The sequence below is a fragment of the Diabrotica virgifera genome, chromosome 3 (genome assembly GCF_917563875.1).
Source record: "Diabrotica virgifera virgifera chromosome 3, PGI_DIABVI_V3a".
NCBI lineage: Eukaryota > Metazoa > Arthropoda > Insecta > Coleoptera > Chrysomelidae > Diabrotica > Diabrotica virgifera.
In genome coordinates, this window is record NC_065445.1 from 241,324,659 (window position 1) to 241,610,914 (window position 286,256).

General features: G+C 33.0%; 8 protein-coding genes across 8 annotated transcripts; 7 read left to right on the forward strand and 1 right to left on the reverse strand.

Annotated features, from left to right (window-relative positions):
- The first annotated feature begins 9,668 nt into the window (after nt 1–9,668).
- Nucleotides 9,669–20,744, forward strand: LOC114325844 (lipase member H). The gene is made up of 5 exons (XM_028273978.2): nt 9,669–9,863; nt 11,555–11,753; nt 12,610–12,848; nt 17,167–17,524; nt 20,540–20,744. Exons 1-5 carry the CDS (start codon nt 9,809–9,811, stop codon nt 20,595–20,597), a joined length of 909 nt encoding a protein of 302 aa, XP_028129779.1. The 5' UTR covers nt 9,669–9,808; the 3' UTR covers nt 20,598–20,744.
- A 17,049-nt stretch (nt 20,745–37,793) lies between these two features.
- Nucleotides 37,794–60,404, forward strand: LOC114325845 (pancreatic triacylglycerol lipase). The gene is made up of 5 exons (XM_028273979.1): nt 37,794–37,947; nt 47,185–47,567; nt 49,044–49,209; nt 57,126–57,468; nt 60,297–60,404. Exons 1-5 carry the CDS (start codon nt 37,893–37,895, stop codon nt 60,352–60,354), a joined length of 1,005 nt encoding a protein of 334 aa, XP_028129780.1. The 5' UTR covers nt 37,794–37,892; the 3' UTR covers nt 60,355–60,404.
- A 4,785-nt stretch (nt 60,405–65,189) lies between these two features.
- Nucleotides 65,190–98,331, forward strand: LOC114325848 (endothelial lipase). Its single transcript, XM_028273981.1, has 5 exons — nt 65,190–65,310; nt 74,370–74,746; nt 86,291–86,456; nt 96,536–96,878; nt 98,219–98,331. The coding sequence occupies exons 1-5, from the start codon at nt 65,256–65,258 to the stop codon at nt 98,274–98,276; spliced, it is 999 nt and encodes a 332-aa protein (XP_028129782.1). The 5' UTR covers nt 65,190–65,255; the 3' UTR covers nt 98,277–98,331.
- A 3,569-nt stretch (nt 98,332–101,900) lies between these two features.
- LOC114325847 (pancreatic lipase-related protein 2-like) lies at nt 101,901–120,135 on the forward strand. Its single transcript, XM_028273980.2, has 5 exons — nt 101,901–102,012; nt 110,168–110,646; nt 114,007–114,172; nt 118,156–118,507; nt 120,024–120,135. Exons 1-5 carry the CDS (start codon nt 101,958–101,960, stop codon nt 120,079–120,081), a joined length of 1,110 nt encoding a protein of 369 aa, XP_028129781.1. The 5' UTR covers nt 101,901–101,957; the 3' UTR covers nt 120,082–120,135.
- Nucleotides 120,136–128,662: 8,527 nt separating this feature from the next.
- LOC114325866 (lipoprotein lipase-like) lies at nt 128,663–156,568 on the forward strand. The gene is made up of 5 exons (XM_050647695.1): nt 128,663–128,717; nt 132,842–133,218; nt 145,323–145,488; nt 148,591–148,942; nt 156,511–156,568. The coding sequence occupies exons 1-5, from the start codon at nt 128,663–128,665 to the stop codon at nt 156,566–156,568; spliced, it is 1,008 nt and encodes a 335-aa protein (XP_050503652.1).
- Nucleotides 156,569–169,345: 12,777 nt separating this feature from the next.
- Nucleotides 169,346–214,411, forward strand: LOC126881627 (lipase member H-like). Its single transcript, XM_050645999.1, has 4 exons — nt 169,346–169,587; nt 180,540–180,992; nt 192,602–192,950; nt 214,300–214,411. The coding sequence occupies exons 1-4, from the start codon at nt 169,530–169,532 to the stop codon at nt 214,355–214,357; spliced, it is 918 nt and encodes a 305-aa protein (XP_050501956.1). The 5' UTR covers nt 169,346–169,529; the 3' UTR covers nt 214,358–214,411.
- An 11,893-nt stretch (nt 214,412–226,304) lies between these two features.
- On the reverse strand, nt 226,305–231,833 carry LOC126882714 (uncharacterized). Its single transcript, XM_050647696.1, has 2 exons — nt 230,003–231,833; nt 226,305–226,318 (listed from the first exon to the last, which is right to left on the reverse strand). The coding sequence occupies exons 1-2, from the start codon at nt 231,831–231,833 to the stop codon at nt 226,305–226,307; spliced, it is 1,845 nt and encodes a 614-aa protein (XP_050503653.1).
- Nucleotides 231,834–246,933: 15,100 nt separating this feature from the next.
- On the forward strand, nt 246,934–269,153 carry LOC114325850 (lipase member H). Its single transcript, XM_028273985.2, has 4 exons — nt 246,934–247,108; nt 251,756–252,208; nt 261,378–261,726; nt 269,047–269,153. The coding sequence occupies exons 1-4, from the start codon at nt 247,051–247,053 to the stop codon at nt 269,102–269,104; spliced, it is 918 nt and encodes a 305-aa protein (XP_028129786.2). The 5' UTR covers nt 246,934–247,050; the 3' UTR covers nt 269,105–269,153.
- The last annotated feature ends 17,103 nt before the right edge of the window (nt 269,154–286,256 follow it).

Sequence of the window (286,256 nt, forward strand, 5' to 3'; positions counted from 1 at the left end):
TTTGGATCGCCAAACTTCGAAAGGAGACGGCAAAATGAGAAGAACAAGTGATCTGCAACCTTAATAGAATATATCGAGCAAACTTTAGAATTGCATATCAAATAAAATTCTGTTCTTAATTTAAATGACTTTTTACTGAATTATAGAACATGCTTTATATAAACGGAAGGTGGTATATTTGGATGGAATCCCCATCTATACTAAAATATTTTAGCGTATATCCTTAATTAATAAACAATTACCCTGTATAGATATATATGTTAAACATATAAATTCGACTATTTGTTCCAAATGGTGGAAGGATGTTAAACTGTTGTATCTAGTGATACAAACCTAAATTGGGAAATACTCTCTCCCCTTTAACAATTTTACTCTGCTCCAAAATGTTCGCACTCGTATTTGTGAAATGAAGTTGACATAATATCATTGCATGATTCCGTTGTAATTGTATTCGTATTCATTACAGGAAGTTTCTGATTTTTTACATTATCGAGATTAATATATTTAATTTGCACCTTTTTCAAACATCTTTAAATAATTTTTAATTTTTGCACTACAAATCTGCTTTTGCATTTTCTTGTCTTTAGATCTTAGTGAGTAACAATAACTTCGACGACCAACATTTGCATACTACATATTTTTCTTTCAATCTCAAGATTTAATTATGTACAGTGCAGCAATAGAAGAAAGGAAACCACACAAAACTACAAGCAGTCCAACACCCACAAGGGACTAAAGTATGACAACAGTACCATATTTATGTAAAGGGCTTTTTCTGCAGCCACCCCGAAAATAAAACTTTCGGTATGATTTATTAAATCGAAAGTACCATTTTACACAACTCGTATCGAAAGTAGTTATTTCGGGACTAATTTTTTTACTTTCCGGACGCTTTTTTTACTTTCGGGACGATTTTGGGTAGCTACGTAACGACTTTGACAATAACATTAACTTTGTATTTTATAATGACAGCGCTTGTCATAATTAAAGTGTTTAATAAAAGTTCATAAATAAAGTTTATACATAAATATATTCTTTTTCACATACAAAACGGATGTAGAAAAAAATATTGTATGTAACACGACCCAAAAGTGATTTTACGAGACTCGCAGGATTCCAGGACTCGCCTACGGCTCCCCCTCGAAACTTCCTACTCGTCTCGTAAAATATCACTTTCGGAACTTGTTACGTAAATTACTATTTCAGAAAAATTAAAAACAATAGGAATTAAGTATATCATAAACCTACCCATACTGACACAACTATACACAATTCATCATCCCATCCTACACAACACAAAATAGCAGCCCACCATAGCATGATACATAGACTGACAGAAATTCCCATGTCAAAAAATAACTTCGAAATAGAACTGAACATCATTAAACAAATAGCAGTAAACAATGGCTATACCGAACAAACAATTAATAAAATTTTAAACCAAAAACTCCATAAGAAAGCCCTGAAATTAGTCTATCCACCACCACAGAAAGAACCCAGTACCTTCTGCTCTATCACATATACTGGCAGGATAACAACAAAAATAGCCAGATACATAAAAAAGAAAGGAATAACACCAGCTTACAGAACTAACAACAACTTAAGCAAATATATTAAGAACAATAAGAGCCGAAAGAGAAAACAACTACAGAGTGGTGTCTAGAAACTAACTTGTGGTGACTGTCCGAAAACTTACATCGGTCAAACTGACAGAACCTTTGACAAACGGAGAGCAGAACACAAAAGGGCTTTCAACAATAGAAAAACAGACACTGCTACATACGCACTTCACCTTCTAGATCATAATCATTCTTTTAATGAAGAGTTTCAAATTCTGCATATTCAAAATAAAGGCCTTAAGCTATCTTTATTAGAATCTATTGAAATTAACAAATTAAAAAATACAGATATAATTCTGAATGACCAACTCGAGACAAACAGCTGTACACTCCTCAACCTCTTCAGTTAAAGATTTTAAAAAAGCAAATCCATAGTAAACTAAATCACTTGAGAAAAGCACTCTGCCGAAACAGTTGTAGTCACATAGTTATAGTAAATTTTGTGGAAGTATAGAAAACAAATGATTTCAGTGTTTTATTGTTAGCTATACAAAAAGTTATAGATTGGACGTTTTTTACCAATCAATTTGTATAATACCTAATTGTGTATAGTAAATTCTTGAATTGTAACAAAAAATCAAATACTTTCGATTAAAAGTAGTTCATTAACCGTTCCGAAGAGAAATTTCAGTTAAATCCGTAATAAAATATAATCTTTTAGTCGACACTTCGACACATTTAGCAAATTGTAGCCCCCTTACATTCAAACAAAATCCCTCCTTTCCCCTCGGCCCATTTCCAACCATCCAACGTGCACATTCACACTTCTACAGCATACATTATTCTCATTACGTCTCGCAGCTCTTAAAGACAATTGCGATTCGTAATAAACGTCTTTATTCTTAATTAAAGCAACACTAGCATTCCAAAGCACACTAACTACTAAAATCATCAGATCCTCCTAATGCGGCACACACATAACACGTAAGGAAAGACACTTTCTACTAATGGCGACTCAGGAATTCTTAAAGAGAATTACTAAACTTTAGGCCTTTTGTGCCATCTAATGGATATGAAGAAGCTGAGGAGTTGTTTTTGGATATCAGCCTGATGTATAATGCTCTCTCTATAAGAATTTATTTCGGCAAGGGTTGAATATTCGTCGAGATGCTAAGAGGTTACTTTCCTACTGGATACGTTTTCTAGATATTTTACTTAACAACAAACTTATTAACGATGCGTCTTATACTCGATTTAATAACAGAATTGTATGACATGTATATCGTTGGTTTGGAAGAACACTGTCACAAGTAGAAAAGTTCTAATTTTCAGGAACGACGTTTTAAAATTTTAAAGTGCTAGTTTTCATTATAATTTTGGTAAGGTATAAAATATCTTTTTTACCTTAGGTAAAATCTTTAACAATATTAAAGAGCTCATTATTATCATTTAAATATAAATAGAAAGACCTTTTTTTTCTCACCCTTCTACCTGTAATTAGCATTTGGAACAGTTTTTCCCAAAATTTGTTCGAAATGTTTACTGTATTGCTACTCTGGGCTAATTAGCAAAATTCATGGAAAAGTTATTTACCAGCAATTTTATTGCTGGAATCGAATTATACGATCCTATATATTAATATTATAGGTATGCAAAGTCCGCAGATAGTGTGCTACTTTTTTTATAAACAAAATGGCGCCGACAAATCGTATTTTTTTCAATTATTGCTCTATAACTCCGAAGATTTTAACTTTACAACAAAAATATCCACATAAAAATTCACCGCAATTAAATTCTGAATAGAGATATGTTTTTGACGATTTGCTCCGACGAAAATTTTCCTTGGAAAATGCGGGTTTTCCTAACAAAAACTATAATTTTCAAATAAAGTTTTAGGTAAGTAATTATTAATCAATAATTAAATAACTTGGTGACGTCAAAGATTTCTTGGTATAGATTGTAATTCCAGAAGCCGGTGAAAATTAAACGAATATTTTAGCAACAATTCAATTGTTAATTAACAATTTACGATCGGAATAATAACCAAAATAATCATGATACATTGATCAAATTTATAAAGATTATAAAGATGAGATGCTTGTTTAATATTTTATCGACAAAATATAAATTTTTCTTTTTTTTGCATAATGTTTAAATTTTGAAAAAAAAATAATTATAATACGTAGTCTAATTAGTAAAGTACAAAGAAAGGTTATTTACCAGCAATTTTATTGCTTTAATCGAACTATAAGATCCTATATTTTATTAATGTAGGTATGCAAAGTCCACATATAGTGTGCTACTTTTTTTATAAACAAAATGGCGCTGACAAATCGTATTTTTTTCAATTATTGCTCTATAACTCCGAAGATTTTAACTTTACACAAAAATACTCAAATAAAAATTCACCCCAATTTGATTCTACATAGAGGCATGTTTTTCCCGATTTGCTCCGATGAAAATTTTCCTCAGAAAATGTGGGTATTCCCAACAAAATCTCGAATTTTCAAATAGATTTTTTGGTCCAGTAATTATTTATCAATAATTATATAGCTTGGTGAAATAAAAGCTTTCTTGGTATAGATTATAAATTCAGAAGCCGGTTAAAATGAAAAGAATATTTTAGCAACAATTCAATTGTTAATTAACAAATTACAGTCGCAATAACAACCAAAATAATCATGAGACATTGATCAAACTTAGAAAGATTATAAAGGTGTGATGCCTATTTAATATTTTGTAGACAAAATATAAATTTTTCATTTTTTTGCATAATCTTTAAATGTTGAAAAAAAATTGTTATAAACAAATTAATATTTCTTGGAAATAATTTGAAAAAATAGTTAAAGTGCGTATTTCATACGTCTTGAAAATGAATGCTTTAAAAAAAATTTCCAACCATTTGCAAAAAAGTTGGGAAACACCAAAATAAATATACGATATCTCCATTGTTTATAATTTGTTTTAATTGTTTCAAAGCCCCAAAAGTGAGTCTATGTTACAATCTAATTACTCACAAAGAATGTCAAAAATTAGTGCAATGGTTATATTTTAATCAAAGATTAAAGATACTTTTTTTTTGTAATTTTTAGCGCGAAAGTAGGCTTGATACAGAGCCGGAGATAAAATGTTCACTCGAAGCGACTGACACGCTTAAACTCGCGCGAGTTGTGTATGTGGGCGGGTAGCTACGGTACTGTATTATTCTACTTTCGCGCGTGTAAATTACAAAAAAATATATTTATAATCTTTAATTAAAATATAACCATTAAGCCGATAATCGATATTGTTTTATAAGTAATTAGCTTGTACTTTAAACTCACTTCTACGCTTTGAAAGAATTAAAAAAAATTATTAACACCGTAGTAATCGTATGTTTATTTTGCTGTTTCATAACTTTTTTGCAAATGGTGGCAAAAAAGTTTTAAAGCGTTCATTTTCAAGATATTTGAAATGCGCATTTTAGCTATTTATTAAAATTATGATATAATAAAAACTTTCTGAGAAACGTTAATTTGTTTATAACTATTTTTTTTAAACATTTAAAGATTATGCAAAAAAATAAAAAATTTATATTTTGTCGACAAAATGTTAAATAGGCATCTCATCTTTATAAGATTTCAAAGTTTGATCAGTGTATCATAATTATTTTGGTTATTATTGCGACCGTAAATTATTAATTAACAATTGAATTGTTGCTAAAATATTCGTTTAATTTTCACCAGCTTCTGGAACTATAATCTAAACCAAGAAGGATTTTAAGTCACAAAACTATTTAATTATTGGTAAATAATTACTTATCTAAAACTTTATTTGAAAATTTTAGATTTTGTTGGGAAAACCCGCATTTTTCGAGGAAAATTTTCGTCGGAGCAGATCGGGAAAAACACGTCTCTATGCAGAATTTAATCACGGTGAATTTTTATTTGAGTGTTTTTGTTGTAAAGTTAAAATCTTCGGAGTTTCAGAGCAATAATTGAAAAAAACACGATTTTCGGGCGCCATTTTGTTTATAAAAAAAAGTAGCACACTATCTGAGGACTTTGCATACCTATATTATTAGTATATAGACGAAATGTAACTGTCTTGCATTAAATATTAAACACAAAATGCCAAATAAAATACTTTCCTTTTTTAACTTGTAACACTGTTCTCCAAAAAACACGTGGTAACTTCCACAACTGAAACACAACTATATTGCGCCGCTCTTCCATAAAATGTAATGCATGGGTTTGATAAAGTCAAACTGTCATAAGTCGCCATCTAGCGGAAATTATATGAGTGCAACTTCTGACAATTTTTCCCATAATAAAGTTTAATATTTAAAGCTGGTTAGAGGGTAAACCTCAAAAATGGCAATTTTTGAGTTGTGACATTCTTCTTCCAAACCAACTATATACACTCATCCGGAAGAAAAATGTCACAAATCAAAAAACAACATTTGAGACAAAAATTGATTTTTATAATTTTATTGTAGGTTTTAAATGGTAACTGCTAAACGTTATAAATTAAAATCGAATAGTATGGATAAGTGAATGTTTCTAATTATGTAAGAAAGAAAACCAAAAATCTATGATATCTGATTTAACAAAGACAAAAAGATCAAAATTTTTCTAGAAAATCTTAGAAGTGTAATTTTGGAGTGTGTAAAATAAATAATTCCTAGCTGAGCGCTTTCGGCTTATAAAGCCATTGTTTTCATTCTGGTGGGATGTAGAATAGCATTATGTTGTTTTATATGCCACTAGAGTGAAAACTTAGTCTTCTTGCTAGCAGTTGCCGCTAGGGCATCTATGCCATTTCGTTCGTTGCAATCCGGGACTGCGCGCTGGGGTTTGTTTTGGTTGGATCAGGGAGAACAGCATACTATGTGCCTCCTCATGAGAGACTAATAAGTTTCGAAACCGGTAGAGGTGCTTGATGCGCTCTCTGATTGGACTAGAATATTGTTCGGCTGTGCTTTCCTTTTGCAACGAAATTGAAAATGGTTATTCATTTTTTATTTACATTTACTCTGATTAGAGTACAAAGGGAACCATTCTCGTTGGAACTTTACCGCGCTGAGCAGATGGGACGTGAATTGTAAATTGTAGAATTCCCTCATCTTCCTTAGTCTCAGCATCCGTATGGCTTGCAAATTGTAGAAGCCTCGGAGGTGTAACCAGAGAAGGTTCCCATTGTTTTCATTCTGGTGGGATGTAGAATAGCATTATGTTGTTTTATATGCCACTAGAGTGAAAACTTAGTCTTTTTGCTAGCAGTTGCCGCTAGGGCATCTATGCCATTTCGTTCGTTTCAATCCGGGACTGCGCGCTGGGGTTTGTTTTGGTTGGATCAGGGAGAGCAGCATATGTGCCTCCTGATGAGAGACTAATAAGTTTCGATACCGGTAGAGGTGCTTGATGCGCTCTCTGATTGGACTAGAATATTGTTCGGCTGTGCTTTCCTTTTGCAACGAAATTGAAAATGGTTATTCATTTTTTATTTACTTACTCTGATTAGAGTACAAAGGGAACCATTATCGTTGGAACTTTACCGCGCTGAGCAGATGGGACGTGAATTGTAAATTGTAGAATTCCGTCATCTTCCTTAGTCTCAGCATCCGTATGGCTTGCAAATTGTAGAAGCCTCGGAGGTGTAACCAGAGAAGGTTCCCATTGTTTTCATTCTGGTGGGATGTAGAATAGCATTATGTTGTTTTATATGCCACTAGAGTGAAAACTTAGTCTTTTTGCTAGCAGTTGCCGCTAAGGCATCTATGCCATTTCGTTCGTTGCAATCCGGGACTGCGCGCTGGGGTTTGTTTTGGTTGGATCAGGGAGAGCAGCATATGTGCCTCCTGATGAGAGACTAATAAGTTTCGAAACCGGTAGAGGTGCTTGATGCGCTCTCTGATTGGACTAGAATATTGTTCGGCTGTGCTTTCCTTTTGCAACGAAATTGAAAATGGTTATTCATTTTTCAAAATAATATCAATGCAAATAAATTAGGAATTTCAAAGTTACAACACTTTTGCACGGAAAAAATTGTTAATCACTACACATTTAGTATTAGAATTTTAAAGTTACAACAGTTTTGTACGGAGAAAATTGTAAGAAGTGTAGACACATTTACTTTTACAGTAAAACCTGTATTACCGGCCACCTGCCAACATCGGTCACCTGTACTAACGGCCAGTTTAAAAATTCCCCAAACCAATTATGTATATCTAGACTACAAAAACTGGCAGTATCGGCCACCTTTCTATATCGGCCAATAGTTCTTTCATTTTTAGTGGCCGTTGCTGACAGATTTTACCGTAGTTGTTGTCCTCTTTTCGTACATCTTCTTGTGCCAAAATATTTTTATGAAAACTATGGTGGGCTTCTGGTATCATACCCGAATGGCATAAATATACCAAATCTTTCTTTTTGGCCATTTGAATTTTTGGCTGTTCTTTGGCAAGTTTTCTGAGAATAGATACTTTTGACCTCTCAGAATTGTCAATACACAAGTTTTAAGATAACTATTTTTACTTTCATGAGAACAAATACTTTTTGGTCATAAATAATTAGTCTTAATTTATGTGGTTTTAATCCAATCTAACAAATAAAGGGGCAAACGACATCGCACACATCTTATGGAAAATAAATATAATATCACACAAAGGACATAAAATTTACATGAATAGATTGGTCTCGAAAATCTTTGTTTATTTTCTCAACCGTTAATGGATTACGTAGACGGGCTGTATATTAAAATTAAACAACACAGATATAGATATTAAAATAACAAATATCTTATTTTTTTCATTGCTTGTTATTGCTTGTTATCGAATCCGTTGCAATGTTCCGTGCAAAACTGTTGTAACTCTGTTACTTTAGAGTTGCAAGAGTTTTGCAAAAACTTATGTTCAAAAACGCAAAATAGTTAAACTGTTGTTGTAATATTTAGCCCATTAAGCATTTGAAAGTTACTAAAGTTTTACAGGGGATAGATATGCATGTTTACAATCGAATTCCATGATTACTTCATTTTCATAAAACTTTGAGTTACTGCAGTCTTGCACTGAGGGTGCGATATGTAATGTAATTTTTTGTGTGAAAGTCCTTTGTGCTCGTATTTGATGGTTTTAACTTTTCCGGCTACATAAACCAACAGCAGAATTGAGCAATTTTTTCAACAAACCGGGTTTTTTTCCATCAGTAAAAAAAAACTGCATAAGAAATAGAAGTATTTTTATATCGTACATGGAATCCATCTCTGTTCATAGTGGTATTTTGAACTTTTTGACCATAGCTCTGAAGATGGCTTTATAAGCCGAAAGCGCTCAGCTAGGAATTATTTATTTTACACACTTCAAAAGTACACTTCTCCTTGTTTACTTGTAGTCATAAGTGTGTACAAAACTATTTCAGTCTTTACATTTTTAAAGCAAATTGTTTTACATGCGTTCGAATTGAAATTTAATAGGTTAATTTACTATAGTTTGTTTTTAAACCAAGAGGAGTGATTAAAATTTACCGCGCTGTAATGCTTGTTTGTAATTGGTTCAACCGCAGGCAAGTTTACTCCATTGTTATAAAAATTTGGCACTAATGACGTTTATCAAATTTTGACATTATTGACATTTCATATAGGTTAATTAAGTTATATCATCGATTTCTTGTGTTTTATTATTCCTTTAATTTTTAGATTTTTAATCTGCTTTTATATAAAAAGCAGTAGTTGTTTTTAGAACTCTCTAGCGACGTATTAGTATAATATAATATTTACGAATAACCGTCAAAGGGCGATATGATCAACCAAAAAAGATGTATTTGGTGATTTTTGTCATGACTTTCTTGGGTGTAAATCTATCTTTTTAGTTTACTCCTCACTCCTCCTGGTTAAAAAATAAACTCTAGGTAGTGAAAGTAATCGATCCTGAGAATAAACAGAGTAAATTATTTTTATCAATATTTTGTCTTTGATGGTACTGCTATCTAGATTAGATATAATATTCGCTAAATATATAAAATAAATAATTTCTTACAATTTAATTTTCATGGAAACACCTTAAACCTACTATAAATTAAATATCAATTATCGCTCTATAATGGCACAATAAATCAACAAAGATTATCAAAATAATATTATTTTTTCAGATAAGATAGTGTGTACATAAAACTGCCTAATGCGGATAAGAATTATCCATCAAGTTGACTAATATTTTGTTAAAAAACAGGTATGAAAATTATCTCCAGCATTGCAGTTAATGTTACATCAAAATGAAGTCCAACGTTGTGTTAGTACTTCTGGTTACGTTCTTCTTTACGCTTTCACGTAAGTTTTTATTAAAAATTATTATTTTTTATTAGATTGCTGTTTTTATTTGTCCGTTCTACTGTGATCTATGACGTTTTTTCCTCCTTCTGTTAATTTGGTTTCCATACATAGGTATAATGGTACCTATTCGCAAAAAAGGAGACCAAACAGTTTGTGATAACTACGGAGGCATTACTCTGCTTACAAAATATTGGCCTACGTTCTTTACGATTGACTGTCGGGATACTGTGAAAGCATAGGTAATAGGCAAATACCAGTGTGGGATTCGCAAAGAAAAGTCTACTATCCATCAAAACCCCTTCAAGGACAAGCTTTTGAAAAAACATATGAGTATGAAATTGATACTCATCATTTGTTTGTGTATTTTAGATGTGCCTATGACAGTGAAGAGAAAAACGCAATATATACAAAGCCGTGGCAGAATTTAATATTTCAATGCACTTGGTGAAATTGGTGAAAGCATCTCTCTCAACAACGTTAGAGTGCAGAATGGAGTATCAAGAATTTTCCAGACAAAAACGGGACTTCAACAGGGAAAGATAAGCATATCGTGCTTTTTATTCGACATTGCTCTAGAAAAAGCTATTATAAAATCTGGAATAGCAACAAGAGGAAATATTATTAATAGGAGTGTACAGATACTAGCGTACGTAGACGACATTGGTATTATAGCAAAGAGAAAGGCAAACCTGGTTCAATCGTTCACGGCACAAGAAGCAGCAGCAGCAAAAAGAATGGGGTTATACGTTAATACTAACAAAAGTAAGTATATGAAGGTCACAAATATTAACCAAGTAGCAAAACCCGAAGATCTAACGGTTGGAACCTATACCTACTTTCGAAAGAGTAAGAGAGTTCATATATCTACGCTCACGAATCAACCAAAGTAATAAGTATATTAACTTCAGAAATTAACAGACGTATAATATATATCTAGCAAATGAACCCTACTATAAAAAAAAGTGATAAAAAATAGTTACGCTGCTGTGAACGTAAAATCCTCAGACATATTTATACAGGCGAGCAGAAAAACGGATTATGGCGTAGAAGCTACAATTTTCAGCTTTAGCGCCTTAAAGTGAGCCCAGTGTTGGTAGGTCTATCAAAATAAGCAGGCTGCGGTGGCTAGGTTACTTACAGAGAATTAATGAGATTACATTGAGATAAAACACATTTCTAACCAAAAACCGGATGAAATGAGGAGAAGAGGCAGGCCCAGAGCACGTTAAGGCCAGGTGGAAAAGAACCTACGAGCATTAAGATCATCATCATCATCATCAGCCCATAGTCGTCCACTGCTGGAAGACAACTTACGAGTTTTAAGAGTCATCATCATCAGCCCTAGTCGTCCACTGCTGAACATAAGCCTCCTCGAAAAACTTCCATTCAGATCTATCCTGCTCTGCTGCAATCCAGTTGGTACAAATCCTCTTTATGTCGTCAGTACATATTGTGTGTGGTCTTCCCGGATTTCGTTTATTCGCTCTCGGTCTCCACTCCAAGATTTTTTTGGTCCACCTGTCATCTTTCATTCTAGCGACGTGTCCGGCCACTTCCGTATAATTTTGGCTATGTGTTTTATAATGTCTTCTACACCACTTCTACAGGAAAAGTATACTTTCGGTAGATGTAGGTGGAAAAAATAATTTGTGTAGTAATATAATTTAAACTTTTAAAAATCATTTTAGTTTCTGATCCATCCAGTGATGATGTAATTTTCAATTTTTACAAAGAACCGAAGATATCCACAGAAATTATTATTAGTAAGATTGATGAGTTGAAGGATGCTGGATTTGATGCAACTCATGATACCGTTCTTTTGATTTACAGTTATGGAGATCCATCAGATTTAGAAACTAAATGGAAGTTGTCGAGTTCAATTTTTGGGTTAGTATTATGTATATATATATTGTGTATCTCCTATATCTATCTTATCTGTCATAAAGTACTAACAATAGTTCCTTTAAAAAATGCTACAGGAAATTTACAACAATGATTTTTACTTTAACAAAAATTTGACAAAAATAGCTCAATTGGTGGCCCAATTTTACAAAAAAAGTCGTTTATCCTACACAATAAATTCCACACAATCCTACACAATAAATAAAAAGTCAAGAAAAAGGAACATTTCAGGCTAGTGACGGCCATGCTAGAAAGGTAGACACAAAATAATACAATTTTTGAGAAATAGAAATAGACAACAAAACTAAACTCAGAGTATACATATAACAGTATAGTTAATCCGATAATGACATATACGAAGGAAACATGGATTGTGCAAAAGAAACATAAATCAATGATAAATGCGACCGAGATGAAATACATGAGAAGAATAGCTGAAGTTACAAAGTTTGAAAGATTTAGAAATGAAGATATAAGGAGATGGCTGGAGCAAGAACCGATAATGAGGAAGATCGAAAATAAACAATTACTGGGTTTGCCACATAGAGCGAATGGAACAAAAGAGACTAACAAAGAAGATATATGAAGCCAATATGGAGGACATGGATGGACCAAATCCATGATATAGGTGCAAAGAGAGACATGAATATAAGAGATATGAAGAACCTGGCCACCAATAGAAGCGTATAGAAGAAATAGGTAAGAAACTGAACCTAAAATCCGACGCCGTGAAGGGCACTAAGGGATTATGAAAAAGAAGAAGAAGATTAAGTGTAGATATTAACACATAGATAATATGTTTTATTACTACATCAAACATTTGGATTTTTTTATATTTTAGAGTCGTTGCTGATCTGAATATTTTTGTCGTCGATTGGAGTAAAGCAACTACAAAAGATTACTTCGAAGCTCAAAAGGATGTGACAACAGTTGGTGGATATATTACAGAGTTTCTTAATGCACTTGTATCTAAATATACATTAAACTTAGATAGAGTCACCATCATCGGCTGGGATCTTGGAGCACACATCGCTGGAACAGCTGGAAAGAAAATGGATAAGAAGTTATCTACGATTATAGGTAAGCTACACACTTAACCTCCATATTATTTATTTATTAAGCGCAAGAGGCCTTGTAGGCCTAGGGCTAAAATGTTTACATTTCTGATTACATAAATAATATAATAAATAACTTAATAAACAAGCAAAACCATCATTTATTATATTATTATTTTAACTTAATATAACTTACATAACTTAAAAAACTTATGAATTTTATTTAATTACACTTCAGTCTTTGAATACACTCCTTCACTACTTCTCTCCATCTCCTTTTATCCAATGCTAGTTTTTTCCATTTGTCAATGTTACTTTTCGTCAAGTCTTCATACACTGACCTTCCATCTTTTCCTTGGCATGCCTTTCCTCCTCTTTTGTATTGGTCTTCGTGAGAGTACCATTTTTGGCATTCGTTTACTTCCCATTCTCTCGATGTGCCCCAAGTATCGTATTCTCTGTGCTTTGATCGTCGTCATGATAGTTGGCTCTTGATATAGTTCTTCCAATTCTTTATTGGTTCTTCTTCTCCACTGACCTTCTATTTTCACACCTCCATATATTGCTCCTTGCATTTTTCTCTCCCATCTTCCTAAAAGTACCCATGTTTCGCATGCGTATGTTACTGTAGGTCTGATAACAGTCTTATAAATTCTTATTTTTGTTTTTCTTGATACATACAGTCGGAAAAATGAAAGAATACCCATGAACGAACATACAAAAAGACGCTGTATAAAAGACGCTGTATTTTCCTGTCACCGTGTCACAAAGAAAATTGCCCAGAGCAAATACATATAATAATAATTATTACATGTACTTGCGCTGGCCAATTTTTTATGTGACACGGTGACAGGAAAATATAGCGTGTTTTATATGTTCGTTCATGGGTATTCTTTCATTTTTCCTACTGTATTTGGATTTCAATAATGTGCGTAATGCTCCATATTTTTTATTTCCGTTAGCTATTCTTGCTTTTATCTCCCCTTCTTCATGACCATTTTTATCTATTTTGGCTCCCAGGTAAATAATTTCTTTGGCTCTTTTGAACGAGTATGTCGATCAGCCGAGTATGTCGAGTATGTATCGAGGTTCGAGCCCCAGCCCGGTGAATATAAAAATAAAAAGGCTGACGTCGTAGTCTAAAATTCTAAAAATAATCTACGACTTGTTCTGGAATAAGCTGGTGTCTGATCGGCTTATGGAGGAGCGGTACGGCAAAGGATAAGGGCTTGCGGCTCGGTGACACTCCTCCATAGATCCCTACCGGAAGGGCGTTGATGTCTAAAAACGGTGTATATATATGTTTTTTTTTTCATCTATTTGTACTATGATGTTATACTCCTTTTCTTTTTGGATCTCTCCCATTATCATATACTTTGTCTTTTCTTCATTTATTTTAAGACCGAATTTTTTGGCATCTGTTATTATGTTTTTCATTAACTTTTGTAGTTCTTTTTTGCTTGTTGCTAATAGCGTCAGATTATCTGCAAATGCTATGCATTGGTGGCCGTTTTTAAATATCGTTTATTGCATGTTTATTCTGCTTTTCCTGATTATTCCTTCCAATGTTAGATTGAATGCCGTTGTTGATAGTGGGTCTCCTTGTCGTAATCCTTCCTTGGTTTCAAACTTTTTGGATGTATAGCCTTTCCAAGCTATTTCGTTTGTTGTGTTTTCCATCGTGATATTTACCATCCTGACAATTTTACTTGGTATCCCCAATTCTTTCATTAGTTCGTACATCTGCTGTCTGTTTACTGTGTCGTAAGCCTGCTTAAAGTCTATGAACAAAGCATATAGTAACCTGCATATAGTCACGCAAATTAATAAATAAATCTATGGTAGATTTAAAAAAAAACCTTGTTTATTTTTATTAAAAATAAATGTATGGAAAAATACAAACACTAATAGTCTGGTTGTTTACCTTTTGTTGGATAATGCTCATTTCGCACCGAGTGAGTCCAGTCCAGTCAAGTCCAATTCAGTCAGACGTTCCAAGAGTCGTCCAGCTGTGACGAAAATAAAACAAGTGTGTCTGTTTGTTTTCACACTGACCCAACATTAGAGTCGAGTTGCGTCGAGTAAAGACTCTTCATGATTCCACAGGTCGAATGTTTACATCGGTCTTGTTCAATCACTGCACGGTGTTCACATTTAACATTGGATATTGAAATCGGTGGATATTGAAAAACTGATATTATTACTTCGAGATAATGATGAATCTATAACCCCAAAAACCCAAAACATCGAAATATAACATTTCTTAAATGAAAAAATTAATTTATGATAATTCGAAAATAGTTGTAAAATGTTGTAGGATCATCAACTAGTAAATCTGGAAACATATGACATCACTAAATGAACCAAAAACAGATCTTTTAGTATTTATGACTCTACAAGACGCACTTAGTGTGAAAGTTAATACATGACTTGATTTGACTGGATTTGACTTGACAGGACCGGACTCGATTGGACTTGCTTGGTGCGAAATGAGCCTATCTCTCCCACACGTCAAATTATTTTTTTTTAAGTTTTCCATTTCCTATAAACAACCACGCAAATGCAGAACATGAACAGAGATGCAAGTTCTTCGAATGTGCTTGTTATAATGTCGATATCATCAGCGAACGTGGGAAGATTAATTCGTTGTCATTAACGTTGATACCATATGTTAATCAATTTGTAGTTTTGAAGACATCACCTAGGTCTAGATTAGTTTGGGCAACAGTTTTGGCGATATTGGGTGGCCTTGTCGAACTCCTCTCTTTTGTGTTAGGGCTTATTTTCGTTGATAATTTTGTCTTCTTTAACCCTCCGTTACTCGCACACGGTGTATGAGACCGGCCCTCTAAATAACTTCCTATAACTCTGATTGTAGTGGAGATTTTGAATTGCTGCTGCATATACCTCTGCAGTCATCAGTCAACTGTGTGTGAAATCCACGTGCAGTGTAAAAAGAGTATTGTACTTTTATTATTAGGCAACACCTATTAATTAGTAAGGTAATTAAAAGCAGTAAGTTTTAATTAGTAAGGTAATTTAAGATCTTTTTCTTATTTTTTATGTTTATATATTTGTCTATTTATATTTAGATATGGATTACGAGAAGAAGAAATAAATATTATTAAAATTATTTAAGGAAGTATCGACTGACGAGGAAACGTATGAAGATGGTGATAAACAAAGTTACTTTTTGTTAAAGTAATATAATGTTGAAACAAACGCATATCTACAAAATTATGTAATCATATACATATTCATTAAATAATATAAATTTACACAATTTCGCAAAAAAAATTGTTTCAAATATTGCTGACCCATATTTTTGGACCCGGTCTTCTGCACCGTGCGCGAGTATTCGATCACAAAAAATTGGCGCAAGTAACGGAAGGTTAATACTTATTTTCTTTGCGACCTGTAATCCGGCTTCCAGAAGGATTTTATTTATGTTCTTGTTAATGTCGTCAACTTGGTGCTGATAATGCAGAGGATCTTCTTTGGTCTTATTCGCTTAGAACTTCCTGAATTCTCCATTTGTTCTTACTTTGGAGGCATTTTATCCGCGTTGTTTTTAAATATCATTTTTTTTTGTCTTCTCTCGTGTTAATATTTATTTTGGCCCTAACTATACGATGCAGAATACCTGTTATTACTCTATTTATTTTTGTGATGTCTTCAGATATTATTTTGCTGTTTGAGAGAAAATAGTCAATTTCATTTATGGTAGTTTCATTAAGTGCGATCCATGTCTACTTTCTGTTAGATTTCTTTTTGTAGAAGGTATTCATAGCACTGTCTTTGTCTTTGCCTTTGCTATTTTTTCATAGCAAAGACAGAAACAGCCATGGAAAGACAAATGCTGAACATTAAATTATCAGACAAGAAAATAAACGAATGGATCCGTAACAAAACAAAAGTGAAAGACGTCTCTACCCAAGTAGCAAAGCTTAAATGGAAGTTCGCCGGACACACCCTACGGCAGAAGGATGAAAGATGGACTAAGATGGTAATACATTGGAGACCATGGAACCACAAACGAAAAAGGGAAAGGCCACAGATGCGATGGTCAGATGACCTGAAGAAACACACTGGGTCAAAATGGATGCAAATTTTCCAAGATAGAGAGACATGGAAGAAGGAAGAGGAGGCCTATATCCAATGATGGATGTTTAGAGCTGATTAGATAGATAGATTCATAGCACACATGTTTTCCTGTTCCAGAAATTCCACCAAGTTTTTCTCCATCGGGTCATCGGGCGAGATACACAATATAAATTTATTATAACCCTCATTTTTATAAGTAAAAATATTACGACAAGCTTTACAATATTCTGTATTTTTAGGTCTTGATCCCGCTGGTCCACTCTTTGTAAACAAAGACACTTCCAATCGCCTTCTTGCAACAGATGCCAACTATGTACAAGTGATTCACACAAATGCTCTCATTAATGGATTTTCTTATCCTTGTGGAACTGCAGATTATTATCCAAATGGTGGAGAAAACCAAACCAGCTGTGGAAACGACATAACTGGAGTATGCTCGCATCAGAGGTCTTTGGCATTCTACGTTGAATCTCTAACTAGTGATAAGTTTGTGAGTTACAAGTGTGACGACTATGATAGTTACAAAAATGGAACGTGCAAACTTCAAGATGATAATAAGTCTATAATGGGCCAGTTTACTACCAAAATAGATACAAAGTAAGTGACGTAAATGATTTAATATTTCTAACAAACTACACTACAACTAGGTTTAGTGGTGACATGAGGTATTTAGTAGTGTTTTCACCCATTTTACAACATGAAAATATGAAAACCTTGAATTATCCTTGTCTGTCCGTCCGTTTGTAAACACAACTCATCGGCTTTAGAATATATAAAATAACAAATAAGGTGTCACGTGAACGTTTATAACCCAAAGATGGTTTTAAGAAAGTACTGTTTTAATGTAGCCGATATCGTACAAGCGATATATTAGTCGACGCGCCTTAGCAAGATGAGAACAATATGCTTTGGGTTTTTATATCAATTTTCTTAATATAACTCCAGAAATGATCCACAATATTCAAGAAGTTTTTCGGTCTGGTTTTAATTACAGCCAATAGGCAGGTGGGTGGCAGTTTGAATAAATTTAGGCAAAAGGCAATATTTTTTGACAAATAAAGATTTTTTCTGTTTTCTGGCAGCAGCAAAATATATTTTGAATTAAATAAATTACGTACAAGAGAGTTGCAAGAAGCCAGAAAATATATCTTTTATTTGTGGATATCACAAAAGCATATGACACTATTCCTATGAGAAAGCTATGGTAGTCTCTTGAACGATCTTCCTTAAATTGCACGGTCATCACTTCAGTTTCTACAATTATACAATAAAGCAACATAAAAATCAAACTAATCAACACCTTATCAGAAGAATTTTCAGTAACAAAAGGATAACGACAGGGATGCTGCCTCTCTCCAATACTATTTCAGATTTATTTACATGAAGCACTAAAACACTGGAGAAGAGCTTGAGCACGTCAGGGATGGGAATTCAACTTGACGACGATACAACATTGTATAAGCTACATTTTGCGGATGACCAAGTCGTAGTAGCAGCGGATAAAAAAGATTTATAATTCAGAGTTAGGCCTTTCTGTAAATAGAAACAAAACGCAATACTTATTATGCATTGGGAATGATGTACAAGATCTAATAGTTAACGAACATGAAACAATCAAAAACTGTGAGGAATATGTATATTTGTGAACAGGAAAAAGGAATCGCAACAGGAAAAAGGGTGATTGTATGCCTAAACCCGATGCTGTGGTCAAAACAACGATCTAATCAAAGGAAACATCTCAGATTTAACTGCATCTTTAAAAGTGCAGTGCTCTGTGTTTGCAAAACATGGCAACTCACTAAATCCCTGCAACGACGCTTACTTGTATTGGAAATGGACTTCTTGAGAAAATCAGTTAGAAAATCAAGGCTTGAAAGAATACAAAATGATCAACCACCATAGACGAAATCCAACTGATTTGGTATGGTCATATAGAAAGAATGGACGACGACAGGCTGCCAAAACAATTTTTTTAAAATGGACGCCAAGGGAAAGAAGGAAGAGAGGAAGGCTGAAACGATCCTGACTAGGCGGCATTCAGAAGGCATTGTCGGAAAGGAATCTTCACCCTGGCGAATGGAACGACTGACGAAGCTGGAAATTTGGAACCAGAAGGCGAAGAACGCTATAAATAACCGGGATGATATAATAAAAACATACATACTTTTTGTTGTGTCAACTAATTTAATTCAAAAATAATTTTTGTTCGTCACCATGCTTAAATAGTTATGTTGATGTTTATATTACTTAATTACAAATGAGCCCTATCCTGAATTTAAAAAATTGTCGATTACGTCATCACGCCCAGATGGATAACGTTATTAGTATAATATGCCAAAAAAATCAAAAATTTAAAAATAAAATCCACCTGTATCAGGAATAACAGGATTTGTCTACAATATTACACATTCTTGAAAAAATGAATTTACATCCATAGTTTTGCCCCTCACTGTATATACAGGGTGTCCATAAACTCTTCTGATAATCGAAGACCGGAGATTTCCCAGATAATTTTTAGGCAATTGAACCCAATTCACCTAGTCCAAAAACGATTCCTAAGGGAGCTAGAACTCTTTCAAGAAGGCTTCTTGTAAATAGTATTTTTGTAGATCCTAGATTTTGTAGATTTTGTAGATAATACCTCTACAACGCTTCTATTTAGAAGAACGAAAACTGGTACGCCTATTTATCTTCCAGAGATAAATTGATTCCATCGGTTGTGAATTTCTAGTACCGTTCATATGCGTCTGTTTTGGGTAGGAAACGGTTATTTTATCTCATTATATTTTTGCCTCTTACTTTTAAGCATTTTTGACACTAGATTATTAAATTATGAGTTATTCTAGTACCAAAAATTACTCTTGCTTGAAGGGGGTAAATTAAACCGTTTTTAAGCTTTTTTTCAAATTCAAAACACGAAAAATTTTCTAGTCGATTTTTATAGTGTCTTAAAGCTATCTGAGAAATCTCTGCTTTTCATTTGTCAGGAGATTGTCTGGACGCCCTGTATATGGAAGACGTGAAACCAAATTTGAAAGTTCTTAATATTACCACCTGAAAATACAAAGCAAACAACAGATTAGAAGATATTGAGAGTATGCCAACAAAAATAACTTTCAATTATTTGAAACTTGAATATGTACTTGAAACTTTGTACGTTTTTTTAATATTGCGAACAAAATTTCGTTAAGGACATATTTGCAAAATGTCGCCTGTCAAAATGTTCAATGTATTTTAAATGTATATGTATTTAAATATTGCATTATTACCGAGGAGCGAAAAATCCTTAGAATAACCCAAAAGTTTTTTTAAATTAAATATTTGCAATTAAATGGCACACTAACTTTTCTCTTTTTTTTTTCACCCCTCTAACTTATTAAAATAAACATTATAGTGGTTTTCAGGGACTTTCAGTCCTTGGTAATAACGTAATCTTTCATGCTGCGTTAAAATTTTTCAAAAATACTTATTAATTTCCTTAGGATTCGAAAAAAAAAATGAATACATACATTTAAAACACATTGAACATTTTGACAGGCGACATTTTTCGTCTATGCTCCTAATCATAGCTACGTAATGTATTAATTTGTTGTTGTTTTTTTTTTGTTTTAGGGCAAGCGGTACCTATTTTCTGGACACGAATGATAAACCTCCCTATGCCAAGGGTTAAAATCTGAAAGTGTTTTTATATTTATTACTTAGACCTAGGTAGATGATCATGCAATTATAAGGTTTTGTCTTATAATATATGTTAAATATAGTTAATTGACAATTTTATTTACAATAATACAATCAAAGAAATAAAGTTAAATTTCGAGCTAACTTTTCTAATTTTCCCACCTTTATTATCCCTCTGAAATGTGTTCCAATATCAAAGAAAATCATATATCACATCAAATCAAATAAAAAAAAAAAAGAAATATGCTACCAAGATTATATGGGTAGCTTTCACGATGTTACTAAAATGATAATAGGTCAAGACTTATTATGGCAGCTGCCAAAGGCATGATTGTGGAAAGCATATATGTTTTAGAATAATATATACATAAAGTAACTTGGATATCGCCAAAGGAAAATATTACGAAACAAATTGACCATGTTGTAATTTGAAAGAAATCACTATGTGCCATTTTTGACAATCAAAAACACAAACTTTACGTAGAGTCCTAGTTTTTTTTTGTTTGTTTTCCCATTAATTATGGTCCAAGAGCTGTGAGACATTTTTGAGTAGGTATTTTAGGCAACCTGAAAAATTTTCAGGTGACTATTCCATGATAGCCTAATACAAAAATGCCGGTCTGGCTGAAGGGTAGCGGTTATTTTCCCCAAAAATTCCCCCAAAGTTAAACAAAAGGGTAAAAATTGTTATTACAAAAAATATCATTGACGTGACTTTAAAGTAAATTTATATATTCAAATATAAGGAAAATAAACAGGTCAGGCGATTTGAGGGCGATTTTAACTCTGCAAGATACTTGCATGGGCGCCCCAGGATTATTTTCAGGGGATGCATCTGAACTTCAGATTTCTTCTGAATCTGTACATACTATTAACAAGTACAAAATATACAACTATACATGCATAGCTATGTACATTCCTTTTGGACAGGGAGGTGCAATTATTATTTTGACAGGGTATTTTTTAATATTAAAAATAAATATTCTAAAAAAGACAGGTTTTTTTTGGTGAAATTTTCCAACTGCCAGGTGATCAAACAAACTACGCGTGCATATAAATGAAAAGCGCTATAGGTAAGCAGCAGTGTGAGAAATATCGTATACCGATAGCTGTTTGCGTCCTCTGTTGTAGCTGAGCGAGTCCGTTCGCGAGAAAAATCACGTGACCTGGCGATATCCATGTTGTTGTTTCTCGAAACGTTAGAGTAATTATTATATATTATAGTTTTTTAAGTAACTTTTTCTTAATTAAAGAAAAATAATACGTACTATACAATAGATTTTGCAAATATGATAGAAAAAGACAAATTTATTATTATAAATATATAGATAGAAAAGTATAAAACTATAAACTAAATTAATTCTGTGGCCGAATCTTGTACTTCTTCAAACTCCTCATATGATCTTAAATATTCATTCTCTTCTTCTTCGTCAGACTCCCCTCGAGACTCAGATTCCTCTTCTACATGACCTGTAAATATTTGTATCATTAATTAGTTGAGTTGCTACGTATTATCCGTCCTTTTATACGAAGTCGAAACCTGGACAATCACGGGCGCATCTGAAGAAAGACTTGCCGTTGTTGAGATGTGGAGTTATCGAATAATGTTAAATATATCATGGACACACGTAACAAACACGGAAACATTAAGAAAGATGAAAAATGCAAAAGAAATACTCAACACTATGAAGGCAAGAAACATGAGCTACTTTGGTCATATACTAAGAAATAAAAAATGTAATGTGATTGGTTATCTAACCAAAGTATTAAGCATTGGTTATATAAGTAAGAATACGTAGCAACTCAATCCATTAACCACTAATTAATTTTTTATTAATTCTAAATACACATTACAACTATTTATAGATCAGGTAGAAGAATCTGAGTATCGAGGGGAGTCTGCCGAAAAAGAAGAGAATGTATATTTATTTTAGCTCATTTTTCTTTCCTTCATAGTGTTGAGTATTTCTTATTTTGCCTTTTTCTTCTTTGTTAATGTTTTCCTGTTTGTTAAGGGTTGTGTGCAGAATTTTTTTTAAATTATTCGATAACACCACATCTCAACAATGGCAAGTCTTTCTTCAGATGCGCCCGTGATTGTCCAGGCTTCGACTCCGTATAAAAGAACAGAGAATACGTGGCAACTTAATTAATTAATAACTGATTAATTTTTAATTAATTCTAAATACATATTACTACTATTTACAAATCATGTAGAAGAGGAGTCTGAGTCTCGAGGAGAGTCTGACGAAGAAGAAGAGAATGAACATTTAAGATCAGATGAGAAGTTTGAAGAAGAAGTACAAGATTCGAAAACAGAATTAATTTAGTTTATAGTTTTATACTTTTCTACCTATATATTTATAATAATAAATTTGTCTTTTTCTATCATATTTGCAAAATCTATTGTATAGTACGTATTATTTTCCTTTAATTAATAAACATTACTTAAAAAACTATAATATATATAATAATTACTCTAACGTTTCGAGGCACAACAACATAGATATCGCAAGGTCACGTGATTTTCTCGAGCGAACGGACTCGCTCAGCTACAACAGAGGACGCAAACAGCTATCGGTATACGCTCTTTCTCACACTGCTGCTTACCTATAGCGGTTTCATTTATATGCACGCGTAATTTGTTTGATCACATGGCAATTGGATAATGTCACCAAAAAAAACGTGTCTTTTTTAGAATATTTATTTTTAAAATTAAAAAATACCCTGTCAAAATAACAATTGCACCTCCCTGTCCGGAAGGAATGTACATAGCTATGCATGTATAGTTGTATATTTTATACCCATTAATAGTATGTACAGATTCAGATGAAATCTTCTGAAGTTCAGATGCACCCCCTGAAAATAATCCTGGGGCGCCAATTCAAGTATCTTGCAGAGTTAAAATCGCCCTCAAATCGCCTGGTCTGTTTATTTTCTTTTTATTTGAATATTTAAATTTACTTTCAAGTCATATCAATGATATTTTTTGTAATAAAAATTTTTACCCTTTTTTAACTTTGGGGGGATTTTTGGGGAAAATAACCGCTACCCTCCAGCCAGACCGGCATTTTTGTATTAGGCTATCATAGAAGAGTCACCTGAAAAATTTTCAGGTTGCCTAAAATACCTACTCAAAAATGTCTCACAGCTCTTATACTATTACTTGTTTCTGTTTATTTATTATTGTAAAAATAAATGTACAGTTCTACAAATTTAAATATTATGCCTCTACCTATTAGTGCGATATAATTATTATTCTCATATTAAATTAGATATAAATAAATTCTTCTTTTATATTATGATTACTTTTGGTCATATTAATGTAAGATCACTGACTGCACATTTTATTGAATTCAAAAACTGTGTTCTCTTAAAAAAATTTGATGTACTAGCAGTTAGTGAAACTTGGCTTACAAATTTCATTACCGACAAGGATATAGGTATAGATGGGTATAATGTGATAAGAAGGGATAGAAATGGAAATGGGGGAGGTGTGGCATTCTATGTTAGATCTCAAATTAAATATAAAGTTCTACAAACAAATAATAACAGTATTGAACACCTTTGCTTGGAATTGTTCGTAAGTAATAAATCGTATGGATTCTGTGTTGTATACAAACCACCTAAATTTAATGTCCGACATTTTTTTGACGAGTTTGAGAATATTCTATCTGATGTTTTGCCGTTGATTGAAACATTTTATTGTACTGGTGACTTCAATGTTAATTTGTTAAATACTGATTGCCCTGATACTAGAGTTGTCTGTGATTTTTTTGAAACAATGGGGTTACATCAAGTCATAGATCAGCCGACTAGAATTACATCTAGTACGGCAACCCTAATTGATTATATTTTAACTACAAAACGAAGAACAATTCTTGATGTTGTCGTGGAATGTGTTGATTTTAGTGGTCACGAGTTGTTGATATCTAATATAAATATAGAGATTAAAAAGAAAGAAATTGTTTATAAGACTGTAAGAAACTTTAAGGCGATAAATCAGACCGTATTCTATGAGGAATTACAATCTCTACCGTGGCGAAATATTTTTGATATTGAGGGTCTTGATGATAAAGTCGAGTTTCTTACCAATAATATAATATGCTTACTGGATCGTCATGCTCCCTATGTAACCTATAAAATTTCGAAAAATTATGCACCATGGATGACTGACACTTTACGTATTATGAAAAAAGAAAGGGACAAAGTATTGAGTTTATACAAAAAATACAAAAACATCCAAACTTGGGAGGAATACAAATCAATTAGAAATATGTTTACTTTAGCTGTCAGAAGAGAAAAAAAGGCTTTCTATTCAAAAAAATTGGATAATAAAAACGGGAAGGATCTTTGGAAATCCTTAAAAGTTATAGGTCTTGGTAGGGAAACTCAAAACGATACGCAACTGTCAGAAAATTTAAGTGATATTTCGGCAATGAATGACTACTTTATAAATTGTGTTCCCAATATGAATCCTAATTTAACACTTAAAAACTTTTATAGTCATAATTGTCGTGTGGACGTGGAAGCAAATTTTTCATGTGTTGAAGAAAGTGACGTTTTAAATGTCATCAAAAGTATAAAGAGTGCTGCTACCGGATATGATAAAATAAATATACTAACAATTAATATGTGCCTTCCCTTTTTATTGCCTTATTTGACACACATTATTAATGCTTGCATTCTAAGAGCCGAGTTCCCGTCAATGTGGAAAGTTGCAAAAATTATACCGGTACCGAAAACAACTAATCCGACAGGATATAACGAAATCCGACCAATTAGTATACTGCCCACTTTCTCAAAGATACTAGAGAAAATTCTAAATCAGCAACTAAAGGTTCACTTGAGTCAACATAAAGTTCTACCAGTAAATCAGTCTGGTTTCAGAAGGGATCACAGCTGTACTAGTGCCTTGTTAAAGATAACTGATGACATATTTGATGCCTGCGATAATGGTTTAATCACAGTGCTGATACTTCTGGATTACTCGAAAGCATTTGATACGCTTGATCATTCGCTATTAACTTCAATGTTTAAGTATATTGGTATGTCTCAGCGGGCATCGGATATGATATCTAGTTATCTCAGTAATAGAAGTCAAGCTGTTCATTACAACGGTAGGACATCAAACTATCTTAATACAAATAAAGGGGTACCACAGGGCTCTATTTTGGGTCCCAAATTGTTTAGTATTTACACTTCAAACTTTCCTGCAAACTTTCTCTCTTGTAACCAGCACTATTTTGCTGATGATACTCAAATATATTTATCTTTTAAGCCTGATGAGTCTGAACAGGCAGTGGCAGCAATCAACTATGATTTAGAAAGAGTTTCTCAGTTTTCGACTAGCCATTGTCTTCGACTTAATAACAAGTCGGTAGGCATAGTGTTTGGTTCAGCGGCGCGGAGAGAAATCTTTCTGAGAGACTTGCTCACATGATCACCGTCGATAATTCTTCAATAGAGTTTAAGGAAACTGTGAAAAACTTAGGTTTACATATAGATCAAAACCTAAGATTTGGTGGTCATGTGGCCAAGTGTTTGCAGAAAAGTTATTTGAACCTGAAGTTTTTATTCCAATATCGTCATATATTAACTAAAAAATTAAAAAAATTGCTCTGTGATACTTTGGTGTTATCACACTTTAACTACTGTGATACCATTTATAATTGCTGTATCACAGAACGTGACAGTTATCGGATACAAAAAATGCAAAATTCTTGTCTGCGTTTGATACATGGTATCCGTAGATATCAAGCAATTAGTTACAAACTTAAAGAAACAGGGTGGTTAAGTATGAAACATAGAAGACATGTACATTCAGCTTGTCAATTCCAAAAAATTATTATTTTCAAAACCCCCCCGTATCTCTATAATAAAATAAAATTCCGTACTGATGTACACAATATTAACATAAGACATAAAAACACCATTTCTATTCCTTAGCATCGTACACAGCAATACAAGCGGTCTTTTACATATCAAATAGCCCAAGTTATGAATAAATATACTACTGGTACTAATTTTACTCAAAACAAATTTAGAAGGTTCGTTATTGAAAAATTAGGAAATATTGCATAGGTAGAGTTGGCTGACATGATATGAGTAGAGCTTACATTCAAAGCGCATATTGGTAAACTAAAGTTAATTAATGTTACATTTTGATTTATTTTTATTTAAATGTTAGTAGGTAACCTATTATACATAATCCTAGATATTTTTTTTTTATTATTTGTTTTGCCCAGGTTAGCTGAACAGACAGGACATGTATTCTGCCCCGCATTATACATCTCCTGAACTGAAACTCGCCTCGAGCTTTTTTCTAAACTAATATTCATTATGTGAATAATATTATAGAATGAATAAAGGCGTTTATTATTATTATTATTACTTTATAAACCTAATGAATGTCAGAAGTAACGGAGGCGCACATACTAACTATATAAGGCAACTTCATGGTAGGAACCAAAAACCACGAAAAAAAATGCAAGGGGGCTTTGAAATAGCCAACATTGAGTGCAACCAACAATAACCAAGGGTGCAATAAATAACAGATGAGAAGAATGACGCATTTAGGACCATACAACAATGAAGAAATAGGGCAACAATAGATAGGTATAGAAAATTAAGGAGAGACAACAAACTAATCCACCGAAACAGAAAACAGAAATCAAAACGACATATTAGAACCGCTCTAAAGTCATATAAGTCAAGCAGAAAGAGGAGGCTTCTACCACCAAATTAACATTGCTATAAATTCAAACATGACGAGAATCTTTAATAATAATTATCGCGACTTGCGTACCAACAAAAGAGATATCTTTTTTAATGGGTAAGACACTTTGGTGAGTTGCTGGAAGGGGAACCTATTAATAACACAGAAGTGGATTACCAAAATGAGAAATTCGTGGAACTGGCCTCGTTGGAGAAAGTGAAATAACAATAAAAATAATTAAAAAACCACAAATCGCAGCCAGCGAGCTTATACCAGCAAGTTTATCATCATTATGTTTGCCTTATCCCTATGCGGGATAGGCTTCCCTAATTGCATTTCTCCACACAATTCTATCCTGGGTCATATCTATACAGGGTGAGTCATGAGGAACTGTACATACTCCTACCTCGTATAGAGGCCCCTATGGGGAATAACAAATGACCATTAAAAAGTGTCTGCTCCCATTGTTTAATAATATACAGGGCGAGTTTCGCATTTTGACAGAAATTTTATTCGTCATAATTTTTTAACGGTCAGATCGATGTGTCTCTTATTTTGGTCAATCGTTATACTATTGCCACCTAATCAACTGATTTATTCAAACTAGAAAAAATCAGGTCCGGCTTTAAAAAAATTAGTTCGTTTCGGTCTTAGAAAAAATTTCACCCTGTATAAGCTTTTTGAAAACTCTAATATGAATTTTACAAATTAGACAAATAGACAATTAAAATAACGTATTTATTTTTTTCCGCACACGATTGCTTAATTTTTTGTAAAAAAATCAAATTTGATTATGAATTAAAAGTTTGGTAAAATGAACCATAGATTTAACAAAATTAACTTTTATTACCAAAATTAATTTTTTCTGAACAAATATTTAATTTATGTTACCACCAATCAACTGATTTATTCAAACAAGAAAAAAATCAGGCCCGGATTAAAAAATAAATTCGTTTTGGTCTTAGAAAAAATTTCACCCTTTATACGCTTTTTGAAAACTCTAATATGATTTTTACAAATTAGATAAATAGGCAATTAAAATGGCATATTTATTTTTTTCCCTGCACGATTACTTAATTTTTTATAAAAAAAAATCAAATTTGACTATGAATAATTAAAAGTTTGGTAAAGTGAACCATAGATTAAAATAAAAATAACTTTTATTACAAAAATGAGTTTTTTTTTAACAAATATTTAATTTATGTTATTACCCAATCAACTGATTTATTCAAACTAGAAAAAAATCAGGCCCGGATTTAAAAAATTAGTTTGTTTGGGTCTTAGGAAAAATTTCAACTTGTATACGTTTTTTGAAAACTCTAGTATGAATTTTACAAATAAGACAAATAGGCAACTAAAATGGCATATTTATTTTTTCCCCACACGATTACTTATTTTTTTATTAAAAAATTAAATTTGACTATGCATAAAAAGTTTGGCAAAGTTTTTGCATAGATTTTAAAAAATTAACTTTTTTTACAAAAATGTATTTACAAAAACAACGTTTTTCTTAAAATTAAAAGTTTTACCATTTTTTTTTCTATAACACGTCTACATCTAAAACTTCCCATAACACTTCTTTTGGACTCTATTGGCGAGGAACCGCAAAGTGGGCGACGCCTGGTGGCAAATTTGAAAAGCACCAACTCAAGGAAAACATTGACTTTGCCATTAACTTGTGTACATATTTGCGGTCAGTTTATGTTGTAATTAACAATAATTTCGACTTAAAAAAACTATTGCAGTGTTCCTCAGTATTCATTCCTATTATACTCTACGTAATGACCTAAATTAACCAATGCCAAATCACACATTTTGTTAATTTAACGTTTGTATTAAATGTGGTATTTTTTAATGTTTAAGCGACTGCAAAATGAAATAAATAAATAAAATGTAGTATATATTCTGTACATAGAATGTACATTGTTATGAAAAATATCCCGACCACTTCGTAATTTCCAGAACACAATTATTATAAAATAAATTCACCTACTTAGTTTCCAAGTTTCCAATTTTTATTTAATTAAAAATTGTTATCTGTTGCTGTAAAATAAACTAAAGTTCACCTATTAATTAAATTAAAAACAAAATTAGAAATCCTAAGATAGATTAATAATTTTTAGAACGCTGTGTGATTATCGGGAACCAGATTTTTTTATGAAAAAAAGGTAAAAACAATTCAGTAGTTAGCATCAAATTTTAATGAATGCATACAGATTAAACATAATTTTGAGTCGTCTTTAACTTATAAGATGTCTTAGTTGCAAAACTTAGTGGTTACTTTGGCAAAACACTCCTGTAAATGATTTTAATTTAACGTTTTAGAACTGTGAATTCAAATGACAAAATGAATTGTTTTCCTAGCGTTGTCGTCCATCTTTGAAATTTTGAGCGCCCTCTGTTGGAATTTAATTTTGCGAATTGTTTAACATAGACGTGATCAAATTGATAAATTTTAAATTTTTCCACCTAATTTTTGCGATTTACAAGTTTGCAACTTTTACAAGAAGAAGACTGAAAGTCTACAACAATTTTCATAGTCTTCACAATGGTAAGAGGTATGTGCTGTAAAAATTTCAGAAAAAAAATATTAAAATGGAACAGAGTTGTAGCGAGTTAAACCGTCAGTTCATTTTTTTTTTTCATTTTTAGGTTAAAATTCCGATTTTGACAAATTTGATTTTTTAATAAAAAATTAAGTAATCGTGTGGGGAAAAAAAATAAATATGCCATTTTAATTGCCTATTTGTCTTATTTCTAAAATTACACAGGGTGAAATTTTTTCTAAGACCAAAACGAACTAATTTTTTAAATATGGACCTGATTTTTCTCTAGTTTGAATAAATCAGTTGATTGGATGGTAACATAAATTACTTATTTGTGCAAAAAAATTAATTTTTGTAAGAAAAGTTATTTTTTTTTAAATACATGTGTCACTTTACCAAACTTTTAATTCATAGTTAAATTTTATTTTTTTATAAAAAATTAAGTAATCGTGTGCGGAAAAAACTAAATATGCCATTTTAATTGCCTATTTGTCTAATTTGTACAATTCATATTAGAGTTTTCAAAAAGCGTATACAGGGTGAAATTTTTTCTAAGACCCAAACGAACTAATTTTTTTAAAGCCGGACCTGATTTTTTTCTAGTTTGAATAAATTAGTTGATTAGGTGGTAATAGTGTAACGATTGACCAAAATAAGAGACACATCGATCTGACCGTTCAAAAATTATGACGAATACAAATTTCTGTCAAAATGCGAAACTCGCCCTTATTAAACAATGGGAGCAGACACTTTTTAATGGTCATTTCTTATTCCCCATATGAACATCTATACGAGGTAGGAGTATGTACAGTTCCTCATGACTCACCCTGTATTAATACCCTTTATTAACATGTCCTGCCTAATTGTCTTCCCCACGTCTTCTTTGATCTTCTTGTCCTACTCCTTCCAGGAATCTGCACTTCAGCAATTCTTCGTATTAGGTGATTAACGTCTCGACGTTGAACATGACCAAACCATCTCAACCTATGCTCTCTCATTTTGGCATCAATTGGTGCCACACCTAGACTTCCCCTAATATACTCATTTTTAATTTTATCCTTTTTTGTCACTTCACTCATCCATCTAAGCATTCTCATTTCCGCCACTTGCATTCGTTGTTCCTCTTTCCTTTTGACTGCTCAACATTCAGTTCTGTACATCATAGCCGCCCTTATGGCTGTTTTATAGAATTTTCCCTTCAACTTCATTGGAATTTTCCTGTCACACAGCACACCACTCGCTTCCTTCCACTTCATCTATCAAGCCCTAGTTCTACTGCATGCATCTCCATCTATTTCTCCATTCCTCTGTAATACCGATCCCAGGTACTTAAAACTATTGCTTTTTACAATCAGTTCACCATCCATAGATACCATTTTATTTGTAGTAACTCCATATTTAAATGAGCATTCCAACTACTCTGTTTTTGTCCTACTAAGTTTTAAACAATTTCCTCGAGAGCTTATCTCCACTGTTCCAGTTTTTGTTCTAAGTCTCTTTCACTATTTTCTACTAACACGACATCATCAGCATACATTATGCACCACGGAATGTTACCCTGTAGTTTCGCTGTTATCTGGTCCAAAAGTAATGAGAATAAATACGGACTAAGCACCGAGCCTTGGTGCAATCCTCCTTTGACATGAAATTTATCGGTCTCTCCCACACCTCTCCTGACACTAGTCGTTACTCCCTCATACATATCCCTCATAATCTTTACATATTTACCAGGGACTCCTTTCTTATTGAGTGAGGCCACCAGCAAGTTATAATACGGAGAAGAGCAGATCGCCAAGTTGATGCATAAAATAGTTTTTAAAATTTGGTCGTTATATGCTCGTTACACAAAAAGGGAACAAATTATGTAGAATGCAGTAATTACCGCGAGGTAACTCTCCTAAATATAGGCTACATATAAATATAGGCTACATACAAAAAATATCTTGCATGAGGGAGTAAAGCCTTATACTGAAGTGTCACTAGAAGAATATCGGGCAGGTTTCAGGCATTGACGTGTAACTATTAACCAGATTTTTACACTATGACAAATTTTCGAAAAAAATATAAAAAAAGATAAAAATATGAGTATAATATAGATATGTACCATCTTAAACCAGCATATAGCAGTGTCAGAAGAATAAGTCTTTACAACGCTATGAATGAGTTTGAAATCAAAAAAACTCACAAGCATGATATACATGTGAGGATTGCGACGGCTTTTGGCAGAGTGAGGCTTGAAGCACGTTATTCACCTTTTATCCAATAGAACAATTCCATTGGATTTTTCTTCTTCTTTACGTGTCGTCTCTGCGACGGAGGTTGGCAATCATCCCGGCTATTCTGATCGTAGATGCTGCTGCTCTGAATAGTTCGGTTAAGGGCATCCGTACCATTCCATTAAGTTACGCAACCATGAGATCCTTCTCCTTCTTACAATTCTCTTGCCCAGGATTTTCCCTTGTATAATTTATTGAAGTATGTTGTATCTCTCATTGCGCATAACATGCCCCAGGTACTGCAGCTTTCTTGTCTTGATGGTTTCTAATATTTCCATTATTTTGTTGACACTTCTCATATGACTTCGTTGTTTGTTACATGCTCGGTCCGTGATATCTTCAGGATTCTTCTATGCACTCACAGCTTAAATGCTTCTAACTTTTTACTAGTCGACGCATTAAGTGTCCATGCTTCTATTCCGTAAAGCAGAGTCGAGAAAATATAACACCTTGCCAGCCTAACTCTCAAGTGTAAATTCTGTTCTCCCGCACAAAGTGCCTTTCTCATTTTATTGAAGTTTGTTCTTGCTTTCTCTTTAATTCGTCATTGGATTGGATATCAATATACAAGGACAACGAAATGCCAGCCAAAATATATATGAAGAACTAACAAAGCAAATAGGTATTGGCACATATATAAGGCAGAGGGACTCCTAAAACCGTGAAAAGTGGTAAATGTATGTTTATGAGAAGTAAGGAAACTACAATTTTATCCTATGCAGACGATGCCATACTAACAGCAGGAAATGAGAACGATTTCCAAGGATGGGTCCATAAATTCAACATAATGGCAAAGAAGAATGGCTATAACACCAATAATAGCACATACTACTGAAACGACATCTGATGTATCCAAAACAAAAAGGATTCCAGAGACAACAAAAATGTGAATACAAATAAATAATCACCGGAAACACACTGAGAAACACCAAGGTGGAAAAAATAGGCGACTGGATACTAACTAGCAAGAGAAAATTAAGCAATCATATAAGAAGAATGACAACGATAGAGTAGTTAAGATAGCAAGAGACAAATCACAGTTTGTTAGAAGAAGTGTGAGCAAATACATAGGTATATTATACACCACATACATAGATAATTTATAATACTAGGCTTGTTGAATTGAAACGTACCTATTTTTGTTACATAAAAAAATTATCGGTAAACATATCTACAAATAATGACTACTATATTTAAGGCACATATTCGATTGTTCCACCATCCGATGCATACCCTGTTTAAAGAATTCTTTAGCAGCATTTTTAGTCTAAGATCCGTATAGGAGGTTGAAATGTACACATCGGCTTGCCGGATGAAACATTTTTTTATTAAATTACATACATAGACAAATATTTCTAGCATGGGTTGCCTATCAAAACCGTGTTATAGCTATCCTTAAGGGGGGAACGAAGAGGTTAAAATCAATATTCAACACCCATTTTTTTTAAAGTATTATTATTTTATTTTTAAATTATATAAGCATATTCAGTACAGTTCATAGATTACTTAAGAAAAAATTTAAGGAAAAATTCTGAAAAATAAGCCAACGGTGGCAAATTTTTAAAAGACCCCTTAAAATATAATGAATTATGCGGTGGACATCAGAACTCATCATTGGATCATGTTGAACGAAAATTTCAAAAAGATTTTATTAGCTTATGAGTTTCTCAAGGTAACGCTGTAAAGTTTTTTTAGTTTTATCTAATTTTGAATTTTTGATATCACTCAGAATTCTAAACAAAGAATTTTTTTGCAGAAAAGGGTGAAAATCAATGTTTATTAATACAAATAATAAGCATAAAACAAAAAATATCTCGACATCATTACCTCAAGGAATGTCTAAAGAAAATATGTGCCAAATTCCAGGTGAGTTGGTCAAGTAGTTTTTGAGTTATAATGTCTACAACCTGAAAAAGGCAGTTTTGAGAAAAAAGCTTTTAAAGTATTGTCAACTTTTATTTTCAATTTCTTTTTTGTCTGTTAAATGATAAAGTGATGCACACCGGAATATATTTTTAAATCGCGCAGTAATTTACAAAAGAAAATAAAAACAGCTTTTGACCGTTTCTCACTACGCTCAAGCGCGCTGGCACAAACTTGCTGCAAAGCGAGTCGAAAGTAGGGAGATAGGGAGATAGTGTTGAATAGCCCCACCTTTGACTCGATTTGCAGCAAGTTCGCGCCAGCACGCTTGAAGGTGTTGAGCAACGGTCAACAGCTGTTCTCATTTTCTTTATTAAATTACTCCGCGATTCAAAAAGATATTCCGGTGTGCATGATTTTACGATTTGAAAGACAAAAAAGAAACTAAAAATAAAAGTTGACAATACCTTAAATGCGTTTTCCTCAAAACTGATTTTTTCAAAAGCTGTAGATATTGTAACTCAAAAACTACTTGACCGACCCACCTGGAATTTTGTATGTATTTTCTTTGGACATTCCTTGTGGTAACGCTGTCGAGATATTTTTGTTGTATGCTTATTTTTTGTTTAACAATAATAAATATGATAATTTTCACTCTGTTTTGCAAAAAATCGTTGTTTTGACTTCTGAGTGATATCAAAAACTCTAAATTAGATAAAACTTAAAACACTCGACAGTATTACCTCGAGAAACTCATAAGCTAATAAGATCTTTTTAAATTTTTTGTTTACCATGATCCAATGATGCGTTGTGATGTCCACCGAAAAACTCATTATATTTTAAGGAGTCTTTTAAAAATTTGCTACTGTTGGCTTATTTTTCAGTATTTTTCCTTGAATTTTTTCTTGAGTAATCTATGAGTTGTACTGAGTATGCCCATTTAATTTAAAAATAAAATAATTCTACCATACTTTAAAAAAAAAATGTTTCAACCGCTACGGCCCCCTCTTAAGGATATCTATGACACGATTTTGATACGCAACTCATGCTGGTCGTGTTTGTCTATGTATGAAATTTAATAAAAAAATGTTTCATTCAGCAAGCAGATGGGTACATTTTGAACTCCTATTCGGATCCCGTACTATATGTATTTCTCCATCCATCTGAAAATTATTACCTTTACGCCATCTTCAGTGGCCCAAAGATGTGAAAATCGTAAAGCGATATATCCTCTACTTCTTTCATTGTAGATTTTTTCGGCGATATAAAGCAGAACATTGTCGTGCAGAAGAATGATTAGCTTTTCTGTATGGTCATATTGCTTGATAAACCTTGTTTAAAGTTCCTCTATAAAGGTTTTCGTTAATTTGCACTCTAGGTTCCGAAAACTCCATGAGCAAGGGTCTTTCATGGTTGAACAAACATGTTAACATGACCTTTCTCGCAGATTATTGAAATTGGTTGGTTCGCACGCTGATTATTTTTGGACGAATTGTTAACAACAAGCGCCATATTGAAGTCACTACACAATAGTAGGTAGTCAAATAAAAACTGATAGGAGCTAATCAGTGTGACGTTTACAAGCATAACCAATATTTCGGAACGTCAGTTGAGTGATTACAATTGTTTTCAAAGCTAACCTGACCAAAGATATATGTTTCAATTGAACAAGCTTAATAATACATACAAAACAAAGTCGTATCTGGTCCATAGAGAATATAAAGGATGCGAAAACAAAAAGAAAAACTAAGAACATCAAAAACAGTATGCAAATACGTCTTTTACTAAGAGAATTTTGTATATTTGGTTTATTACCAGAGAACGGCAGTTCTCGCCAGTGGAACACACCCACACCCCCTACACGCGACACTATATTATAAACACCAAATTTTCGATTTTCTAAATCTGACGGAATTGAAAATTGTACCAACTCCCATCTTAATGTTTAGGAAAAGACTCACCCATTCATATATTAACCATCCATTCTGGTCCAAGAGCGTGGATTTTACGGCCCTTCCAATTTAGGGCCTGTTTTTCGTTCACGTCCCCAAAACTCCCAAAAACTTTAAAAGTGTAAGTCCAAATTTTCCGGCTTTTAATAGTACTGATCATTACCTTTCCAACGCATGTCTAATTTTGAAAATCGGTTATACCATTTAAAAGTTACCGAGCTCAGAAATATGACTCAATTTCTATTTAAAAAAGGGAAAATGTTTGTGGATATGTATGTATGTGGCTGGAAAAGTTAAACCGATCTGAATTTTTTTTCTGTGCTTGAAGAGGGGATCAGGGCGGATTCAGAACCGGTGTAGTTTGTGGTTCTTGACCATCCATAAGCCAGCTATAGGACTTGGTAGGTACAAAACTGCGTATTTTTTGGGGGTATATATCTGCGGTTCCAGAAGAGACAGGAGAACAACAAATATACCAAATTAATTGTGCTAAGTTAAGCTTTCAAATGGTGTTTAAGCAGTCAGGATCAGATATACACGCGGCTCAGTATCGCCAAAAAGCTGAGAAACTAAACTTTGAAAATTTTGGTTTTTCGACAATTACTCAAAATTTCAACCTACCAATTGCGCCAATAACTGAGCGTTTGTAGAAGGACTCTAGACTAATCTGACGGTGTATACCTCATATCCGAGAAAATTCGAATTTTCAAGTTATATGCTTCATAAATATGATCAAATAGATTTCCTATGGGAAGAACGGTTTTTCAAGCTCAATAATTCCCGTAATAGCTTCAGTTATCATACTTGACCTTAGATGCATCAGATATTTCTTGTCAACACGTTTTAAACTCACGTTTAGTAATCAAAATCGGTTAAGCCGTTTAGAAGTTATTAATCTACAAAAATATAATAAAATTAACGATTATTCCCGAAATGGTTTATGTAGTTGTATTGGTCACGACGCTAAATTTGATCTGGCAACGGTCAAGCCGAGTTCATTAACCGGCCATCCCAATATTTTTTTTCAATCTATTTCGAATAGAAAAAGTCTAGTGTACATTCGATGGACACTAGATCATTTGGGAGATAATGCGACAAAGGCGACCATTTATAAAGCTGAACGTGTAATCGAGAAAAATTGCATTTAACTTCATACATTTAATTTATAAAAAAACTTTGAAAAACTCCTGATACAAGAATAAAAAACTGCTAAACGCCGTAAAAATGAGTGGCGTGGCGCATACAATATTCCAGCTACAAAAGATCTGATATGAATATTACGTGGCGCGAAAATGTATTTTCATTTTGATGTAAAATAAAATTTTATTTTTATTTTAAAAGATTTTTCCATAATATTTGTTAAATTTGAAGTAAACGCGCCACAAAAGAGTTTCAAAATTCAAACTGTATCAAAGTTACTCTTTTGTGGCGCGTTTTACTTCAAATTTAGCAAATATTATGGAAAAATCTTTTAAAATAAAACTAAAATTTTATTTTGCATCAAAATGAAAATACATTTTCGCGCCACGTAATATTCATATCAGATCTTTTGTAGATGGAATATTGTATGTGCCACTCATTTTTACGGCGTTTAGGGGTTTTTTATTCTTGTTGATTTTAAAACGTGTTTGAAAGTAAGTTTGATTTATTACCACTTATTGATTTGACGATTTGTGATTTATTAGGCAATAATTCAAAGAAAACACGCCACCGTCTAACAACCATATTAAGACACAGGATTATCAAATAATTTGCATTGAGCTTCTTCATTGAAAAGATAATCTATTAATGATCGTTTATAACTTTGATCAACACATACGTATTTATTTTTATTTAATAAACACATTTTTACAAGAACAATAGGATTATTTTTATGATAAAAATCATATATAAACCACTGGAGATTTTTTTCAAACATCAATACCTTTCAAAATGAAGTATTGCAAGATTTATATCAGTTTATTGCTGCTAGGAGCTTGCCATCTGTGTAAGTTATTATTTTTTTATTTCTTAGTCATTAAAAATTTCTTTGTCGAATATTTGGTGTTATTTTCTTTTATAATAAAGACAGTGGTTTTAGCAAATTTTTGGCCAAATAACCAAATCTCTGTTTGTTTTATTTAATTTTTTATAAATTTTCCTTGTTTTTTTTTTATTTTAGATGATATTTTCTCTTTCTATTTTCTTTCAGTCCATTGTACTGGTTCTCCAATATTGGTCGTTTGTTCTTCTAATGTTCTCTACACTGAGCTACTTGTATTCTCGCTATCCATCTGCTCGTTGGTAGTCCTCGGCTTCTTCTATACAGGGTAGTGAGAAAGTATGGATATACGATAATTTCTCGGAAACCGCTTAAACGATTTTTATAAATTTTGGTGGATAAGGGTTATATAATGCGGCCGATATTATAGTGGTAAGTAAATTGTTGTCAAATTTTCCGCTTTTCTGGAAATTTAATGAACTTTATTATTTTAAATGGAACACCCTGTATACATTTGGCGTTTTGAAGTCCTTAAGAAATACTGATTATGTTTCATGTTATATTCCCTATACCTAAATACCATAATTTCGGAGTTATTGCTACATTTATTAACCCGGGAGTAGTCGCGCTTACTTCTGTAACGTCGATAGTCGCGTGTGAGATTCTATCTCAAACTACGAATTTAAAACAAAATTTTATTTTGTACTATTTTATCTACTTTTTATATTGAAAATATATATTTCTATCAATTTTATTAAAAAAACCTGTGTTAACGGTCACCTGCCATCATCGGCCACCTGTCCTAACGGCCAGTTTAAAAATTTCCCAAACCAATTATATGTAGACTACAAAAACTGGCAATACCGTCCACCTTTCTATATGGGACAATAGTTATTTCATTTTTAGTGGCCGTTACTGACAAATTTTACTGTACAGTAAAACCTGTGTTAACGGCCACCTGCCAACATCGGCCACCTGTCCTAAAGGCCAGTTTAAAAATTTCCCAAACCAATTATACGTAGACTACAAAAACTGGCAATAGCGGCCACCTTTCTATATCGGCCAATAGTTCTTTCATTGTTAGTGGCCGTTACTGACAGGTTTTACTGTATTACGAAAAAGGATGAAATGTGAGATTCTATCTAACGGCGCGACTACTCGCGGGTTAAAGCTAATTGGCTCTCCCCAAAGCCATAAATTCCACAAAAAGAAGAAGAAGAAGAAAAAATTCCTACGCATTACTACACCCTTCCTCGAGGCACTTACGAAATTTTTTCAAAATTGCAAAATTTTTCATCAAGTTATCGCGAAAATGGATAAAAATTGAGATTCTATCTCACCGCGCGATTACTCGCGGGTTAAAAAAAATTGTTTTAACAAATTATGAAAATCAATTTTTTCGGCAGGGGTAGACATTATTTTAGGTTTTTTAAACCATTGGGAACAAAAAAGGTCTTTGGTAATTTTCCTCAAAAGTTAATCGTTTCCGAGTTATAAACAATTTAAAACTGAAAAAATCGAAAAATGACGATTTTCATGGTTCAAAAATACAAGTAAAAAATTCATTTTTAAAATTAGGAAGCACCTGAATTCAAGCGCAAACCTTTTTCTATCAGATTCCTATAAGAATTTTTGGCATGTTTTATTCCAAAACATTGGTTTTTTTTTAATTGTTAACGAAGCTCATATTAGAGGACGGGCGATCGGGCTGCATTAACAACTAAAAAATAATGTTTTAGAATAAAATAAGGCCAACTCACTTATCGGTATCTGATAAAATAATGTTAACGCTTAAATGTAGGTGCTTCGTAGTTTCAAAAATAATATTTTTTACTTGTGTTTTTGAACCTAGAAAATTTTTCAATTTTAAATTGTTTATATCTCGGAAACGATTAACTTTTAAGGAAAATTACAAAAGATATTTTTTGTTGCCAGTGATCCAAAGAACCAAAAATAATGTCCATCCGGTCCAAAAAAATTAATTTGTATAATTTGTCAAAATTTTTTTGTAATAAATGTAGCAATAACTTCAAAATTATGGCATTTAGGTACAGGGAATATAACATAAAACATAATCAGTATTTATTAAGGACTCCAAAAACGCAAAAAATATACAGGGTGTTCCATTTAAAATAATAAAGTTCATTAGATTTCCACAAAAACGGAAGATTTGACAACAATGTAATTACCGCTTAGTGGTAATTACATGGAAATGTAATTACCGTTTTTCTGGAAATCTAATGAACTTTATTATTTTAAATGGAACACCCTGTATATTTTTTGTTTTTTGGAGTCCTTAATAATATCGGCCGCATTAGAACACCATTACCCACCAAAATCTATAAAAGTCGTTGAAGCGGCTTCCGAGTAATTATCGTGGTTCCATACTTTCTCGCTACCCTGTAGATTCTGAGCCTCCATTACGCGATTCTTCTTGTCCACTATCCATCTTGTGCACAGTTCCACTTAAGCGTTATGGCGTCTTGAATGCCTGATCTTTGCCTGAATTGTTGGTTTGTTATGTGGTCTAGAAGGTTCACGTCCAGCGTCACACGTTCCATGACTCGTTGTGTAACTTTGAGTTTATTTGAAGGTTTTTGCGTCATTGTCAAAATATAGTTATATTCTCATTAGTAATAGCGGAAATAATGAGAGACGAGGTTGAGGAGACGTTAAATAGGATGAAGAATGGTAAGGCAGAAGAAGCTGAGGTGGAGGTTTGAAAAGCAATAGGAGACGAGAGGAAGATGTTTTGTGGCAAATTAGTCAGGTAAATATGGAAGCTGTTCGGCTTTGATTTAGTGCTTTCAGTACTGTTTCAAGCACTACACAATCAAAAGCCTTCCCGAAATCTACAAATGCAAGGACCAGTGGTAATAATATAATATCGTATGGCATTTTTGCCGGAGAGATCCTTTCGGACAGTTCCGGCGCCATTTACATCTTTAACCCTGTTTCAAGTAACTAGTGCCGATGTACACTAACCCAAGGGGACCGACGGCTTTACGTGCTCTCATAGGCACAGTGAGACGGCTCATGTCATTATTGGAAATGAAAATGGTTTGTCTTTGGCAGGGCTTGAACCCACGTGCACTGGCGTATGCGGCCAGCGAATATGTCATTACTCACGGCCGCTCGGGCCGCTCCAGGACCAGTGGTATGTTGTACTCGATGCGTTTTTTAATTAATATACGTTGTGGTAGGCAACAAATGTTGGGCTGTGACATTCAACATAGCTCTGGAAACGGCTGTCATAGATGCATGAATAGACAACAGAGGAACTATTTTTAATAAATCATCCCAAATTTTGGCATATGCAGATGACGTGGACCTAATTGCCTGCACAACACTCAAACTAGAAGAAATGTATACCACCTTCTCAAATGCCACAAAAAATATTGGCCTGAAAGTAAACGAGGAGAAAACTAAGATGTTGGCATCAACACTTGTGACACAATAGAGCCAGAAACATCGGTCCCCAATTCACTGTTGATAACTCTACCGTTGAAGGGGTGGGCAAATTCACATACTTAGGCTCCCTGATCACCGAGGAGAACGTCATGACGGAAGAAATTAAGCGAAGGATAATCCTAGCGAACAAATGCTATTTTGAACTGAGTAGACATATGAGAAGCAGAAACTTAAGCCAAAAAACAAAAATAACCATATACAAAACCGTTATACAACCAGTGTTGACATATGGATCGGAGACATGGACCATCTCTAAGGCAGATGAAAACCTTCTGCTTATATTTGAACGAAGGATCCTGAGAATAATATTCGGCGGCATCTGTGAAAATGATATTTGGAGGAGGAGGTACAACTACGAGGTATACCTACCACAGATATAAACATATATTTGGTGGTAAAGACCTAGCATCTCTTATAAGAATAGGGAGACTAATATGGGCAGCACATGTAGTAAGATCACAGCATAACAACCCTTCTAGAAGAATCCTTATGTCACAACCTGTGGGAAGTAGAAATAGGGGTAGGCCAAAACTTAGATGAAAGGATGGTGTAGATGAGGATGGGAGAAAAATAGGCGCATCAAACTGGCAACGGTTGGCAATGGATAGGACTGACTGGCGTAATAGACTTAGGAAAGTCAAGGCTCTTTCCTAGGGCTGTAGCACCATTGATGATGACGATGGTACGCAAATAATCATTTGTGCCATATCCTTCCCTGAAGTCTGCCTGTCTTTTGGGCAGATAGAAATCAAGTTTTGGTGTTCTCTTAAGTTGAGATTTTTACAAAGAGTTTGTACATATACCTATATCAAGAGGCTGATAGGTCTATAATAATAAAGTACGATCACCACTTTTTTAACAAAACTATGACTGCACGGTTCTAATCTTTTTAAATCGTACTCTCATGTAAGAATTTATTAAACAGTGTGCTTACTGATTTTCTTAAGACTTATCCTACTGCTTTTATTGCCTTAAAAACGAGCTCATCATCACCTGACTATCGGTAGATGATCGATTTAGAGGATAGATTTTCTTTAAACTTCTTACTTCTAACACTGTAATAGGAAAAACTACTTCAGATCCCCGATTTACGAGAGCCCTTACTCGTATTGGGAAATTGTCTTGTAGACTTTGACTAGTATATAAAATTCTCTAGTTACTTCCAGAATATTTTGTTTTTCTCTCGTTGTCATTTCGTCTTTGCCTCACAGGTTGCCCTTATAAACCGGTTATAGTTAAGCTATTGACATTGTTACACTAGTGATAAGTTCATTTCTTTACACAATGAGAAGGCCTAGATCCAATGATCCAAAGATCTAAAGACTTCTATCGTGGAACTAACTTTTTGGTTACAATCTGAGTCCGTGCTTTTTTGAATAATTTACATAGCAAGCGGACAAATTTTATGTTGTTCATCTAGATGATATTAATAGATGAATTTACGGGAGGTGGCTGCATATTGTAGAGTCCCTTTCATGTGCTTTATTCATCGTCCGGTTGCTTTATAAATTGTAGAAAGTAAGGATTGAGGTTGTAACCAGAAAGTTGCTTCAACGGTAGAAGTCTTTAGATCTGTGTATCCAGGATCAGATCTAGATGATATTAATAGATGAATTGAAGGGAGGTGACTGCATATTGTCGAGTCCTTTTCATTTGCTTTATTCATCGTCCAGTTGCTGTATAAATTGTAGAAAGTAAGGACTGAGGTTTTAACCAGAAAGTTGCTTCCACCGTAGAAGTCTTTAGATCTGTGGATCTAGGATTTCTCATTGTGTTAATAGAAGTCGCTGCATGCATCGTCTGAAAATATTTTATGATTTTTCTAATTGTGTCACTTTGTTTCCAAGCAGACCATAGACCTCTCTGAAGAGTTTAAGACAGTGGTCGGCAAACTTTTTAGCCAAAGAGCCAAATATGAACATTACAACAATTTAAAAAAAATTGGAGCCAAATGTGCTTGTTCAGCAAACTTTTATTACGCTAACTAAAACTAGAGGGTCTAGTCATTCGGTTAAGTTACTGAAAAATGCTCCCAGCTATATTCCAAAAATAAAGGAACCACATGTTCTGCATCAAAAAGTATTCGACCAAAAAAATGTTTAAACCCCTAGCCCCATCCACAACCCCCCCCCCCCAAAAAATGAAAATGTGTTTTTTCGTTTTTTGGCGATATCTTCGTTTCTAATTATCGTAGAAACTTTTATTTTCTTTCGTTTTGTAGCGGTTTATTTCCTACAACACTGTATTTTTTACAAAATTTTTGGAGCCAAATCCAATTATTCTAAATGTTGATATGTAGAACGGGAAAGGGAAAGAACAGCAAACGTGAGCTTTTTAGCTGATCATAAGAATCAGGAACATTATTCCAAGCGTTGAAAATGATCATGTCTTCCTTCTCCAGGTCATTCAAAGCAGACCACACCTTGTATTGTGAATATTTATTCTTCTCCAATATTTCCAATTCCACACAAAGACGGTCGCATTTACAGCGCCATACCTCCTTGTTTTTTTTTAAATCCAGAAACTGTATTTCAAGCTATTAATGCCAATTTCAAAAGAAGAAAATGTCAACTATGTTGTAGCATTAAGAGGATATTTCTGACAAATGCTAAAGTTCGATAAATAGCCTAATAAAATAAAAAAAGTCAATATGTAAATTCGTACAGGTTAAAACAAATTTTATATCAAAGTTTAGGTGGGTACAAAAGATATTTCAAGAAAGTATCCAAATCATACAAGGGGATCATTGTTTAAATAATTAAAAAGGGGTCATTTTTGCAAAAAAAATACTTTTTTAACTGCTGAGGTCATTCAATTACTAATGAAGGTCTATAGGCCTTTTTTCTGCAAAGTTGAAGGGTAAATTTTTCACATAAGGCTTACTTAATTAAATTTGACACCCTATTTATTTAAATAATTATACATAAAACTTTAAAAACAAATTTGCAAAAAATTATTTTTAGCGTTTTAAATAAGCAATATAAAATATCTCATTTTACAGAATAAGTTGCGCTATGTTACCAGTATTAAGGAAAAAAAACTGGTCAAAAAATATTTAATATTTTTTGAGATATTGAATTTGTTTATTAAATGTTACTATATTTTCAATTGCAAAAACGCGGTTGTTGCCAAAGAAATATTCACCTGCTTAAGATCTCATTATTTTTATTTTTATGTATATTTTCGATGAATGTATTGATAAATTCAAATTTCAGTTAAACTCCCCCTAAAATGGCATTTGAAAATTATTCAAATTTGTTTATAATTTTTTTTTAATAACGTCGCGGGGATTAAGTATTTTGAAATGCCGTTTCCATAATTGGGTTCCTGGGATTTTTTTACTAATTAACAAAATTTTTTTGTCATTTTTTTCTTCTTTTTTTTTTTCTTTGAGTTATATTACTACGGGCCCTTTTAGGGTTAAATTTTATTAAGAATGTCGAATCTCTGAGTTATAGATTCTAGACGTAAAAATATTAAGATTTAAATAAAATCTCTTAAATAAAATGTGGCTACTTACTGAGTTACAGGGTGTTTTATTTAAAAATTTAAAAATTATTGTTACCAAATACTTTAAAACTATTTGACGTATCCTTATCATACTTGGCAGAAAGTGTGGCTATTATACACGCTATTAAATTGTGACTAATAAACGTTTCTAGCTAGTGCCAGAGGCGTACGACAGCGGATAGAGAATGATTGACCCTTCCCAAATTCTACGCCACTGAGTGAATTACTATTGTAGCGAAATTTTTCGATTCTCCAATACTTTGTATGTAAATAACTTTATTGGTATCGATAAAGTCATCAATTTGAGAGATATTGGAAATTTAAAATGAATGAATGAATGAATCAAAATAACTATGCCGTTTTATTTTTAACGACCAATATCTCGAAAACTAATGACTTAATCGTTACCAGTAAAGAGTATATTATTTACATAGAAAGTATTGGAGAATCGAACAATTTCGCTAAAATAGTAATTCCCTCAGTGGCGTAGAATTTGGGAAGGGTCGACCATTAACTGGCCCCTGTCGTACGCCTCTGGTGGTAGCTATAAACTTTTATTTATCACAATTTAGTAGACTGTATAGTACCCACACTTTCTGCCAAGTATGATAAGGATATGTCAAATAGTTTAAAAGTACTTGGTAAAAAAATTTTTTAAATTTGTAAATAAAACACCCTGTAACTCAGTAAGTAGCCACATTTAATTTAAATGATTTTAGACCAATCTTAATATTTTTAGGTCTAGAATCTACAACTTAGAGATTCGACATTCTTAATGAAACTTAACCTAAAAAGGGCCCGTAGAAATATAATGCCAAGAAAAAAAAAAGAAGAGGAAAAAAAGACAAAAAAAATTGTTAATTAGTGAAAAATTCCCACGAACCCAATTATCGAAACGGCATTTCAAAATATTTAATCCCCGGACGTTATTAAAAAAATAAATTATAAATAAATTTGAATTATTTTCAAATGCCATTTTAGGGGGAAGTTTAATTGAAATTTGAATTTATCAATACATTTGTCGAAAATATACATAAAAATAAAAATAATAAGATTTAAGACAGGTAATTATTTCTTTGGTAACAACCGCGTTTTTTCAATTGAAAATAGAGTAACATTTAATAAACAAATTCAATATCTCAAAAAATATTAAACATTTTTGGACCAATTTTTTTTTAATAATACTGATAACATAGCGCAACTTATCCTGTAAAATAATATATTTTATAGTGCTTATTTAAAAAGCTAAAAATAATTTTTTGCAAATTTGTTTTTAAAGATTTATGTATAATTATTTAAATAAATAGGGGGTCAAATTTAATTTAGTAAGTCTTATGTGAAAGATTTACTCTTCAACTTTGCAGAAAACAATCCTATAGACCTTCATTAATAATTGAATGACCTCAGCAGTTAAAAAAGTAGTTTTTTTGCAAAAATGACCCCTTTTTAATTATTTAAACAATGATCCCCTTGTATGATTTGGATACTTTTTTGAAAATATCTTTTGTACCCACCTAAACTTTGATATAAAATTTGTTTCAACCTGTACGAATTTACATTTTGATTTACATGTAGTGTAATTTTATTTTACTAGACTAAAAAGCTAATTTATCAGAATAAGATGTAATGTTTTTCCTACCAATTTTTATTAACGGAAAATATTATTGCGCTTTCCATAGATATTTGTGCCAGAGCCGCACCGCAGAGAATGAAACCTACTTAAAGGGATCGGTACATACTTTCGCCTTCAATGCTATTTAAATAGGATTCATTTTTTTTCGAATCCTAAGAAAACTAATAAGTATTTTTGAAAAATTTAAACGCAAAATGAAAAATTACGTTATTGCCGAGGGCCGAAAGTTCCTGAAAACTTTTATAATGTTTATTTTAATAAGTTACAGGGGTGAAAAACTAAGAAAAAATTTAGCGTGATTTTTAGTTTCAAATATCTCATTTAAAAGAATCTTTTTATTTATTCTAAGGCACTTTGGGCCCTCAGTAATAAAGTAATCTTTCATTCTGCGTTTAAATTTTTCAAAAATACTTATTTGTTTTCTCAGGATTCGAAAAAAATAAATACATTTAAAATACATTGAAAATTTTGACAGCCGTCAAAATTTTGCATTTTGCTCCTTTCCCCTTAAGAGGATAATAGTCGCCACTGAAATTGAATGAAATATAAGCTCTCTGTCATTTTCGTTTTCAGTTATTTTTGTGTTATCAACATTTAAGTAAAAAAAGTTATTTGAATCATTTTTACAGTAACTGGTGACAATGAACACTCCGAAGATCTAGAGTACTTCTTGTACGAAGACAAAGACGGCAATCTTAAAGTAGAGCGTCTCCTAAACAGCCGACCAGAACTCTTGTCGTCGTCTGGATCCGATGTAAAGTACTTTTTCTTCAGCAAGTCTAACCCTGGAGATGAAGAAGGTGTGGAGATTCACAGCAACAACACAGAGAAATTGAAAACGACATCATTTACAACAAAGAGAGAAACTATTTTTATCGTGCATGGATGGAAGGATAGCCATAAGGCAGATGTTAATTCTCATGTCAGAGAATATATACTCAGGGACCACGATGTTAATATCTTTGTCGTCGACTGGAGTCCAATTGCTGGAAAAGGTTACTTAACAGCACAGGTAAGTAAAAAATAATTAATTGATTGGTTGACTTACCTGTTAAGGAAGGACAATGATAATTGTCCTAACTTACATTTCGAACATTTGTACGCTTCCTCCCTTTGATTCTTTCGAACCCACCCGTTTTTGTGCGATCAAAATAATAAAAAAAAAACAGTGATGTGCGCACGTCACGTGTCAAGAAGCCTAATATCTTCTTTTTTCTTATTCTTCTTCTTTAAACTGTGATCAGCGGCCAGAAAATGCCACTACCATTAGTACAAATGTTCGAAATGTAATGTGAAGGACAATTCACTAAAAGGGTCAACTTCAAATTTTAAAAAAGTTCACCTGTAGTTGGGATAAAGGATGAGTGTTCGTTACACAACACATAGATTACGGGGAGACTGGAGCTCCACGCTCTCACAGCTGGGGTTCAGGGTGTTACCCTGAGCTGGTTTTAACCCTAGGACAGCACAGTTCGTTCATCTCACGTAGACTGCACAGTGGGGTCTTGAAAACCCTAATTGTTTTTTTTGTAGTAATAAATAGTATTTATTTTTTTTTTCTGCGGTATGTAGTACAAAACCACAAACAACAATATCTTATTTTCAAAATATGTTTATTAAAAAAACATTTCTCATTAGATCTGATAAAAGTGAAAAAAACATAAACAAGTACTTTTATTGCACTTTTTTTTTAATATGGAGATATGACCAAAAAAATTAAACAAAATTCCAGCGAAATAAAACTTGTCTCTTAAAAACCCTTTAAACTAAAATAAAACATAAATGTTGTTACAAGATAACTATTTGTTACTCTTAGCCAGGCACTTTAGTCAAATAATAGCGAGCAAAAAAATAGCGTTGTCAAGCAACGACCTTGAATAATTAAGCCCATCCCTGTCCACTTTCTGTTACAGCCTTCCAATGCCAATTGTATGGATATTGTCAATAGGATAAACAAGAAGTAACCATAGATATAATAACAAGTAGATTAGGCCAGGTCCGAAAAATAGCGTAACGCGGAGCACTTCGGGTCGGTGATCTATCTATCTCTCTCTACCGGCGCTTAGCTTCCTCTCTCTAGCATATGATGGCCGACGCCTCTGTGTTTGTGTCGTTCCATTACTCCCACCTCTTGGTAGATACGCTCACACTCGCACGACAGACAAAGATAGCTATACCACCGTACTTGATATTGGCGTTACACGCCGATGCATTGAGTGGCATATAACTAGCCTGGTCTATGGTTAACATGTATTTGGATGTAATACCCTTGCTTAAGGCCGTCAGGAACATCCTTAGAAATCAAAACAAGAAGTTAGCACATGAATAAAATTAAAAAAAATTGGAAAAAAGATTATTTGTACAAAAATACCAAATCTGTGACGTTTACAATATTACAAAGTGTTAGAAATTATTAAAAATTTAAAATATTTTGCAGAAATTAATCGTTTGGATACTAACTTGAATTTTTAAACCAAATCTTTTTTAGGGGTCTATGCAAAAAGTTGGAGGATATATAGCAGACTTCGCCAGATCTCTGAATAAAAAATACGGTTTACAACTTAATAAGTTGAAATTTGTAGGTCATTCCCTGGGTGCTCATATCTGTGGATGTGCTGGAGCTGCTTTGGATGGACAAGTCGACAGAATTGTTGGTAAGAAAAGAATCTATTATTTTTGGAGGTTATTCTGACATTTTATCCCAATCTATATACACACAAAACTGTTTATTATACAAAACTGTAAGGCAATATTTAAAATTGGCAGACATCTGCCATTTTGTATAGTTACTTTAAACACACGTTCTTTAAAGGTAAAATATTGCAAAACCTCTAAATTTTAAAGAACCGCTTGGATTGACATGAAATTTGGCATACACATAGCTAACAAGAAAAGAAGTGATATTGTGCCGATGTGTGCTTTTGCCCTAGGGGTGAGTTTCACGTGGTCCGCATGCATGAGAATCAGGGCCTATTTTACCACTAGGCCCGTGAGGCACCTGCCTCCAGCCCGTATTTAAATGGGGCCCGGAAAGATCACCAAACAAAACATGTTTACTACAATAACAAAACATTTTCAAATTTTTTTCATATTACGAACATACAATGATAAAATGATAACCATAAGAGTTATAATTAAGCGGATAGGCGCAAACTTTCGGCTTCAATGCTCTTTAAATGCATTCATTTTTTCAAATCCTCAAAAAACTAATAAATTAAAAAAAAATAGACGCAGAGTGAAAGATTACATTATTAGATACCGAGGGCCGAATGCCCCTTAAAAAGTTTTTTTTGGATAAGGTACCTATGTATTTAAAATTAAAAATCACACTAAATTTTCTTTTTTTCACCCCTATAACTTATTACCCCTATATATTAAAATAAACATTATCGTAGATTTCAGGGACTTTCGTCCCTCAGTAGTAACGTAATCTTTCATTCTGCGTTTAAATTTTTCAAAAATACTTATTAGTTTTCTCAGGTTTCGAAAAAATGAATGCATTTAAATAGCATTGAAGCTCAAAGTTTGCGCCTATCCCCTTAAAGAATGTTTAATTGTTTAAATATAAATTTTATTTATTGTTAATAAAAATTTTATTTTTTTGTACAACTATATTTCTATTAAATAATTAATACATTTAAAAAAGTTACTATTATTATTAAATTATATTTAGGGGCCCGCAAATTGTGTAGTGCCTCGGGCCTGATTTGAAGTAAAATAGGCTCTGATGAGAATAGAATCCCCAGAAAATTGCTGAATGCAAGAATGCAGGGAAGAAGACCGGTTGGAAGACCTAAAAAGAGATGGGAAGACGAAGTCGATGAGGATGCCAGGAACTTCCTGGGAACGCGTTCATGGAAAAGAACAGCGGTAAATCGAAATGATTGGAGAAGCTTATTGAAGGAGGCCAAGGCTCGATTTGGGCTGTAGTGCCATTGGATGGATGGTGAGTTTCACCCCCTTTTGGGGGTGAAAAATATATGTTCGAAATAAGTGCGGAAATGTATAAAATGACCAATTCTAAGCAACTTTTGTTCTATAGAGTTGTTTCACCAAGTTTACTTTTCGAGTTATTTGCGAGTGAATATGTTAATTTTTCTACAATATAACCACGTTTTCAGACGGTTTTTCGCAAATAACTCAAAAAGAAGTATTTGGCCGAAAAAAAAATTCTTATCAAAAATATAGCACGTAAAAAGTGAAAAACATGGTGTATATATTAGGTCACTATACCTAGTAAAAGCAGAGTTATAGCTAATGAAATATAGGTTCATATTCGTCAAATTCCAAATCGAATATTTTAACGCGCCATAACCAAAAAAGAAGCACTAACTTTTTTGCATCTAAATTTTTTAGCATCAAAAGTAAACAAGTTACGCTCAAAATAAAGTTGGTCCCTTTTTTTGGTAAGAAATCGGGAAATTCACCCCCTAATTAGCATTTCAAATGAACTTAATTCTTACCACTTCACAAGATTTTTACTCGCGTATGTATTGGTCAAGTGATCTGTAAGTTTCATCGGTTCAAAGTCCTTATTTTTGAAAGAGCTGTAGTTAAAAGGGCTTGAACGAGTTACACAATTGAAGAAATTACTAGAGCAATAAATACCTCGAAAGACGGGAAAGCAATTGGACCTGATCAAATTCCTGTTGAGTTACTCAGATTGTTAGATGAAGAGGGAATTACGATACTCCAAAAATTTTTCAACCAAATCTATAAAAAAGGAAAATTCCCTGTCCCATGGCTTGTATCTACCTTTATCCCTTTGCCAAAAAAAGAACAACGCAACAAAGTGACAAGAGCACCGACTGATAAGTCTGATGAGCCATTCTTTAAAAATATTCCTCAAAGTTCTTCACTACAGAATCTCCACAAAATGCGATAAGGTTATTGGTTGCTCACAATTTGGATTTCGAAAAGGCCTGGGTACCAGGGAAGCACTAGTTGCAACCCAAGTACTAGCTCAGAACTGCTACGATCAAAGGAACTAGGTAATGATGTGTTTTATGGATTATTAAAAAGCCTTCGATCGAGTACAACATCATAAACTCGTACATATACTAAAACAACTCGACATAGATCAAAAAAACGTTCGTTGCATAGAGGCTCTTTACTGGAATCAAATAGCTGTCGTCAAGGTGGATAATGAAACAACGCAAGTTCAAAAAATTCTCAGAGGTGTAAGACAGGGATGCATTCTCTCCCCACTACTGTTCAATCTATATTCAGAAAGTATTTTCCAGGAAGCTCTTGAGGAATGCGAAAGCGGCATCAAAGTAAATGGTACCTGGGTCAATAATATACGATATGCGGATGACTCTATCTTAATAGCAGACAATATAGAAGACCTACAAAACCCTCTTAATAAAATTGGAGAGCATAGCGAGAACATGGGACTTAGCATCACCATAAAAAAGACGAAGTTCCTGATAATCAGCCGTCAATTATGTCAACATCAAAATTCAAGACTAGCATATAACAACCAAGATGTAGAGTGCGTAAGAAAGTTTAAGTACCTGGGAACCTGGCTATGTGAAGACTGGATGTCGGATATGGAAATTAAATGTCGGATAGAAAGAGCCAGAAGTGTATTCATGAAATTCAGAAACGTCTTTACGAACTCTGACTTTGACCTCAACCTAACTATGTGTGGTCGGTGCTCCTATATGGCATGGAAGGATGGACTTTAAAAATAAACACAATGAATAAGCTAGAGGCATTTGAGATGTAGATCTATCGACGAATCGTTAAAGTTCCCTGGACCGCAAGAATAACAAATGAAGAAATCCTGAGAAGAATTGGTACAGAACGACCACTGATGTGCACAATTAAACAGAGAAAAACGGCATACCTGGGGCACCTAATTAGAAATGAAAGATACCAGTTTCTGCAAACCTTAATTGAAGGAAAGATCGAAGGAAGAAGGGGAGTGGGCAGGAAGAAAATGTCATGGCTCCATAATGTCAAACAATGGATAGGACTAAAAAACATAGGAGACCTAATACATACTGTAAGGGATAGAGAAAAATGGTCAAACGTTATCGCGAACATCCATTAGTGGATTGCATAAGAAGAAGAAGAAGAAGAAGAAGAAGAAGAAGAAGAACGAGTTACTTATCACGAGTATATGAAAATTTAGAAACACCGAATCTTAACCAATTTTTGTCTTGCAGAAAAACAGCAAAATACAAAATATTCAGAAAGGTAAAGCCGACTTTTTTTATTGTTTAAGATTTTTAATGTCTCTAACAATTTTTAAGTTATTTTGAAAAAAAGCATTTTTTTTTCAAAATTAAAATTTAAAAAAATTTTATTTCAAACCCAATTTTTTTCAATAATAAGCACTTTCTATCGATGAAACTTACAGATCATATGAACACAACATAAGTAAAATAACTTGTGAAGCGCTAACGAATGAATTTAAATTGCTAATTGGGAGAGATCTTCCTGATTTTTTTTTGCCTAAACAAAAGGGACCAACTTTATTTTGAGCGTAACTTGCTTACATTTGATGCTAGAATTTTTTTTTATAAAAACAGAAATAAAGTTTTTTTTTAAACACTTAAAGAAAGTTGTAATGTGTTTTCCCCAAGAATGCTTCATTATTTGGATATTTCACATTGAATTATTCTATTTGGAATTTTTCGAATATAAACCTATTTTTCATTAGCTATAACTCTGCTTTGGCTAGGTATAGAGACCTAATATATACACCATTTTTTTTTTCACTTTTTTATAGGCTATAGTTTCGCTAAGAATATTTTTTTCGACAAAATTCTTATTTTTGAATGAATGAATGAATGAATGAAAATGAATATTTGTTTCGACTATGTTTTGAGTTATTTGCGAAAAATCGTCTAAAAGCGTGGTTATTTTGTTGAAAAATGAACACATTCACTCGCAAATAACTCGAAAATATTGATTTGGTGAACTCTATAAGAACAAAACTTGTTTAAAATTAGTCAGTTTATCCATTTCGGGACCTATCTTGGACATATATTTTTTCACCTTTGAGATGGGGTGAAACTCACCCCCAGGGCAAAATCACGCATGGGTACCGTATCACTTTTTTTCTTTGACATGTTAGCTATGCCTATGCCAAATTTGATGTCAATCCAAGCGGTGCTTTAAAATTTACAGCAAAAACCGTGAGAGAATGTACCATCAAGTAATATACCATTTTACAGCTATGCTTCCACTCAGTATATTACCATTGTTTATTTACACAATGTTATTATAGTGTCTAGTTATACAATGATATTACTATATTTTTTTATACGACTTTGCAGAGTAGGTTTAAAATTGTGACTGTTCCATATTCAATGACGCCAGTGTGGAGCATGAATTATTATTGTTTTGAAGCTATTTTCTTGTGGCTCTTAGTGTAATTTACTGTTCTAACTAGGAATAAGCCGCAGCCGCAATTTACACAGAAAACGTGAAAAAAATAATGTATCAATAAAAAGTTTCTTTATGTACAGAGTAGCTTCCTTAACATTTAAACTAAATGAACAGGATACTTTAAAAATCGTACAGGTATATGCCCCAACAATAAAAAGTGGCTATGCAGACTACGAGGTGAAAGAATTCTATGATGACAATATGTTATAGGCGAAGCAACGAAGCACTAAAAAGCCCAAAACCTAGGAATTTTGTGCAGTAAGATGAATCGTCATGCAACTTTTTGCATTCGATTCGAGAGAGTGTCAGGAAATTTTGTGAACTAAATTGATCTCCGACAAAGAATTTTGTGCACAAGAAAATGCATTTTCAAAGTGCATCTCGAAGAGATGGAAAATGAAAAATTTAGAACTCAGGAAATATTGACCGAAATGAGTTCAATCTGTATACTTGGGGGTTTCTCAGGTCACTAAATACGAATTTCATGACGGCGATAGTCTTCGAAGTACCTGGTGCCCAGGGTGGAACTCGTCGCCTGGGACAATCGAATAAATCGCGGGACAATCGAATAATTCACAAAATGGAGATTGGAAAGAAAAACTGAAAAATACGTGTTCATTAATTTTCAAAAATCTATCGAATGATACTAAATACGACCCTCCCACTGCACCCACTGTAGGTAGGGTGGGGGTAACTTTAAAATCTTAAATGGAGACCCTCATTCGTTATTGCAGATTTGGATTGCTTATAGTATGGTGTAACTAAACCCAAACCCAGACATACAAAGTAAAAGCTATCCTCCAACACCAAATTGTTCTATATGATCCACATAATGTTCAGAAAAAAGTCACACCATTTTGAGCGTCGGGTTTGAGGGGGGGGGGAGAGAAATCGGTTAATTCGTAGTTTTTTACGTTTTTCGTAAATATTTCTAAAACTATACGATTTAGCATAAACAACCTTTTATACAAAAATGTTCTACATTAAATTTGAAATAAAAAATGCCATATGCATAATCCTTCTAAATAAACGGTTTCAAAGTTACTGAGGTAGTATAATAAAATTTGTCCAAAAAAAGGCCTAACCCAGACATCAAAAATAAAAGTTTTCCTCCAACACCAAATTGTTCTATATGGTCCACATATGGTTCAGTAAAAAGTTACACCATTTTGAGCGTCCGGTTTGGGGGGGGGAGATGGGGGAGAAGTCGGTAAATTAGTAGTTTTTTTTTAAGTTTTTCATCAATATTTGTAAAACTATGCTTTAGCGTAAACAATGTTCTATACAAAAATGTTCTACATAAAATTTAAAACTAAAAGGTCGTGTACATAATTGTTATAAAATCAACAGTTTCAGAGTTACGGAGGGTGAAAAGTGGAGGTTTTCGATACTTTTTATATTTTTTGGACAATTTCCTACTGATTTTCTTTAACAGGATTGTGTTTTATAAATCAAATTTGCTATATCAGTAGCCGATGGTATGTTAGTGATAAGACCTTGAAGAAACGTCAACCTCACCACCCAAAATCGTCATCAGTTGCCCAAAAAATATAAAAAGTATCGAAAACCTCCACTTTTACCCTCTGTAACTCTGGAATCGTTGATTTTATAACAATTATGTATAGGACCTTTTTTGTTTTAAATTTTATGTAAAACATTTTTGTAAAAAAATTGTTTACGCTAAAGTGTAATTTTAGAAATATTGACGAAAAACCTAAAGAAACTACTAATTTACCGACTTCTCCCCCATCTCCACCCCAAACCGGACGCTCAAAATGGTGTAAATTTTTACTGAACTGGACATCTGTTTGTGATGCATTGTATAATGCATAAATCTAAATATATTCTGTGATATACTTAAGCCATACGCTAAATAAAAATTTACTGAACCATATGTGGACCATATAGAACAATTTGGTGTAGGAGGAAAACTTTTATTTTGGATGTCTGGGTCCTGGGTTAGGCCTTTTTTGGATCAATTATACCATACTACCTCCGTAACTTTAGAACCGTTCATTTTAGAAGGATTATGCATAGGACCTTTTTTATTTTAAATTTAATGTAGAACATTTATGTGTAGAGGGTTGCTCATGCTAATCCGCACATTTTTAGAAATAGTGACGAAAAACCTAAAAAACTACGAATTTACCGATTTCTCTCCCTCTCCCCCCAAACCCGTCTCTAAAAATGGTGTGATTTTTTTCTGAACATTTTGTGGACCATATAGAACAATTTGGTGTTGGATGATAACTTTCACTTTGGATGTCTGGGTTATGCCATCTTTTGGGTCAATTCTATCATACTATTACGTAAAGATAAGCAACTTATATTCAAGACATTTTTTCGAATTGTGAATAGATAGCGCTATAATCGGAAAAAACAATTTAACGTGATACCATGGGTAAATTATAGAAACGGTCTAATATCTCGAGAAATACACTTCCAAATATAAAACCAAAAAACACATGTTTAATATTTTTCAAGAACCTATAGAATAACATCAAACCCGACCCTCCACTCCACCCCCTGGAGGCGGGGTGGGGGGTAACTTTAAAATCAAATAGGAATCCCCATGTTTTATTGTAAATTTGGACTCCTCATGAAAAAATAAGTAACATTTATTCGAAACATTTTTTAGAATTGTTGATAACTGGCGCTAATAAATAGTGTCTTTCCGATTATAGGACCATCTATCTATGATTCTAAAAAATGTCTCGAACAAAAGTTACTTATTTTTACGCAAGGAATACAAATCTGGAATAAAAATGGGGGCTCCTATTTAAGATTTTAATTTTAAAATTTGAAATTAATTCACACTCAATTTTCACTTTTTTTTCACCCCTGTAATTTATTAAAATAAACATTTTAGAAGTTTTCAGGGACTTTCGGCCCTCTGTAATAACGTAATCGTTCATTCTGCGTTTAAATTTTTTAAAAATATTTATTGTTTTTTTTTTTCAGGATTAGAAAAAAATTCGTGCATTTAAAAAGCATTGGCGAAAAATTCTGCGGCTACGCTCTTAATATAATTTCTAAAATTTAATTATTAAACTTAAGCATTACTAGAATTCACGTTAGAAATTTGAAAGTGTCCAGGTCTTTTGTGAAGCAGCATAATACAGAAAATTCAAATAAGACAAAAGTTAACTTAATAAATTTTGTTTTACAGGTTTAGATCCAGCTGGTCCTCTATTCAGAGAAGAGAGAACAGACAACCGTATTGACGCTAGTGATGCAGAGAATGTCCAAATTATTCACACGAATGGAGGAAAGATGGGATATTTGGCTCCATGCGGAGACTCTGACTTCTATCCAAATGGAGGAAAATCACAACCAGGTTGTGGATTTGATTTAGGTGGCGGTTGTGCTCACTCTAGGTCATACGCAATATATGCCGAATCATTGACTAGCACAGGATTTGTTGGACAGCAGTGCAATAGTTATGAGGAATATCAGAAGGGTAAATGTACCGGACCAAAAGCTAGCATGGGAATGTTCCATATTGATAAAATGTAAGTATATTTTTAATTTACGGAATTTAGGATGTGTAGAGATAAGGAAGGTAATATATTGACAGAACAGTAAGAGATACTAAGAAGATAGACAGAACATTTTAAGGAAAAGCTTGAAGGAGATGGGAGTGAGACGAACCATGATATACCGTTAGACCAAGCAGACAACAGAGAAAAGAGTCCACCAACAATAGCCGAGATTAGAACAGCAGTAGACAAATTAAAGAACAATAAATCACCGGGATCGGACCAAGTAGCATCGAAATTACTGAAGGAAGGAGGAGACGTACTACAGAAAACAATACATGAATTGATAACAAAGATATGGTCAAATAAGCAGCTACCAGCGGAGTGGAATAGTGGTATTATTGTACCATTACATAAAAAAGGAAATCAGTTAGAATGTGGAAACTACCGTGGAATCACGCTGCTGAATGCAGCATACAAAATAATGCCCAACGTCATTTATGAAAGACTTAGACCACACGCTGAAAAAATAGTTGGCAGGTACCAAAGTGGCTTCTGTAGACAGAAGTCAACAATAGACCAGATATTTGTCCTGCGACAGATCCTCGAAAAAACAAGTGAACATAACATCGACACACATCATCTCTTTATAGACTTCGAAAGCGCATATGACAATTTAAACCGAGAATTCTTAATAAAAGTAAGGAAAGAATTTAATATACCAACACAACTAATAGAACTGATAAAAGAATCTCTAAAAGTAGAAAGTAAAATCCGGATACAAGACGAACTAACGGAAATAATAGATGTGAAAAAGGGACTACGCCAGGGAGACGCTCTATCATGCATCTTGTTCAACATCGTACTCAAAAAAATAATGAGGGACACAACAGTCAATACTCTAGGAACAATCATTAATAAAATCGTGCAAATACTAGCATTTGCAGATGATGTTGACGTAATCGCAAGATCAAGAAGAGAAATGATAGAGGCATTCAATCAAATAGAACGAGCTGCACAAGATAGTGGCCTTAAAATCAACCAGAACAAAACAAAATATATGCAGGTAAGTAAAAACACAGAAATAAGGCAGCCACAAAATATAACAATAGGAGAATACAGCATTGAGGGAGTAAAAAACTTTACATACTTGAGATCCCTAGTCACGTCTGATAATAACGTAGCGGAGGAAGTGAAGAGGCGAATATTTATTGCCAATAAAAGTTACCATGGCTTAATTCGGCAACTAAGATCAGATAACGTCGCAAGGAAAACAAAATGCCAAATATACAAAACCTTAATAAGACCGGTACTCACATACGGCTCAGAAACCTGGACACTCACAAAAAGAGAGGAAACATTGCTAGCCACCTTTGAAAGAAAAATCTTGCGAAACATAGATAAGGGCACAAAAGAAAACGGAATTTGGCAAAGAAGGTACAACCTTGAACTATACGAAATATACCAGGATCCGGGTATCATAACATTCATTGAAATAGGACGGCTGCGTTGGATGGGACATGTAGAAAGAATGGAAGAAGGCGAAATACCAAACAAAATATTCAAACAGATGCCAGTAGGAAAAAGAACAAGAGGAAGACCGAAGCTGAAATATTTAGAACAAATAGAAAATGATATAATAACTTTAAAAATAAAAAACTGGAGAAAAACAGCACGAAACAGATCAGAGTGGAGAAGAATCCTGGAACAGGCCAAGACCCAGAAAGGGCTGTCGAGCCAATGATGATGATGATATTTTTAATTTTACCTATAAGTTATTGTCGATTATTGTTGACTAAAAACATACTACATAATAATATATTAGCATGAACGAAAGTTATTATTTATTTGATACAATTTTCTTTGGAATGGTAGAACTTAAATAAATTAAATGTCGATATGTATAATAAAATTAGCTTGAAATATAAATGTAAACAGTCTTAATAAAAACTCTGACCCAAAGTTCTGTGATTGTAGCAGATAACGTTGTATGATGCACCAAAAAAACCGAGAATGCATTGAATATCTTCGCTTAGTACTGAAAAAATAAAGGAAAATTGGAAACTAGGAGAAAACATGGAATTGGACGGACAAACGCCGAAACTAAATATATGAGAAAAAGAAAGAAAAAGAAACTTAGCTAGACATATAGGATAAAAATAAATCTTTGGTTGTGATACTTATAAATAGTACAGTATAGTACCAGAGTACAGTACAGTAAATATGATCTTTTAAACATCACGTGTTCGAAATTATATAACAAGTGCTACAGTCGGAAAAATGAAAGAATACCCATGAACGAACATATAAAACACGCTGTATTTTCCTGTCACCGTGTCACAAAGAAAATTGTCCAGTGCAAGTACATGTAACAATAATTATTACATGTACTTGCGCTGGCCAATTTTTTGTGTGACTTGGTGAGAGGAAAATACAGCGTGTTTTATATGTTCGTTCATGGGTATTCTTTCATTTTTCCTGCTGTATGTAAGAAAAAGGGGATAAAATCAAAAAAATTTTCAAACCCTGATCCATTTGTACTCTGTATAAAAGTTTTAAATTACATACAAATATTTTATAAGATCTGGAGGAGAACTAAACTTATATTGTGATAAAGAAGTTAATAATGTGAGCCCATATTATTACTTTTAATTTTCTAACACACCTAACATTGTTTTTACATTCTTAATGAGAGTTTTCCACATTTTTTTTGGTCTCTCAAGTTTCCTCCTCAATTAGTTACCAATTCTATAATCTTTTCGGAAGTTGCAACTTGCACTCTTGTTGTTTTTGTATACAGGGTGCACCATTAGTTCGAGGAAGTCCAATTACATAAAAAAAATATTTTTTTTTTGTTTCAGGGCCTCTGGTTCCTACTACCTTAAAACACACAGCAAATCTCCATTCCATAAAGGATAAAGATGTTTATTGTACTACATAGTTAAATAAACAATAAAATCTAACGTAAATGCCTGGTTTTTATTTTGAACATGATGCAATTATAAACGTAATAGAATAACTGGAAAGTAAATAAATTTAGTACACTTAATGCAATTTTTCATCTCAAACTACTAGCAGAACTATAACTTGGTGTAACAAAAATGAGTAATAATAGGTACTACCAATGTGGACTACGTTTATCTTGATATATAACACTAAAAAATTAAGAAACAACTTAACAGATTACAAGACTCAAAAAGGCTCCAAAAAATTGTATATTTGTTTTTAAAGAAAATGGTAGTACCATTTTGTCATGTGTTCACCATAAAAACGAATATGCTACCTCTATTATTAGCCCCATCAAAGAACAATTTGACCCCAAAAAAATAAAGGAAAGATGAAAATTTGGAAATAGATAGTTGAAATTGTCTATTAATTTATAGGAAAAAGTTTACAATTCTACATCCCCTTCTTGGGGGTGAAAAATATACATTCAAAATAAGTCCGGAATTAAATAAAATGACTAATTCTAAATAACTTTTGTTCTATAGAGTTTTTTCCCGAAGTCAATACTTTTCGAGTTATTTGCGAATGAATATGTTCATTTTTAACAAGAAAAAACATGTTTTTAGACGGTTTTTTGCAAATACCTCAAAAAGTGAATATTTGATTAAAATATTCTTGACAAAAATATAGCATATAAAAATGGAAAAAAATTATGTATGCATGAAGTGTGTAGACCCAGTAGAAGCAGAGTTGTAGCTAATGAAAGTAGGTTTATCTTTCAAATTCCAAATCAAATATTTCAATGTGAAATAACCAAAAAACGAAGCACTTTTCGGGGAAAATTTATTACAAGTTTTTTAAAGTGTTTAAAAAAACGTTCATTTCTGTTTTTCAAAAAAAGTTCTAACATTAAAAGTAAGTGAGTTACGCTCAAAATATTGTTGGTTCCTCTTATTTTTTGGTAAAAATAATCACGAAAATCACCCCCTAATTAGAACCCCAAATAAATTTATTCGTTGTCGCTTCATAAGTTACTTTAAATGTGTATTCTCTATATCGTCTGTAAGATTCATCGGTTCAAAGTGCTTATTTTTGAAAAGACTAATTAAAATGACTTGAAAGAGTAACTAATCACGAGTTTAGGCAAATTTTGAACAGCCATAGCATAACCTATTTTTGTCTAAGAAGAAAACAAAAAATCCAAAATATTCAGAAAAGCAAAACGTACATTTTACTACTGTTTGAGATTTTTGGTATTACTAATAATTTTTAAGTTAACTTGAAAAAAATTCCAATATTTTTTCAAAATTAAAATAAAGATTTTATTTTCAAACAAATATTTTTCAAAAATAAGAACTTTGAACAAATGAAACTTATAGATCATACCAATAATACATAAGTAAAATAACTTGTAAAGCGGTAACGATTAATTTTATTTAGGAAGCTAATTAGGGGGTGATTTTCTCGATTTTTTTACCAAAAAATAAAAGGGACCAACAATATTTTGAGTATAACTTACTTACTTTTAATGTTAGAAGTTTTTTTTAAACAAGAATAAACCTATTTTAAACACTTTAAAAAAGTTGTAATGAGTTTTCCCCGAAAAGTGCTCCGTTTTTTGGTAATTTCACGTATAAATATTCAACTTGTCATTTGACGAATAAGAACCTACTTTTCATTAGCTACAACTCTGCTTCTAGTGAGTCTAATGGCTTCATGCATACACCATTTTTTTGGTGTTTTTATAAGCTATATTTTTGCTAAGAATATTTTTTTCGCTAAAATACTTAGTTTTTGAGTTATATACGAAAAATCTGTTTTATTTTTGTTAAAAATGAACATATTCACTCTCAAATAACTCAAAAAGTGTTGATTTAGTGAAAAAGCTCTATAGAACAAAAGTTGCTTAGAATGAGTCATTTTATTAAATTCCGGACTTATTTTGAACATATATTTTTTCGCCCCCGAGAAAATATTTTTCACTCTTTTTCAATTTTTGTAAAATGGAGGGGATGTAGAATTGTAAACTTTTTCTTATATTATAATAATAGACAATGTCAACTACCTATTCCCAGATTTTCATCCTTCCTTTATTTTTTTGGAGGTTTTCGAAAAGTTTTGTGTTCATTCTCATTGATCGGGTTATATCTATACACTATGATATAGTTTTTATGCTGACACTACTAAACACTTAATAATCGTATAATATAAATAAGAAAATGGTGAAGCAAATGAAGATAAGAAACCAGCTAAAAATCAGCCAAATATCTGGCTAATTCATGGTAATTTTCTCCTGTTCTCTCAATAAAGTTGCAATAAATGCTTTCATTGTTGATACTGTTATACGCAAATAGAAGTTTTGGAGGATTAAGGACAAAAAATTAACCCTGTTTCTGTTCCAAGTTGACGTGGAAGTGAGGTTTGAGCCAGTCAGACTACTGGTAAGTACTTAAACCTATATTAACCCCTACTCTCCTATATCTGTGGACCAGAATGAATAAAAAACGAAAGACTTTAGAAAGGAGACAATATTTAACAAAACCAATTAGGGCAGAGATGCCCAGCATCCTACGCAATAGTTACAAATCCTAATAAAATTGGTATCTAAACCAACATTAGAGGATGTTTCAAGTAGATACTTTTAAAAAATTGAGATATTTGAGATATCTCGTTAATGACTTTCCAGTCCGCAAAAAATAAAAAAAAATCCACTAACTAAAAAGTTGAGTAGATATTTGCAAGATAGTTCACTGGCTCCGTCGAGAGAATAAATTAATGTCACATGCAGATAGGCTGAGCTTCATTCACCGAAATGTTCCCGAGAAGACAAGTTATTCAAATATTGAATAAGACAACCAGAGATGTAACCAGAGAATAAATGACCCAGAATAACATCATCATCATCATCACGTAGAGCTACGACCCTGGTTGGGTCATGGCTGACTGTACAACTTTCTTCCAATTTGTTCGGTCTTCCATCAACCTAGGGTCAAATGGGATGTTCATTTTTCGGAGATCTGCTTGGATGTTATCTCTCCATCGCATTCTGGGGCTTCCGAGTGGTCTTTTCCTGTAGGAATTTCCTCCCATACCAGTTTTACAAGTCTTTACTCAGAATAGCGTGCTGGGTAATCGTGTGGTCGAAGAGGGCTTACTAGCAAGGTTGCATGTGGGTACGGTGAGAATTGAATATGCTGCACACGAGGAACCCTGTTACCAAGATATCCAGTTAGTCTAGTTTGACATAATGAAAAGTAATATCCCGTGGATAAAAATATTAAAAATGAATCACTTTGACGCAGGAAACCAAAAGAAATCTCACAGGGAGAACAAGCCACAGGGGTAATAAACGCAACATTCAAAAAATCAAAGCACCAAAAAGAGAAAGTTAAAATAGCTTATAAATAGATATACTAGACATTCAAGTATTAACCCTTTCCCTGCTATGGACTCTAGAGAGTTTAATGAAATTAGTTAGTGGCCTGATCACTAAGTGGCAGAGCTGTGGTAACTTGCCTGATGGAAAAAGAGAGAACACACTGAAAATTTCGTGAATTATTAAAGATTTATAGCTGTTTCTTTCTATCAGCTGATAAATCAGATCGTCAAGATAGCCCTAGAGGAAAGAAACCAAATATGGAATAGTGCTCTAATATGGAATTCCTTGATTTCTCCGAAAATATAAGTTGGAAGCGCACTACAAGACCATTCTCTGTTTCAGTCGCTCTCTTTATTATCGTATTCACACCTCTGTGTCAGATGCGCGAACGATACGTGTCTGACAGGCGCGTTTTGTTTTATCGTCTCGCAGAAAATTTCGAAGGTAAATATATTCAACGAGTATTATTGGTTATCATGCATGAATACAGACTTGTTATGCTAGTGCGTATATCAATAGAACCTTTATTTTGATATTTTATGACCTTCTGTAATTAAAACATTACGACTTGAAAAAATGTTGATACTAGTTTGAACTAATGTAAAAATCCAAATATGGACAGTCGTGGGTGCCTAATTATGGAATAGTAGATTAAGGGTAAGTGGGCTCATTATGATTGTGCTGGTCCAGAGTTTCGTACATGGATCTGTGATGTCTGCAAGTGAATTAAGCTACTTCTTTCATTTTTCACAATTTTTTTATTTAAATTTATTTGATCTCAGACGTTTATGTCTATTTTTGTTATTGATATGTTGGTTTATGCCTATATTCCATATATGGGTACCTATTCCATATTTGGTTACTCATTTGGGATTTGGTCTTTTGTTCGATTTTTTTTTTGTTAATTAAGATATTTAATAAAAGGCTTTTAATTAGTACATAAAAATGTATGACTGATGTGTCATAACATTAAATTGTTTTCACTTCTATAAAGGTATTATTTTATATCCCCAAAACAAAATGGTATTCCATAATTGGCGACTTTCCTCTAACGATTTGTACTCTCCGTTGGAAGTACCGAAAACAAAAAGATAAACGATTAAGAAAAACAAAGAGGATAATGAAAATATTATATGTCATTATTTCAATTTTTTATAAATTTGATAAGTGTAGTAGTTAAATACAGAAATTGAAAACAAATTTGATTTATTACTTTTTATTGACTTGTGACATATAAGATGATATTTTAATGAAAACATGCCGCTTTCAGATAACTAGGTACATTAATACATGGAATGTTCTAGTTATTTTAAGAATATGGATTTAGCTTCTTTGTTGTAAAGATAATTTATTAATGCTTGTTTACACTTGACTTCCACATTTTTAGATTTTTATTCTCTGCTCACATTATTTACAAGATCAATAGGATTATTTCTACGATAAGAAGTATTTATAAGCTACTGTGGATATTTGGCAAACTCCATAAGACATCAAAATGAAATATTGCAAGATTTATATCAGTTTATTGCTATTAGGAGCGTGCCACTTGTGTAAGTTGTTGTTATTATTGTGTTTGTTATTTATGTTTTCGTAGAATAACAGTAAGATATTAAAAAACAATCTTCATTTATCCCTATTTGGGGTCGGCTTCCCTAAGTACAGTTCACCCTAAAAAATGTCTTACCTCAGTGTCTGCCTACTGGTCTTCTTGGTCATCTTTGGTCTTCCACTCATACTCATTAATTTTGAATGATTAGCGGTCCGACACATGCTCGATCAACCATGGTCGAGAAACATGCTCGATCTTATGGAATCTCTTACTTTAGGATTATTAGTTGGTACCAGTCCTAGACTTTCCCTAACATTTTTCCTTAATTTTATCACTTATTAACTCCACGTATACTTCTAAGCATTCTTATTTCCACCACATGCAATCTTTGTTCAATATTTTAAATGCCAACATACCTTAAATCGCACCTTGAAAACCATAGGGCAGTAACTGCAAAAATCATAATATTGAGTTATGAGCATTTTAAGTTTTTGTAAAGTTAATTTTATTTACTGTAATTCCAAAAATTAAGTTGCAAACCTGGTATTTGGCACAATTGTCTTTAATTTTACATATTTTTATATGAATTAAAAGGTACGTAAAATTTCCCACAGGAAATAGGTATTTTAGCACATACGGCCATATGGTTTTAAAAAATATATCAATTTTCGCATATGATACAGTAAAAATTCATATAAAATATCAGTTTTTTTTATTGATTGTACTTATTTATTACAAATTTTTAGTGTTAACACTTAATCAAAGTCTTGAATATTATAATCTGTCGCTTATATAATGTCTGTCGGTTATATTTCGCTTTTCTTTTGGGATAAATCCATCTGCAGTACGACGTTGTATATCAATTTGTTATAGTCTTGTCGCTTATTTCCAGTGTTGCAATCAAATCTCTATGCAGCACTCTATGTTTTGTTGCATTCAAAGGATGTTTCCTTAGTAGATCTTTCTTTCATTTTACGAGCGTGGGTCACATTTTGCACATATTGCCATGTAGATCTGGGGTTTTGTTCCAATTTTAGAACCGTAGAGCATCAACTACTGCAGATAATGCCTGATGGTATAAAAAGAAGAATCGATTTTTGACAAAAGCCATAGAGATGTATCTTTCTGGTGCCGAACTTAAAATTTTTGCAGACGCTGCTATATAGCATTAAAAAATAGATTTTTTCCTATTAGACTGCATTCAAAGGTCATTTCATGAAAAAATTGCAGATATTGCCATATGGTTTTCAAGGTGCGAAATATGTACATAGTGTCTAGATTTAATACAGTTTTGTAGAATTTCTCCTCAGTCTTTTTGGATATTTCTGTCCCACAAAAAACATCTCGCTTTCTTTTAGTTATTCATCCCACCCTAATTTTTCTAAATGCATCTGTATTTATCATATATCCCATGATTCTGAAGTACTGATTCTGGTTGTTTAAAACTATTAGGTAAGGTAAAGTTTTTAATCCGAATAGCAAAATTAATAATATTGAAAAAAATTAAAAATATTACTAAAAGATTTTTAAATTGAAAACCTATTGGTCCTTTTCCCTGGTGACACCTCCACAAGGCTTCTACAATATGCAAGCCAGATGGATGCTGCAGTGAAAACACAAGGGAAGGAATTCTACTTCTACACTATGCAATTCACAACCCCCGTCTGCAGCTTGGTAAAGTTCCAAAGGAAAATGGACCTAGTTACTCTATAGGAGTAATACTAATATAAAATAAAAATAAAAATGAATACCATTTTTATTTAGTTGCAATGCGAAGGCAAAACCAACTTATTTTTCACTTAGAATACGGAGCGTAGTCCAGTACTCTAAATCGGCGATTTTCGACTCATATTGGAGTCTCATCGGAGAGACGTAGGCCTGCTGCTTCATACTCGAAGTGACCAACCATGAAAGCTTACCCCCACATTGCAACTGACGTGTATGGATTAGGTGACTAGCGCCATCTGGCAAATGAAAGGTAAAGTTTTCAATCCTAATAGCAAAATTAATAATATTGAAAAATATTAAAAATATTACTAAAAGATATTTAAATTGAAAACTTATTGGTCCATTTCCCTGGTGACACCTCGAAGGCTTTTACAATATTCAAGCCAGATGGATGCTGCAGTGAAGACAAAAGGGAAGGAATTCTTATTCAGCATCCATCTGGCTTGCATATTGTAGAAGCCTTGTGGAGGTGTCACCAGGGAAATGGACCAATAGGTTTTCAATTTAAAAATCATTTAGTAATATTTTTTATTTTTTTCAATATTATTAATTTTGCTATTAGGATTGAAAACTTTACTTTTCATTTGCCAGATGAAGCTAGTCACCTAATCCATACAAGTCAGTTGCAATGTGGGGGTAAGCTTTCATGGTTGGTCACTTCGAGTGGAGCAGCAGGCCTACGTCTCTCCGATGAGACTCCAATAAAATCGAAAATCGTCGATTCAAAGTGCTGGACTGCGCTCCGTATTCTCCGTATTCATAAGTGAAAAATAAGATTGTTTTGCTTTCGCATTGCAACTGAATAAGAATGGTATACATTTTTATTTTTATTAAAACTATCACTTTTCACAATTATTACATATTATATCACTCATAAACTACATTACAGTCCAAATATTCACACCTTTTCTTATCATGAAATAACCTATTCGGGAGTCATTTGTCCAGTTTTATGTGCAATAAATTGCCTTTCTCTCTCATGAAAAAATTTCTCGAAAAAATTCGAGTTTATAGTTCGATATTTACCATAAATTCTCGAAGAACTGATTACAAAATTGTAATCAGGTAATATTAACATATTTATGCACTGTCCAGTGTTTGCCATGATCTGGTATTGTATTATAAGCTTTCGCCAAGTCCACAAAAAACAACAGTTGGTCTATTCCTGGCCATTCTTTATTTATTTAGTTGCGTTAAAGTGTATCTAGATAAGGTCGATGTAATATAAGTTTCGAATTGTTTCTAAGGCTCTGTGTCCATTTCTTCTTGATCGACGATGATAAATAAATGTTGAAGTCGTGGAGTAAAGAAAATAGTTTTTTCCACCTACCTCTACCGAAAGTATACTTTTCCGGACCTGATTGTAGGGAGCAAAGTTGTACTTTTCCTCCCTAGGGAGGAAAATATTTTTCCTCCCTAGGGAGGAAAAGTAAAAGTGACGTCATGGTATTTCATTCATGAAATATAATTTATTGACGCCCTGTACAATATCTATTTTCTATTACGTAAGTATCTATACATTTTAACGTGTATTTATAAAACACCCTGTATTTTGCAGAATGGTAAAAAACATTAAATTGTTATTTTGATTTAACAATGTTTACATTAATAATTTGACATATTTGACAGTTGACAGTTATATTGTACCTACTTGTTAGTTTTAGTTTTAATAAATTTTGTTGGTTAGTTACATAAATAAATTAAGTAAAAATGAAAAATGACTTGTTATTAATTTGAGGAAGGTGGAAAAACCATATGTATAACATGGGAGTAAAGTGCCTTTTCCTCCCTTGAATGATTACTGCCCTCCGCTACGCGTCGGGCAGTAAACTTCATTCTCGGGAGGAAAAGTAGCACTTTCCTCCCTTGTTATACAAATAGCTATATTGACAGCTACTGAAAAGTTACACGACGGGTGTTGGTTAGGTAAAATTTTATAATGGACTGCTCTAAATTGACACCTACTGATAATTACACTCTGTCGACGTAACTTCAAACAATGACTTAATCACTAGAGTTGTTAATGAGGTAACCATTCTAAATAGACTGCCATCCAAAATAGTCCAGGCTGCTAATTTATAATCTCACCAAAATTCTACGATATATCAATAAATAATAATAAAATCTGCATAATAATAAAATCTTTGGACTTTGAAAGTTTACAAATACAATTTAACCGAGAAAGCAATTGCTACACTAGGAAGTACAATTATAAATAACACTATTTGGCAATTTATTCAGTTTGTAGGAATTTGAATAAACTCTAGTTAAGCTATTAATCGATATATTTCACAATTATACACGGTAAAACTATAAAATTTAAGATATTAAGATTAATGTCGAATATATCGATAATATCTGGAGAAATAAAAATATCGGAAAAGAAATGAAAGGCAGAATTTACAAAACAGTCATCAGACCAATAATGACATATGCGGCAGAAACACGACCCGACACAGAGAGGACAAAAAGATTGCTCGAAACAGCGGAGATGAAAACCCTTCGAAAAATCGATGGTAAGACTCTATGGGACAGAGCTAGAAGTACAGATATACGACGGAGATGCAAGGTGGATAACATTAATAACTGGGTAAGAAACAGAAGAATAAAATGGAATGACCACATAAGCCGAATGACAACAAATAGGGTAGTCAGGACAGCGAGAGACGGCTCCCCAATAGGAAGACGATCAGTGGGAAGACCACGAAAACGACGGAACGACAACTTAATAGAGGCATATTGACAAAACAGACAGAGTCATGTCTATACAAAAAGAAGAAGAAGAAGATTAATGTGAGATTACAAATTAATGGACTAATTTGTGATTGAACATGATGCATGATCGTATAAGGCTGCAACTACATTGGATTCGTATTTCTCCGATCTGATCCGATCCGACGTCGGATTGAAAACAAACTGAAGGTATTAAAGCGTAGTGCGTAGTATTAAAGCGTAAATCTCCCGATATCAGATCGTACTTCCCACTGCAGTGTAAACACTACGCTTTAACCTTCGGAGTACGAAGACTGGGTCAAGCGTGACCCGAAATTCACTTATTTCTTAATATTTTATGAAATCATTTTTTTACAAATCCATTGATCGCAAGTTCTCCTTATTTGTTTCAATCTATTTTTTCGTATATAATTCGTGAACATGCCAATTACAGTTTTTCCTATACGTAACATATATGATGCCGGGTCAGTCCTGTCCCGGTCTTCGGATTTCGAAGAATATTTTCAATATGTTTGTAGGTACACGTAAATCGCAGGCGTCTCTGTTTACGGGTATACGTATTCAAATATATGGCCGGAGCGAATTTACCTATGCCCGTTTTCTGTAAGGTATTAAAATCTAGCCGCCGGAGCGAACTAGTATATGCCCATGGGGAGCCATCTTAAAAAATTTAAATACAATAATTTAGGATTATAATTGTTATGTTTGTTTGTTTTTTGTTGGAATAAAAAATATTGTTTAATAATACTGACTATTTAAAACATCCTTATAAATAAAATGAGAATGGATCACGCTTGACCCATCATCGTAATCTAATAAGTCAAATAATCTCCGTACTCCGAAGGTTAATACATTGAGTTTGTTTTCAATCCGACGTCGCTGCGGATCGGATCTGATATGTCTATTAAGCTAGAAAGACCATTTCATAAGGGAGCCATGAAACACACCCCATATTTTTTTTCTATTTTATTGCTAATTTATTACGCAAATTAAAAATTTATTGCTTCATCCCCTTCAGAGAAACAGGTGGCCATTCCAGCTTAATATTAAGCTAGAAAGGCCAACATTCATATATCCGGAACGAAAGTAGATAGAGAGTTGCTTCCGGTGGCCTATTTTATTGCTAATTAATTGCTAATTTATTACGTAAAACAAAAATTTACTGCTTCATCCCCTTCAGAGAAACAGGTGGCCATTCCAGCTTAATATTAAGCTAGAAAGGTCAACATACATATATCCGGAACGAAAGTAGATAGAGAGTTGCTTCCAGTGGCCTATTTTATTGCTAATTAATTGCTGAAAGATTGAGTTTACAAGAATTTACAAACTCACCCCCTTCAACCCCTACCGATATCATCATTCCCCGGAATCCACAAAAAGTGAAAATAACCAGTTTAAAGAGCTAAAACCAAGTACGTATTTTTTGCTTATTCATTGCTACAGGTCTAAGCCAAAAATGAATTTTTTGCTTCCTCCCCTAACGAGCCACAATGGCTACTGCGGTTTAATACTTAAAGCTACAATACTCAACACTCCTATTTCAGGAAAGAAAGCAGATAGAGGGTCGTTTCTGGCGGCATATTTAATTTTTAATTAATTGCTGAAAGATGGGGTATACCAGAATTTACAAACTCACCCCCTCCAACCCCTACCGTTATCATCGTTCCACGGATTTCACAAAGAGTGAAAATAATCAGTTTAAAAACTTAAAACCAAGTGGGTATTTTTTTCTAATTAACAGCTGCAGGTCTACGCCAAAAACCAATTTTTTGCTTCATCCCCTAACGAGAAACAATGGCTACTGCGGTTTGATCCTTATGCTACAATACCCAACACTCCTATTTCAGGAACGAAAACAGATAGAGGGTCGTTTCCAGCGGCATATTTTATTGCTAATTAATTGCTGAAAGATATGGTATACAACAATTTGCAAACACACCCCCTCCAACCCCCACCGTTGTTCTCATTCCCCGGATTTCACAGAAAGTCAAAATTACTAGTTTAAAACCCTATGACCAAGTGGGTATTTTTTTCCTAAGCAACTGCTGCAGGTCTACACCAAAAACGATTTTATTGCTTCATCCCCTAACGAGCAACAATGGCTAATGCGGTTGAATACTACAACACTCAATTCTCCTGTTTCAGTAACGAAAACAGATAGAGCGTCGCTTCTGGCGGCCTATTTTATTATTAATTAATTGCTTATTTATTACGCAAATTACAAATTTATAGCTTCAACCCCTTCAGAGAAACAGGTGGCAATTCTAGCTTAATATTAAGTTAGAAGAGCCAACATTCATATTTCTGGAAAGAAAGTAGATAGAGAGTAGCTTTCGGCGGTATATTTTATTGCTAATTAATTGCTGAAAGATTGGATATACCAGAATTTACAAACTCATCCCGTCCAACCCCTACCATTATCATCGCTCAACGGATTTCACAGAAAGTGAAAATTACCAGTTTAAAAATCTAAGACCAAGTGGGTATTTTTTTCCTATGCAACTGCTGCAGGTCTACGCCAAATTTGATTTTATCGCTTCATCCCCTAACCAGTAAAAATGGCTACTGCGGTTGAATACTTAAGCTACAACACTCAATTCTCCTATTTCAGTAACGAAAGCAGATAGAGGGTAGCTCTATCTGCTTCCGTTCTTGAAATAGGAGTGTTGGGTATTGTAGCTTAAGAATTAAACCGCAGTAGCCATTGTTTCTCGTTAGGGGATGAAGCAAAAAATTGGTTTTTGGCGTAGACCTGCAGCCGTTAATTAGAAAAAAATACCCACTTGGTTTTAAGTTTTTAAACTGATTATTTTCACGCTTTGTGAAATCCGTGGAACGATGATAACGGTAGGGGTTAGAGGGGGTGAGTTTGTAAATACTGGTATAACCCATCTTTCAGCAATTAATTAAAAATTAAATATGCCGCCAGAAGCGACCCTCTATCTGCTTTCTTTCCTGAAATAGGAGTGTTGAGTATTGCAGCCTTAAGTATTAAACCGCTGCAGCCATTGTGGCTCGTTAGGGGAGGAAGCAAAACATGCATTTTTGGCTTAGACATGTAGTAATTAAAGCAAAAAATACGTACTTGGTTTTAGCTCTTTAAACTGGTTATTTTCACTTTTTGTGAATTCCGGGGAATGATGATAACGGTAGGGGTTGAAGGGGGTGAGTTTGTAAATTCTTGTAAACTCAATCTTTCAGCAATTAATTAGCAATAAAATATGCCGCCGGAAGCTACCCTATATCTACTTTCGCTCCGGAAATATGAATGTTGGCTATTCAAGCTTAATATTAAGCTGAAATGGCCACCTGTTTCTCTGAAGGGGATGAAGCAATAAATTTTTGTTTTGCGTAGTAAATTAGCAATTAATTAGCAATGAAATAGGCCACCCGAAGCAACACTCTATCTACTTTCGTTCCGGATATATGAATGTTGGCCTTTCTAGCTTAATATTAAGCTGGAATGGCCACCTGTTTCTCTGAAGGGGATGAAGCGATAAATTTTTGTTTTGCGTAATAAATTAGCAATTAATTAGCAATAAAATAGACCACCGGAAGCAACTCTCTATCTACTTTCGTTTCGGATATATGAATGTTGGCCTTTCTAGCTTAATATTAAGCTGGAATGGCCACCTGTTTCTCTGAAGGGGATGAAGCAATAAATTTTTAATTTGCGTAATAAATTAGCAATAAAATAGCAAAAAAATATGGGGTGTGTCTCATGGCTCCCTTATGAAATGGTCTTTCTAGCTTAATAGACATGGATCTGATCGGATCGGAGAACTACGGATCCAATATAAGTGCTTACTAACTCGAAATTCTGCTTTCTGGTTAGTAGAAACTCTTCCGTATAATCTACTTAGAGTGTTGGTAACTAGAATATAACGTTTTTGCCTTATCCCATTTTTTATGGATCGGTCTAATCTATATTCAATTTCCACAGTGTCATTTCCTTCCTTTTTTCTTTGTTTCTTTGTTTCTGGACAGATATAGATATTTTTTTATTATTTTGATTCTGTAATAACCTTTTCACTTTATATTGCCAAATTGATTGTCCTGTTTCGTCGCCGTGGTCGTCGTCTAACTATTGCAGCCAGCATTTCCTGTATTGTGTTATTTTAGAAAAGAGATGCCAACGCGCCTATTTGAGGCGCTCAGAGCAACAGTGGCCTAAGCCACAACTTGAGCATTTTTTGATTAATATATCAATAAAAGCAGCAACGTTAAATCTTCCGATTAACAGGGGTCTACACAACCTACCTCTATATTTGGCTAAATGGCGCTACATAATTTGTAGCGCCATCCCGAAACATGATGGAAATACGAATGCAAAGATTGCATTTATCTTAAAACTTCGTTTTTGGGGTTAGGCCACTGTTGCTCCGAGCGCCTCATTTATACAATTATACACAATATAGACATATAAAAAGGTGCATAAGGAAATTGTGCATCTTCAAAATTATTAAGCCTCGTTTTAATCATTTGTTATTAACCAATACTTATTTTACGGTTATTGTAAGTACTTTAACTTGTTTAGGTTGTTATTTAAAGAAAACACCAGACTTGTTTTATGAAATTTGTTTCTATACAACATTTTAGTGACTGGTGACGATGAACACTCCGAAGATTTAGAATACTTTTTGTACGAGGACAAAGACGGCAATCTTCAAGTAGAGTATCTCCTAAATAATACTGAACTAAAGCTCACATCTTCGGCTTCCGATGTAAAATACCTTTTCTTTAGTAAATCCAATCCTGACAGTGGCGTAGAGATTCACAGCAACAATGTCGAGAAATTGGCCACGACATCATTTACAGCAAGACGAGAAACAATTTTTGTCATCCATGGATGGAAGGGAAGCCACGAAGCAGATATTAACTCACACGTCAGAGAATATATCCTCAGGGACCACGATGTCAATATTTTTGTCGTCGATTGGAGTCCAATTGCGGGAAGAAGTTACACAACAGCGCAGGTAAAAACATTAATACACTTTCTTTAAAAGATATCGCCGCTTCGCAAGAACGTAGGCTTAAGTCAAAATTTGACGAAATTGACTTATTAATGCAGATAAAAAAAATACTAAAAATAAAAGTATCTATCGCGTGAATAAACACCTATGACGTTAATATTAATAGTCGCTAAAAAATGGCACCAAGTATCTATATTTGTTTAGGGCGAAATTAGTTAAATATAGTCCGTCCGCTATAACTTTTCCATGCGGTACGATTCATTTTCAATCAAATTAAGTCAAAACATAAACTGAAAAGAACGTCGATGTGTATATACATTTTGTATATTTGTACGTTAGAATTGAAAGGGCGGTAGTCCATTTTTACAGTAAATGGAGATATGCAGCCAATAATACACTTAAAGGTGTTATCTTTCGAATGGTGGTTAATAGGTGGTTGTACAGACAATATTACTAAAATTTCAAGTCGGATGTCCACTGGGAAATTTTTTGCAAAAAGCCCTATGTGGTACACCGGTCTTTTTTGCATGGCACACTGATTGTTAATAAAAAGACGGCAGTCCAATCTCTACGGACAACCGCCTCTCAGCTGTGTAAAAATTGAGGTTATAAGCTAATGTTTTTGCATGGTTTATAGATAAAAGTAACTTTTTCTTTATCGAGATTAATGTGAAAATAAATAACAACCAAAAATATCTGACTCAAGAGCAAAGAACATGGTTCTACTGAGTTCAATCTTCATTTCAAGCCCCCTAACATTGATACATGTGACACTTGTGACAGTTTTGAAAATAAGCGAAAAGAAGATCCTAATGTTAAAGATGTTTTAAAGAAAAAAGCAGATCATTTGGATGACGCAGATAACAGATACAAGTTAAAAAGGCAGGATAAGATAAGATGCAAGCAGATTTAAAAGAAGTCGTAGCAAGGATGGATTTGCAAAAATGCCTCCCTACACCTATGTTAACTAATGGAAAATCGTTTTATTTAAAGCAGTTATGGACATTTAATTTTACCGTCTATAATGATAGTACTGCCGAAGTTTCATCTTCATGTGGGACGAGTGTATTGCAAAAAGGGGTGGTAACGAGATAGCTTCCGCTGTAATAATGTGGTTAAAAAATTCACCTTCTACAACAAAAGAGGTAACATTTTGGTCAGAAAACTGCTCTGGCCAAAACCGAATTTTTTTTATTTTGTATGTATATGTTACATAACACCTCAGTAGTTAGAATTCATCATAAATATTTACTCAAGGGGCATACACACAACGAAGCAGACACAATACATGCACTAATTGAGATGAAGAAGAAAAGACTGCCTACTATGAATATTTCTGTACCTCATGAATGGGTCCAGTTTATAAGGACCTGCAGTTCGTTACAACCACTTATTGTTTATGAGATGAAAACAAGTGACTTTTTTAACTTTAAAAAAATGGGCAAAGAATCGACAAGCCCGTTTGTGAATCGGAAACGGAACACAGAAAATGAACCCTTTCTATCCTCTAGAATTGTGCACTTGAAAGTCTAAAGAGACCACCCTGGCATTATGTTTTATAAAACAACATTTTCCCAGGAAAATTTTAAATCTCTCAATTTTAAAAGGAAAGAGAGAAGTTCTCTCGATGGTCTCCTACCAAAGACATTGGACCAAATAAATAATGAAAATTCAATTCCAATTGATAGTTCAAAATATAATCACCTAATGGAATTGCTAGAATGGGTACCTTCTATTTATCATTCCTACTACAAATTTTTAAAAACAACAAAAAATAAAGTCGTAGTTAACGAAAATAATTCTTCATGTTCCGAAGATGGTTAAATGTTTTTTAATTTAAGTTTTATATTATTTTTGTAATGTTAAGTTCTGATTATAACGTTCTTTTCCTAATAAAATCATACCAAAAGGGCGGCTGTCCTGTTTTTTATTGATATAGTACCACAGAACAAAAAAGGCTGTAGTCCTATATTATTTATTATTTCAATACAAAACAACTTAACGCCGATTATATTACCTTTCCTTTAAATCATAAAGCTGCAACATCATTTGATAATTTTAAAGGCATTTAAAATTATAGTGTACAATTTAAGAGCACTAATTTTGATCTAATGCAAAACAAAGTGAAAGTGAATTCCGCCCTTTCAATTCTAACGTACAGATATACTCATCGACATATTTCACTTTTTGTTTTGACTTAATTTGTTTGAAAATGAATCGTACCGCATGGGAAAAGTTATAGCGGACGGACTATACTTAACATTTTCGTACGAATACAGACCCAAGTTAGTTACGCCGCACAATGTGAAGCAATCTGTGTGTTTATTTCTCGTCGAGAACGACCGATCTTATACATATATATATATATATATATATATATATATATATATATATATATATATATATATATATATATATATATATACGATTAGTTCTTGTGAAAATTCTCTCTAAAATAAGGACCCTTTTTTAGTTACGTCAGCGTTTTAACAAAGTTAAAGTAAATGTTTCTGAGGAAAAAAGACCCAACTGTAATAAGGGTTAACAAAAACACTTTATAAGTTCATCTAGTTATCACAGTTTGTATTTAGATATATATTTCTAACAAAATTGTATAGGTCATTTCTTTAAAGTAACAACTTATGCAGAGTTATGCTCATAATCATATCCATACAATTTTAAAATGCCTCTCCCCTAAAATCGTCTTTTTTGACTTAAGCCTACGTTCTTGCGAAGCGGTGATATGTAATAAAATATTCATGGTCAGTATTCTTCTTCTTATAGTACCTATCCGTTTCGGATGTTGGTGACCATCATGGCAATCTGTACTTTGCACACTGCTGCTCTAAATCTTCTGCTTCTGGTCCTCGTTTTCCTTCCACTTTTCCTTGTAAAATTAGTTGCAGCAGTCCATATCTTTCGCTGTTCCTCATGATGTGAAGAAGCTATTAGATTTTGGCTGCTTTTATTGTAGTTAACTGCTCTTTTCCTTTTTGAATTATAAGCAAGAAACCCTGAGTAGTAACGCGGTCGGTAAAGATACCTTCAGGATTCAACTATAAAGCCACATTTCAAAAGCCTCAATTTCCTTGCAGGTTGCGTCTCTGAGAGTTCACGACTCAACTCCGTACAACAGTATAGGAAAGATATAATATTGTAGTAACCTGACTTTTATGGGTATTTGTATAGAACCGGCTATAGTGTTCTAATGTCCTACTAACTGTACGAACCGGCTATGTTTCTAGGTATTATGCACATTAAAGGTTCTAATGGCTTACATAAGAAAATAAGAAAAATTCATTACCTTATGGCTACGGCTTCCGAAGTCTCAGTAATTACACGCATCGATTGAAGTCCCCTGCGATAAGACACCAACTTTAGCATCCGTCACTTATTGTTCCAATTGGTTTTAAAGTTTTACGCACTACCGGCAACTTCGGAAATCGATAGTACGGTACTGTGCGACCCCGTATTTTTCTACTTCTATCACTATTGAAAATTCGCACTTTTTCCGCAAAGAAGTAACCAGTTTACCCGTATCTTAAAAATTACCCTCGTTCGCTCGTCGATCACGCACACGTTAACAACCAAATACAGTACAACACACTCTGCTCCGAAAACCAAAAACATCGTTAAAATAAGTCCTCGAATCTGTTTCTATATTATTAAAAGTTTTTAACATCGAACAAAACGAATAAACTCATTAATTTTTATCACCCCGAGAAAAGGTTCAGCTCTCGAAACTCCCATCTGTTTTTTCGCTTTTTAGAAAATTTTTTACTATCAGTCAAGCGGTATCGGATTACACGTAAGGAATTTCGAAAACCCGACAATAACATATTGACTCCGGTGATGGCCATAAAACCATAAACGTTACAGTATTGATAAATCATGACATTTGATTAGCTTAGCCATTTTGGAAATGCAGATCTTGCTTTCTCTATTCTACATTTAATTTCTATGGAATGGTCCCAATTTTCATTGACGTTCCTACCAAAGTAGGTGTATGTTTTTACTCTTTCTATTTGTTGACCGTTCACACTGATTCGTCCAAATTGCTGTTCCTTCTTAGAGATCACCATACATTTTGTTTTCTTAATGTTTAGCGAATGTTCGTAAGTCCATACCTCTGGCTGACTTATGTGATTGTGTTCATTAACTTCTGGAGGGCTTTAGAACTGTCTGCGAATACCACCGTCTCGTCTGCGTATCTAATGTTATTGATACATTCTTCGTTAATTCTAATTCCGGCTCCAACATCATCCACTGCTTCTTGAAATATCTGCTCAGAGTACATGTTAAACAGCTGGTCAGTACAACAAACGAAATTAAAAATAATCCCTCCTTCTTATTACGCCGTCTCCTTTCGAAGGTTGGCGATCTAAATGGCAACTATAGTTTTGGAAACAGCCGCTTGAAAAATTTCTGCGGATGAGCAGTCAAACCATCTTCTCAGGTCTCTCAGTCACAAGTCCTGGCGTTTTAATACCGAACTTTTGCCCTGTACTTTCCTTTTAATACGATATAAAGTAGTTCATATCTTTCCTCTCTCAATACATGGTCCAAGTATTGTATTTTTTTTTCTTTGATTATTCTTAGTGATTCCTTGTGTTTGTTCAGACGTCGAAGTAACTCATTATTAGAAAATTTTGTACCCGTGGAATTATCAGCATTCGTCTGTACATATACATCTCAAAGGCATCTATTCTCTTCTCTGTTTCAGAAAAGTTTCAACTTTTTGAGAAAATTGTCCAACTTTAGAGTGATACAGCAAGACAAACACATAACATCTGTTCATTCGAATTCTGAGATTCAGAAGAAAGTCTGATCTTGTAATTTCATCTTGTACTACAGTCGAAAAATTTACACTTATAATTTGACAGTGCTATAATATGAGCTAGCACCGCCAAATAATGCGTTTTGTTATAGCTGGACAGAGCTCAATGGGAAAAGGGGTAACTTAGAAATTGGCACCTGCCTCTTTACTTATATTAATAAGCTTCCCACTAGTGTAAATGCATTATCAGTGTTTTCCGACACTTGCAGTGGACAAAACAGGAACCAAAATGTTAGCGCTTTGTTACTCTATTTGGTTCAAAAAAATCCCAACTTGATGATTATAGAGCAAAAGTTTCTGGAAAGTGGACACAGCTACATGGAAGTGGACAGTATGCACAGTGCCATTGAACGAGCCCAGAAGTATGTTCCTGTGTATACAATGCATGATTGGCTAACAATATTTCGCATGGTCAGAACAACATCATCAAAAAAGAAACCGTTTGTTGTGCAGGAACTCAAATATAAACATTTTCTTGACATAGAAAGCCTTTCTAAGCTTATTAAAACTAAAACTAGAGACATAAAAAACGAAAAGGTAAACTGGTTAAAAGCTAAATGTTTTCGATACCAAAAGGCTAAACCAGGAGTCCTTGAATATAGGTATGACGATACCTCAGAATACAAAGAGATAAACGTTTTTGGGAGAAGTCGAAAAATACCCAATTTGAAATAAATAACGCTAAAGACGCGTAAAAAAAAAGAATGTGTGTGTACTTTGTACGCACGTAAGAAGATATTCTTCTATTATATAATAGGTAATTTAAACGTAGTAATATACTTAAAAGGTTATTTGTATTTTATTTAAAAATCAAACTAACTTTCTTACCTACCACTTTCAAAATTTTTTTATTAAAACAACCAAAAATAAAAAAAAAATATGAATCGCCCAGGATTCGAACCCGCGTCATTCTAATCTCAGTGCTAACGCATTTCCCACTACTCCAGCAAGGCCCTAGAAACTGACATATAAGTTTCGGATATAATTACACAACACGGCGATATTATAGTGTAAAAATGTTATGCTTACATAATATTTTATTATTTTACTACAGAGAAACACAAATCCAAAAACACAAGAATTATAATAAATAATACATTTCCTAAAAACACTAATATATTCTTTTAATGACTTATTTGCACGGTTACAGATACATATATACAGTCCGTCTAATTTACTTACCGTTGCACGTCATTATCTACGTTAGAGATCTAAGTTGACATTGTTGCCTAATTACAAGAAATTCTTGAATTCAGTTTAAATCAAATACATCACACAATTTTTGCGGAGGTGGATTATACAGCAAAACAAATTAATATTCAATGTAAATAAATAAAAACTTTAGAAATAGAAAACAATAATTAAGTTATAATCTTACGTTAAAGTACATAATAAAAACAGTAAATATAATGAAACAAATACTTTAGTAAAGAATATAAACAAATATGAAGTGTCATCACCGCAACTGTCAAATAAATGTTACCAATTTTTGCCAAAATATCACCTGCGTTCGATTATAGTTATAGTGTATTTCGAACAAATGTGCTTCATAAAAACGCTTTATAATCCATTTATACAAATTAAATGAAACTTATTATGTATTTCTTTAAGTTAGCATTAATAGAAATCTTTAAATAATATTTCTACGCGTATATAATAAAATATGTCTAGTGGCTGTAATGACAGTGTACTCACAAAGTGATTCTAAAAAAGAACACACCTACCGCCTAAATATTTCGCGTTGGTATCATGTGACGTCTCGGGCTATGACGCGGATGACGTGCAACGGTAAGTAAATTAGATGAAGTATACCTATTGTGATGTAATTGTCTTTTTACGTGGTTGAATCTACTATTTTATTGTTTATGTTTTTAGGCACTAAGTTTAATTTAATTGACTTTATTTATTTTTAATAACTTACACTTGAAGAAATAAAGAACACTGAATTTATATCCTTTAATAACACTAATTTACAAACTTAACATTAAAATACTACATTATTTTTATTCGTTACAAAATAACCACGGCTTTATTAAAGATTACACTAAAACAACAATTTATCTAAATGTCTAATATGTACAATTTACATTTACATTTATTTCGCGTCCGAACATCGAAAAATGTTACTCGACCGACGACTACAAATTTATAACTAACTCTAATTTCAAAAATGTCTCTTTATATAGTTATAAAAATTATTCTACTGATTTCCAGAAAAAATCGAAAGATATGTATTATTTACAAAGCAATAAAAAAAGGTGTATTCGGTGATTCTTCTAGATATGCCGATACGTAAATAGCTGTCTCGCCGACGAACAGGGTTTCAGACACTTCGGCGCCAGAGAGTTCTGGCGTTGACAGGACCGGCCTGGGACCGTGACACTATCTTGAAAGATTAGCAATGAACTACATACATACTGTCAGAACTACATACTGTCAGTGTGCGCAGGCGCGCGGATCTATGTACAATTTTACCCTCAATCTATTCGCCGCTAAAGAAGAATATCTTCAAAAAACAAGATTTATTGAAGTTGTGCAAATCGGGTGTGATTTCAGATGAATTTCACTCATAGTATTATAATTTACCATCCTCCTACGATGTTCAAAAAAATATTCCTGAATCAGCACTTGAAGATAGTGATCCTGAAGTTGACATTTAAGTTAAAGATACTTTAAGACAAGTTTCAAATTACGCCAATCAGTTCAGGCAAAATAGGTTAAGTACAGATTTTTTTTGCATTTTGTTAAATTCTTTAAAATTTACTAATTTTTTTTCTGATTTTTGGCGTTAATTATCTTCACAGTACCACAATCTATGTTATTTTATCGGTTATTAAATGTTTCCTTTCATGCATGTAGTTGTTTTACTGTAGGCTTAAACTTTTAAACTTGATTTTCACAAAACTAACAAAATATAACTTATCTGGTTTTGGCAGTAAACCGACGATATGAGTGTTTTCCGCGCTTGTGATAGGATTTCTTTTTGGGTTACACTGGCTATTGACATTTTCTCCCAAATATTTTATTGACGTTACTTGCTCTATTATTTGTCCCTTTTCATAAAAATGTACGTTTATTGGTGTCTTTGACAATACTAAAATTTTAGTTTTGGAAACGTCTAAGTGTAAAGCAAACATTTCACTATGACGAACTACCGCATTTATTATACTTAGTAGTTCTTGTGCGTTGATAGGACGGTATCATCAGCGTACCTGATCTTGTCTATGCTGGTTCCGTTAATCTTGATGCCACCTTGGACCTCGTCTAATGCTTGTCTGAATATATACTCCGAATACAGATTAAATAAAAGTGGTCATAAGATGCAACCCTGTCGCTCTCCTCGTTGGATTTGTATATCTGGGACACTGAAAATAATGTTACTTTGATTTGATCTAGTATTCAAGGGTGAACAGCCGTAGAGCAGCGGCATGACAACTGGTCTCATAAGCCAGAGCGCCCGGTTTCGAGCCCCGGCACAGACAATCCATTTTCATTTCTAAAAATGATACGAGTTGTTCACCGTGCCTCGGAGAGTACGTTAAACCGTCGCACATAGGGGTATTTGAACGATTTAGGCGGCCAAAAGTCGATTTTTCCAAACAATAAGTACGTCTACGAAAATATTTACCTGAGGTACAAGAATTTTCCGAGAATAGTACCCAAGCCCTCCCGACCCCTGACCACCACTCACATACGTGTACGGTCTGTCGGAATTAGGTCTTGTCACCTCGTGCACGTGCATCGGTTCTCGGCGCTCCTATAAACGTTATTTACAAAGTGATATTTTACTCTATTAATTTTGTTTGTGTAGAAAAAAATCATGGATCCTCAAACAAGAGGTTCGTAGCTTATAATATGTATTGAAATCTATTTGATTTATTGGTTTATTAACTCACTTTTATCGCGCTGAAAATAGGTTGTTTTTGATCCAAATTTTCTCAAAAAAATTACTTGTGTAGTAGATTTTCATTTCTATCGGAATAGATCGGGCAATTATTTTTGTTACTATGTATAATTCTATGTTATAGCTATTAGAAAGTCAAAGCATTTGCCACGGATAATCCCGGATAATTAAAAATTTTGTACTTTGAAAATTATAAGATAATGGTTTTTGGTTTAAGCGAAATATTTATTTGTTTTAGGTTCAGGGGGTACATCTGGGATGAAGATTGTAACCAGGAAATACTTGTTCGACCGCATGAAAAATGAAAATTTACCTAATTTAGAAGAAAACCTAAATTGTTTAAAAATCAACTTTTGTCTAATGAAGACTACACTAATGACCAAATCGGAATATTGAAAAGCAATTTTGGACATTTCAAGTCAGAAATAAAGAAACGATGGACGAAAGCCCATAATGGAGAAGATGTATTTCTTAAATACAACGATTCTTGGTTCGAGGGGACCTTTGCGATTCCTGTTACCGATAGTACGGCAAATCGGCCAGGACGACCTCATAAAACTTTTGGAGATCTCAGTGAAAGAAGTAAACGAAGGAGAACACAAGATATTCGCTCCAACTTTGACGAAGATACTCTAGTGCATGCTGCTCAGGTCAAGTTTCAAGAAACAGGAAAGAGAGACGCTTACAATGTACTCAAAGGAATTATAAGTTCGCCAACTCGCGCATCAAAATATAAAAAGCATACAATCGCACAAAGTCTTTGAGAGATAAAATTAATCCTTTGAGTATCCAGGAAGCCAGCCAAATGTTCATAGACGCAGACCTAACACGCTCACAATATAATGTAATAAGAAGCACGAATAAAAACTTCTTTCCGTGTTACAGTCTTCTACAAAAAGAAAGAAAAAAGAAATGCTATCCGCCACCTGAAGCTTGCACTGTAACTAGCACTAGTGCGGAAGCTAAATTGCAGCCTTTGATCGACCTTACCGTCAGACGATTATCGGAGTACCTGGAAGAGGTTTTACTATCCTTAAAAGAGAAAGAACGCGAAACTCTAAAATTAATCTGCAAATGGGGCTGTGATGGATCCCAGCAATCGCAGTACAAACAAAAGTTTGATAGTGATGAGGACAGTGATTTCAATATATTTCAAAGCAGCTTTGTTCTTTTGAAATTAGTATGTGGACAAAAAAAAATGAAAAAACTGTAAGGGAAAACCCCACACCCTCTTCTCCTAGGTTTTGTCGACCAATAAGGTTTAGGTTTGTCAAAGAGACTAGTGATACCACTCAAGAAGAAATTGATTATGTCAATCATTCTATTAACTCGCTTGTTGCAACCGATTTTGACATATGTGGCCAACAATTTAGAGTCAAATATAAATTCATAATGACAATGGTGGACGGAAAGGTCTGCAATGCTGCCATAGGAACTACATCGACAAGCTGATGTTATATTTGCGGTGCTACTTCAAAAGACTTCAATAACTTGGAGCAAATTGTGTTGTTGATGGGGCAATTCAATTCGGACTCTCTGTATTACATGCCAGAATAAGAGTATTTCAAAGTATTCTGCATTTGGCGTACAAATTGCCAGTGAAAAAATATAGGGCAAGAAAAACAGAAGCTGAATAGCAATTGGAAAAAGAAAGGAAACAAGAAATCCAGGAGAGATTCCGTAAAGAAACTGGATTGCTTGTGGACATGCCAAAGGCGAATTTCGGCAATGCAAATGCAAATGATGGAAATACAAGCCGAAGATTTTTTGAGAATCCCCAATGCTTCAGAAATTACAGGTATTAATTTCGAATTAATATATAGATTAAAAGTGATTTTGGAGATTATTTCAAGCGGCCACAAAATTGACCATGATAAATACGATAAATACGCAAAAGAAACTGCTAGTTTATATATAGATTTGTATCCATGGCACGATGGCACCCCATGATGCCCACATGGCACAAAATATTTATGCATGGTGCAATAATTATAAAAAATGCATTGTTGCCAATTGGGCAGCTCCTTCCGGTCTTATCGCCAAGATTTCGCACGGAAATTTTCAAGAGAAATCTGCAACAGGGATATTTTTAATCGGAAAATATCCCTACTTTTGAGTTTTGACCCTTTGATGAAATGTAGGAGGCAAATAAAGAAAAGAAATAAAAGTAGTTTCTTATCTGAAACATTGCAAATGCTGCTACCTACCGATCCCAACCCAGCTGGATACCCTTCTGGGAGCGAAGGAGAAAATGTGCCTTTAGATGATCGTGAGAGTGATACTAGTGATTCTGAGTGATTCTTCTTCTTCAGTATATTTGCATCAGCTGCTTAACAAATGCGTCCCCATAAGTGTTTGATTACTATGTTATTAACAGCAATCATAACATCTATTCTACGAGAGTAAGTTTTATCGGATTAGGAATATTGTTAATATTTTGATTTAAACATAACAAAAGTATTAAAATAAAGTATTTTTTGTTAAAAAAAATTTTTTTCTTATAAAATTTATTCGTTTGTCTTAGTAAAATTTTTTAAAATACAATACACTATAAAAATAATTTTGGCCGCCTAAATCGTTCAAATACCCCTATGTGCGTCGGTCACCCTGGTCTAGTGAGTACATCGACACTAAGTAGTTAATTGAAACAGGGATAAAGATGTAAATGGCGCAGGAACCTGTCCGAAAGGATCTCCCCGGCAAAAATGCCATATGATATTATTATTATTTAGTATTCAACAAACATATTCCACACAATATAATTTTAATTAATATCGACAACTAAATGTGTAAATGTCTTTTCCAGGGTTCAGTGAAACAGGTTGGAGAGTATGTAGCAGATTTCGCTAGATCCCTGAATCAAAAATACAGTTTACGACTTGATAAGTTGAAATTTGTTGGTCATTCCCTTGGAGCTCATGTCTGTGGAAATGCTGGAGCTGCTCTGAATGGCCAGGTTGATAGAATTGTTGGTAAGGTCCCATTATTTTTTAGACATTATTCGAATATACTTTAACGATAAATTCTAAATTATCGAAATATCTCAGAACAATGTTTTTTTTCTTTTGAACAGTTAGAATTGAAAAGTTAGAATTGTTTTAGAAGTGAACTAGGTAATTCATTACATTTATATAGTTACAGACGCATTAGAGTTATAACTATTAACTATATATTATTAATAGTTTATTTCAATGATACTTAAATGTAGTCTTAAACTATCCAAAATATTCTTATCTATTGCACTGAAATTTGCGCAGATAAAAAAAAGAAAAAGAACGTCGAAATAAAAATCACCAAACAATAACCGAATATCAATATTGTAACAAAATAATTATTGACCTACCCTCGTATACCAGCTCCCGTCTCCGCACAGACAGAACACTATCGATGTTTCGAGATACGCCGATGCAGCGCCGATGACGTCCAAGCGGTCGAGTCACATGGACATAGCTGGAGATATATAGATATTTCTGGAATATCTGTATCGCATATATAAATAGGACATATTTGTAAATAGAGTTAGTCTTAAGCTAAAGTTTGTAAAGTAAACTTGTATAAATAAAAAATAAAGTCGTATATAAATTACGAACCGCTAGTTTTATTGTAATTAGAAGTAATTACACTAATCACGCTACAGTTGGTGTCGGTGTTCGGTTAACTTAGTGCGATATAAATAAGTGAATTACAGAGAGACTTTAAAAGACTTTTGGACTTTATTCGTCGGGAATAGTTAAAGTGCGTTGATTGTTCGGTATTCGGAAAGACTGTTAAAAGACATTTTGGAAAGTACGTGTGTGCCGACCAAAGATGTTGCTACAAGAACTTACAGTAAAACAGCTCCGTGAACAGCTCGAGGAACGGGATCTGGACAGCAGTGGGCTCAAGATAGTCCTACAAGCACGACTCGAGGATGTCCTCACGAAGAACGGAGAAGACCCAAAGACGTTCCACTTCCAGTCAGCAGAACAAGTAATCTTATCGAAATTAAAAACTGTTTCTGAAACGATCGATGAAACTTCTAGAAGAAGCGACGAGAAACTTGAAGAAGTTAGTAGAAGAAGCGACGAGAAACTTGAAGAAGTTAGCAGACAGAACAACGAGAAATTTGAAAGTGTTTCTCAAAAGATCGATGAAACTTCTAGAAGAAGCGACGAGAAACTTGAAGAAGTTAGTAGACAGAACAACGAGAAATTTGAAAGTGTTTCTCAAAAGATCGATGAAACTTCTAGAAAAAGCGACGAGAAATTTGAAAGTGTTTCTCAAGTAATTAAAGACGTTTGTAGACAGAATGACGAGAAATTTGAAGAAGTTTCTAGAACATTCGATAAGATGCAGAAAAGTGTAGAGACCGTAGAAGAAAAGATCAAACAACTAGAGAGCATGATAACCGATACAAAAGTACAACCATCAGTTAATGCAGCAGCGTTAGATCCGGTAGTGAAAGATGAACTACCGAGAGACGAAACGTCGCATAATATGAGATTCAAATTACCACCATTCGATGGAAAGTCCTCTTGGTCCATATATCTTAGACAATTTGAAGCTATTGCGACCGCCAATCATTGGACCGAACAGGAAAAGGCTGTTTCCTTGACTGCTGCTTTGCGAGGTGATGCTGCAGATATATTAAGATCAATTCCTAAGGGTCAAGAAAATTGTTACCAGACCTTGTTCACTCGTCTAGAAAAACGCTATGGAGATGCCCATCTACAACAAGTATACAAAGCACAACTGCGAAGTAGAAGTCAACAAGCAAGTGAGAATCTGCAAGAATTTGAAGCAGATGTGGCTCGTGTGGTGCGGTTGGCTTATCCAGAGGTGCCAGACAGCGTTTTAGAAGAAATTGCAGTAGATACCTTCGTCAATGGGCTGAAAGATAATGAACTACAGAAAGCTTTACGACTAGCAAGACCGAAAGTTTTAGATGAAGCACTTGCTATTGCATTGGAACACGAAACGGCTAGTCAAACTTCACGAGGCCATAGAGTAAGAACCATTGAAGAAAGTGACGAACACAACGATGAACGTCTGGAGGAAATGATACGGAGAGTATTAAGTAATCAGATGCCAAAGAGACGCGAGCCTAGATGTTGGAATTGTGGAGACGTAGGCCACATTCGTCGTAATTGTAAGAAGATCGTACAGCCGTCGGAAAACTAGAGCGGGTCGACACCAAGGGGCAACTGCCGACCTCGAGAACTAGAGCCCCCATAGTAACTGTCAACCTTACGTCCTCCGGTGGAATCCACAACTTATACATCGAAGGTCGTATCAGTAATAGATGTAGATCATTTTTGGTGGATACAGGTGCAACGAGAACTATCGCACGTCCAGATGTAGTACGAGACCATAATAAATTATCACCTGCAACAGTAAAGCTTAGAACAGCGACTGGTGAGCTAATTAATACATATGGCGAGGCTAATATGTCAGTATCCATTGGCCAGACCACAGTTGAACATCAAGTATTAATTGCCGAGATCTCCGACGAATTCATATTGGGGATGGACGTACTAAGGAAAGTGGGGGCAATATTGGATGTTCAAAATGGAGTTCTCAAGATCAATGGTGAAGAGTTGCCCTTTCACGACGACAAAGAAGATGTCATCCGCTTACTTACTACATGCGACGTAACCATACCCGGTAATAGTGAGAAAATTCTGATGACCATGCTTGATGGACACTGCCGAGAGGGAAGTTTAAGGATGGTCGAAGATGTGGATAATGTCGAGTTCCTAACGGCGAAAACTTTGGTAAAAGTTCGAGATGTGATCCCTGTAAGAGTTATGAATTTAAGGGAAACTGCTATCAAGTTAAGTAGAGGAGCTTTGATCGGGCAGTGTGTTCCCGTGGCTTCAATTTGCTCTGTGAATACCAATGAGAAATCATCGAAGGCGAAGTATCCAAAGGAGCTTGTTGAGATGATCATTGAAAGATGCCAAGATCTTGATCATGAACGAACGGAAAAAGTGACATCTATGCTGATAAAGTATCAAGATGTTTTTGCTATTGACACGAAGGATAAGGGAAAAACAAGCATAGTAACGCATAAAATAAATACCGGAGACGCTCAGCCAATCAGACAACGGCCTAGACGACTTCCATTTGCGAAAAGAGATGAAGCCGAAGAGATTATCAAGGATATGGACAAACAAGGGGTAATTGAACCATCGAACAGTCCATGGACATCACCAGTAGTTCTGGTAAAGAAGAAAGATGGTTCAACGCGTTTTTGTATCGACTACCGCCAGCTCAATGCGGTAACAAAAAAAGATAGTTATCCTTTGCCCAGAATAGACGATACATTGGATACTCTCTCCGGTTCTCGTTGCTTTTCCACACTCGATTTAAAAAGTGGATATTGGCAAGTAGACATGGAGCCAGCCGATCGGGAGAAAACCGCATTTTCGATAGGATCAGGGCTTTGGCAGTTTACGGCTATGCCGTTTGGTTTATGTAATGCCCCTGCCACATTTGAAAGATTAATGGAGGCAGTTTTAAGAGGTCTAACATGGAAAACATGCCTGGTTTACTTGGATGATGTAATTGTGGTTGGAAGGTCCTTTGATGAACATGCCAAGAATCTAATAGACGTCTTTCAACGATTGAGGGCAGCGAACTTGAAGTTAAGTCCGAAGAAATGTCACATGTTTCGACGAGAAGTTAAGTACTTAGGACATATTGTATCGAGTAATGGTGTAACAGCTGATCCTAAAAAGATTGATGCAATTAAAGATTGGCCAGTACCAAAAGATAAACATGAAATTAGAAGTTTCCTTGGCCTATGTACATATTACCGACGATTTGTCAAAGGATTTGCCAATATCTCCAAGCCCCTAACAAAGTTGACGGAGGAGGGCAAAGAATATACATGGAGTGAGGAGTGTCAAAAAGCTTTCGAACAACTACAAAGGGCTCTAATCAGTGCACCGATATTAAGCTACCCGGGACAGGCAGGAAAATTTGTTTTGGATACCGATGCTAGCAACAGTGCCATAGGAGCTGTTCTCTCACAAATCCAGGATGGACAGGAAAAAGTCATCGCTTATTTCAGCAAAGTCCTGTCGAAACCAGAAAGAAACTATTGCGTTACCAGAAGAGAACTGCTGGGTGTAGTGAAGGCTTGCGAACATTTCCATAAATACTTGTACGGCAGAAAGTTCCTTCTTCGAACAGATCACGCTGCTCTAAAATGGCTCATACAATTCCGTAATCCAGAGGGCCAGATAGCAAGATGGTTAGAACGACTTCAAGAATATGATTATGAGATAGAACACAGGGCCGGAAGAGTTCATTCAAATGCTGATGCCCTTTCGAGACGACCATGCAGTGCAAATTGTAATCACTGTGCCAAATTAGAGGAACGATTTTGCCCCGTGAGACGAACCACCGTCGTTAATGAGCAATGGCAGCCACAACAGTTACAAGAAGCCCAAGAAGACGATCCATGTATAAAAAGAGTATTGGATTGGATGCGTCGAGGTGAGAGACCTAGTTGGCAAAACATTAGTGCATGTAGTCCGGAAGTCAAGGCCTACTGGAGCCAATGGAATTGCCTGATACTAAAAGATGATCTTCTGTACAGAACCTTTGAGAACGATGATGGTACAGAATCTAAGCTTCAGTTGATTGTACCTAAAAGTAAAGTGTCAGAAGTATTGCGTCAGTTGCATGACGGTACATCAGGTGGACACTTTGGTATTACGAAGACTCTGCAAAAGGTTCGAGAACGGTTCTATTGGGTGAACTGTAAAGATGATGTAAGAAGATGGTGCCGGAAATGTGAACTGTGTGCATCCGGTAATGGTCCAGTTGGTAAAAAGAGAGCACCCATGAGACAGTACAATGTTGGAAGTCCTATGGAAAGAGTAGCAATCGACATTGCAGGTCCATTTCCAGAAACCGATGCTGGAAATAAATACATTCTGGTAGCCATGGACTATTTTACGAAATGGACCGAGGCCTATGCATTACCGAATCAAGAAGCTGCTACCGTTGCAGAGGTACTTGTTAAAGAATTCTTCAGCCGATTTGGTGTTCCCTTGGAGATCCACTCCGATCAAGGGCGAAACTTTGAGTCAGCTCTTTTCCAAAACGTTTGTAAATTGATAGGTGCCAATAAGACCAGAACAACACCCCTGCATCCTCAATCAGATGGAATGGTCGAGAGGATGAACCGAACGATGGGTAAACACTTGTCCAAAGTTGTATCTGAACATCAGCGAGATTGGGACCAACACATTCATTTATTCCTGATGGCCTACCGCTCGGCCGTGAATGAAACTACAGGTCAAACACCAACCTGCCTGATGTTGGGACGTGAAGTTCGTTTGCCCTGCGACCTAGAGTTTGGCTGCAGACCTTCCGAGGAATATGTTGCAGGCGAAGAATACGTAGACCGCCTGAAGTTACGAATGAACAACATTCATGAACTTGCCCGACAACACATCCAGATAGCCAGTGACAGAATGAAAGATCAATATGATTCTCGCTGCAAGAATGAAAGCTTCGAAGTAGGTGATCTTGTCTGGCTTTATAATCCACAACGTCGTCGAGGCCTGTGTCCTAAACTGCAAAGACAATGGGAAGGTCCGTATGAAGTTAAGAAGAAAATAAATGACGTAATATACAGAATTAAGAAGTTACCAAACGGTAAACCAAAAGTTATTCACATAAATCGTCTTGCACCATATGCTGGCTCAAATGAAACAGAGGCAGCCCGAGTCCTCCAACAGGAGATGAAAGATGCACCACAGCCAAGTTTTAAGGAATTTATGTCAAATTACGCAGAAAGAAAGAGTGCTAGATTCGGCGTGACCACAGAAGTTCAGCAAGATCTGTTTGGTGTTCCAGAAAACGTCTCTCTAGCCCACTGTGTTGCACAAGACCTCGAGATGACTAAAGGAATCTCGTCCGTATTCAATAGAAAGTTCGGCCGCCTGGACGAGTTAAGGAATCAACAACCTAAAATTGGAAGAGTATTGCGATTGGAAGATGGTCCTCGATCTTTGCTGTATATAGTGACCAGGAAGTCTTATACGGACACGCCAAGCTACGAGAACATATGGCGTGCTCTAACTAATTTGAAGAAAATGGTCTGTAATTATGACATCAAAGATTTGGCTTTACCAAAAATTGGCCATGCAGTAGAAAATCTGGATTGGAAGATTGTGAGAAGCATGCTGGAAGTGATCTTCAGAGAAACTGGCGTACGGATTACTGTGTGTTGCATGAACCCGAAGATGTCATACCCTTCAAAGACAGTAGACTGTTACTTCTTTTCTAGGGGTGTATGCAGAGCTGGAGAATCCTGTAGATTCCGCCATCCTGGGCCATCTAGGGTTGCTGATCGGGACGCTCAGATCTTAAGAGGGGAGCAGTGTAACAAAATAATTATTGACCTACCCTCGTATACCAGCTCCCGTCTCCGCACAGACAGAACACTATCGATGTTTCGAGATACGCCGATGCAGCGCCGATGACGTCCAAGCGGTCGAGTCACATGGACATAGCTGGAGATATATAGATATTTCTGGAATATCTGTATCGCATATATAAATAGGACATATTTGTAAATAGAGTTAGTCTTAAGCTAAAGTTTGTAAAGTAAACTTGTATAAATAAAAAATAAAGTCGTATATAAATTACGAACCGCTAGTTTTATTGTAATTAGAAGTAATTACACTAATCACGCTACAATATGACCACTATCGACATTTCTGGTCTATATACCATAAATTTTGGATTGTACTCATATCATCGTATCATATTGGATTAACGTTTTATAAAATTTAGATCAAGAAAATATGCAAGAGTGTTCCGCTTTTGATTTTAAATCCAATATGTTTTTAGAACTATGTATTTTTAAAAATGTATCTTTCTCGTCTTGATTCTGTGAAAGTATAGTGCAGTCACTGAAGGTTTTCACCTCCAATTTCGTTGAATTTCGTTGAAATTGGTGAGTAGTTAGAGGATACCTCAAGGAACAAAGGTGACATGATGCCAACTTGCGCTTTTACCCTGGGGGTGGATGCCACCCCTTCTCGTGGGTGAAAATTATTTGATTGAAAATAATACCATAAATCCATAGAGGGACAAATTATAAGAAAAATTTGTTATATAAAGTTATTAATATAAATCAGTACTTTTTGAGTAATTAAAGATCAAAGATTTTTTTTGTTCGTAAAAAAATGCATTTTTTAAAGCTGTTTTTCACGTATAACTCAAAAACTATAAGATTTACAAAAAAGTTATTATTACCAAAATTAAATAAAATATAAAACTGAATACATTTTCGTTTAAAGAATTACACTAATGTTAAGTCAAAATGAGTTATGGGTAATTGAAGGTATATTTTTTTCGACGAGTATGCAAATCTAAATATTCAAACTTAAATAACGGGAAAACGATGCATGTTATAAAATATACCTACTAAACACTTATCAACGTACTTCGGAATACCTATCAAATGAGCTCCATAGAAAGTTAAAAGCGTCAAAATCAAGCAAGTTAGGATGAAAATAAGAGAACCCTTTGGATTTTTTTTTTGGAAAAAGTGAAAAATAAAACATCGCCATTTCCACAAAAATTAAAATTTATAGAAATCCTTACAAGAGTTTCTTTATATTAGCATAATTAATGCTTTCAACAATTTTGATCGGTTTAGAATGCATATTTAAAAAAAATATAATTTTAAAAAATCTGAATTTTTCAGATTATCCTAATTTTCATTTTCTTTTAATAATAACTCCAAAAATACTCAATACACGAAAAAAATGATATATAACCAAATTTTAGTTTTTTCTGTACCAAATATTTTACATTTTCTACTATTTGTGTAGGGTACAAAATAACCGAGATAGAAACGTTTTAAGCTTAAATTTTGCCTGCGAGAACCATGTAACCGGGGCAATTTAACCTTTTATTTTTAAAAAAGTAAGGGGTTTAAAAGATTAAATTTAACAGTTTGTTCGTGGGCTCATCTTATAGATATTTTTAAATACTTTGACAAATGTTTAATAAGTTTATGTTATAAAATACATCATTTTCCCGTTATTTAAGCTTAAATACTTAGATTTGGGTAGTCGCCGAAAGAAATATACATTCAATTACCTATAACACACTTCCAGTTAACACCAAAAGGTTTTTCTAGTAATGAATTTATTCTTTTTTTGTTATCTTCAATTTTGGTAATAATAACTTTTTTGTAAAAACTTATAGGTTTTGAATTATTTATGTAAAATCGGTTAAAAACATGCATTTTTCTCAGGAAAAATTAAAATCTTTAATCTTTAATAACTAAAAAAGTTATGATTGATTTCAATAACTTTATATATCAAATTTTGCTTAGAGTTAGTCCCTCTATCGAATTATGGGGTTATTTTTAATAAATTAATTTTCACCCCCGACAAGGGGTGACATATACCCCAGGCTAAAACCGCAAGTTGTTATTGTTAATTTTGTTTCTTGAGGTATCCTCTATCCGCTCATCAATTTTCATCCAAATCTATGGAGGTTCAACGAAATCAGAGGTAATGGCTCATATCCACCTTCAGTGACTGCAGTAGTAGAGAAAATACATATGTACTAGGAAAAGTATATAAATCGGATAGGAAAATCTAGTCAGATATGTTAAGACCAAGACACATATTGAAGATCGACTGCAAATTTGATACGCAATAATGACAATCATCTTATCAACAATGTTTTTTGAATTAGTCCTTAATAGGTGAGAAGGTCTGTAGAATGGTCTAGAAAAAGGCGGAAAGATACAGTCAGAGAGTATCTGGAGAAAATATGAGTCAAACAATGGTAATGTAAATAAATAATGGCACAGAATCAGCAAGCATGGCAGGCAATAGTAAACGTGGAAGACCCTCGAAGAATTGTGACGCAATTGACGATGATGATGATGATGGTGTATTCTGGAGGAAGGCTAAAAGGAGCTACTCTAGTAGAATCTTGATGAAAACTAAATTTCCTTTATTTTATACTATTAGTATTTTACTATTATTTACTAAGAGAGAGTAATATTCACAACAATAATTGAACGTACCATAACACATACCAATGAATATGCGGATGATATTCTTTGTATAACAAGAAAACAAAGAGGACTAAGACACATTTTTAATTAATTTTTTTTTATTTGAAAACTTGCAAATTTACAATCTACTCTGTACAAAGGAAGGAGTATTAAGTAAAACTGATAAATTATGTAATGTTTTGTAGGTGTTGCCGGCCATTGCCGGTTCACCTTATTCACCACTGTATTCACTAACACAAATATCACTAACACAAGCCTTCTGGCCACTGTCTCTTGAGTCTCCGAACTGGTAATGGACGATTGGAAAGCGTGGAAATCAGCTCGTTGTTATGATTGCTACTTATTTTTCTATATTTGGTCGCATGCAGTCCTATTACGTATTTTATGAATGGCATTTTTAAGCCCTAATGTATTGCTTGGTTTGAAATATTGCATTTGCAATGATTCTTAAAGTTTTTTATTGGTATGTCTGCAGAATTTTGGCGTTTGATGGTTTCGTACATCCCCATAGTTTAATCCCGTAAGTCCATATAGGTTTTCTATGGATAATTGTGATCTTCTACCAAGGAGCCAATTCATTTGTCTGGTTTTTATTTGGAGTTTTTGTTTTTTAGTTTTATGTTAGTTTCTGATCAAGGTGAATACCTAAATATTTGACTTCGGTCTTCACTGGGATAACTTGGTGGTTTATTGTAACATGTGGACAATTTACATGTCTGTTCGTAAATGTTATGTGAGCCGATTTTTCGTGGTTTACTTTGATTTTCCATTTTTGGAGCCAATCGATCTAAATGTGTTTGTAGCTTGTTAGAGGATTTTTAATTAATGAAATAGATAACGATGCAATGAGTTATTGTAATTTATTATTCAAGATACTATTAACAGCGGACTAACAGAGTCAAGATATAGATCAAAAGTTACCAAGGTTATTTTCAAGCCCTGTATTAAACAAAAGGCAAAACTTAGTAACTAAAACAAAATTTGAAAAATATACTAATTTTTCAGGTTTAGATCCAGCTGGTCCTCTCTTCAAAGACAACAACAAAGACAACCGAATAGACGAAGACGATGCAGTAAATGTACAAATTATCCACACTAATGGAGGGCTGCTGGGATATTATGCCCCATGTGGAGATTCTGATTTCTATCCTAATGGAGGAAAATCCCAGCCAGGTTGTGGAATTGACCTAACAGGAAGCTGTGCTCATTCTCGGGCATACGAACTATACGCTGAATCGCTCACTAGCAAAGCTTTCGTTGGGCAACGATGCGACAGTTATTCAGACTACGAAAAGGATAGATGTGACGGACCAAAAACCAGCATGGGAATGTTCCAAATTGATAAAGAGTAAGTATATGCATTACTATTTACCTGCGTGTTATATGGGCTAATATTTACTAATGAATTAGCTATACGCAGAACCAGCTCTTTTGCAATCAATTAGTTATGGTTTCCATCCATCTAATGGTGCTACAGCTCAAACCGGGCTTGGGCCTCCTTCAGCAAACTTCTCCAATCATTTCAATTTACTGATGTTCTTTTCTATAAACGGGTTTCAGGAAGTTTTTGGTATCCTCATCTACTTCGTCCTCACATCTCTTTTTTGGTCTTCCAACAGGTATTTTTCCTTACAATCTTGCATTTAGCAATTTTCTGGAGATTCTATTCGCATGCATGTGGACCATGTGTCCTGCGCACCGTAATCTCTGCAGTTTAATGTATTGTGGTTGTTTAACCCACGATTAGTTTACCGTGAGTATACGTTGCTATAAAATAGTACTTTAGCAAATTAAAATAATATACGACGACACTTTTCGATAGAACTCTTTATTGATTGCTATACGTGTTTACAAATGTAATTTTCGCTCGCTACTGAATACTACTAAAATTACAAAACGGCTCTCGATCAGAAATCCCCTGGTAGTGGGGAAAACAAAAAATGTCTATATATGTCATACAAAATTTTACTTTGGAAAACTAATCGTCATCACTGTCCTTCTCAGAAGCTGACAATATTGCTTCACTCGCATAACTTTCCAAATACCTACTTTCTAAAGAGGATTATGATAAATTTTACCCAGAAATATGGGCAAGAATTAATGTATTTTAATCTTTCTAAGAGATCTAAGAGATTTCTGGAAAATAATTTACTCCAAGAACTTTAAGAACGGTCTAATATAAATTTACATCGTAAAATAAAATCGAAAACACTAAAATTAACTATACTATAAGGAGACGGAACAGTGGTAATGTTGGTTCGCTAGGAATGGTCTGATATGAATTTACATAGTAAAATAAAATCGAAAAAACTAAAATTAACTAAACTATAAGGAGACCGAACACAGTGGTAATGTTGGTTCGCTACATTGTTCGTCTATTTCTTTATTATACCTTATTCGCCAGTTGTTATTATAACTTAGTGGGTCCATTACCTTACGTAATATTTCGTATAAACACATCTAATGCATTGGCAGATTTCTGTGTCACAAAACAACCCATGTTTCACACATATAACTTACTATAGACCTGATTATTGTCTTATAAAGCCAAAGTTTTGTTTTCCGGTGTACGTCTCTCGATTTGAATATGTGGCCCATCGCAAAATAGGCTTAGTTATGAGGTTTAGTATAGAAGATTATTTCTAAATTATTTATAATTAACTTTAAAAGTTACATTTTTTGTTTCAGTGCCTCTGGTTCCTACTATCTTAAAACCAACAAGAGATCTCCATATGCTCAAGGTTAAAGGTGTTTATTATAATAAAGAATTATATTATCAATAAAATTTAACGTAAATCCTTGGTTTTAGTTTTATTATAATACTTCTTCTTCTTCTTCAGCGTGTTTGCATCCACTACTGGACAAAAGCCTCCGCATGAGTTCTTCGTTCTTCTCTGTTTTGTGCTGTAGAGGAAGAAGGACAAGAAGAAAATTATGTCAACTAAATAAGAGCAACAGAGATGAAATTTCTAAGGAGAAGCTGCAGAGTAACAAGGAGGGATAAAATAAATAACATAGAGATTAAGGGAAGAATGAAACTGAACTCAGATATAATAGACTACATCGAACAGAAGAGATCAACCTGGCACGGACATGTCAGAAGAACAGACCACAATCGTTGGATAGATAGAATAACAGAGTGGAGCCCGATAGGACGAAAGGAAGAGAGACAGGCCCCGAATATCCTTCAGAGATGAAGTGAACGAAGCAATGGAGAGGAGAAATCTACAGGAAGGGGACTGGCGAAACAGAAAAGAACTGGAGAGAAGGGTGGAGTGCAGGAATGTGAAAGCTGTGAAGTGAAAACTGTAAATCCTTAGTATATAATAGTACATATTATACAGGGTGAGGCAGATAAAGGGCCTATTAAAAATATCTCGAGAACTAAAGGTAAGAGAATCATGAAAATTGGAATACAAGGGTCTTGATGTATGGCTATTTAATGAAAATATTTTGGTCTCTTTTCTACTTCCGGTTGTACCGGAAGTTGATTGTAACTTGGTTTTTTTTAAATAGGATACCCTGTATATTTTTAAATTTTTGGATTCTGCTCAATGTCTTCTTTCTTAAAATATGTGGTTTTGTAATATTATACAGGGTATTTTAAAAGATAATTACGGTTTTTTATAAATTTTGTAGCAAACTTCACACCCTGTAGAATTGTACTGATTTGATATCAAAAACTCCATTTATGTTCAAATAATTTTTAGTATGATCTATTATTATTAAAAATTAATATTATAGCCAAATGTTTAATTTTAGTATACAGGGTTGGTCGAAACTCGGAATGAGTATTTTCTGAGTATTCTTAAATGGAACACCCTGTATTTTTGTATGTTAATGAAATGATATTTTATAGTACTTTTTTATTTCTTAAACATTCCCTATACCTAACTGCTTTAGTTTGTAAGTTATTCGTAGTTCTTTAAGCCAAACATTAATTGCAACAAAAATTACGTGAAATTTTATTAGGCGGCCGTGAAAATATTTAATCATATATAATTTTTTCGAAAATAAACCCTTATTAATCTCGATTAATTATGTAGGATAAGCAGGATAGGAAATGTTAGGTAGATAGGTATAGGAAAGTATATTGTAAAATAAATGAGCAAAATTGGTGAATCGGCGAATGAGCTTTGAAAGGCCCGTAGTCATACAACTCCAAAGAAAAAAAACCTCGATTGACCCTTAATTTATTAATACTGGTTTATATATCAAAATACCTACGTAGTTAAGATTGTTGGACGGTTAAATATTAATAAAAACATACAATATTCTATCTTGTTGGCTATAACTTTGACACTAAATTCTTAAACATTTGCTTTGCTTAAATATTCTACTATTTTTGCAGTTTCAGTTGCTTTGCTACCATTACTAATATGAATTTTTCTAACGAGGAACTGATTCAGATGTTCTTTGTTCTAGGAGAGTATAACAAATTAAAAAGTGTTACTCTCTCTCTCTCTCTCTCTCTCTCTCTCTCTCTCTCTCTCTCTCTCTCTCTCTCTCTCTCTCTCTCCTGTCGTTCCCCCATTACTGAGGATCGTGATTTCTTCCAATATTCCTAACAATGTTTCTCCATTGGTCTCTATCTTCAGCTGCTCTAAGAGCTTCGCAGAATTGTGCAAAATGTGCTACTAGCAATATGAATTTATCATCGGCAATTCATGATAGATTACAACCAAAATGAGAAACTTTTCAAAATTTACTATTAGAGCGGTTTCAACGAACTGGACAATTAGATTACGAGAAATCTGATCAGGTAAAAACTATTGTAAATGATTAAAATGAATTAAATGTTAGTGTCACTGAAAATCTGCATATTAGTATATTAGTATGAACGTTGTCGTAATCTAAGTGTCTAGTAAGTCGAAACTATTCTAATAAACATTAAAAAGTTTTTCTTTTTGGTTGTCGTCTATCAGGGAATTATAGATGATAAATTCTTATTACTATTAGTAGTACATTTTTGTTACTATCCTAGAACAAAAACTTTACTGATCAGTTTCTAATTACAAAAATTTATATTAGTAATGGTAACAAAGCAACTAGAACTATAAAAATAAGATAATGGGTGGAATGCATAAAACGTAGTACCTGCTAATGCTTCAAGTATGTACTACATTTTTGAAGATTTTACTACACTTACACAACATTAAATGCTTTGAAAGTGTCGAAAAAACCCTTACAAAGCATTTATAAGCATTGGAATGCTTTATAAATGTAGTAAAATCTTCAAAAATGTAGTACATATTTGAAGCATTAGCAGGTACTACGTTTTATGCATTCCACGCAATGTCTAACGTTTAAGCAAGATTAGTGTCAAAGCCACAGCCAACTAGGTATAATATTATGGTTTGTTTTTATTAATATTTTATGCACCAACAATGTTAACAAAGTAGGCATTTTGGTATCTCATCCAATATTAATAAATTAAGGATCATTCTAGATTAACATGTATTTATTTTCAAAATATTATTATGATTGAATATTTTCATGGCAAATCTAATAAAATTTCAAGTAATTTTTGTTGCAATTAATGTTTGTCTTACAAAACTACGAATAACTTACAAATTAAAGCAGTTAGGCATGGGGAATGCTTAAGAAATAAAAAAGTACTATAAAATATCATTTCACTACAGTACAAAAATACAGGGTGTTCCATTTAAGAAAACTCAGAAAATACTCATTCCGAGTTTCGACCAACCCTGTATACTAAAATTAAACATTTCGCTATATTAATAATTTTTAATAATAATAGATTATATTAAAAATCACCTGAACACAAATGAAGTTTTTTATATCAAATCAGAATAATTCTACAGGGTGTGAAGTTTGCTACAAAATTTATAAAAAACCGTCAGTATCTTTTAAACTGTCCTGTATAATATCACAAAATCTAATATTTTAAGAAAGAAGACATTGAGTAAAATCCAAAAATGTAAAAATATACAGGATGTCCCATTTATAAAAACGAAGTTACAATCAACTTCCGGTATAACCGGAAGTAGCACAGAGACCAAAATATTTTCGTTAAATAGTTTATACCTCAAAACCCCTGTATTCCAATTTTTATGATTCTCTTACCTTTAGTTTTCGAGATATTTCTAATAGGCTCTTTATCTGCCTCACCCTATATATTATTATAATTTATTTAATAAAGTATTTGGAAGCAAGCCTGATTTATTATTATCCTCTATTGACTTTATAATTTACGATTTAATAATTTTTAACGAATTTTTTATTTACACTTGATACATATATCAATTCAATAGAGCATTTTAAAATAAGTTTGATTCATTACCAATTGTTGATTTCATGGTTTACACCTTTTGGGTGACAATTTAATTAAAATATACCACTTTTACGATGGGAGTATTATTTATAAATAACTGTGGTTATTTTGCAAACTATAGAAGCCATCAAAATGAAATATTGCAAGATCTATATCAGTTTGTTGCTACTAGGAGTGTGCCATTTATGTGAGTTGTTACTATTATTTTTATTGACACATTAATTTAACTTGGAAAAATTTACTTATTATTTTTATAGAATAACCGGTGGTTCACATTTTTCCTATGTGTCCTGCCCAGTTCCTGAACATGAAAATTTTGTATGTACTTACACTACATCTGTTACTGTTGATCGTCTTCTTATTTCTTCATTAGATTTGCGTTGTTCAACAATTGATAAGGTCCACAAGGAAAAGAAAATGTTTCTCCTGTAGTTGGCTGTATACCATCAATCACAAAAATTGGAAAAAATCCTTTGTAAAAGGTATACAATTTTATTAAAATCCCTTTAAAGGACTACATCACAACAAAACGTTTACGATTTTTATAAAAATCATCATCAGTGTTAGATAAACTAAATGCTAGCTGAGCCACCAAATAAAAATATCTGGGTAAAAACCCTTTAAATATAACATAGATGCGTTAAAAGTGCATACTTTAATAAAATATGCTTACATTTTATTAAAGCATGCACTTTTAACGCATCTGTGTTATATTTAAAGGGTTTTTACCCGCATATTTTTCTTTGGTGGCTCAGATAGCATCCAGTTTATCTAACACTGATGATGATTTTTTATAAAAATCGAAAACGTTTTGTTGTGATGTAGCCCTTTAAGGCGATTTTAATAAAATTTTATACCTTTTACAAATAGTCCAGAAAGCCACTGCGCATCCGCTAGGAAAAATATTCTGATTCAGATTTTTTGCACAATCTTACCCAAAAAGGACTCCTTTTAACAAATTTGCATGTTGCCAGGACCAAAAGGTGGTCAAAAATTTTTTAAACTTTTTTTTTTGTTTTTTTTTCCTAAAATTATTTTTTTTGTATGGAAAAAGTATTTTTAGGTTTTTTGGATCATTCCAAACAGAAAAGGTGTTTAGTGACTTTTCTCTAAAAATGATAGTTTTTGACATATAAGCGATTAAAAATTGAAAAATTTGCGAAATCGGCCATTTCTAACCTCAAAAACTATGTGAAAAACTGAAAATTAAAATGTTGGCAAGGTAGGTAGATATTTTTTAAACATCGATCGATGAAATCCCGAAGAGTTTTTTGCAATACAATATTCAAAACTCATTTGTTTTTTAATTGCTAATCAAGCGTGCGCGACACTATTTTCCACCGACAGTATGGTGCAAATGAAAGGAATAAATTCGTTATTTCGTAAACCGGTGACTTTAAGGAAAAATCTTAAAACAGGTCGATTTTTATTTTTAAGTTATGATATTGTGGCATATACGGTATACTAGTGACGTCATCCGTCTGGGCGTGATGACGTAATCGATGATTTTTTAAATGAAAATAGGGGTCGTGTGGTAGCTCATTTTAAAGGTTCTTCAATTCTCTATTCGGTAGTGTAAACATTTACATAATTATTTATACAGGGTGTCCTTCTACTTCTTTTTTTGTCAAATAATTTAATTTAATAAAAAATTTTGGACACCCTGTATAAATAATTATATAAATGTTTATATTACCGTAAGATGGGGTTACTTTGATCAAAATTAATCTTTCATCGCACCTAGCAATCATAAAGTTATGATTTGCTTTTTGAAAAAAATATATTTAAATCGGTTTTTACTTAGCTATTACACTATATAAAAATATTCTCAAAAAATAAAATATTTTAATAGAAAAAAAAAGATAAATGCCTGATCAAAGTTACACTTCAAGTGGGGTTACTTTGATCACACATACATTTTACCTGATATTTATATTGTAACCCCTAAAATTCAAAAACAAAATATTAGAAAAAGTGTTGTTATGTTTGCTAATAATTATAAACAAAAATAGGTGAAAATTCAAGGCTAGGTATTAAATATATACAAAAATTTAACATTTCTTCAAGGCTTTAATTAAACACGAAAGTTTTTACACAGAAAACTAATCAAAGACAGAATTTGCAAAAGTATGTCGACCTCTGTGTATTATAGGCTGACTCAATTTTAAAATGATATTATGTAAGGGTACTTCACAAATATCATTAACATGTGGAAAAATAAAAGTAGTATTTTTTTCACCATATGGCCTCATACAATTTATAAGATATGACTGTTTTGCTTTATCTGCTTCCAATATTTGAGCTACAAATTTTTTAATTTTCTCAGTTTTTAACTGTTTGTCATAAATAAACTGCACCACAACGAAACAATCTTTTTCGAGATTATCAACACTAGGTTTTATAAAAGGAGAGTTTTTTATTGGTCCCATACCAGAACATTCACCAATATCATTTGATATATTTGAACTTTCGTTCTTTCCATGATGTTTTGTACTACCAGTCTCTTTCTCATCAGAAATTAATTCATCAGTTTCAGATTCTAGTTTGTCATGATCGGACTCTTGTGCGTCGTGAATGCTAGAATTTTCACTATCACTGCTCTCAATTGTGGCTATGCTCTTACCCGGATCAACATTTAATCGTTTCTTTCTTAGCGGTTTGGACGTATTGTTGTCGTTATTGCCAAACATTTTTTCTTTTAGAAAATTTGTTAGAACACTTTCCTACATTTTGCACAATTTCACCGTCGTTTTCATTTGAAGGTAATTTATTTAATACTTCACATTTATTAAGGGGATATATACCTGTAGCAGCAAAACTGTTTATTAAATTTCGCCGTACCGCAGATTCTTCTTTATCACCTGGACGTGGCTCACTTGACCTGTGTTTGGATGGTTGAAACTTTGATTTATCCATCTGATCTAAACACTGTCTTAAAAGGATAGGAAAACGATCTTTAGGCACAGTAGTTAGACGTAAATTTTGTAGTTTCCAAGTTGTTAGTGTAGCACGCCATGCGCTCTTCATGGGTCTAAAAAATCCGACATCTAGGGGTTGGCACAGATGAGTCGAATTTGGCACTAAGCAAACGAAACTGATGTTGTTCTCATTGCATGTTTTTATTACATCCCCATCTAGGTGTGAAGAAAGGTTATCTCCTAAGAGTACTTTTCTGCCTTGTAATCTTTTGGCATGCGGTAAAAAGGAAGTCATAAACCAGTCGCGAAAAGTGACTGTATCTATCCAACCGCTAAATGTTCTATTGTATCTACTGCCTCTCGAACAACATGGTTGATCGCAACAAGGTGCTCCAACAGGACCATTTTCTTTCCACGTGTCGTAAAGATGGGTAATTTTATAGATAATGTAAGGAGGTAACAGTATTCCACTAGCAGAACCACAAATCATTATACTAGTTGCCGTCTTGGAATGATTACATATTTTTTCGGGGTATTTTACCCCTGGTCTGTATATTCCCCATTTCTTTCCTGGGTCGTCAGATACATTGGACTCATCATAATTAAATATGTTTTCAGGTGGTACATCTTTTAAAGTATCTGATAAGTTTGCAAAATAAGCCTCAATCGTTTCTCTGGAAATTTTACTTCGTACTTGTTTAATGTTTGTGGATAAACGTTGGCCAAATTAATTTTTGTGTCGTATTAATAGACTAAGGGCCCAATCTTTTCCCGGCATGTTATTGACAAACTTATTGACCACCCTTCCTTGACGTTCCAAATAACATTTGGCCATCATTCTTATATCGAGTAAAGTTTGCGGAAAACCCCAATCTGCACACTTAGCCGCTGCTGCTAAAATAGCTTTTTCTTCAACATGACTGAAAACCGGCTGATCTCCTGGATTTTTAATATGTGCCCCTTTGAATTTGTTACGAAGTGTTCCAAACGGAATTTTATACGTTGCTGAAGGTCCTCTTAAGGTAAGACTTCCAGTAACGATGTCATTAAGTGCTCGTTCTACCGTTTCTTCATCGTAATTTTTGTAAGGCCTACTGCCAAGACGTTTTGTGTACGTACGCACCATATTTCTGAAAAAGAAAATGTACACTAGTAGACTATTTTATACGCTGGGGTTACTTTGATCACTGATTAAAGAAGCCCCACCTCTCCGATCAAAGTTACCCCGCGACACAATATTAAAAATAAGAACATGGTAAAATACAGTACGTTAAAATTTGAGGTTAAACCTACATCATGAAAGTACCTATATTAACATAACGAAATGATTTTGTTACCTAAATAAGATGCCTATAGCTTACTATAGAAGTAATTTTGGTGCTAAAATATGCACAAATTATTGTTTCTTACAATAATACTTACATGTATGTATATTTGCCAGAGAACACGTGAAACACGACTCACAATGGTTAACAATAACATTCCACTGTTGCCACGTATAAAAATTACAGAGAAATATTCGATCAGTTTCGATTGAAATGAAATACATTTTAGGCGGGAAGTTATGATTAAAGTAGCCCCCGGGGATTAAAGTAGCCCCATCTTACGGTACTGAATAGAGAATTGAAGAACCTTTCAAATGAGCTAGCACACGACCCCTATTTTTATTTAAAAAAATCATCGATTACGTCATCACGTCCAGATGGATGACGTCAGTAGTATACTATATATGCCACAATATCATAACTTAAAAATAAAAATCGACCTGTTTCGGGATTTTTCCTTAAAGTCGCCGGTTTACAAAATAACGAATTTATTCCTTTCATTTGCACCATACTGTCGGTGAAAAATAGTGTCGCGTATGCTTGATTAGCAATTAAAAAACAAAGGAGTTTTGAATATGGTATTGCAAAAAACTCTTCGGGATTTCATCAATCGATGTTTAAAGAATGGCAACATTTGGCAACATTCAAATTTTCAGTTTTTCACATAGTTTTTGAAATTTAAAAATGGCTGATTTCGCAATTTTTCTATTTTTAATCGCTTATATGTCAAAAACTATCATTTTTAGAGAAAAGTCACTAAAGACCTTTTCTGTTTGGAATGATCCAAAAAACCTAAAAAAACTTTTGTCCATTCAAAAAAAAAACAATTTTAGGAAAAAAAAAACGTTTAAAAAATTTTTGACCACCTTTTGGTCCTGGCAACATGCAAATTTGTTAAAAGGAGTCCTTTTTGAGTAAGATTGTGCAAAAAATCCGATTCTGAATATTTTTTCTAGCGGATGCGCAGTGGCTTTCTGGACTAAAAGGATTTTTTCCAATTGATAAGGATCATAATTATTGTTATTTAAAATTCTTCAAAGTTTGTTGACTTCGTAGTATTTTTTCTTTGGTTATAGTTAGAAAATATACACTGATGACGTTTAGGTTGGAATAAATTCATTATCTCGAGAATAGACGATTTTGGAGAGAAATGCCGAAACAAGACAATGTTTGTTTTTAAATTATGATTTTTTCGCATATTATATCATACTAGTAACATCATACATCTGGGCGTGATGACGTAATCGATCATTTTTTAAATGATAGTAGGAGTCGTGTGATAGCTCATTTGAATGGTCATTTAATTCTTTTCTCCGTAATATAAACATAATTACTTATACAGAGTGTCCAAAAACATTTTTTCTACGACCGTTTAATAATATACTCATTATTCGCTATTTTTTAATAGATAATAACACCCATTATTTTACCCGTGAGTAATAATTCATTACTCACTGGCTGAAGCTACTCGCGGGTCATTACCTACTCACGGGTTGAAGTTAGATTCAAGTGGTGCATGGCACTTTTAATATACCTATTAGCAAATAAAATTACTTAAATTTGTTTATTTAATAAAATAATCATTGTAATTTATATGAAAAATTGAATTTGAAAAATGTTTAAAGGATTTTTAACTTTAACTATGGGTTAGTACATTGTTTACGTTTTAATTTCAACATTTGACATTTTAAAATTGACGTTATTAAAAGGTAAACAATAAACAATCAGTATTAATTTTGTAAAAGGACTTACGGATATGAAATTCATATCAATGAATTATGTTTTACTTACTGTTCATTGTACAATAGATTTTAATTGGGAGCACACGTTCTTTTTCATGTAATTGCATTAAAATATGTCTTATTTTTAAAAGCCACCGCCATTCCATGACATAATGACAACTTTTTGATTGATTTATAAGCTCAACGAGTGTAATTCCAACAGTGTTGCCACAGTTATATAAAATATATTTTTTTTTATGAAAAATAAAATATTTCGTTTTAAATAATGTTAGTAGTTGATAATTATATTTTCTACTAATACAAATAAAAAAAGGTCGTAGAAAAAGTATAGTATTCTACTTGCATGTAATGGCTATTACTCACTCTGATGAATTACGACACTCGCCAACGGCTCGTGTCGCAAACTTTATCATCATGAGTAATAGCCCTCATTACATGCTCGTTGAATAATATACTATTTTTGAATTAAATTAATTGAGACAAAAAGACGAATGTATGTAATTCATTTAATTCAATATACATTTTAGTGCTGGCAGGGAACAGAAATAAATGTTTATTTGACAAATAAATATTGTTTTTCGCTTTTTAGCTTCTACACACCTGTCTCTTAGCAGTTTGAACATTAAATCTAAGCGAAAAGCAATGTTTATTTGTAAAATAAACATTTTTTAATAAAAAGTTAGTAAAATGTATTTTGAAATAAATAAACTGCTTACATCCTTCTTTTTGTGTCAATTAATTTAATCAAAAACTTTGTTTGGAAACCCTGAATAAATAATTATGTTAATGTTTAAACTAATGAATAGAGAATTGAAAACCATTTCAAATGAGCTAGCAGACGACTCCTATTCTCATTTTAAAAAATCATTGATTACGTGATCACGCCCAAATTGATGACGTCACCAGTATGATATTCATGCCAAAAAATCATAATTCAAAAATAAATACCGACCTGTTTCGGGATTTATCTCTAAAGTCGCCGGTTCTCGAGAAAATGAATTTATTCCAACCCAAACGTCCTCATTGTATATGTAATTTAATTTTTTTTAAATAAAAAGCAGAAATAAAATATTTTAACAAGATAAACAATTTATTGAAATAAAGTAACATAATAGTGTAATCTACAAAATCCAAAATATCGAGATATTTAGTTTACAAAACTTAAGTGGGTAGACACGAAATTTGATTGCAATGCTTTTTAGATGCATTCATTTTTTTCGAATCCTGAGAAAACTAATTAGTATTTTTTTAAAATTTCAACGCAAAATGACAGATTATCTTATTGCCGAGGGTTGAAAGTCCCTAAAGACCTCTATAATATTTATTTGAAGTTAGAGGGCCGAGAAGAAAAACGAAAATAAAGTGTAATTATTAATTTCAAATATTTTATTCAAAAGAAACCTTTTGTTTATTTTAAGGGACTTTCGGCCCTCGGTAATAATGTAATCTTTCAATCTGCATTTAAATTTTTCAAAAATATTTATTGGTTTTTTCAGGATTTGAAAAAAATTAGTGCATTTAAACGAGCATTGCAAGCAAATTTTGCGCCTATGCTATTAAATAAAAAATTCTAATGTTTTGTTGGGCCTTCTCTGGAACGAATTAAACTTATTACTCATTACTCATACCTTCAAATATTGCATTCAAAAATTTTTAAAAATATATACTTGTCATTACAAGGTAACTGTAGCTAATAGGTCTGGATCCCGCGTATGAAAAAAAAGTTGATAAATAGCAAGCTGAAAATTTGTTAATAGCTTAAGGGTGTCTAGTCGGATAAACTTTGATATATGGGAACACTGGAACAGGGGCAGTTTCAATTGTGGAACAGGTTAAAAATTTGGAACGGTCAGACCACGAAAACGGCGCATTTATTTTGTCCGACAGAACAGACTTAAACTCTCCGAACAGAGATTAAACTCTCATGCAAAAATCAGACTGCTATTTATCACCAAATGGGCGTTTTAATGAGTGGAACATGTAGAATATGTCAAATGACAGGAATTATGACAGGTGATAAATAGCAGTCTGATTTTTGCATGAGAGTTTAATCTCTGTTCGGAGAGTTTAAGTCTGTTCTGTCAGACAAAATAAATGTGCCGTTTTCGTGTTCTGACCGTTCCAAATTTTTAAGCTGTTCCACAATTAAAACTGCCCCTGTTCCAGTGTTCCCATATATAAAAGTTTGTCCGACTAGACACCCTTAAGCTATTAACAAATTTTCAGCTTGCTATTAATCAACTTTTTTTTCATACGCGGGATCCAGACCTATAACCCCATATAAACATAACATTTGACTTACACGTGCCACAACTCTACAGTTTTAAAATCAGATTTCTTACTCTAAAATATTTCAGCAATTGGTATGGAACAAGACTTAAAAGATTTAGTAAACTTTTTGCAAAATTGTACGGGCGGCAATGCTCTGGTAGAGGATCTCTTGTCACATAATCCTGGAAACCCCAGATCTCCCAAAGACCCCAAAGATTTAGAATACTTTTTGTACAAGGATAAGGGTGGCAATATTCAACGAGAGTACCTAATACCATATACTCCTGTAAAAGTCAGATCTTCCCCATCCGATGTAACATATATATTCTTCAGTAAGGCCAACCCTATCGATGGCGTAGAGGTTAACATTAACAATATCGAGAAATTGGCCAGGACATCATTTAGATCGTGGCGAGAAACTATTTTTGTCATCCATGGTTGGTTGGGAAGCCGTGAAGCAGATGTTAACTCATATATCAGAAGAAATTTATTAAGGTATCATAATGTCAATATCTTTGTTGTCGATTGGAGTCCAATTGCTGGAGATCTTTATGTTTTTGCACAGGTAAAAAAAATTAATAATTTGTATCTATATCCGTTTTCTATATATATCCATTTCTATTTCTAAAAATTATACGTCAAAGGATATATAGACTGTGCGAAGAAAAAATCAGCCGAACACAGTTGTTTCTCGAAATGCAGTGGGTACAAGAGAGGTTCTATTTAGTATACAAGTGCTATTTCAACGATGTAGAGACGTAAATTGCGATATTTATGCATGTTTCATTGATTACCATAAAGCGTTCGATACAGTAAAGCACGACAAGCTGATGAAGATATTAACCAATATTAAAATTAACACCTGCGATTTAAGGATTATCAGCAATCTGTACTGGAATCAAACATCCTCTATCCGGACAGAGGCAGGAGAATCCGACGATATCAAAATCAAACGTGGGGACCGTCAGGGATGTATATTATCCCCACTGCTGTTTAACATCTACTCTGAGGAAATCTTTCAAGAAGCAGTGGATGATGTTGAATCCGGAATTCGAGTTAACGGAGAATGTATCAATAATATAAGATACTCAGATTACACTGTGGTATTCGCTGACAGTTCTGAAGCCCTACAGGAGTTAATGAACAGAATCGCAGAAGTCAGTCAGAGATCCGGACTTTCACTAAACACTAAGAAAATAAAATGTATGATTATCTCTAAGAACAAACATCAATTTGGACGAATCAGTGTGAAAGGTCAACAAATAGAAAGAGTAAAAACATATACTTACCTTGTTACGAACGTCAATGAAAATTGGGACCATTCTATAGACATCAAATGAAGGATATAGAAAGCAAGATCTGCATTTCAAAAAATGGCAAAGTTGTTCAAATGTCATGATTTGTCGATACCCGTAAAAGTCAGATTACTACGATGTTACATCTTTCCTATACTGTTGTACGGAGTTGAGTCGTGGACTCTCACAGACGCCACCTGCAAGAAAATTGAGGCTTTTGAGATGTGGCTTTATCGTCGAATCCTGAAGATATCTTATACCGACCATATTACTAATGAGGGTGTTTTGCTGGGAATGCAAAAAGAAAGAGCTGTTAATCAAAATAAAACCAGCCAAAATCGAATACCTCGGCCACATCATGAGGAACAGTGAAAGATATGGACTGATGCAACTGGTCTTACAGGGAAAAGTACAGGGAACACAAACACTATAAATCTTTTCAGAGCAGCAGTGTGCAAAGTACAGATTGCCATGATAGTCGCCAACATCCGAAACGGATAGGCACTACAAGAAGAAGATCTATATCCGAGATAACTGACTAAATTGAAATTATAGTGGAGTCAGTGGAGTTGTTACTTACAGAAAAAATTAACCAAGATAGAACTTTTTATAATTCCATTACGAAATGTATAATAAACAACATATCAAAAAGTTCTAGTTTAATAGAAGTTGCATAAGTTTTGATTAAACAAAAGAGCTGCGAAATTATTTGTTTTTTAAGTAGCTACGGAAATATAAATTTTAGAAAAAAACTGATTTGACCATTGAAAAATTCAAAAAATTTTTACCAAAAAACTATATATTAATTAAAAATGTTTCTAAAATTAAATCTACAACTTCTATATTTTTTAATTTATAACACTCAAATCACCCCTCTCACAAACATTGGCGCATTATATGACAATGTTCGGCGGAGCGCGCGTTGAGTTAATTGAACATAACTTTTTAACTAATTGATCAAAATAAGTTCTACAAATTAGAAGTAAAAGTTGAACATTAAAGCTATTTTATAATTATATTACAGAAAAAAATATGTGCATAAGTACAGTGTAGACAGAAAGTGGATTCAGACTTATATGAATTTTGTTTAAAAATTTTTATTCATATGTTGCAATTTTACCTATAAAAATCTGAAACCTACACAAATTACTCTTCAAACATCGTACTAAACGATCTTTCATTAAAAAAAATCTCAAAAATGTCGTTCAAATGACACGTCTCAAAAAATGTAATGTTTTGAACCTACGAAAAACTATTTGTTCCGTAAGTTCAAACTGTTTTCATAACAGGTTTTGCTTATGTAATGATGGCATCTGGTTTTCAAGCTCCAAAATTTTTCAAAATTTTATACATACGTACATAAATATACAAAAGGGGGTAAAATTATGGAATATGGAATTGATCAAAATAAGTTCTACAAATTAGAAGTAAAAGTTGAACATTAAAGCTATTTTATAATTATATTACAGAAAAAAATATGTGCATAAGTACAGTGTAGACAGAAAGTGGATTCAGACTTAAATGAATTTTGTTTAAAAAATTTTATTCATATGTTGCAATTTTACCTATAAAAATCTGAAACCTACACAAATTACTCTTCAAACATCGTACTAAACGATCTTTCATTAAAAAAAATCTCAAAAATGTCGTTCAAATGACACGTCTCAAAAAATGTCATGTTTTGAACCTACGGAAAACTATATGTGTTCCGTAAGTTCAAACTGTTTTCATAACAGGTTTTGCTTATGTAATGATGGCATCTGGTTTTCAAGCTCCAAAATTTTTCAAAATTTTATACATACGTACATAAATATAAAAAAGGGGGTAAAATTATGGAATAAATTGATTTTTTTTTTGAGAATAGGAGATTTTGGACAGAAATCCTGAAACAGGTCGTTTTTTATTTTTAAATTATAATTGTTGCGCATATGTATCATACATACTAATGACTTCATTCGTCTGATCGTGATGACGTAATCGATAATTTTTTTAAATGAGAATATGTATCGTGTAATAGTTCATTTTACCATAAATATTTATACAGGGTGGCCAAAAAAATAAATTTTGGTTTAAGTTAATTCATAGAAAAAGAAAAATGTATGTAATTTATTTACAGAAAATAGAAAAAAAAAAGTTTATTTGACAAATAAAAATTGCTTTCCGTTAAAATCCAATGTTTAAGCTGCGACCTACCTGCCTCTTAGCAGTTTCAACATCTAATATTATTATTTAAAGGAGAAGCAATGTTTATTTGTCATATAAATATTTTTTTCTCATTTATGATAGCAGTAAAATGTATTTTGAATCAAATAAATTACATGCATTCTTCTTTTTATGTGAATTAATTTAATTGAAAAATTATTTTTTTTGGCAACCTCTATAAATAATTATTATGATAACGTTTATATTACTGAAAAGAGAATTGAATAGCCTTTCAGATGAACTATTACACGACCTCTATTATCAACATTAATATCACAAGAGAGTGAGAATAAATTGACCATCATGCGACAATTTTTCGAAAACTTGTTGTCTGTCAATAGATGCGAGAGCCCGGAGGGCTCGAAAGGTTAATTGTTAATTTGTATTAATATCAACAACTCATACATATATAAATACATCTTTTCTAGAGTCAAGTGAGAAAGGTTGGAGAGTATGTAGCAGATTTCGTTAGATCCCTGATTAATGTATACAGTTTACAACTTGATAGGTTGACACTTGTTGGTCATTCCCTTGGAGCTCATATCTGTGGGAATGCTGGAGCTGCTCTGAATGGCCAGGTCGAGACAATTGTTGGTAAGGTCCCATTATTTTTTTTTAGACATTATTAGGATATTCTAACATTAGATATTATAGTTTGGGAATCTCTCAGGACAATGTTATAATTGTTTTAGAGATAAACTAGTAGATAGTAGGATGTAGATACAGATGCATTAGAGTTGCAACCATGTTTTAAATAAATAGTCTAAGAGACGATATAAGGTCAAATGTTTCGAAGTCCAAATCGGGTTTCTTTGTCAAAATACAAAATACTTCTAAAATAAACAAAAATGTTGTTGCTAAGTAAAAAAATTCTTCTAATAATTTATTTAATCTGACTCCTTTATATTGGCAATTCAGACGTATATTATACATTTTAAAGTAGAAGACTTTAAAATAATATCGCCAATATTTATGAGTTGCGTTCTTGGGACGATTTTACTAAAAGATAGTTCATTCGATTACATGAAATCAATCCCAACTCAAGAATATCCGTCACAAAAAAATCATAGCATGTGATCTGTCTTTAAAAAATAACCAAATGCAACGATGACAGTAAAATTCTCGCGTTAGAGATTTCATAGTAAATTACCAGGGAAAACCAGGAAAAAACCTCGTGATACTATCCCGACTTCGTGAGTATTTGGTCTTACATTTAGTTTACATACTTTCAAAAAACTAATACCAAATTCTGACTTGAATAAGTTTAAATTATTAATAATATTAATAATACATAGATATATAATAAGTAATACTAAAATATAAAACTTGATATGTTATTGACTTACTAATCGTGGTAATTTTCTTTCTATTGACTTCCTCTTTCAGTATGGGTAACCACATCTTACTGCAATCTACCGAGGAATTTGCGACACAATTGGTTTCATTTAGCATAATTAGAGCCGCTTCTTTGATTTTTCTCTTTTTACTATCTGATTCTTTCAGGACTATACTTGATAAAAGAATATAAAATAATCAGAAAATACCACGATTAGTAAGTCAATAATATATCGACTTATTACAAATTTTATATTTTAGTATTAATTATTATATATCTATGTACTATTAATATCATTTATAATTTAAATATATTAAAGTCAGAATTTGGTATTAGTTTTTTGAAAGTAAATTAAAAAATGTAAGACCAAATACCTACGATGTCGATATAGTATCACGAGGTTTTTTCCTGGTTTTCCCTCGTGATTTACTATGGAATCTCTAACGCGAGAATTTTACTGTCATCGTTGCATTTGGTTGTCTTTTTAAGGACAGATCACATGCTATGAATTTTTTGTGACGGATGTTCTTGAGTTGGGATTGATTTCATGTAATCGAATGAACTATCTTTTAGTAAAATCGTCCCAGGAACGCAACTCATAAATATTGGCGATATCATTTTAAAGTCTTCTACTTTAAAATGTATAATATACGTCTGAATTGCCAATATAAATGAGTCAGATTAAATAAATTATTAGAAGAATTTTTTTACTTAGTAACAACATTTTTGTTTATTTTAGTAGTATTTTGTATTTTGACAACGAAACCAAATTTGGGCTTCGAAACGTTAATTAAATTATATTTTCAATTTAATTGTGGCTTATTTCCAATCTAAACAGTTAATCATAAAAATGCCACAAGGAAATAGCTTCAGAACCACATTAAAAATTTTTGGATTTGTAATTTAGTATGTTAACAATCATTCTAAAAATCATGGGTGCCCGATCCAATTTTGTTCTGACTATAATTAATTAATAATTAAGAAATGACGTTTTTTAATTAAAAATATATTCGACCCGGTCAGGTATTACTTCAGATTTTTTGGATCATTCCCAACAAAAGCAGGGCTGGATTTACATATGGGCTGATAGGACCCAGGGCGGCAGAATTCAGGGGGCTGAAAATTATGGTGAAAAAGTAAAAAATGGCGTGGGGGAGGGCGCCAAATTATGGATAGCCCAGAGGTGGCAAATCTTCAAATCCGCCTCTGAAGAAAAAATGTCTTTTGTGTAATTTTTCTCTTAAGTTGATCGTTTTAAAGTTATAAACAATTTCTTCTTCTTTTTCTTATTTTTCTTTTATATAGGCAGTACTGCCTGTTTTTGTTCAACGGTGCCTTCTATTCTGCCCCTAAATTATCGTTCCGTCTTTTCCTTGGGTGTCCTATACTTCTTTTGCCTAACGGTGACTTGTCCCTTGCTTTTCTTACTATCCTTGATTCAGCCATCCTGCTTATGTGTTCATTCCACTCTTTTGCTCTGTTCTTTGCCTAGGTATTTATATTGTGTACCCCACATATGCGTCTGATTTCCGCACTTCTTACCCTGTCCAATAATTTTTGTCCATTAAAAAGATCGGTCTCGATCGACCTTATATCGGATCCTCTACTGTTACTAATAGTTTCAATAATACTAATATTTAGTCTAAAAGAAGATTACCGAGATGAAAATCACCAAATAAGATGAATAGTGGAATATTTATACGACCGAAAGGATTGATAGTTAAAGGCAACGTAGCGGGCAACAGATTCAGAGGAAGATTTCTAGCACGATGGTCGTACCAAATAAAGGAGAAAAGGAGATGATTGCTTGCTCATTTTCCGAACTAAAATAATTTACCCAGGATGAAGATATTTGGATAGAAATACTCGGATTTTCCTAGTAAAATTATAAAAAACCGAGTATTCCTTTTGTGCGAAAGTAATGTGGGTAGTGTTGCCCAAATGCAAGGCCAAGAAGAGACTTACAAAGTCTTGGTCTTGGTCTTGGTATTAAGCTCCCGGTCATGGTCTTGGTCTTGGTCTTGCAGCAAGAGTCTTGCAAGTCTCGCAGTTCCCTATTAGCCTATTGCATATCTTTGAACAACGTAACAGAGAGGTACATTTTAAGCTGGAATATCATAGTCATAGTAAAGACCAGCCAAATTAATAAATATCTACACCAGCTGTTCTCAATCTGCGGTGCATGCACAAAACGCAAAAACAGCCAACATCAGCCACAATTATTATAGTTAATTTGATTACCTAGCTATTTCCGTTAGGTGGTAACAAAAATAATAAAAAGTATTTTGTGGTGTACCTACATGACCCAAAAAGATTGAGAATTACTGATCTAGACAATTGACGTAAATTTTTTAGAGAAGTGTATATCGTTATTAAATAATATTTCGGTATTTTGTTAGGGTATCCGACATTATCTGTTCTTTTGTCCCGGTATCATACTTTTAAATATTATACGCGCTGTCTCGGCAAATTTTGTTTAACCGAGTGACCTCATAGCACATTCAGCAAAAACAATACATAATGGTCTTACTATTATATATACCGATAAGATTTGTGTGTTTAAATTCCTAGAAAACTAATAATGAAAAAAATTAATTATTTATTAGGTATATTTTTTATCAGCTAATTTAAAAAGTTTGGATACGATATTCAATATTACTATCGGCGTCGCAAAGCAAGAATGTTAGGTTATGATTAGAAGGCGACTATTCTCATAACCCGGACAATTAATTTCAGAGAAGTCATCTGCTGGGAAGAAATATACAAAATATTTTATTTTTATATTGTAATAATCACCTCTGATTACGTGTAAATGTGTGAAGTGTTCTTTAAATGGATATTTTGATTCGCTATGTATGCTTATGGTATTGTTCGTAATGCGCATGAACAAGACCAAGACTGCAAGACCAAGACCGATTTTGGGCAACACTAAATGTGGGTAATAAGCAATTTGGATTTAGATATGACCTGCGAACTAAGAGAGGCACTATTTTGTATGCGCGTTTTCTTAAAAAAAAGTTGTGAATTCCGAAAGAAAGTTTAAGTTTGTTTCATCGACTTCGAGAAGGCATTCGATCAAGTGCAACCCGATACACTTTTCGATTTTTCACGGCAATTTTTCAAAAATAGGTACTTATTAGTTTTCTCAGGATTAAAAAAATGAATGCATTTAAATAGAATTGGACGAAGATTTTGCGCCTACCCCTTAATACAAGCATTAATAAATATAATAATTTTTCAGGTTTTGATCCGGCTGGTCCTTTATTCATAGCGTCCTACAAAGACAACCGTATAGACAAAGACGACGCAATAAACGTCCAAATCATCCACACCAATGGAGGAAGGCTACTAAAGCTGGGATATTATGACCCATGTGGAGATTCTGATTTTTATCCTAATGGAGGACGAACGCAACGAGGTTGTGAATGTGACCTAACAGGAATTTGTTCTCACTCTCGGTCATACGAACTATACGCTGAATCACTTACTACTGGAGCTTTTGTTGCTCAAAGATGCGACAGCTATTCAGATTACGAAGACGGTAAATGTTACGGACCAAAAGTCAGCATGGGAATGTTCCCAATTGATAAAAAGTAAGTATTTGCATTCTTCTTGAGCCTGTTTACATCCACTTTTGGACAGAGGCTTCCCATGAACTATCCGCTCTTCTCGTCACCCTAGCCATCGTTTTTATGGTCTTCCTCTACTACGACTGTATTCGCGTGGTCTCCAATGTACAATGTTTCTCGTGCATATTATGCATTAGTACAGTCAAACCCGCTTATTGGAATAGCCTTCGTGCCAGGCAGAAATATTCTTATAACCGGGATATTCCAATAACCGATCATTGGTGGCTAGTCGAAATAAGTTTACCGAATATACGTAATAATGGTATTTACATACTATGCCAATATGTAGTTTTACACACTATGCCAATTTATATAATATATATTATGTAGGTACCTATATGGATTTGTCTTTTGATGTCAATCATACAGTAGTATAACTACTGCTTAATTATCTATGTATTAAATACCAAATTACATTATATATTATGTATGTGAATGAATACAGTAATTAATGTGAAAAGTAATTGAAATATTTGCAATAATATGTAGATATGTAAATATTTTCGTATTAAAATGCAAATAATAAAATTACTTATTTTTTTTTTGAGAAATCATCGGTAATTTGTGCTTTATTGTTGTTAATCCTTGTGGTCATCCTTAATCCATTTGGTTGAATCGAAGTTGTATTGGCGGCAATAAATGAATTGTTACAACCTCACGTCGCGCGTCGGGTTAAAGTAAAATCTTTTCTTTTCAAAATTAACAAAGCCATGATTCACTTCTTGCAAACAAGTAGGTAGGTACTCTTTGGGTGAATTCTAAATAAACTGCTTCTAACAATTTATAACAGTGTTGTAACAGTAGAAAGTGTTTGGTAATGTGTATGTATAATAGAACTTTGTAGACAAATAAAAATTACTTTATGACCCATGACTTTGTCGGCTAAAGATCGAATTGGTACTCCTACCAAAGTAATAAATATTTATTACCTACTTATTAAGAAACCCTAACAATATAAACCAGCACTACAGGTGTTATACAGATTTAAATTTTTAGTAAATTGTACAAAAAAAATTATTGGATGACGTAAAATATATTCTATTAAGAAGTATTGTATAATTAAAATATATTCCAATAAAAGGATAAATTTATTAAGGAGTAAATGAAAACGTTTCGGGACCTGGAATTTATATTCCATAAACCGGGATATTCTTATATCAGGGATTCTAATAAGCGGGTTCGACTGTAGTAAAATTAGCTATAGGTAGCGTCGTAGGACGAAACCTGAAATTCATATACAGGGTGCCCAGAGACTCTCCTGACAAACGAATACCACATATTCCTCAGATCTTGTCCAAAAATAAAGCTTCCTAAGGGAGCTAGAGCTCTTTAAATATGGCGCCTGGTAATTAGTTTTTCTTTAAATATCCCTAAAACGCTTCTGTTTAGAAAAATTAAAATTGGTACGAAAATTGTAAAAATTCAATTTTTTATTTGGCTTTGTAAGTTATAACTATTTTTTTGCTTTTATTTGTTTCAGTGCTTCTGGTACCTACTACCTTAATACCAACAGTCAGTCCCCATATGCTCGAGGTTAAATGTGTTTATTTTAATAAAGAATTAGGTATGTTATCAATAAAGCTTATAGTAAATTCTTGGTTTTTATTTTTTATTATAAAGCTAATACTAGCTTATACTAAAATATTTCATACCAAAGGGTACTCCCCGTTAAAATAGGCAAAATGCCCTCACTCCCAGAATTCAATTTTTTTAGTTTTTTACGTTCTATGCAATTAAAAAATGAGATAACGCGGATTTTTAGCTCGCCACCCCCCTTACCCCTCCCCCACAACCAAAAAGGTAGATTTTTAGATTTAATTTTTTTTAGTTGGGTTGTAATTGATTTAAAAATTTCAAAAAATTCATTCATATATCTAAGACTTTTACAAAACATGTCCATTTTTTATGGACCCGTAGGTCGAGTGTACATAACCTCAAAAATTTTTTTAACTTTTTTAAAGCTTATAATTTTTTCTTGGAGGGGGCTGCGGGTCCAATTTTTTTTGCATTTCGTGTATTTTATCAAAATCTATCTCTATGTTTTTTTTAGATTTTACCATCTCCTGCGCCATCTTGAAAAATCCGGACAACTGTTTTTTTAGGGGGTTTTTGGGGATTTTCTCCATTTTATAGACTGCAACATAGATCAACTCAAGGTTTTATTAATAGATTATGTATAATTTGAAATAACTGAGTATTTTAGGACTATCAAAAATTGGGCAAAACACGATTAAACCCCACAAACACCATGTTTTTTTAAGTTATGTAAGGGTTTTTGCCGGCTTAATGATATTTTTTGAGATCAATACAGCCTAAATATTTTTTTTTCAATTTTTTACTTTATACGTGATTAAAAAATAAGACTCATCGCATTTTTAGCCCACCACCCTCTCCCCCTGCCACCACAAAAACGTCAATTCTTCTATTTTTTTTATTTAGTTAAGTTGCAATTAATTTAAAAATTTTATGAGGCTTCTACAAAACATATCTATTTTTTATAGACCCGTAGGTCAAGTGTACACATAATACCTTAAAATTTCTTTTTATTTTTTTAAAACGTATTTTTGACTTCGATCGATACTTGTTTTATCGATATTTTTTTAACACGTCCAATGAATTGTACATCTCTCTCGCGGACGGCCGCCTCAATACGTGCTTAGCGCTCATTTTTAATTATTAAAATTAATAGTTAGTAATAAAATAATGACAAAAGTTTCTTCAGGCTCTTGTAGGAGGGCTTTAAACTTTGATTTGGTCACTTTCTGACTTTCCCAATAATAATTTTTAATAGAGTTATTAATCATTCGTGTTTTTCAAATTTTAAATCGCGTGTAACTCGACAACAGTCAATTTTAGAGCAAGATGGCAAGAGACCTTTTTTGATTTTTTAAATTCGTTTAAAAAATTGTTTTAACAATTTTCCGACAGCGGTATAGCGGCACCTTGTGAATTTGTTTAAAGGACCTGTTTTTGAGTAAGTTTGTGCAAAAAAACAAATCGGAATAATTTACCGAACGAGGACAAGCACACATCGTGGACTATTTGCATTATGAGCCAAATGTAGATGGTTTGGAAAACATTAAACGATAGATATCTATGTCTTGTATATATCTTGTAAATGCGAGTTGCGCAAACGGCAACATAACCATAGGCTCTTCTGTTGTTCGCATGTAGCTGCCATAATATAATATTTATGGCATGGCAGATATTCTACAAAAATCATTAAGCCAGCAGAATATCTTGCAAAACTCTTTTACAATACAGATGTTATACCTGTAATAGACGAAGACAGAACTTTTAAGTGTAATACCAACGAATATAACTCTCCGAATACTCTATGAATGTGTAATATTTTCCTCATTCTTTTTATGGTGTTTTACGTGGCAGTAAACGTGAAGCAAAATGACATTATAGGCAGAGATACATATAGGTTATGTAGATGGTACACGCACATGTTTGAATAATTAGAATATGTATAATGTAAGGTAATATTAGGGTACCTACTAAATACAAACTAATGAACAAAGAACAAAATATTTTGATTCACAAAACTACAAGAAGTATGATATATTAAAATGTACATTTTGTAATTTATAATTTAATAATTATTAACTATTCTAAATGGGAAATAAACCACAATTTAACTAAAACATGATTTTATTAACGTTTCGACGTCCACCACGGACGTCTTTGTCAAATACAAAATATTAATAAATTAAACAAAAATGTTGCTTGGTAAAAAATCTTATCTTAAAAATATCTAATAATTTAATTTAATCTGACTTATTTATATAGATCGCCCCAAACCCTTTTTTCAGTGAGTCACAGATTATCGAATTCTCTCTAACGCATTACAGATGGAAAATAAAATCATTTTTAGTTAAATTGTGGCTTATTTTCCATTTAGAATAGTTAATTACAAAAATGCCACAAAGAAATAGCTTTAGAACAACATTTGCGATTTAATTGCAAAGCCAACTTAAAAAAAAAATAAAATCGAAAAATTTACGTTTTTGGGTGTGGGGGAGAGGTAATAGGGGAAGTGGGCTAAAATTGCGGTGAGTCCTAATTTTTTAATCACATAGAACGTAAAAAAATAAAAAAAAAATATTCAGGCTGTATCGATCTCAAAAAATATGATTAGACCCGCAAAAACCCTTACAAAACTTTAAATAAATAAAAAATAAAAGAATTTACGTTTTTGTGGGGATAGGGAGAGGAAGTGGTGGGCTAAAAATGCGATGGGTCTTATTTTTAATCACATATAATGTAAAAAAATTAAAAAAAAATATTAAGGTTGTATCGATCTCAAAAAATATCATTAGGCCCGCAAAAACCCTTATATAACTTAAAAAACATGGTTTTTGGGGGGTTTAAAAGTGTTTCGCCCAATTTTTGATAGTCTTAAAATACTCAATTATTTCAAATTATGCATAATCTATTAACAAAATTTTGAGTTGATCTATATTCCAGTATATAAAATGGAGAAAATCCCCAAAAACCCCCTAAATAAATAATTTTCCGGATTTTTCAAGATGGCGCAGGTGACGGAAAAATCTAAAAAAATCATGGAGATAGCTTTTGATAAAATACACAAAATGCAAAAAAATTGGACCTACAACCCCCTCCAAGAAGAAGTTATAAGCTTTAAAAAAGTTAAAAAAATATTGAGGTTATGTACACTCGACCTACAGGTCCATAAAAAATGGATATGTTTTGTAGATATCTCAGATATGTGAATTTTTTTAAATTTGTAAATCAGTTGCAACCTAACTAAAAAAAATTAAATCTAAAAATCCACTTTTTTTGTCTGTGGGGGGAGGGATAAGGGGGGTGGCGAGCTAAAAATCCGCGTTATCTCATTTTTTAATTGCATAGAAAGTAAAAAAAAATTAAAAAAATTTAATTCTGGGAGTGAGCGCATTTTGCCTATCTTAACGGGGGGTACCCTTTGATTGTCCAAACAATTTTTTTTATTTACTACTTCTTTTGTATGTTAAGTATTGTTCTTCGTCTTCTTTTAGATGATGACATTTCCCCTGGGAGGTGTGGCTGATAAGTTTTCTTAACGCTATATCAATTTTTTTCCTCCTTTTCGTCCCTGATCAATTTTTTAATTTCTCTTTTGTTTTCTTTCTTTCTTCCTGACTATTTCGAGTTCTTGTTGGGACTAGGTTTTCTTTGACCTTCCTTTCTTTTTGTTTAACTCTTTTGACCAGTGTACTCTCTTCCATTCTGCAAATGTGTCCATACCAACTTAGCTGTTTCTTCTCCCTAGTATTTATTATGGATTCCTGTTTTAATTCAATTCTCATTTCCTCCTTTCTAATTCTACCAAATTTTTTTATTCCTGTTACTCTCCTGAGGTATATCATCCGTGTTAAATTCATTACTAACGTACATAGATTGTCTCATTCATTTTTCACTTGTGTATAGTAACTATTACTGGTATGGCTGTCGCTTTATACACATGTTATTTCCTATTTTCTTCCTATCTAGTTATGCAATGATCTAATTTGTTCGCTTTCTTGTTCTATTTTCTATTTAAACATATATTTTCCATGAATTGTTATTATACCTTCTTGGTATTTAAATGTTCTCTCTCTCTCTTTCTCCCTTTCTCCTTCTCTCTATATTTCTTGTCGTTTGCCGTAGCCTTTTCATGTATATAAATGAGGGGATTAGATGCTAAGGGGTACAAGTGATAAAATGGTTTAGTTGAGAAAAACGAAGTCAAAGTTAAATTTATTAATCACTTAATGTATTAATGAACTTAATATACTTATGAATTCACTTTTACTGAATTCACAGTTATGAAATCACTTATGAATTAATCACTTATGTACTTTCTTTGAATTAATTTTATACATTTGATTTATCTAGTTGTAAAAGTTTTTGTAAAGTTAGTATTTATTTTCATTAAAAATATTTGAAATTTTAAAAAAACCTTCGCACTTGTACCTCTCTGCTTCAAATTTTGCACTTGTTTCTCTTTGCTACTTACTACTTGAGTACCGTACGAATTTCTTAAGTAAAAGGAAAGAAAAATTACGTAAAAATTAAACGTTTTTAATTATGAAAAATTACTTGGTACATTTTGTGTTATTATTTCACTTATTTTGTATACTTTTTTAAGAGCTTGATTTGTAAAGATTCTAAGCGATTCACTAAAAATAATATCAAACACCTTATAGGTAAAGGGACACGAGTGTAGTTATACCTGTTTGCCGCAAACGCTTTTTAAATATTTCGTAAGTAGTCAAACTAGAACCTGCGATATGTCGCCACTAGTAGTTTAATTTACCTGTATCTCTTTGCCACTAAATTTTTAGTACTATCTAGTATTATTTTCTGCGCTTAACTCAGTTTACAATATTTTGTTAATTGTACCCCTTAGCATCTATTCCTCTCAAATGTAGTATATCAATGTATTATATAAAATCATATAATTTACAGTCTGTATGAACCAATAACTTCATTTTGGAAAAAAATGTTGGTTCCTTGTTACATAACGGGAACCAATTTTACTCGCATACATGCAACCAAGTTAATATACCGTGAATACTTTTGATCTTAGTACCTTTTTAATTTATTTTTTATTGTAAAATATATATTTTCTATAACCTTTAACTACACGCACTGGCGTATTTTGTACGCCAGATATAAGAATTCTACTGCAAATATATTTAAAAATTTAATTTTTGACCTTGTTTATCTACTTAACCTATCACTGGAATGTGCTTTACAATTGGTTTTAGTTTCGTTATAATCGTCATTCTAAGAAGATCGTAATTTACATTTTGGTATTAATTTGTTGTTTAAGGCGGTGGACAATATACGCCACGATTATAGTAATATAAGGAGGTATCCGAATTGTGTCCAAAATTTTGAGGGATTTTCAGGTAATATCGCTAATGTGTTTTGTAGGTCAATTGCGTTCCGTTTCTAACAATAAAATTTAATCCTACACAGTATTACCTGGGTTTACAGGGTTTACGTAATTAGTTTCTTACTAAAAATAAGAGAAAGTGGAGGTTAACTTGATAGGGTGGAATTTTTAAAATTGCAGTTTATTTCCAAAGAGTAAAGAGTGAACTTGACAATCTCACCGCGCAATGGATTTTGAAATGATGTTAAGTGAACGGGGAAAACCACTTACAGTTTTTCAAAAATTCTAATTTAGAAAGTTTCGTGAATTAAAAAAGTTTGGTGAAACTGTGTGGTATTGTACAAATAAAAAGTGTAAAACAAAACAAATACATTAAATAATGTGTTTTCAAAAGTTAGTGGTGAACACAATCATGAGCTTGCTGAAGAAGTATTAATTCGCCAGAAAGTTAACAATTCTCTTAAAAGAAAAGCAACAGAAGATATTGCGGAACGACCTGCAAAGTTGTTACACAAGGAAATCGAAAAGCAAAGCGAAGTACTTACCTCTCTGTCAACAAAAGATGTCCAATACATAAAAAAGAACATTAATCGCACGCGATTGAAAACGGTTCCAAAATTGTAAAAATCAGCCAAGGATGTCAAGAATTTTTGAAACAAATTGAAATATTTACTATCAAAAATAAACAGTTTTCGTTGATTAATGATGAACAGTTTAATATTGTTGTTTTTTCATGGCTGTCTAATCTTTGATTTATGTGTAACAATTCCACTTTATTTATGGATGGAACATTCGATTATTGCACAAAGTTTTTTTTTCAAATGTTTAAATTACATACATTGATTAATGACACTTATGTTCCGGTTGCATTTTGTTTGTTACCTAATAAGCAAAAATTCACTTACAAATCATTATTGGAATTATTAAAGAAAAAATGTCAAGATTTGGGATGCAATTTAAATCCAACGAAAATACTGATTGATTACGAATTAGGTATCCACTCCAGCGTGCGAGAAGTTTTTTAGGAAGCAAATGTTGTTGGTTGTCGATTTCATCTTGCTCAAGCTTGGTAAGTAATACGTATAGCAATGTAACTGGCAAATAGTAGATTGTTAAGAAAAACTTGAGTTATGACGTCATCATATTTTTTTGCTGTAAAACTAAACATTTCCATATGTTTATTTCAAACTTCACTGTAATTTCTTTTTTCAAATATTTATTTTTTTAATTTTTTTTTACAAAAAACAGCATTTGATATAAGTTAAAACAAGAATTGTAGGTAAAATATCTTCAAAAAAATTTATTTTTTTACATAAAAAAAAGATGTCGTCATAACCTCTGTCAAAAAATCGGCTCCTAAATATTCTCATTATTTTTTAAAGATGTATTTTTTTATAAAATTTGAACTGTTTCAAACTTTTTCTTGAATGCAAGTACTTTCTGAAATAAAGAATTTATTCTATAATCTTGTTACAGGTGGCGTAAAGTACAAAATGTGGGGTTGAGTTCTGAGTATAAGAACGAGAACTCAGAAATAGGTAAATGGCTGGAGCATATTTTTGGCCTAATGTATCTTCCTCCGAGCCAAGTTGGAGATTGTTTCGTGGAAGATTTTATGCCTGAAAAACCAGATGATCATCGAGTTGACGCATTTGCAAACTATCTAGTTGAAACGTATATCTAAGAGGAGTCCACATTTCCTTCACAAATTTGGGCAAAGAATAGAGCATCTATATATAGAACAACTAATTCTTGTGAGGGATTGCATTCAAAATTTAAAAATTATTGTTTGTCTCCACATCCTAATATTTTTTTGTTTGTTGAAACATTAAAGCGCATTTAAACCGATTCTTATATAAAAATAAATTCTGTTAAACAAAATATTTCTAGAAATGTAGATAAAGCTACCTCCAGCAAATATATTTTTCTCGAACAGAAAATTAACCAGTATAACAGGGGTAAAATTTCAAGATACAATTTCGTTAAAGGTGTTAGTTATAAATTCGGTGCTTTTTAATATAATATATTATATAAAAATAATAAAAATAAACTGTTAGTTGATATTACGTTTCTTATATTTCCCTGCTTACCTAATATTTATTAAGCTATCCTCTGACCGCAATTGGGTTGGCTAATTAAGGAATGAAACGCAATTCGGACTAGACGTTACCGGTGGCCAGGTAAGCAAAATATTTGGGACGCAATTCGACAAGGCCCAAGAAACGGAACGCAATTCGGACTAGACGTAATAAGTAGTAATATAAGTACATCTTTCAATTGTTTTTTAGCTATTATGGTACAAAATATATTTTTCTTTATTGGTAATAGATCTTCTTCTTCTTGTGCCACTCCTATCGGAGATTGGAAATCATCAAGGCTACCCTGACTTTGTTTACAGCTGACCTAAAAAGTTCATTAGTGGTGGTAATGGATATTCTCATGTAGAAGATCACATTTTTAAAAATTAAAATATTAAAATTAAAAATTTATTTGTAATTTTATTTATTATGGAATTAGATTCCAGTTATTAATCTCAATTGGCTTACTGAGAAGGACCCCGAAGGAAGTATTCGCTGATGCCAAATAAGGTTTTTTTTTCTAACAAACAACTAAGTGTATTTTTTCAAAAAAAAAATAAACAGCTGTTTTTAAGTGTATTTTCTTGTGGCGTATAAAGTACGCCAATGTTATAACTCGATGTGCGGGTAGTTAAAGGATAATATAAGATTGTAAAATAGATAAACTCAGAGGGTTATGGAGCGCCAGATGTTGAGTGTCTCCCTGAGGGACCGAATCCCAAACGAAGAAATACGTCGTAGAACAAAAACAACGGACGCCGTCGAAAGAATCGCGTCGCTCAAGTGGAATTTGGCAGGACATGTCGCCAGATTGTCAAAAAACCAACAAGGATGCAAGCCGCACCAAACAGAGACAGATGGAAAGAGCTGAGGGAGACCTATGTCCAGCAGTGGACGCGTACGGGTTGATTATGATGAGATAATATTTTTGCCCGTTAAAATTTAGTTTTATATTAAATAAAACATAATGATACAAGTATCATAAAAAAATGTTAAAAAACTGGCAGGAGTAAATATTATTAACTTTTGCTTCTTGACATTTTTTTAATTGTTGGTCATGTACAATTTTATCTAGTGACTTGTTATCAATTGTATAGTATATGAACCATTTTTAATGATTAATACCATTTTTAAAATAATTAAGTATTCAGTATGAAAACTTTGATAGTCCAAGTTGTGTTCTATGCTATTGTCATAAACAGCGCACGTAAGTTATATAATCTAGATCTAGATAGCTTCTTTTTGATTCTGTAAATTGACTTAATTAACTCGCTCACAAATGACATTTTTGATATAATATATTATGCGGTCAATTTGAGTTCACGGATCAATCCGTGCTTTAAAACAGTTTTGAATTCAGCTACGATTATGTCTTATTATCTGTGCAATTTTTTTAATTAAATTAATTGAGACAAAAAGAAGAATGTATATAAATTATTTAAAGGAAAATACACTTTTACTGCTCTCGAAAAAAGAAAAAAATGTTAATTTGAAAAATAGACATTGCTTTTCGCCTTAATCAAATGTTCAAACTGCTAAGGGACAGGTGGGTGGCAGCTTTAATATTAAATTTAAGCTAAAAATAATATTTATTTATCAAATAAACATTTTTCCTTTTTTTCGGACAACAGTAAAATGTATTTCAAATTAAATGAACTATATAGGTACATTCTTCTTTTGGCTTCAATTAATTTAATTTTTTTTTGACGACATGGTGCACAAAAATTTTTTTTTTGTGCACCCTGTACAAATAATTATATTAATATGTTGAATGGGTTGCATATTATGTGAGTTCATTTTAAATGAATAAAGTAAAGAAACACAGACATACTCACAATCTTTGTGAGTACGTCTGTGTTTCTTTACTTCATTCAATTATATTAATATTTATATTAGTGAATAGACGATTTAATAACCTTTCGAATAAGCTATCACACGAACCCTATCCTTATTTAAAAAAATCATCAAATACGTCACCACGTCAAGAAGGATGACGTCACTATTATTACATATATATATATATATATATATATATATATATATATATATATATATATATATATATATACTATGATATGATATATATACACTAGTATGATATATGGACACTAGAAGTCATCCCAGAAGATTAAAAATTATTAATCATACTTCGTATTTTTAAGGGAGGAGACAAACGACTCTGTGAATATTGTAGGGGCATAACAGTTTTAAATGTCATCTAAAAGATATTATCAGGAATATACAGCCGGTTGGAATCTTTCTTGGAAGGAATGATTAGTGAATAGATACCAATGCAGTTTCAGACCAAAGAGGTCAACTACAGACCAAATACATATATGTTAAAAGATATAAATGAAAATTTACTATGACTATAACTAGGGAGAGAATTTTATGCTAAATGCATATTGTTTGCATATTTCGCATATTTGAGAACTTTACCAAATTTTGCATATTTTTAAAGAAACGTGCATATTATGTGTCTATTTATAAACATTTTTGTCCAAACGAAAAAATTCTAATTTTTTTAATTCTACACAAAATATTCCTCCGCACATTATGTCATATCTTTTTTAGATCTACTTGAAGTCGGCCCATTCACTATCTTTTCGGTTGTTCTTAGAAAACACCCAATTTTTACCCAAAAAGTGCGTATAGTAAGCCGTCATAAAATTATTGTAGGATGTTAAATACCCATTGTTAAGGAAATTTTTACACCTCTAAACATCGTTTTACGATTCTCTAACGGAAATTTAAATATGATTTAAATCAGATCCCGTAAATCAGTAAAATTAGTCACCTTTAGTCGGTCAATGTGAATGTTTAGTTTTTGTGTAAAAGTACTTCTGTCTGTGAATAGTTCAATATGCCGAAATATTCTAGCCTGGTTTATTCCCAGATCAGAACCTATCCCCAGTTCCTTTACACTAATGGAAAACCATTCTGCAAAACATGTAGTAAAATGGTGAGTTTAAGATTACTTTTTTCCTCTCTTTTTCTTCAAAAAATAATATTTTGCTGCATCTTCAACATTTTAAGTTTAAACAGTGTGAAAAAGTATGTGTTATTGTCGTAGATACCATCTCAGTGAAAATTTTCGGTTATCAAATTCAAAATGCAAGAAAATGGGAGAATGGAAAGTTGATTATTTACCCATTGACATTAGGCAATAATAGTTGATGACTTCATCCAATGAACAATGTAAATTTAATTCTGATTTATGCGAGGCGATGATTTGTGCAAACTACCTTTGCAAAAACTGGAAAATCCTATGTTTAAAAGTTTTTGGAGATATATTCCAAGAAAAGTGTTCCCGATGAAGGTACATTGAGAAAAATTTACGTACCTCAAATTTACAACGATACCATATAAAAATCAATTAAGATAGTGGAAAATCGATACATTTATTTTATTGTAGATAAATTATGTGGTTTCTCAAAATCTGCATGTTTGAAATTATTGTGCATATCTTGCGCATATTTCGTATTTTTTTACTGTATATGTATGCGCATATTTCTTCAAAATTTCTGGCATATAAATCCGCTCCCTAAATATAACATACCAATTTACAACTTGTATATCGATTTAAACGGGCGTTTGATGGAGTAGATACACAGAATATGTTAAAGCAACTATCTATGTTAGGGATACCTAATAAGTTAGTTAAAAGACTGACTTATGAGGACTTCAAAGTCTTGGTGAGAATAGATAGAGATATGACAGAGGCATTTGATAATAAAAATGGAGTAAGACAAAGTGATGCCTTATCAACAACACTTTTCAATCTAACTTTGGAAGCTGTTGTTATAAAATTGGATATGAACGGCTGTGTTAATATAAGAGCCATAGTAAACCGAAACAAAAAGGTATTAAGCGAAAAAGCTATAGAGCGGAAACGAAAAGTTGCTACATTTGATCTATATATAAATGAAAGTAAAACAAAATACAGGGTGTTTGGTAAAGAATAGGCCATAGCTTAACCTCAGGTTCCTAAGGTTAAAATATGCCGATTTAAGCTAACTTAAATTAGTACAAAGTTTATAATAACCGAGATACAGGGTGTCAAAGTTAAACTTTTTTTTATTTATTATTGAATATTTCCTGAAAGGTATGAGATAACAACATGAAATTTGGTATGTGGGGTTTTTTGGGTCGAGAAAACAAAATTTCCTACCAAAAATTATGTATTTGCCAAAGGGCGCCACATACGCCTTTCAGCACTCATTTATTACGTTCAATTTTTTTATCCCCCACTCTGTTTAATTTTGATATTAAGATTTTTATTGTCCTATTAGTTTTACTTAAAAAGGTATACTTCTTTTATCTCCCTAAACTCAACCGTTTTCGAGATAAACGCATTTTAAATCTGCGATACACTATCATTTTTAGCATAATATCATTGTAGTTACACCCGAAAAATAACATAAAACCATAAAATTATCCAAAATTGATATTAGCATGATATTATGCTAAAAATGATGGTGTATCGCAGATTTAAAATGGGTTTATCTCGAAAACGGTTGAGTTAAGGGAGATGAAAAAGGTATACCTTTTTTAAGTAAAACTAATAGGAGAATAAAGATTTTAATGTCAAAATTATACAGAGTGAGGGATAAAAAAAAATTGAACGTAATAAATGAATGCTGAAAGGCGTATGTGGCGCCCTCTGGGCAATACATCATTTTTGGTAGGGAATTTAGCTTTCTCGACCCAAAAAACCCCACATACCAAATTTCATGTTCTTATCTCATACTTGTCAGGAAATATTCAATAATAAATAAAAAAAAGTTTAAATTTGACACCCTGTATCTCGGTTATTATAAACTTTGTACTAAAGTAAGTTAGCTTAAATCGGCCTATTTTAAACTCAGGAACCTGAGGTTAACCTATGGCCCATTCTTTACCAAACACCCTGTATATAGAATGCTCAAAGACGAATCCAGGAGAATCTGAAGGTAGTTAACGTTAATATATGCCCTTAATGTACATACACCTTACTCCCATACATCAGAACTGGCTCCACGAATGCCTTTCCTATTCGCATTTTTGTTTCTTTCGTGATAATTTTATTTCACCAAATGGAATTTAAGCATCCTATTGCTTTTCTGCTTTACTCTATTCTTCGTCGCATTTTTGTTTTTTCCAGACCTTCTCTAGTTACTATCACACCCAGGTATAATAAAACTTGTGCACCTTCCAAACTGTTAAGGGTCGCGTCGTTTTCATCATCTGTCATTTTAACCGATACTTATTTTATTATTATTGTAAGATACTATAACTTGCTTAAGTTTCTGCTTAAATTAGTTGTCAGATTTTTTACCTTAAATGTTTCAGCAACTGATGAAGATGAACAGTCCAACGATTTAGAAAACTTCTTGTACGAGGACAGAGACGGCAACGTTCAAGTAGAGTATCTCAAACTAGATACTCCTGTAAAACTCAGGTCCTCCGCGTCCGATGTAACATATTTTTTCTTCAGTAAAACTAACTCTGACAGTGGCGTAGAGATTCACAACAACAATGTAGAGAAATTGGCCACGACATCATTTACACCAAAACGAGAAACTATTTTTGTCGTCCATGGATGGTTGGGAAGCTATGAATCAGATGTTAACTCACTAGTCAGAGAAAATATGTTAAAGAACCACGATGTTAACATATTTGTCGTCGATTGGAGTCCAATTGCCTCAGATCAATACATATTTGCACAGGTAAAAAATAAATAAATATATTATCTATGGTCAGAGTAACAGGAGAAATTGAAAATAAACTGAGATATAAAATTACCACAGATTGCTGTAATATAATGACTTGGTCTAATACACGACAAGTAATATTTTCCACCGTTTCAATGGTCCAGGAACCGAAGCTTTTCACCTCGCAATTTTTACAGGAGGGATCGATTTGCTTGAAAATTTGAGAATAAATAGTGGATAATCCAAGGATCAAAATATATATGATGCCGAAAGGCGCTTTTACCATGGTGGTTGCCACCCCATCTCGGGGGTGGAAATTTTTATTATATTTTGACCGCAAAAGTTGATAAAAACATTCATTCTAAGCAACAAATGTTCTACACTTTTTTTGCTAAAATTAATAGTTTCAATTTAATCGCTATCGAAGGTGTTAGTTTTATATCGAAAAATTCAATGTTTTTCGATTGTTTACTTATTTACCATTCACTCAATTTTTACCGCAAAAAAAAATTGTTTCAAACCAAGTTCTTGGGAATTAAATAACCTACAATTTAATGTTGAAACATTTTTTTGTATCTCTGTTGCTAATCTTTCTATTCTGAAAAAGTGGCATTTTTACTAAACTACAATAATTCGTTATTCGCTTTTAACCCCAGTTTTTTAAACCCAGTTTTTATTCTAAGCTAGTCAAACTTCTAGAATCTATTAATAATACATAAATAAAGAAGAATGAATAAGACCAACGACTAAAAATACCGCTAACTTACATTATTATGCTTCCAATTGGATTTCTCCTTTTTTTGTTCAAAAACTATATTGATTTTTTAACCCTAACTTTTTTATTTTTTATCTTAGAAAGTTTGGTAAAGAAGAATTTTGTAGGTTTTTACAAGATCTATGAGGCTATTGATATTAAATCCATTTCATATACTCCGTCATAAAAATAGGTGACTTTGAAAGGGTTGGTAAAGTTGGTTTTTGCATGTTATTTCAAGTTTTAATTATCAATAGCTCACTCAATTTTTGCCGTAGAAAAAATTTTTGCAACCAAGTTCTTGGGAATTAAATATTCTACAATTTGATATTGAAACCATTTTTTGTATCTGTGATGCTAATCTTTCTATTCGGAAGGAAAGGGAATTTTTTACCAAAATACAAAAATTCGTTATTCGCTGTTAACTCCATTCTTTTAAAAACTAATAATTCTAAGCCCGTCATACTTCTGGAATCTAATAGTAACACATAATAAAAAAGGAAGACAAAATAAGGTAACAGACTAATTTTAATTAGAGTGGTGATTATAGGGATTATAGTTCTTTTCACTATTCACTTTCACTTTCATTTTCATTTTTCATTTTCATTAAGTCACTTAATTTTTGAGCTAGAGACCTTTTTTATTTCTGTGGATAGATATGTTTAAATACTTTAAATTAGTTTCAACATATTATCCTCGAAAAATGCCTAGTTTTCCCGTCTTTTGACTTTGAAACTACAATATTTAGCATTTGACGAAGAAGAGCTAACATATAATAAAGTATAGCTCGATTACTATTGGTCTTAAAGAAAATAAAAAAACGGTTTTGTTTATTTTTTCAAAAGGTACAAGTTGTTTTGATAAAACGAAAACTTTTTGAGTTATTAGCAGAAAACTGATTGAAAACATTAATTTTTTCGATATAAAACTAACACATTTGATAGCGAATAAATCGAAATCTATTAACTTTATGAAAAAAATGTATAGAGCGTTTTTTGCTTAAAATGAATATTTTTACCAACTTTTGCGGTCAAAATATAATAAAAAATTTCCACCCCAGTGATGGGGTGGCAACCACCCCCATGGTAAAAGCGCCTTTCCGCATCATATATATTTTTATCCATTCTGTAAAAATTGCGAGGTTTTGTCCTATTTGGAGCTTCATTACTTGGACTACAATCATATATGACTGAAATTACGATTGAAAAAGCTTTGGAAGCTTTTCTGACAACATATATGTAAAGCTTATACATTCTCGGTGCATTTAATATTGTTTCAACAGTGCTTCTCCTTCTCCCACTGCTTGCAACGATTCAAAAAACTTTTTTTAACGTTTTAATCCCGTCTATTTCAGAGGCTAGAAACTTTAATTTTTTTAAAACTTTTGTGAAACCTAGTACACATAAAAATCAATTTTGCTTAATGACGACTGAAATTTTTGATGTTAGTTTGTTATTTACCAAATGAACATTCTATTCCTATACAAAGCGGCGTTATTGAAATGCCTCCCACTTTTTCAGGTAAATATTTTCATACATGAAATGCCTCCCAGGTACGATCGAAATGCCTCCGTTTCGTTAATCGTTTAGGCTGATATTTTGTCTATTTAATCTCTGTATAATGAGACAGTGTTGCCAAATCATAATTTAAATAGGTACTATCTATCTATTTTGATTTATAAAAAATGGACATTATATTCCTCTTGTCTTTTGTTTGCTTCAAGATAAAAAGTCATCTTCATAATATATTATCTCGCTTTTAAATATATCATAGAAGAATGATTTAAAATTAATTGTCCTGTATCCCCTAAAGTAATACTTTCAGACTTTGAAATTTCCATTCATAATAGTATCCGTATGGCATTTCCTGAAGCCGATCTTCATGGATGTCGCTTTCATTTGGGTCAGGCATGGTATAGAATGGTTCAAGCACTGGGCTTACCTCCAGTACCTCCAGAATACCAGAAAAAAAGATGTTGACTTAACTGAAATTACGAATTTTTTTATTTATATTTTTTTGTCTTTCATTCTTACATCCTGAAGATGTGAGCGATTTCCTTGCTATAGATTTGGCAGAAATTAAACAAATCGATGAAAGAATCACCCAGTTTTGTGATTATCTTGTTCATAATTACATATCTGAAAATTCGACATTTCCTCCACATCTTTGGGCTGAGCAATATTCATCCTTACAAACAACCCCAAACACATGCGAAAGTTTTCATTCCAAGTATGTATAATTGGACCGCGTTATGTAATAACGGATTAACCGCCAAAAGTCCAAAATCGAGATAATAGTGCCATATTGCAGCTAGGGTGCAAATCTATGTATAAAAATATGTTTTTTGTAAATAAATTTAAAAAAAAAGCTGTTTTTAAATGCCTGTATTAAGCGACATTTTTTATTTTATTAAAAAAATCTCACACTAGGATTTGTAATATCGAACTAAACGCCAATAATGGTACATAATCCATTGTCATAAACAAAAATCCGCATATTTTTAAGTGTAATAACGAATCAAGCGCCATGAATAGTCGGTTAATTCTTTATTACAAAACATAACATATTTACTAACGTTTAAGATATCAAATTAAAAGACATCCTTTGTCAGGCAACATCAGATTAAGCGCCAAATATGTCTCTTAATCCGGTATTCGGATCTTAACTCATGCATATCTTAAGAAATCATTAACGAATTAAGCGACATTTGATCGAATAACTTTTAAAATATAAATTATTTTTAAAAAATTTTAAAGACATGTAAAAGTCTATTTACAGTTGCATTACTATATTAAATATGAAACATGTCAGTACTATATTTTAGAAATAGTACCAAAAACAAATTTAAAATCTTTAAACCGATTTATCTAAAAACTACATTTTGGCGCTTAATCCGCTATTACATAACGCGGTCCAATTGTTCCTTCTACTGCCCTCATCCTAAAATTAATAATTTTATTGATATAATTTTACGATTTCAAATAAATACCTACATTAAAATGAATTCTGTTTCGACACCAAAAAAAAATTGTTGCGGAAAGTACAGCAAAAATAAAGTTTCTAAATGAAAAATTTTTAGAATTTAGAGAATGTAAAATAAATAGATGAGAATTTGTAAAAGTAGGTAGTACCTATCATATAAATTTAGGAAAAATATTTTGTAACTTTATATTTCTATACACATTTTGTAATATTTTCCAAATAATTTTTTTGTTATGTTATTTTTAATAAATCTATAAAATACTTTTAATGTTTTTGTATTTTTTGTCAAATTATTAATAACAAACAATAATGGTTATTATATTATAATGGTTATAAAATTAATTATATATGTATAAGTTAGTTGAAATTTATAAATCCTGCCTAGTGTCAATAATGTTTAATACATAAAAGTTGAAAATAAAATAAATTAAATAACAAAATCACAAAGTCAGTCACAAAGGTGACTGACGTCATCGAGAGGATAGCCAGGTTGAAGTGGAGATGGGCAGGACACGTAGCCAGAATGACAGATGGGCGATTGACGAAGAGGTTATTGGAATGGAGGCCAAGAGAAGACAAGAGAAGCGTCGGTCGACCGCCTACAAGATGGACTGACGACTTAAGAAAGGTAAATAAAAACTGGATGAGGGCGGCGCAGGATAGATGGGGTTGGAAACGAGGGGAGGAGGCCTATGTTCAGCAGTGGACTTTTGAGGCTGGATGATGATGAAATAACAAAATACTAATTTTACCTCACAATAAAACACTGAAAAACGTGTGTTTTCTATACTTCCACAAAATTTATTACAACTATGTTATTACTACAGCTGTTTCGGCCTTTCTCAACTTGAGAAAGGCACTTTGCCGAAACAGCTGTAGTAATAACATAGTTGTAATAAATTTTGTGGAAGTATAGAAAACAAACGTTTTTCAGTGTTTTATTGTGAGATAAAATGAACTTCCATCAAGTAACGGTCGAATCCATCAATTACTAATTTTACCAAAAATATAAAAAGGGGAGAAGATGTGGCAACGTCTCAACTTCACATAAAGATTAGAAGCATGTAATTTATTTAGAGCTTGGGAGGCAATTCGCATGTGATCATTTTAGCGACAGGTAAGAAACCCTTCTTCGGGAGGCATTTCATATGCGCCCATACTAAACGGGAAGTTTTGTATAAACTTATCTTAACGATCTTAACTCATCTTAATGATCTCCAGAGAAGCATTTTGCAAGGCATTATTTATCTAAAATATCTTCTCGTATAATCTTTTAAGTGTTTTGGCGGGGAAAAAAGATTATAGAAAACAAACAAACAAAAGATTATACAAACAATGATTATAGAAAAAACTTAATCAATAAAAATAAATGGATGACAGACGACATCTTGAAATTGATGGAACAGCGTCGACTGATAAAATCTAATGAAACAGAATATAGACACCTGCAGAGAAGAATAAAAAGGAGATCAAATTAGCGAAAGAAAAATGGATGAGAGGAAGGTGCGACGAAATGGAAGAGGTGATATCTAAACACGACCTATTTAATGTGCACAAAAAACTAAAAGAAATAAGTAACATATTTAAAAAACGGGTTCCTTCTGTACTCGTTGACAATAATAACAAAATTATTTTAAATGAGCACGAAATAAGAAAAGAATGGCAGCTGTATATATCAGAGTTGTTTCAAGATGACAGGAATATTATTGCCGAAGTCTACCAAAACTCTACCGAAGGCCCAGAAATTATGAAATGCGAGGTAGAACACGATATAAATAATGCTAAAATTAGAAAAGCTTGTGGTCCACATGATACACCAACTCAGTTGCTGAAACTAATGGAGGATAATAACATAAAATTAATAGTAAGACTTTAAAATTCAATATATAACACCGGAGTGATTCCCACAGATTGGCTCAAATCCATCTTTGTCGCAATGCCTAAAAAAAATAATGCGACAAAATGCTCAGAATATCAATTAATTAGCCTAATGAGCAACACTCTTAAAATTTTCCTAAGAAGACTTCACAACAGAATTAGACGCAAATGTGAAGAAGATCTTGAAGATAGGTACCCAATTTGGTATTAGAAATGCTATGGGAACCATGGGGGCACTTTTTGCGCTTAACATCCTATTAGAAAAATGCCGTGACCAAAGGAAAAATGATGTATTTGCATGTTTAGTGGACTTCGAAAAGGCATATTTGATAAAGTACAGCATGTAAAATTAATACAAATACTGAAGAATAACGGAATAGATGACAAGGATATAAAAATTTGTACTGGAATCAAACTGCTATCGTAAAAATTGGAGATAACTACACCGATAAAATATCCATACAACGAGGAGTCAGACAAGGGTGCATTTTCTCGCCAACATTGTTCAATATTTACTCGGACCAGTTATTTAAAAAGGCACTTGAGAGACAGCCATATGGAATAAAAATCAACGGGGAACTACTTAATGTGATTAGATATGCAGACGATACAGTAATTCTGTCAGATAATATTGAAGGTCTCCAAATTCTGCTTGATCGCATTCACGAGGTAGGAGAGGAAATGGGCATTAAAATAAACTCAAACAAAACCAAATTTTTAGTGTTAAGTCGTGACTCACATCTCGATGCAAAGCTTCAATTAATCGGATAGTCGAGGAAATGAAGCTGGAAAAAAGGCAAAACCTCGCAATTTTTTCGTCCAGCATCGATTTGTACAAAAATTTGGGATTAGGCTCATTTCACCCTCTAGTTCATTTTCTATATTGAGCCGTTGTACGCTTTTGGTTTTTTAAGGGTGAAAACCCCCCTAATTGTAAAAAATTATAAAATAACATTTTAAACTATAATATTGTCAACATTTGCTTCTTCTTAGTTACATAATTATTATTTTGTGCTTTAAGATATAATATCAATATTTCAACCCTTAAAACCACCCTTGTTGGAGCTATATATGAAAAGTTTACTTATCCTAAAAGAATAATTTCGGTTTGCATCAATTTACATAAAAATTTGGGGATAGGATCATCTTACCCTTTACTTCATATTCTATATCATGCTCAAGGGCGTTGATTATTTTTAGGGGTGTAAACTACCCCTATTGTCAAAAATTATATAACAACATTGTAAACTTTAATGTAGGTAAAATTTGGTTTTGACTGGTTAAATAATGATTGTTTTATGCTTTAGGATATAATATCATAATATTTCAACCCTTCAAAACCACCCTTAATAACATTGAAATTTTTATAAGTTGACAATTTAATAGAACTATACAGAAAAAAAGTAGAACTAAGGAATTACAAAAACATTTATTTACACAAAAATACGAATTTACAAATATATAAAAATACACATACAAATAGTTTTTTAGTCATCCAGTATACGAACCGGCTCTGTGGTATTATATAGGTACATTGAAAATGCTCTATAAGGGGACTATTCGAATTTTTCGAAAAAAAAATTAGTTTTATAAATATAGCTCCTTCATTTTTGGCGTTAAAAAGTTTTTTCAATAACAGTTTTGTAGGATTTTTGAGGAGTAATAAGACTGTGTAAATTAAATTCCATAAGATCCCTGAATTTTTAATTGAGGTGGGTTTAAAGGGCTCGAATAAGGGGATGTTTGCTCGTAAATAGATGTTTTGAACAGCTATATCTCGCTAACTGTTCACTGTAGTGAAAATATATGTTTAAGGAAATTTTAGCTATTAAAAAAGCTACAATTTACTTATCTATCATTTTTTCGTATCTCCAGTATTTTCGGAGATATTTTGAAGAAAATGATGAAAAATGCAAAATTGCAAAAAATCTATTTTTATTTAAACTCCAATTTTTCTAAAATTAGGCATTTTAAATATGTCAAACTTCTTGGGTGTATTGATAATATAAATATAAAAGGAATTATAGGAAGGCGAAGACAAATTTTTAGTTACAAGGGTAGTTAGGGGGTTTTTTTCACTGTTTTTTCCGTAGAGAAAAATAGGTACCGACTTTCTTTTGATCATAAGTTGCTCAATTTTTATGCTAGAAACTTTTTATTATTTTTTTGAAAGATCTTATTGTATGCTTGAAAAAACTCCATGTAAGTTTTCCTGGAAAAATGCAAAATTTTCCCGATATTTGGCTTTGATTATTTCAAATTATGCATTTGACGAAAAAAGTTAACCTTTAACATGCCGTATCTCGGTTTGTATTGGTCGTAAAAATATTATAAAAAACAGTTTCGTTTGTGTTACTAAAAGATACAATTTTGATATGTATAGTTTTTTTTTTATTAAATGCATATTTTTCGAGTTATTCTCAAAAAACCCTATAAAAAATTCGATTTTTCCGTCGAAAAACTGCTACTTTCAACCACGAATAACTCGAAAAATATTAGTTTTACGAAGAAAATGTAAAAAACATTTTTTTCTTAAAATTACTTTTAACATCGATTTACATGGTCAAAATGTAATAAAAAATTCCCACCCCCCGAGATGGGGTGGCAACTACCCCCAAGGTTTTAGCGTACAGCACCATGATATAGAAAATGATCCTTGGACTATTCCCCACCTTCTGTGAAAAATTCAAGTAAATCCATGCTGGACGAAAAAATTGCGAGAGAAAATGCTTCATTTCCTCGACTAGGAGTCCAAGTTGAGAAAGTTCACAAAATGACATATTTGGGCACTGTTATCATAGACCAACTATATACACACATAGAAATAAAACGTAGAATAGGAATGAAAATGACTAAAATTGCTTTTATGAAAATGAAGTCATTTCTTTGCAATAAACATCTCAGTTTAGAACTAAGACAAAGGATGGTTAAGTGCTATGCTTGATCCGTACTTTTGTATAGTGCAGAAGTGTGGACGCTAAAAGCATCGATCATGAACAAAATTAAAGCATTGAAAATATGGATTCATAGACCGTAGTGGCGGATCCAGCAGGATCCAAAATCGTCAAGAAGGAGGGCCGATTGGTTAAATTTCTATGAAAAATAGATGAATAAATGATTATTTTTATAATCTTTATATATAACTTCGTTTGAGAGGGGGGCCGATGGGCCCCATCGCCCTCCCCTGGATCCGCCACTGCGTAGACGAATGCTGAAGATACCTTGGACTGCAAGGAAAACTACTGAAGAAGTACTAAGGAGGGTCAACAAAGATAGAGAACTGCTAAAGACTGCTAAACATTGAAAAAGGTCTTATCTGGGACATATAGTGAGGGGAAGTCGATATAAAATATTACAACTGATCCTTAAAGGCAAAATAGAGGGCCGTAGATGTGTAGGAAGAAAACAAGTTTCTTGGTTAAAAAACATTCGTAAATGGACTCAGATACCAAATGCTGGACAATGATTCCATATTGCAGAAGACGGAGAAGCCTTCGCAATGGTGATGGCCAACGTCGGATAATTCTGATATGGCACGTGAAGAAGGAAAAAAAGAGTTGACCGTTATATGAAAAAATTTACCGGCAAACATTCCTGTGATATCACCGATTGGAATCAGTCATATTCCATATGGGTCTACCAATACGGCCATGTATTATGGCACAAGGCATCCTTTTCTAGGCGGATGGGTTGTACAATACTGGTATAAGTGACATTTGGATGTTGAATACACCTTATTGTTATAAACGGGAAATAAACCATACACCCTTGCAGTACATCTTTGGCAGTAGTAAATAGTTCAGTTGATTGAAGCAGTCATTAAATAAAGTTATCCATAGTATGAGTTACATAAAAGTTTTTTGTAAAGTAAAGCAATCAATTCTTAAGTTACAAAATACACGTTCCAGTATTTCAAGTATATAATGTGAGTTTTATTGGGAAAGTAATCAAAGCCAATTTGTCACGTCAATTGGTTTACTTTACACTGAGGGAAGCCTATGAGACAGGCATTCCGTAATCAAGAGATGATACTCTCTAATCGTTATTTTTAGCCAGTGTAGAGGAAATCGAAGCTAGTTATCGGGATTTTGATAAGTGATAAGAATTTCCAGCAGAATAGGCTTAGGATGGCCGCTGATCAGTTATACTGCGGAGTAAAATCTATCAAGAATGATGTCTCAATGATTCGTCGTGTCTATTTCAAAATTTATCTTATTTATCTCGGTTTTAGAGATCATATCTCTGCGACTATGGTGTATTCCACAAATATACGACTGTTTTGGATTATCGTGACAACGAATATTTTACTGTGCAACATAAGAAGTACGAAAGTATTTTGCTCTAATAAATCTCGAAATCTCGATGAAATATTTATAATCAATCAAGATTAACGCCTTAGAGGTCACCAATTTAAACTTAAAAAGGAGAAATTTTGTAGGAGATCTAGACAGAATTTTCTACCAAATAGAGTTTTCGATATTTGGAATGACCTGAATAATAACATTGTCTCAACTCACTCCACCAACACATTTAACAACAGACTTGACCGTTTTCTAATAAAGTTGAAATTTTTTTTTATGTAAACCAAATTGTATCTTTTTTGTTTTTGTTGTTGTTTTTGTTTATATTGTATTTACTAGTAGGTTACTTATGTAAATTCTTTGTTTTTGGGCATAATAGGGACTTGTCCTTCTGCCCTTTTTTAAGTAAAATAATAATAATAATAATTACTCCAACATACTCCAACATTACTCTTGATAAAGGATTACTCCAACATAATAATAATAATTACAGCCCGGAGGATTCGATAAGCAAAATGGCCAGAATATCGAGGCCATGGGTGAAAACGATATATATATATAAATATCTTGGAGTAAAGCAAGCGCGGAAAATTGACCATAAACAAATGAAAACAGAGATAACTACTGAGTTTATACAAAGGGTAAAACAGCTGCTTCGCTCACACCTTAACAGTAGAAATTTGTTTAGGGTACTAAACACCTACGCATGTTCCGCGCTTAGCTACTCATTTGGCATTGTTAAGTGGACAAAAACGGACATAGAAAATCTTAAGCGAAAAGTAAGAACGCACCTCACAAAAGCACAAAAACACCACCCCAAAATGCACTAGAAAGAACGACATTACCACGGAATTTAGGAGGAAGAGGACTTATGGATATAGGTGAGCAATTAGACAAACAAATTGCTAACTTAAGAACTTATTTTCAGATGCAGACTATCTGCGCAGTAGATGACACAACACCGATCAAACTGAGGGAACCAGAAATGCGCATAAACCACCTCACTAAAGACGAAAAAATGCGCACCTGGATGGGTAAACCTCTGCACGGGCGACATCCCAATGAAGTCAGCCAAGACTATGTCGACAATACAGCGTCGAACTATTGGTTTACATCAGGAAAGATGTTTCCTGAAACGGAGGGTTCATTACTGGCCATTCAGGATCAGGTTATACCAACCAGAAATTACCTGAAATATATCGTCAAAGACCCTCAGGTTCAAAACGATAGATGTCGATATGGATATCAAGCCCAAGAAACCATCCAACATATTACAGGGGGCTGCCAGGTATTTGCTGCAACTGAATACAAGGAAGGGACGGCATGACTCAGTTGGAAAGATCAAAGATTATTCATCAAGACATAGCTATCAAACTGGGACTTCTCCAAACGGACCATCTCCCATATTATTAATACGTCCCTGAGAGTATGCTTGAGCATGGCAAATACAAGCTATACTGGGACCGCATTTTCCTTACAGACCAAACAGTGGCACATGATAGACCAGATCTCGTACTACTTAATAAGTTAACAAGACAAATAACCCTAATTGACCCCCCTAATAATGACCTAATTGGTGTGGCGATACCTAACAGCAATAATCTTCGTAGTAAATTTACTGAAAAGTTCGCCAAGTACAGAGATCTGGAAATTCAAATACGGAGACAATGGAGAATGAAAAGTACCCAGACAATACCGATTATCATGTCTACTACTGGAGTCATTCCGAAGACCCTCCTCGAAAGCATCAAAAAGCTGGGTTTAAATGAACATCTTTATAAGACCATGCAGAAAGCTGTACTACCTGCGACGGCCAGACGTGTACGAAATTTTTTGGGAGATACACCTGCATACCAAGTCACCTAGGGCTCGATAACATGGAAAGAGTCCCACCAGAGCTCAATCCTTTTGATACCGTAGGTATCTGCGATGAGTCAATTTTCCCCTGAGAGGGAGTGTGAGCCGTATGGCTAAATCTGGAAATTACTCCAATAAACACCAATATAATTTGCAATTTACTTTCGATCTTCATATTATTCACAGTAAAATATTCGTTGTCGCGGTAATCCAAGAGGGTCTTATATTCGTGGAATTGGGTATAGAGTATTCGTGAAATGGGGTGTTTAATATATGTATATACTACATATATTAAAAAGGTTAGTCGTTAATTTTTATTTTTATTAACGTCAACAAATCTTTTCTAGAGTCAAGTGAGAAGGGTTGGAGAGTATGTAGCAGATTTCGTTAGATCCCTGATTAATGAATACAGTTTACAACTTGATAAGTTGACATTTGTAGGTCATTCCCTTGGTGCTCATGTCTGTGGAAATGCTGGAGCTGCCTTGAATGGCCAGGTCGATACAATTGTTGGTAAGGTCCCATTATTTTTTTAGATATCATTAGGATATACTCTAACGTTAAATATACAATCTAATTCAAGAGCATTTGGAGAGAAGACACAATGCCAGATGAATGTAAAGAAGGGGATATTGTACCATACCAGCAACTCCAAAACTTCCGAGTAATGACTTCTGACTGATGTCGAATAAAAATAACCCAAAACTCTTAAAGGCGAGGTCCACCTCTGGTAGGTGCTCGAGAACCATCGCCGTTAGGATATTCGTATTAAGCGCCGTCGAAAACCCCCCAAGTAATCACTGTCGACTGATTTAGAATGAAATTAACCAGTAATTCCAGGAGATGAGGTCCACCCTGTGCATCAAGTAGCTCCAGCACTACCGTCGTTATGATATTACTATTCAGTGACCTCAAACACCTGTATAACAAAATTTAATTCTATACACTTATAGACTACCTATACACCTATATATAGATTACCTATAGTTTATACATTTTAGAAATGCATTTTCCTTGTATCCAAATGCAATTTTCTTTTTACAGACATGAATTTTGTTCACTAACTTTCATGACATTTTCCCGAATCGAATGCAAAAAGTTGCGTCGCGATTTATCTGGCTGCAGAACTTCGTTGCCCCGTCTAATATTAAATAAGGCAAGTTGAAGATAAAAAAAGTCGTATTAAAATATTTAAGCAGACCATACAATGAGCCGCAAGATTGACATATCTGTGCATTGACGATTTTTTAAGTCCGGTGATTTAAAGAAGCGAATTATTAAATCTTATTTTATTATATGAGGACGATCTTCCCCATATAACCAAAAGAGGCTCTGAATAAAAAAAAACTTTCAATTGAGGACACAGAAAACGATTCAATGATCCAATTTTATTGTAGTTCAATATTCAAGATGCTATTGACAGTCGAGTAAAGTTATATATGTAGCGGTGTCTAGTTTTTATTATAATCTGTACAAAGGAGTATTAAGTAAAATTGATGAGTTATGTAATGTTTTGTAGATGTTGCCGGCCAGTGCCGGTTCACCTTATTCACCACTGTCTTCACTAACACGAGTAGTGTCACTCACACAAGTCTTCTGGCCACTATCTCTTGAGTCTCCGAACTGGTAATGGATGATTGGTAAGCGCTGAAATCGGCTCATTGTTGTAATTGATTCTTCTTTTTCTATGTTTGATCGCATGCAGTCCTATTACCTCTTTTACGAATGGAATTTTTAAGTCCTCATGTTATGTTTGTTTTGAAATATACCAGGGTGCATTTGCAATGATTCTTAGAGATTTTGATTGGTATGTCTGCAGAATTTTGGTGCTTGATATTTTCGTACATCCCCATAGTTCAATTCCGTAAGTCCATATAGGCTTTGGTATTATTTTATATATTGCCAGTTTATTCTCTATGCATAATGGTGAACTCTACAAAGGTGAAGACGCCAATGACGAACACGATTACAAAACAGAAGACAGGTATTATTACTAAAGGAACTGAAGTAGAATCGAGAATGAAGATCTTAAAGAATTGATGGAATACCGAACGAATTGCTGAAATACGGCGGTAAGAAACTCACTAATTGTCTCACAACATTGTTTAACAAAATCTTAGAGAGAGCAGAGATATCACAAGATTGGCACACCACTATCACAATACAGATTTTTAAGAAAGAACAAAGATCATGTCCGGACAACTACAGAGGAATAACTCTCTTAAATACGACAATGAAGTTATTCACAGGCATATTTAAGGATAAATTGGAATCACAGATAAAGAACAGAGAAGAAGAGCAAGGATTCAGAAAAGACAGGTCGGCGACGGACGCAATATTTGTCATGAAACAACTGAAAGAGAAGTCGATAGAATATAACAAACCTGTATATATTTGCTTCGTAGACTTAACGAAAGTAATTGACAGAGTCAGACTTAGCGATATAATAAAAAAAATTAAGCAAAAAAGGATACCGACAAACGTTGTTGAAATCATAAAACAAATGAACAATAACAACACGACAAAAATTAAAACAAGCGACACCACTACGGCCAACATACCAACACCAGGAGGAATCAGGTAGGGAGACAGCCTCAGTCCATTTCTATTCAATACGCTAATGGATGAAATTATAGAAGATGTGGAATCGCTTCAACGGGGAGGCAGACGCGGCCACAGTATCTATGCGGATGATGCAGCCCTGATTGCAAAGAACGAGGATGACCTACAAAAACAACTTTATCGATTCTATCAAGCATGTCGACGACTCAACATGAACATATCCACGCAGAAAACAAAATGGACTACCATTGCGAAAGACCCAATTAGATGCAAGCTCGTGGTAGAGGGGAAACCCATAGAACAGCTAAACCAGTTCAAATATCTAGGTGTAGAGTTATCAAGTTATCATGACCCAGAGACCTAAGAGGACAAATTAACAAGGCCGCTGTCTTGTCCGGATGTTTGAGAGATGTGGTCTGGAAAAACCCATATATGAGAATGGATAACAAAGTTAAAATTTATAAAATTTGCATCAGACCTGTCATGACCTATGACATTGAATCAAGAGAAGACACCAATAAAATGAAAAGCATGCTACGAACAGCCGAAATGAAGACAATAAGAGCAATAGCAGGGAAGACAAGAAGAGATATAACACGAAACATCATCAGGGAACAATGTGGCGTGAAAGATGTAGTCAGATGGGGTAGGTAAAGACGAAGAGAATGGTTCAGTCATGTAAAAAGAATAGAGGACCACAGACTACCACGAATTGCGCTAGAAGGAAAACCAGCAGGCAAGCGTTCACCGGGAAGACCACCAAAAAGATGGACAGATAGCTGGCAGTCTACCTTTCAAGAAATAATTTAACGTCGGAATTAGCAGATCGACAGATCTACAACAAGTATAAGAAGAAGAAGCATAATGGTGATCTTTTACCAAGGTGCCAATTCATTTGTCTGGTTTTAATTGAAGTTGCTGTTTTTTGGCTTTAATGTACGCTTTCCATGTTAGTTTCTGATCAAGATGAATACCTAAATATTTAACTTCGATCTTTATTGAGATAAATTGGTGGTTTATTGTAACAAATTAAAAAGATGTAAAAACTTTCAGGTTTAGATCCAGCTGGTCCTCTTTTCATAGCGTCCTACAAAGACAACCGTATAGACAAAGACGACGCAATAAACGTCCAAGTCATCCACACCAATGGAGGAACATACCCGCAGCGGGGATATTATGATCCATGTGGAGATTCTGATTTCTATGCTAATGGAGGACAATCGCAACCAGGTTGTAGAGGTAACAGTTCCGAAAGCTGTTCTCACGCTCGGGCATACGAAATATATGCTGAATCGCTTACTAGCAAAGATTTTGTTGGGCAACGATGCAATAGCTACTCAAACTATGAGAAGGGTAAATGTGACGGACCAAAAGCCAGCATGGGAATGTTCCAAATTGATAAAAAGTAAGTATGTGCATGTGCATTAGTAGTTACCTGCATAGGCTAATGTTAAGTAGATATTCTAATATAAAGTAGTCAATTAGCTACAGGCAGCCAATAGTAATCATCTCGAGATTTATCTCACGTACATACAGGGTGTTTCATTAATAATCGGAAATATTTTAACTGTAGATTCCTGGACTCAAAATATTAAAAATTATTCAAAGTCACTTACAGAAAAAGTGGCTCCTTACTGATAGACCTGGATCCCGCCTATCAAATAAAATTGATTAATAGCAAGCTGAAAATTTGTTAATAGCTTAACGGTGTCTAGTCAGACAAACTAATCAGGTAAAGCAAATTATGAACTATTAAAGTCTGAGTTTCGACCACCTTGTCTGGTACAAAGGGGATCTAATATAAATATTGCAATAAAAGAATTAACCAAACAAATTAAAAAAGCAATGGATATAGCAATACCAAAAATAAAAGAAAATAGTAAAGTAAAAAACTCAGCCTGGAAGGAAAACCTCACAAGAATGAGAAGCAGAGTTAGATATGTGCGAAAGCGATATCAACGATGTGGTATCTATCTTGAGAGGCAAATCCTTCTAGGTGAATATAGAAGACTAAAACAAGAATATAAACAAGAAATAAAAATAACAAAAGCTAAAAGTTGGGAAACCTTCGTATCAAGACACTTAGAATTAGATATGTGGGGAATACCATATAAAATAGTTTCTAAAAAAATTAGATGTCCGACAATGCTTTCTACTTTAAAAAAAGAAGATGGAACATTTACAGAAAGTTGGGAAGAATCGGCCGAAACATTACTTAATGTATTATTACCTCCAGATAAATTAGAAGGAGAAACAGTAGAACAAAGAAATATAAGAGAAGAAATGATACAAGAATACCAAATAGAAGAAGAAAGAGAAATAGAGGAATTCACAGAAGAAGAAGTATATGAAAGTATGAGAGAAATGAAAAGAAAGAAGGCACCTGGACCGGATAATATTCATGTTGAAATACTTCAAGCAATGTCGGAACAAATAATTCCAGTACTAACATCATTATATAATGAATGTCTTAGACAAAGAAGGTTTCCCAATAATTTTAAACAAGCAGAAGTTATAATAATACATAAAGGGGAAGATAAAGATCCTGCCTTACCGAAATCATATAGACCGGTATGTTTATTGAATACAATGGGAAAATTACAAGAAAAATTACTATGTAAAAAATTAAATCAAATAAGAACAGAAATTGGATTACATCCTGGTCAGTAAGGTTTTAGATCAACAGAAGATGCAATAAATAAAGTATTTGAAATAGTAAACGAAAGCATAAAAAAGTATGTTTTAATGATCTTTATAGACGTGTCTGGGGCTTTTGACAATCTTTGGTGGCCGTCATTCTTTGAAAGACTTCGAAGAATTCGATGTCCAAAGAATCTGTACGGAAGTCTCAGAAACTACTGTCAAGACCGATATGCAAGCCTAAGCTGTCCAACAGGAAAAAAGACAAAACATATCACAAAAGGATGTCCACAAGGATCAGTTTGTGGACCTATGTTCTGGGATGTAATGCTAGAGGAACTGTTGGAACAATTGACTATAGATCCTGAAGTGCTTGGAAGCATAGCATATGCAGATGATTTGTTGTTGATCATAGATGCAAACTCAAGAAGAGAATTAGAAAATAAATCAAATGAAGTATTAATAAGAGTAACTGATTGGATGAATAAAGTAAAATTAACAATATCAGATTCAAAAACAACATATAGTTTAATAAAAGGAAATTTAGAAAGAGATCCAATTATAAAAATCAGAGGGAAAACAATAAAAAGAAAAATGGAGACAAGATATTTAGGTATTATAATAGACGAACAAAAATAATTTACAAAACACATGAATTGTGTCTGTGAAAAGGCAACAAAGATCATGCATAGCATTGCTAGTCTAGCACAGAAGGAATATAGAATTTCGTTCCGACAGATGAGAATATACCTAAGTACAATACTTGCATCAATTGTAGGGTACGGTTCAAGTGTATGGGCACATAGATTAATAAATAAAAAAAACGCAGAAAAATTAAATAGAGCTCAGAGAGGATTTCTTGTAAGAATGACGGGAGCATTTGGAACAACTGCAACACAGGCACTCACAGTTTTAACTGGAGTAATGCCAATGCATTTAGAAACACAAAAAAGAGCATGTAATTATTGGCTAAAAAAGAAAAATATGAAAAAATAATACAAATAATAGGATTAGATATAAGAAATAAAAGAGAATTAAAAGAAATAATAAATAGAAAAAGACAAAATGAATGGGAAAATTCAACAAAATCTAGACGTTTATACAATTTTATACCAATATTAGAAAACATTCCAAATTATTTTAATCCAAAACAAGGTTTAATACACTTTTTAACAGGACATGGACCGTACCCAACATATTTGGAAAGATTTAACTTAAAAGATGATGCATATTGTGCATGTGGAGAACTAGGTACACCAGAACATATAGTGTTACATTGTGAAAATACTATAGAAAATGAAGAACACAGAGAAATGAGAAGAAGATTAGAAAGAATTGAAATAAGAAATATATTACAAAATGAAGAATATTTTGAAATATTAAACAATCTCACACAAATAATATCTAAAAAACAACAAGAAATCTATAATAATAGAAGAAGACAACCAATAATCCAACCCTGATGAAGTTGAGTAAGATAAAGTTAAAATAAATAAAATAAAATATAAATTCAAAAATAGATATTTACAATTATAATAATAATAATTCAATATAAAATAAATAAATAAAAATAATAATTCAATACATAATTCATAAAAATAAAAAAAAAATAAAAAAAAAACTACCAACTCTCTTCTGAAAATAGAGGGACTGTCTTTATAACTTAGAAGGGAGTTGATAGTACCAAAAATATTTTAAATTGTTTATTTAAATTTGTTTGTTATACGTAATTAAGAGATTATGGCAAATTGTTATTGTAAAAATAGATTTAATAGTTGAGTAAAAAATGTAAAAATATAAAAAAAATATCTGTAATCCCATCAGGAAAAAACGACCTGGATTAGTCACTAGAGGCCAGGTCATATGTATAAATAATAAATAAATAAATAAATAAATAAATAAAAAAAGTCAGACAAACTTTGATGTACGGAAACACTGGAAAAGGGTAAGTTTTAATTGTGGAACCGGTTAAAATTTGGAACGTCAGACTACGAAAACGTTCCATGTATTTTGTCGGACAGAACTTCCAATCGATTTGTTAAGATTTCATTAATCTTTCATGCACAAATCACACTGGTGTTTATTACCAACTGGGCATTTTAATGAATGGACCACGAAGAACATGTCAAATGACAGGAATCTTTTTGGTTAGAAATAGCAGTCTGATTTTTGCATGAGAGTTTAATGAAAGGGTACCAAATCAATTGGATGTTCCGTCCGATAAAATACATAGGACGTTTTCGTAATCTGACGTTCCAAATTTTTAAACTGTTCCACATTTAAATTTCCCCTGTTCCAGTGTTCCCATACATCAAAGTTAGTCTGATTAGACACCGTTAAGCTATTAACAAATTTTCAGCTTGCTATTAATCTTTTTTTTTTTGGTACGCTCGATGCAGCCCAAGTAGAAATTTGTCGACGCGACAACGTTGTCTACCGCGTGGCAACGTTTTCTTACAACGTTGTTATTGCCTAGAAGACGACCCTATTCTGCACTGATTTGGTGGACGATTTTTGAGTTGTCTTGACGTTGCCTAGGCAAGCTCCTGTTTAAGCAACATCGTTTCGTAACCGTTGCATAAGACAACTGAAGCGACTATAAAAAGCACCTGCGCGTGCAATGGTTGCTCAAGGAGTCAGACTAGTTATGTTTTTTACCTATATTTTTAACTGTAACATCTGTATTTTAACAAAAAAGTAAACTGTTTTGACATCGTATTGGGTATTTATATTTATATAAATACGTAAAAGACTTATTACCTGATGTGAAATTTATAAACGCATCTCAGATTACCATCAAATATGGATATTTCATCTTTAAAAAACACACGCGCTCCTTTTTTTATGACATTTTTGACAAAAAATATGCAAATTTAAAAAATCAAATTTTAATATAAAAATCAAAATTTATGTTAAAGATGTTCTGTATAAATTTAATGTATTGATGGTGCTTTTAAAGGTATCAGAAAATGCCAGCATTTTTTATATTCTGCGTTTTCATTTTCTTTACATCCCAAAAATCTCAAGTAAAACCAAAATGGCGCATTAAACAATATTACCAATATTACTAAAAAATACCTTATTACCAACCTTAGACGGATAAGACAACTTAGAAGTCCAATCTCCAACCAAACCCGGCCGCGCCGACTATCAAAACCATTTTAGAACGTACCCTCTTATTGGGTGACAGAGGTCATGTGACAAGTGTCAAAAGTGTATCATGCTCCTTAACAGCGTTGCCACATTTAGTAGATTTCTACTTTTTTGGTAGATTTTTGATATTTTTTAAAAAATTCTAGTAGGCAATATTTTTTAGTAGATTTTTGGTATATTTCAACAGAATTTGATCCATTTTTTCGAATCATGGGGAAACTATAATAAGTATTTTTGAAAAATTTAAACGCAGAATGAAAGACTGCATTATTTAGAAAAACCAAAACGTTTCTTTTGAACGAGATATTTGGAAGTAAAAGTCACACTAATTTTTTTCTTTTTTACCCCTGTAACTCATTAAAGTAAACATTATAGAAGTTTTCAGGGACTTTCGGTCCTCGGTAATAACGTAATCTTTCTTTCTGCGTTTAAATTTTTCAAAAATACTTATTAGTTTTCTAAGGATTCGCAAAAAATGAAAATATTTAATATACATTGAACATTTTAACAGACATTTTGCGCCTATCCCCTTAAGTTAGCTGTTGTTTTTATCATAAAAAATCCCAAATATATCCCAAAAATCCTTAAGTATATTTCAGTTTTTGATTTAGTAGATTTTAGCTAAAAAATTGTAATTACCAGTTGGTGGTTTGGAATAATTAGGTTTCCAATTTTGTGGAATTCCTCTTGGGACATTTAGGACGGATGTGCATATCACTGTATTACTGTATTTACATGGCCTAAAAAGAATCTCCTGATTTTGTGAAAACAAAACTACTGAAAGAGTAAAAACTGACCTGGCAACCCTGTCTGCCAAAGCTGATACAAAGATTAAAAGGTTATCAAATCTCAAATCTGCTGATAAAACAATGGAATGGAAACCAGCTATTAAAAAAACAAATAAACAGGTTGTTAAATAAATCGAAAATTTCCATCAAAATAAAATATATAATAATAAGAAAAAATAAGGTTATAAAGGAAATTATTTTTCTCCTCTGGGCGTAAATTAGTTTAGCATTATAACATTTTTAAGTCGTTGCGATTGTTGAAAAAACTGAACTGTGATATGTAGTTGTCACAATGGTAATAAATTAGTTGCCCGTATAACTAAAACTAAAGGTATTACTTAACGTTGTAACATCGTAATATCAGTCGGGGTAGGGGACGTTGGCCGAAACAACTGAAAATACTCTTGGGCAACGTTGTATACAGTGCATTTGTTTGTACTGACAACCAATACGTCGAAAAATTGCTACTTGGGAGGCCTATGAGTTCAAGGTGTTTTATTTAAAAAAGTTAAAATTATTTGTACCTACATAGTACTTTAAAACTATGTGAGATATCCTTGTCATACCTGGCAGAAGTAGGTATTGTACGTCCTACTAATTTTTGCTACTCCCAGAAGCGTGCGATAGGGGAAATGATATGGTTGACTCTTTTCAAATTTAAGGCCATGGGTCATTAGCGACTCTGTAAATATAACTGACGAAGATTTCAGATGTTATGTGATCAACAAAGTCAGGCAAATATGCAAGAGTGCATATGCATATGCATTTGCATATTTTTGTATTTTCTGTTGAATTTTGCATATATTGGTATATTTAAAAATAAAGTGCATATAATAGGTTTTCAAAACGAATTTATTTGTTGATTCATGGTTCAAATACCTTTCGTGTCTGATATTTCCAAAATAATATTATTCTCATCGTAATCCCTTAACAATTTCTAAATAGGTGTCTGAAAATAGAAAGTAAAAAATCCCAAAAATAGCATATTGGGGCCTCTTACTGACCTTTTATTAACTTAGGTAAGGACAATTTAATGTAATTTATATATTGAACTTGAACAGTTATTTTTGGATTTTGGAGTGTACAGAATGATAAAAAGTTTTATCTAGTGTAGTTAAAATGTCAAAAGAAGCGAGTGTGTCTGCGTGGATCAAGGCATATCCAGAATTAGCCATTGATATGGGAAAAGTATTTTGCTCACCATGCAGGAAAATTGTAAGTAAATACAATTACAACTAACAAGTAAACCTAAATATTTTAAATTTAGCAGTTTAGCAAATTTTTTCTTCCTTTAGCTGTTCCCAACGAAAAATGTTTGCTTTTTCTTTCAGATGCTATACCTGACATGGTTAAAATAGGAAATAATTTGAAACATTTTTATCCACGTTTAGTACATACAACTTGTATATCACATGGTTTAAATAGGGTCGCCGAAGAAATTCGAAATAAATTTCCTCTTGTTAATAATTTAATTTCAAATATGAAAAAATGTTACTTAAGGCACCTATAAGATCTCAGTTGTATAAAGAACATTTGCAAAATCTTCCTCTTCCACCAAAACCTATTGTTACTAGGTAGGGAACTTGGTTGGAGGCTGTAATGTTTTATGCAGAAAATTTTGCTGAATTTAAGCCAGGAATAATGGAATTAGTTGACGATTCTTCCGAACCACTTACACTTTCAAAATAATTGCTGTAAGTTAAAATAGTATCACAAAAAAATTGGAACTATCTTGCAAAATTGTTGAGGGTCAAATTGGTGCAAAAAATTATTCAGTCATCGATAAAAATACTGGTTTCATATTTCTATCTAAGGTTGTAAATGTTTTAAGTGGGGTGTTTGATGAAACACTAAATGTAGAGGCTAAAGTTTAGAATAATTATAAATACGCTCTCATAACTTCGGTGGATGTAGAACGGAGCTTTTCTATATACAAACATATGTATACAAATCTTAAAAGCTTTGTTTTATTTTATACTATCAAGCTTATAACTAATATTTTATAAAATGATTATAATATTTAAACGATTTATAAAGTGCTAATTTGGTTTAAATAAATGCATATACGTGCATATTTGGCACAAATAATATATGCATATTTGACATGAATAAATGCATATACATGCATATTTCACACAAATAATATGCATATGTATATGCGCATATATCTTAATTTTTAGCTTGCATACTTGCCTGACTCTGGTGATCAATAAATAGTCATGTTATAATTATTCTACACATAGATAGAATAGCCAGAAGATAAATAATGTTAAAATTATGTTTTTAAGTGTTATTCAGAGTTGAAATAATTCGTTGGGCACTATAAATTTAATTAAGCTTTTTATTTGACTTTGTAAGTTATAACTTTTTTTTTCGTTTTTATTTGTTTCAGTGCTTCTGGTTCCTACTACCTTAAAACCAACAGTCAGTCCCCATATGCTCGAGCTTAAATGTGTTTATTATAATAAAGTCTTATATTATCAATAAAGTATAAAGAATAATAAACTATCAAATATGTTATGCTTGCTTTTTCGATGGCTTAGTGTGGAAACCTCTTATCTCATTAAATTACAATTTTACAGGAGAGGCAAAAAACTGATTTTCTGCATAATATAACCTAAAAACAAAAATGACCGTTACATATTTTTAATTCGAGCACATTGAGACAAATATCTGATATTGGCACAGAGCTAAAAGTGTTAAATGTTGCTATTAAATTGAAAATACAAATATTAACTATGAAAAACACGTAAATATCCTTGCAGTATATAGAGCATTTGCTTAAGTAACTATGATAACCTCGTATATCTTGATATACGCATAGATATATAATACTCTAGATTGCGCCCTGCGATCTTAAAATGGGTGACGGTTGCGACAGAGATAAATGAGCCTATTTGGTGGGTAGTCTCTTTTTAATTTAAGCGACCTCTATTTCTACGCTCTGTACTTTTATTCGCACTTTTAATTATATTGGCCAATTATATTAGTCCTGGTTGCTGGATAATTGTCAAGGCCATAGTCCAAAAAAATAATAAGAAGAAAAAATAAGATGCAGGTTATGTTAGGCAAACGTAAACAATTGTATGTATTAAATAAAATTAGTTATTAAAATGCAGTACTGCAAGCAAAATACAATTAATTAAATTTACCTTTATATAATAATTACATATCATATCAATATTGTGGAGCAATATATAATTTTTCTGCTTCAATGACAGAAGGTATTAAATATACGTCAATTTGACAATTTCAATTGACAATATGAATTATTTAAGATAGTTGCAATATTTCTCCGCGACTCGCGCACGGTCGTTTCTCGTTTTCCTTCCAAGTACTTGCACACCGCGAATAGTAAGTTAATATTGGAATACATAATTTGTGAACTGCATAGTAAAATAAAAGTCATTCGTTATTAATATAAATTCGTCCTTATTCGAATGATGTGAATGTTTTTTTTTGCTTCTACTTTTTTAAAAAATTATAACAATAGTTTCATAAATAAAAATAATGTCTAATTACTTATAATTGAATCGGTCATTTCAAAAACAGCAAAGTCCACAATTTTCAGAAACTAACTTTTTGAGAGGAATAGACTCCTTTAAGATAAACGTTGTGTGCAAAAACGACACCAGTCCAGTAAAAACATTAGGAACAAAACTACAATATAACTCTGAATTTTGATGTCATTCATTTCATCCATCTTCCGACTATATAGTTAGTTTTCTTTGCTCTTCTGTAAGATTAGGAATATGTGACTCATGTTGTTTTTGAAATGACCGATTCAATTAATAAATCGATGGTACATTATGTTGATATTAATTATTGGTAATTTTTTACGAATATTTTTAACAATTACTTTATACTATTCTACAATTAACTTATTAAAAAAAAAAATAACATTGGCTTTTATATTTTTAAAAATCTATAGGTACCTACACAGTTTTTCTTATTTGTTATATATTTCTTTGCATAGATTTATTTTAGAGATGTAATAATATCTAATAAACGCAATATTGATTAAATAAAAAATAAAAAAAGTAAAGATTGGTATGGGATTCGAACCAGCATTATCCACGTCCGAAGACAAACGACCAGGGCCTCGATTTTTGACCCTTCGCTTCGTTATCAAACGTATTCGTTTCGTATCTGTTTAGTATACGAAGCGAATACGTTTGATAACGAAGCGAAGGGTCAAAAATCGAGGTCCAGTTCTCGTCGCCATCCGCTCGAATTGTCAAACCATCTAAAATACTCGACGACAGAGTAGGATAGTGACGTCGTCGATACTCCCCTTGAATTAGAAAGAGACTACCGACCAAATAGGCTCATTTATCTCTGTCGCAACCGTCACCCATTTTAAGATCGTAAGGCGCAATCTAGAGTATTATATATCTATGGATATACGTGTTTTTCATCTAAAGTGAGGTTGTGTTTATTATTATTCACGAGGTTTTCATTTTTCATAGCTAATTGCACACCTCCAAATACTAGGTTAATACAGTACAAATCTTTTGATTGAAGGTTCATAAAATGTTTCTGTATGCCACACTACCTTTTGTTTCACAAAAAATATTTCTCTAAGTCGAATCTCTTAAACAAACACTCCAAATTAAGTACCAAATTCTTGGTTATAAATTAATATACGTGGTATTCACAATAAATTAAGAGAGCAATCATTGATTGTTTCTTTTTTCGGCTATAGAAAATTATCTATCTATCTAAAATTATCTATAGGTCTTCAAACTATAACCACCAAAATGTCATTTTCGAAAAAAAAAATGAGATACGAGGTTTTCACACTAAGCTAACGTTTTACCTTTATTATAATGCGAATATTGTGTAAAGATACATTTCATACAAAATTTGATTGAATAAACGATGGTCTTTGAGGTACTTTTCAGCATCAGTAGCATCGCATGTGATTATGAGCCAAAGCCTTCTTTTAAATCGTCCTCTAAGTGGTCTTGATACCTAAATTTTGGTATTCCTCTAAATAAAGGTCTTATTAGTGTTTTATAAACTATAGATTTTATTTACTCATTTATTCTATTGGGTTTGTTTTATGTTTTCTTCTTACGTTCATAAGATGCATGATCTCTGGCATTCTTGTGTTCTGTTTTTTTTTATCGCGAACTCAATGTTTCTTCTTGTTTATTATATGTTATTTTCATTTTTAGGGCAGTCCATGCTACTTTAATGTCTGTCTGTACCAAGTTCTCTATCGTTTCTATTTCTTTCTCAACCTTGATACTTATTTCCTTTTTTCTTTTAGGGCTATTCAGTTGTGATCAAAAATATTTTTATTCTATAATCCATTATCACTGGACTGTGACTTCTTTTAAAGCCACGTCCAGTGTATGTTTTAGTCGATTTTATGTACTTCTTATGTTGTGGTCGAGCAAAATGAAGCCTAATAATTAATTATATCTTCTCTGTCAGTATGTGATTTTCAAGTATATTGCTTTGTGTTCTTTGAAGAAGATGTTGGCTATTAAAATGTTATTCTCTAATCAGAATTGTATATTGTTGCCGTTAATGCAAAATGTCACATGTTAAATACTGCACTTTTCAGGAGACAAAAAAGTAAATAATATTACTTTTCTACAACCGTGTTAAAAATGCAATTTTAAGAACTCCATAGGAGCGTTAAAAATGCTACTTTAAAGCACTAGTGTTTTAAAAATTTTAAGGCACTGCGGTTAAAACTGAATTATCAAATTGTGAAACGTCAAAATATTTATATTTCATTTATTAACATTAATATTAAGAATACAACTTGCGCAGTTTGAAAAAGGTGGTTTAAAAGGTTTTTTAAAATTTAATTTAAACTGTATTATTGCATTTTTAACACGTTTGTAGAAAAAACTATATTAATTTTTTGGAACATACAATAATAAAAGTAAGATGTTATTCTATTGGGACCGTGCAAGTTCGGCAAAGCGACATCTATTTCTACGCTCTGCAATATTATTCGCACTTTTAATTATATTGGCCAATTATATTAGTCCTGGTTACTGGATAAATGTCAAGGCCATAGTCCAAAAAAGTAATAAGAAGAAAAAATAAGATTCACGATATGTTATTCAAACATAAACAATTGTATGTAGTAAATCAAATTAGTTATTAAAATGCAGTACTGCAAGCAAAATACAATTAATTAAATTTACATTTATATAATAATTGCATATCATATCAATATTGTGGAGCAAGATATAATTTTTATTCTTCAATGACAGTAGATATGAAATGTACGTCAATTTGACAATATGAATTATTTAAGAAAGTTGCAATATTTCTCCGCTGTTCACGCACGATCGTTTCTCAATTCCCTTCCAAGTACTTGCACACCGCGAATAGTTGTTATGACTTACGTATTGACAGTATAGGCAGTTTTGATCTAATGTCAAGAAAAATATAAAACTGGAATGTCAGTCAAGTTCCAGTAAAAGTTTTTGTAGATATTGTCCTGTAATTGAGAATGAATAAATTGTAATTGTTGATATATAAGACGTTCGTAGAAAAAATATTGTATGATATACGTGTTAAAAAGTACATTTTTAAGGCACTCATGTCATGATGATCAATCATCGATTATGGATGTGTTTTGTATGGTTCAGCAGCTAAGTATATCTTGGGAAAAATAGACGTGTTTCAAAATACAATATTACGTATTTGCCTGGGTACTATGAAGTCAACTCCAACCAATTCGTTATATTATGTTGAAGCTCTTGAATTTTCATTGAGATATAGAAGAGAATATCTTAGTCAAAAATTTCTGATTAATATTTGTCATAGAAACCCCTCTCTCTACTCCAATATTAGCAAACTTAATAATGCAGATTTAATAAATAAATATTGGATCCACAAGAACTCTCCTCCACTTTGTAAGGATTTTAGAAATCTCTCATATTGCGATTACACCAACTCACATACATATAATAGCTCAAAGTTTGAAGACTTTGATGCTTTTTTGCAAACTATTACGGTAATTAAACCAAGATACCATGTAAATACTGCAATCAGCTTCAATGTTTTAAGAAATTTATTAGAAAACTGGCCAGAATCAACAGTTATTTACACAGATGCATCAAAGTCTTCTTTTGGCACTGGATGCGCTTTTTATATCCCCTCAAAAAGTATAGAAAACATGTTTACGCTGGATCATAATTTTTCAATTTTTACTGCTGAAGCCACAGCAATTTATGAAGCATTAAAGTATTTTAAGGGTTCCAATGACAGCTCCGCAACAATTGCGTCTGATTCTTGTCGGTTCTTTTAGCCATTGAGACTATGTTTTTACCCAGTAAAAACACAAATATTTACATTCTTCTAATTAAAAAATTATTTTTGAATTACACCATGAGCAAAGAACAGTTAGATTTTTGTGGACTAAAGCTCACATAGGGCTCGAGTATAATGAGCATGTAGATATATTAGCTAAGAAAGCCATTGATTCTGGTGTGAAAACAGATTATAAGCTCTGCATTCCAGATGTATTTATAAAAATCAAAAATGATCTAAACAAGCAGTGGAAACAAGAATATTATGAATATAGTCAACACTCCCACTTACAATATGCACTGATAAAACCCACAATCCCGAGTGAATTTTGGTTTAAAAATTACTCTGTCCCACGTAGATACATTACATCTATCATCAGAATGAGATCTGGACACGCATGTTATCCAGACCATCTGGCAAGACTTAAAATTTTAAGTTCCAAGTTATGCGAAGATTGTCAATAAGAAGCAGATTTAAACCATATTTTCTTTGAATGTAAAAAATATATACAACAAACTGATGACTTAATAAAAAATTTAATCAAACATAAAATCCTTCCTCCCTATAACATTTGCTACCTTTTGTCATTAAATAATAAAACCGTATATGACTATTTAACAGAATTTATTTCAAAAAGTAACCTTAACTTGTGAGCACACTTAAACTAGTAACCTTTGTTTTACCCCATTTGTTTAAAACCTTCTTTCCGTGACCCAGTCTAGTTTGTGTATTAATTTAATGTCTTGATGGGTCCCTAGACGAGAAGCGAGTAACCATGTGTATTCCTTACTTATAATCAAATAGGTATTGTGATAATTACTTTCTTTTCTGTGCTTTAGGAAGAACTTAAAAAGTTGTGACTAGCTGAATGGCAAAAGCCTGTGCCAAAAAAAGGCACTCATGTGAATCGAAAAATTCGCTTCGCTCATTCTGCAAACTTTCACATGCGCGCCTTAAAATTTTACTTTTAAGACTTATATCATAAATAACTATTATTGTGTGAGTAGCGTTTTTCTTCAAATTAGGGCTTATACATATGTATCGTCTTTTGTTTTTAAATATATCTTCTAATTTAGAGAAAAACACTACTTACACAGTAAATATTATTTAGTTTTTTTTTGTCTCCTGAAAAGTGCAGTATTTAACATATGACATTTTGCATTAACGGCAACGATATATCTATCTCCCCTACTGTTTCTTTTACCGAGACCACATGCTCCTATGTTGTTTCTTTAAAGTTACCCATGTCTCTTTTTGCCAGTCGCAATAATTTACCTATGTTGTTATACAAATTTTCGAGTGGTATACTTTCATTATTTAAAAGATGCCCCGGACAGAGGGTAATTTTTTGGTTTTCGTCTGCTGTTTAGATTTTTGGGATATATATTTTGGGACCAACGAGGCGTTGAACAACGTGTTAAAGCGATTTACCAATGTAAACATCGCCAAAGAGAGATAGAAAATGTTTAGCGCATAAATAGCGCAATCGTATCACCCCCTAGCTTAGTCGAAAGGGGGACATTTTAGCACCTTTATGTTAAATCTCTTGGAACTGTGTTATCTTACCGACAATTGATCGGAAATGATCCATGCTTCTCAGAAAAATAAAAATAGGGTAAAGAGGCAATAAATTAGGGTTTGTTGTTAGCTTGAGGATCAAAAATAAAAAATTTCGAGAGAAATTTCGCTATTTGACGTTGCATTGAATTCCATCTTTAGTTTTTATCTTTTTCAAAGTTAATAGAAATATTAAAATTATTGAAAAATATTAAAAATATTCCTAAAAGATATTTCATTGAAAATCACACACCTGTAATTTTGAACCAATCAAAATACGTTATTTTGACAGATCACCATGGCAACGGAGGTATTTTATCGGAAATTTTTTGCTCGTGGGGTACCCAACAGCGAATTATAGTGGAAATTTTTTGACGTTTACAATAACAGAACATTTTTGACAGACTGGTTTTTATTTGTTTACATAATTTAATTTTGATTCATTTTCTATCACTTGTAGTTACTCAAAACTTATGTAAAATTGAAGAATATACTATTTTCTATCTTGAAATGGTATTCCCATGCAACTACAATGAGTAGAAATTACGAATTTGAAAGCCTAAATAATTGCTGACAAAGCTATGGCGCGCTATTATCTGTTCATGCAGCTTTGGATTTTCAAATGCAAATTTGGTGTGGAATTTTCTTACCGAATACCACGCGAAGTCAAATTAATATCCGGAAATTTTTTTTGATCATGAATATTTTTAGAAAATTTCCCTCGTCTGCGACTCGGGAAATTTTAAAAATATTCATGATCTCAAAAAAATTTCCGGAAATAATTTGACCTCTAGTGGTATTACTAGTGAAAATTCCACACCTGTAATTTTGAACAAATCAAAATACGTTATTTTGACAGATCACCATGGCAACGGAGGTATTTTATCGAAAATTTTTTGCTCGTGGGGTACCCAACAGCGAATTATAGTGGAAATTTTTTGACGTTTACAATAACAGAACATTTTTGACAGACTGGTTTTTATTTGTTTATATAATTTAGTTTTGATTCATTTTCTATCACTTGTAGTTACTCAAAACTTATGTAAAATTGAAGAATATACTATTTTCTATCTTGAAATGGTATTCCCATGCAACTACAATGAGTAGAAATTACGAATTTGAAAGCCTAAATAATTGCTGACAAAGCTATGGCGCGCTATTAATCTGTTCATGCAGCTTTGGATTTTCAAATGCAAATTTGGTGTGGAATTTTCTTACCGAATACCACGCGAAGTCAAATTAATATCCGGAAATTTTTTTTGATCATGAATATTTTTAGAAAATTTCCCTCGTCTGCGACTCGGGAAATTTTAAAAATATTCATGATCTCAAAAAAATTTCCGGAAATAATTTGACCTCTAGTGGTATTACTAGTGAAAATTCCACACCTGTAATTTTGAACCAATCAAAATACGTTATTTTGACAGATCACCATGGCAACGGAGGTATTTTATCGAAAATTTTTTGCTCGTGGGGTACCCAACAGCGAATTATAGTGGAAAATTTTGACGTTTACAATAACAGAACATTTTTGACAGACTGGTTTTTATTTGTTCATATAATTTAGTTTTGATTCATTTTCTATCACTTGTAGTTACTCAAAACTTATGTAAAATTGAAGAATATACTATTTTCTATCTTGAAATGGTATTCCCATGCAACTACAATGAGTAGAAATTACAAATTTGAAAGCCTAAATAATTGCTGACAAAGCTATGGCGCGCTATTAATCTGTTCATGCAGCTTTGGATTTTCAAATGCAAATTTGGTGTGGAATTTTCTTACCGAATACCACGAAATGATCATGAATATTTTTAGAAAATTTCCCTCGTCTGCGACTCGGGAAATTTTCAAAATATTCATGATCTCAAAAAAATTTCCGGAAATAATTTCACCTCTAGTGGTATTACTAGTGAAAACTTATTGGACCATTTTCCTGGTAACACCTCCATGGCTTCTAAAAATTGCAACCCAGATGAATGCTGAAGCGAAGAAGACAAGAGGGAATTCAAAACTTACAATTCACGACCCTGTCTGTTCAGCTGGTAAATTCCAACGGAAAATGTACCTAGTTACTTAACATCGTAAAACCAGTATAAATTGAAATAAAAATGTATATCATTTTTATTCAGTTACAATGCGAAGGCAAAACTGTCTAATTTTTCACTTAGAACAGATGGATGCAAGCCAGATGGATGCTGAAGCGAAGAAGACAAGAGGGAATTCAAAAAACTTACAATTCACGACCTCGTCTGTTCAGCTGGTAAATTCCAACGGAAAATGGACCTAATTATTCAAAATAGTAAAACCAATATAAAATGAAGTAAAAATGTATACCATTTTTATTCAGTTGCAATGCGAAGGTAAAACTGTCTTGTGCAAACAAGCACTTTAAATCGACCATTTTCGACTCTATTTTGAGTCATCATCAGAGAGGCGTAGGCCTGCTGCTCTCTACCCCAAGCGACCAATCTCCAAGAGCTACTTACTTTACTTTCCGTATCCGGAACACCAACAACTTTAAATTCTGTATTTCCAATGGTTGGCCACATAGATGGCCCTGTCATTTGCTATAATTAAGTCTTGTTCTGTGCAGGTCTCTCTCATCTCTGTGCATGATAGTAGATGCCGGCTGGTCTGAACCGCGCCACAGTCGCAGGTATCGTCCTCCTGGTATCCCCATTTTTTCAGGTTACTAGCACAACGTGAAACGCCGGTTCTTAGTCTGTTTAGCGCTTTCCAAGTCGGATACGGTAAATTGTGTCCAGCAGCCATTTCCTCCGAGGGAGGAAAATGTGTCGCGGTAGCTGACGCTTGCCATAGGTGTATTCGGCGCGTCTCTGGCGCTTCGGGGATGGATCTTGATGTTTTCAGGAAGCTTTTCCGAGATCTTAGTCTGCTTGGCTGAGTTTGGTGGTCATATAAGGGGTGTCTTCGGTCCGTCTCCTGCTTTTTCCGTTATACCTCTGACGTGACCTTCCTCCTGATAGGTGGTGGAGCAATTCCAGCAATGGGGTATACCTCTTCGATAGGTGTCGGTTTCAGGCAACCCGATATTATACGGACCGTTTCATTTAGAGCCACGTCGACGTTCTTTGCGTGAGCAGAGTTTGCCCATACTGGTGCTCCAAACTCTGCGGCCGAAAAACATAATGCCAAGGCAGAAATGCGGAGAGTGTGTGGTTGTGCTCCCCATTTTGTATTAGTTAGCTTGCGGATGATATTATTTCTGGCACTTACTTTCTTCTTGACATCTTGACAGTGGTATCGGTAAGACAGAGTTCTATCCAGACGGACGCCAAGGTATTTTGGCGTCTTGTTGTGTTCCAGCATCTGACCACGCCATTCCACCTCCAGCGACCTTCGGGCATGCTTGTTTCTCAGGTGAAAAGCACATACCTGGGTTTTTGTGGGATTTTGTTTCAGATGGTTTTTATCATAGTATAGAGCTAAGTCTCCCAGGGCATCTGTCAGTTTCACTTCGACTTCATTGAAGGTTCTTCCCTGAGCTGCCACCGCTGTATCATCAGCGTAAATAAATTGCCTTGTTTGTTGGTGTATGGGTTGGTCGTTGGTGTATATGTTGTATAGAATCGGCGCGAGGACACTTCCCTGTGGTAGCCCATTTTTTTGGTCCCTCCACCGACTGTTCTTGGACTGGAGCGTTACGTAGAAGCGTCTATTCTGGAGGAGACATTTCACTAACCTTGTTAGTCGGAAATTCTTTGTAGTTTCGTAGAGTTTTGCGAGTAGCCGTTGATGGTTAACTGTTTCATAGGCGGCAGTTAGGTCTATGAACGCTACTCCTGTTATTTCCTTCCGTTCAAAACCATCTTCAATATGTTGGGTGAGATTAAGAATTTGACTGCAGCAGCACTTTCCGGGCCTGAATCCTGCTTGTTCTGGAATAATTTTAGTCTTCACATATTCTGCGATCCGGTTCAGTATCATTCTTTCAAAGGCCTTGAAAAGGTGGCACAAGAGAGATACAGGTCTAAAACTCTTTGTATCCGCCGGATCCTTCCCTGGTTTTAAGAGGGCTACCACTCTAGCTTTCCTCCAGATTTTGGGGATTTGTAATGTACGGATGCAGCAATTCATCATTTTTACGAGCCACTCTACGGCTTTTAGTCCAAAGTTCTTTATTTGCTCTGTTCGTATGTCGTCCAGGCCAGCCGCTTTATTATCTTTCATTTGATGGATCGCGCCTCTCATCTCCTCTAGACAAAAAGAGGTACCTAGAACATCTCTTTCTTCGTCGATATTCCGTTGAGCTCTCACCTTGTTCTTTCTTGATGTCGTCTTACCGTTCATTAGAAGATGATGGGCTATCTGATCGGGTGTGACTTCTGTCATGTTGACTGCCGGAGCAGCGGGATCGTTGCCAAGATTCCGAATCAGCTTCCAGGCACGTCTGCAGTTTTGTTTCATGTCCAGACTCGTGACCAGCTTGCACCACCTTTCCGCTCTGTTGGCGGATATCGCATGTAACATTTCCTCCCCAGCCTGTATTGTCGCTTCCGAGAAAGGGTCTTCTTCATATAGCTGTTCGTATCTTTTAAGTAGGGGTTTAGATTCTTCATTGAGCCCCGCTATGTACTCAGTTCGACAACCTCTAGGGATAAATTTCCGTGATACTTGCTTTACGATTTCTACAAATTTATCGTATGAATCAGGGCAAGGTTCTAGCTGGGAAACTTCTTGATCCAATGTTTCAGAGAATTTTTCCCATTTTGCTTTAGTAAAGTTGAACCTTCTCTTGAAAGGAACAATTTCGTATCTGATTGCCGCGTTGGAAAGACAAATTATTGGTCTGTGCTGTGTCTTTGGGAGGGCGCTTCCAACGATTTTTGTCACCTGGTCTCCAATTCTGTCGCTGACAAATATATTGTCTGGGTTGTAACCTCTGCGCCATCTTCCGCTGTTGAACGACGCAGGCTGCTTTGGATCGTGAATAAGTTTTAGGTTCATGCTTTCAGCCCATTTTTCTAGTTCTTCGCCATTGGAATCTGTTTCTTTGTAACCCCACGCGACACTGTGACAGTTGAAGTCACCCAGTACGAATTTGATTTGCTGTGATTGAAAGTTATTCGGTTCCTCAAAAGCAAAGTCAGCGTTTGGTGGTTTGTAGATTGACGTTACTGTACAGGAGTTTATCTCCACTGTGAGGATCTCGATGTCATTTTGATCTGTTAGAGATGTGGATGCTACGTCGATATCTGGTCTGACGAAGACTGCGCTACCATATTGGTCGTGTGGTCTCTCCAGTATGAGCTTCATACCCCGAATCCTTGGTCTGCAGCTTGCAGTACCTCTATTGGTTTCTTGAACCAGTAGAACATCGACACCATGTTCTCTGCACATATTAGACAATAGGTCTTCTTTATCTGCTGATAGTCCTTCAATATTAATTGAGGTCGTCATCAAAAATGGCCTTGATAAAGACCGTTTTGATTTTGATTGCATCTGTGTTGTTGGTTCACCGGTGTTGAAAGGATTAGCCGACATTACTCGTTTCCAGAGGACGCCCGATTGTATTCACAAGTGATCACAATCTACGTGGAGGCTCCTTTCATGTCTCCCTCCAAGAGCTTATCACCGCATTGCAACTGACGTTTATGGCGTAGGTGTCTAACTACATCTGGTAACTGAAAGTCAAAGTTTTAAAGTTTTCAACCTAATAGAAATATTAAATATATTGAAAAATATTAAAAATATTCCTAAAAGATATTTAATTAAAAACTTATTGGACCATTTTCCTGGTAACACCTCCATGGCTTTATCTTTTTCTGTTACATTCTTCTATTTCACTCGGTCTGCCACTCCAACATGTCGTGCGATTTCTTTTTAAAGGGATGGTTTTCTCGTTGCCTATCCCATTGTAGCACCCCAACCATTAAAACTGCTCCAGTCACTACCACAAGTAGTCCTGATTCAAACTGGTCCAGTATAATTTCCCAAAGTTCTTAGTTCCCAGTTTACAGTTCCCATTTTTCGTACTGTTGATCGCTGCTGGACTTCGACATAGAGGGACAGAAAATAGGTAACTAGATTTTGAAAGCATAATTCCACGTAATATGATTTATCTCAGTAAGAAATTGAGAACAAACCATGGCTCGTGTGGGCAGGGTCGCTTTTTTAAGTAGATGGGATGTAGAAAAGTGTTGCCCCCCACACGCAAGTCTCTTGAACTTTAGTAAGTTATCATTGTTTAATTTTATAAGTATATTAATTAATACCCATCCTTTGTAAACCAACCTGTATGACGCTATATAAAAAATTTTAATATCAAAGACAATAGAAATTTAAATTATATCGAAACTGAATATTTATCTGCAAAATATCTGGTAGTAAGTACTTATAAAAATAGAATATTTTAAATGCACGTCCATTAAGAAATATCCACAACAATCTATTGAAAATTATTAATATTTATTCTGATAACTCACAATTTTCATTTGTAAGATCTAGACATGTCATATATAGATAACTTATCAAAAAATATATAATAAAAAAGCTGTGACATTTGCTTTAATCCGATTTTTATTTTTTACAAATTCAAGTAGCGAGATGATGAAAGTGATTAAAGGTTTTTTATTTTTCATTTTTATTACCATTATTTCCTCAGGTAAGTCGTATTTTTTATAATATTAAATGAATTTTAGAATCAATTTTTTGGTCATTGTATATGTTACACTCAAACTCCCGAATTCGGGCAATGTCCGAAATTTTTACTAACTTCGCGATATGGACAACGTGAATTACCCACGTGGCGGAGTGAGCATTTTATTCGGACGTTGGCCGAAGCGAAATACTCAGAACGCGTTGTGGGTAAACAAAAGTACACGATTACCAAAAATAAACACGTTCACCGGAGATTTAGCAAAACGAAAATACACATATAGCTCAGTAAATGAACGGGAAATTCGGCGATACCATGTAATTTTCAGGGGCAACTCCGAATTGCATGAAAATTTGGATTTAGGTTCTACTTACCCACTTCAAAGTTAAAATTGTGCCGTTGGTTGCTTTTACTTGGGGGGTGACAGGCACCCCTTCTCGGGGGTGAAAAAATATAAGTGCAAGATAAGATTAAAAATGGATAAATTGGCAGATTTTAAGCAACTTTTGTTCTATAGAGTTTTTTACGTAAGTCAATACTTTTCGTGTTATTTGCCAATGAAAATGTTGGTTTTTCGACAAAAAAACTATGTTTTCTGACGGTTTTTCGCAAATAAGTCAAAAAGTAAATATTTTATCGAAAAAAATATTTTTAGCAAAAGTGTAGCTTATAAAAAACCCAAAAAATGGTGTATCAGCAAAGTCTATCAATCAAATAAAAACAAAGTTGTAGCTCATGAAAAATACGTTCTTATTCGTCTAATTTCAAATCGAATATTTCAAGGTGAAATCACCGAAAAATTAAGCACTTTTCGGGAAAACCACATTAAAACTTTTTTAAAGTATTTATAAAAAGCTTTATTTTAATTATTAGCAAAAGTTTTAGCATTAAAAATAAGCAAGTTACGCTCAAAATAAAGTTGGCCCTCTTTTTTTTTGTAAAAAATCATGAAAATCTCGCCGTGTTTAGCTCCTCACATGAAATTAAGCGCTACCGATTTACAAAAAATTTACTTACCTATTTATTTTTTTATGATCTGTCAGTCTCACCGGTTTAAAGTGTTTATTTTTGAAAGGGTTATAATTAAGAAAGCTTGAATGTGTCACTTATCACGAGTGTATGCAAATTTTATGTGTATTCAACAGCCATATCTTAACCAATTTTTGTCTTACGGAGAAACAAAATGAAACTAGCATATTTACAATAGAAAAGCCTACATTTTTTCACTCTTTAAGATTTTTCTTATCACTAATATTTTTTAAGTTATTTTGAAAAAATGAAATTTTTCAAAAATTTTTAGGATTTTTTTTTTAATCTAAAACCAACTGTTTTTTAAGAATAAGCACTTCAAACCAATCAAACCTACAGATCATATAAACAATACACATACAGTTAAAATAGATGGTAAAGGCAAACGATTAATTTCATTTAGGGTGCTAAATAGAGGAAAGTTTTCACGATTTTTTTTTACCAAAAAAAAGGGGCCAACTTTTTTTCAGTGTAACTCGTTTATTTTTGATGCTGTAAACTTTTGTAAAAAACAAATAGTAAGCTTTTCTTCGATACTTTAAAAATGTTAATAAGGTTCTCCCGAAAAACGCTTCTTTCTTCGGTGATTTGGCGTTGAATTATTCGATTTGGAATTAGACGAATAAGAACGTATTTTCATGAGCTACAACTTTGCTTCTACTCAATTTGTAGATTTACTTGTACACCATTTTTTTCGTTTTTTTATAGACTACACTTTTGCTAAAAATGTTTCTTTCGATAAAATATTTACTTTTTGAGTTATTTGGGAAAAACAGTCTTAAAATGTAGTTTTTTTGTCGAAAAATCAACATTTTAAATCGTGAATAACTCAAAAAGTATTGACATACGTAAAAAACTTTATAGAACAAAAGTTGCTTAAAATAAGTCAATTTATCCATTTCCGGCCTTATTTTAAACACGCGTTTTTCACCCCTCGAGAAGGGGTAAATGTCAGCCCCCAAGTAAAAGCAAGCAACGGCACAAATTCAACTTTGAAGTGGAGGGTAAGTAGAACCTAAATCCAAATTTTCATGCAATTCGGAGGTGCCCCTGGAAATTACACTCCAAAACGGTCATTTATTGGGCTAATAACCCGACGTGGGTAATCTATTTTACCCACGTCGGGTTGTGGGTATTTGTAATTTGCGCAAACGCCGAAAAGCATCCAAACACAACCATACCCTATACTAATTCCAAATAACCAGTAAAATAAAATAAATTTTCCTTGAAATTCCATTTATTTTAAATACAAAAAAACAAAACAGTAAAATACGACAAGTATCTTATTTTTGAATATAGAAAAAAATTATTTAACGTTTTCATGCATACCTATACGTCCTTTATATGAGTCTTTTGCATACATGCACCACTTTCAATGTTTCTTACAGTTATTTTCAGAAAATAATCACTTTACTTGTTAGCACTAGAAGTGGTACCCTGACCGTGACATTTAGAATTGCATTTTATGTTTGATTTTACACATTTGCAAGATTTGCCCGAACAGTTATTCTTGCATCCACATCTGATGAAACCATGTTTGGACGAAAACGTTATCGCCGACTGAAACGGGGGTTAATTTTCTTTCAGTAAGCTTTAACATTTAGGCTGCCTCAATTTTTAATGCAGTTACACAGTTCTCTCGTATTATGCCTACGTGCCGTTTCACATTATAAGTGCTGTTTTACAATAATAGTATATTATTCAACGAGCATGTAATGATGACTATTACTCACGATGATGAAGTTTGCGACACGAGCCGTAGGCGAGTGTCGTAATTCATCAGAGTGAGTAATAGCCATTACATGCGAGTAGAATACTATACTTTTTCTACGACCTTTTTTTATTTTAATTAGTAAAAAATTTAATTATCAACTACTCGAGATTTAAATTATAATAATTTACAAAAATACCTAAATGCTATTTACCCCTAGTACGTGGCTGAATAATTGGTTGCCTACTATTACTAATTTCTTATTATTAATTTTAAAAATACAACTAAAAATAGTCAATATAAGTTCTATTCGTTTCCGAAAAATTATAAGCTTAAATTTGTACCTACATACTATCCGTGAATCTAATAAATAGGAAATGGCTGTTGTCGGTGGCCGTATTTCATATATATAGTTATAATGTTTATTTACATTTAACTTTATATAATATAACAATATATAACTATACATAATATGTTATAACGTATTTAACACAATATAACTTGAAAAACAAACACAATATTAGTTATAACTTCCAATTAACATAAACAAAATGCGCTAATGTCACTGTCACTAAATTAAATGATAAACGTCAAAATTTTTAGTAAACAAGATATAAACGTAAAAAAATATACTGACATTGTTACAGTTAAAATTCATTTAAAAATGTGTCGAAGTTAATTGTTGGTATAAATTACAATAATTATTGTATTAAATAAACATGTTTAAGTAATTTTATTTGCAGTTTATTAGTCCTGTCGCCAGGGGGTTACAACGGCCTTCTTAATTCAGATGGACTTACCCAAGTTTTTTTTATGTATTTTGGCCCGTAGAACACGAATTTTTTGGGTAACAGTTGATCCGGATGTCGATAAGATTGTTATAAACAAAGAAGTTGAGGAATTACATAGCAGCGATTTCTCGCAAAACAAAACATTTTTTTGTATTTTCTGGCTCATTCTAACCAAAAAATGTTAATACAAGTTTTTTCGTAGGATGCATAGTTTTCGAGATAAACGCGGTTGAACTTTCAAAAAATCGAAAAATTGCAATTTTTTAACCCGAATAACCTTTGAATAAAAAATAAAATAGCAATTCTGCTTACCGCCTTTAAAAGTTTGAGTCAAATAATATCTGTTTTGGATATTTGCATTGCTAAAAATTTATTTTTTGATGGTTAAAAAAAGCTATAAACACATAGTGTTTCCCGTGCCTAATACATGCGTTTTAATGCATGGTACGTAGAAATAGCCCCGCTCGCACTTTTACCTCTTCTACCTACTCGGTCGATTTTAAATGAGAAATCATTGAAAACATCCTCAAGCACTAGGTGTTTATAGCTTTTTTTAACAATAAAATAATAAATTTTTAGCGATACAAATAATTAAAACCGATATAATTTGACTTGAACTTTCAAATGCGGTAAGCAGAATTGCTATTTTATTTTTTAATCAAAAGCTATTCGGGTTCAAAAATTGCAATTTTTCGATTTTTTGAAAGTTCAACCGCGTTTATCTCGAAAACTATGCATCCTACGAAAAAATTTGTAGGAACATTTTTTGGTAAGAATGGCCGAAAAAATACAAAAAAATGTTTTGTTTTGCGAGAAATCGCTCTTATGTGATTCCTCAACTTCTTGGTTTATAACAATCTTATCGACATGCGGATCAACTGTTACCCAAAAAATTCGTGTTCTACAGGTCAAAATACATAAAAAAAACTTGGTTAAGTTCATCTGAATACAGGAGGCCGTTGTACCCCCGCCTGGGGACAGGACTATATATACGATTAATATTAAAAGTGGCATGCGCCACTTGAATCTAACTTCAGCCCGTGAGTAATGACCCGTGAGTAACTTCAGCCCGTGAGTAATGAATTATTACTCACGGGTACAGTAATGGGTGCTATTATCTATGAAAAAATAGCGAATAATGAGCATCTTATTAAACGGTCGTAGAAAAAAGAATTTAAACGTGCGAGGGTTAGAACGCACGACGACATTCCAATGGTCGCTCATGTAATCCTATGGAGCCTTTCTCACTAGACGGTAGTTGGAACGTTCGGTAAAGCCGTCGTGTTTATGTCGTCCCTCGCTTACAACAACAGACCACAGCCGTGCCGTCTTTACGCACCCAGTAGCATAGGGAACTTAATACATCCTTTCATATGATACTGTCGTTCAGTCGCATGGATGTAGTTTCTTTTGTTGTTTGGTACATTATTTTCATTTACACTTTGTGGCTGTTTAAAGTAGGTGCATACATTTTATATTATGATGTCTCAGATTGATAGTGAAATAGTAAAAACATTAATTGAAGCGAGACCTGTTCATTGGGACAAAACAATAGAAATATATAAAGATAGAAACTTGACGAGAAATGCTTGAAATGGTGTAGGACGTGCGCTTAACAATGCACGAATTAATTTAAATTAATTAATTTGACGAATTAGGTGATAAAGAAAAAACCACATTTTATAAGTACAGCAAAATTAATTATATGTTACTGATAACAACAGTAATTAAAACTGCTAAGTATATTATAATAAACTTTATTTTACATAGTTGCAATTAACGTTGAGTATAGAGGGTGTGAATATGTGTGAATATAAAAATATAAGTATAAATCGTATCTTTTTGTGTTAATAGGATGGATCCAATGAATTCGGTTCCTCTTATTCCTCTTTCTTCAAGGATAAAGTAAACACAACGCTACAATTTTATTTCGCTCCATATAAAATATAACTTTTATTCTACGAAATTATATTTAGTTTTATAGCATAAACAACTCGTTAAAAACTAAAGTAGGGTGGCGGTCACGTCTTGTGTGAAATTATCTAAAAACAACATTTAAAACGAGGGGAAAAACTTTTTAAAATGAATGGATGACAGAGGAACTTTAAAATTATATACATGAAAAACACAGATTGTAATGTTGTTCTGAAGCTGTTTCCTTGTGGAATTTTTACAATAAACTGGTCTAAATGGGAAATAAGCCAAACTTTAACAAAAAAAGATAAGTTTATTAACGTTTCGACGCCCAAATCAGATGTCGAAACGTTAATAAAATATTTTTTTACTTCAATTGTGGCTTATTTCCCATTTAGAATAGTTTATTACATAAATTGTATGAGCTAATTAGATGAGCTAATCCAAGATCCCACAAATAACTTAAATAGTAGAACAACGATTATAAAAACAAATTAAGGCTTTTAATTAAAAACAAAAGAAATAATAACTGACAAAATAGAAATTGCAAATGAATTAAATACGCATTACAGTACATTAGGACAAAAGTATGGACAAAAAATACCCTTTTCTAATGATACATCGTAATGATATATATCCGATATATGTACCTACCTCAGCCACAAAGTGTAAATAAAAATAATATACCAAACAACACAGCAAAATATCTTCGTGCGACTCCATTCTTATTGTGTGAAAAGGACAAGTACGACAAAACTGCGGCACGAGAAATCCCTCGCACGTTCAAAATTATTATAATGTGAAACAACACTACGGCAGATTTTCTTGAGCAAAGAGTGCGCAAAGGTAAGTCTAAGTCTTCGTTATTTGAAACTTCATCATGGATGTACTGACCACATTCAAAACAGCTGTTTGCTTTGTCACAATCAATATCACAGAGTGTTACGTTATCGCTGGACATAGTTTTTTTCTACATGTTTATTGTTGTCTGCATTCCGTGCTTGTCAAAATCTTCGAAGCATCTTTATTCACAGCAATTATTTCTTCGTTATCTTCTTCAATAAAATTTCTTTCAAGCTTAGAGAACACTTGTTCTAGTGAGAAACTGATTTCGGCGTTTGCGCTTGCCAGAGATACCCACAACCCGACGTGGGTAAAGTAGCTTACCCACGTCGGGTTATGGGCATTATGGTTTTGCTCAATCTCCGGTGTACTTTTGTTTACCCAAAACGCGTTCTGGGTATTTCGCTTCAGCCAATATCCGAATAAAATCCTCACTCCGCAACGTGGGTAACTCACGTTGTTCATATCGCGAAGTGAGTAAAAATTCCGGACATTGTCCGAATTCGGAATTTGAGGGTAACATGTGATAGGTTTTAGGTGTATCTAATATTGCAAATGCTTAATATATATATATATATATATATATATATATATATATATATATATATATATATATATCAAACAAATGAAATAGAGAATGTGGAAAAATCCCCTTACGAACAATTCACACATCCACCATTTCAGGTTGGGAAAAATTTCTTGAATAGAATCAAAGATCCAAACACCTGTTCTTAGAAATGTGTTTCGCCCTCTTCAACCTCTCTGGGCTTATCAATAAAGATGAGAGGTTGAATATCTTTAGACACATTCCATCAAAAAACAACATTCGATATATATATATATATATATATATATATATATATATATATATATATATATATATATATATATATATATATATAATGTAAAGAAAAAAGAAGTACTTTGTTGACTTGTTTATAAAAAACACTTTTCGAGTTTCGGTGGGTTGGAGTCAATAAAAAGGGCCTGTTAGAATACTATTTTTTATTACTCGAGCTTTCGAATGTGTTTACATTCATTTTCAAGAGCTAAAAAGTAACTGATAAAGTGGAAACAAAGATCATGTAAAAATATAACTCACCAGATAAATCTAGATGGGTTATTAAAACTTGCTAACATTAATACATATAAATAAGAGGAAAACTATTAATATCCATAAAATGAATTCTTCCCAGACTGCATAATATAAATTAATGGCCAAAAGATTTAAATTTTTGAATTGAATTTTGAATTTGAATGATCGGTAAATTGGAAAGAAATTTTAATACAAAAAATCAAAGTCAATGTCAGTGAAAAAATCAGCCTACATCGACAAGTAGCTAAAAGGAATTTATTTAAATATATTATACCGTGATGATTTATTAAAAAAAAAGAAGAAGAAATAAATAAGTAGAGAAAAAAATATTTTAGTAGTTTACAGAAGTACAAACGAAATGTAATAAAGATTAAAAAAAAGGTGACATATTTATGGTGTTGTGAATATTATTTAAAATTATAAGGAAATGATGTAATTATAAATTTTATATATGGATTTTGACAACATAAAAATTTTGTGCAATGAAGGTAATAAATTCAAAAGGACTTTTTTGGAAATGGTATCTATTAGTAGAAGCGATCATAGTTTAAATAAAAGATCAGAAATTCAAAATTTAAGTAAAATTTATAATTACATCATTTCCTTATAATTTTAAATAATATTCACAACACCATAAATATGTCACCTTTTTTTTTAATCTTTATTACATTTCGTTTGTACTTCTGTAAACTACTAAAATATTTTTTTCTCTACTTATTTATTTCTTTTTCTTTTTTTTTTTAATAAATCATCACGGTATAATATATTTAAATAAATTGCTTTTAGCTACTTGTCGATGTAGGCTGATTTTTTCACTGACATTGACTTTGATTTTTTGTATTAAAATTTCTTTCCAATTTACCGATCATTCAAATTCAAAATTCAATTCAAAAATTTAAATATTTTGGCCATTAATTTATATTATGCAGTCTGGGAAGAATTCATTTTATGGATATTAATAGTTTTCCTCTTATTTATATGTATTAATGTTAGCAAGTTTTAATAACCAATCTAGATTTATCTGGTGAGTTATATTTTTACATGATCTTTGTTTCCACTTTATCAGTTACTTTTTAGCTCTTGAAAATGAATGTAAACACATTCGAAAGCTCGAGTAATAAAAAATAGTATTCTAACAGCCCCTTTTTATTGACTCCAACCCACCGAAACTCGAAAAGTGTTTTATATATATATATATATATATATATATATATATATATATATATATATATATATATATATATATATATATCAAATGAAATAGAGAATGTGGAGAAGTCCCCTTACGAATAATTCACACATCCACCATTTTGGGTTGGGAAAATTTTTTGAATAGAATTAAAAATCCAAACACTAGTTCTTAGAAATGTGTTTCGCCCTCTTCAACCTCTCTGGGCTCATCGGTAAGGATGAGAGGTTGAATATCCTTAGACACATTCCACTCAAAAACAACATTCGAGACCAAGACATAGCAGAAGCGTAGATCTACGCCAAATCTGAAAATGACAGTCTCAAGTTTTAATTCCCTAATTACTTGAAGTAAAACATATGTTTAAAACAAAAGATGAGAAGTTATTGGTTTAACGACCACTCGTACGATATCAATCAAATGAAATAGAGAATGTGGAGAAATCCCCTTACGAATAATTCACACATCCACCATTTTGGGTTGGGAAAATTTTTTGAATAGAATTAAAAATCCAAACACTAGTTCTTAGAAATGTGTTTATATATATACATATATATATATATATATATATATATATATATATATATATATATATATATATATATATATATATATATATATATATAGTGGCTAAACACCCCTTTAGGGGTTACGTCGCTTACGCTCTCTAGATCTATGTTTTGAGGTAGATGAGTCCTCATGTTCGTTATTTAATTTTCTCTGTTATTTTTCTCCACTCTTTCCTGTCTCTGGTTTTCCCTTTCCAATGTCGTATGCCCGCATTGTTGAGATCACTTACTACTTCTTGTAACCATGTAGATCTTGGTCTTCCACGTCTTCTTTTGCCAGCTGGTGTCCATTCCATTATTGAGTATATCGTCGTAGTTGATCCGGATCTCCATATGTGTCCTAGTCATTTTGCTCTTTGCTGTTTTATTTTACATACTATATCCTCCTCAAAATGCTTAATATACATAAATTTAAAAAAAAGTTCTTTATTTTTAATAATAACGGCCTAATAAGTGCCTTGTTATTAAGTAAAATATATTTCGTACAATAGTTAAAATAAATAAAATATTAAAATAAGAAAAATATTCTCCGGTGTTTGTGATAGCAATTCTCTATCTGTGTTGACCCTCCTTAGTATTTTCTCATTAGTTTTCCTTACTGTCCAAGGTATCTTTGGCATCCGTCTGTGTATTTACGTTTCAATTGCTTCAAGTGTGTTCATGCTTATTACTTTTAGTGTCAACGCTTCTGCTCTGTACAAAAATACAGACTAAATATAGCACTTAACCATTCTTTGTCTTAGTTCTAAATTTAGATGAGTATTGCAAAGAAATGTTTTCATTTTCATAAAATTAGTAACAGTCATTGCTATTCTGCATTTTACTTCCATCTTATTGATTAAGGCCAGAAGTCCATCCACTTATTTTTCTTGATTAAGTTATTTCTTTAATCATTGTTTGTGGAGAATTCGTTGACTTGATTTCTAAATTCATTCCATAGTTCCTCTGAATCTTCTAGTTCTTCTCTGATGTTTTTAATTCTAATGTTGTTTTCTTTTTTTATAAAAAGTCTATTGGTGTTTGTAAAAAAGAAATTTTTTAAGTTATCTGTTCTGCTTACAAATATATATACAGAGTGGCCTGACGAAAACTAAACTGAGGTAATATCAAGAACTACGGTGTGAAATTACATAAACAATGGTTCATTTAATAAAACAGCTAGATCCCTTGTTTATGGAATTCCAAACCTCAACAATAGTACCCCGCTCAACTGCATATTAATGAGTCCCTTAAATAGCTGGTAGTGCTATTCTGGAAATCGTGACTAATCCTGCCATAACTGATATTGTTGAAAATGATCAATAATATGATGAAATCATTTGATTTATCAATAGAAGGGTGCTCCTTCGTATTACGCTTTACTTATTTTTCATCAATATTTAGAGCAAAATTTCCCACAACATTGGGAGGAGAGGCAGAATCAAATGGTCTCCTGGGTCACCAGATTTGTTTCCTCTGAATTTGGTTTTTGGGGACACCTAAAAATAAAATCTTTAGAACACCACCCGTGTCTGTAGAAGATTTACGTTAAAAAATGCCTACTAATTATTTCACAAATGATGCTTTTGAATGTGGAAGGATATTTTGAACACACGTTTGTTCTTTTATGTCCATAAAAGGATAAAGGCCGGAGCTTATTGGTTTTACCATTTGGTCAACTAAAAAATAAGTAGTCAGCTGAAAATATTAATTTTTTTTTAATCAAATAGGTAAAGTATTGGACTTGGACTACTTTAATTGAACATTTAATTGGAGGCCAGATTTTATTATTTAAATGCCAGGTATTTAGATATTAATTTTGAAATCATTTTTTTAGAACATGCTTCGCTTAGAGCTACAGAAGCAGACATCAAATTCTATTTGTTTACCCAAAAAGACCTACTTCATGGTACACATCTAAATATTTCCGACAAAGGCGAAATCAATAGATCTGATTTCTCGAAAGACAAAGACACGGTGTTCTATATTCATGGATGGCTGGACAACATCTCCTCCGAAACTCTGATAAGTTTAAAAAATGCCTATCTGTCAAAATATGACGTTAACATGCTTGTTGTCGATTGGAGTACGTTCGCAGATAGTATAATTTATAAAATAGCCTACGACAATGTAGAACCAATTGGAAATGTACTTGGACATTCAATAGAACACCTTGTTCAAAATACTGGAGCAAACTTAAGCAGAATGATTATCGTTGGACACTCCTTGGGAGCTCACGTGGCTGGTGTAGCTGGTAGAATTCTCAATGGAAAATTGGATCACATTATGGGTAAGTAAATATCTTTTCAAATATATGGGTTATTCCATTTCAAGCCGCTCAATTTTGGATCCAAAAAAATCCTGGTTCTCCGATATGTCTGAGGCTTGGTGTATAGATTGTGCATAACATATAAATAAGACATAATTTAAGCCCAAACAGTCGTTTTTTTTTCCACGATTGTTTTAAATAGTATTTTTAGCGATTTAGCAGTTATTTGGTATTTATGAGGAATATGAGAAAATTTATAAAATGAGGAAAGTGCTCTGCACAAGAGATTTGAAGTTGAAGCTAAGAGTTAGGTTGGCTAGGTGCTACGTTTTCTCGACTCTGTTTTATGGAATGGAAGCTTGGACCTTGAATGCTGCATCAATGGAAAAACTTGAATCATTCGAGCTGTGGGTGTACAGAAGAATTATGAAAATATCGTGGACAGAACACGTTACAAACAAAGAGGTTCTGAGAAAGATGAATAAAGAAATGGAAATCCTAAATACCATCAAAACAAGAAAATTGGAATATCTCGGACATATTACACGCGGAGAGAAATACAGCTTGCTCCAATTGATTATGCAGGGAAAGATTCAAGGAAAAAGAAGCATAGGGAGACGCAGAATATCGTGGCTGCGCAACCTGATAGAGTGGTACGGATGTACATCAAATGAACTTTTCAGAGCAGCCATCTCTAAAATACGAATAGCTATGATGATTGCCGACCTCCGCCGCGGAGATGGCACTTAAAAAAGAAGATTATTCCTAAGGATTTTAGATTTGTCCACCTAAACGTTGTTCATTAAAAATGTATTTGAAAATTATTTTCGAGGAAATACGTTCAAAAATAATAAGCCTTGAATATTAATTCAAGAATACTATAAATACTTTTTTGCAGTATTGTCTTAATAACCTGATGAAATGTTTTCTCTTTTAAATTGCCAGGTAATTAAAAAATATTTTCAAGAAAAGAAAATATTGATGTTATAAATAACACTATTAGTTATATCGTCCTACAAAAAAAATAAAATACTATTATATTTAAAAATTGGTCAATTTTGACATTTTCTTTTCTGAGCCCTTTGAGCATTTTTAACTAAGTTTTCTATTTAACTCTCGTAGCCTATTATAACTTCGAGTTTTAGCGAAGTAAAGGACAACTTTCTATATAACTTTATAACAGTTATACACTGGACAAAACGTACGTTTTGTCGTACGTTTTGCATGACACATAAAACGTACAATAAGACGTAGCGTGAAACGACGCTTTTAGATAAAGAGTTACCATGCACCTTATGGAACACCGTCTCCAGTTTCAGAGCCACTTCCCACAAATCATCATTTGGATGTAAAAGAGAACCTCTAGAGACAGCTTGTATCAAGTCAGGGGCTCTATTCATGTCTCTATTAATGTTGAAATTAATTGTTCATCACATGTTGGAGGCTGTAATCGCTGTAAGCTCAGTAATCGTCTCTATTGTTCTATTTATGTGCTAATGTACAACTAGAAATACTGTTTGATGATTTTATAATATCTTCCACCTCTCCTCTACGTCTTATTTTTGTGATTCTCAGTGTTCTTTCTTCAGATTTTCGCTTTAGGTCAGTATTTGATGATCCTCCAGGCAAGTTTAGAGTAGGTACTGAACCTTGCAGAGATTCATCAGCCTTTAAATGACGAGCATTCTTTGGAGAATAATTGAAAAGCTTTTGTTTCAGAGGAATTTCATAATGTTTTATAAGGGTTTAATTTTTACAAGGGTGTAGATTTTACGGCCCTTCCTATTTAGGGTCTGTTTTTCCTACTCGTCCCCAACCCAAAAACTTCAAAAATTTAAGTCCGACCATTATGGATTCTAATAGTACTGATCATTACCTTTCCAACGCATGTCTAATTTTGAAAATCGGTTATACCATTCAAAAGTTACCGAGCTCAAAAATATGACTCAATTTTTATTTAAAAAAAGGAAAATGTTTGTGGATATGTATGTATGTATTGTTATGATCTGCTTTCTATTACTTTTATATTAATTATTATTTATTTGATCAATTATTTAATCAACGCAAATCATACATAAAAATATTAAGAAAAATTCTCAGGGTGCCTTTTGTCAAAAAAAATTTAATTAAATTCTCTTAGGTTATACTTATCCTTTCTCGTGGTTTCAGTATCTCCTAGTTGATCCTTATCGGGATAAAATAGGAAAAAGGAAATAAATAGAAAAATCATAAATAAACATATTATACAAATATATTTATTATCAAAAGCAATGCTCTATAAATTTATCAATTAAATCCTGTAGGCATAACTGTCCAAAAGAGACTTTTACCATATAAATTAATCTAATTCAAACAGATATTTATCGCTTTGTTCTTGATACCCTTAATAACAAAGCTAAACAAACAAATTCGGTATTCGCAAAATTACTTATACTTCCTATTAAATTTTTGAAATGTTGGAATATTAAATGCATATGCTTTTACGTAAAAAATTAGCTTCTGATTATAAAGAAAATCTATCACATAGGTTATTGACTGACCTTTTTGATTCACACACAATGATGTCTCCTCTTGACCCAAACAGCTCCTCCTTGTTGATTATGTTAGGCTACCAATCAAAGCCCTCTCCGTTCTCAGCAAACAATCCAGAAGTATACCAGCAACTATTTCTCCAAAACACAAGCCAGGCCTCTTTTTGCCAGTACTCGTTCAATAAACTCCAAAACTCTCTCCTCTCTTTCTCTCAACAATAATCTCCTGAGACCCAAGTATCTTTTTACTTGGTGTCACAAATAATTTTAATAACGATAATTCTTGTAACTTACTCTCTTGGACTTTACAGAATCAAGGAGGTATTTCTTCTCGATTTGATTTGTCTCTCGTTCCACTTTTAAGCTACTCTCACTATCAAACACAACCACTAGTACTTGCTTCTGAACTACTCACGAAAACTTTTGACTGCTCCTCTCGAATGCCGGTAACACAATAATCCCTCTTTCCAAAACTATCTGAAAATTCAACCTTCTCTCCTTCCCATTCCAACTTGCCAAACCAATCAGAGACATTTCTTCTTCCCCACTCTTTTTGTCATTCGAAAAACCTACTCATACTTTCAAAAATATTCCTACCGTCATAATAATTACTTTCGGGAAATTCTACAAAATTTACTCGGGGTTAAACAAAAAGAGATTAAAATTCCAAACTTTCTTTACCTTGATTTTTTAAGAACTAATTACCTATGGCTTCTACCTTTCCCGTAATAAACAATCGGTTTAAAATAATAATCCTAAATAACATTCACTTCACTTTTATTTACAAATGTCTTTAAGTCTTCAGGGAAAAATTCATCGAGGAGAAACCTACTACGTGAAAGCTAACTTCTAATAAATATTTACAAATCAATATACAGGGTGTATCAAATTTATGTGCCCGCGCTATATAAAAAAATAAAATTTTTATTCTATCTTTGATTGATAAATTGACACACAATAGTATGTGTGTTTGAAAGTTAAACCGGTTTGAATTTTTTTCTGTGTTTGAAGAGGGCGCCAGGGCCGATTCAGAACCGGTGTAGTTTGTGACTTTTGACTACCCATAAGCCAGCTATAGGACTTGGCAAGGAAAAAACGGCATATTTTTTGGGGGTATATATATTCGGATCAAGAAGAGACAGGAGAACCGCAAATACACCAAATCAATAGTGTCAAGTCAATCTTTCAAATGGTGTTTAAGTCGTCAGGATCAGATATACACACGGCTCAGTAGAGCCGAAAAACTGAAAAACTAAACTTTAAAAATTTTGGTTTTTCGACAATTGCTCAAAATTTCAACCTACGAATTGCGCCAATAACGGAGCGTTTGTAGAAGGGCTTTAGACGAATCTAACGGTGTATACCTCATATCCGGAAAAATTCGAATTTTTAAGTAATAGGCTTATAGGCGTATAGGAAAAACGGTTCCTCAAGCTCAATAATTCCTGTAATAGCTTCAGTTATCATACTTGACCTTAGATCCATCAGATACTACTGATCAGTAGGTTTCTAACTCATGTTTACTGATCAAAATCGGTTAAGCCGTTTAGAAGTTTTAAGCTACAAAATTAAATTCCAATTACCGATTATTCCTGAAATGGTTTATGTAGTTGTAGTGGTTACGACGCTAAATTTGATCTGGCAACGGGCAATCCAACTTCATTTACCGGCCATCTCAATATTTTTTTTCAATCTATTTCGAATAGAAAAAAATCTAGTGTACATTCGATGGACATTAGATCATTTGGGAGATAATGCAGCAAAGGTGACCATTTATAAAGCTATAGGGGAACATTGCCTTCAACTTCATACATTTAATTTATAAATAGGGAGCGGATTTTATGCTAAATGCATATGGCTTGCATATTTCGCATATTTAAGAATTTTACCAAATTTTGCATATTTTTAAATAAACGTGCATATCATGTGCTAATTCAAAAACATTTTTGTCCAAACTAAAAAATTTAAAAATTTTTTAATTTGACACAAATATTATCCGGCACATGCTGTCATAAAAGCTTTTCGAGAATAACCTAAAGTCGGCTCACTCACTACCTTTTTGGGTTTCTCTTAGAAAACTCCCGATATTTACCCGCAATGTGCGTATTTATTACGCCGTCATAAAATGATTGTAGGATGTTAAATACTCTATTGTTAAGAAAATATTTAGAGCTCTAAACATAATTTTACGATTCTCTAACGGAAATATAAATATGAGTTAAATCAGATCCCGTAAATCAGTAAAATTAGTCACCTTTAGTCGGTCAATGCGAATGTTTAGTTTTTGTGTAAAAGTACTTTTGTTTGTGAATAGTGCAATATGCCCAAATATTCTAGCCTGGTTTGTTCCTGAGTCAGAACCTATCCCCAGCTTCTTTACACCAATAGAAAATTATTCTGCAAAGCATGTATTAAAATGGTGAGTTTAAAATTCCTTTCTTGCTCTTTTTTTTAATAAACTTTACACCAATAGAAAATTATTCTGCAAAGCATGTATTAAAATGGTGAGTTTAAAATTCCTTTCTTGCTCTTTTTTTTAATAAATAATATTTGGCTGATTCCTCAACATTTTAAGTTTAAACAGTTTGAAAAGTATGTGTTATTGTCTTAGATACCATCTTAGCGAAAATTTTTGGTTACACAACACGTCGGGACAGAACTGCATGGGCAAAATTGCAAAAAGATGAGCAAATCAATAGTAGTTTTGATCAGTTGGCCATTAACAGTAGACAATCGCTGATGACTTCATCAAATGAATGGATAATATAAATTTAATTCGGATTTAAAAAAGAACTGAAAAATCCTGTAAAAGCTTTTTGGAAATATATTCCAAGAAAAATTATCCCGATGAAAGTACATTGAGAAAAAACTACGTACCTCAAATTTACAACGATACCTTAAAAAATTCAAGAAGATAGTAGAAAAGCGATACATTCATTTTATTGTAGATAAATATGTGGTTGCTCAAAATGCGCATTTTATGAAATTATTGTGCATATCTTGCGCATATTTCGTAATTTTTTACTGCATATGTATGCGCATATTTCATCAAAATTGCTCGCATATAAATCCGCTCCCTATTTATAAATAACTTTGAAACACTCCTGATACAAGAATAAAAAACCGCTTAATGCCGTAAAAATGAGTGGCGCATACAATATTCCAGCTACAAAGGATCTGATATGAATATTACTGGGCTCAATTTGATGCAAAACAAAATTTTAGTTTTATTTTAAAAGATTTTTCAAAGATTTCACAAAAGGGTTTCAAAATTCAAACTGTATCAAAGTTACTCTTTTAAAATAAAAAATCTTTTAAAATAAAACTAGAATTTTGTTTTGCATCAAAATGAAAATACATTTTCGCGCCCCGTAATACATAAAATATATTATTGTAGATATAAATATTTATTTAATACAGCTCTTTTGTGTTATATTCTTATTACTTATTTTTGATATTATATCAATTTCTTATAAATATAGAGGAAATAAAAAATGTAGTATATCAAAGTGTGTAAATAATTTATTTCTTTAGCTGAGCGCTTTCGACCTAAATGTCATCATCGGAGCTAATGCTAAAATAAAAAAGAGGTCTTGTAAGAAAAAGAAGTACAAAACTCTTTTTTTACTTACGTCAATTGTTAAAAAAGTACCGCTACAAAATTGAGGTGTTAACATTTGTTTCTTGTGAAATTGTAGCGGTACTTTTTTAACAATTGACGTAAGTAAAAAAAGGGTTTTGTACTTCTTTTTCTTACAAGACCTCTTTTTTTATTTTAGCATTAGCTCCGATGATGACATTTATGTCGAAAGCGCTCAGCTAAAGAAATAAATTATTTACACACTTTAATATACTACATTTTTTATTTCCTCTATTCATTCAAGTGTGTACAAACTTATCAGTCTTTCAACTATTTCTTATAAATATGCATTTTAGAATTAATTCCAAACTTAGGTGGAAAGGACAAAGGGCGAAAGAACTAGGTGAAGGATACAAATTCTGGTATGTAGGGAGTAGTAACACAAGAAATGGGGTTGGTATAATTGCTGATAGTGAAATGAAAGATAACGTAGTAGAAGTTGTAAGAACGAGTGATAGAATGATGTCAGTGAAATTTGTAATTGATAAAGAGGTATTGAATGCTGTGTGTGTATGCTCCCCAAACAGGTCTGGGTGAGAATGAAAGAAGAGATTTCTATGATCAATTAGGAGACGTACTGAGTGATAATCCAGCAGAGGAGAAAGTTATAATAGGAGGTGATTTCAATGCACATGTGGGCAAAACCAAGACAGGATATGAAACAATACATGGGGATTAGGCTTTGGAATTAGAAATGAAGCTGGAGATGACATACTTGAATTAGCAACACCATTGGATATGGCGATTGTTAACACATTCTTTAAAAAGAGAGAAACTCAACTTATTACCTACAAAAGTGGACAACGTCAATCCCAAATAGACTACTTCATGATAAGGAAAGAAGACATACGTGAATGCAAGGACTGCAAGGTAATAGTTAGTGAGACAGTAAGCCAACAAAATAAGCTGCTTGTTCTGGACATCGAAGTAAAAAGCGAAACTAAACAAAAATATCGGAGAGGACCACAAAAAATCAAGTGGTGGCTGCTGAAAGATGAGAAAGAAGGTCTATTCAGGAGAACAATAGTAGAAAAAATATGTTGGAACATGAAAGGAAGCCCTAATACAATTTGGAGAAAAATGGCCAGTAGCAATAGAGAGACTACTATTGAAATACTTGGGAAAACGTCAGGAAAAAAGTTTGAGGATAAAGAGATTTGGTGGTGGTCAAACGAAGTACAAGGAAAAATAAAAGAGAAGAGAAAATTATATAAAAAGTGGCAAGAAACCAGATCCGACACAGATCTTCAAAACTATATGGTGGCGAAAAAGGAAGCGAAAATAGAAGTAGCAAAAGCCAAAGCAGAAGCGTATTCAAACCTATACGATCAACTTGATACCAGCGAAGGCGAAACGAAGATATATAAAATAGCCAAACAGAGAGCAAAGAGAGCAAATATTTTAATCAGATTAGATGTATCCGAGATGAAAATAATAAAATACTAGTTCGAATGGAATTTCAAAAAGATGAAGAAAGTACTTTGACAGCTTATTAAATGAAGAATTTGACAGACAGCCTGTAGAGTCAACGGAGAGAGTACCAGCAATAGTCACCAAAATAACCAACGAGGAAGTGGCTCAAGCGCTTCAAAAAATAAAGAAGGGAAAAGCAGTAGGACCAGATGATATTCCTACAAAAGTATGGAGAGCATTGGGAGAGACAGGAGCAAGGCGGCTAGCAGGTCTATTTAATAGAATTATGGAAGTCGGACAAATGACAGATGAATGGAGGAGCAGTATACTGGTACCTGTTTACAAAAACAAGGGAGATATCCAACAATGTACAAAATACAGGGCTATAAAACTGCTTAGCCACACCATGAAAATATGGGAAAGAGTAATTGATAGACGGATACGTGAAGAGACCGAAATATCCGAGAATCAATTTGGCTTTATGCAAGGTAGATCAAAAACAGATGCAATTTTCATTATAAGGCAGTTGATGGAAAAATACAGGAGTAAAGAAACAAACGCTCATATGGTATTCATTGATCTTGAGAAAGCATATGATAGGGTTCCTCGAGAGATACTGTGGTGGGCACTCAATAAGGAAGGAGTCCCTGGTGAACATGTAAAGATTGTGAGGGATATGTATGAGGGAGTAACGACTAGTGTTAGGACAGGTGTTGGAGAGACTGATAAATTTCATGTGAAAGTAGGATTGCACCAAGGCTCTGTGCTTAGTCCGTATTTATTCTCATTAGTTTTGGACCAGATAACAGCGAAACTACAGGGTGACATTCCATGGTGCTTAATGTATGCTGATGATGTCGTGTTAGTAGGAAATAGTGAAAGAGACTTAGAACAAAAACTGGAACAGTGGAGACAAGCTCTGGAGGAAAAAGGTTTAAAACTTAGTAGGACAAAAACAGAGTATTTCGAATGTTCATTTACAGATGGAGCTACTACAAATAAAATGGTATCTTTGGATGGTGAAATTATTGTGAAAAGCAATAGTTTTAAGTACCTTCGATCGGTATTACAGAGTAATGGAGAAATAGATGGAGATACATGCAGTAGAATTAAGGCTGGATGGATGAAGTGGAAAGAAGCGAGTGGTGTGTTGTGTGACAGAAAAATTCCAATGAAGCTGAAGGGAAAATTCTATAGAACAGCCATTAGACCGTCTATGATGAACGGAACTGAATGTTGGTCAGTGAAAAAGAAAGAGGAAAAACGAATGCATGTGGCGGAAAATGAGAATGCTTAGATGGATGAGTGGAGTGACAAAGAAGGATAAAATTAAAAATGAGTATATTAGGGGAAGCCTAGGTGTGGCACCAATTAATGCCAAAATGAGAGAGCATAGGTTAAGATGGTTTGGTCATGTTCAACGTCGAGACGTTAATCACCCAATACGAAGAATAGCTGAAGTGCAGATTCCTGGAAGGAGTATGAGAGGAAGACCAAAGAAGAACTGGGGGGAGGCGATAAGGCAGGACATGTTGATAAAGGGGATTAACATTGATATGACTCAAGATAGAATTGTGTGGAGAAATGCAATTAGGAAAGCCGACCCCACATATGGATAAGGCAAAGAGAATGATGATGATGAATTAATTCCAAACTTAACATTTTTTATATTAATTTTATCTTCTCTGCGACAAGCGATTATCCATTGTTTCGACAAATTATCTGTCTTTGGAGAGTTGAAGTATTTTATTTTCATACCTTTTGTATTTTGATTACAGTTTTTGCAATTATATACGGCACAATTCGGCATTGTAAATTTATGCCAGACCCACACGATACCAAAAACAATAAAAATAATAAATTGAATATTAATACGTTCAATAACGTCTAATAATTAAAAGTAACAATAGCTATTTGTATAACAAGGGAGGAAAGTGCTTCTTTTCCTCCCGAGAATGAAGTTTACTGCCCGACGCGTAGCGGAGAGCAGTAATCATTCAAGGGAGGAAAAGACACTTTACTTCCATGTTATACATATGGTTTTTCCACCTTCCTCAAATTAATAACAAGTCATTTTTAATTTTTACTTAATTAATCTATGTAACTAACCAACAAAATTTATTAAAACTAAAACTAACAAGTAGGTACAATATAACTGTCAACTGTCAAATATAAGTCAAATTATTAATGTAAACATTGTTAAATCAAAATAACAATTTACTGTTTTTTACCATTCTGCAAAATACAGAGTGTTTTATAAATAAACGTTAAAATGTATAGATACTTACGTAATATAAATAAATATTGTACAGGGCGTCAATAAGTTATATTTCATGAATAAAATACCACGACGTCACTTTTACTTTTCCTCCCTAGGGAGGAAAAGCACAACTTTGCTCCCTACAATCAGGTCCGGAAAAGTATACTTTCGATAGAGGTAGGTGGAAAAATATATTTTCCGCTCCTTAAAACTATCAGGTGTAAAGAATTTCACAAATGTATGTAAAAATGTATTTGCAAGTGAAGTGGCAAGTGTGTGGGTTCCTCAAAACTGAGCGTGGTGCGCGAAACGGTCGGAATTAGGCGCCAAAATCGGTATACCGTCTGTACGTGTACCGTACATTTTACGCAGAATAAATACAACTATGCATTTCCACCCATTTTTCTATTGTAGACTTTTTTCCTGACGTAAGATCGTATGTGATATTCCGAAAATACTCAATTGATTTTAATAAACAATTTTACAGATTATCAAGGTTATTTGAAAATATACACCTGTAGCCAAATTGACCTATATTTTAGAAGTTGTACAACTCATACAGTCTTTTTTTTTCAATATAAAATCCTTGTACTTACTGTGTCTGGCTGTATGAGTATTTACATTCACCTTTAAAAGCCCAGTTCCGTGTTTGTATGCCCAAGGGTGGGTAAAAAATATCCACCTCAAAAAGAGCTAATATATTTATTGAGAGTTGTTATAAATGTTAGAAATGGACTAAACTTAAGAACTATACATCAAAATTAAAATACTAATAAAAGCCAGTAATTCAGATTTGTCGATTTTATCCACATTCTTCCTTTCAGTTCAGCCTCCTCATTATTGTGGCGGATAAAGTCGATTATGTAATTATACATCGATAACTGGTTTACTGTAAAGAGACCGAAATCATTAGACCGAAAGCAGTAGACCGAACTCATTAGACCGAAAAGCACTTTACCGAAATTTCACTAGACCGAACAGCAGAAGACCGAAAAGCAGTTCTTTTTACTTGTAGCAGTAAAAGTGATAAGACTAATGTAATTACAACTAAATGTTATTTGGATGGTTATTATAAACAATTAAAATGGTGTTAACGTCACTCTCCCCTTAATTTATTTTTACCTTCACTAATTTGTTTAACGGATGAAAATTTTTTCATATCAGACTGTACAGAGTAACAATTTACACAGTCTATATATAAAATAGTACAAAAAAAAATACAATAAACAAAAAGACAGATATATAAAATCTTAGAATAATTTACTGCAATCTTTTTTAATTTATGTACCATTTCGGTCTATTGCTGTTCGGTCTAGCGAGGTTTCGGTAAAGTGCTCTTCGGTCTAATGAGTTCGGTCTACTGCTTTCGGTCTAATGATTTCGGTCTAATTGTCGTGTACCCGATAACTAGGCGGATTATGTTGCTGCCAATCATTCCTACCATTAAGAAATTATACAGAAATCTTTAGTGACAAGTTTGACCAAGGGTGATAACTCAAAAGATTAATTTTATTTCCACAAATATCGGTAGAACCAAATTAACATTCGATAAAGAGCTGCCCTTTTAAAAATAAATAATATTTGAAAAAAAATTAGAATACGTAATATATGTTACAAGGGAATACGCATTAGGTGGGCATTTTTTACTCACCCTTAGGCATTTAAGGGTTAAGGCAAAAAAAAGATCATAGAGATTCATTTTTAAACAAACTGTACAATGTCATAATTTTGATTACTTCATACTCTAAGGAAAAACTTTGTAAACTGTTTTTTTTTTACTATTTAGGTTTGGATCCAGCTGGTCCATCATTCACAACAGAAAACACCAGAAACCGTCTTACGCCCGGGAGTGCACAATTTGTCCACGTTATTCACACTTGTGGTGGTCTTATAGGATATTTGAATAGCTTAGGTGATGCGGATTATTACCCAAATGGTGGAAAGAACCACCAACCTGGCTGCGAAATGGACGTGCTCGGTAATTGTGCCCATTTCTTATCCATTAAGTTCTATATTGAATCGATATTAACGGGTAACTTCAAGGCCAGAAAATGCGGCTCGTATGACGACTTCACTAAAGGAAAGTGCAACGATTCGCCAATTTCATATATGGGGCAATATAAAGTTGACAAAGGGTGAGTATTATATCCTTGTATAGTTGTAAGTATATCCTTGAATTAAGTATAATATGTTATATGTATATCATCATTCTCTTTGTATTTACCCTATGCAAGCTTCTCTAATTACATTTCTCCATAACTTTCAATCTTGGTTAATACCAATATTTAAGTCTCCTTTTAGGTCAATCAAGTTAGTAAAAAATTAGCATTTTTTCGACATACCTGAAAGGACAGGATTTGACAGTTGAAATGTGTAGTATGAGACATTACAAAAAGACTACCATCTTGGGATTCATCAATTATTTAGTGGAACAATTTTTAAATTAACAACAAAAACGTCAAACTTAGTTTTTTGCTCATAACTTAAAAACTTGTTTATTTAGAGATTTGACGTTCACAGGTAACTTTTTCAGACAAAAAAGATACATCGATTGAGATAAGCTAAATGAAAATCGGTTAATAAACAAAAAAGGAATCCGCACAAACCTTATGGAAAATTAATAGGTCCCAGTGGATTTCATTCATACTTTGGGAAAATATTCTTTGAAGGATCCTGATAAAAAGTTATCATGGGCACAACTCAATCGTATGAAGGATTTTCAAGATATAGAGGCCCTCGGAATAACTCGGAAAATTATAAGATTTACGGGTTATTCCAATTCCGTGAGTTACTGGTTATCTGGCAACATGTAAAAGTTTGGATCAAGAAAAAGTACTAGTAGTCTAGGATTTTTTCCTGGCTATCCAATGGCGACCTTTAATTTTACCTTGACCTTCAACGGACGTCATCTTCTAGAGATTCAAGGGTTTTCGGCATTAAATTGATATAAACAGATTACTCATGAGTTTTGGGATCGCTGAACACGAATATGCCATCAGAATTGACCTCCGGATAACGTGATTGCCAGGGCCACTGCAAGGGACGTCATCTTCTAGAGTTTAGATGGTTTTCGGCATTTAATTGATGCAAATGAATTACTGGAGGGTTTTTTAAGGTCGCTAAACACGAATATGCCACCAGAACCAACCCCCGGAGCACCCGGTTTCCAAGGTCAATGAAAGGGGCTCCTGAAGTTTCGAGGATCTTTGGTACTTTATTGATGCAAACGGATTACTCGTAGGTTTTTGGAGTTGCTGAACACGAATACCCCATCAGAACAGACATCGGAGTACCTGGTACCAAAGGAACGTCATGCTTTGGAGATTCGAGAGCTGTCGGTACTAAATTAATGTAAACTGATTACTCACAGGTTTTTGGGGCTGCTGAACGTTAATTCGATATCATATCCGATCCTTGGATCACCTGGTGCCTAAGGCAGGTCTTCTTCTGGAGTTTCGACAGGTTTCGGCATTAAATTGATGCAGATGGTTATTACTCATTAGATTTTGGAGCTGTTAAACACAAATACGCCATCATAACAGACACCGGGTTACTTACGTCATCTTCTGGGGTTTCGAGAGTTTTCGGTACTAAATTGATACAAGCGGATTACTCTTGTGTTTTTGGGTTTGCTGAACAAGAATATGACTTAGATAAAAGACTCTGGAGTATCTAGTGGCCACGATGAATACCACTATCAAAATAGAATGTAGTAAATGATATAAAAATAAATGAAAGAGAAACATTGTCAGATATAATTGAGTTTATATTTTTTATAAATAATTAAAACAATTGAAGAGCACAATATAGTTATTTTATTAATATTTTTGACTTTCAAAACGGTATAAAGGACCTCGAAACTCCAGAAGATGATGTGCCATAGTGCATGTTCGGTAGTATAATTATATGCATGTTCGGCAATCCCAAAAACCTAAGAGTAATCCATTTGATTCCTCCGAAACTCCAGAAGATAACTTGTCTTAGGCCGCGTTCAGAGTGGACGAGCAAAGAGCAAAGAGCAAAGAGCAAAGAGCAAAGAGCAAAGAGCAACGAGCAAAGAGCAAAGAGCAAAAAGTGCACGTTCAGAGTGGACGAGCAAAGAGCAAAGAGCAAAGAGCAAAGAAGTGCTAATAGCGGGTAGTTACGCTAGACGAGAGTTTAGTTCTTTTCCACTCGGCAGTATGGATAGGAACGGTAGGATATTTGCCCTTTACTCTCACAGTAGTCCATGTAGTGAGACCGCTCCCGTCTGAAAAAATTTCCGATTCGTTCTCTTTGTGGATTCCTATTTAAAAATATTTTAAAATTTCCTTTAAACAAATCTGAAGGGTGCCGGGCGGAATTTTTGGGCAGAAATTGTTTAAACAATTTTTTTTAAACAAATACAAAAGATCACGTTTTTTGCTCTGGAACATATATTTTTAAGTTTTGTGGGTCATTCTAAACAACAAAGGTATCTTGTAAATGTTCTCAAAAATTGATAGTTTTCGAGTTATAGGCAATTTAAAATCTGAAAAATGCGAAAATACGCATTTTCGAGGTCTAAAAACTCATATTTAAATTAGTATTTTTGAGGTTGCCAGATACATAAATTGAAGTTTAAACATTGATCTTCAAGACTCTGAAGAGTGATCGCATCTAACCTTAATTTATACCGTTGTTTTTTAATTGTTAAATATGCGTGTTTATCCGATTTTTTTGTCGGTGCGGAGCGCTCTATTTCAAAAATCTCCTATTTTCCTCCGAAAATTATTTTTTCTAGATTTTTTGGGATTTTCTAAATAAAATAAGTGTCTTGACATTTTTCTCAAAAGTTAAGAGTTTTAAAGTTATAAGCGATTTAAAATCCAAAAATGAGTTTTTTATTAACTTAACTTTAAAACTATTAACTTTTGAGAAAAATGTCAAGAAACTTATTTTATTTAGAATATCCCAAAAAATCTAGAAAAAATAATTTTCGGAGGAAATAGGTGATTTTTGAAATAAAGCGCGCTGCACCTGCAAAAAAATCTGATAAACACGCATATTTAACAATTAAAAAACAACGGTATAAATTAAGGTTAGACGCGATCACTCTTCAGAATCGAAGCTGAATGTTTAATCATCAATTTAAGTATCTGGTAACCTCAAAAATACTAATTGAAATATGAATTTTTAAGCCACGAAAATGCGTATTTTCGCATTTTTCAGATTTTAAATCGCCTATAACTCGAACACTATTAATTTTTGGGAAAAATTACAAGATACCTTTTTTGTTTAGAATAACCCAAAAAATCTAAAAATATATGTTCCGGAGCAAAAAACGCGATCTTTTGTATTTGTTTAAAAATAGTTATTTATGAAACAGTTCGTGAAGTATGCTTTTTTCGAACGCACGCGATATTTAGAGCACGAGCGACAGCGGAGCGAGTGCTATACATCGCGTAAGTTCGCAAAAAGTACTTCGTGCACAGTTTCATACAATATTTTATCTACTCTACCATAAACAAATAAAAAACTGTAACTCTTCGTCACTGGAATTCATTTCTATTCTACAATTTTTAGAACTTTCGACATTTAAAAATTCTAACTTCTTTCAAACCAGAAAACTGTAAAAACTTTTGTCGTAATTTATTGCTCATTATGTCATCACCATGACAACGCCAAAGTTAAGGATATTTGATTATATGAAAGTGTGTTAAAAACAGTGCGAAAAAGTAAGTCCCATTTAAAATACATTGTTACTTCACGCTCACTTTAAACACTTCACGCACTGCTATCTATAATGACAGTTTTCACAAACTGAAAACTTACACATAACATAACATAGAGTAGATAAAATTGTTTAAACAATTTCTGCCCAAAAATTCCGTCCGGTACTCTTCAGATTTGTTTAAAGGGGACATTTTTGAATAGGAATTGACAAAGAAACCGAATCAAAATTTTTTTCAGACGGGAGCGGTCTCACAACATGGACCAAAGAGTGCGAGCGGAGAAATCAAACTTGTTTGGTTTCGCCGCTTTGCTCTTTGCTAGCACTCTGTGTACTAGGCCGGGCCGAAAAAATTTTTTTTTACTTTTTCTATACGGCTAGTTGCCAAAAGTTGTGACTAGTATTTATATAATCCTATACCAAATTTGGGCCATTTTAAAAAATATTTAACCAGGCCCTTAAAATTTTTTTTTTGGCCAAATTTTTTTTTCAAATTCTTGTACAAGGCTAGTGGCTAAAAGTTGGAACTACTATTTATATAATCCTATATCAAATTTGGGCCGGTTTAAAAAGTAATTAACAGGGCCCCCCGGCCCTTAAAGAATTTTTATTTTGTTAAAAAAAATGCTAGGAGCTATTAAAAAAGCTTCTGTTGTCATATTCTATTGTTAAGCGAAAGAAAGATAGTACAGTCGACAGGAAAAAATACTTAAGCTTTTAAATGCCGTTTTAGACGATCTAAACTAAATTTTAAAAGATAATACAACGCTGGTCATCGACAGAACTAAAATTCGGAGAGGAGTTAAGAACAACAGACGGCAACTCCAGCGCGGGAATAAAAATTTAAACAAGTCAATTAAAGGGCTATACTGTGATGAAAGAAAATATCAAACCATGGTCTTAGGAAACGCGAGACGAATTATGAAAACTGAAGACCATATAGTTCTAATCGAAGGATCCGGTAATTTATATTTTGGCTACTTAGCTCTTAGCCAGTATCGTGTCATATTGTCGAAGGAATATCTATTATTATTTACAAAGCCGTAATATAGATCTAAGCATTTTAAGTGTTGTAAGATGTGATGGTACAAATGTCAATACGGCTGGAAGGTAGAATCATTTCAATTATAGAAAGGCGAGTGCATAAACCATTACAGAGGAATGTATGCCCGTTGCACGCTACTGAACTTGCCTTGCGATATTTGCTGCAAAAACTATATGCCCACACAAAAGGTCCCTATTCATATTCTGAGCTGATTGGATCCCCTCTTCCCAATTGCAAAAAAATGCCTGTTATTAAATATAAACCCATAGAAGCTATCCTGCCTCTGGTAAACGAAAATGATCTAAGTTCAGATTAACAGTATTTATTCAAACTATATAATTATATAGTTTTCTCCAATTATTATAATAATAAAAATTTGAGATGGAATGTGTTCTCAAAGTTTGGCAGAGAAAAGTCCAGAGAAGATGGCACAATCACGTTGGTTCACGACAGCGAACCGCATTCTTAGAGTTTATGTAGCTACAACTGATCCTTGTGAAAGCTTAATGATTTTAGCTGAGTTTGTATTACAAGACAAGTATATTCTCGTATGAGATTTGAGATAAAAACTCAGCCAAGATGAAAATATGGTGCCAGGCATCTATGGAAATTAATACAGGCCTCGAGAGATTTTCCGAGTAATGTCTCATCAATTATCAATAAAGTTAGGTATTCAATGCAATGCTTAATTTGCACACCCGGAAGTCATTCAAATTTGTATGTTAACAGATTCACGTTAACGTATTAGAAAGGTTGCTGTCAGAAAAATTTTAAAATATAGGAAGGCTGATATAAAAATTGCGTTTTCATAGTATCCCAAATCCCTAAATCAATTTCGATGCAGAAGATTACATACATCTTATAGTGAGCGGGTGGAACTCGCCATGCAGCTACCTCATCGTGATGAGTTCTGGGTTAAATAAATAATAATATACAAAATAATGTTAAATATGTCCATAATAGTTCAATGTAACATCCTTTCGTGCCGAATATTGATTCAAGCAAAGAGCTGCACAATTCACAGCGCAAAAGTAGTAAATAAATATGAATTGTTTACCCCTCTTTTATATTTTTAGTCCTGGGGGCTGGTTAAATCTTTTTAAATCATGATGAAAATTTCTTAACGAGATAGTAACATCGATATTAATATTTTGGACACAAGCCCGCCCCAAAAATAAAGCAAAAACAAATCATTTTTTTTAGGCCCCCGGGGGCCCGGTCAAAAATATTTTAATTCGGCCTATGTTTGGTACACAGTATTAGGACTACCATACACAACATTTTTTTACTAGCCCGTTTAAAATTTCCCAAAAAATTTTTTTTTGCCCTTTTTCGGCCCGGCCTACTGTGTACCTCCATTTCCCAGTATGAGTTTGATTTCTCCGCTTTGCTCTTTGCTCCTTGCTCTTTGCTCTTTGCTCGTCCACTCTGAACGCGGCCTTAGGCACCAGCTGCTCCTGTGTCTGTGCTGATCACGTATTCGTGTTCAGTAACCCCCAAAACCTATAATTAATCCGTTTGCATTAATGTAGTACCAAAGACCCTCGAAACTCCAGGAACCCCATTCATTGACCTTGGAAATCAGGTGCTCCGGGAATCGGTTCTGGTGGCATATTCGTGTTAAGCGACCTCAAAAAACCCTCCAGTAATTCATTTGCATCAATTAAATGCCGAAAACCATCGAAACTCTAGAAGATGACGTCCGTTAAAGGCCAAGGTCAAAGTAAAGGTCGCCATTGCATAGCCAGGAAGAAATCCTAGACTACTAGTACATTTCCTTGTTCCACACTTCTACATGTTGCCAAATAACCAGTAACTCACGGAATTGGAATACCCCGTAAATCTTATAATTTTCGGAGTTTGGGCTTCTATATTTTGAAAATCCTTCATACGATTGAGTTGTGCCCATAAGAACTTTTTATCAGGATGCTTCAAAGAGTATTTTCCCAAAGTATAAACGAAATCCACTGGGACCTATTTTCCATAAGGTTTGTGCGGGGTCCTTTATTGCAAAACGGAAGACAAAATAGCTGTTTTTTAAACGCTTTTATTTAGTTCAATAGATTGCGTCAAATCTTTGGATGTTAATTTGACTACCTTTTCTTCCATGCAAATGAATGAAAATTTACAGACATATGCATTCGCGGGAACAATACACGAATAGACGACAAATAATTGTTGTTTATGTTTATTAATTGTTTAAATAAAAAAAAACGATTTTAATGGAAAAAGGATTAAATTCTCGTGTTTTTTACAATGTAGAAACTTGAAACTTTTACGGATTGTAGGTAATGATATAACCTATACATAATTTCACTCTTTACGTTAATTGTTTACGTTATGCGTCATAAATAAACAATAAAGTTTTAAATTTTGAACACTCATATATTTGTTTATACAGTACGATGCAAATGAAAAGAATAAATTCGTTATTTCGTAAAAAGGCGACTTTAAGGAAAAATCCTGAAAGAGGCCGATTTTTATTTTTAAATTACGATATTTTGGCATATATTTCATACTAGTGACGTTATCCATCTGGGCGTGATGACGTAATGGATGATTTTTTTTAAATGAAAATTGGGGACATGCGATAGCTCATTTGAAAGGTCATTCAATTCTCTATTCAGTAATATAAAAATTTATATAATTATTTGTACAGGGTGTCCAAAAATAAATTTTTATTTAATTATTTGACAAAAAAGAAGAATGTATGTAATTTATTTAACCCAGAATACATTTTACAGTTGCCCGTAAACAGAAAAAAAATGTGTATTTCAGAAATAAACATTTCTTTTCGATTAAATTAACTATTCAAGCCAGCTCCCGCCAGCCACCTACCTCTTGGAAGTTTTAACATTCAATTTAAGCGAAAAGCAATGATTATTTGTGATATAAACATTTTTGTCTGGTTTCTGACAGCAGTAAAATGTATTTTAATTTTAATTTAATAAGTTACACACATTCTTCTTTTTTTAAACGCTTTTCTTTAGTTCAATAGTTTGCGTCAAATCTTTAGACGTTAATTTGACTGCCTTTTCTTCAATGCAAATGAATGAAAATATGCAGACATATGCATTCGCGGGAACAATACACAAATAGTCAATAAAAATTATTTTTTTATGTTTATTAATTGTTTAAATAAAAATAAACGATTTTAATGGAAAATGCTTAAATTCTCTTGTCTTTTACAATGTAGAAACTTAAAACTTTTACGGATTGTAGGTAATGATATGAACTATACATAATTTCACTTTTTACGTTAATTGTTTACGTTGTGCTTCATAAATAAACAATAAAGTTTCAAATTTTGAACGCTTATAATGAAATATTGAACGAAAATATATTTGTTTATATAAAAATCGGCACTTATTCGTGTCAAATTTCAATACAATACGAAACAGAACCTCACCCAAAACTCAAATTCAAAAAATTCGTGTTTTTATCGTAGTCTTAGAAAAAACCACCGGTAGAGATGTTTTGTGCTACAATTAACATTAGAATTCGTTTTGGCGTATTAATTAAACGCTTTTCTTTAGTTCAATCGTTTGGGTCAAATCTTTGGACGTTATTTTACTGCCTTTTCTTCAATGAAAATGACTTAAAATTTGCAGACATATGCATTCGCGGGAACAATACACGAATAGTCAATAATTTTTTTATGTTTGTTAATTGTTTAAATATAAAAACGATTTTACCAGAAAATGCTTAAATTCTCTTGTTTTTTACAATCAAGAAACTTGAAACTTTTACAGATTGGAGCTAATTATATAAACTATACATAATTTCACTTTTTACGTTAATTGTTTACGTTATGTTTCATAAATAAACAATAGAGGTTGTAGCTAATTATATGAACTATACATAATTTCACTTTTTACGTTAATTGTTTACGTTATGTTTCATAAATAAACAATAGAGTTTCAAATTTTTTGCCGATTCCGACTACTTTTCATGTTTGTTCATCATATGTTTTATACATATTTTAATAAACATGACGATATATTTTAATGTTTGAAAAGTGTAAGACTAAAAAGTAAAAAATAAAAAAATATGAAAAAAAATTTTTAGGAAACGCTTTTCTTTAGTTCCGAGTGACTAAAATTAAAAATATTAAAAATTCAACTAAAAAACAAAAAATAAAAAAAAAATTGAAAAATCCAACACATTCGTCAAAGAAAAGCGTGGGGCGAAAACCGTTTATTCGATGAAGACGCGCCACGCTTTTCTTTGACGAATGTGTTGGATTTTTTCAATTTTTTTTTAATTTTTTGTTTTTTAGTTGATTTTTTAATATATTTAATTTTAGTCACTCGGAACTAAAGAAAAGCGTTTCCTAAAAATTTTTTTTCATATTTTTTTATTAATATTGTTAACAACAATTTTATTGTTGCTTAAAATTTGTTTAAATGTATCTAAATTTGAGGGTATTATGGTGTTTGAATGGTGTACAAAAATTTTTTTGAAAAACAAGCCAATTTCTGAGGCTGGTCCAGTTAATTTGGCTGACTGGATTTCAATGAGCTATGGCTCATTCATGGCCCTCCGTAAAGATGTAAACTAATAGCCTATGAAAAAAATTTAAAAAAGTTATATTTACATATGTAGGGGAGTAGGGGGCTAGTTGTAACAATTTTCATAAAATCAAATATATCTTGACAGCTATTTTCCCAATCATAACTAATTAAAGACAAAACGCTAGTTTAACTCTCTCTGAATAAAATTGAACTGAAGAAAAGTTAAGAAGACTGTTATTTTTTAATCAACTAGCATTTTACCAAAAAAAGTGCATTGTTACAACTTACCCCGCGCTTGGGGCTAGTTGTAACATCTATTGGGGCAAGTTGTAACGTTACGAAAATTCGAAATTTTTTGAATATTTTGAAGAAAATACCAACGTTGGTCCTGTTGAAAGATGTTGCTTGACTTAATAAGGTGGCTTCTGGTGTTCCTAAATATATATGTAGATTTCTACGCATAATTTTGGACCCAATCTGGACCAACTGTATAATTTTGATACCAAGAAGAAGGAAGTTGCTTAGCACTGAGTTTCACAGCATATTGGTAAGGCTGTTTTCGCATCTTCATGGGAATTATTCCAAAATATACTTCGGTGCACTACAGAATATAGGAAGCCATTTTACTTTCTTCTTCGGCTGTAAAAACTATCCCTGGTTTAGTGCAGCCCACTTGTAGACTCTTAATGTAATATTTATTTTTTTCTATATCGTTCTATATCCAGAAAACATTACATCTCACAGCATCTAGAGACATAACAGTGATCATGGGTGATTTCAACGCAAAAATTGGCGAAGGAAAATGCTACCCTAATGTAGGATCATATGGGCTTGGCGAACGAAACGACAGAGGAGATCGCCTAATAGAATTTTGCCAGGAGCATAATGTTATAGCCGCAAATACATTCTTTAAATTACCTAAGCGACGCCTGTATACATGGAAATCACCAGCTGACAAAGAGCACAAAATTGTCAGAAATCAAATTGACTACATCCTAATAAAGCACAGATATCGAAACTCAATTCAGGCAGTAAAGGCATATCCAGGAGCAGACGTATCCTCTGATCACAGTCTTCTTATTGCTAGGTTTCAACTTCAACTAAAAAAGACCCAAAAAAGCCGCAACAACAATAAACTTAACATACAGAAACTAAAGTCAGAAGAAACAAAAGAAAATCTGAAACACGAAATCAACACAAATCTAGACAGAAACCCAGGAAATAATTGCAACGTAGAACAGCAGTGGCAATTCTTCAAAACCTCTATATTAGAACCAAGTAAGAAAGTACTTACTACAACCAAATGTAAGAAAGAAGAATGGATGACGGAGGAAATTCTAGACTTGATGAATGAAAGAAGAAAAAACAAAACCATTAATAAGACTCGCTATAAACAGCTTCAAAACCAAATAAGAAGAAAAATTAGGGAGGCTAAAGAAACCTACTTCTCTGAAAAATGTAAAGAAATAGAAGAACTGCAAAACACATATGACAACTTCAACCTACATAAAAAAGTCAAAGAACTAGCCGGAATAGGAAATAGAAGAACCTCAAATATATTGCTCGACAAAAATGGAAATATTATAATGGAGACAAAACGAAAACTACGACGATGGAAAGAGTATATCGAGGAACTATTTCATGACCAGAGAGAAGCTAGTACATCCGTAGATAGCCAAACGGGAGATGTAGGCCCAGAGATAACCAAATCAGAGGTTAGTCAGGCAATAAACTCTATGAAAACCAATAAATCTGCTGGTCCAGATGAATTGCCTAGCGAGCTGATAAAGTTGGTCAACGAGAAAAACCTGGACATAATAGTAGAACTGTTCAACGCTATCTATACTACTGGAATCATCCCTAGAGAAATGTTGACATCAGCCTTTGTGTGTTTGCCAAAGAAGGTGAATGCAAAAGAATGCAGTGACTACCGAATCATAAGCTTAATGTCACATACCTTGAAAATTCTATTGAAAATTATCCACGCCAGAATACACTCTAAACTGGAGCTGGATATTAGTGACACTCAATATGGGTTCCGCAATGGTATGGGTACCAGAGAGGCATTATTCTCCTTCAACGTGCTGACACAGAGATGTTTGGATGTTAACCATCCTCTTTACGTCTGTTTTATAGACTACAATAAGGCGTTTGATAAAGTAAAACATGATCGACTCATGGAAATCCTAAAAAATAAAAACCTAGATGAAAGAGATTTAAGACTAATAACACACCTCTATTACAATCAGCGAGCAATAGTAAGAATTGAAAAAGAAACATCTGAAGAAATGGAAATAAAGAGAGGAGTCAGGCAAGGCTGCATACTATCACCTCTATTATTTAACGCTTATTCTGAAGAGGTAATGCGAGAAACTCTGGAAGATGAAACAGTCGGCATAAGAGTAAATGGAGTCTTAGTTAACAACATCAGATATGCAGATGATACAGTAATAATAGCCGATAGTTTACAAGACCTGCAAAGACTCATGAGTAAAATAGTAAGGTGTAGTAGGGAGTACGGACTCTCTCTCAATATCAAAAAGACGAAGTTTATGAAAATTAGTAAAAACAACCATAATACTAACGAAATCTTGATAGTAGAGGGCCAGCAGATCGAAAGAGTAAAAAAGTACACTTACCTAGGAACACTTATAACAGAAAATAATGACTACACTGCAGAAATAAAAGTCAGAATCGAAAAAGCACGTTCTAATTTTATAAAAATGAAAAAGGTCCTATGTAGCAAAGATTTAACATTAGCTCTTAAAGTACGCCTAACAAAATGTTACGTCTACAGTGTTCTATACTATGGAGTGGAATCATGGACGTTAAATGTAGAGACAATGAGACGACTTAACGCCTTTGAAATGTGGACCTATAGAAAAATTATGAGGGTTTCCTGGGTAGATAGAGTTACAAACAATGAAGTACTGAGAAGAATAGGTAAAGAAAAGGAAGTTGAACTTACAATTAAAGAAAAGAAGCTACAGTATCTCGGACATGTGATGCGGGGCGAGAAGTATGGTATCCTACGACTCATAATGCAGGGAAAGATAGATGGCAGAAGAAGCATTGGAAGAAGACGAATTTCATGGTTGAAGAACCTGAGAGAGTGGTTTGGATGCAGCTCGAAACAACTATTTAGAGCTACTGCCTCAAAAATTAAAATAGCTATGATGATTGCCAACCTCCGTAGCGGAGACGGCACCTGAAGAAGAAGAATATCGTTATAAAGATAAATGACGCAGTCCGTGCGGTTTTACTTGCTTGCTTTATGCTACATTGATTATCTAAAATTTCCACTGAACCTAACTCGTAGACTTCACTTAGTTAGACTATTACTAAACTAAATAATACGTTTTTATATTGTAGATTATAAATTTAGTAAGATTCAGCGCAATTTGTAACATGTTACAACAAGCCCCAACGTTTTGTTACAACATACCCCGTAGCATACTTTTGTATATTTATTAAAATAACTGTAAAAATATCTTGCTAATCGTAAAATCGTTAAGCAACATCAAAGTACATATAACTAAATTTAAGAAATGAACTCCGAACGATTCATTTCTGTTTAAAACAATAGCGATAACCAAAATTTTATGAGAGTCAAATTTTAAATTACCCTATCAAAATGAAGCACGTGCACAAAAGTACTATTTGCAACTATCGGAGGATGGCTGGCTAGACGATGCCATTTGCATGGCGATAAGAGAATAAGATTGAGTCAGCTAAATTAGTTAAAAACGGTCAAATAACCTATATGAAAAAGCCGTGAAATTACTTACCCCTATTACAACAAGCCCCTTGTTCCCCTACTTAAAATTATTTGTTAATAAATAGTGCTTTTTAAGCTTATAAACAATTACATTAACTCCGTGGAAATTAGATCAAACTAAATGGCAATAAAAAATACAGGAAACTGATTAAAATGCACAACTTAAAAAAATAAAAGTTCTACCACCCTGGCGAGCTGAGATGACCCCTTTTTTTTTAAATCACTGTTACGTTAATTAACAACATTAAGAGCTGAAATTAACCAATCTTTTATAAGAAAACTCAAAGTTCTCAACAAAATTTTTAGCAAGAAAAAATATTACAAATTGTTTAAACAGACATGTTACAAACAAAGAGTATTTTGCGTTCCGAGTAAAAAATAGTGGACGTAGCGGCTGGCGTAGCCGAATGAGACTGAATTCGCGCTATTACACTAATAGCCGGTATAGGTGAAATTTTCTAGTCATTTTAGGCACGATAAGAGCCTAAACTTAAAAAGTAGAACCTAAAAGAAAACGTATGAACACTATGCCGTCACGTTTTAGTGACGAACATGCGTCGACATTGGTGCATCAAAGTTTCCACTTGTAGACGGAATAAATAAATTAAAACGTAGCCTCCTTCACTAATAGAATTTTTTTTCATTTTTTAAGTTTTACGTGGTTAACAAGTAAGACTGGTAATACGTTATAACCTAATTTGTACCCACCACCCTCTTCCTCCTTCCGCCACCATCAAAAACTTAATTTTTCGTCTTTATTTTTTTTTTAGGTGGAATGCAATACATTTTTAAATTTCAAAAATATTCACACCCACAATTGAGGCTTTTAAAAAACATGTCTCTTTTTTTATGGACCTGTAAATTGAGTGTACCGGGTGTCCCAATAAGAATGATTCTCGGCCATATCTCAGGAACCGTTTATAGTACAGCTTTGAGAAAAAAATATTTATAACAAAAGTTACCTCAGGAAAAGCCTGGAAATTATTTTCATAATTGTAAGTCCACCGCTAGAGGGTGTAATTGAATATCAAAAATTAAAAAATTAAAATTTTACAAAATTTACCTAATGAAAGGGCACTGGAAATTCAATTATTGTATTCTTCATAAAATTCTGCGCATATTTGATTTCACAAGTTTAAGTCTACTTTTGCAAATAAGAGGTGGGGGTGAGTGGGAACCTTCTTATGAAAAAATGGTTGTAAGTCCGGTTCTGCTAAATCGAATTTTGCATACTTGGTCTTGTTGAAAACAGCTCTTTTTCGTCAATTCGAGTGTCTTATTTTCGAAATAGCCCAATAAGTAATATGCAAGCTAGGAGGCGTTATTTAATTATTTTCAGAAATCTACTTTTCTTTGGAAAATATTAAATAGAAGTATGAATTTTTAATCCTGTGTTACAAAATTAGACTAAATTAGCAACATAATACCGAAAACCGCATGTCGATACCTTTTTTCTATCTCGAGATATTTTAAGAAAGGTGTAACTTTTAAACAACTGTTAATGTCACCGGTAAAAGAAGGTAAGGAAAAGTAGTGGGCTATGGAAAAAACAAAGAAACATTTTCCAGATGTAAACGTATATAATTAATTAAAACAACAATTAGACAAACAACACTATAAAATATAACAAAGAAATAAAACAACTACTTACTGACTTAGTGACGACCTAAATGTTCAAACTGTTGCCCATCATTTTCGATGCAAGCATTTACACTTTCAAGAGTAGATTGAACAGCAGTCTCAATTTCTGCTTTCACAATGCTTTGAATGGCGTTTCGTATTCTCTAGATTCTAGATCATGTTTTCTCGAGTAGTGGGCCTAGCGGTAAAAACAAGGTCTTTAATCCGTTCTCATAAATAAAAGTCTAAAACAATTAAATCTGTTGCTATTCAATCTGCTCTTGAAAGAGTAAATGCTTGCATCGAAAATGACGGCAACAATTTGAACATTAAGGCAGTCACTAAGACTAAGTAAGTAGTTCCTTTTATTTCTTTTTTATATTTTATAGTATTGTTTGTCTTATTGTTGTTTTAATTAATTATATACGTTTACATCTGGAAAATATTTATTTGTTTTTTCCATAGCACACTACTTTTCCTTAACCTCGTTTACCGGTGACAGTAACAGTTATGTTTAAAATTTACACATTTCTTAAGATATCTCGAGATAGAAAAAAGGTATCAACATGCGGTTTTCGGTATTATGTATGTTGCTAATTTGGTATAATTTTGTAATACGTGATTAAAAATGCATACTTGTATTTAATATTTTCCAAAGAAAACTAGATTTCTGAAAATAATTAAATAACGCCTCCTAGCTTGCACATTACCTATTAGGCTATTTTGAAAATAAGACAGTTACATTGACGAAAAAGAGCTGTTTTCAACAAGACCAAGTACGCAAAATTCGATTTAGCAGAACCGGAATTACAGCCATTTTTTTATAAGAAGGTTCCCACTTACCCCCACCTCTTATTTGCAAAGGTAGACTTAAACTTGTGAAATCAAATATGCGCAGAATTTTATGAAGAATACGATGATTGGATTTCCAGTGCCCTTTTAACAGGTAAATTTTGTAAAATTTTGATTTTTTAATTTTTGATATTCAATCACGCCCTCTAGCGGTGGACCTACAATTATGAAAATAATTTCCAGGCTTTTCCCGAGGCAACTTTTGTTATAAATATTTTTATCTCAAAGCTGTACTATAAACGGTTCCTGAGATATGGCCGAGAGCCATTCTTATTGGGACACCCGGTACATAACCCCTAATTAAAATATTTTATTTTTCGGAAAAAAAAGTATAACTTTTTTTGGTGATGGCTGCAAGTCTAATTTTTTTTAATCTTGTGTATTTTATCAAACACTGTATTCCTAATTTTTATAAGATTTTTTGTAAAGTTCGCCACATTCAAAAATCCGAAAAACTGTTTTTTAAATGGTTTTTGGTTATTTTCCCTATTTTATAGACTTCAAAATAGATCAAATCAATGTATCAAAGTCAATCGTGTTTTTTATAGGTTATATGGAAATTGAAGTAACTGAGTTCCTTAGAATATTTAAAAATGGAAAAAACACGTTCAAACCCCCAAAAACCACTAAAAAAACAGTTTTTTTGTATTATTAAACGTGGCAAACCTTAAGGAAAAGTCTGAAAAAATTAGAAATATAGTGTTTGATAAAATACATTAAATACAAGATTGAAAAAATTAGAACTGCAACCATCAAAAAAAAAGTTATAGGTTTTTCTCTGAACGAAAAAAATTTTTTTTTGAGGTGATGTACACTTAACCTACAGGTCCATAAAAATAGACGTATTTTGTAAAACCCTCAATTATGCGTGTGAATTTTTTGAAATTTAAAAATTGATTGCATCCGACATAAAAAAAAATAAAATCGGGATTTTTTTTTTTTGATTTTTAATGGTGGGGAAGGGGTGGTGGGTTAAAATTACGTTATTAAGTATTACTAGTCTTATTTGTTAATCACATATAACTTAAAGGTGAAATAAATTGAATTTTGTGAGAGAGGGAGGGTACCTTTTAATTTATTTATCCCGTCCATAAGTGGAAATTTTCATGCTACATTGTCGAAGCATGTTCGGCACTAAAACGTGACGGCATAGTGTTCATACGTTTTCTTTTAGGTTCTGCTATTTAAGTTTAGGCTCCTATCGTACCTAAAATGACTAGAAAATTTCACCTATACCGTATTAGTGTATTTTGTTTTTAATTTTATTAAGTGCAAATTTACAATCTACTCCAATTACAACACATAGTATTTAGCAAATAGTAGCAAAGTGTTGAATCCTGGCATGCTTTGGGCACCATCCATCGATGGTTCTCCAATACACCTAATCAGTTAGGTCCTCTGGCCATGTCCTTTTCAGTCTTCTTCCCACAAGTGGCGGCTGGTAGAGTTGTTGAATAGTTTGACTTTCATGGGCGAAATTTCTTTCTTGGGCTTTGTTTGCCTGTAGTTTAACATCTTCGATGAATGGTATCCCAAGGTCATTATGGATAGTTATATTGGAAACGTACCATGGTGCATTCGCTATCATGCGCAGCGTCTATTGAAAAGTTTGCAGTATTTTAGTGTTGCTCGGTTTGCTGCAGCCCCATAACTCTATACCATAACTCCATATCGGCTTTAGTATAATTTTGTATAATAATATACTTTGTTTTCTAATGATAACTGGGATCTTTTACCCAGCCAATACATTTGTCTGACTTTTAAATTTAGTTGAGCTTTCTTGGTTTTGATGTGGTTCTTCCATGTCAGCTTTCGGTCCAAAGGGAGTCCCAGGTACTTGACATCTGATTTTAAGGGGATAGGAATGTTGTTAATATGAACCTGTGGACAGTCGATCCTTCTTGTTGTGAACGTAATTTGTGAAGACTTTTCACCGTTTACTTTAATCTTCCATTTTTTAACCATGTTTGAAGTGAATTTAAATAGTTTTGCAGTTTGTTAGAAGCTCTATCTGGGTTATCGTATGATGTAAGGATTCCTGTATCGTCGGCAAATGTGGTCATAGTAATGTCATCATCAGCAGGTATATCAGCAGTGTAAAGGAGATAAAGGAAGGGACCGAGGACACTACCTTGAGGTACTCCGGATTGTATAGGATGATATTTGGAAAGTGAGGTATTTACTTTGATTTGGAAAAATCGCTCGCTCAGATATGATTTTAATATCAGGTATATTTCATTAGGCATATTTTTTTTCACTTTATACAACAGGCCTTTATTCCACACTTTATCAAACGCCTTTTCCACATCAAGGAATACTGCCGCACACATTTTCTTTCCCTCTAAAATTTCTTTTATATAATTTACCATCCTATGGCATTGCTGTATTGTTGAGTAGTAGTTGTATTATTGTAATAGCGCGCGAATTCAGTCTCATTCGGCTACGCCAGCCGCTACGTCCACTATGTTTTTACTCGGAACGCAAAATACTCTTTGTTTATAACACTTATGTTTAAACAATTTGTAATATTTTTTTAGTTAAAAATTTTGTTGAAAACTTTGACTTTTCTTATAAAAGATTGGTTAATTTCAATGTTGTTAATTAACGTAAGAGCTATTTTTTTTAAAAGGGGCCATCTCAGCCCCCCAGGGTGGTAGGACTTTTAATTTTTTTTAAGTTGTGTATTTTAATCAGCTTTCCGTATTTTTATTGCCGTTTAGTTTGATTTAATTTCCACGGAGTTATTGTAATTGTTTATAAGCTTAAAAAGTGCTATTTATTAACAAATAATTTTGAGTACATAAATGTAACTTTTTTTTAAATTTTTTTCATAAGCTATGAGTATACATCTTAACAAACGAAATAAGCCCCAGATCATTAAAGTCCAGTCAGCCAAATTAACTGGACCAGCCTCAGAAATTAGCTCGTTTTTCAAAAAATTTTATAAACAAATTCAATTTCGCAAAAACTTTTTAACCGATCTGGGCCATTTTTTGCACACCATTCAAACACCATAATACCCTCAAGTTTAAATACATTTAAACAAATTTTAATTAACAATAAAATTGTTATTAACAGTATCCAAAAACAGCGATTTTGTCGTCAGTTTTGCAATAACTTTTTTGTTTATTAACCGGTTTTCATTTAGCGTATCTCATCCGATGTATCTTTTTTGTCTGAAAAAGTTACCTGTGAATGTCAAATCTCTAAATAAACAAGTTTTTATGTTATGAGCAAAATACTAAGTTTGACGTCTTTGTTGTTAATTTAAAAATTGTTCCACTAAAAAGTTGATAAATCCCAAGATGGTAGTCTTTTTGTAATATCTCATACTACACATTTCAACTGCCAAACCCTGTATTTTCAGTTATATCGACTAAAAACCTAATTTGATTGGTCTATATTTATCGACATATATCGATATTTATCGACTTGTCCTGCCTAAGTGTTTTCACTCAGATCGTATTTGGTCGTTCCCTTCTACTTTTTCCACAAACGCGCATATCAACAATTCTTCGTATTGGGTGACTAACGTCAAGACTTTGAACACGACCAAATAAATCTTAGCCTATGACCTGTCTTTTTGCATCAATCGGTGTCATCACTAGACTTCCCCTAATCTACTTATTCTTAATTTTATCTTTTTTTGTCAAAAAACCATAAAATCCTTTATAAAAGGTATGTTTGTTAAAATCCCTATACAGGGCTACATCAAAAATAGAACTAGTTTTCAATCGGTCGACCGATCATCATCAGTGTTTGCTTGAAACTAACATGCTAACAACCAAAGTAAAAAATATTTGGGTAAAAACCCTTTACAATTAATCCGTCATAGTAACATGGAAATAAGATGTAAATTTTAACATGGATATTTAAAATATCCAATGTTTCGTCCTCTAGGTACCATTGAGCTCGAATCTGACTTGTTCACATCAAGAAGAGAGCATGAAACATTGGATATTTTAAACGTCCATGTTTAAATTCACATCTTATTTCTATATTACTATGACGGACTAATTGTAAACGGTTTTTACCCAATATATATAAAAATGTGACAAGCTCGATACAACTACACGCTAACAGCAACCAAATAAAAATCCAAAGAGGTATCCGACAAGGTGATACGTTATCACCTAAACTTTGCATATCGGCTCTAGAAAAAGCGATCAAAACCCTCGAATGGGGTGACAAGGGAATAAATGTGGACGGAGAGATGCTACACCACCTAAGCCACGCAGACGATATAGTCCTGATTGCAGACAATTTGGGACAAACAAAGAAAATGTTGGAAGAACTTGAAGGAGTACAGCCTGTCATAAAATAGGCTTAAAAATGAATATAAAAAAAAACAAAATATATGACGAACTTAGTACCAAGTAAATACCTTGAAATACAAAAGGAACAAATAGAACTGGTAGACAAATATATATATATATCTAGGTCACGAAATTAAGATAGGTAAGGATAATCAAACAACCGAAGTATCCAGAAGAATAATACAAGGATGGGCAGCATTTATTTTTAGATTTTATTTTTTTTTTGCTGGGATGCAATCAATTTTAAAATTTCAAAAAATTCACGCGCATAGTTAAGGCTTTTGTAAAACACGTATATTTTTTAGAGACCTGTAAGTTGAGTGTACATAACCTCAAAAAAATTTTATTATTTTTTTTTGGAAAAAAGTATATAACTTTTTTTGGGGACAGCTACAGATCTAATTTTTTTTTAGTCTTGTGTATTTTATCAAACACTATATTTCTAATTTTTTTCAGATTTTTCTGTAACGCTGGTCACCTTCAAAAATTAAAAAACTGTTTTTTAAGGGGGTTTTGGGGGTTTGAACGTGTTTCTCTCATTTTTACATATTCTAAAGGACTCAGTTACTTCAAGTTACATATAACCTATAAAGACGAAATTTATTTGATATATTCTGAAGTCTATAAAATAGGGAAAATCCCCAAAAACCCCCAAAAAACAGTTTTTCGGATTTTTGGAGGGGGCGAGCCTTACGGAAAAATCTGAAAAAAATCAGAAATATAGTGTTTGATAAAACACACAAGATTAAGAAAAAATTAGACCTGCAGCTACTCCCCAAAAAATGTTATACGCTTTTTTGGAAAAAAATTTTTCTCTAATTTTTTTGAGGTTATGTACACTCTATCTACGGATCTATAAAAATAGACATGTTTTATAAAAGCCTCAGCTATGCGTGTGAATTTTTTGAAATTTTAAAGTTGATTGCATCCCACAAAAAAAAAATAAAAACGAAAAATGAATTTTTTTTATCGTGGGGGCAGGGGGAAGGAGGTGGTGGGTTAAAATTACGCTGAATCTTATGTGTTAATCACATAGCACTTAAAAAATAGAAAAAATTTAATTCTGTTAGTAAGGGAGGGTAACTTTTAATTTATTTATCCCGTCCATAAGTGGAAAGTTTGATGCGCCACTGTCGACGCATGTGCCACAAAATGATTAAGAAATTTCACCTATAGCGGCTCTTAGTCTAGTAGCCCTGTATAGGGATTTTAACAATAAGTATACCTTTTATAAAGGATTTTATGGTTTTTTGTAATAAATGGTATACAGCCAACTACAGGAAAAACCTTTTTTCCTCGTGGATCTTTTTTTGTCGCTTCATTCATTCATCTAAGCAGTCTCATTTCGGCCAAATGCATTCGATGTTCCACTTTCTTTTTAATTGCCCAAACTGCCATCTCCATAAGACCAACATAGTTGGTCTTGTGGAGATTTTATAGAATTTTCCCGTCAGCTTCATTGGAATTTTTCTGTCACTACACACCACTTGCTTATTTCCACTTATCCAGCATGAAAAGCCCACTGCTGGACATAGGCCTCTTCCTCCTCTTTCAAACTCCGTCTATCTTTCACCGCTCTTATCCAGTTTTTATTTAGCCTTTTTAAATCGTCACTTCACCTCTTTAGTATGCATTTTATTAAAACTAAAAATTTGTTTGATTTTTAGGGCACAGGGATCATATTTCCTCCAAACCAATAGGAAGCCACCATATGCTAAAAATTAATGTGATTTAATGTATATTTTGTATAGAATTAAATTATTCTTTTACTTCTTGTTATTTTATTATTTTACTTCAATATAATGTTTTTATTCAAATAAAGACAAGCAAACCTACAGCTTAAGTAAAAAAAAATTAGAACTCGGATAGAGATAAATTAACAAAACTGAAATATTTTTCTCAAAAATCAAAATTTGGTGTTTGTCTTCATATATGGCCTTCTATTTGTTTTCTGAGCACGTTTTCAATATTTCTCTTATAATGATCATTTCAAAAGATTCTTTTCTTGTAGTCTTCTGAAATTTATGATTCGATTATTGTTAAATTGCATCTACTTATAGGTTATTGATTATATTCAAAATAAGATAGCTAAAAGGAACTACAACGTTAACGGGGTTTTATTATTTCATATGGTCAGTGGACATCTATATATGAAAAAACCGCGGAGTGCTACCATTTAAAGGGGTGCGTTTTTGAGAAATGGGTGAATTAGTCCCTGGGCACAGGTTACATTAGTGTGAGTTCTATGCATTTTTGGTACAAACATATCTACATAAAAATTGTTTCTGGTTAAATTTCCTATCTAAATATCACTTTCTAAAGTCAATGATACTTTTTTTGACAAAATATATTCAAAAGAAAAAGCACAAAGAAACCCAAAAGAAAGAAATTTTGTTTTTTGTCCCATAACTTTTGTCCACGAGGATATAGGTATAGACTTATAGACATTTAGTCCAAAGAAATAAGATTTTTCTCGTGACACATCCCCCTTTTTTTTAGTAGTATGGACATCTATGTTAATAACCTATATGTTTCCTGCAGCCGATTTTGATGATATACATAGCTATAAACAAATGAAGATCAAAAAACGCTAAATTTTTGCTTTTATCGTCTATTACTAAGAAGTGAAGCATTTTAAACAAATTTGAGCGTAAGAAACTGATAAATCATATAAAAAACTTCAACATGGCGTTCGCTGCATATGTCTATCCTTACTTGTTGCTTAAAAAATTGCAAAATAGGTCATAAATTTTGAGATTTTATAAATGTTCATAACTTATGTAAAAATTAAGTTAGAACTTTATTATTACAAGAAATGCTGAGACATCTGGTGCTTAAATAATATTCTAAATTTCAAAGCAATTGCTCAAATAGTTTAAAAGTTATTTAATTTGTTTTTCCCAAATTAATTTTTTTTTGCAACACTATAAGTCAGAAAACGATGAGGTTGCAGTAATACTTCGGACAGTTTATGAAAGAAAAATATTTATGCTATTAACTTAATTTAAAAAAAAATTACAAAAAATAATTAAAAATAGTGTAAAATTATTTTGCAAGAACATGTCGATTTTTTGCTTATAAACAATTAGAATAACTTTTTAACCGTTACCCGTAGAAAAATTATTTTTCCATATTTAGAAATACTAAATTTTTATACACATTTAGAAAGAAAAACAATTGTCCTACGATAATTAGGGACAAAGTTAGCCCCCTTTTTTTTAATTCACGGCAGCTTTGTTTATAACAATTAAGAAATAAAATTAGCCGCATTTGAAAGAACATACTTCAGTTTTAACGTACCAAGTATACAAAAGATTTCCTTTCAAGGAAATCGTCCACAAAGCTTAAAAATGTGGCCCTTAAAATCGGCCGGCGTTGAAACTTGGGATAGCGATGACAGGGGGGAAGGAGCTGTTAACTGTATCTCTGGTTCTCGATTATTTATTTCGTTGTTTCTTTTTTTAATTTGTATGTACTTTTTACGTACATTACGAATATGCGTTATTTAAATAAACTAATTGTTATATACACCATCAAATTTGTTTAAACAATTTTTTTCAATTTTTTTAATAATATTTGATGTAACTTTTATTGTAAAACTTACATATTAGTTATACAGGGCGTAACAAAAATACAGGTCATAAATTAATTCACATATTCTGGGACCAAAAATAGATCGATTGGTCCTAACTTACCTTAATACAAATGTGCACATAAAAAAAGTTACAGCCCTTTGAAGTTACAAGATGAAAATCGATTTTTTCCAATATATCGAAAACTATTAGAGATTTTTTATTGAAAATGGACATGTAACATTCTTATGACAGAAACATCTTAAAGAAAAATTATAGTGAAATTCTTGCATCCCATAAAAATTTTAAGGGGGTTTTGTTCCCTTAAACCCCCCAAACTTTTGTGTACAACCCAATCAAATTTTTATTGTGGTACATTTAGTTAAACTCACTGTTTTTAAAACTTTTTTGCCTCTTAGTATTTTTTCGATAAAGCATGTTTTTATCGAGTTGCGGCTTCTTTTTTAAAATGTTTATATAAAAATTTTATGGGGGTTTGTTTCTTTACACCCCCCAAATGTTTGTGAACGTTCCAATTGAACTATTACTGCGGTACCATTAGTTAAACACAATGTTTCTAAAACTTTTTTGTCTCTTAGTATTTTTTCGATAAGCTTCTTTGCGGCTTCTTTTTTAATATGGTTCAAAATATGCCTAAAAATTTAAATTATAAATAATAAATTTTCATACGATTACCAAGTCTTCATAATCGTACTTAACTATATTATACAAATATGTGGAGGATTTGACGAATATTTAAAATATCTCAATAAAAACTGACTTTTCGAAAAAGTACTAAGAGGCAAAAAAGTTTTAAAAACATTGTGTTTAACTAATAGTACCACATTAATAATTTAATTGGAACGAACACAAAAGTTTGGGGGGGTTTAAAGGAACAAAACCCCCATAAAATTTTTACGGGGTGTCAAAATTTTCAATAAAAAATCTCTTCTATATATTGGACAAAATCGATTTTCATTTTGTAAATTGAAAGGGCTGTAACTTTTTTTATGTGCATATTTTTATTCTAAGGTAAGTTAGGTTCAATCGAACTATTTTTGGTCCCAGAATATGCGATTAAATTTATGACCTGTATTTTTGTTACACCCTGTAATTATTATATTACTAATCCTATTCAATTATTCCTAAATCTAAAATTGGCTTATAATATTAAATTGAAAATAAAAAATCTCAAATAAACTAGGATTTATTTCTTGATAAACATGCTACTAGATAAACGAAAAATGAAATGTAACAAAATTAGAGAGAGGATAAAAAGAACAAAATTATTTTCAGAAATTTTCTACAATATTGTAATATTTGTATCTTACAACATTGCAAGTTATTATTTTAAGATTGCAAAAAAACAAAAATTAAGATATTTCATACATTTCGGTATGATAGCAAGACTATTAAAATAAAATTAAAGGAGGTTTATCTAGGAATACACTTGTATTTTTATGAAAAACGTAACAATTATCAGTTACCCATTTATTATGTTTATAAGTTTATAAGTTTTTATAAAGTCAAGTGCATATGATCCACTCCTATAATTGCCAACAAAGTCATCCTAAAAATATAGTAAAAGAATTTCCAAAAATTGTTTACACAATTTACATAGTTCATTAAATAACCACTTTATTAACAAAAAAACATATCCGTAACGAACGCAAGAGTACATACAGATTAAAAAAAGAAACTCCAAAATAGATAATAGAGAAAGATTGAGGTTTTGATAATCGAAGTCCATAAACTATTTATATCTCTGTACTAACAAGTATTCGGTGCAACCAGTTTTGATCGGATCGGCACTAACGGTTCTTAGCTTAATTTCCAAGCCCAATCAATTACATTTATCTCTTTTTTGGTGGTTCTGTAACTTCAGTTTTTCATTCATCTAATATCATGTTTACTAAAGAAATAAAACCTAGTTTATTTGAGATTTTCTGATTTCCATAGACCAATACTATTTTTAGAAACCATCGAATGGGATAATTAGTTTTTTCATATTTTAAATTATTACTAAGTTTAATAAAAAACTATGTATTATTATATTATTCATAAATATGTATGTTTTGTGATTAAAATTACTCCAAATATTATTAAAAAAATTAAAAAAAATTGTTTAAACAAATTTGATGGTGTATATAACAATTAATTTATTTAAATAATGCATACTCGTACTATACGCAAAAAGTACATACAAATTAAAAAAAGAAACGTCGAAATTCATAGGCGGGAACAAGAGATACAACTAACATTTCCTTCCCCCTTCTCATCGATCTCCCAAGTTTCGAGGCCGGCCGATTTTAAGGGTCACATTTTGAAGCTTTGTGGACGATTTGTTTGAAAGTATATATTTTTTATATTTCGTACATTAAAACTCTGAAGTATGTTCTTTCCAATGTGACTGATTTGATTTCGTAATTTTTATAAAGAGGGCTGCTGTGAATTAAAAAATGGGGGGCGGCAACTTCGTCCCTAATTGTCCTAGGACAATTTTTTCTTTTTTTAAATTTGTATAAAAATTCAGTCTTTCTAAATGTGAAAAAATAATTTTTCTACGGGTAATGGTTAAAACGTTATTATAATTGATTATAAGCAAAAAATCGACATGTTATTGCAAAATAATTTTGCGATACTTTGAATTATTTTTTGTCATTCTTTTTTAATTAAGTTATTAGCATAAATCTTCTTCTTTCAAAAACTATCCAAAGTATTACTGTAACTTTATCATTTTCTGACTTATAGTGTTACAAAAAAAATTAATTTGGGATAAACAAATTAAGTAACTTTTAAACTATTTGACCAATTGTTATGAAATTTAGTGTATAATTTAAGCACCAAAAGTTCCAGCATTCCGTGTAATAAGAAGATTCTAAGTTCATTTTTACATAAGTTATGAATATTTATATAAACTGAAAATTTATGAATTATTTTGCAATTTTCCAAGCAACCAATAGGGATAGACATATTCAGTGGGAGCCATACTGAAGTTTTTTTATATAAATTATGAGTTTCTTACTTCCAAATTTGTTTAAAATGCTTAGCCATTTAGCAATAAACGAAAAAAGCGAAAATTTAGCGTTATTTTATCTTCAATTGTTTATAACTATGTATATCATCAAAATCGGCTGCAGGAAACATATAGGTGATTATTATAGATGTCCACACTACTCAAAAAATTTAGTTTCGGCCTGGAGGGGGTTGTGTCACCAACAGGCTATTTTTTTCCTTATTTCTCTGAACTAATTGCTTTACAAAAAGAAAACCTACATATTTCTTCTTTAAAATATTGTTTAGTAGAGGTAATTAGGATTTATAGTTTTCGAAATATGATTTTTCAAAATTCTCCAATCACAGCAATTTTGGGCAATTTTCCTTGTTATTTCGCAAATATTGTGCTGTAACTTTTTTCTACGTAACTTTAGGTATATGCAATGGTACATGTAATAGGAACCGAAATCAATTATCTTTAAAATGGTCTGCTGTATAACGTTGTACGACTTTTTTTAAAGAGATTATGGTTTTTCAAGATTTTATAATTTTAACGATTTTTTATAATATAATATAAAAATAAAATAATATTAATATATAATATATTATAAATTATATAATATTATATTATATATTAAACAGTGATGAACGCGCTAATAACCGGCAAAATAGCGCAAAAGATGGAAAACATATTAAATTGTGAGATAGAAAGGAATAAAACTAGTAAAGGTGTTAAATTTAGCGACAGTAACATATCAATTGACATTATATTGATTGTTTCCCACCTTTAGACGTATCAGAGGAGTATGTCAACTAAAACTGTCACTGTGACAGTGGCATTTCTCAAACTCGTCCGATACGTCTAAAGGTGGGAAACAATCAATATAATGTCAGTTTATAAGTTACTTTCGCTAAATTTAGCACATCTTCTAGGTTCTTCTCTTTTTATCTCACAACTCTTAATATGTTTTCCATCTTTTGCGTTATTTTGCCGGTTATTAGTGCGCTCATCACTGTATAATACCTAATATAAAAAATATTATTTTTTACATTTTTTACGATTATTTTTGAAATTTCTCATTATAACATTTTTCCTCTACATTTAGGTATATATTATATTATATAATAAAAAAAGCTTATTTTGTTTACTAATGGTGTATTACAAATAATTCTAGGATTTTTTTAATAAGATATTATTTTTCAAAATGTAAAAAGTACTTGCAACGATTTTCGATTTTAGGATTACTTTTTAAATTTCTCATTATAACTTTTTTTTTCTTGTACATGAATATTATATTGCTCAATAAAGAGGGCTTACTTTCTGTTCTTTAAAATGGTGCATCATCTATATTTAAATAATGGAACCCGAGTGATTCTTTGATATGTTTTACCTGTATTATTTAAAGTTATTTCTTTTATAAAAAATTACATCAACATTAGTCTTAGAAAACATCACTTTAGTTAAAATTATTTAAACGTTGACATTTAAAAAATTTTCAAAATCAAAGTCCATCTCTTCGTTAGCATTAGCTTCAATATCTTTCTCTGACAACTCAGTTATCCTAGAGTTCCCACAATTAGTACCCATGCACATGCACCCTTTGCAGAATATTGAACAACTAATTCCTATCTTCCTACAACCGCAGTTTTTTGTACATCCTTTGGTACATTTACATGCTATTTTTTCAAGCAAAGCTTGTGGTTCATGAGCTTTGACAGTAAATATTGGAATTAATCCATATTTTGAAGTTTACCCGGCCGAGTCAAGTGGATCCAAAGTATTACCTATAAATAAATAAGATTCAATCATAACACACAATCACATAAAAAGTTATAATGAGAAATTTAAAAAATAATCCTAAAATCAAAAACCGTTGCAAGTACTTATTACATTTTGAAAAAGCATATCTTATTCAAACTAATCCTAGAATTTTTTTATAATACGAAAAAACGCTTCAGTACCCTGGCTATTCAAGTGTCATGGAAAAAACCTTAATAGCCTGGACTAATATGTTATGATTAAAATACGATCGCATTGTCTTTCAGAGCGAAATATACCTAATTATGGGATATATAAGATTTTTGAAACATTCATAGAAGTAAACTGCACTATGTCAGTGTAAATTACCATTAATTACAGTAATTAGGGCAAATTTTAACGTTTTATTAGTTGGATTGTATAAACTAGTTATATGTTATGATTAAAATATGATCACATTGCCTTTCAGAGCAAAAGATACCTAATTATGGGATATATAAGATTTTAAAAATATTCAAACTGCTCTACTGAAAAGTTGCTTAAAATAGCATAGTGTAGTTTACCTCCGAGGTCCAGATATAGATGTCATAATCAATAGCCTCTTATACGGGCAAATAATATTGAATATACTTCACTTGACGGGTATTTATTAATGAATGTATGCACCGTGGTATGCACCTACTTTCTTCACATGTAGGTGCTTTATCTGTCTTTGTTTGTCCTATATCTAATCAAGTTATTGTTACTTTTATTATTTAGTTTCGTTAGTAAGAAATTAAATATACATGGTAGTATGTAAAATATAAACGAAAATTTTAGAAAATAGTGATTTATTTCTCAACATAATCTCATTTTTGCTCCCACCTCTTTATCCCGTCTGAATATTACGTTTCCTTGAAGTCTAGCAGTTCATTGTAGCGGCTAGCGATGGACTCCCCATTCGGCACAAATGTCTGCCCGGTGAGTGACAATCATAAGTTTGACAACAAAAAAGTCTTCTTCTTCTTAAGGTGCCGAGACCGCTTATCGATCGTTGGCTCTTATGTTGCCCAGCATATTAACAATCATTGCCTTATTTACAGCTGCACGAATTAGTTCAGTGCTAGTTTTCCCAAACCATTGGCGTAGGTTGTTAAGTCAAGAAGTTGTACGCACTACGTTTTCCCATTATTTTACCTTGCATGAGAAAGTGAAGTATGTCATATTATTCTGAGCGACGCATTATATGACCAAAGTATTCCAATTTGCGACTTTAACCGTGTACACTACTTCGCCTCTTTTATTCAAACGTTGCGACACCCTTTCGTTTGTGACTCTTTCTACCCAACTAATATTCAGAAAACGGCGGTAGGTCCACGTCTAAAAGTGAAAAAAAAGTCACAGGCAGCCAAGTATGGAGAAAACCATGAATTACGCAGTAGATTGTAGACCAATGCGGAGATGTGATCCGGTGCGTTGTCATGGCGGAGGAGCATATTTTTCTTCGCAAGATGAGACAGTTTTTCTCGGCACAATAATTCGGCATATTAGAGGCTTATAACTATTTTGTCCTTCTTCAGGTAGTCAATATAGATAATACCTTGTGAATCCCAGAAAACGGTGGCCATAACATATCTGGTAGATATATCTGTCTGAGCCTTCTTTGAAGCACTTTCGGCGGCTAAAATCCATTGTTTTGATTGTTTCTTGATCTTCGGTGTGTGGATCAGTGGATGAATGCACTTAAACATTGTCAAGTATTATACTGAATTAGTTGCAAGGTTGCGCTTTTTTTCGGAGTGAAAAAACGGGGCACCTATTACATCGACAGCTTTCTCGTGCCAAATAACCAGCGCGATCTTTTGATATGCTCACTGCCTCAGCTATCTCGCATACCTTCAATCGGTGGTTTATATGCACACCTAATTAGGGTCCTCAATCCCTTCCTTTATTTCCTTTACACTGCTGACATACCTGCTGATGATGAAATTACTCTGGCCACATTTGCCGACGATACAGAAATCCTTACATCACACGAAAAATCAGATAGAGCTTCTAACAAATTGCAAAACTATTTAAGTTATCTTCAAATTTAGTTAACAAAATGTAAGAATAAAGTAAATGGTGAAAAGTATTCACAAATTACGTTCACAACAGGAAGGATCGACTGCCTACAGGTTCATATTAATAACATTCATATCCCTTAAAATCAGATGTTAAGTACCTGTGACTCCATTTGGACCGAAAGCTAACATGAAAGAACCATATTAAAACCTAGAAAGCACAACTAAACTTAAAAGTCAGACAAATGTATTGACTGTTAGGTAAAAGATCCCAGTTATCATTAGAAAACAAAGTATTACTATACAAAATTATACTAAAGCCGATATGGAGTTACGGTATAGAGTTTTGGGGCTGCAGCATACCGAGCAACACTAAAATACTCCAAACTTTCCAATCAAAGACGCTGCGCATGATAGCGAATGCACCATGTTACGTTTCCAACATAACTATTCATAATGACCTTGAGATACCATTAATCGAAGATGTTATTAAACTACACGCAAACAAAGCTCAAGAAAGAAATTCCGCCCATGAAAGTCAAACTATTCAACAACTCTACACCAGCTGCCACTTGTGTGAAGAAGATTGAAAAGGACATGGCCCGAGGACCTAACTGAATAGGTGTATTGGAGAACCATCGATGGATGGTGCCCAAAGCATGCCGCGATTCAAGACTGTTTGCTACTATTTGCTAAATACTCTGTGTTGTAATTAGAATAGATTGTAAATTTGCACCTAATAAAATAAAAAAAATATGCACACCACCTAATATGCGAATACACAATGGTGGATTTTTGTCACGTTATTCCCCACGGTCGTAGCTATTTTCGGGGCACCTGAGCGTGGCTCATCAAAGGTCAACATGTGATTATGTTGAAACTCGCTCCATTTAGAAAAAATTATATATATAAAAGCAAACAAGAAATTAATAAAAATAACAAAACGGCGCAAGACACAAAAACATGTTACTAACAAAACACAAAAGACCGAAACGAGAAGCCCATATTTATCTAGCGTTGAACCGCCGAACTGCACTCAACGAAAAAGGTACGTAATATCAATAAAAATGTTAATTCAGACAACAAACGCAATACTTAAAATTTGTCCAATTCTTGGTTTTATTGGGACAACAAAACGATGTTCATCAATTCATTATTTTCGTTCGTTGAGCCAATGTATTACGTTTATTGAATGGATGAACATTCATTATGTATACCATATTATCACTTTATTGGTATTACGAACTCTGTTCACTGAGTCAACGAATACTATTTATTGATATTACGAAATCTGTTCACTGAGTCAACGAACATTATTTATTGAAACAACAACGTAGTTGATTGACCGACGAAGACTATTCGTTGTGTCAATAACAGTGTTATTTCTCCTAACGTATTCCGTTTATTTCTACAATTATTTCCGTTTATTGTTACAATCAATTCCGTTCATTCCCACAATAAATACAGTTTTTCTTACAATCAATTCTATTCATTCTTACAATCAGTTTCGTTCATTCCTACTATGAACGTATTTTATATTAATAATTACTGAATTCAATAGCCCAATGTATGATATTAATTGATAAATAATAATTTTTTAAATCCCCCTTTTTTGTCCGTAACCTAAAGAACTTTACACTCTGTGATTTTTCATACGATTTCACTTATACAGTGTACTGGAATAAGTGTTACACTCCTCCCGCCCCCTTATTAACTTATTTATTTTTAGCACATAAGCAAAACGCTCGGACAGGTCGATTTTTAAAATAATCAAAGTATTTTATAACATCAATGTTTCGAACTTTACACGATCCCTCTTCAGGTGACAGGCGCGGCGTAACTTTGATTTTTTTAATGGGAAAGTACGTCATGTGACAGCTTATTTAAAAGCGTTTGAAATAGTGATTCCAAAAATGTATAACACTTTAATCCTTTTTGAGAGCGCAGGTGCAAAATTTCGATCGAATTCTTTTTAAACGCATTCATTTTTTTGGAATTCTGAGAAAACTAATAAGTATTTTTGAAAAATTTAAACGCAGAATAAAATATTACATTATTACCGAGGGCAGAAATTCCCTTAGAATAAACAAAAATTTTCTGTTAAATGGTATGCCTATTTGAAATTAAAAATCATACTAAATTTTCTCTTTTTCACCCCTGTGACTTATTAAAATAATCATTATAGAGGTTCTCAGGGACTTCAGACCCTCGATTATACTATAGTATTTTATTTTGCATTTAAATTTTCAAAAATAATAATTAGTTTTCTCAGGATTCGAAAAAAAAAATACATTTAAAAAGAATTCGATCGAAATTTCACGATAATAGACACACAAAAACTTCCTTCTACTACGGACTACACTTGAAAACGAATTGCAATTATTATTCGGCACTTCGGTAACACAGAGAAGCTAGGGGTATCACGATAAGGAAAAGCCGTTCACTTTCAAATGGTCAAGCAAAACATTTATTGTCTCAACAACTACGATTATTGTCACAATGAACGCATTGACTGTCGGTATTAAATGCAGTAGTAGATTGATTAATGCATTCGTTGTCACAAAAATCATTTTACACCTATTCAATAATCATATATTACTCTATATTAACAACATTTGTACATTGTTTTAATGAAATCTGTACGTTGTCACGATAAACCAAGGTAATTGCTTGTCATATACGAAATCAAGAACGTGAGTTGCTGCCAGAATTAACAGTATTTATTAAATATACGAAACTGAAAGTTATTGGCTGAATAGATTGAGTGTTATTGATTAATGTACTCTAGTTATTCTCACAATTATTATTCAATCATTGTGACAATAACCAAATACATTCGTCAATGTCTAAAAGTTCGCTGAAACAACAAATTAAATTGTTGTGACAACGAAATACTATTCATTAATCACTGTTAAATAATAATACGAACTAAATTTTTTTGAGTGTGTACACCGTTCAGAGCAGAGACTGAGAGCCTAGGCAAGCGAATGGCCAATTATGGTATTTCAATTCAAATTATAGCAAGATTATAGCGCCTCACGCTCTCCTACCTAATTGGGAGAAGTAGATTTAGAAAGAATTTAGAAACAATGTGTTTTGGCAAAGACCTGATAGGAAAAGGTCTCTAGCACGGGACGGAAGAACGCTAGAAAAATTTAGAAAATGCACTCAGGGAGGGTCTAAAAAATGTAAGTCAGACAGCAGTCAAAAATGTATCGCAGTTAATCATGATGATGAGCCTTTGTATCTAGGACTCCCTAGCTGTGGATGTGGTGAAGAATTTTCAGAATTTCACGTAAATTTTAATACAACAGATCTAAAACAAATTACAATAACTTGAATGTAAGGAGTAAAAATGTTCGTTCATCGAAGCGTTGGTTTTGTGTGTATTCTCGTCGTTATGTACTTTTTCGTCACCCAGTAACCCTGGCAAATGAACTTGGGTCACTTCGTTCGGCAATCTTCGGTAATACGCACTTGTACAATAATTGGCAGAGTCTAATAAATTTCAAAGTCAATGTACTTAACATATACTCCCCCACCTTGAAACCCCAAAGACCGGGTTTCAATAAAAAGTCTTAAAGAAAAAGTCAAAGATCATATTAATTATAGTTTTCAAACAAAAGTTATTGATCTTGGTTAGGCAGAACACATAATTTCACAACCGGTCGTTTAATCTCACCAGAGTTTGTCTTTATCACAACCGACCGCACAATATTGTCACTTCCGGTGTAAGTTTTTAAAATTCTGCCTAACTGCCACTTCAAGGGAGGAAGTCCATCATCCTTTACTAGAACCATGCGTCCAGGCTGGATCAGCTGTTGGCAATTCTCCTTCCACTTGACCCGCTGCTGAAGATGGGATACATATTCTTTGGACCATCTTGTCCAAAAGTGCTGTAATATCTGTTGCACCCTTTGGAATCTTGAAAGACGATTTTCATTAATGTCCATTAAGTTTTGTTGTGGTATACTCGTCAATGAAGATCCAATTAATAAGTGTGCAGGAGTAAGAGGGTTAGGGTCATTTGGGTCATTAGAAAGAGGATAGAGTGGTCTAGAATTGAGACAAGCCTCTATTTGATATAAAACCGTGGTAAATTCTTCAAATGTTAAAATTGCATTACCTACTACACGTTTCATGTGGTGCTTAACTGATTTAATGTTTGACTCCCATAATCCACCGAAGTGGGGAGCACGTGGAGTAATGAAATGCCATTGAATACCGTCGATTGAGAGGTCTGTAATAATGTGATCAGCATTTGTGTTAAAAAATTGTCTGAGTTCATTATTTGCTCCCACGAAAGTGCTGCCGTTATCTGAAAATATTTCGGAGCATTTACCGCGTCGGGCCGTGAATCGGCGTAATGCCGCTAAGAAGCATTCTGTCGTGAGATCACTGACAACTTCTAAATGTATAGCCTTACTGGCGAAGCAAATGAAGAGAGCAATATAAGCTTTAGAAGTTTTGTAATTACGACCCTTTCTATCTCGTAATAAAACGGGACCAGCATAATCGACACCAGAAACCGTGAAGGGACGTGAAGGGGTAACTCGTGACTCCGGAAGATTGCCCATAAGATACTGTTCGGGTTTATTGTTAAATCTAAAACATCGGACACAATCACGAACAATTTTTCGAACCAAATTGCGCCCTGATATTGGCCAGTAATTTTCTCTTAAGGAAGCAAGAAGTGCTTGAGGACCAATATGTAAAAGTTTCAAATGCTCATGGCGAGCAATGAATATCGTGAGGTGATCTTTCTGAGGTAGGACTATGGGGTGTTTCTTGTTAAAATCAAATGACGAATGATGTAAACGACCGCCAACGCGTATTAATTTTGTTGTTGTATCAAAGAATGGAGTTAGGCCAAGAAGTTTACTTCTTTTGTCAATTTGGTTGGAATTGGAAAGTGCATCATAATCATATGGAAATGACTGACGTTGTACGAACCTAATTAAGGTTAAAAGGGAATTATTGAGTTCTATTGTGGTCAAGGGACCTGTTATTCGTAAATGTTTATGAATCGACAGATTGTCTTTAAATCTTAAGACATAAGCAAAGACGCGTGTTAGTTTATTTAATGAAGAATATTTGTAGTAAAAGGTAAATTCGTTGTTGATGTGATGAAACACAAGAGTTTTGTTACGCAGTTCAGGTAATTCAGAAGTTATACAAACTTCTTGATGTTTTGTATATTGAGGCCATTCTTCTTGAGGCAAAGTGAGCCAAGAAGGGCCATGAAACCATATGTGGGAATTACTGAGCGAAGAAGGACTTATACCTCGTGACAGTAGATCTGCTGGATTATCATAAGTATTAATATATTTCCAAAATTCAGGGTTGGTCAGTTTATGTATTTGTGAGACTCGATTTGCTATAAAAGTCTTAAGTAAATGGGGAGAGGTGTTTATCCATGAAATAACAATTTTAGAGTCAGTCCAATACGTAATATTTTTAAAGGAGACATTTACAGATGAAGTGACCTTTTCGACAAGTTCAGAAAGTAGTGATGCCCCACAAAGTTCGAGTCTTGGAATGGTTACAAGTTTCATAGGAGAAACTCGAGTTTTAGCACAATAAAGATTTGAAGTGTAATTTCCAAATGTATCTGTGCAGCATATGTAAATACATGCACCGTAAGCCGCCTCCGAGGCGTCAGAAAACCCATGAAGTTGAACAGAAACTGGGTTAGAAGAAAGTACATGTCTAGGTATTTTTAAAGTGTTTAATTTTGTAAGTTCGAAGTAGTATTTCGACCAAAGTGTGTAAATACTTTCAGTAACAGATTCATCCCAACTTATCTTGAGTTTCCAGAGCTCTTTAAGAATAATTTTCGATGTAACTGTTACGGGTGAAAGTAACCCCAAAGGATCAAATATTTGTGCTGTACAGGATAAAATCTGTCTTTTGCTAATCTTTAAGTTAATTGTGGAGATATTTATAGAATATTGTAGGGAATCACAAGACGGATTCCAAAGTAATCCTAGTGTTTTGTTATGTTCGTCAGAACCAAAATGCAAAAAATCAGGATCAGAATGATTTTGTAGAGACGAATCATTGGTAGTCCATTTTCTCAGAGGAAAACCGTAGGAAGATAATAAATATGAAATAGTTTCCTTGATTTCTCGGAGTTCTTCCGATGTGTCACAACCAGTTAATAGATCATCTACATAAAAATCGTGCAAAATTATAGAGGAAATTTTTGGGTATTCGGAAATATGTCGATGAGCAATTTCATGAAGAGACCTAATGGCAAGAAACGCTGCTGATGCAGTACCGTAGGTAACAGTATTCAGTGTATAAGCAGAAATTTCATCATTTTTATTAAATCTCCAAAGGATCTTTTGAAGGTAACGTTGTTCAGGAGTAAGGAAAACCTGACGATACATTTTAGTTATATCTGCACCCAGTACGAATTTATGTTGACGAAATCTAAGTAAAATGTAAAATAAATTATCTTGTAAATGAGGGCCGACATACATGATGTCATTTAATGAGTAGCCTGTGGTAGTTTTCGCACTACCATCAAATACAACTCTTAACTTTGTAGTGGTTGAAGTTTCTTTTAAAACGCAGTGATGAGGTAAGAAGAATCCAGAATTATCATTAGTGTCATTTATTAGGGACATGTGACCAAGTTTAATGTACTCACGTATGAAGTCATGATATTCTAATTTCAATTGAATGTTATTTTCAAGTTTTCTCTCTAAGTTTAAAAAACGTTTTTTGGCAGTAGTTAGAGAATCCCCTAAAACTGATGGAGATTCCTTTAGTGGAAGAGTAGTGATAAAACGACCATCACAATGGCGAGAAATATGCTGCTTAAAATGATTTTCACAATAGATGTCTTCTTCGGAAACAAACTTAGTTTTAGGACACTCCTCTAGTTCCCAAAACTTTGTGAGCTGTGAATCTAATTCACTGGTAGAAGAAAAGTAACAATTATGTTGGGGGTGGTGTTGAATATTTGTTGGAATTGGGCCAGAAATTATCCAACCAAGAGTGGTTTTTTGAATGATCGGTAACCCAGGACCAAGTTTGATTTGTCCCACGCTTAAAATATCCCAAAATGTGTCAGCTCCAATAAGAAGGTCTACTGGACCAGGTTTTTCAAAATTCTGGTCAGCTAGAAGTAATTTTGTTGGAATATTGAGCTGGGAACGATTGATCTGTATGTAAGGTAAATTACTTGTTATGTTAAGCAAAATTAGACAAGATATTTTTTTCGAGAAATTGTTAATATCTGATTTAAATGTTAGTGATGTCCGGAAGTTAATATTGTGAGTTAATTGATTAATTCCCGAGATCGAAGTGTTGATTTTTTCCTTTGAAAGTTGTAAAATATCACAAAATTTCTCAGATATAAAGTTGGATTGACTTCCGTTGTCCAAGAGTACTCTGCATTTATGTGAGTTGCCGAACTTGTCAAAAGCGTTAACAACAGCAGTTGAGAGTAGAATATACGGTTTAATAGCAGTGTGAACACTTGAGCTTATATGATGTGTTGAAGAGAAGTTAGAGGTAGAAGTAGATTCATTTGACTGCAGCCCAGTGTTTGGAACATTGGAAGGTAATGAAGATTGAGAAGAATTGTTTTCTGTGGAAACTGAATTTGAGGATTGTGAATTCTCGAAGTGTAACAGAGTGTGATGGATCTTTCCACATTTTCTACAACCAGTAGAACGACAATCCTTAGTACGATGGCATGTGCCAAGACAATTAAGGCATAAACGTAGACGTTTTGCATTGTTTAACCTATTAGTAGGATTTAGTTTTAAGAAGTCAGGACAATAATATATTTTATGTTCCTTGTTACAAAAGTTGCATTTAAACCTATTCTCTGTGTTAGAAACAAAGGCTCTTGTTTCAGACTTATTACCTTTGTATCGTGGTGAATTTTGATCCTGTCTATTATCATTGTAGTTGTCTAATGACTCTAAGATACGACATCGTTCTTTTAAAAATTTCAGTAAATCATCTAAAACTGGTAGGTTGTCTTTACAATTTTGTGACTCCCAAGAGCGTCTTCTTGAGTTATCAAATTTAGTTGTTAACAAATAAATAATCAAATCATCCCAGTGTTTAGTGGGGCGTTTTAAAACTTCTAAAGCACGTAAATGTTTTTGTGTATTGTCTAGAAGTTGTCTGAGACCTTCATTTGATTCTTTTGTGACTAGTGGTAGGTTAAAGAGAGCTTTAATGTGATTGTTTACAAGTAACTGTTTATTTTCAAATCTTTCGATCAATAAACTCCAAGCAATGTCGTAGTTTGCATCGCAGACTTGCAAAGATTTAATAGTGTCGGCAGCTATGCCACGTAATGACAGACGTAAGTAATGAAACTTTTGTACATTGGAAAGTGAAGTATCATCATTAATAATAGAATTAAAACTGTCGCGAAAGAAGAGGAATTGATCAAACGATCCATCAAATGTAGCTAGATTCAATGGAGGTAACTTAATGTTGCTTGTATTTGTAGGCCCAGCTGCTATTGAACCATTGACACTACGTGAATCAGACGTGTCAGTAGGTCGTCTAGATAAAATAAGTTTTTTGATGTCAGATATTATTTTAAAATATCTGTCCTCAAAAGTCTGCCTTTCAATGGCATGTATTGTGTCATAATTTTCCTCGCAGTCAGGATCATCAGTTTCAATAAGCAGCTGAACCTCATTAAAAACATCTAAAAGCTCTTCGGCTTTGGATAATCGCATTTCGAAATCTACGAGGTCGATAACTTCATTATTTTCTACACTTCTAAAATATGTTGTTAAACGTGTAAGAGCACCTTTAGTGGCCATTCTCTTTGTTTTGTTTTGGTCTGACATTTTTGACAATTTGACCAAAATTTATGAGGATGCAAAATAATTAAATATTATGTATGTATGTGGCGTATATTATTATACAGATATAAACAATCAAAATGTGTTTGATGTTTAAAGAAATAAATATTTGATCTTCGATGAATGTAATTAAATAAAAAGAAATGATTTATTCAAGTGCAGAAAACGGAAATAAATGTTTTGTAATTCAATTATTATGTACGTAAGAATTATTATTAACGTTTAGTTACGATCTGTCAGAATAAAATAAAAAATCAGCTAGCACATTCACAATGAATACGAGAGTAGGTAAAACGTCAAATAATATGTCACTATTCGAAATAAATATATTAATTTAGATTGAAACTCATGTACTTAAAATATTTATCAAATAGAGACTGAAAAAATGTGAAATTATAAAAAGGATTCAGTATTCAGTGTTGTAAATGTAGCTTCCTGGGGTTGATACAGCGGGTCAAGTACGACGTCGGTTCGTAGAATGTAAAGCTGCTATTTTCTTTTGTAGTTCTGCTGGCACTGTAGATTCGTTGTTCGAAGGACCAATAGCTGTGGATGTGGTGAAGAATTTTCAGAATTTCACGTAAATTTTAATACAACAGATCTAAAACAAATTACAATAACTTGAATGTAAGGAGTAAAAATGTTCGTTCATCGAAGCGTTGGTTTTGTGTGTATTCTCGTCGTTATGTACTTTTTCGTCACCCAGTAACCCTGGCAAATGAACTTGGGTCACTTCGTTCGGCAATCTTCGGTAATACGCACTTGTACAATAATTGGCAGAGTCTAATAAATTTCAAAGTCAATGTACTTAACACTCCCTAAGGGAGGTCGGTCTGGAGGACGGTCAGGAACATTGAGGCGAGGTGGAGTGGTTCCTGATATTCTCGGATCAATTCGCTCACCCTAATGAACTGTAACACCTATAATATGTTATGTCCTAAGAGGTGTGCATGTTTGCGCTGGTTTCGATTCTATTGCCTGCTTGCTTAATGTTGAAACTTGTAACAAGAATAAGATAACCGACCAATATTGCTTTTTTTCCACTTTTCTAAAATATATGAACACGTCCGCTGCCACACGCGTTCAAAACAAAAATGGTTGTCCTAGTCGTGTCAAATTTTGACATTAGCTGCCAACATGAACGTACTATATGATAATATAGTAGCAGTAAATTTTTCTTGCGATAGTTGCGCCATCGGCGGTGGGGTAAGTAATTATCTTACCGCCCTCGTATTTTTAATCTTCCGATTTCACTAGTTTTATTAAATTTATTAGTATAATGACAATGAACTACAAATATATTCAAAGAGTCTATGAAACTATTTAGAATTTAGATTATTTATTATTATTAATGATAAATATACCGTAGTTACTATAACAAAAAATAAAAGCCAATCATTTTGTAGTTGTTAAATATAAGATAAAATTTAGTTAGTTAGTAGATAGTAAATCCAACTATTTATCATATTTAACACCTTTATTAAAGCAACGCAAATATGCAAAGACTTTAATTTACATTAAGTTTAAATACTTTAACCTCATTATATTCATTTGGCATAAGGTGAACTGAAAGGATGTATTAAGATGTATTAATAATAATTTGAAAATACTTCATGAGAAAGAAACATCTCAGCCAACGAACAACATAGATAAAAAATGGCAAAACGTAAAAATGGCGATAACAAGTCCTGCGAAGAAAATTTTGACTAAAGAAAAACCAAAAAATAAAGCAAAGATGGATGACTGATAAAATCCTTCTTCTCATGAACAATCGGAGAATAATGAAAGGAAAAAACGAACAAAGGTATAAACGAATACAGAAAGAAATCAAAAAAGAAATCAGAATAGCAAAGGAAGATTTTTATAAAAGAAAATGTGAAAAAATAGAGCAATTGCAGGTAAAACATGATATTTTTAATGTACATAAAAAAGTGAAAGAACTTGCAGGTACACAAAAACGTAAGCAGCCAAATACCCTGTATAATGTCAACGGAAACATAATAACAGAACTAGAAGAACAGTTCAAGACATAGAAAAACTATGTTGAAGAACTCTTTGCAGATGATAGACAACAATCTGGACTAAGTAACATACAAGGAGACAAAGGTCCAGAAATAACGGAAGAGGAAGTAATGTACGCACTAAAAAGAATGAAAAACGGTAAAGCCCCAGGTCCAGATGAAATACCAACGGAAATCCTTAAACTGATAGAAGAAGACTCGATCCACATTTTAGTTGATTTTTTCAATAGCATTTATACATCAGGAAAAATACCACAAGAATGGCTTTTATCCACCTTTGTTATTATACCAAAAAGATGAATGCCAAAAAATGTAGTGATTACCGTACAATCAGTTTGATGAGCCATGTACTGAAAATATTCCTGATTATTTCATTCATAGGAGATTTTGACCAATAGAAAGCTACAGAAATCTAAATTAACCTTCCGATGACCAACCTTTTTTTGTTACACGGATGACCAAGGGAGGAAAAATGACCCAGGTCAAAAATGTCAAAAATCACAATAAACAAAAAAATGAAGTTATTTTTTTATTTTTTTTATTTAATTTTTTTTGCATGGACTTTATGTAATTCAGCCACTCACAACATGAGTATTAGTGTCATGTGTAGTGTTTATGTTGAGTAAGTGTCTTGCTACTTTGCAAAGTCGAAGTCATTAGCGTAAAACTACTTGGAATTACACATAATAGACGGTATTTTATTAAACATCCACTTCAGAATATATTTTTTATTCGTAAAATATAGGGAATTTGTTTTATTTCAGAATATGAGGATATCTGTAATGATATTAAAGTCAAATAAAAAATAATAAGTTAAAATTTGAAAATACTTTTGAATTTATTAAAGAAAAACTTACGCTGGGGTCACAACTTCCCCCGCTTGGTCATCCGAAGGTTAAAGTAATAATTTTTGATAATTTCCCGTCGTCAAGCATATTACGTCAGATGCCCTTCGTTGCTATGAAAAAATATATTCAGTGACATTAATGACAATTAATATTTTAAAAATTAAAAAATGATGACTTTTAACCGTAAAATATTTATAACAACTGTGTGTTTATTTGTACTAATTTCTACTTACATAAATAAATTACAATAAAATTCTGGTTGTGAACAGTTTTATTCATGAAATAATCGCAACAAATTGCACCCGATCTCTAAAATTAATATAAAATTTTAGAGCTCTTGTGCAATTACTACTGAAAATTATACACACTAGAGTACAGAGAAAACTGGAAATGAGCATCAATGATACCCAGTTTGGATTCCGAAATGGACTCGGAACAAGAGAGGCGTTGTTTGCACCGAACGTTATGTCTCAAAGATGTTTTGACATAAATCAAGATGTATTCATGTGTTTCATAGATTATAACAAGGCCTTTGATAAAGTGCCGCATGATCATCTAATCAGACTCCTGGCAGGAAAGAATTTAGATAAACTAGACATCCGACTAATAGCAAATATGTACTACAATCAGAAAGCAGTAGTGAGAGTAGAGAATAATACCACTGAAGAAATTGAAATAAAGCTAGGTGTGAGACAAGGGTGTATACTGTCACCAAACCTGTTTAATCTCTATTCCGAAGACGTAATGAATAGAACACTCTCTGAGCAATCCATAGGTATTAAAATAAATGGTATCAGATTAAACAATCTGATATTTGCCGACGACACCGTTCTGATCGCAAAAACACTTGAAGAGCTACAGACATTGGTGAATAAGATAGCAGACTGCAGCGAAGAATATGGACTATCTATTAACATAAAGAAAACTAAATTTATGGTAATATCGAAATCAACACGAAATGTCCAAAATTTATATTTACACAATGAAATTATCGATCGAGTTAGCAAATACAAATATTTAGGCACTTTTATAAATGAAGAAAACGATAGCTCAGCAGAAATCAACATAAGAATAGAAAAAGCCAGATCCATATTCACTAAAATGAAGATAGTGTTCTGTGGAAGAGATTTGAGCCTTGAAATGAAAATTCGCCTGATGAGATGTTACGTACTTTCTGTGCTGTTCTACGGAATGGAGTCATGGACGCTGAAAAAGATTGATACAAAAAAATTAGAGGGATTTGAACTGTGGATGTATGGCAGAATCTTGAGAATATCATGGACGGAGAGAGTCACAAACGTCGAGGTCTTGAGAAGAATGAATAAAGAAAAGGAAGTCATATTTACGATCAAAAAACGAAAACTGAAATATTTGGGACACATTACAAGAGGCGAAAGATATGAACTGCTTCGAATAATTATGTAAAGGAAGATATATAGCAGGAAAAAGATCCATAGGAAGAATACGAAACTCCTGGCTAAAGAATCTACGGAAATGGTATAGCTGTATGGGCTATTCCACGAATATACGCCTGTCTTGGATTATCGCGACAACAAATATTTTAGTGTGCAACATAAGAAGTGCGAAAATAAATGGCTCTAATAATTCTTCCAATAAACAACAATGTAATAATAATTTGCTCTAATAATTTGCTCAGTAAAATATTCGTTGTCGCGATAATCCAAGACAGGCGTATGTTCGTGGAACAGGGTATAGCAACAACGAATTGTTTCGGTCAGCAGTTTAAAAAATACGTATAGTCCTGATGATCGCCAACCTTCGGAACGAAGATGGCACTTCAAGAAGAAGAAGAAGAACTGAAAGGAATGAATCAAGTACAAATAGCGATTACTTTTATAGGGTTTTTATTAATGGTTTCGGGTAAGTACACTATGTAATCAAAGTTTTTGGTTTAAAATAATAGTCCTTTTTTTTTATTATTATAACGCATCGACCACGCAGGGTCATTAGCGCATTTAGATTAATGTAACAATAATTTATATAAACAATGTGTATACATAAGTTAATAAAGATATGTGTGTTACAATATGGTTTTTAAATCTTTTGAAGTAATTGACAGTCTTTAAGGTACGAACATATTTTTTTTGTTTGTGTATTTTCTTCTAGGGCATCTTTTAGGGAGTCGGGTATGTTATACTTCCGTCGTTCACTGTTATATTTGGGACACTGTATTAAAAAATGTTTTACCGTTAGTTCACTGTTGCACACTTCACACACTGGTTTATTTTTGCGTTGTAGTAAATAGTCATGAGTAAGTCTTGTATGGCCGATACGGAGACGGGTAATTATCACTTGTTCTCTTCTGTCTTTTATTTTTGGTTTCCAAAGATGTGAGTGTTTGTTGACTTCGTATAGCTTTGATGGGGTGTTGTTCCAAGTTTGTTGCCATTTTTGAATTATTTTTTGTTTTAAGAGTGGTTTTAAATCGTTTTGTACCAGTTTGTTACTTTCTTCGGACACAGGGTTAGTTGAGGCACTTTTAGCTAATTTATCTACTACTTCATTACCTTCAATTCCGACATGAGAAGGCACCCATAAAAAGTGAACTTGGATGTTCTTATTTGAAATGTTTTTAAGCTCTTTTTTAATCAGAAGTAGTAGGGGATTGTCACAATATAATTGAGTTAGTGAGGATAATGAACTTAGAGAATCTGTGATTATTATGCACTTTTCTCTGTTTTTGTTTTGTATTAACGATAGTGCTTTTAGGATTGCGAATAATTCAGCCGAAAAAATGGTGGTAGTTGACGGCAACTTGAAACTTACTGCGGAGTCTTCGGTATAAATTGCCGCTCCAACTCTGTCTTCATTTTTTGACGCATCGGTGTACACGTTGTAGGTATTGCCATATCTATTTAATAGTGTATGAAATTTTTGTTTTATGACGATTGATGATATCTCTGATTTTCTTAGGTTTGTTAGACTGATATCGATAGTAGGAAGAGGTATTGTCCATGGTGCAGGAATCTGGATTGAAGAGGTATCGTAAGTTTTTGGAAATTGGAAGTTTAATTTGGATAAGTATAATTGTATACGGAAGTAAAAAGGATGATCAATTTGATGTGATTGTTGAAATTTATTTGTAAATCGATCAGCAAAAACGTTATGTAGTACTGGATTATTACGGTTTGATGACACTGCAGCTGCGTAAAATAGGCTCAGATATTGTCTTCTAAAACGAAGAGGAAATTCTCCAGTTTCCCAATAGAGGCTTTGAATAGGACTTGTATAGTGAGCGCCTAAAGAAATACGTAGACAAGTATTTTGGATAGTATCTAGTGATTTTAAATGGGTTTTTTTGGAAGAATTATAGACAATGGATCCATAATCAAGTTTTGATCTAATTATGGATTTGTAAATAAGTATTAAACTTGAATAATCAGCACCCCAGTTTCTGTAGGCAAGTGATCGTAGTAAATTTATACCTGGTAGACAGGATTTTTTTAGCTGTTGGATGTGTCTTCCAAGTTAACTTTTTATCAAAAGTCATACCCAAAAATCTGATTTCTTCTACATAGTCGAGTTTTTGTCCGTTTAGATATAATTCTTCTATTTGGATTTGATTTCTTTTTGTGAAACAGATTGCTTTTGTTTTTGAAGTGTTAAACTGAAGACCATTTGTGGCTGACCATTTTTCAATGTGTGTTAATGCTTTTTGAATATGCTTGTGAATTGTTGTTATGTTTTTTCCTCTACAAAAAATAACTAGGTCATCAGCGTATAATCTAGCTTTAACTGGGTTTTCAATTTGTGTTAATTTTGCAAATTTTGCCTCCAATGCTTTTTAAATGCATTAATTTTTTTCAAATCTTGGGAAAATTAATAATAGACCTGGATCCCGCGTACCAAAAGAAGTTGATTAATAGCAAGCTGAAAATTTATTAATAGCTTAATGGTGTCTAGTCGGACAAACTTTGATGTATGGGAATACTGGAACAGGTGAAGTTTAAATTGTGGAACAGGTTAAAAATTTGGAACTTCTGACTACGAAAACGTTCCATGTATTTTGTCAGACAGAACTTCCAATCGATTTGTTACCATTTCATTAATCTCTCATTCAAAAATCACATTGGTGTTTATCACCAACTGGGCATTTTAATGAATGGAACACGAAGAACATGTCAAATGACAGGAATCATGTTGGTTAGTAATAGCAGTCTGATTTTTGCATGAGAGTTTAATGAAAGAGTATCAAATCAATTGGATGTTCCGTCCGACAAAATACATGGGACGCTTTCGTAATCTGATGTTCCAAATTTTTAAACTGTTTCACACTTAAATTTCCCCTGTTCCAGTGTTCCCATACATCAAAGTTAGTCCGACTAGACACCGTTAAGCTATTAACAAATTTTCAGCTTGCTATTAATCTTTTTTTTTTTTGGTACACTGGATACACGTCTATGAGGTACAAGGTGTTTTATTAAAAAAAATTAAAATTATTTGTACCTACATAGTACTTTAAAAGTATGTGACATATCCTTCACATACCTGGCAGAAAGTGTAGGTATTGTACGTCCTACTAATTTTTGCTACTACCAGAGGCGTGCGATAGGGAAAATGAAATGGTTGACCCTTTTCAAATTTAAGGCCATGGGTCATTAGCGGCTCTGGAAATACAAGTGACGAAGATTTCAGATGTTATGTGATCAATAAATAGTCATTTTATAATTATTCTACACATATGTAGAATAGCCAGAAGATAAATAATGTTAAAATTATAAGCAAGTGTTATTCAGGGTTGAAATAATTCGTTGGGCACTATAAATTTCATTAAGCTTTTTATTTGGCTTTGTATGTTATAACTAAAGCTCGGATTATAGGCAAAATGCCTTTTTTGCCTATTTTGCCTATTATAATTGTTTTTTGCACTTTTTGCCTTTTTTCGTAAATTCCGCCTATTTGTGCCTTTTTTAAAATTTCATGATACTACCCATGATATTATTCTATTACTAAACCATTCTATAATAAAATTTTGGGTCAATAATAAAATATCAATGGTTTGTTTATATAACAGATTTCTAGGAAAATGTACCTGATCGAGACTTGAGGGTTAACTATTTGGAAATCCCTAAGCTTTATTAGTTTATTATCAGTTGTACAGTCGGTTACGGTATCAGAGTTTAGTCACAAATTGCTATATCCTAGTTTAGTTTTGTTGCGTATACCGAAAAGCAAAGAACACGTTTTAAAACGTTTTAGACATTTGTGTGAAAAGATGACATCTAAATTAAGGCTATGGATCGCACATTATTCGGAACTTTCTCTAGAAGGAGATGGAGCATTTTGTAAACCGGGCGGCAAATCGGTAAGTTTTATTTTTTCTTTTTTTTTTTCTCGTCCCACAACATAACTAAATTCTAAAGCGGTTTTATAATTCTAATTATTTTTTTTATTCTCAGATTTCAAGTAGAAAAAAGTACTTTATTGATCAGCATTGTGGAACCCCACTTCATAAACGTAATTTGGAAAAATTAAATTCCTCTAAGTTAGCCCAAATATCTCTGCGGGATAGTTTAAGCAGTTCAAAAAAAAAAGGAGGAAGACGCATTTAAATTTGATTTATGCCAGATGATGATTGCATCCAATATTCCTCTATATAAAGTTAATAACCCTAGTTTTAAATGCTTTTTCGAAAAATATCTTAATAAATCCTTACCGGACGAGAGTACATTGAGAAAACATACTGTGGAAAAATGTTATGTGGAATGTATTTCAAAAATTAAGTGGGAGTTAGAGGGCAATTTTTTGTATATCGCACACTCAGTGCAAGACTGCAATAAGTCAAAATAAGTAAGTTTCGACATAAAGACGATTTTGTTTATTTTCGTGCTAATATCGGTGAAATAAGACACATGTTTTGAGAAAAATTAACATTTGATTATGATTTTGTATGCTTTTCAGCCTATATTACATTAACCAAAAATAGAAATTTAAATAAAATAATATTAATGCAAAAAACATTAGGAATTTCAAAGTTACAACACTTTTGCACGGAAAAAATTGTTAATCACTACACATTTAGTATTAGAATTTTAAAGTTACAACAGTTTTGCACGGAGAAAATTGTAAAAAGTGTAGACACATTTACTTTTACAGTAAAACCTGTGTTACCAACCACCTGCCAACATTGGCCACCTGTACTAACGGCCAGTTTAAAAATTCCCCAAACCAATTATGTATATCTAGACTACAAAAACTGGCAATACCGGCCACCTTTCTATATCGGCCAATAGTTCTTTCATTTTTAGTGGCCGTTGCTGACAGGTTTTACCGTAGTTGTTGTCCTCTTCTCGTACATCATCTTGTGCCAAAATATTTTTATAAAAACTATGGTGGGCTTCTGGTATCGTACCCGAATGGCATAAGTATACCAAATCTTTCTTTTTGGCCATTTGAATTTTTGGCTGTTCTTTGGCAAGTTTTCTGAGAATAGATATTTTTGACCTCTCACTATTGTCAATAAACAAGTTTTAAGATAACTGTTTTTCCTTTCATGAGAAAAAATACTTTTTGGTCGTAAATAATTAGTCTTAATTTATGTGGTTTTAATCCAATCTAACAAATAAATGGTCAAACGACATCGCACACATCTTATGGAAAATAAATATAATATCACACAAAGGACATAAAATTTACATGAATAGATTGGTTTCGAAAATCGTTGTTTATTGTCTCAGCCGTTAATGGATTACGTAGGCTCGCTGTATATTAAAATTAAACACCACAGATGTAGATATTAAAATAACAAATATGTTATTTTTTTCATTGCTTGTTATTGTTTGTTGTCGAATCCGTTGCAATGTTCCGTGCAAAACTGTTGTAAGTCTGTTACATTAGAGTTACAACAGTTTTGCACGGAACTTATGTTCAAAAACGCAAAATAGTTAAACTGTTGTTGTTGTAATATTTAGCCCATTAAGCATTTGAAAGTTACTAAAGTTTTACAGGGAATAGATATGCATGTTTACAATCGATTTCCATGATTACTTCATTTTCATAAAATTTTGAGTTACTGCAATCTTGCACTGAGGGTGCGATATTGTCGTGGATGAAACGACAGATGTATGCGGCAGGTATATAGCTAATTTAATGATTGGAATTTTGAACGAAAACTTTGCGAGAAAACCTTATTTAGTTACCGTTAAAGAATTGGAAAAAAACAAACAATTTAACAATAAGTCGACTTATACAAGATAGTTTAACAAACCTTTTTTTACCCAACAATATACCAGTGAATAAAATAGTTTTAATGCTTTCAGATGCTGCGGCATATATGTTAAAAGCTGCTGTTAATGTAAAGATTTTTTATCCTAATTTAATAATTTGCACTTGTGTAGCCCACGGGGTAAATAGAATTGCTGAAGAAATAAGAAATCTGTTTCCGTTGGTAAATAATTTTATAAATTTTATGAAAAAAGTTCTTGTAAAGGCTCCGTTGATGGTGCAAATATATAAAGAAAGACTTCCCGGTGTCCCTTTGCCACCTAAACCAGTAATTACAAGGTGGGAAACCTGGCTCTAAGCAGTTTTTTTTACTTTGAACACTGCAATGAAATAGAATTAGTTATGTCAGAATTTGATGATGATATTTCCGAAGCCATTCGAGAAGTAAAAAAAATATTAAAAAATCCCAAATTGAAACAGGAACTCGCTTATATCAATGACAATTATAAATTAATAGTTACCACAATTACCTTATTAGAAAAACAAGAGATAAATTTATGTGATTCAGTAAAATTAATAGATAATTTAAAGACGAAAATTAAATCGGCACCTGGAAGTAACGGTCAATTAATTTTTAAAAAAATGAAATATATTTTCGACAAGAATGAAGGTTTTTCGTTTTTATCTAATGTTGCTAAAGTTTTGAATGGGACATTTTCCGAGGAATTATAAATTATGCCAGATTTATTATCCGCTCTGAAATATGCTCCAATTACATCTGTCGATGTCGAACGTTCGTTTCAATATACAAATTAATTTTAAGTGATCGAAGACATAGTTTTAAGACCGAAAATATTGAAAAATATTTAGTTGGTTCTATTAATGATAAAATTTTAAGTGGTTACAATGTTTAATTATTAATTAACAGTTATTTAGTTACTAGTTTATTTATATTATTGTTATGATTATGACGTGTATATATACCTGCCTTAGTTAATATTACGTTAATTCACTTTGTACAATAAATAATAAGTTATATTCCTTTATTGCCTATATTCTGCCTAAATGTTAATATTCCTGCCTTTTTAATAAAAATCTTTGCCTATATAGGCGCCTTTTTCTTCAATTTTTGTTGCCTATAAATCTGAGCTTTAGTTATAACTACTATTTTTCGTTTTTATTTGTTTCAGTGCTTCTGGTTCCTACTACCTTAAAACCAACAGTAAATCTCCAAAAACCAAAGGTTAATTAATGTGTTTATTATAATAAATAGGGCAGTCAATGATGATATGTGGCTCCGAATTCCATCCTACTACATCGATTTAATTGATATTTTTAGAGTAAGTATGGAATAGATCAGGAAATAAAGTCTACCCCATGCCGATGTGCGCTTTTATCTTGGGGTGTTTCCCACCCCTTCTCGGAAGTTTAAAATTTTTTGGTTAAAATAACCACGGAAGTGGCTAGAGAACTAAATTCTAAGCAAAAACTCTTCTATAATTTTTTTTTTGAAAACTTAATATTTTTGAGTTATTTGTGGTCGAAAATTGGTCATTTTCATTGAAAAATGACACCTTTTTGGACGGATTTTTGCGAATACTTTAAAAATTATGCATCTGACAAAAAAATTATAGTATATTATTATTAATATTTTTGTAGCTAAAAAAAAAACAAAGAGACTCGTTCCTCCATTAATCTTCTAGTTATAATACAAAAAGAGATATGTTAGGTGAGAAGAGTTTGTTTTTTTGGTGCATGCTCAAATCGGTGTATTCTACTTGAAATAACAGAGAAACGGTCGATTTAAGGTGTATAATAGTACCAATACCTTTTAGAGTGCTTGAAAAGAACTTTAAAAGGAGCAATATTAAATATCGATTACATTCAACCTAAGCGAGATATGCTGCAAAATATTGATGGGAAAGAGAAAAAATGGGAAGTATATTTTAACCCCTAATCCATCAGAATTTAAATACTTCGTTTTCATTCTACAATACTCTTTATTATAGTGTTGTATTTATGTTCAAAAAATTGGACGGGTTTAAAATGAATGGTTTTTGAAAAATATAAGATCAAATTATAGAGCGCACTTTTAAATTTTCTTAAAAATCTTCCTTTTCTCCATGTAACTCGAAAATGATAAGAGATACGAAAAAAATATACCAAACAAAAATGTAGATTTTTTTTAGGTAAAAATTTTGTTTTTATTTTTCATTACTGTATCTATTATTGTTTTCAAGTTACAGGGAGAAAAATTAAGCTTTTTAAGAAAATTTAAAAATGCGCTCTGTAATTTGATCTTTTTTTTTCAAAAACCATTTATTTTAAACCCGTCGAACATTTGAACATAGAAATAACACTATAATAAAAGGTGTAGTAGAAGGAAAACGATGCATTTACATTCTGGTGGATGGGGGGTTAAATATACTTCTCATTTTTTCTTAAAATACATTAGTCATCAATTTTTTTGCAGCATAACTCGTTTAGTTTGAATGTAATCGACATTTAATATTGTTCATTTTAAAGGTCTTTTTAAGCACTACAAAAGGTATCGGTAGCAATATACACCTACAATCGGCCGTTTCTCTGTTATTTCAAGTTGAATACACCGATTTGAGCATGCACCAAAAAAACAAACTCATCTCACCTACCATATCCCTTTTTGTATGATAACTAGAAGACTTATGACGAAACGAATCTCTTTGTTTTCTTATAAGCTACAAAAATGTTTTACATAGTTTTTTTAGTGAAATGCATTGTTTTTAGGGTATTCGGAAAAAACCGTTCGAAAAGGTGTTCTTTTTTAATGAAAATGGCAAATTTTCAACCACGAATAACTCAAAAAGTATTTTCAAAAAAAATGTATAGAACAGTTTTTGCTTAGAATTGGGTTCTATAGCCATTTCCGTGGTTATCTGAACCGAAAAATTTTCCACCCCCGAGGAGGGGTGGGAACCACCCCCAAGATAAAAGCACGCATCGGCATATGGTAGACTTTTAATTAGAAGATAAGTAGAGGCTATTCCCAAAATTTCATTTAAATCCATGCAGTAGGATAGAATTCGGAGATAACACCCTCTTCTTGCTCCCATTGACTGGCGTAATATTATCAATAAAGTATAAAGTATAATAAAATATAAAATATATGCTTGCTTTTTACCTTTATTATAATACTAATATTAGTGTAAAGATACATTTCATAAAAAATTTTGGACATATAATTGGATAAACGATGGTCTTTGAGGTACTTTTCAGTATCAGTAGCGTCACAGCTGATTATGAGCCAAAGCCTTCTTTTAAATCGTCCCCTAAGTGGTCTTGATACCTAAATCTTGGTATTCCTCTAAAGGTCTTATTAGTGTTTTATAAACTATAGATTTTATTTATTCATTTATTCTATTGGGTTTGTTTTATATTTTCGTCTTACGTCCATAAGATCCATGATCTCTGGCATTCTTGTATTCTGTTTTATTATCGCGAACCCAATGTCTTCTTCATGTTTATTATTTGTTATTTTCGTTTCTAGAGCAGTCCATGCTACTTTAATGTCTGCCTGTACCAAGTTCTCTATCGTTTCTATTTCTTTCTCAACCTTGAAACCTAATTACTTTTTTCTTTTACGGCTACTCAGTTGTGATAACTCTATTTTTCATGTCGCTTGTTCTCTTTAAATTTTCAAAAATATGTTTATTCTAAAATCCATTATCACTGGACTGTGACTGCTTTTAAAGCCACCTCCAGTGTATGTTTTAGTCGATTTTATCTTATGTTGTGGTCGAGCAAATGAAGCCTAATATTTCTATCTTCTCTGTCTGTATGTGATTTTCAAGTATATTGCCTTGTGTTCTTTGAAGAAGATGTTGACTATTAAAATGTTATTTAATTAAAATTGTATATATCCATCTCCCCTACTCTTTCTTATACCGAGACCACATGCATATTGTTTCTTTAAAGTCACCCATGTCTTTAATACTTTCATTATTTAAAAGATGCCCCGGACAGAGGGTGATTTTTTGTTTTCGTCTCCTATTTAGATTTTTGGTCTATTTTGGGACCAACGACGCGTTGAAAAACGTGTTGAAGCGATTTACCAATTTAAACATCGCCAAAGAGAGATAGAAAATGTTTAGCGCATAAATAGCGCAATCGTATCACCCCCTAGCTTAGTCGAAAGGGGGACATTTTAGCACCTGTATGTTAAATCTCTTTGAACTGTGTTATCTTACCGGCAATTTATCGCAAATAATCCATGCTCCTCAGGAAAATAAAAATAGGGTAAAGAGGAAATAAATTAGGGTTTGTTATTAGCTTAAGGATCATAAATAACAAATTTCGAGAGAAATTTTGCTATTTGACGTTGCATTGAATCTCATCTTTAGTTTTTATCTGTTCCTATTATATTTTTCTATTTCACTCTGCCTGCCACTCCAACATTCCGTGGGATTTCTTTTTAAAGGGGTGGTTTTTTCGTTGCCTATCCTATCGTAGCACCATTCAAACTGCTCCAGTCACTACCATAAGTAGTCCAGTTTCGAACCGTTCCAGTATAATTTCCCAAAGTTCTCAGTTCCCAGTTCCCATTTTTCGTACTGTTGATCGCTGCTGGACTTCAACATAGAGGGACAGAAAATAGGTAACTAGATTTTGAAAGAATAATTCCATGTAATATGGTTTCCCTCAGTAAGAAATTGAGAACAAAGCCTGGCTCGTGTGGCCAGGGTCGCTTTTTTAAATAGATGGGATGTAGAAAAGTATTTTCCCTCCACACGCAAGTCTCTTGAACTTCAGTATTATTGTTTAATTTTATAGGTAAATACCCATCCTTTGTAAACCAACCTGTATGACGCTATATAAAAAATTTTAATATCAAAGACAATAGAAATTTAAATTATATCGAAACTGATCATTTATCTGCAAAATATCTGGTAGTAAGTACTTATAAAAATAGAATATTTTAAATGCACGTCCATTAAGAAATATCCACAAAAATCTATTGACAATTATGTTTATTTATTCTGATAACTCACAATTTTCATTTGTAAGATCTAGACATGTCATATATAGATAACTTATCAAAAAATATATAATACAAAAACTGTGATATTTGCTTTAATCTCCTTTTTATTTTGTACAAATTCAAGAAGTGAGATGATGAAAGTGATTAAAGGTTTTCTATTTTTCATTTTTATTACCATTACTTCCTCAGGTAAGTCGTATTTTTATAATAAAAAATGAATTTTAGAATAAATTTTTGGTCATTGTAATATGTTACACTCAAACTCCGAATTCGGACAATGTCCAAAATTTTCACTCACTTCGCGATGTGGACAACGTGAGTTACCCACGTTGCGGAGTGAGAATTTTATTCGGACATTGGCCGAAGCTAAATACCCAGAACGCGTTGTGGGTAACCAAAAGTACTCAATTACCGAAATAAACACGTTCAACGGAGATTGCGCAAAACGATAATACACATAACCCGACGTGGGTAATCTATTTTACCCACGTGGGGTTGTGGGTATTTGTAATTTTCGCAAACGCCGAAAAGCCTCTCCAAACACAACCATACCCTATCCTAATTCCAAATAACAAGTAAAATAAAATCAATTTTCCTTTAAATTTCATTTATTTTAATTACAAACAAACTAAACAGCAAAATTCAACAAGTACCTTATTTTTAAAAATAGAAAAAAAATTTTTAACGTTTTCATACAAACCTATACGTCGTTTATATGAGTCTTTTCATACATGCACCACTTTCAATGTTTCTTACAGTTATTCTCAGAAAATAATCATCACTTTACTTGTTAGTACAAGATAGTACGTTCTTTAAAGTAAAAAATTGCAAAATCTCTAAACTTTAAAGAACCGTTTGGATTGAGATGAAATTTGGCATACACATAGCTAACAAATCAAAGAAAAAAAGTGATATTTTGCCGATGTGTGCTTTTGCCCTGGAGGTGAGTTTCACCCCCTTTTATGGGTGAAAAATATATGTTCTAAATAAGTCCGGAAATGAATAAAATGACTAATTCTAAGCAACTTTTGTTCTATAAAGTTTTTTCACCAAGTTCATACTTTTCGAGTTATTTGCTAGTGAATATGTTAATTTTTTACAAAATAACCACGTTATCAGACGGTTTTTCGCAAATAACTCAAAAAGTAAGTATTTGGTCTAAAAAAAAATTATATCAAAAATATTGCACGTAAAAAAGTGAAAAACACAGTCTATACATTAGGTCACTATACCTAGTAGAAGCAGAGTTATAGCTAATGAAAAATAGGTTTATATTTGTCAAATTCCAAATTGAATATTTCAACGTGCCATAACCAAAGAAATGAAGCACTTTTTTGGGCAAAACTTATTTTAACTTTTTTAAAGTGTTCAAAAATTGCTTATTTATGTTTTTTAAAAAAATTTTTTAGCATCAAAAGTAAACAAGTTACGCTCAAAATAAAGTTGGTCCCTTTTTTTTCGGTAAGAAATCGGGAAATTCACCCCCTAATTAGCATTTCAAATGAACTTAATTCTTACCACTTCACAAGTTTTTTACTCGCGTATGTATTGGTCATATGTGATCTGTAAGTTTCATCGGTTCAAAGTCCTTATTTTTGTAAGAGCCGTAGTTAAAAGGGCTTGAACGAGTCACTTATCACGAGTGTATATAAATTTAGAAACACCGAATTTTAACCAATTTTTGTCTTACAGAAAAACAAAACAATACATAATGTTTAGAAAAGTAAAGCCGCCTTTTTTAGTGTTTAAGATTTTTAATATCTCTAACAATTTTTAAGTTATTTTGAAAAAAAGCATTCGTTTTCAAAATTAAAATTTTTAAAAATTTTGTTTTAAAATTAAATTTTTTCAAAAATAAACACTTTGAATCGATGAAACTTACAGATCATATAAATACAACATAAGTAAAATAACTTGTGAAGCGGCAACGATTAATTTCATATAAGTTGCTAATTGGGGGGTGATCTTCCATTTTTTTTACAAAACAAAAGGTACCAACTTTATTTTGAGCGTAACTTGGTTAAATTTGATGATAGAAATTTTTTTTTAAACAGAAATAAGACTTTAAAAAAGTTGTAATGTGCTTTCCCCAAGAATTCTTCATTATTTGGATATTTTACATTGAATTATTCTATTTGGAATTTTTCGAATATGAACCTATTTTTCATGAGCTGTAACTCTGCTTTTGCTAGATGCAGAGATCTAATATATACACCGTTTTTTTCACTTTTTTACAGGCTATAGTTTTGGTAAGAACATTTTTTTTCGACAAAATGCCTACGTTTTCAATTATTTGCGAAAAACCATCTTAAAACGTGGTTATTTGAAAAATGAACATATTCACTTGCAAATAACTCGAAAAGTATTGATTTGGTGAAAAAACTCATAGAACAAAAGTTACTTAAAATCAGTCAGTTTATTCATTTCGGGACTTATCTTGGACATATATTTTTTCACCCAGGAGATGGGGGAAACTCACCTCTAGGGCAAAAGCACACATCGGCACCGTATCACTTTTTTTATTTGACATGTTAGCTATGCGTACGCCAAATTTCATGTCAATTCAAGCGGTTCTTTAAAATTTACAGCAAAAACCGTGAAATAATGTACTAAGGTTTACCCGAACAGTTATTCTTGCATCCACATCTGATGAAACCATGTTATCGGACGAAAACGTTATCGCCGACTGAAACGGGTGTTAATTTTCTTTCAGTAAGCTTTAACATTTAGACTGTCTGACTTTTTAATGCAGTTGCACAGTTTTCTCGTGTTATGTCTACGGCAGATTTTCTTGAGCAAAGAGTGCACAAAGGTAAGTCTAAGTCTTCGTTATTTGAAACATCATCATGGATGTACTGACCATATTCAAAACAGCTGTTTGCTTTGTCGCAATCAATATCACAGAGTGTTAAGTTATCGCTGGACATAGTTTTTTTTCTACATGTTTATTGTTGTCTACAGTCCTTGCTTGTCAAAATCTCCGAAGCATCTTCATCTACAGAATTTATTTCTTCGTTACCTTCTTCATTAAAACTTCTTTCAAGCTTAGAGAACTCTTCTTCTATTTGTCTAGTCTGCAAGTTTAAACCGTGAGAAATGGATTTCGGCGTTTGCGCATGCTAGAGATACCCACAACCCGACGTGGGTAAAATAGATTACCCACGTCGGGTTAAGGGTATTATGGTTTTGCACAATCTCGAGTAAACCTGTTTATTTCGACAATTGAGTACTTTCGCTTACCCACAACTCGTTCTGGGTAATTCGCTTCGGCCAATGTCCGAATAAAATTCTCACTCCGCAACGTGGGTAACTCACGTTGTCCACATCGCGAAGTGAGTAAAAATTTCGGACATTGCCGAATTCGGAGTTTGAGCGTAACATGTGATAGGTATTAGGTGTATGAAGATTGCAAATGATTAATATATATAAATTTAAAAAAAAATTCTTCATTTTTAATAATAACGGCCTAATAAGGGCCTTGTTATTAAGTAAAATATATTTCGTAAAATAGTTAAAATAAATAAAATATTAAAATAAGAAAAATATTCTCCGATGTTTGTGATAGCAATTCTCTATCTCTGTTGACCCTCCTTAGTTTTCCTTGCTGTATAAGGTATCTTTGGCATCCGTCTGTGAAACTACGTTTCTATTGCTTCAAGTATGTTCATGCCATGCTTAATACTTTTAGTGTCAACGCTTCTGCTCTGTACAAAATACAGACTAAATATATCACTTAACCATTCTTTTTCTTAGTTTTAAACTTTGATGAGTATTGCAAAGAAATGTATTTATCTTCATAAAATTAGAAACAGTCATTGCTATTCTGCATTTTACTTCCATCTTATTGATTAAGTCCATAGGTTTATCCACTTATTTTTCTTGATTAAGTTATTTCTTTAATCATTGTTTGTGGAGATTTCGTTTACTTGATTTCTAAATTCATTCCATAGTTCCTCTGGATCTTCTAGTTGTTCTCCGATGTTCATTATTCTAATGTTGTTTTCTTTTTTTTTATAAAAACTCCATTGTTGTTTATAAAAAAGAAAATTTTTAAGTTATCTGTTCTGCTTACAAATACATATACAGAGTGGCCTGACAAAAACTAAACTGAGGTAATATCAAGAACTGCAGTGTGAAATTAAACACTGGTTCATTTAATAAAACAGCTAGATCCCTTGTTTATTGAATTCCAAACCTCAACAATAGTACCCCGCTCAGCTGCATATTAATGAGTCACTTAAATAGCTGGTACTGCTATACTGGAAATCGTGACCAATCCTGCCATAACTGATATTGTTGAAAATGATCAATACTATGATGAAATCTTGATTTGTCAATATAAGGGTGCTCCTTCGCATTACGCTTTACTTGTTTTTTATCAATATTTAGAGCAAAATTTCCCACGACATTGGGAGGAAAGGCAAAATCAAATAGTGTCCTTGGTCACCAGATTTGTTTCCTCTGAATTTGTTTTTTGGGACACCTAAAAAGTAAAATCTATAGAGCACCACCCGTGTCTGTGGAAGATTTACGTTAACAAATGCCTACGAATCATTTCACAAATGATGCTTTTGAATGTGCAAGAATGTTTGAACACACCTTTTTTCTTTTATGTCCATAAAAGGATAAAGGCCGGAGCTTATAGGTTTTACCATTTGGTCAACTAAAAAATGGGTAGTCAGCTGAAAATATTAATTTTAAAACGAATTTTTTTTAATAAATCAAATAGGTAAAGTATTGGACTTGGACTACTTTAATTGAACACTTAATTGGAGCTCAGATTTTATTATTTAAATGCCAGTTATTTAAATATTAATTTTGAAATTATTTTTTTAGAATATGCTTCGCTTAGAGCTACAGAAGCAGACATCAAATTCTACTTATTTACCCAAAAAGATCTACTTTATGGTACACATCTAAACATTTCCGACAAAGACGAAATCAATAGATCTGATTTCTCGAAAGACAAAGACACGGTGTTCTATATTCATGGATGGCTGGACAACAACTCCTCCGAAACTCTCATAAGTATCAAAAATGCATATCTGTCAAAATATGACGTTAATATGCTTGTTGTCGATTGGAGTACGTTCGCAGACAGTGTAATTTATAACGTAGCCTACGACAATGTAGAACCGATTGGAAATGTACTTGGACATTCAATAGAACACCTTGTTCAAAATACTGGAGCAGACTTAAGCAGAATGATTATCGTTGGACACTCTTTGGGAGCTCACGTGGCTGGTGTAGCTGGCAGAATTCTAAATGGACAATTGGATCACATTATGGGTGAGTCAATATCTATTCTAGTGAAGAAATAAACGGAAGTAAACTTCTCAATTAGTCATAACAGATGATGTATTCATCATAGATGAACGTCATAGGGTCACTGTGAGCAATAATTTGAAACGCGACCTTATCTCGTTTGAAAGGTCTCGTAGTCGCCTCTGCCACGATGTATTATTCGAATTTTTATTTCTACCAAGTTAAATAAAACTGTTGACTTGCACAAAAAAATGGCAAAACCTCGCAATTTTTTCGTCCAGCATCGATTTGTAGAAAAATTTGGAATTAGGCTCATTACACCCTCTAGTTCATTTTCTATATTGAGCCGTTGTACGCTTTTGGTTTTTTAAGGGTGAAAACTACCCCTTATTTTAAAAAATTACAAAATAACATTTTAAACTTTAATATTGTCAACATTTGGTTCTTATTAGTTACATAATGATTGTTTTATGCTTTAAGATATACTATCATAATATTTCAAACCTTAAAACCACCCTTGTTGAAGCTATATATAAAAAATTTACTTATCCTAAAAGAATAATTTCGGCTTGCATCGATTTACATAAAAATTTGGGATTAGGATCATCTCACCCTGTACTTCATATTCTATATCATGCTTAAGGGCGTTGATTATTTTTAGGGGTGTAAACTACCCCTTATTGTCAAAAATTATATAAAATCATTGTAAACATTAATATGGGTAAAATTTGGTTTTGATTGGTTAAATAATGATTGTTTTATACTTTAGGATATAATATCATAATATTTCAACCCTTAAAAACCACCCCTAATAACATTACAGTTTTTATAAGTAGATATTTTAATAGATCTATACCGAAAAAAAAAGTAGAATTAAAGAATTACAAAACATTTATTTACATAAAAATACGAATTTACAAATATGTATAAAAACAAATACAAATAGTTTTTTAGTCATCTTCCAGTATACGAACCGGTTCTGTGGTACTATACATAGATTGAAAATTATCCATTCGTTTCCAAATTATCCAAAAAAAAATTCGTTTTATAAACAAAACTCCTTCATTTTCGGCGATAAAAAGTTTTTTCAAAAATGACCCTATAGGATTTTTAAAGAGTTAGAAGACTGTGTAAACTAAATTCCGTAAGATCCCTTAGTTTTTAATTAGGGTGGGTTTAAAGGCTTGAATAAGGGGGTGTTTGCTCGCAAATAGAGGTTTTAAACAGCTATATATCGCTAACTGTTCACTGTAATGAAAATCTATGCACAAGGGAATTTTAGTTATTAAAAAAGCTACAATTTAGTATAGTCTAAGAGCTAGTGAACCTTTTGACTAACGGTCGTCCTGTAAGGCTAGAAATTTGTAGAGTGATAATTCATAGCACACCAAAGCTAAAAACCATGACCTGGCAGGCCTCAGCGGTGCACGTGTATCTACCAGGTGAATCGAAAAGTGCAAATTTAGGGGGTAAAATAAACTTTCTCCTGTAAGGTTTAAATTTAAGTATGTGTTTGAGTAAGTCATTTAAAAGAAATGTGTAAAATGACAGGCGATTCTGAAGAGCATAAGACCTTGCCAGGCGAGGGGAAAGATTAGGGGTTTTTCCTAAATTTATTTTTTTTGCATCGAACAAATTTTTTTTAAGTTTTTTAAATCATTCCAAACAGAAAAGGTCTTTGGTGATTTTTCTCTTAAGTTAATAGTTTTTGTTATATAAGCGATTGAAAATTTTGAAAATTGCGAAATCGACCATTTTTAACCCCAAATCGGATATTTATCTAAAAATCTCAAAGTTGCCAAGGTAGGTAGATATTCTTTAAACATTGATTGATGAAATCCCAAAGAGTTTTTTGCAATACAGTATCGGAAACCCCTTTGTTTTTTAATTGCTAATCAAACGGACGCTTCACTGTAGTATAAGTGAGGACGTTTGAGTTGGCATAAATTCATTATCTCGAGAATTGGCAAATTTCAAGAGCAATCTTCAGACAGGTCGATTTTTATTTTTAAATTAGGACTTTTTGGCATATATATAATACTAGTGACGTCATCCATCTGAGCGTGATGACGTAATCGATGATTTTTTTAAATGAGAGTAGGGGTTGTGTGATAGCTCATTTGAAAGGTTATTTAATTCTCTATTCACTAATATAAACAATAACATAATTATTTATACAGGGTGTACAAAAAATTTTTTTTTATTAAATTAACTTTGATTAAATTTGACAAATAGAAGAAAAAATTTTTTTTGTACACCCTGTATAAATAATTATGTTAATGTTTATATTACTGAATAGAGAATTAAATAACCTTTCAAATGAGCTATCACACAACCCCTACTCTTATTTAAAAAAATAATCGATTACGTCATCACGCCCAGATGGATGACGTCACTAGTATTATATATATACCAAAAAGTCCTAATTCAAAAATAAAAATCGACCTGTCTGAGGATTTCTCTTCAAATTTGCCCATTCTCGAGATAATGAATTTATGCAAGCTCAAACGTCCTCAATTATACTACAGTGTAGCGCCCGCTTGATTAGCAATTAAAAAAACAAAGCGGTTTTCGATATTTTATTGCAAAAAACTCTTCGGGATTTCATCAATCAATGTTTAAGGAATATCTGCGTACCTTGCCAATATTGAAATTTTTAGATAAATGTCCGATTTGGGTTAAAAATGGCCGATTTCGCAATTTTCAAAATTTTCAATCGCTTATATAACAAAAACTATTAACTTAAGAGAAAAATAACTAAGGACCTTTTCTGTTTGGAATGATTCAAAAAGCCTAAAAAAAATTTGTTCGATGCAAAAAGAATAATTTTAGGAAAAACCCCTAATCTTTCCCCTCGCCTGGCAAGGTCTTATGCTCTTCAGAATCGCCTGTCATTGTACACATTTCTTCTAAATGACTTACTCAAACACATACTTAAATTTAAACCTTACAGGAGAAAGTTTATTTTACCCCCTAAATTTGCACTTTTCGATTCACCTGGTAGATACACGTGCACCGCTGAGGCCTGCCAGGTCATGGTTTTTAGCTTTGGTGTGCTATGAATTATCACTCTACAAATTTTTAGCCTTACAGGAAGACCGTTAGTCAAAAGGTTCACTAGCTCTTAGACTAGTAGTACGTCATTTTTTTCGTATCTCCAGTATGTTCGGATATATTTTTAAGTAAAAGTAAAAAATGGGAAATTGCAAAAAGTTAATTTTTTTTAAACTCCAATTTTTCTAAAATTAGGCCTTTCAAATAGGTCAAACTTCTTGGGTGTATTGATAATACAAATATAAAAGGAATTACAGAAAGGTGAAGACCCATTTTTAATTAGGGGGCTAGTTAGTGGGTTGTTTTCACTGATTTTTTCATAGAGAAAAGCAGGTACCGACCTTTTTTTGGTCATAAGTCGCCTAATTTTTAGGCCATAAACTTTTTATTATTATTTTCTGAAAGGACTAACTGTATACTTGAAAAAATATTATTTAAGTTTTCCTCGAAAAATGCAAAGTTTTTCTGTTATTTGGCTTTGAATATTTCAAATTATGCATTTGACGAAAAAAGCTAATTTTAACATGCTGTATCTCGGTTTGTATTGGTCTTAAAGATATTACAGAAAAAGAATTTGGTTTGTCTTACTAAAAGATACAATTTACATATCTACAGTTTTTTTGATTAAATGCATATTGTTCGAGGTATTCTCAAAAAACCCTCTAAAAAAGTCGATTTTTTCGTCGAAAAACTGTTACTTTCAAGCGCGAATAACTCGAAAAATATTAGTTTTACGAAGAAAATGTAAAAAACATTTTTTTCTTAGAATTACTTTTTACATCGATTTACATGGTTAAAATGTAATAAAAAAATTCCCGCCTCCGAGATGGGGTGGCAACCATCCCCAAGGTTTTAGCGTACAGCGGCATGATATAGAAAATTATCCTTGGACTATTCCCTACCTCCTGTGAAAATTTCAAGTAAATCCATTCTGGACGAAAAAGTTGCGAGCCAAAATGCTTCATTTCCTGGACTATATTATATTTAACTTAAATTAATGTTTCGTGATATACAATAAAATTAAAAGAAATATCGAAATTGACCACCTTCAGCAATCATGCAATGAGAAAGGCAGACAGTAAATTCTTTCTTAACGTAATTTAGTTTAGTGAATGAATTTTTATTGTAATTCCATTTTACTTAACTAAGTTTATAATTTTGGTAAAACCTGTATTAGAATAACATATCGTTCTAAAAGTGATTAGGAGACATACATCAAAAATGAATAACCATTTTCAATTTGGTTGCAACACGAAACTACAGCCGCATCATTATTTGAGTTCAATCAGAGAGTACAGCAAGCATCTCTACCGGTTTCCAAACTTATTAGTCTCTCATAAGGAGGCACATATGCTGCTCTCTCTGAGCCAAATAGGACAAACCCCGGCGTGCAGTCACGGATTGCAACGAACAAAATGGCAGGGATGCCCTAGCGGCAACTGCTAGCAAAAGACTAAGTTTCAATCTAATAGCACATAAAATAACACCAAAAAATGCTGTTTCACATCCTACCAGACCGAAAAAAATGGGAACCTTCTCTGGTAACACCTCCGAGGCCTCTACAATTTGCAAGCCATAACGGAGGTGTTACCAGAAAAGGTTCCCATTGTTTTCGGTGTGGTAGGATGTGGAACAGCATTTTTTGGTGTTTTATGTGCTATTAGATTGAAAACTTAGTCTTTTGCTAGCAGTTGCCGCTAGGGCATCCCCGCCATTTCGTTCGTTGAAATCCGTGACTGAACGCCGGGATTTGTCCTAGTTGGGTCAGAGAGAGCAGCATATGTGCCTTCTGATGAGAGACTAATAAGTTTCGAAACCGGTAGAGGTGCTTGCTGCACTCTCTGATTGAACTGAAATAATGATGCGGCTCTAGTTTCGTGTTGCGACGAAATTGAAAATGGTTATTCATTTTTTATTTACATAATTTTTGTTAACCCTTTAGAAATAAATATTCGAATAATACATAATGGCATAGGTAATGGATAAGAGAGAAAACCAAAGTTAGGGATGTTAGACAAGAAGTTGCAAAGTTGAAATGGAGATTTGCCGGACACACTATAAGACAAAAGGAAGACCGATGGAACAAAATTCTCATAAATTGGAGACCGTGGCAATATAAACGAAGCAGAGGAAGACCACAAATGAGATGGGCAGATGATGTCAAGAAGCACGTGGGCTCTAGGTGGATAACTGTAGCGACAGACAGAGAAGAATGGAAAAGGATTGGGGAGGCCTATGTCCAAAGATGGACCGAAGAAAGCTAATTAGATAGAGATAGATAGATAGGAATATGTGATTAGGAGACCTTCCAAATGAGATCACTGGCTATAAGGTTCCATTTAAAATTATCGGCCAAATTGGCTTTGTTACCAACTATTCTAAATGAGAAATAATCCACAATTTAACTAAAAAAATAATTTTATTTACGTTTCGACCTCCAAATCGTTGCATATGGTTGTCTTTTTAAAGACAGATCACATAATATGATTTTTTTGTGATATTTTTGAGTTGGGGTTGATTTCATTTAATCGAATGAACTATCTTTCACTAAAGTCGTCCCAGGAACGCAACTCATTAATATTGGCAATATCATTTTAAAATCTTCTACTTTAAAGTTATAATATATCTCTAAATTGTCGATATAAATGAGTCAGATTAAATAAATTATTAGAAGAATTTTTTACTAAGCAACATTTTTGCTTAATTTATTAATATTTTGTATTTTGAAAACGACATCCGATTAGGAGGTCAAAACGTTAATAAAATTTGTTTAGTTAAATTGTGGCTTATTTCCCATTTAGAACAGTTGATTACAAAATTGCCACAAGGAAGTAGCTTCAGAACATGGCTTTGTTACGCCATCTGTCACTATTACGTCACCTGTTATGACTATTTGAGAGTCCTACATCCGTTTATTTCCTCTGTTCAAATTTCACTGTGTGTATAATGGTTCAAAAGATATGAGGGAGGAAGTACTTTTTGTTATCACTGTATATATAGTTGAGTATATGGTTCTTTACTTGTGCGTCATCATTTAAATCATACAAAATAAGTCGGAAATTTACTCCAGTAACAGCAAGTGACATAAAGTGGCTATTGCTCCGATCATTTATACATACATCATACTTTTGAAGTGGCTTAATAAATTCTTTTTAGATCATTAGTGATCAATAACTATATAAACAATTTTTATAAAAAAAAGTTAAATAATATATTTCCTTTTTGCCATTTCTTTCACTTCTGCGGAAACTTAAAGAAAACAATTCCTTAAGTGTGCGAATAAGTTTAACTTTGTATGTAAATTTATAGCAAAATAAAATACACTTAGCATAAAATTTCAAACTCCAATATAAAATTAGTTGTGAAAACAAATGTTTATGTAATATAAATAATTTCTAAATGCAACAATAGGACAAAAAACAGCAAAAAATCCAACAAAATTACGGTCGCAATTAGTAAACAAACCAAGAAACGTCACAAATTATTGCACTTAAAATCTGAAAACGTCACCAAGCGTCTTTTTTGTACCTATCTCTTTTTGATGTTCTAAGTCTAGAGCGTTCATAAAAATAACATGTTCTTTACTTAATAATAGGCTGTAGCTGGTTGGTATTTAGTTTCATACGTGAAAGACAGTGATGCTAGATGAAAAGTATGTGTTTTATCTCACCAGAAATTAATGACGCACGGGTAAAGAACCATAAATTCAACTGTATGAATTGCTAATTCATATAAAATATTATTTTTTTTTATCTTATCTCGGATACCAATACTTAACTCTTGTACCAATACTTACAATAATTACTCTTGTACTTAATTGCATGATTTGTGAAAAAGATTACCACACGTGTAATTTTATCTTACTATACTATTTAACAATCAATGAAATTAAACGTGAAAGAATCATATTATGTAGATATTATGATATATAGTGTGACAGGGTGACAGGGTGTGACAAGGTCAAATTGAACAAATTCAGTATGTCGTAAACCGGTGACTTTAAGAAAAAATCCCGAAATAGTTCAATTTTAATTTTAAGTTACGATTTTTTTACATATTGTTATGATCTGCTTCTGATTAGTTTTATATTAATTATTATTTATCTGATTAATTATTTAATTGTCGCAAATCATACATAAAAATAAATAAAAAATCTCAGGGTGCCTTTTTATACTATTCAAAAAAAATCTAAATTATCTCACGTTATACCTATCCTCTCTCGTGGGTTCAGTATCTCTTAGTTGATCCTAATCGGGATAAAATAGGGAAAAGAAATAAAGCAAAATATTAAAATAAACATACAGAATTGTCTTTTATTTGTCAAAATCAATACTCTAAAATCTGTCAAATCTAAAACCTGTGGACACAGATGTCCGAATGAAATCTTTACCACTTAAATTTATTATAGTTAAAAAAAAACAATTTATCGGTTTTGTTCCCGATGACTTTGGTAAAACAAACTAAACAAAACAAATTTATGTATTCGCAAGATTAGCTATACTTCCTATTTACTTTTAGAAATATTGGAATTTTAATTCATATGCCTTTTACTCAAAATTTTAGTTTCCGAACATAAAAATATCTTTCACATAAGTTGACTGACCTTTTGCTTCACTCACTCTGATGTCTTCTCGTGACCCAGAACAGCTTTCCCTCGTTGACTATGTTAAAGGCTACTCATCAAAGCCCTCTCCGCTCTCCAGCTTTAAAACTATCAGCATACCAGCACCAATTCTCCAACAAGCCGGGCCTCTTTTGACACGTACTCGATTCAAACAAAACTCCAAAAATTCTCTGCTCTCCTTCTCATAATAATACAGAATCAAAGAGGTATTTCGTCTCAATTTGATCTGTCTCTCGTTCCACTTTTCAACACTATTCTCCACTATCAAACAGCCACTGGTATTTGCTAACTATCTATCCACGAAAACGTCGAACTGCTCTTCAGCGATGCCAAAAACATAATGACCTCTTTTTCAAACTCTCTCAATCATTCAAACTACCTTTCCCCTTCCAACTTGCCAAGAATCAGAAACATCGACTTTTCCATTCGACAAACAAACAGTCGTTTTCAAAATTATTCCGATCATCCTTAATTACTTTCGGGGAAACTCTACAACATTCACTCGGGTTGAAACAAATATTAAAATTCCAAACTTTCTTTTTTAAAACCACTTTTTTTGAAAATGATAATTACATCCAGCTGTGGATTCTATAGTTTCCGTAGTAAACAACTTTCTCCATTTTAAACCTAAATACATCGTCCTTTTCACTTTAATTATTCACAAAAGTCTTTAATGGTTCATCGGAAAGCTCATTAAAAGAGAAATCCACTTACATCCAAACTAAATTCTAATAAATATTTACAGGTCAATATACAGGGTGTATCAAATTTATGTGGCCGCGTTATTAAAAAAAAATTAATTTAATTTTCATTTTGCTTTTGATTGATAAAATTTAAAACACAATAATATATATCATACTAGTGACGTCATCCATTTAGGCCTGATGACGCACTGGATGATTTTTATAAATAAGAAAAGGAGACGTGTGCCAGCTTATTTGAAAGTTTATTTAATTCTCTACTCAGTAATATAAACATTAACATAATTATTTATACAGGCTTTCCAAAAAATATTTGAATTAAATTAATTTACACAGAAAGAAGACTGTATGTATATAATTTACTTAATTAACAATACATTTCCTGCTGTCAAAAAAGAGAAAAAATGTCAAAAACGATTATTTGAGAAATAAACGTGGCTTTTCGCTTAAATTCAATGTTCAAGCTGCAACCGACCTGCCTCTTGGCAATTTAAACTTTTTGATACAATTTTCAACTTTTTAAAAACACACACAAATAATAAAAGTCAGAACCTGATAACATTGAATGCATCTACGCACGTTAGCTACAAGCCCCTTTGTAACTGATATCTTATAGTTTTGTTTTGTTTTTTAACAACAAACAATTAAAACCTCTTATTCTGGCCTGAGGGTGGGACATAACCTTTAAGTCTCGTAACCGGTAGCCAATATTTAACATCAATAAAGTATAAAAGATCATGAGTATTGACCCTTTCCTTTATCTAACTATTGCCTAAGCAGAAACTTTTTACCATTGTTTTTTTTCACAATGTAGGTTTGGATCCAGCTGGTCCACTATTCACAACAGAAAACACCAGAAACCGTCTCATGCCCGGGAGTGCACAGTTTGTCCACGTTATTCACACTTGTGGTGGTCTTATAGGATATTTAAATAGCTTAGGTGATGCGGATTATTACCCAAATGGTGGAAGGAACAATCAACCTGGTTGCGAAACGGATCTGTTTGGTAAATGTGCCCATCTGTTATCCATTAAGTTCTATATTGAATCGATATTAACGGGTAACTTCAAGGCCAGAAAATGCGGCTCGTATGACGACTTCACTAAAGGAAAGTGTAACGATTCGCCAATTTCATATATGGGGCAGTATAAAGTTGACAAAGGGTAAGTATTATCATTGTATATTTGTAAGTACATTATCCTTGTATTAAGTATTACATGTTATATTATATATATTAGTCTAGGCGCCAAATAGAGGTCACCGTGTCCTTTTCAATTCTGATGGACAGACTCAACGGTTTCTTATGGATTTTTTTCTGCTGATTACGAATTTCGAGGGTGGATTTCGATCCGAGTGGTCAAAAAATTGTTATAAGCAATTTAATTGTTTATAAATTGTTTATAAGGATATGGCTCATAAACTAAAAGAGATAAAAAAATGTTTCAAATAAAATTTGTTCCTTAATAAAAAGCGAAGAAAAAACGTTTACTAAATAGGTCTGGATCCCGCGTATGAAAAAAAAGTTGATTAATAGCAAGCTGAAAATTTATTAATAGCTTAAGGGTGTCTAGTCGGACAAACTTTGATATATGGGAACACTGGAACAGGGGAAATTTTAATTGTGGAACAGGTTAAAAATTTGGAACGGTCAGACCACGAAAACGGCACATGTATTTTGTCCGACAGAACAGACTTAAACTCTCCGAAAAGAGATTAAACTCTCATGCAAAAATCAGACTGCTATTTATCACCAAATGGGCGTTTAAATGAGTGCAACATGTAGAATATGTCAAATGACAGGAATTATGACAGGTGATAAAGAGCAGTCTGATTTTTGCATGAGAGTTTAATCTCTCTTCGGGGAGTTTAAGCCTGTTCTGTCGGACAAAATAAATGTGCCGTTTTCGTGGTCTGACCGTTCCAAATTTTTAAACTGTTCCACAATTAAAACTGCCCCTGGTACAGTGTTCCCATATATCAAAGTTTATCCGACTAGACACCCTTAAGCTATTAACAAATTTTCAGCTTGCTATTAATCAACTTTTTTTTCATACGCGGGATCCAGACCTAAAACTTAAATCCAACAGTTAGAACTCAAGATATTGTAAAATTAGTGCACAATGCAAATTGAAAATTTGCAAAATAAGTATTTTTCGAAGCTTTATTGATCGTAACTTTTACGCATGCATGAGCCTTAGAAGGTCTCATTTTAAAGGTCTATTAATGGGCTTCCAAAAAAAGTTTATTACTTTATCTTCATTTGTTTTAAAGTAATACCCGTTTGAAGTTTTAATTTTCTTAAAAAATTGTACATTAATTTGTTTATAAGGGTGTCAAGCAAATTTGACCTATTAACATTTATACTTTAATTAACAATAATGATAGAAAAACTCAAAAGAAACATTTCGAGCTTACGAAAATGTTTGTAACTTTATTTTTGGTCAAGATATCGATACTTTAATAGCGCAAGCTCTGAGGCACAAGATCGACTCACAGCGTAAAGTTGTTCTAAAGCTATTTAGTTGCTGCATTAATTATTCTAAATGGAAAATAAGCCACAATTTAACTAAAAAATTATTTTATTAACGTTTTGACGTCCAGATTGGACGTCGTTGTCAAAATAAAAAATATTAATAAATTAAACAAAAATGTTGATGCTTATTAAAAAATTCTTCTAATAATTTAATTTAATCAGACTGAATTCAGACATATACATTTTAAAGTAGTTTAAAATGATATTGCCAACATTTATAAGTGGCGTTCCTGGGACGACATTACTGAAAGATAGTTCATTCGATTACATGAAACCAACCCTAACTCAAATTTTTCATTAAAGATTTAATGAAATATCTTTTAGTAAAGTCGTCCCAGGAACGCAACTCATAAATATTGGTAATATTATTTTAAAGTCTTTTGAGTCAGATTAAATTAAATTATTAGCAATAATATGCTAATATTAGCAAATAATGTTTTTCTAGGCAACAACATGTTTGTTTAGTTTATTAATATTTTTATTTTGACAACGACGTCTGATTTGGACGTGAAAACGTTAATAAAATCATTTTTTAGTTAAATTGTGGCTTATTTCCCATTTAGAATAATTAATGCCACAAGGAAATAGCTTCAGAACAACTTTAGGCTGTGAGCCGATCTTGCGCCTCAGAGATTGCGCTATTAAAATATCGATATCTTGGCCAAAAATAAAGTGAAGAACATTTTCGTAAGCTCAAAATGTTCCTTTTGATTTCTTCTATCATTATTGTTAATTGAAGTATAAATGTTTATAGCTCAAATTTGCTTGAAAACCTTATAAACAAATTAATGTACAATTTTTTTAAGAAAATTATACCTTCAAACGGGTATAACTTAAAAAAAATGAAGATAAAATAATTTAAAAAACTTTGTTTGGAAGCTTATTAATTAAGCTTTAAAATGAGACCTTCTAGGGCTCATTTTTATGCGTAGAATCCAAGTTACGATTGATAGAGCTTCGAAAAATACTTATTTTTCAATTTTAAATTTGCATTGTGCGCTAATTTTACAATATCTTGAGTTATAATTGTTGGATTTAAGATTAATAAACGTTTTTTCTTCGTTTTTTAGTAAGGAGCAAATTTTATTTGAAACAGTTTTTTTTGTCTCTTTTAGTTTATGAGCCAGAGCCTTATAAACAATTTATAAACAATTAAATTGTTTATAACAATTTTTTGATCACACGGATCGAAATCCACCCTTAAAATTCGTAATCAGCAGCCAAAAATCTATAAAAAACCGCTGAGTTTGTCCATCAGAATTGAAAAGGACACGGTGACCCCTCTGGCGCCTAGACTATATTGTATATCATCATTTTCTTTGTCTTTACGCTATGCAGGCTTATCTAATGGCCCGTGTTGAGCTGCCCCCCTCCCACTGGCAAAAATTAAACAACAAATAGCGCTGATTTATGAGCTATTTATGAGCTTTCATATTCCCCTAATTAAAAATTTTGAGCCCGTTACACTGAGCAGGAATTTAATATTTTAGGGGGGCTGAGTCAGCCCCCACTACTTAAAAATAGGGATATTGAATCGGTCTTTGCGGCAGAATTACGAGCTATTTATGAGCTCTGGAAATGATGTAGTTTCGATTTTTGAGCTGATCCCCTTCACCCCCAAACAACTCTTTAATTGATTTAATTGATCAAAAAAGATGTTTGGTCTTGTTCAAAGTCTCGACGTTAGACCCAATACGAAAAATTGCTGATATGCGGGATCCTGGAGAAAGTAGAATAGAAAGACCAAAGACAACTTTTTTTCATCTTTAAAGAGGGGGGTCTGGAATCTTCAAAAGACATCTCAGTCCAGAACGCCGCGTGACTGACCTTAGTGCAGGATTCATTCTTCGTAGCCCCAGTGATAGTTCCCGGGTTAATTTAAAAACGATCTCTGGTCGTCGAGGCTACGCCGAATGCCTACCTGCTAAACCAGACCCTCCTTTGTCATCCAGCGCTCCGAAAGCGGAATAGCCGCTGCAAGGTCGACATCGCTTCCGAAGCAATTTACCTTCATTTATCCACAGACTGTGAGCAGGGATGCCCTTCCTTTCCCCGTTTCCCCCTTTTTTTGGTCTTAAAATTGGGTATTTTTTTTATTAAAACTTCTTTACCACAGTCTGTCTCATACAATTTAACTCACCTATTGGCCTCTCATCAAAACTTATTCCCTCTACCTTCAACATACAATATATTTTCCTCCCACCCGTATCGTTGGTACAGCTGTTTCTCCTCCTCTTCTTTAGATCTACTAGTCCAACCAGATTTATTTTCAGTCATTCTCTCAATCATTTCTCGCACTGTCACAAAATTCACACCTGTCGCTCTTTCCATTCCGTTCCTTTCTATTATCCATCTGTTGCACTCTAGCATCGTATATGTAAAGGTGTCCGGGTGTCCGCAGTATAGACATTCATCAGTGTCAGCCTTTCCAAACCTAGAGAGGTGGGCTCTAAAACACCCGTGTCCTGTGAGCACCTGCGTCAGGAAATAATCCAGTCGTCTGAGACCACAGTCCATCCATTCTTTCAAGTTAGGTAGCAAAATTTTTGTCCACTGTGCCACATGCTCCGTGTTGTTCCATTCTTCCTGCCATCTTTCAATTTGTTTCTTCCTGTCTTTTTTTGCTTTTTTTTCCTGTCTTCTCTCGGCTATAGTGAGCTCAAGGTCTCTTCTCTCATATAGTTCTTTTCTTTCTACTACCAACACATGCAGCGGAACACATCCAGTGATGGCCCACAAGGCTGCGGCAGACACAGTCCTGTACGCGCATGCCACTCGCAGCAGACTTGTTCTATCCACTCGTGCAATGAGCCCCCTGTAGGCCTGTATCTCTACCGCCTCACTCCAGACTGGTGCCGCGTAGTGGACGATCGACTGCACAACACCGTGCAAGGCCCTCCTTCTTTCGAATTTGGGTCCCCCAGTGTTGGGCGTCACCGTCCCCAACGCAGCCGCACTGTTTCCAGCCCTCCAGGTCACCACCCGCACGTGCTCCCCCACTTTCCATTCTGGTGCAACGTCACTCCCAGGTACTTTACGTGTTTCTTAGGTATTAGACACGGCCTTGCACATTGTAGTTCCACACTTTGCCTGTTTCTTTTCCCCTTCAGAATGATGGCTTCGGTCTTCTCTGCTGCGAGTTTCAGTCCATGCTGTGTCATCCATTTCTTCACGACAACGCCTGCTTTCCGTACCCGGTATTTAAGATCTGGCTCGTCCCACGCCACTACCAGCACAGCGAGATCATCTGCGAACGCGAAAGGAGTCGTACCCTCTCCATATTCACAGTTCATAATCCCGTCATATGCCAGGTTCCATAGCGTCGGGCCCAAGACAGATCCCTGGGGAACACCTGCTGTCACATCCACAATCGTGCCATTCTCCACCATAATTCTTCTCTCAGACAGATATTCCGCTACTACGTTCATCAGATATTTAGGACATTCTCTCTCCTCCATTGCCTTCATTACCTCGTTCCACTGCAGCGTATTGAATGCATTCCTAAAATCGAACAACAACAGGGCCACCCAACGGCGGTATTGCGCAATGCGTCAAATACACTCACGATTGCGTCAATCGTGCTTCTCCCTTTACAAAAAGCAAATTGCCTCGGCGATAAGCCTCCCGACCTCTCAATGATGCCATCGATTCGTAGCATTCTTTCATACAGCTTACCGACGCGACGCACGGAAGAAGGCAGATGGGTCGATACTTTTCCCCAGCTTTGGGAAGCAGTACCAACTTCGATGTCCTCCAAGGCTCAGGAAAGGTCTGTGCTTCCAGCAGTGCATTCATGTGCTCCAGAAGCCACGCGGGGAAAGACGACCTGGGGGAAGATATTTAGGCAGAACAAGTCGATAAAGAAGATTTGCATATTGGTATTAACCAAGATAGAAAAATATAGAGAAATGTAATTAGATAACCCCTGTTGCGCTGCCCTTCCCATCCCCCTACTTGCAAAAATTAAAAAACAAATAGCGCTGATTTATGAGCTATTTATAAGCTTTCATATTCCACAAATTAAAAATTTTTAGCTCGTTACACTGAGCAGGAATTTAAAGGGCTAATATTTTAGTAGGGCTAATAATTAAACATATATTTATGACGTCTCATTTTTGCATCAATCGGTGACATCATTAGGCTTCTGCTAATTAATTACTTACTTTCTGTGTCCGGAACACCAACAACTTTATATTCTATAAAAATAAAACGGGATAATACCCGAAGGTTGGCTGTATACCATCTAGTTAAATAAAATTAACATGAAGTAAAACTCCCTAGTGTAGTTGGTATATTTAATAAATATACCAACCGAATATAAATAATAAATATACCGAATTTTTATTAAATATACCAACTACACTAGGGAGTTTTACTTCATGTTAATTTTATTTATATTCTATATTTCCATTGGTTGGCCACATAGATGGCCCTGTCATTTGCTTCTCCTAATATACTTATACTTAACTTTATCATTTTTCGTTCGAAGTTCTTTTTTCTTTTTAAGTGCCCCACCTTCCTTTGGAGATTTTATAGAATTTTTCCTTTAGATTCATTGGAATTTTTCTGTCACTGCACACCACGCGCTTACTTCCACTTATCCAGCCTCAAAAGCCCACTGCTGAACATAGGCCCCTTCCTGGTGTTTCCAACCGCGTCTATCTTGCACCGCTCTTATCCAGTTTATACAGGGTGTCCCGGAAAATAGTGCATTCCTTCAAGGTACGGGCTAAGTGCACCACTTAGAGCAAAAAAGTCTGATAAAATTTTTTTGGTAAAGTCAGCCGTTTAAAAAAAATTTAATAATTTTAATGCATTTTATTAATGTACACAGAAATGTAAATACAGCCGGCAGCGCTGCGTTCCTTCTATTGTGAAAAAATAAGTTTACTGTAACTCAACTATCATGAATCATCCACCATTAGGCATAATACTATGTATTGATGAAATACTGATAACAGGGATAGAAAAACAGCATAATATTTGTATTTATTAAATATCTAATAATTAAGGTTTGTATAGTGTTTTAACTTACATGAAACATTTTTATTACAATCAGAATCAAGCTACGTCTTCAAAAAGTATATACCTATCGGTAGAACATGTTACAAAAAATTTGAGTATAAGGCAAGCCGCACACCAACGAAACATGAAACGAAAAACATGAAACATGAAACGTAAAACACGTTTCATGAAAATTAAACACGGCTAAACAAATCTTGAAGTCCGCCTACCAATGAAACGAGTGTGATTCATGCTCATAACACATTTTTATTTTCGGAAAGTTTCATAAATGGCCGGACGTCTATTTGTTTAGCAGTGTTTTATTTCCATGAAACGTGATTTACGTTTCATGTTTCTTTGATGTGCGGCCTAGCCTACCTTACATTTCTCCATTCAATCTTCTGGGAAGTTCGAGTGGTTCAATCAGATGATTACTAATAATCCCAGCCCATACATTAATACTTTTGGCATTAAAAAAGTACAAGATACACACACCATTTCTCGTAAAACAAGCTTTATCTGCACACAACTCTTTACACATTTTTTTTGAAACCATCTACAAATCTTTAAACTTCGAGGTAAATCGCCTTGGTGTACCTAAATCTTGCACTTGTACACTATAGGTACGTAATTAACATGATACTTGCGATCAAAATCATGACTGTTTGTGTTTACAATTTTAAATATCTTCGCTATGTCAAAATAAATAAAACTGCCGGATTGCCAAATATAAATTTTAGCAAAAGACATTATTTTATTTTTTTGAGGCAACAGATGACTTTAGAAAAAAAAATTATAAGAAAGTTTTCTTTTAAATGGTGCATTCTACCCACACCTTTAAGGAACGCACTATTTTCCGAGACACCCTGTATTTAGCCTTTTTAAATCTTCACTTTACCTCTTTAGTGTGCATTTTATTAAAACTAAAAATTTGTTTTATTTTTAGGGCACAAGGATCATATTTTCTCCAAACCAATAGTAAGTCACCATATGCTAAAAATTAATGTTATTTAATGTATATTTTGTATAGAATTAAATTATTTTTTTACTTTTTGTTATTTTATTATTTAACTCAACCTAATATTTTTATTCAAATAAAGACAAGCAAATCTACAGCTTAATTAAAAAAATATATAACTCAAATAGAGATAAGAAAATATACAGCTAAATTAACAAAACTGAAATATTTTTCTCAAAAATCAAAATTTAGTGTTTGTCTTCATACTATGAATTATTTCAAATATTTCAAACATTTGATTATTTCAAGATGTTCTTTTCTTGTAGTCTTCTGAAATTTATGATACGATTCTTGTTAAATTGCATCTACTTACGCGGACAAAAAAAATTGCATGTACTTCATTTGACGGGTATTTATTATTGAGTGTGTGCACCTACTTTCTTCACATATAGGTGCTTTATCTGTCATTGTTTGTCGTATATCTAATCAAATTATTGTTACTTTTTTTATTTAGTTTCGTTAATAAGAAATTAAATATACATGGTAGTACCATCCGACAAACCAGAGGTGGCGCGTGACCTTGAGCGAAAATACACAGCGACAAATGCAGAATACGAGAAGGTAAGCCGCCAGTTCTCGCTTGTCGCATTGTAAAATATAAACGAAAATTTTCGAAAATATTGATTTATTTCTCAACATAATCACATTTTTGCTCGCACCTCTTTATCCCGTCTGAATATTACGTTTTATTGAAGTCTGCAAAAGTAGGTCATTGTGGCGGCTAGCGATGGCCTCCCCGTTCGGCACAGATGTCTGCCCGGTGAGTGACAATCATAAGTTTGGAAACAAAAAAGTCACAGGGAGCCGAATATGGAGAATACCATGAATTAGGCAGTAGTTCGTGGACCAATGCAAAAAAAGTAGAAAGTATTGAAAGATGGCGAAATAAAAAAATAGTGAAATAAAATTGGTGAATTTATAAACAGCAAGAGCGACAATAAATCTTATGATTTGGTAGATAACATAACCTGTATTCACTGTGACACATCATCAGACCCCAGCAAACAGACCGACGTGTTAATTACGTGAATTTTTGGTACATTTGTCACCAATATACGTAATTTGCTTACGTGAATTTCACGTGAAAATTTGGTTGGAATGTCACATTGAAAATACGTCTTTAAATTACGTGAATAACTCGTCTTCATTAGACGTGTTCTTTACCTTAAATAGCAATAAAATCTTTCGGGAAATTCACGTTGCAAATACGTGTTGATTAACGTATCTTTTAGGGAATGTATATATTGTATTCACGTGAAAGATACGTCCTCGGTTCACGTAAATAATTCTACCTTAATTAACTTATGAATCACGTAATTATTACCCTCATAATATGATATAAATAAAACAAGCATATAAAGTATTAACAATGTATTTATTTAGTAGAATTTAGAGACTTTAAAACATTTGTCCTGTATAATTATTATACAAGATAATGAACCAAAAATGGTACCGACCTAAAGACACATTAAAAAATTTGCCAACACAAAACACAACACAGGTCACTTTTTATTTCGAGGACACTTCGACACTTTCTTGTTTTTTCTAATTGCATCATGGCACTTCCCACATAACAATTTCATGTTCTTAGTAGATTCATAGAACATACTTTTCAGAAAAAGTATATACTAAGAATATGCGTAATTACCATTGCGAATGTGCAGAGCACATACTGAGTATATACTACATTACAGTACTTAAACGTTCTATGTATATACTTAGAATGTACTACCGCACTTCTTCTCAGTATATACCAAGAATATACTTTTTAGGATATTCTAAGAAGGTGCTATAAACCTTCTATTTATATACTTAGAATGTACTACCTCACATCTTTTAGTATATAGGAAGAATGTACTTTTTAGTATATGGGAAGAATATTACAAGGAAGTGCTATATTGCTCAGAAGCATGTTTTCAGCATCACCGAATCTCATCCTAGGTTTTACTTTCTACTAAATTTACATATTACATATGAGAATGTAGTTAGTACATTCTACAATATTACTTAAAAAGTAAATATAAAATATTATATAAATTTTAGTTAGTTATATCAATATTATATAGGTAAGTAGGTATATATATTTAGTTATTATGTGCATATAAAAATAAAAATGCTGAATATATAAATTTATATATTCATATTCATATACCTATCGTACCCAAATAAATATTATGTAACATATGTATGTAAATAACTAAAATTTATATGTTGCTTATATGTACCTATATACATACTTACTATTTAAGTAATATTGAAGTACCAAAATGAATTTTTTATTTGTAAGTTGACCGCAAACAAAATAAAACGTTTAATTATGCATGTTCCTATTCCTGGTTGAAATACTTGGTCTTCCTCACAACACAGCATAGACATTGTTACTGTTAAGTGTAGAAACAAATGCCAAATGCCTATTCAGTAACTATTTTCATATTTTGTATTTTTCCTTTGTTCCCAACCCCCTACCCGCTAACCCCTATGCAGGTATGCAGCGGTCGTTTCCGCTTTGTTTGTGCCGGTTGTGGGTTTTGGCTCAGCCACACAGCTTACCTGAATGTCAATTCCATGTAAAAATAAAATTCTTCATAAGAATACTCAATAAACTTAATCAAAATAGTAAATGCATTTCAGTTATGAAAGCGAAACGACAATTTCTCCTTTTTCGTTAATACAATTAATTCTTAAACATTTTTACCATACAATTAAAACAATTTTAAATAATGAATTCGGTAGTTTAATTAATAGTACCTACATACATAAATTTTTAAATTTCATTAATTATTCTTAACGAAGTTGATAATCTATAGGCTAACATTATTCTTCCTATACATACATATATATTATTTTTAAGATATTTTAAAAGTATCTACTTATAAGTATGTGTTAAGTATGTACTTATAAGTATGTGCTAAGAATATTCGGTAAAAGTATATTCTGAGAATAGTATCTACTTATAAGTATGTGTTAAGAATGTACTTATAAGTATGTGCTAAGAATATTCGGTAAAGGTACATTCTAAGAATAAACTTTTACGAATATTCCGAGTTACTACGTACACGAATGTACTCAGTATATTCGGTACGAGAATATACTTTAAAGTATGTGCAAAGAACATGAAATTTAGAATGTTTTTTAAGGTACATGCTATGCTTGTACTACGCATATACTAAAAAGAATATACTCTGACGAATGTTGGTAGTATATGCTTAGAACATGATACGAACATCATTGTTATGTGGGTTCAACCCTCGAGCAGTGCGGTAAACGTTAATACGAAAGACATTATTATAAATTATAAATAAACCCGCCTAAAATAAAACGAGGGAAATAAAGCTCTTCACGTATTCACGTTTCACTTTTTGTTGTGAGAAATAGAAGCCAGAGTGCCAGAGAAGCTGATATTAGAGGTTATGATTATCGATTATAAAAATCGATTATTTTTAAATTACAGTTAAACTATTCTACTTACTTTAAATTAGTATTACGAATTTTCTTTTTGTTTTTAAATTTCTTCTACTATTAACTAATTGGTCTTACTAAAAATCTATTTCAATACCAGAATAATATAAAAAAATAATCCTATCGAAACGTATCTATTATTCGATAAATCGATTAATTTAGTTTTCGAACCAACTATGTTAGTCACGTGATGGTATTTAAAGGAGGAAAAAGGCTTGGTAGTAAGAAAAAAATAGCTTCAAATTAAATGATCTTAAAAGCGAAATCATAAACTTTTTGTTTAAATATTGGTATTATTTACATTACTTTTACGTGAAATACATCTAATTTTTCGACGTCCATAAAATACAGTGAGTAAAATTCAAGCGATACGTATTTAACCAACACCGTTGTAAAATTTTGTTTCCAAAATATTTCTCAAAATTTAAGGAAGTTATTTCTCTTTCGTGATTATTACGTGAAATAAACGTACCTTTGCGATGTAACCGAAATTCACAAATATTATAAAAAACATGTACTATATTCGTCATTATGATTTTATATTATTCTAATGTCAAACATGTATAAAGAAAGCACTAATATATAGGTGAATGATTTGGCACTGAAATACGTTTTTTTCCCGTCATAAATTACCGAGTTACGTATTCGTTGAAATTTCCCGTAAATTTAACGTAATTATCACGTAATTGGGCTCAAGTCTGTTTGCTGGGACAGGACCATTACCATTAAAAAGGACCTTGACGCTGTAAATAAACTTACATATCATCTAGAAAAAAGGTGCCAAGAAAAATAAGATCTAATTTTTCTCCTAAAACAATTAAAAGAGAATTCAGATTCACCAAAGATACATACAACGCCATCTACTAGTACTATTGCGAACTCCAAAACACATTATAAGACCAATTTAAATATTGCCGAAAAAAAGAAAGAAGAACACAAACAAAACTTTATGGGCAGAGCAGCAAAAAGTGAACTGGTAATTACTCAGAAAAAACCTGACGTAAATAAACAAGGGAATTCCCAAACAATAACAAAAACAGATGTTTCGAAAGGACTGCCTTTTGAACAAAGCAGATTAAAAATGGATCAGTTCATTAATTTAGTAGAGGATGAAAAACCTTCTAATGATTAAATACCTACAAATGAAGCAGAAAATGATTAAGAATGGAAAACTATTTGGCCTAGGCGACATCAGTTTAACGGACGAAGAAAAATTATAGTAGGTAGCAATAGAAATAGCGATGAGGGTGTTCCAAAAATTCCAAATCTACATGTTACAAGAATTAATAAAGAAACTACCCTCTAACCGAGTTAATTAAAGTGAATTTTCCTGAAGCAACATGTGAAATGATTCAATCGAAACATCCAACAATTTACTCATCGTTCAAAGTAAATATATGTTCAGGAAACTTCAACAAGGCCATGAATCCCGAAGTTTGGCCTCACGGAGCTGTTGTAAGCCGTTTTTTTTTACTAGAAGAAAAAACAGACAGAAGAAGCTTAGTTTTTGATCCAGATATTACATTATTAAATATCCCAAGTGTTAGTCAGAAGACTGGTTTTAAATTGGATAAGTTAGAAGAATTCAATTCTTCTAATTTTGACACAGCCCTAATAGCACAAGGACGTCCAATGGACGTCCATTGGACGTCCTTCACGGACTTTAGGGACGTCCTTTGGACGTCCGTTTTCGTCCGAGGAACGTCCTTTATACGTCCTATTTTGGTCCAAATGTCGCGCTACCGAACGTCCATTGGACGTCCATCTAAGGTCCGAGGGGACGTATATTGGAACTTAATCGGACGCAAATTGGACCTTAATCGGACGTCCTAGGGGACGTAAATTGGACCTTAATCGGACGTAAATTGGACCTTAATCGGACATAAATTGGACCTTAATCGAACGTCCTAGGGGACGTAAATTGGACCTTAATCGGACGTAAATTGGACCTTAATCGGACCTAAATTGGACCTTAATCGGACATAAATTGGACCTTAATAGGACGTAAATTTGACCTTAATCGGACGTAAATTGGACCTTAATCGGACGTAAATTAGACCTTAATCGGACGTAAATTGGACCTTAATCGGACGTAAATTGGACTTTAATCGGACGTAAATGGGACCTTAAGCGGACGTAAATTGTACCTTAATCGGACGTAAATTGGACCTTAATCGGACGTCCTAGGGGACGTGAATTGGACCTTAATCGGACGTCCTAGGGGACGTGAATTGGACCTTAACAGGACGTCCAATTTTGGTCCAAAGGCCAAGTTGTTAAACGTCCAATGGAGGTCCACCTAACGTCGGAGGGGACGTTCGGTGGACGTCATTTGGGCATTCATAGGATGTCCCAGTTTGGTCCAATGTCTTGCTGCTGAACATCCATCTAACGTCCTGGAAGGTCATTCGGTGGACGTCTAGCGACGATATTTAGACCTGTGGAGAATGTATTGTGGGAAATAAAAAATATATTTTTTAAGGAACTTATATTTCATCTTATATCAAATTACAATTATTGGATATTACAGTATTTACATTAAATTACAATACACTTCTCCAAGAAATTAACGCACCACCTTAAATATGGGGTATATTTGATGTCTCGTATTTCCTAAACCTGTTGTCCCATCTAAGTGATGTTTTTATAATATTATAGCCTAGGCTATAGGTTACCTCCTTAAGCTTGTCATGCTGTAATATATGTATATTATATCATATCGCTCTCTATAGTAATGTGATATAATATATATTACAGTATAGCTCCCTGTGCATGACAAGCATAAGGAGGTAACATATTCTAGGGCCTAGGCTAGAATATTATAAAAAAAATCACCTAGATGCAACAACAGGTTTAGGAAATTCGAGACATCAAAAATGCCCAATTTTTAAGGTGGTGCGTAATGGGCTGTATATACAGGGTGTAACAAAAATACAGGTCATAAATTAAATCACATTATTCTGGGACCAAAAATAGTTCAAATGAACCTAACTTACCTTGTACAAATATGCACATAAAAAGTTACAGCCCTTTGAAATTACAAAATAAAAATGGATTTTTTCGATTATATCGAAAACTATTAGCGATTTTTTATTGAAAATGGACATGTGACATGTGGCATTATTATGGCAGGAATATCTTAAAGAAAAATTATGGTGAAATTTGTGCACCCCATAAAAATTTTATGGGGGTTTTGATCCCTTAAATCCTCCCAAACTTTTGTGTATGTTCCAATTCAATTTTATTATTCAATATTATTATTGTGGTACCATTAGTTAAATTCAATATTTTTGTTTCTTAGTATTTTTCAGATAAGGCAGTTTTTATCGAGTTGCGACTTCTTTTTTAATATGTCCACGTAAAAATTTTATGGGGGTTTTGTTCCTTTAAACCCCCCAAATGTTGTATGTTCCAATTAAACTATTACTGAGGTACCATTAGTTAAACAGAGTGTTTTCAAAACTTTTTTGCCTCTTTGTATTTTTTCGATAAGGCACGTTTTATCGAGTCTGGCTTCTTTTTTAATATGGTTCAAAATATACCTAAAAATGTAAAGCATAAATAAGTTTGCATATTATTACCAAGTCTCCATAATCGTACTTAACCATATACAAATATGTGGTGGATTTGACAAATATTCACAATATTTCGATAAAAATTGACTTTTCGAAAAAGCAATAAGAGGCAAAAAAGTTTTTAAAACGTTGTTTAAATGGTAGGTACTACAATAATAATTAAATTGAAACGTGCACAAAAGCACATTGTTTTCGATACATTGGAAAAAATCACTTTTCATTTTGTAACTTCAAATGAGTGATAAAGGCACAGAGACTTAGATCACGAGGTCACATTGAAAGGATGCCAAAAACGAGGACTCCGAAAAGGGTACTAAACTACACTATAGCTTCAAGAAAGAGAAGAGGAAGACCGGAAAATAGATGGAAGCAAGAGGTCGAAAAAGATTTGGAAAGAATGGTGTTACAGGGTCAGAAAAGAAAAATGAATAAGAGGAAGGAATGGAGAAAAATCACATATCAAGCCAGAGAAGATCTCAGTACATAAAGAAACGTGAAAATGAAGAAAAAACAAACTTTTCAAGCCATGGGCCTCTAAGGCCCTTGGTGCTATTAATATATAACTTCAAAGGGCTGTAACTTTTCTTTTGTGCACATTTGTACTAAGGTAAGTTAGGTCCAATCAAACTATTTTTGGTCCCAGGATATGTGATTAAATTTATGACCTGTATTTTTGTTACACCCTGTATATATATAAAGGTTATATTTGGTTCTTGGGACATCAAAGTATATTTTTTAGACATTCCCTGGATATAGTCACTGATGTGACATACCTCCGATTTGTTTTTTCATGAGTTTTGTAAGAGAGACTAAAAACTTTTTTATGGTTACCTCCTGTTTTCATATATTTTTTGACATGTTTTGTAGTAAATTCAACTATCTATTTACTACAAGACATGTCAAAATTTACATGTGAAAGCAGGAGATGATCCTAAAAATGGTTTTTCGTCTCCTACAAAATTCATGAAAAATCAGATAGGAGAATTTGTACATTACAATTCTCTGATGTTTGGGAAAAAGGGCTTAAGTCAGAAATGCACATCGATAATGTTTTGATGATTTCTGGACCAGAAAAATCGGCTCTTTTTATTGGTACATACAGTTTACGTCTACAACAGTTTTTTGCTGGTCCAGAAATCATCAAAACATTAGCAATGTGCAATTCTGACTTACGCCCTTTTTGCCAAACATAAAAAAAGCAATCTGGTCATAACTGACCAATGAGCAATTTTAATTTAACCTAAATTACTAATGTTTCTTAAAATGAAGAGCTTACCCGATAGCGTCTCTTATCTAATCTAACAAGATCATGCACTATTCTAACATACACAGCCACATCACGCACTATGCTCTGCTTTTCACTATCACCTATCACTCAAACTAGTTCAAAAGGCTTTGTCCTCTTCAATCTTCTAGTTTGCCCAGTAGTATCGAGGAGGATTTCCTCAATATTCTTGTACTTATTTAAGTTGTTTGTCGGGATTCCTGCTATCTTCTTGATGATTATATCCAGGTTCCATTCCTAGGTATTAATATTTGTTTATAAAGTAATAACTTATTATGCATGGACAATGTTGTTTCTTCCAATTAGCCAATACACTTTTAATATCTTTATTTTGGTTATATCTGGTTTTTTGTAGACCACTTTCAGCTGATTCTAAAAAAAATTAAAATGAACGGTAATTTTTCTATTCTTTACAATTAAAAATCAAAATATTTACAGGTAATACATGCATAAATGATTCGTTTCATAAAGAAAATTGAAAACGGATTTTATAATACTTACATAATTGTTTAAGAGATCCAGCCATAGCCAAAACTAGCATACTAAACAGTACAGTTGAGTATAGCAAAAAAAGCCACTAATTTCCATTTTTCACCCCCTTATCGATGCATTTTTTTCCAATCAAAATTTTTACTAAATTTTTAGGTTATCTTATGATGAAAATGAAATAATTGATGACTTGATGACCAATGACCACGCGACGCTACATAGATACTCGCGCGGCAAATTTGAAAATGAACGCAAATTGAATAGTAAATGGCCTCTCTTTAGAGTATGGAAAATTTTACCCCTCCAGGAGGACATTGTACTCTTTTCATAGAATATCTTGTGGTAACTTTCCAGCCATAATTTAATCAGATGTTCACGGAATAGAACTTTGATAGTAGAATTCCTGGAATGTTTTGTTGTTAGGGGAAACTTTTATTTTATTTATTCTTGAATATTTCCTGTTGTTAAACATTGTAACCAATAATTTACAAATAAGATTTTCATTACATTACATGAAATCAAAACATGTTTTGGATATTAAACTATATAGTTTTATAATTGTAATAATTTAATATACAATTTTGAATTAAGATTTAATCTTTCGATCTAATCGATTTAAACTACAGTAAAACTTGTGTTACCGGCCCCCTGCCAACACCGGCCACCTGTACTAACGGCCAGTTTAAAAATTCCCCACACTAATTACAGTAAAACCTGTCAGTAACGGCCGCTAAAAATGAAAAAGCTATTGGCCGATATAGAAAGGTGACCGGTATTGCCAGTTTTTGTAGTCTAGATATAATTGGTTTGGGGAATTTTTAAACTGGCCGTTAGTACAGGTGGCCAGTAACACAGGTTGTACTGTATATCTAGGCTACAAAAACTGGCAATAACGACCACTTTTCTATATCGGCCAATAGTTCTTTCATTTTAGTGGCCGTTAGTGACAGGTTTGACTGTATTTCATTAACGTAAAGTTAACGCAAGTTAATATTTTATTGAATTATTTTGCTATTTGATCTCGTAATTGGTATAATGTGTCCAATATAAGCGTTCATAAAACGTCCGTATTTCGTCCAGTATGGACGTCCAAAGTCGGACGTCCAAAGGACGTCCATATTTATTCCGTCCGAAGGACGTCCATATTTATTCCTTCCGAAGGACGTCCAACATGGGACGTCCGTTTATAGTCCATGGACGTTAGGACCAAAAATGGACCTATTTTGGACGTCCAAATGACGTCGTGTGCTATTAGGGAATTGTCCGTATTTCGTCCAGTATATATACGTCCATATTTGTTCCATCCGAAGGACGTCCAACGTCGGACGTCCATTTTTATTCCGTCCGAAGAATGTCCAACGTCGGACGTCCAAAGGACGTCCATATTTATTCCTTCCGAAGGACGTCCAACGTCGGACGTCCATATTTATTCCTTCCGAAGGACGTCCAACGTCGGACGTCCAAAGGACGTCCATTTTTATTCCGTCCGAAGGACGTCCAACGTCGGACGTCCATATTTATTCCTTCCGAAGGACGTCCCACGTCGGACGTCCAAAGGACGTCCATTTTTATTCCGTCCGAAGGACGTCCAACGTCGGACGTCCAAAGGACGTCCATATTTATTCCTTCCGAAGGACGTCCAACGTCGGACGTCCAAAGGACGTCCATTTTTATTCCGTCCGAAGGACGTCCAACGTCGGACGTCCAAAGGACGTCCATATTTATTCCTTCCGAAGGACGTCCAACATGGGACGTCCAAAGGACGTCCATTTATAGTCCATGGACGTTAGGACCAAAAATGGACCTATTTTGGACGTCCATTGGACGTCGTGTGCTATTAGGGAGTTGGTAAAAATGCTGCAACTATTAATCAAAAAAGTTTTTTCTTACTTCATCAAAATATACAATGTGTATCAACAAGCATTGAAAAACTAGAGTTCTTCCTGCAATGCGAAGGTCTACATACATAATGTATGTGTCTGTTTAACTGAGCACTGGCAATCCAGAGAACAACTAGAACTACACCATATAAATGGATTTTCTCTGGCTTCATCTTTCTGCCGTGACCAAGGGGAGCATGGAGGGTCTTCAATATATGTGAAAGAGGGTGTGGTTTGGAAGGAACGTTCTAATATATGTTCTCAATCAGAAATATAATTTTGAAGTGAGTGCTGTTAAAATATACTATTGTCTTTTTAATTGTGTTGTGTTGTGTATTTATCTGCCTGGACGTGGCTCTATTGAAGTTTTTATGTCAAAACTGAATCTAATACTTGACGTACTAGTCTCCGAAGGTAAGGCTATAATATTAACAGGTGACTTTAATATAGATTTTAAATCAAATTCACTAAGTAAGCAGAACTTGGTAAATGTTTTAGATTCTTATGGCTTAACCGTAACTGTGAATGATTATACAAGAGTAACTGCAACTAGTAAAACTCAAATTGATTATATTGCTACAAACATAAATCACCAACAAAAAACAATGGTTGTGGAAAGTTTTATCTCTGATCATCGTGCGCAATTGTTCCAATGTAGCATTAACACAGACAATGATGCCTATATATTCATCCGTTCATATAGTGAAAGGAAAATAAACCGTTTGGTTCAAACCCTTGAGTCAACAAATTGGTCAGAGGTATTTAATACAATTTCTGCTGAGGATAAATAATTAGCTTTTTTAAATACTATCCAAAATTACTTTTGGTCCCATTTTCCACTACTTAAATGTAAACCTAAAAAATGTACACGTTCGAATTGGTTTACGTAGGAACTGTACAATTTAAGGGATCAACTAAAACCTTTAGAAACGATCTATCAGCAAAACAGCAATCTTAGGCCAGTCCTTCATTTGGCAAAGACAGAATATTCAATTAAATTAAAAGAAGCAAAAAGTAGTCACTTCATGAGACAGTTAAACGAATCATCAAATAAAATGAAATGTATTTGGCATTTAGTAAACTTAACAGTCGGGAAACAAAACAACTCAAAAGTACCTAGTGATAATAATAATAATTTAGCAGACAAATTTAACCACCATTTTGTTGAAATGGCTCCAAAGTTACTTGCCGCTTTGGATCCTTCTAAAATAGGTGGGTTTACATCAGCATCAAAAAACCGTAATAGTTGTTCTATGTTTCTATATCCAACTAACCCACAGGAAATAACTAGTATAGTCGGAAGTTTTAAATCCAAATACAGTTGTGGTTTTGATCAGATTTCCCTAAGTTATTAAAACAATGCATTCACGCTCTCGCAAATCCACTGACGGATATTTGTAATGCCTCTTTTCAACAAGGAATATTTCCTAGTATGTTTAAACTATCTATTGTAATCCCTTTATTCAAAAGTGGCGATAAAGATGACCTTAACAGCTACCGTCCCATAAGTCTCTTATCTGTGTTTTCAGAGATAATTGAAACTCTGGTTTATACTAGAACAAACGCATTCCTAAAAAAGCATAGTGTCTTGCATAATTTTCAACATGGTTTTACATCTCCTAAGTCTACAACTACAGCTCTTGCAAATTTCGTCAGCTTAGTGTTGGATGCTTTGGACAGACGAGAGAATGCATGTAGTTTATTTCTCGATTTGTCCAAGGCTTTTGATACGTTGGATCATAATTTGTTGCTAATAAAATTTGAGGGGATTGGTATTGGTGGTGGAGTTCTAAAATGGTTTACTTCCTACCTAGAAAATAGAAGACAAAAAGTAAAGATAACATTTAATGGACTTGTAAACGAATCAAACACATTGGATATCCATTATGGTGTCCCTCAGGGTAGTGTATTGGGTCCTCTACTTTTTATAGTATATATTAATGATATAGCTTTGGTAACTAATTCACTCAGTGAAGTTAACATCATCAGTTATGCGGATGATACCAACATTCTAGTCACAGCAACATCCGATCAAAATTTGCAGAATAAAACTACACAGATACTATCCACCATCAACAGTTATTTCTAATCCAACAAACTAGTTTTGAATGAAGAGAAATCAAAGTATATGATTTTCACGTAAAATAATTTATTAAACCATCAAGCCACTATACAAGCAGCAATAGATAAAACAGACTGCACCAAGTTGCTGGGGGTCCTGTTAGACAGTAATTTTAAATGGTCAAACCACATTTCTAATTTGAAATCCAGATTAAGTAGCGCATGTTATGCATTCAGAATTCTTTCATGTCTCTTTAATACATCAATATTAAAAACAATATGCTTTGCCCATTTTTACTCAATAGCCAAATATTGCATTGAAGTCTGGGGTTGTACCTCTGAATTAGTGCAGATATTCGTACTTCAGAAAAGAGCTTAGGATAATGTATAAAATGAAATTTAGAGATTCTTGTAGAGGCATCTTTAGACAAAACAATATTCTTACAATTCCTGGTCTGTATATATTTTCGTGTATAATGTATTTACATTGAAAAATTTATGAATTCAATAAATTTCAATTTAACCATGTTTATTCAACAAGATTCAGAGACAATCACTTTATGCTTCCACAACATCGTTCTGTTTTGTTGGAAGGTAGCACACATTATGCAGCCATAAGTTTCTTTAACAAATTGCCAATAGATATACGAATGAATTTACATCAGCCAAACTTTCGGAGGTGTGTACATCAATACATTATTTGTGAGCTAGAGCCATATTCTAAAAATAACTTTTAAGTATGTTTTGTCGTATTTATTAATTTATATACTTTTAAGATGTATGTCTGTAACTTTGACTTGTATCATACATGTACTTTGTACAATGTCGCATGTGATGAATAAATTTGACTTGACTTGACTTGAATGCGGAGATGTGATCCGGTGCGTTGTCATGGCGGATGTGCATATTTTTCTTCGCCAGGTGAGGCAGTTTTTTGGCACAATAATTCGTCATAGTTAAAGCTTGTAACTGTTTTGTTCTTCTTCAGGTAGTCAATATAGATCATACCTTGTGAATCCCAGAAAACGGCGGCCATTACCTTTCTGGTAGATATATCGGTCTGAACCTTCTTTGAAGTACTTTCGGCGGCTAAAATCCATTGTTTTGACTCTTTCTTGATCTTCGATGTGTGGATCAGTGGATCCATTTTTCGGAGTGAAAAAATGAAGCACCTATTACATCGACAGCTTTCTCATTCCAAATAACCAGCGCGATTTTTTGAGATGCTCACTGTCTCAGCTATCTCGCACACCTTCAATCGGTGGTTTATATGCACACCATATGCGAATACACAATGGTGGATTATTGTCACGTTATTCCCCACGGTCGTAGCTATTTTCGGGGCACTTCAGCGTGGCTCATCAAAAGCCAACATGTGATCATGTTGAAACTCGCTCCCCTTCGAGCGCGTCAGATTATCATATGGGGAGAAACCTGGTACCCTGTAGATTAGATGTACCTCTACCATATATTGGCTCTAAACACAGGGGAGTTCGTTAAGGGGGCACCGAAAAAAAGATCTATCCTTAGAAAAACTCGAAATTGTCAGATTAAGATAAAGTAAGTTAAGTACATGCAACACAGTGTACATTTAAAAAATCTGACTATTTGGGCGGGGCGTAAGGAAATGGGTGAGTCACAAAATTTCACAAGAAAAAAGCGAATATTTCGTGAAATAAATGATAGATCTAAAAACTAAGAAATACGTGCCCCATATCTCTCAAAAATCTATCGAATGATAGCAAACACCACTGCCCACGGAAAGGGGTGGGGGGTAAATTTAAAATTTTAAATACGGATCCCGCGATATTTCGCGAAATGAACATCAGACCGAAAAACTGAAAAATACGCTTATTCAATATGTTTGAAAAATCTATCGAATGGCACCAAACACGACCCCCCACGGAGGTGGGGTGGGGGGTTACTTTAAAATTTTAAATAGGAGAAATTTTAAATTGGAAATGGAAAATTAAATTAAAAATGGAAAGTCCCCACTAAAATGGAAAACTTACTTAACTTTTTTTGGTTTTAGAACCTACTCTTCACAACCCAATAGGTCCCCAAAGCGCTCGAGTGACTGCACATTTAGCATACTTTCCTCCCCTACTATATCGAACGTTGAGCCACCGAACTGGACCCTGTTCGGAGCAGGAACTGAGAGCCCAGGCAAGCGAATGTCCAATTATGAAAATTAAATTCAGATTATAGCATGATTGTAGCGCCTCGCGCTCTCCTACCTAATTGGGAGAAGTAGACTTAGAAACAATGTGTTTTGGCAAAGACCTGATAGGAAAAGGTCTCTAGCACGGGACGGAAGAACGCTATAAACACTTAGAAAATGCACTCAGGGAGGGTCTAAAAAATGTAAGTCAGACAACAGTCAAAAATGTAATGCCGTTGATAATGATGATGAGTATTTGTATCTAGGACTCCCTAAGGGGGGTCGGTCTGGAGGACGGTCAGGAGCATTGAGGCGAGGTGGAGTGGTTCCTGACATTTTTGGATCAATCCCCTCACCCTAATGAACTGTAACACCTATAATATGTTATGTCCTAAGAGGTGTGCATCTTTGCTAGTTTCGATTCTATTGCCTGATTGCTTAATTTTAAATCTTGCAACAAGAATAGGATCACCGACCAATATTGCTTTTAAATTTTCTAGAATCCATGAACACGTCCGCTTCCACAAGCGTTTAAAATAAAAATGGTTGTCCAAGTCATGTCAAATTTTGACAATAGGCGCCAACATGAACGTACTATATGATAAGAATAAAAAACCGCTAAACGCCGTAAAAATGAGTGGCGCATACAATATTCCAGCTACAAAAGATCTGATATGAATATTACGTGGCGCGAAAATGTAATTTCATTTTAATGCAAAAAAAATTCTAGTTTTATTTTAAAAGATTTTTTTATAATATTTGCTAAATTTGAAGTAAAACGCGCCACAAAAGAGTAACTTTGATACAGTTTGAATTTTGAAACCCTTTTGTGGAGCGTTTACTTCTAATTTAGCAAATATTATTAAAAAATCTTTTAAAATAAAACTAGAATTTTGTTTTGCATCAAAATGAAAATGCATTTTCGCGCCACGTAATATTCATAATATCAGATCTTTTGTAGCTGGAATATTGTATGCGCCACTCCTTTTTACGGCGTTTAGCTGTTTTTTATTCTTGTATCAGGAGTTTTTCAAAGTTATTTTTAAATTAAATGTATAAAGTTGAATGCAATGTTTCTCGATTACACGTTAAGCTTTATAAATGATCGCCTTTGTCGCATTATCTCCCAAATGATCTAGTGTCCGTCGAATGTACACTAGATTTTTTTTTCTATTCGAAATAGATTGAAAAAATATTGAAATGGCCGGTAAATGAACTCGAATTGCCCGTTGCCAGATCAAATTAGCGTCGTAACCACTACAACTACATAAACCATTTAGGGAATAATGGTTAATTGGATTATACATTTGTAGCTTAATAACTTCTAAACGGCTTAACTGATTTTGTTCACTAAACATGAGTTTGAAACGTATTGACAAGTAGTATCTTATGCATCGAAGGTCAAGTATGATAACTGAAGCTATTATAGGAATTATTAAGCTTGAAAAACCGTTTTTCCCATAAGAAATAGATTTGATCACACTTATGAAGCCTATAACGTAAAAATTCGAATTTTCCCGGATATAAGGTATACACCGTTAGATTCGTCTGGAGTTCTTCTACGAACGCTCAGTTATTGGCGTAATTCGTAGGTTGAAATTTTGAGTAATTGTCGAGAAACCAAAATTTGCAGAGTTTAGTTTTTCAGTTTTTTCGCTATACTGAGCCGTGTGTTTGTCTGATCCTGACAGTTTAAACACCATTTGAAAGCTTAACTCAATGCTATTGATTTAGTGTATTTACTGTTCTCTTGTCTTTTCTTGTACCGAAGATATATACCGCCAAAAAATATGCCGTTTTGTACCTACCAAGTCCTATAGCTGGCTTATGGGTAGTCAAAACTCACAAACTACACCGGTTCTGAATCGGCCCTCACCCCCTCTTCAATCATAGAAAAAAAAATTTAAATCGGTTTAACTTTCAAACTTTTTTAAATAAAAATTGTTTCATATTTCTGAGCTCGGTAACTTTTGAACGGTGTAACCGATTTTCAAAATTAGACATGTGTTGGAAAGGTAATGATCGCTTCTATTAGAAGCCGCAAAGTTTGGAGTTAAATTTTCGAAGTTTTTGGGAGTTTTGGGGACGAGAACGAAAAACAGACCCTAAATAGGAAGGGCCGTAAAATCCACACCCTTGGACCAAAATGGATGGTTGATATATAAAAAGGTTAGGGCTTTTCCAGAACTTTTATTTCAAATCAGTCAGACTTAGAAAATTGAAAATTT

Bases quoted from the DNA above. Each gene is read 5' to 3' on its own strand.
- LOC114325844 (XM_028273978.2), top strand. From the start codon at position 9,809: ATGAAGTCCAACGTTGTGTTAGTACTTCTGGTTACGTTCTTCTTTACG. The intron at 11,754-12,609 runs GTTAGTATTATG...TTTATATTTTAG, and splicing joins TTGTCGAGTTCAATTTTTGG to AGTCGTTGCTGATCTGAATA. The intron at 17,525-20,539 runs GTAAGTGACGTA...TTTTTGTTTTAG, and splicing joins ACTACCAAAATAGATACAAA to GGCAAGCGGTACCTATTTTC.
- LOC114325845 (XM_028273979.1), top strand. From the start codon at position 37,893: ATGAAGTATTGCAAGATTTATATCAGTTTATTGCTGCTAGGAGCTTGC. The intron at 37,948-47,184 runs GTAAGTTATTAT...TCATTTTTACAG, and splicing joins GCTAGGAGCTTGCCATCTGT to TAACTGGTGACAATGAACAC. The intron at 57,469-60,296 runs GTAAGTATATTT...TTTTTGTTTCAG, and splicing joins ATGTTCCATATTGATAAAAT to GGCCTCTGGTTCCTACTACC.
- LOC114325848 (XM_028273981.1), top strand. From the start codon at position 65,256: ATGAAATATTGCAAGATTTATATCAGTTTATTGCTATTAGGAGCGTGC. The intron at 65,311-74,369 runs GTAAGTTGTTGT...ACAACATTTTAG, and splicing joins ATTAGGAGCGTGCCACTTGT to TGACTGGTGACGATGAACAC. The intron at 96,879-98,218 runs GTAAGTATATGC...TTTTTGTTTCAG, and splicing joins ATGTTCCAAATTGATAAAGA to TGCCTCTGGTTCCTACTATC.
- LOC114325847 (XM_028273980.2), top strand. From the start codon at position 101,958: ATGAAATATTGCAAGATCTATATCAGTTTGTTGCTACTAGGAGTGTGC. The intron at 102,013-110,167 runs GTGAGTTGTTAC...AAAATATTTCAG, and splicing joins ACTAGGAGTGTGCCATTTAT to CAATTGGTATGGAACAAGAC. The intron at 118,508-120,023 runs GTAAGTATTTGC...TATTTGTTTCAG, and splicing joins ATGTTCCCAATTGATAAAAA to TGCTTCTGGTACCTACTACC.
- LOC114325866 (XM_050647695.1), top strand. From the start codon at position 128,663: ATGAAAACTTTGATAGTCCAAGTTGTGTTCTATGCTATTGTCATAAAC. The intron at 128,718-132,841 runs GTAAGTTATATA...TAAATGTTTCAG, and splicing joins TATTGTCATAAACAGCGCAC to CAACTGATGAAGATGAACAG. The intron at 145,489-148,590 runs GTAAGGTCCCAT...AAAAACTTTCAG, and splicing joins CCAGGTCGATACAATTGTTG to GTTTAGATCCAGCTGGTCCT.
- LOC126881627 (XM_050645999.1), top strand. From the start codon at position 169,530: ATGATGAAAGTGATTAAAGGTTTTTTATTTTTCATTTTTATTACCATT. The intron at 169,588-180,539 runs GTAAGTCGTATT...TCATTTTTTTAG, and splicing joins TATTACCATTATTTCCTCAG to AACATGCTTCGCTTAGAGCT. The intron at 180,993-192,601 runs GTAAGTAAATAT...TTTACTATTTAG, and splicing joins AAAATTGGATCACATTATGG to GTTTGGATCCAGCTGGTCCA.
- LOC126882714 (XM_050647696.1), bottom strand. From the start codon at position 231,833: ATGTCAGACCAAAACAAAACAAAGAGAATGGCCACTAAAGGTGCTCTT.
- LOC114325850 (XM_028273985.2), top strand. From the start codon at position 247,051: ATGATGAAAGTGATTAAAGGTTTTCTATTTTTCATTTTTATTACCATT. The intron at 252,209-261,377 runs GTGAGTCAATAT...TTCACAATGTAG, and splicing joins ACAATTGGATCACATTATGG to GTTTGGATCCAGCTGGTCCA. The intron at 261,727-269,046 runs GTAAGTATTATC...TTTTATTTTTAG, and splicing joins CAGTATAAAGTTGACAAAGG to GGCACAAGGATCATATTTTC.